The following is a 288,358-nucleotide window of genomic DNA, read 5'->3' on the forward strand; positions in this document are numbered from 1 at the left end:
AAATTCATCGTTTTTTTGCTCCCCATGCCATTCCAGTTTGAGCCCAGCCAAATGCAAATCAGTCTTAACCCTGCGCCCAACGGGAACAGTCAGCCCGAACTGCCAGGCCAGGTCCTCCCTGGACTGGAAACAAGCATCCTAGAACCGGTTTTGGGGTTTCACCCCTCATCAGCCAAGATAGCTTGACTCCAGTGGCCTGGAGAACATTGGACCCACATCTGGGCAGAAAAGAAAAGAAGAAAAGAAAGAAGGAAAGTAAGAAAAATTAAGGGAAATAGGAAAGAAAACAAACAAGAAAAGAAGAAGGAAAGAAAGAAAGAAGGAAAAAAGAAAGAAAGGAAAAAATAAAGAAAGAATGAAAGAAGGAACAAATGAAGGAAATGAGGAAGGAAAGGAGAAAGGAAAGAAGGCAAAAAAAGAAAGATGACAGAAAGAAACAAGGAAAGAAAGAAAGAAAAGCAAAAAGAACGAAAGGAAGAAGAAAAGAAAAAGGGAATAAAGGCAATAAAGTAAGAAACAAGGCAATTAAAAAGAAGTCAAGAAGGAAAGAAGGAAAGAAAGAAAGAAGTTCAAGTGCGTCAGAATGGAAAGGAAAACCAAGATTGGGTAGGTTCGGGCAGCTGTGAATAAACATTCCATTTGAAAATCTGCTCTTTTATGACCAATAAAGTTGTTGAACAAAAAAAGAGAGTGCTGTATTTCACCTCCCGTGGCGTGGGGATGTATATAGCACTGCTCCGCAGTTGCAGCCTATGGCAAGCTTCAGATTGCTCATGTAGGAAGTGCTCCCTTCAGCACTGAGGGAGGAGGAGGTCGGGGGATCAGTCAGTATGAGCAGAGCTTCTTATAGCAGCGAGCTGCGCGCGGATCCTGAGCAATGTAAGGACGTCAGCTCCAGCCGAGGCGGAAGTAACCTGGGGTGCCTGCAGCAGGTACACTGCAATCTATCCATCGAAGGCTGCACGTGAGTGTGCGTGTGTGAAGGTCACGTTTAGACGGAATTCACCAGTGTGTGATGACGAAACCCGAAGCTTCATTCATTCGCGCACTCTTCACGCACTTGGCCTTGAACTGACTTCCCTAACGGAGGAGGAGCTACATCGATGCTTAAAACGTGGTAATTGTCTGTGACTTATTTTTGCTTCTATTTCCCTCCTAGATATCCATTCTTCAGCTAGGGGCTTGTGATTTGGAACCTGGGACTTTAAAAAAAAAAAAAACAGCTTAAAGTTTAAAGGTGTGTTTTCTTTCTGCCTGACATTCTGTCACGCGACAACCCCCTCCCCCTCCTCATCCAAGCCTTGCTATGTTCAGCTATTGCATGTAGGGCGCGCGGATTGTGTGGGGGGCTTCCCCCACGTATTATAAGCAAACACCTTATTTTCGCCAGCATGACTGTACAGGTCCCTCTTCAATGTGGCGAGCGGCTAATCCTGGCTGATGTAACCGCTTATCTAAGAGGGAGGGGCCTGTTCACCCAGCACAGCAACCCCAGCGCATATTTTGAATGCCTCTCACAGTTGTCATATGTCATATTTTTCCCTTCATTGCAGAGCAAACTCTTCTCTTCCCTTTCCAGACTTGAACTATGTGCCTATTTGAAAACATGACCTTTGCAGCAATATATTTAAAAAGTGCGAGCATTGTGCTGTATTTGTACTTATTCAGTGATTCATAAAACTGACTGGGCCGGCTGTACTTGGCTGGAAGGGTGTTAGTAGATTTTTTGGGTAGCCTTTGTGAGACATGCTTTACGTCATGCGTGATGTCTAGAGTTGTGCTCTCATCCTGTCATCCGCCGCTGTGCTTAAGTGTATATTGGATTGATGACCCTTCAGCCTCATATTATCTTTATATATTGGAACAGTGCATTGGCCGGGTCTGGTGGCTCAGTAGAATAATGCAACCACTGCGGGCATCTGTGTTTGGCCTCATGGTCACAGGTTTGAATCATTGTGATTAAACTCCGCCTTTCATCTTCTGAAGGTGATAAAATGAGTACCGTTGGGTAAAAATGAACATCTGTAATTCTACTGCCAAGGTACCCTTCTGGGTGAATTTGTGCTTTACAAGTGAGCATGTTGTGTGAGTTTCAAGTATGGCTTTACTGTTGTGCATGCTGTGTGGCGGTTTGACTGACTGAGTGCGCTAATGTAGCTCACACATTCTTGGATAGGATCACTATGCACTCATGACCTAATCTGCCTCAGAATAAATGTGCCCTCAGCAGGGGCTTGAAGGTAGATAAGGTGAAGTGAGAGATACTTGTGATAATATCTGCCATCCTCGTTGGTGGAATATCTCGGGCTCTTGGGTGGGCATGGTTTTCATTCCTCTGATGGTGATAGGGACCTGGTGTGGCAATGCCAACAGATTTGACGTGAACAATGACAAGAGTTGATTATCTTTAAAATATTCTAGAAATAGCAGGGCCAGTATTAAAGTTATTAGCTGCCATTCCTGCAATATATGGAACTGCAATTAAAGGACGTTTTAAACCCCCCGCCCCCTCCCGACCAGTGCTGAGGTATTTTAAAGGACTCTCTTAGATTGGGACCATCGAAATTTCGACCACAACATGTCAATGTTGTGGGCATTCCTTACTAAAGAAATGCAGTCCAAACTAGAAATTTCCACTATGAAGCATTTGACTGACTGGGTGAACATTTAGGCTATCATTCCTAGGGCCACAGTAAATAAAAAAATATATATAAAAACAAATCCCCTAATGTGGCTTTGTTACTAGTGGACACTCAATTGATCCATAGATAATGGATCATGAGAAACTAGCCTAAGTCAACAGACAGTGGGTTCACCAAATTGGTGAGCCTCAACAATTTAGAAAAGAAAAATGCTTTTCTAGACTCCCCTCACTCACCAGGGTTGCCCCTAGGTGACATGCTTCATCATTGGGGCCATCCCAAGCATCTACTGCTTGGGGCGTGCTACGACTTGCGAGATTTACGTAGGAGCACTTTTTTGTGTGAAACTATGTGTTGTGCAGTGTTGGGGGAGTGGTGTTTGTGTTAGTTAAAAATACCTAACTAGTGAGTTAACAATTTATTCCTACTCCTAGCTGGTAAGATAAAAAGGAGTTAATAACAGGAAAAATATAACTGTTATGTGGTTATATTGCCTATTATTTTGTCAACATGTTTCCAGGTATCCCCTAACCTCTTCTTCAGGACAACGTGGGATCCAGCCCCACATGTACCACTCCGTGCAGAAACCTAAATTAAGGTGAAAAATTAGACTAAAAACGTGCGCCTATTGAGCGCACTTAGTTATGTACATACGGTTATTGATGAACACGTAGTATCTGTATTAGAGAAAAAGAAATGCAGGTTAGAAAAATACATCCTGCCTCAATGGGCAGGTGCTTGTATTCGCGTTTTGGAACACTCATCTTGTCAGTGCCTTTCAAAATAAAATAAGAAAGTGATCTTATGTTATTAAAAAGCAACAGTTAGTAGTGCTTGTTTTCATGTTATCATACAAATCTCCAGTCTAGAGAAAACGGAACTGGGACTTACAGGTCACACTGACGGAGGGATGCCGAGAACAGTAAGATTTACCTCGTTTTCTCTCCTAACAGGAACCCGATTTGGTGGTTATTTAAAACAGATCCAGCAGAGAGAAAATACTCTAATCCTAACGTGATTGGTGTTTCTTCCATTTTTCTCTGCTCATTTTTAGGGTCCTACAGGCCCCTCCACCCAGACAGACCATGGGGCATATTAGTGCTACCAAATAAGTATGTTGATATGTCTATATGTTTGTACAATGTTACATGTTGAGTGTGTGTTTACTGTCACAAAGCTTGTCCAGGAAGATGAGTGTTTTTAAAAGGTGGTGGTTTTTAAAAAGGGGGTGTTTCGTAACCAGTTCCGTTTTCTCTAGACTGGAGATTTGTGTGATAACAACATGAAAACAAGCACTACTAACTGTTCCTTTTTAATAACATTAGATCACTTTCTTATTTTATTTTGAAAGGCACTGACAAGATGAGTGTTCCAAAACGCGAATACCAGCACCTGCCCATTGAGGCAGGATGTATTTTTCTAACCTGCATTGCTTTTTCTCTAATACAGATACTACGTGTTCATCAATAACCGTATGTATATAACCAAGTGCGCTCAATAGGCGCACGTTATTAGTCTAATTTTTCACCTTAATTTAGGTTTCTGCACGGAGTGGTACACATGGGGCTGGATCCCACGTTGTCCTGAAGAAGAGGTTAGGGGATACCTCGAAACATGTTGACAAAATAATAGGCAATATAACCACATAAGCCCTTTTTATCTTACCAGCCAGGAGTAGGAATAAATTGTTAACTCACTAGTTGGGTATTTTTAACTAACTCAAACACCACTCCCCCAACACTGCACAACACATAGTTTCACACAAAAATGTGTTCCTACGTAAATCTCGCAAGTCGTAGCACGCCCCAAGCAGTAGATGCTTGGGATGGCCCCAATGATGAAGCATGTCACCTAGGGGCAACCCTGGGTGAGTGAGGGGACTCTAGAAAAGCATTTTTTCTTTTCTAAATTGTTGAGGCTCACCAATTTGGTGAACCCACTGTCTGTTGACTTAGGCTAGTTTCTCATGATCCATTATCTATGGATCAATTGAGTGTACTTTAATGATATAGGAGGACGAACCTTGCCTGAACCTCCTTCTCCCTCTTATTCTGACAATAATTTGTTACTAGTGGAGCCATCAATTTTATTTTTATGAATAGTGAAGGAGGAAGAAATAAATGGCCACCTAACCAAGCACTCAAAACACAGACAGCTACAGTCTTACTTAATACATTGTAACAGCAACTTTAACAGGCATTTGCAACGCAAAAATATCATTTACATATCTAGCCTTTCAGTGGTGCCATGAGTTCTACCATTCTTTTTTATTTTTGAAGGAAAAAAGAATAAAGAAAGGCCTAGTCAAACACTTAGGTAGCTAGAATGTTACAATGCCACCTACCCACTTTATGACAGCCACTTTAACAATCATTGGCAAAGTCAACAGGTCTTGCTTTTGGGACCTTATACGTGTTTCGCTGGAGCTGTTATCTTTGCTAATGTTTTTAAGATAATATGTAGAGAAGTGTGACTTGTGTGCAGGATGTTCCAAAGTTATAATAAAATAGTGTTATAGGTATTTGTGTTACTTTATCTATAATGAAGATGAGATTATGTGCAATTGAACGACCTTATTAAAAAAAGAATTAATATAAGAAATGATTCGTGTTTTTGGGGGGGGGGGATGTTGGCAACTGTTGCTTGCCTGTTCTAAATGGTTGTTATAGTTTTTTTGGGGGGCGGAGGATCTAAAAAAAAAAATGAGAGGGTAGAGGTTGGGAAATAGCACTTGGATTATAATTTGAGTAGCGGACAGTTATTAGGGGAGAATTAACAGATGCCATAATTTAAAGGTACTATGGAGCAATAGCAGTGGCTGAAGAATGGAATAGACTATTAAATACCATGATGTGTAATATTAATACATAAACTGGATAACAACAGAACCCTCTCACCAGGATGTTCTAGGAACAGCCTCTTGTGCTTCAGATGCTCCTGCTACTATCAAGAAGTTCTCTGTAAATTATTCCTCCGCGCCTGAGAGATTGACTGAGCTTGACCAGGTCTTTATACAGCACACTGGGGTTTTGAGTGTGAGGAGCTGGGGCACCGGTGGGTACAGAGCGTGGGAATCTAGGGGTACACTGACCGGATGAGGTGGTATGAGACGCATGGAAGGACAGGCACTGTGGACTGGGTGGTTTGAGAGCGGTAGTCACACACTTGGACACATGGTAAGGAGAGCTCGCACTCCCGTGGTCCATGGGTGACTTGAGTGTCCGTAGCCATGTGAGGATTGTAGCCCAGCACCCCATGAGATGATGCACCTCAGCCTGCTTCATGCTGCAGAGCGCCCTCACACCGCTAGGTGGCAGCAGTCCTGAAACAAGTAAAACCTATGAACCTTTAGTGGCAGTGCCAGTCTGTGTCTCTGGAGAGAGACCCGGGCTTTTGGAAAGCAGGCGTCCCAGTCTTTTTTTATTTTAACAGAACAGCTGTGTCCAGTTGTGCTTAGCGGAAGAACTTTAGTACCTAACGGTTCAAACCCCTTTGTATGTCTCTGTGAGCCTATACCAGCCAGCGTATGTGTTTATCTTGTGTGTGCCAATGGGTGCGTGCATATATGAGACGTGTTTATAGGTGGGTGTGAGAGTGTATATGTGGCTATGATATGTTTCTGGATTTACCTATGTATGATGTGTGTTAGACGCTTAATAATTATTTTAATAAATATTTATGTTTTTATGTATGCATACATATATATATTATGTATGCTGCTTCTATGTGTGCGCATGTATATTGGTTTGTTTCGGTGAGCCTAAGGGCAGCTTCAGACCCAGTGCTGTAGTACACATAACACAAAGTTAAAGCCAGGGACAAAGGCGCCTTACATCTCGCAACAACACATACTCTAGCCATCCCGAGGCAGTGGGCCGAGGACCACTGCCCCATCTCAGTTCTACCTCTCTTTTTGCCAGTAGCAGCGCCATAGACCCCAACCTGCAGGCGCTGGGTGGCACCTCCAGGGTAAATCCCAATAATGCCATTTGTGAACATGGTGCAAGTTCTGCACCCGTCATAACGGAGATACGTTTGAACACCGTTGCCCAATAAGCGTGTACTACTGAGGAGGCACAGGCGAGGTGTGCAAAGTCAGCTCCTGTCCCCTGGCACTTAACATAGGCATCGGGTCTGGTATGGTCAAACTTGGCTATATCCGATGGGGATAGATAATATCGATGTAGAAATTTAAAGTGTAGCAATTTGCGGTGTTGACAGATAGAAATGTGCTGCGTCTGTGGGCAGCAGTATGCCCATATTTTGTCAGTGATTTTCCAGTCTGAGTTCTGTCACCCAAACCTCGCGCACGCTAATGGTAGTGTCAGGTTTTAGTTTGAGACAGGATCTATATAGTCCAGAAATCCTGCGTCCTCCCTCGGTAGTCGTGATTGTCAGAGTCAGTGGGTCAAAATCGTCAGGCGGGAGGGGATCGGAATGGAGGAGCGATCTTAATGTGTTGCGCAGTCTCCTGAAGATAAATTGGTCCATGTATGGAATATCCCTATCCCATGTTTTATCCAAAAGGGGTGTAACATGCCCATCAGGGAACAAGTCCCTCATAGTGCGGATGTCATATCTATAAAGGGTGCGTTGGGCTAGTTTTTACCCAGCGAGCGGAGGCCAAGGGTTGTCATGCATCGGGATGGCATTAGAATATAGGGGGCCACTCTCCAATGTGCGGCGCATACGGTGCCATGCCCAACATGTAGTGGACATCATTTGTATGTCTGTATCATCGAGTGGGATTCCCTTGGGTAGGATCTGCGTGTGCGTGATTCCACCGAGAATCGCTCTTTCGGGGCGTAGATTGGGTATTCAAGCGTCAGGATGGTACCAACGGTATGTGTAATGGCATTGAGGCGCTAGATAATATAAATGTACGTCAGGGACACCTAGGCCCCTGCGCTCGCGAGGGATTGTAAATGTATTCCAACTAATACGGGGCCGGGATCCAGCCCATATTAATCACAAAATGGTTCCCCTCAGTAAATTGAAAAAGTGCTGTGTTAAGATAATAGGGATGTTAGTGAAGAGGTTTAGTAAGCGAGGCAGGATGACCATTTTTAGGCCAAGCCTATAGCGGCTGCTCGCTCTGCGAGGCATGCAGTAATGGAGTATGGAGTGGAAGCTCCGCCCACTCTCCACCCATGTTTTTAATTGGCTCGTGTCATTGTCTTTTGTAAATGCTGCCTTCTGATTGATTATAAGGCTTGTTAGTCCCTCCTTATTATGGCCATGTCGTCATTTGTACCCTCCAATGGCTACTGGCCCCTTTACTTCGAGTGTTACACGGTACGGTACGTGTTATTTAGACTGTGAGCACTGCTTTGTTCGTCCCTTCTTGCCCCCTAAGCAGGCCATCTCGGAATAATGCACAGAGCAGATAGTGAAATGTACGTGGCTCTTAAAAGAATTTAATTGGGTATCCCGCTGCAGAGACGTGTTTGCAGAGTGGTAATGGCGACACCGAGTGCCAAAGCAGCAAAACTTTAATGCTATGTTTTATCCAACATAAATTGGGGAACCTGCGGGCCTCTGACGGGCCCATGGCCGCACCCTGACTTATAAGGCTGTTGCCACAGCCACATCCCTAGTGGTCCACTTCGTTTAATTTCCATTCTGCGGGGTCGGAGGGACATTCTTTCCATAAACGCATTGTGCGTGCAGCTGCCCTTTTCTATTTTCATTACTCTGAATCTATTCAGCCTTCCAGCTATTTTGTTTGCTTTGTTGTTTTCAGCTTATTTTAGCCGTGTAAGCTCAGGGTTTCTAGCTGCCTCGAATGCCCAAAGAAATTCAACTGCATTAACTTTGCTGGGAATATGGAAACATGCCTCAGGCTTAGCAGTTAAATATATGACGTGAGCCAGGTAAGGGAATTGGAAGCCTTAAACAAAAAGAAGCTGGGGTAATCAGTTTGCACTGGTGCTCAGGCACGAGACGAGTATTATAATACGAAGGCTGTAAACACAGCGGATTATGTTTGCATGCAACCTCTCTTTAGAGATCAGTTTGAACAATTAGTTCAGTGTGTGGAAGTGGCTGCCCTGCAGCGAAAAAAGTACTATCTCCTGGAGGTCTAAAAAAATCCCAAGGCAGGCAAGTAGTAAATTTCGCACAGCAATAAAACAAATATATGTTGTTGTTGTGGAATCTAAATTAATATCAGCAATAAACAATGTTATGGTGCTTTCTTGGTAAACTATACATATGCAGCTCTGAGGAGAAAGGAAAAACTGTTAGGAAGCATAGGTGATGTTGGCTGCCATGATGGATGTCAGAGCATTATCAAAGGGTGGAAGCTTTGCAGGTTCTCTGATCACAGGTAACTTCCCATTCAAAGTGGCCCCATTCGCAGCGCCAGACAGCCTGTAAGGCCAGTCCAACATTGGTCATACTTAACCATGTGAAATAGGAGTCACAGGCTAATGTGCATCAAAAGAGAACAATGTTGAGCATCAACACATATCAGGGTGAAATGTGGAAGGTGATCAGAGTGATTTGCACCATGGAGAAACAATGTAATGCATCTCTATGGCACATTGTGGAAGCAATTCAGGAAAGCAGAGAGTGATGAACTTCACAGGAGCACTTGGAGATGTGCTTTTTTGGGTGTATTGAGTGTTGTGCTGCAGGTGAAAACCTGCCTGGCTGCTGTGCTTCAGAAAGGCACTATGTGATGCAGAGTTCCACGACTCAGGGTTTTTTGCATATTAAGGGGACATATGGCAATGTAACACTGGTGCCCACTTTCAATCACTTTAAACCCCCCAAGCCCCCACGGCATTATATCATGTCTGTTTCAAACCCCCCTCCCTACAAAGTAAAATCTATTTAGAAATGATTAGCGAATTAAGTCATGTGAATTCCAGGCAGCACATAATCGTGTGCTAATGGGCTGAAGCTGACAACAGCACATCTGTGTTACATGTCATCTGCATTAAAGGACAGGTTGTTTTCAAAAGCCTGTTTTATTAACAACAACAACACCACCACCACCACCAATACCCCCCCACCACCAATACCACCACCTCTACCACCACCAATACCATCACCACCAATACCACCACCACCACCTATACCCTTCCCACTTAATTTATTCACTTCTCATGACACTTCCTTTTCACATACATCTCACACAATACATAGATACAATTTTTATATAATTTCTTCAGTTGAGGCTCTTTTCCCAAGCACTCGTCCTTGGGTTTTGGCTGACGATCAATGTCCCGGTCAGCGGGTCACTCCGGGCCTCCAATGCGCAGACTCAACTTGCATTACGTTTCACCCGCCATCTTTCTTTCGGCTTAGCATATCAGGCCCAAAATGATCACTATTGAGGAAAGAATCATAAACAGATGTTAATTTCTCAAATATGTTATTATCACTGTTTACCTCCCCCTTCTACTCGATTCCATGTTATTTTCTTCTTTGTTGGGCAAAGTGATAGCAGCGAAAAACTACTTTTAAGATCCAGATAAGCATATGCCAGGCATGCAGTACTTCGAGACCTACAGTCCTACAGTTAGCAACTCTTTGCAAATGTGTGAGAATTTTTTGCTCATATGGGTTAATCACATGGTTACTTACGCAGGACGGGTTTGCGCATGCGCAAAGCGATTTTCGGTTTCAAGCGGGATTTCAGTTACTTAGCAAATTATTTTTTGTTATTTAAGCAAGCAGATAGCCTTTTCCCCATGTATGAATATTGTATGTATGTTAATTTGCTTTTATAATCTTTAGTCCTACTTGTTAGTACATGTTAATGAGGTTGATTTGAGCAAGTTTCTTTTCTTTGACTCCTTGCTTCATCACCACCACCAATACCACCATCACCAATACTGCCACCACCACCACCACCAATATCACCACCATCAATACCAACACCATCACCATCAGTACCACCAACAATACCACCACCACCAATACCACCAGTACCACCAATACCAGCACCAATACCAATACTACCACCAACACCAATACCACCACGCATACCTCCACTACTAATACCACCACTACAACCAATACCACCACCAACCACCAATACCACCACCAATACCAATACTGCCACCAATACCAGCACCACCATTACCACCACCACCAATAACACCACCACCACCAATACCAATACCACCACCACCACCTCAGTGCCTCTTGCTCATTAGTAATAGCAGGGGCATTGTACAAGGCCTGAGCTGCAGCCAAGTCCATCCCTCTCTCCATAACTGCTAAAAAGCACTGTCCATCCTGCACCCGGAGGTGAAGCTAGGGCCCTACTACAGCTGGTGTGTTATTTTATTAGGCCAAAGATAGCAATGACATTACGCAATGCTACACTGCACACTCAAATCATCCTCCTGAGCCAAGACAGTGTAATCACAGAGCGAAAGGTGTTGGATCGCTTTGTTAGGGTTTATAGCTCGGATCATATGTAACTCCCACTTAACAATTTGTGTCTGTGTAATTTACAACACTTACATATCTTCTTCACTGCACTATTTTTCACTACTTTGAAGACAGCGCAGGCCGGTCTCTTCCTCTTATATTTGCAATCTAACAAGCGGTCGAGAAGGCCCTTTATTGCAATGCAATAGGTTTCGCTTTTGCGAGAGTTTAAGCTATTATTATTGTAAATGACAATGCCTTTTATTTATGTTTTAAAACCCAAAACATAAATAAAAGGCATTGTCATTTACAATGCCAATAGCTCAAACTCGTGTGAATGCGAGACCTAGTGCATTGCAAATGCTTGTTATTATTGCAACTTGCCCAACTATTGACAAAGGGAGCTTTATCCAGCGCTCCACCTGTGCATCGAGATCCGACAGAGCCATAATTTTGTTGTAGTACCTGCTCCTTTTCTCTATGGATGTGGATGCCCAAGTATTTAGTTCCATCAGGCATCCATTTAAGGGGAGCTCAGCCAGTGGAGGAGGTGTCACGTCATTTAACTGGAACAGCTCTGATTTGGCCCAATTTGAACTGAGGCCAGAGAAGTCACCGAATCTGGCTATCTCCCGCACAATTAGGGGTAAGTTGAGGTGAGGGTTGCGGATGAACAGTAAAATGTCATCTGCATAAAGTGATATTAGTAAAGGCCCATGGGTGAGTTGGAACTTGCAATGTAAGTGGGGCACCTGCATTGCCCGGATGAGAGGATCCGTTGCCATTATAACTAAAAGAGGGGATAATGGGCACCATTGTTGAGTACCGCGCAGGATCGGGAACGCATCTGGCGTAGCACTGTTCACTCTAATGCGGGCCATCTGATTGGAATATAGTAACATAATTAATGCTGTGAACTGTGGGGGGACTGCGCAGTTTGCCTACCACAGCCCGGAGAAAAGGCCACTTGAGGGAGTTGAAGGCCTTCTCTGCGTCGAGAAATGCTGCTGCAGCCAGGACGGCGGGAGAAATTTTATTAAGCACGGCAAAGACAGTACGGAGATTCAAGGAGGTGGACCAGTGTGGAACAAACCCAGACTGTGCCGAGGAGACGAGCTGCTCCATTAACAAGGCTAATCTAGTTGCTAGCGCCTTGGCCAAAATGTTATCTAAATTTAACAGCAATAGTGGGCATCATGATGCACAATTACCATGATCTTTACCTGTCTTTAGCAGCAAAATGAGAACTGCTTCTTGGAGCCTGGGGGGTAAAGTGCCAACCTGTATGGGCTTGTTGTATGATGCCAACAATCTCGCTGCAAGTTGTTGCCTATAAGCTTTATAAAATGCCCAAGTGAGTCTGTCGAGGCCAGGCGCTTTTGAGCCTTCTAGAGTGTAAATAGCTTGGGTCACCTCCTCTATGGTGAGTGGCTCAGTAAGGAATTGTCTCTGCCCGTCCTCAAGTCACACCATGGCAACATCCGCCAGGTATGCTGAGAGTGTCTCGGTGTCATCAACTACCTGAGAAGAGTACCATTTTTTCACAATAAGTACAGAGCGTGGCCATGACAAGTTCTGTGCCCGTAATGGACTCTCCGTTCTCAGCTCGGAGTTCCATGACATCATTGACCATTCTGTTGCATCGTAGAATGTGAGCCAGGGTACGTCCAGATTGCTCGCCCTCTCCATAGTGACTAGTTTGGGCGTGTTTACTCAGATATGCAGTTTGCCGTTCTGCCAACTTGTGAACTTCGTCCAGTATTTCCGCCCACCGGGTCAGTCCAGGTGCTCGATCAGTCTCTTTGCTACGCTCTAGTTCCTGCATTTTCGTTTCGATCCGGCTTAATTGTGTACGGATATCTCTAAGAATGCCCACCTGTTTGGAGATACACACTAATCTGATGAAGGCCTTAAAGGCCTCCCACAAGGTCGACTGTGAAGGCTCAGTTCTGGCATTGTGCTAAAAATATTAAAAAATGGACCTATGAAGCTCACTACAGAACTCTGGGTCCCAAAGCAAATCGCTGGTGAAACGCCAGCTGAACTCGACACCACTTCCATATGGAATCTGAAGTTTCAATATGTTTGAATTGTGATCTGAGAGTGTTTTAGGGTGCACTGTTACCCCGGATATCCACGAGTGAGCTGCGCCCGGCAATAGCCAATAGTTTAGTTGGGTCCAGACCGAATGGGGCACCGAATAGGTGTATCCGGGTTACACAGGGTGATGGGTACACCATGCAGCATATAAGTGTCAATAATGTGATGGTGTGTCTCTCGGGCCCTAGGTTTGTCAGAAGGGTGTGTGCTAGTGGAGTCAGTGTAAAAAGAGGTAAATTAAAATCCCCACAAATAATAAAATGATCCACCTCGAAACTGTCCAGTCGGGAATGAAGGTTTAAAAAGAAATCCGTGTCATCAGCGTTAGGGGCATATATATTGACTAATAGAGTACTTTTGTCTCCCAGCGTTCCATGTATTAGCAGATATCGTCCTTCCGAGTAATGTGAGTGATAAAGAAAAGGTTTAGTTTTATGAATTAAGACACCGGTACCGCGAGTAGAAACTGTAACATGAGAAATATCGATGCGTGCTCCAGTTCTGAGCAAATGCATGGTCCGCACGTGGGGAGAAATGGTTCACCTGAAGAAAGACAATTTTAGCGGAATGTCTGTTTAGATATGTCAGTACCTATTTCCTTTTACGGGGATTGTTAATACCGCGTAGATTCCAGGAAACTATGCCTAGGACAATGGACTTGGCCATGTTGTTGTGTTGGTATGAAGTGATCATACGTAGGTTCAAGAGCCTTGTGCCGTACAACAGTGTAGGTGGTGAATGCTAAGGTGCAATATGGAACATCAAAAAAACATTTCAACTCTAGTAAAACTGTTCCGCAGTAGAGTACCACCCCCATCCACACTAGATCCAACATTATCCAGTGAATCCCATTTAGCCCATCAACAAGAAAAGAAAAACGTAACCCATAACAATCCAAAATGGTATTCACCATGGGGGCATGGGAACATCTCGCCCTCCGTAAAAAGCAAAGAGTCAAAGCTGGAGTGTAGTGCTCGCCACCATGGAGTCGGATACTCAGGCGAGGAGATATGCAATATGAGTAATTTGCTGACATATATACAAGCAAGGGGACAAGGGTATCAGACATCAAACCCGGCAGTCAACCACCCCCTCCATTCTCATATGAAGACGTGGTCCCTGTGTCACATTAGTATCTGGGGGCGCATGATCATACGATGGAGATCCGGCATGGATAGTTTTGTAGTAGGGCTCGGCGTCTGCAGAGTTATCGAAGATCCTGGATCTTCCCTTGTATTCTATCCATAATCGGGCCAGGTACAGCATGGAGTAGCAGATGTTCAGTTTGTGGAATGTGTTTTTAACACTGGTGTATTTCTGCCGAGCCTCCTGTACCATTGGGGTGAAATCAGGGAAGATGGAAATATTCAATCTTTGGTATTGAAGGGGACCCTTCTCCCGGGCCAGCTGCAGCACTGTGTCTGGGACATGATCAACACCATCTCACCAGACGTTGCCTTCTTCACGGAGACCTGGACCAATGCCAACTCTGTCCCTGACATCGTCACCGCTATCCCCGACGGCTACAGGATCCAAAGAAAGGACCGGCCGCACCGCCCAGGAGGGGGACTCGCCATCGCACACAAGACCGCCCTCCGACTCTCCACCTCCAGCTCTAGTGACCACCAGTCCAACGCGGAACACCTTCACTTCCAAATCCAGACCAGCCCCAGGACCACACTATGCGGCACCCTCATCTACAGACCGCCAGGACCTCGCACCCAACCCGCAACGACCATCGCCGAGCTCGTCACACCCCACGCCATCACCTCCACAGACTACATCCTACTCGGGGACCTGAACTTCCACCTCGAAAACAACAATGACCCCAATTCCGTCACTCTAATGGACAACCTCGCCAACCAAGGACTGAAACAACTCGTCAACACACCCTCCCACAGAGCGGGTCACACCCTCGACCCCATCTTCGTGGGAGGAACTAACATGCGCTTCAGCCACACTTCCCAGCCCCCTTGGACGGACCACCTATGCGTCCATTTCACCTTCAACACCACCACCGCACACAAGCCCGCCCCACGCCCGCCACATCAGGACTGGAGCAAGGTCACAGAGGAACTCCTCAATGACACTCTCTGTCAAAACACCCCCGCCGCCATGACCGACGCCAGCACCGCAGCCAGGGAGTTTCACCGCTGGATCTCCTGCTGCGTGGAAAAGCTTGCACCACTCTGCCCCCCGCCAAACAACGCCCTCTGAAGGCCGCCTGGTTCACCACAGAACTCCAAGAAGCCTGACACGCCTGCAGACGCCTAGAAAAACTCTGGCGGAACCAGAAAACCACGGAAGCTCGGAGCAACCACAAGTGCGCCCTGAAGAAATACCACCAGCGCATAAGAGACACCAAACGGGCCTTCATGAGAGACAAATTCCAGACCAACGCGACCGACGCCAGAGAACTGTTCAATGTCATACAGCAGTTCGCAAGACCCACCTGCGAAGGCACGGACATCACACCCTCCCAGGAACTCTGCGACAAGATCAGCTCCCACTTCCACCAAAAGATCAAGGACCTCTACGACAATTTCAGCAAACCAACCCCAGACACCACCCCCCTACCCATCACCGCCGACAAGCCGACCATCACGTCTTGGGATCCCACTACCATAGAACTCATCATCACGACCATGAAGAAACTCACTCAGGAGCACCTACGGACCCATGCCCACAGCACATATTCCACTGGTCCACCGCAGCCATCGCACCCGAACTTAGTCATGCCATCAACGCCTCCCTCACATCAGGCATCTGCCCAGACGATTGGAAACGGGCGGAGGTGAAACCTCTCCTCAAGAAACCTACAGCCGACCCCATGGACCTCAAAAACTACCGGCCCATCTCTCTCCTCCCCTTTGCGGCCGAGAGACTCGTAAACACCCAGCTGTCCACCTTCGTCGAAGAGAACGCCATCCTAGACCCCTCCCAGTCGGGATTCCTCAGCAACCACAGCACCAAGACCGCCCTCCTAGCCACCACGGATGACATTTATTTATTTATTTATTTATTTATTTCAGTTTTATATAGCGCTGGCTAGACCCGGAGGTATCAGAGTGCTTTACATAGGAAGAGTTACATAGGTTACAAGTTTCACATTGTTACAGAAGGTACGTCAATTACAAATTACATCCGTTGGTTCAAGGCGTGTAGAGGGTAAGGGGGTAAGGTAAAAGGGCGACAGGGAGGGAAATTAAGCGGAGAATTGGCACAAGGAAAAACCAAGCAAGTAGGGGGAGAGAGATTCAGGGGAGAGGGGAAAGGAATAGGGGAGGCAAGCAAAGAATGAAGGAGGGAAGGAGTGGGGGGGTAGGTGACACAGCAAGGAGACACGGAAGTGACTGTGTCTGATGTCCGGCTGGGTGGGAGACGGCTCCCCGTGGTAAAGGGATCATACCCAGACTTCCATTTAGTGTGATTCCCTTGTCACGGTGGACTCTCTCAGCGGGGTCGCTGAGACTCCAGGGCATAGATGCTGGATCCATCCCCAACAAGGGGATTGGGAGTGCTTTGGACAAGGGCATACTAGAGGGGGCCATAATAGGGAGTCGGGCTGGTAGGGCAGTCGGGCTGGTAGGGTTGCATAGGTTACAAATAACACATTAATACAGAAGGTACGTCAATTATGAGTTACATCCATTATGAGTTACATCCATTTGTTCACGGCGTGTAGAAGGGTAAGGGGATAATGTAAAAGGGTGACGGGAAGGGAGATTGAGCGGAGCATAGGCGTGGGGATAAACAAAGCAGGTAGGGGGAAAGGGATTCAGGGGAGAGAGGGATGGAATAGGGGAGGCAAGCAAAGAATGAAGGAGGGAAAAGGTGGGGAGGGGGTAGGAAACACAGCGAGGAGACGAGGAAGTCCAGGCTAGACCCGGAGGTATCAGAGCGCTTTACATGAGGATTAAGGCATGTTACAGCGTTGAATCAATTGCAGTTACATTATAGTTAGATCCATTGCTAGTGCATTCAATAAACATAGAAAAGCAAGATGAGGAAGAAGACAGTGTCTGATGTCCATTCGGACCCTCTGCTCACCTTTGGGAAACATACAGGGCGTAGACCTGAAATCGCCTGACCGGCACCATTTTGAAAATAGGCAACATCACCCAGTATGTGATATTAGGCAAACCTAGCAATGTTGAAAGATATTGAGTGGACCGAGCTCCCTAAAAAGTTCTGAAGTCCCATCTAATGCTGGATGCCTATCAGAGGTATGCTGATGACTTAATGGCAGGGAAATGACAACACAAGCAACAGTGCACTATATTGGACATGGAAGGCTCCCACACATTGCAGGATAAGAGACGGAAGCCTGATAATGAAAGCAAGGCGCCCCCCCCCCAGCTTATGTTGACAGAGAAGGAGGAAATCGGGCACAGCCTTACTTAAGAGTTAAGCGAGAACAAAATCATACAAAGACATCTGCATGCTACTGGACCAGGGACACATGGCGGCCCTCTTCCTGCTAGACCTCTCCGCGGCTTTCGACACCATTTCTCATCGCACACTCACAGCCAGACTCCACGACGCAGGGATACAAGGAACCGCCCTCGACTGGATCAAATCCTTCCTCTCTGACCGAACCCAGAGGATCAGACTCCCTCCCTTCCGCTCCAAACCCACCAATGTCAGCTGTGGAGTACCTCAGGGATCATCTCTCAGCCCTACACTCTTTAATGTCTACATGGCCCCCTCGCCGCCATCATCAGACAGCACGGACTCAGCATCGTATCCTACGCCGACGACACTCAGCTCATCCTCTCCCTCAAGAAGAATCCAGACTCTGATTCCAGGAAGGAATGAAAAATGTGGCAGCCTGGATGAAGGACCGCTCTCTGAAGCTCAAGTCAGAGAAGACTGAGGTCCTCATCCTCGGACCCTGCTCCACCGCCTGGGACAGCACCTGGTGGCAGTCTGCTCTCGGGAGCCCACCCACCCCCACCGACCACGCCCGAAACCTCTGCATTATCCTCGACTCCTCCCTCTCCATGAGCCGCCCAATCAATGCCGTTGCCTCCACCAGTTTTAACTGCCTTCGCATCCTCCGTAAGACCTTCAAATGGATCCCCTCCCACTGCAGAAGGACCGTCATCCATGCACTCATAACCAGTAGACTTGACTACGGCAATGCCCTCTACGCCGGAATCAACAGGACTCTTCTGCACAGACTCCAAACCATCCAGAACGCCGCAGCCAGACTCATCCTCTGAACTCCGCGGCGCGAGCACATGACCCAACACCTACGCGACCTCCACTGGCTCCCCGTAGAGAAGAGAGGCACTTTCAAACTCCTCACCCACGCCTACAAAGCCCTCAACAACATCGGACCCAAATACCTGAACGAGAGAGTCTCCTTCCACGCACCCAAGAGAAATCTCCGCTCCGCTGACCTCGCCTTGGCAGAGTTCCCCCGCATCCGCAGAAACAAAACCGGAGGAAGAGCCTTCTCCTACGTCGCGGCCAAGACCTGGAACGAGCTCTCGGTGAACATCAGGTGCTCCCCGACCTGGCGCACGTTCAGGAAGGACCTCAAGACCTGGCTCTTCGACTGATCCGGAGCCGTTCCCCCCCGCCCCCCCCCCCCCCAAGCGCATTGAGACCCTCACAGGTGAGTAGCTCGCTATACAAACCCCTGATTGATTGACTGATTGATTGTGTCTCTATCCCTATAATTGAGCAGATGGGCTATAAGGAATTGTAGTAGAGCGCCTTCTAGAGATTGCTGGCCCAATGAGCAGTGTGCAGATTCAATCGCAAAAGTGTTGGAGAAACTAGGGCGGGTAAAGAGGGCCAGTTGAAATTGTTCAACAAAGTTCTCAGGATGCCCCATGTTGGTAGTTTCTGCAATTCCGAGATACAAATCATACGGGGTCGGTACTTAATGACCTCTTGCAATCTTGCGAGAATTTGAATCTACAACAATTGGTACTGGACCGTACTCACCAAGGTGGTCACACTTTGGATCTTGTCTTCGCCGAAGATAACACTGCCAAAATAGAGGCCACCTCACCTCTATGTTGGATGGACCACTTCCTTGTTACTTTTACATTAGCCATTTTTAGAAAAAATCCTGACCATGTTATTACGCCTAACTTTCGCCAAGGCAAAGAATGGAACAAACTGCCTGGTATTACTAAAGTAGCGCTTATAGTCAGTGGTACTACTGTGTTTGATGTAAACAAACCTGTGGAAACAAACTACCTGGAATTTTGTAAACTGATCAACAAGGCCATTGATTTAACCATCCAGGTAAAAAACTTGAAGATTAAGCGTAAGCCATCTGCCCCTTGGTTTAACGAGAACCTAAAAGTTCTTAAAAAGAGCTGTATATTGGCAGAAAGGAAATGGAGGAAGGGCTACGATACAGCTAATAAAGAAGCTTTGAAGATTGTAATGGGTAAATATAAAAATGAAATGTTAAAAGCCAAAGCAGAGTTTTTTGCCAACTCAATTCTTGAGGCTCCCAATAAAACCCGGAGGGTCTTTGATAGTAGATGAATTGACCAATCCAGATTGCTAAAAAAATAAGACTATCGTGACCCAAGAACTATGCGAAAGCCTAGCCTCTTTCTTTGAGGAGAAAATCTCAAAATAATTACCGGGTTATCAGAAAGCAAGGAATATTCATGTGACCCTGTATCGGAAACATATACACAGCTATTAGCCTATAAAACAGAAAAAGGGGCACATGAGAATAGACTTGCTATTTGTAGCCAGTTTAGTACACCCACGGAAGAAGAGTTTTCCAAGCTTGCCATGAGTACTAAATCTGGGTCCCCGATGGACCACCTCCCCCACAAGGTCTGGCAGGAGTATGGCAGAGAGCTACTACCACAGCTCCATCAGATCTGTAGTCAATCTTTGAACAGCGGAATAGTTCCTTCTTGCTGGAAACAGGCGATGGTGACACCTTTATTGATAAAAAACCACTCTTGACCCTCAGTGCCCTAATAATTATCGACCTATTTCCCTCCTCCCATACCCGGTAAAAATTCTTGAACGCCTGGTTAGTAAAAGCCTTTCCTAATTTCTGGAAACCAACCGGGGACTGGAAGACGTGCAATTTGGTTTTCGACCTGGCCATGGGACGGAGACAGCTCTAGTAGTCGTCTTAGATGAACTTAGAATGCGGGCAGACAATGGCCAGTCGACCGTCCTGAACCTCTTACATATGTCTGCCGCATTTGACACGGTCAACCATAGAATATTACTGAGACGGCTTGCTGACCTTGGGCTGGAGGGTCTGGCCTTTAACTGGCTTCAGTCTTACCTGGAAAACAGGCAACAAGCTGGGGCCCTCCCCCCTTTTCGTTCGCATACTGAAGACACAACATGGAACTTCGGACCCCAGGCAGAGAAGGCTTACATTCGACCGTGTGGCCCCACTGGTCTCTGCCTTCTCTCTGCCTGGGGTCCGAAGTCCCATGTTGTGTCTTCAGTATGCGAACACTCCAGGTACAGGGGGACGGTGCGCACTTGGGGTATCTTCTCTCTTTGCCCCCAGATAGGCCCGCCCCACAGTTGTCGTACAGATTGAAGTCCGTGTCGTGGAGCTTCTTGACGCATGGGGGGTTACCACCTAGGGTGGGTCCCACCATTACCGGGGAACCTCCCAAACTTAGCATGGCATTTTCAGGAAGTGTCGCATGCAGGGCCCCAGCGTCATCTATGTGTGTAGAAATTTTGGTGGAACATAACAACTCCTGTCATGCGGTTTGTCAGTGGGCGGGGATCCTATCCTAAGCTCCCCAATTCCGGGTATATGCTAGCAGTGCAGCACATCAGCCCAGTGGATCAGTATGCAAACAGTGTGGGGGGCAATGTATTCAGCGTTCCCTGTCTCCTCGTAGCCCCATCCCACTGGGTATCCAGACGATGGTCATTATCTCATGCTCCCCCGCAATGGAGCAGATGGTTCAGGTTACTGTCTCTGGGGGGCTGCCAAGTAGGCGTGTGGGTTCAAAACCCCCTTTGCACATTTCCACACATGCCAGGAATTTGATTTCTTTAATCAAGGTCACAGCCCACATGTTGGACTCACTGTCTTTCACCCTCAGCAGCTTCCCATGAACGTTATATAGGGGTCTGTGCAGGGCTGCAGCCACACGGTGTGGCCAGCGGCACTCAGACAGCCACCCGAGCCCAGGCCTCACGTCTCCCACATTCCGGCCTCACAGCAGCCCACTGCCTCACAACTCTGGGATCTCGGAGCGTGGCCGCGGCCGAGTCAGAAGGAGCTGACCGCTCCGTAGCCCACACGTGTAGGAGGAGGGAGGGGAGCGCAGCCAACAGACGAGATTGGGCGATCTCAGCCTCAGGCCCACCCGCAGCCCATGTTGCCATGGGGCCTTAAAGGAGGTGTCGGCGGCTCCACAGTGCTCCCGATTCCCCTCGGCTTCAGGTAATGGTGGTGTGGGTAGGCATCGCCCTCTCGTCTCCTCAAGCCACACCACTTGCAGTATGTTGTAGGGACACCAGCGTTAGTGTAACGCAGCGGCGAGCAGCATATCGGGGACCGCCAGACGTGGAGCCTCACTAAGTTGCGGCCATCTTGTTGGCGGTCGTGGCCACGGCCCCCGGTGCTATGCTGTTAATGCCTCTGCAGTTCCTGGACTGCATCTTCCCCTGGGGAACATGTCAGGATGTGTTATTCCCCATTTGGACTGTCTTCTTGTTATCTAACTTGAAGGATAACATGCCGCGTGTGCTCTGTCATGGGCCCAGCCTCTGTCCTGAGCGGTGCCCAAAGAGCTCCCCAGCAGAGGCTCACTGCACCGACCTTGCGGTTCTATTGAAAACACTACTGTCGAGGGGCGCAGGACCCTGTCTTTTCACTGCTCCGCAGGGCTGATTAGAGACAGGCTCAAATAGTCTGATTAAAGGCCCAGTGGTGCGATAAAACAAATATCATACAAAATGACTCTTTCCATTGTGTGTCAGCAGCAGGATGAGCCCAGCTTCCTACTCCATGCAAAGCAGAGATTATGTTAAAGAACATATGATTATATTACACACCTTCCGATTATATAAAAAAAGGATTATAGGATGTGGCTACCTGCCATTAGAGATAAAATGTTATACTATAGAACTGCCCTACCTGATATCACGTGACGATGTGGAATATTACCTCACATAGGAGGAGAATACAATGAAACGTAGGATTACCCGACACAGCATCAAATCTGATCCTGCATAGTTGGTAAGTATAGTGCAGTATCTGCCTGTCATAAGCGAGTCCAGGTAAATAACGCTCTATGTTCTAATGTGCTGGCAACTGAGCAGCACTCCCCTGAACACGAGCGATAGATAATAGCTGCAGAAGTCGGCTGTGTATGAGCAGGCTTGTCTTCTATACATCATACACAGGCTCCTGCGAACTTCCAGTGGCCTCAGTTTGAAGCCACAGAAACGTTTGTATCCAAGTATGTAGTGACTAGATTGAGGTGCTAACTGCTAAGTCTCATTGGGCTGGAGGAAGGTCGGTTACAGCGAGGGCCACCTCTTGTCTAGCCTTTCACCCCCGGGGCATGCCACCCCCAGCCTGCCAGCAAGAGCCACCTCTTGTCTAAACGTTCACCCCCCTCCGCCCCCGGCCTGCCACCCCTCGAGCAACATTGCTCCTCAAGGTAACATATACTACCCAACTCTTACCATCAAAGTCCCCGGTGAAGTTGTGTCCGGGAGGAGAGGAGGAAACACCCAGTTTACAGCCTAGGAAGAGGAAGAGCCATAGACATAGAAGAGAGACAACCACTGGACCTTATTTGGCCATGGTGTACTGGAGCTTGCTCACAGTGAATGCAATGAGGTTAACCGTTAATTGAATATATAGGTATTTACTAACATAGGGATTTTTTTAAATCACTTTTCTAAAATCATTTAACTACTTTTGTTAGGTTCACTTGTTTGAATTTTTATATTACCTTACATTTGGTTGCTTTTGGAAGGGGAAAAATTACATTTTAGCTTGGCCACTAAAACGTTTGGTCTCCAGTAGTTGGTGAGCTGCGCTAGTCTCCTTGTCTTTGGTTTGCTCGAACTACCGCCCTTCTACTTGCTTGAGCTCACTGCTATTTTAGGAAGCCTGCTCTGTTTGCTGGGGGGTTTTGCGGTGGCGACTTTAAAGACAAGCGGCAGGAGAGACCTTTAGTGTCATAGGTCTAAGAGGCTGCGGCGCCATGCCGGAAAAATGAAAGGCGCATGGCTTTCATGCTGTGTGATGAAGCAAAGCAGACGTGAAGCAGCGCTAAGCATGAATACAAACTTAAAAAGCACGAGCCGTAGCAAAAGTAATGTGGCGAAATGAAATAAATGCCCAGAAGTGACCTGATCCATGTAACTGGGGCAGTCTCCAGGGTGGTAAAAAAACAGCCAAAAGGCGGGACAAATGCAAAGCATTTACCTAAGAAAGACAAGGAATTTTGAAAGGCAGGCTAAAGAACCAATGAAAGTGATGGACGTAGTAAACCCCACAGAAGTGGATACAGCATGTCAAGTGATAGTGCATGCATGCTGCCTAGGCCCGACCTAAAAAGGAGACGGCAAATACATCACCCAACGTGTAGGCAAAATAAGTAGCAGTTATTTCAAGATAATAAATAAAGTGAATTTTGAACCATCTGTGTCACTAAAGAGGCAGGCACTATGTTTAGGTGAATATGAAAAATATGTACAGGCTTTGTGAAGACACTCAAAGAGAAGAAAGCCAGTGGTTAAAGTAGGCTGACCCATTGCTTTCTACTATATGCCGTGATAGGCAGAAGCAAAATGTGAATGACAACACAACAGACCAGTGGATGAAGCCTGCTGATTAAAAGCCCCTCAATGCATGTATAATGTGCAATTTTGAGAAGGGGAAAAAAAACTAAATAGTCTGGTGAAACATTTAAAGCTGTACCAAGCACAAGACGTATAACATGGAATATTCAGAGTTTTGCAGGTTAGAATGGTGGAAAACATGCAGTATTGCAAAATGATCTCTTATACTGAGCTGCAGAGTTCGCAGTGGTATTGATGGTTTTCAGGGTAAAATTATTGGATCTATTTACCAGGGTACCTAGAATGAGGCCTTAGCAAGGAAGTGACCATTTCGAAGCAAACATGCAGATGAAACCAGACCAGACCCAAAAAAACATTCACTTGAGATCTAGAAACACTTGATGTGCCTGTAATGCCTAGTTACCAGGTCCGCGGACTAGACCTGCTAGCAGTTTGCTGGTGGCAGGGCCTGCTCATGTTTAATTTATTGCCTGACCGGCGCCGCTGCTATGACAAGGCCCCAGCAGCAGGGCCGGCTTTAGAGCTGGTGGCACTCGGTGCAACAATCGTTTTTGGCGTCCCACTCCCATGATCGCCTCCTCAGATTCTGTAACTACAAGCCGGCAAAAGTGCCCATCATCTCTCCAATCATAAGTTATTGCTAAACACAGTGTCCCCTCTGAGGTAGCGCCCCCTCCACAGGTCAGCGCCCAGTGCGACCGCACCAGTCGTACTGCCCTAAAGCTGGTCCTGCCGCTAGCAGGCGCTGAGCATAGAAGGGCTCCGGCTGCGAGCCACTGTCGATCGAGGATCAATAGAGGAGAAGATGGAAGAGAGAGGAAAAAGAGAAAGAAGATCACATTGTCTGGGCCCAGAGATTAGGAGGGAAAAGATGGAAAAAAAGTATAAACTTGGTAAAATAGTGAGGGATAGTCGAAGAGGGTGAGTGTGGTCATAGAAAGAGACAGGGGGAGAATGAAAAGGGTGAGAAGGCAAAGGGAAAAAAAAGAGGAAGGTGAAAAATGAGAGATAATGAAGGCTGGTAACCTTAAAGCATAGCTGGTGGACAAGCAGCAGAGACTGGAAGGAAGAGAAGGACTGAGGATGGGAGTATAGGGAAGCGTTAGATGGAAAGGACAACCACAGGAAGCGAGAGAGCGGGCATGAAAACTACAGAATGAGTGCACAGTCGGAGAAGAAGGAGGTAGAGAGAGTGGTTTAAGAGTCACGGAGAATCTGTGACATGGAAACAGAGCTAACAGATGACTAGGACAGAAAAACAAACCGATTACTAGTGGGTGTGTAGACTGCTCCAGGGGCACGGCGGTTGTATGATGGATGAATGTACAGTAATGCATCCAAAAACATGGTTACAGTTTTCTTCAGGAAAGTATGTGCTCGCACAGTTTCCCCGGAATGTTTTTTTGCAGCATTTGATTTTGCGCAGTTTCTGGCAAAAATGAACCCCATAGGTTTTTAAAAGTGCAAATTTAGGAACTGATTATGAATCACCTTAGCAGTTTAAGGGTTTCCTGCAGAATTGTGGGCATGCTGAAACAAATGAAGTTATGTGAAGCTGATAATTTCGAGTTCATGTAATGGCAAGTTTGAAATATTTGAAGAAGGGGGAGTCATTGCCCATCTCGGTGGATAAGGTGCTGGCTGCAGTACAAAGGTACATTGTAAGGTTGATCACAGCCGCCACAGCTTTTCATTAATTTTCCAGTTGAAAGCTACAGTGTGGCCGATAGGTCTAGCTCCAATAATGTTATCTTTCAGTGCAATATTGGTCTAAGGTGCACATGCATCAACATAGACAATAGCGATTCTTTAATTGCGATTATTAAGGAATCGCAATTAAAGAATCGCTATTGCCTACGCACGTAGGAATCGCCAAAAAAATTGCGATTCCTACAAATTCCTTAATTGCGACTCGCCAATTTCGAGTCGCAATTAAGGAATTGATTCCCATTCATTTCTTTGGGCCCAGAGGCCCATAGGAATTAAAGGGAATTGCATGCGCTATTTGCGAGTACCCATTAGGTGCTCGCAAATTGCGCATGCAATTTCAAGGGTGCCAAAAGGATACCCTGTTGCATCCCTGAAATTGTTAAGTGAACACATGTTGCTTACAGACATGCCCCAAGGGCATGTGTGTGTGTGTGTGTAACCTGGAACTTTGAAAAATTCACTTTAGTGCATTTTTCTAAGTTTTTACAAAATACCATCAAGTTTCATTTGACTGTAATTTGCGTCCCCTATGAGCGAAATCGCTATTTTATTATGGCATCATGCATTGCATTTGAGGCATCACAATTTACAATTAATTGCGATTTTTGCATTTGGGATGATGCATCCCAAATGCAAAAATACCGGTCGCAAAGGGGCAGATTCTGAGAATCTGCCCGTTTGCGATCGGATTTTCCTTTGATACATGTGGCCCTTAATCCTTTTAACAGTGCAGTTGCACCACCAGAGAGGTTCTGTCCACTACAACAGAAACACATGAAGATTGAAGCAGGAAGTGCTTCATCTGGGTGGCCGACATATATCCAGTGAGGATCCCACTGCATTACAATTCTCTTCTGTAATAAAACCAAAGGTAGTGAAGCGGCCTCTGTTTAAGTCTGGCAGGACGTTGGGGACTTATGCCATCTCAGAAGTATTGGTGTTGGATTTGAGATGTTCCTTTATCTCCTCACTTTATTGTGGTTGCAAATTAATTGATGCTTATTAAATATTAGTGTGCCAGTTGTGAGAAGATTCAAGGTTCAGCCTATGTAACTTCTGATCGAACTCTCCCTAATGGCAAGTCTTATTAGAAAGACTATGAAGTGAACCGAGCACCAGGCCTCCATCACTGAGTAGATCCTTGGACCAAGATCGCGCTCGCTCGGAACAACAATTGTGTTCGGGTTTCTGCCAAATATTGAGCCACAGTATTCACAATCAAAACTGTTTTGTTTTTTTAATTAAATTGTAAAAATGTCCCTCTTGATCTATCACTGTACAGCTCGATTTTACTTATGGCAACAGCTCAGTGTCATGGGCTCTTGTACCCTTTATTTTTGAAAATAAAATATGTCCTTAATAAAAGTATATTTTAAAATAATTCACTTTCCAGCAACAGAGGAGGTCTCTTCCATACTCCTGCTATACATTTTCCCCAAACTCCCTGTAATGTTACTGTTAGACTTGCCATCCTTGGTGTGGTTTTCCCTGACATTTCGCCTCACCACCTGCTTTTTTGACTGTGTGCTGGATTTAATTTTTTCTGACTTAGATGCTTTGCACACTTTGCCACTGCTGATCAGTGTCAAAGTGCAAGTGCTCCCTGTGTTAATTCTAAGTGTCTGCATGTGCAGTTTCTACTTTCATGTTGTCATGGCAAGTGCAATAACTGGGAAAGAGCTGGGGCCCTGTATGCGCGATAAGTCGGCCTTAACAGGGAATAAACAATAACTTGTAAAGATACACCTGGGCAAGGTGAATGGCAGAAGTTGCGGACAGAACAATTTCAGATAGATAATATAAATGATAACAGTAAATATTTCAAATATTATCAAAAGGATATTTATTTTATAAAGTTTTGTTTAAGAGAAATGTATAAGATTCTGGTTTATCAAAAAGATATATTATTGTCACGGATTATCATTTAATATTTCCCATACATTTTTTCATTTATATAAAATCAATATTACATTAATTCAGTGTTGTCATATGTAAGGTGGATGATACCTGGTGTAATACACAAAAGTCTGTATGACTTAACTCCTAACAATAAAGAATATAGTGATAAAATCCATAATCATATTGCAATAATATAACAGTGGATGAGCAAGTGCACCAACGTGCCAGGCCCTAACCTTCCCTTTTCTTACATGCAAGTGACCCCTAAGGTACCCCCATGGGCAGGGCGCTGTGTGTTAGAGGTGGACAATGTGTTTAACATGTCCTGATAGTGAAATACTCTGTATTTTGTTTTTCACTATTGCAAGGGATAGCTCTCCTATAGGCTATCATTGGCACTGCACTGTAACATTTAACGCAAAACTTTCAATTGAGAAAAGCTAGATATTTTGAGTTTAGGCTCTCTGAACTCAGAATTTAATAACACACCTTTAGTGAAGGTGGATTTTAAATTGTTTGTTTGAAAATGCCACTTTTAGAAAGTGGGCATTTTCTTGTTTAACCATCCTGTGTGCCTCTGCTTGTTTGTGCATTTACCGTCTGGTTTTGGAGTGACAGGAGCTGGGGATATGCATTCACTCGAGACAGTCACAAGGTGGGGTTGAGGTATGCCCAGCCTTTCCTGGGGGCTGACTCATAGCCAGGCTGAATAGACCTTTCTTCATTTAGACTGGTGGGAGGAGTTTTAACTAGCACCCGAATAGGCTGTGTCTTCTCTGCACAATGCTGTCTCCCTCCCCTGTAGTGAAGCTGGACCAGGGAGGACAGAACTGGTTTTACTAAGTTCAGAGACTCTTTTGCAACAAAGACAACAAAAAGAAAATGGTAGACCTAAAACCCCAGAACTTTAGATTACTTCAGGAATTAAGAGGAACCTCTGCCAAGGGAGAAGAGCTGAAGAGATGTGAGGCAGAGACTGCCACTTTGCTGTGTATTGCTTTGCTGGTCTGGCCTGCAGTTCCTGCTTATACCAAGGATAGGACAAAGACTGGAACTTTGGTGTGAACCTGCTTGTGAAGAATCTCCAAGGGCTTGTGTTTGCTTGCCTCCTCTTCTGAAGTCTCATGGACACAAAGACTCCACCACTAGCTTCCTTGAACTCCACTGCTGAATGTACTGACCTGGCTGGAGGTGCCTAGTCCAGTTCTGGGCCTCTGGAGGTTGTTCCTGTTGCTGGGAGCTGAAAAAGTTTGAAGAAACCAAGAAAATGAAGCTTTCTTCTTCCAACGCCTGTTTTTCCTACACCACACCACTGTGTGGGAAGAATTTCCACACACCGCCACCGTGCAGCCAAAGAAACGACGCTGCGCCTGTCAGCGGCTGAAAAATATGCTGTATGCCAAGTCCAGTGCACCGAAATCCGAGATCACTGACTCTGACACAGGCCCTGCTGTACTGCTGAAAGAATAGACACCTTCTGGGACCGCGGTGGAAGAAATCGGAGCAGCGCCTGTTTGACATCACCGCATCCAGCAACAGATTTTCACGCATCACACCTGTGCGGCAAGTTTTCCTAGGCATCACCCGCAGACCAGACCATCTTTAAATCGACTCATCACTTCCCCCCTACAGATTCGACGTATCATTTCTCCTGCGTGCAGCAGAACTGTCGCTTCGCCTCCCTAAGGACTCGGGTACTGACACATCGCTGTGTTTTTCAATGCTTCCCCACTCTGCAGCTGTTTGGTCTTGTGAATTTTGAAATACCTAAAGGTACATTGTGTAAAATCACGCATCCATAGATTTCTATGGATAGAATTGCTTGAAACCTTTTAAGTCATATTTTAAATTGTGTATGTTGGATTTCTGTTGTTTTTGGTCTTGTTTGGTTTAGATAACAATACTTTATTTTCTAAGCTGGTGTGGTGTCCATTTGTGGTGTTTTCACTGTGTTGCTGTGTGTCTGGGTGCGAATACTTTACACATTGCCTTTGGGATTAGCCTTTCTGCTTGTGCCAAGGTACCAAGGGGGGTGAGCAGGGGTTATCTAAAGTGTATAACTCCCTTATCCTGACTAGAAGGATGGGTCCCTACTTAGACAAGGTGCATACCTCTGCAAACTAGAGACCCACATTTCTAACACTTACCCTCTCACAAACAATGCAAAACCGAAACCAGAAAGAAACTATTGAGGCCTATGCACTGTGAGAGCAAGGAGTGAAGGCCTGGCGAAAATATGTGTGCTTTGTTAGGTTTGTGGGTTGTTGTGTATTGTGGATGAGTTTTTCTGTTGCAAGATAAGAGGTATGGATTCACTGCGTGAAGAGCCAGAGGAAGGAACCACTGGTTTAGTGGATGGTGGCTCAGTATAAATAAGCAGATAGTGGGCAAAAGGCTTAAAATAGCTACATTCATGGTCATTGTCGTGTACTCAGACGTGCATGTGAAGGCCTCTGTAACTTTGTAATAAACATGAAAGTGGGGCCTGGAAAGGCAAAGAAGTGTCATGTGACTGAGGTATGAATGGTGACCTCTGCGGTCAGACGGGCCTGGGCAGCTTCTTGTAAGTTACTTTTCATGTTCACAGCCCCTGCTGTATGGCTGGTTGCTAGTAATTGGAGCCAGTTGGTATTTCAGGCTCTCACCTTTGTCATCAATTCCTCCTCTGCAGAGAAAAGCCTGTTCAAGTCGTTCCCTGTCTGGTAGCCGAAAACGCTGCCAGGGGTAAAAGGTAGCAGACATTGTTTCACAACAGCATTGCCTAAAGGGGAGATGGCTCCAAAGTTATATTTTTTCAAGGTTGGAGGCTCCAAGGTCATGTTGTCTAAAGGAGACAGGTCTCCCTGGTTGTCACTGGTCTGAAGCAGTTGTGGTCCCAACTCCTTCGATTTGCATTTCACTCTAGCTCTTCAGCCATACCCAGTTTTCTGTAACATTTGCAGTTTGCATTGTTTTTGTGCAATTCACTTTTGTTTTACTGTTTTCATTGTCATGTCTTGGGTTACTTTTTTTAAATTGTCAAGGACCATCCATATTTAAATTTTAAGCAATATTTTACATTTGTGTGAGCCTTTCATGTTAGAAAGTGTTCCAGTCACCTTCTTCATTGAAACATATGAATATAATAATAGGAGGCAACTCCAAATTAGATAGATCTTGTGATTTTTACCCCCTTAGGAAACATGTATGTTCCCAGGCCTCTTGCGTTCTCCTTTCACCCTTCAAGCCATCCTCAGATGTTGGTTGCCACTCTCTTACTTCTCTTGTCCATTCAACCATACTCTCATCCGCAGTTTGCTTACTTTTACTCTGTTCTTCTTGTGCCTGCCCACACAATACTTTTAAGCAGACTGCCTCTGCATGTGTGTGCTTCTGCACTCCATTGGCAGTCTGCGATGACTCAAGAAACATGGCATATTAGGGCACAACATATGTGCTTGTCTTACATCTTGCAATGCCTTGTGCTGTAATGTGTAGAAGAATCTCTTTACCCCTACCTTAATTTCTAAATGGTGGTTCATAAAGAATTTGAACACTTCAATTTGTTTTCTGGCAGTCATCAACTGAGCAGAGAAATGGAAGGGAAACCCTAAAGGACCAACCGTGTGGGCTCAGAAATTGTAATGCTCCTTCCAAGCACTGCTCTTATTTATAATACGGAAGACCAGTTCTGTGGCCAGAAATTGGAAAATAATCTTATGGATGTATTAATTGTGTTTCAAATATTGGTTTAGTGACATTCTTAGGAGCAACTCAATCCTATTATTGAAATATAATTGAAATAACCATTGGTACATCTATAAGATTATTTTCTAATTTCTGGCCTCACAACCTACCCCCCATGTTATATGTTTTCTGGTTGTGTTTTTTTCTGTTGAGAAGCAAAGATGGCCATTGAATAATGTTAACTAATAATAAACACTTTCTTTTACCACAGCACGTGTAGCGTTGGAGCCAGGGCTGACTCTGCTGCGATAGGGGGACATGTACAGTAAAAGAAGACTGCAAGGCGTGAACCATGGGACCAAATCCTGTCATCCAAGCTGCTATCGACCTTACTGCAGGAGCTGCAGGTATTTCTTGAACACCCATATATCTGAAGGTTCTGAGATCAGATGCAAACCATTCATTGTTTGTTGTGGGACACTTTATAATATATTAACAAACTGGGCTTGTTTTGTTTGCCATTAGTCTGTTGCATTTGTGGTTTTTCAGCCTGTTTGCTTTTGTTTTGTTCTCTCCTGGATCCCTTCAGCTATTGTAGGCTTTGATGAAGACACAAGTGGTGATTGTGCTCCAAAGTAATGTTTTTTGATGAAGGAGTTTGAAAAGCATAGTTCGAGATTTTTTGGTGGTGTTAATGCCATTTTTTTGTACTGGACAGCCGAGGCCATGGACTTCTCTGCAATGAAAGGCTTCTGACTAACATATCACTGCATATTCTTTTTACTCTACCTAAAAGTTTCAATTGTTATAGCGACTCAGGGAATCTGTTGCTGCATAAGCCTGCTGCGCTCTATATTGGCAGAGTCCGCCACGTGTTTATAAAGCCAATTTGTGTTTTGGGCTGGGGACTAGCTAGACAATTCATTCCTGTGACATTTTAAAAAGCATTGAAAAACTAGTGATGGACTTGGCTTTTTAGCACTAGTGTCACAACCACGGTTTCTAGAAATGTTATGAATTCTGTCCTCCTAGCCTGATGTTAATCCCAGTGTTGCCATAGTTGCCAACTGTCCCGTTTTTGCAGGGACAGTACTGGCAAGTTGGAGACTGTCCCAGGTAATATTGTTGCAGAAACTGTTCCTCTTTATTACGCACAGGTACGCAAACAAGAACGTTCTATCTGCAGCAGCCCTGTGCTGCAAAATGTCCCGGGAAACTCTTTCCAAATGTTGGCAACTCTGGATGTGCACAGGCAGACAACCGCTTAAGTGATGTGTTCTCGCCAGAGCACTATTAGTGCACAGTCTGGAGAGAATGGGCATTTGAGGTCTGGCTACAGAAGAATGTAAATGTCTACTAGATCTCACAACAACACACTCAATAACAAATAAAGAACCATTTACAAAGTGGGGCTTTGAGTATGTCTCCTTCAGTCCTTGACTTGTTTGTGTGAGACCATTTATGCTATGGGAAGAGGATGTAGCCTTACTGCTAGAGCGGTCAACGTCTAAGCTGGGGAATCGGTAATCGGGTTCGAATCACTGATTGTTTCATAGCTGAGATGGGGAAGGTGGTGGGTATTCACAATATGAAAACAGGTCCCAGAAAGAAACTGAGTACATTTTTCAATTTAGATTTAACCTCTTCAGTGCCCATGACGAGATAGTCTCGTCATGGAGCACGGTTGCGCTGTGCCCATGACGAGACTATCTCGTCATGAACCCCGCCCGCTAATGTAACGGCCGGCACAGGAGGGGGAAAGGGCGTGGCACTGAAGGGGTTAAAAGTTAAATCAAACAAACATGCAGTTTATATGTTTCATTATTGATAGAATTTACCCAATACATTGTAAGGAAAATTGAAATAACCAATCAACAATAATTATTTTAAAATGCTTGACTCGTTTTATGCTTTTTGCGCAGGTGGAACAGCATGTGTGCTAGCAGGACAGCCCTTCGACACAGCAAAGGTAAAGATGCAGACATTCCCCAACATGTACAAGGGGCTAATGGACTGCGCTTTGAAAACCTTCAAGCAAGGGGGGCTTAGAAGCTTCTATATTGGAACCAGCCCTGCACTAATGGCCAACATTGCAGAGAACTCTGTGCTTTTCATGTGCTATGGCTTTTGTCGACAAGTTGTAAGGACCATCGGGGGATTGGACAAGAGTGTACCGCTGAGGTGAGGAAATGGAGATCTGTCTTTTTTCAACTTCTTAGTGTGAGGATCCAGAGGGTGTAAATAAACAGTGGTGGGTCTTTCGCTATGGGGGAGGAGCAAAGCCTCACCCCAGACTCAAAACTTGAAAATAAACCGATAATAAAACTGGTTTATTATAATTTTATTTTTCAAGTACTACTCTTGGGGGCGGAGCCATCGTGGGGGCAGTCATAGAGGGGAGTGGTGGGCACTGCTATCAGTGCACATGTCGGTTTCGCCGGCCATCTTAGGCTGGCCAAAACGACATGCTCACTGAGAGTCTCCAACCCAGCTGCGTTGCTGGGTTGGAGACAGCAAAGCACAGGCTCCCAGTATCCCTGGGAGTGCAAATTCATGGAGCTCAGGCCAATCCCGACACTGCTTTCAAACATGAGAGCAGTGTCAGGATTGGCTGCAGGGGAGCCTGGGAGCCTGTGCTGCAGCGAGGAGTCGGACTCAAAGCAGAAGAGCGGTGGGCCTGCTTCAGGTAAGTTTTACTAACTTTGTTTTTTTTTCTGTTTTCCTCCATTGTCCCCTCCCGTTCTCCCCCACCCCACCACTCTGCCCACTTAGCAGCCACTACTGTAGATACACTACTATAAGTAAACACTGTGAGGCCGGGGAACGCACAGTGCATCCTCATCCTTCCTCCCCTTACATTCTATGAGCCAAATATTCTTTTTTTGTGTTGAAATTTTTTATTGAGTTTTATAAGACGAATACATCAGAGCATATACAACAATAAATAAAGAGAAAATAAATCCATGTTGAGAGGAATAGTGCAAAAAGATACTAATGAATAAATACAATATAAATATGCATTTAAATAAATACTAGTTAATGTAACAATAAGATCAAAACATAGAATGATACATAATAAAAATAAACCTATGAGGAAAAGAAGAGGGGGAAGACCTAGAAAATAAAAGTGCAGAAAATATAAATAAATAGAACGAAGAAAAAGTAATTAGATAGAGACAGAAGAACGCATCAACGGATGAAGCAAAGAATGAAGAAAGCAAAGAGAAGAGATAAACAAAGGACAGAAGAGAGTAAAAGCTGATTAATATGCTTGAGTAGAAGTGGAGGCAGGGGGTTCAGCAGAATTTGATTTAAGAAATGGAGACCAAATTCGAAGAAAAATGTCAGCTTGGTCCTGAAGGTTATACATTGTGCGTTCATGGGAGGCTGTTTGCATCATTGCCACCAACCAATCTTCCTGAGAGGGAGGTAAAGATGATTTCCAATGACGCAGTATACATATTTTGGCAGTAGTAAGTGAGGTATGAAAAAGGCGGAGTTGTGGTTTCGTGAGCTTTGGGGAGTGACGTAAATCATGCAAGAGAATGTTAGTTGGTGTGAGTGGCAATTTTAGGGGCATAGTGGAGTTCAAAGTAGCACCAATGAAAGTCCAATAGGATTGGATACTAGGACATTCACAAATGATATGAGTAATATCACAACCTGAATTGGAACATCTCCAGCAATTAGAATGAGAGAGAAGACCAGCTTGGTGTAATTTGACTGGAGACCAATGCCAATCATGCAGTATTTTGAAAAGACAAAATTCGAGCCTTGATTCTCGAGCTCCCTTATTTAAATTCTCTAGAAGCAAATCCCATTCAGTATCGGAAAAGGAAATTGAGAGGCGAGATTGCCATTTACGCTGAAGATCGTGTGAAAGAGATTTAGAAAAAAGATGAGACGAAAAAATTTTGTATATACCAGAAGTAACACCTTTAAATTTCCCCCAAATGTGCAAATAGGATAATATAGGGGAGTCTTGCAGGAGCCACGGTGATGATCCCAAATGGGTCTTCAAACATTGCTGAAGCTGAAGGTATTTGGAAGAATGATGAAGGGGAAGATCAAATTCTACACTAAGCTGAGAGAATGGCTTAAAATCCCCATCATGCAGAAGTTGATCCGGACAGAGGATACCTGCAGCACGCCATTCAGGCCAGGATAACATACGACCATTGATACGGATACCCGAGTTATTCCATAGGGGAGCCTTAATGTGGATTCTTGGATTTGAGCCTAATAATCAATGACTTCTCTGCCAGGATTTATGCATGGCAGATAATATCGGATTTTTGGGGTCAAGACGACTAGTGCCACTACCATACAGAGGAGTAAGATTCGATTCTGAGGATAGAAGATGTCGTTCTATTTGAACCCATTGTGGTAAGTCTTTGATACCAGGTAAAAAATATGAGAGTTGGGAAATATGTAACGCCAAAGAGTAGTGTTCAATGGATGGAAGGCCAATTCCGCCAGATAACTGATGAGCCTTTAACTTAGTTATAGCAAGGCGAGGCTTAGCAGTACCCCAAATGAAAGTTTTAATCTGGGCATCTACTGATCGAAGTAAAGATAAGGGGATCTGTAGGGGAAGCATACCTAAAATGTATATAAATCTCGGAAGAGTAACCATTTTAACGGCCTGGGTTCTACCCCAAAGAGAAAGACCCAAAGCCTTCCATTTATCAAAATCCCGTTGCATTTGGGAGATAAGAGGAGACAAATTATCTGCAACCATGTCTTGCAACCCTTTATTAACGAGGACACCCAAGTATTTGAGGCGTGAAGGCTGCCAGTGAAAAGGAAATCCATAAATGGCTGCTTTTGTGGTACCGTTAGAAATGGGTAAAGCCTCACTCTTGTCCCAATTAATCTTGTAACCTGAAAAAGAAGAGAAATCATTAATGATTTGAAGAAGAGAAGGGATCGACCGAGGAAGACGAGTAAGGGTGAGTAAAATGTCATCAGGATAGAGGTATATTTTGGAATGTCCAATTGGGAGGGGGACACCAGAGACCTCATCAGATTGACGAATGGTAGCAGCCAAAGGCTCCATAGCCAGAAGAAACAGAAGGGGGGATAGTGGACAACCTTGGCGAGTCCCTCTCTTAATCGTAAAGGTGTCAGACAGAAACCCCCCACAATTTACCTGGGCAGAAGGGTGATCGTATAGTAAGCGTACCTTATCAATAAATTTCGTACCTAAACTAAATCTATCCATGACCTTGAAGAGATAATTCCATTCGATGCGATCGAACGCTTTTTCTGCGTCAAGTGAAAGGGCTAACGCATCGTCCGTAAGATGTTGAGCCGACCACAGTGCATGGGCCAGAGAACGCAGATGGTTCCGGGAAGAACGTCCCGGTACAAAGCCTACTTGAGAATGGTGTATCAAAGAAGGCAGGACTTTACGCAAACGAGATGCAAGAATACTAGCCAAGATTTTAATATCAGAGTTCAACAGAGAAATGGGACGATAACTGCTACAAAGCTGGGGATCCTTACCTGGCTTCGGAAGCACAACAATAATAGCTTTGTTAGAAAGGGGTCCTAGTGAAGATGCACTATCCGCCTCCTGGAATGCGGCATGTAGAGTGTCAATAATATTGTGACCTGCCCATCGATAAAATTCAGGAGGGAATCCATCCTCTCCAGGGGCCTTGTGGTAGGGCAGGGCAGCGACCGCACTAGAAACCTCATCCCTGGTTATTTCACCCTCGAGAATGGCTCTGCCATCCGCTGAGAGAGAAGGAAGATGCACCTTTGCAAGAAATGCTGTCATATTATCGGAATCCATTCGATTATCAGAAGTATAAAGGGATTCGTAAAAGGAGGTGAACTCATTAACAATGTCTTGAGGCTTTGTGAACAAGTGTCCTTGCGCAGATCTGATGGCCGGTATGGCCATAGACGCCTCCCTCTGACGCAACTGCGCAGCTAATAACCTTCCCGCCTTTTCCCCTTGCTCGTAATGTCGACCTTTCATTTTCTGTAAAGCGTATTCTGCTTTAGATGTAAAAAGACTGTTCAAGGCCATTCGGGCTTGTTCGAGTGATTTACGATTTTGTAAGGACGGAGATGTGGTGTACAGGCGAGAATAGGTTTGTATGTCATGTTCGAGCTCAACTTGTCTCTTTGCATTTTGCTTATTAGCGATTGCTGCATCACGCATTAATTGTCCCCTTAAAGTAGCCTTCGCCGCAGCCCAAAGAGTCCTGCTGGAGGCCACAGACCCCTGATTAATAGAAAGATAATCTTGAAGGTGTGATTGCAGTTGGGATTTACCAGTAGGAGTCCTGTGGCGTTGGATATTCATTCGCCAGGGCTTACGTCCAGGCCTAGAAAGTCCCAGATCAAGGGAAAGGAGAACCGGAGAGTGGTCAGACAAGGCCGCTTCCAGAATGCAGGAATCTGTGACCAATTGAACTGCGTTATGTGAGATGAGGAAATAATCAAGACGAGAAAATGTACCATGAGCCGATGAAAAGAAAGTATATTCCTTATCCGTTGGATGGCTGAAACGCCAATGGTCAACCAACCCAATATCTGATATGATGTCCCCTAACAAAGCTCTATCTGACGCATTGCCCCTATCTAATGGGCCAGTTTTGTCTAGAATGGAGTCTTGCGTTACATTCCAGTCTCCGCCAATCAACTATTGCGATGCATTAATTTCGAGCAGCAGGCGGGATAATTGAAGAAAGAATGTTTTTTTGGTACCCGTGGGGGCATAAACAGACCCTACACAAATGTGAGACTCTCCAATTTTAAGTTTAGCAAATACATAGCGGCCATTTACATCTGACCATGTTTTAGAGACAGTGACCGGAAGGGATTTGCGAAGGAGGATTGCAACTCCACACTTGCGGAGGGGACCTGCGTCTGTGGAATCATCTTGTTGGACGCTGCTATGTATAACCTTGCCCACCCAATCTCTACAAAGTTTATCTGATTCTAGAGCATCCAAATGGGTCTCTTGAAGCAAGGCCACATCTACATGTTTAGTCTGAAGGTAAGAGAGTACTTTCTTCCGTTTTATGTAATGGGTGAGACCATGTACATTCCAAGTAATTGCATTAAGAGAATGTGCTTGTGCCATATTAGAATAATACAAAAATCAGAAACAGGAGAATGAAGCACAAAACAACGTGTTGAACCAAACAAAGGAAAAAGGAAAAGAAATGACAGAAAGAAGGGGAAACAGAAAGAAAATAAGTGAAAACGATACTCTGGTTTAAGTGAGATACATGAAGGAAACAATAAAAGGAGTAATGAAGAAAGGAGATGAGATTTAGAGAAGTGATACAATAATAAAGAAAAATATAAAATATTGAATAGTAGCAAGTAGAGAACAAGAAACCGTAAACTGTTACCCGCGGGTCTGGGCGCACTAGAGCGCCGCCGCGGGAAAAGACCCCACAGAAAGAGAGAAAGGGTTAGGAAGGTATTAAGAATATAGAAGGAAAGCCCAGAAGAGCATTGTGAAGAAGAACATAAGTACGATAGAAGAGTAGAAAGAGCAAAATAGAAATTGAGAAGCAGCATTACTTAAAAAGAGAGATCTAATAATAATTAGATGTAAAGTAACCTAAGAGCATAAGGCATACCATGCGCATATAAAAAAGCATAGACCAACATGCAAACGTGCAAATAGAATAATAAAACTATAATCAAACAATTAGGCGCCAAAGCACCCAAATAATTGCAGAACCAGTAAATAATATGCAGTAAATTGTAACATGGAGAGCAATAAATACAGGAAGAAGAAAGAGTAATATTATAAAGTAGAGAAGTAACAGAAGGCAGAGTGAAAGAGAGAGGAAATAAAGTAGGAAGCTAGTGAGAAAGAGATGAAAAAGGCAAACAGATATTATAAGAACAGCAAAATATGTCAAAAATGCGGTAATTAGTTAACAATAGAAACAAGACTCACAAGGAAAGGGAGTCTACAGTTAACTGCCAATAGGACTGGAGATAACTATTTCCATGGGAGAAAGAATTATTCAGTCCGCATCTGAAGGAGTTTTAAGAGGAGAACGGGACTTGTCTCTTTGCAAATCTTGTGGGGATGTAGCAGCCGAAACCGACTGTAGTGCAGATTTCCTATCTTCTTGTGAGCGATGAAGTCGTTCAAAATCCCTACCCCGAGGTCGAGGGCTACTGGGAGGGCGCCTGCTACGATCTGACATTGGAGTAGAAGACTTGGAGGGTGATTGGGACTGAACTTGCTGTGAAGATGTAGTGAGAACCTCCATTTCTTGAGGGTGAAGACAGTCCAAAAATTGCTGAAGATGCTCTGGGTCAAAAAAGTCCTTAGAGACTCCATCTTTGGTAACGCGAAAACGTGCAGGCTCAAATAGACCATACTTGATGCCTAACTGACGTAATTGAGGACGCATGGAGAGAAAGGCTTTCCGCCGCTCATTGGTTTCCTTGGAGAAATCAGCTGCCATATGAATGCGATGGCCTTCAAAAGAGAAGGAGCCTTGAAGTCGAGCAGCAGACAGTAATTGTCTTGTTTGTTCATGGCGAAGAAAACAGGCAATGATCGACCGTGGGCGCGCAGCAGAATCACCACGTGGAGGGCCAATTCTATGAGCCCGCTGTATCTCCAGATGTGGACTGAAAGAAATGCCAGTCAGCTTTGGAAGTATACGACACAGAAATGCACTGGAACTCTGCCCTTCAATGCGCTCTGGGAAGCCAAAAAAACGAATGTTGTCCCTCCTACTTCTGTCTTCCATGGAAGAATAAAAGGTCCCGGTCTTTATTTGGAAGGGAGTCCAATCGGTTCTCCACTGCCAGAACTCTAGAGTCAAGGGATTCAATCTTCGCATGAAAGCTGGTGATTTCTGTTTTAATTGATTTAGTCTCCTCAGCTAATGATGTAATTGTAAGGTTCATGTCATCTAATCGACGACTAACCTCAGATATTTCATGCAGAATACGTTGTAGAGTTGCCGCCGACGCCTGCCCACCATTAGAGGCCGAAGCCTGAGATGAAGCGGAAGGGGAGGAGGCATTGCCTTTTGTTGGCATGTTGGTGGACTGTTTAAGAGCTTCTGCAAAAAGAAGTGGTTTAGAAGACTTATTTCCTTGCTTAGGAGCAGACATTTGAGGAGAATATTTGATAGAAACTTTGAAAATACGTGAAGACGTCTTGCCGTTAGAAAATGCTTATATGTGATCACAAAAAATACAGTGAAGTACCAGGACATGCAAAAGCAATACAAGTAATAACTGTATATGTATGATGATAATATGCTAATTACCCCAAAAAGAGCTTATGCCGCATTTCCAGTCACTAAAATGCAAAAGTACATCATATAGAGGAGAAATCACTGCTTAGTGACCCCCAAAACCATAAGCATAGTATTATTACATTTGTGAATATAGTGTTAACTGTCGCTATGCTCAAAGGCGCAAAAATAGAACTGAGATAAAATGAAACGACATATGCGCGCTTATGACAATGGTAAACACAATTGCATTTACAGCGAAGTAAACTAGACTGCAAAATGCAGAGGAGTCATGGCCCATATCAGAGCAGAGAATACACAGCCTGACTGAAAAGGTTGACGAGGACACTATAATGACATTGAAAGAAGGCACACTATTATGCGAGTCACACAGATTGCGCTAAAGAGAGCCGTTTCCATGAAGCACCAGCTGTTATCAAAGTCAAAGGGCGCGAAACTGCAACTGTAGCAAAGGTGAGACCACTCACAGAAGGGCGAAAAGGTTGAGCTTGGAGGTTCAGTTTAGTGTGACGAATCGTGAATTTTACTTGCTAGAGGGCCGCTAACCTTGCAGAGGATGAGGCGCAAAATGACTGGATGAGGTGAGTGACAAAGGCGCCACAACAAAATTGTAGAAGGAATTAATCCTACCAGTAGCAGACCATCAGCGCGTCAAGAACCATGACTCCTGTCAGGTAATACTTCTGAAGGAAATATTGCAGCAGGCAAAATTGAAGGAGGCGCGTCTTCATGAGGAGGCAGGTATTCAACAACAGTAGCGAAGGCGTGACTTCATGAGGAAGGCGCTCGACAACAGCAACGAAGGCGCGGCCTCATGAGGAGGCAGGCGCTCGACATCAGCAACGAAGGCGCAGCCTCATAAGGAAGCAAGCGCTCTTCAGCAGCAACAAAGGCGCGCCCTCATGAGGGGGCAGGCGCTCGTCGTAAGCAACAGAGGCGCGGCTTCAGGAGGAAGATGAGGCGGCCTGAGGGAATACGTCAGGCAGAGTGCGCCGGACATGCAGCACCACACAGCCCCGTCGAGACGGTCAGCACCAGGGAGACTTCGCCGTCACATCGCCGAAACACGCCCAAATCTTGCCCACCACCTTCCGGCTGCCGCAGGGCACGTGAAGAGGACTCCAAAACCGATGTGGAGTGAGAAATTTCCGTTAGGAGCCCATCCCGCGGCAGAGCTCACTCGTCAGGCGGCCATCTTCCTGCGTGGCCAGACCACGCCCCCCAAGAGCCAAATATTCTTAAGCTCCCAAAGGGTTAGCAAAGGAGCAATAAAACAGTGTAATGTGTGCCATATATGTGGATGTGGCTTTAGTGTTCATTGATTTTCTTTTCAGTCCTTGTTATATGTGGTTATTATACAATCAGACACTCAACCCCAGCTTTTATTTATCAGCTTGCATGTTATGAGATTTCACCTGACATTTGTCAAATGTTGTTGTTCCTAATGCCAATCCCAGAATAGTAGTACTAGACAACCTGGTTACCTAAAGATAATGCGTGCAATTCTGTGTCAGCGTTTTCAAAAAGGACAGTAAAACCACCATCGAAGGCACCCTCACCTACCATCCCCCAGGACATCACACCCACTTCAGCAACCTCCTCACCACACTCCTCACCATGGGCACCAAAGACTTCATGCTCCTAGGTGATCTCAACTTTCATCTCGACGACCCCACAGACTCCAACTCCACAGACTTGCTCAAATGTCTGCAGAAAATCAGCCTCATTCAGCTCGTACAAGGCCCCACCCACATCCTGGACACTTCCTGGACCCCAACTTCTCCAGCGACTAGGTTAAAGTCAGCCACATCATTCCACTTGCATGGACCGACCACTCCATCGTCTTCTTCCACATAATAGGGCCACAGGGGCGTCTCCTCGGCTAAGGCAGAGGAGCTTCGCCCCACTGCCTTCAGCACTGCAAAAAAAGGAAAAATAAAATGATAACGCAATGTTATTATAGTTCTATTTTTCCATGCTGCTGCAGCTTTGTGGGCAGGGCAGGGCTGCTCTGCTCACAGAGCAGGGCAGGGGAGGAGTGGTTTGCCCACTTCAAGTGAGCATGACAAGCCGGCCCGCCGGCAGGCAAGTGTTTTATTATGTAACCCCCCCCTCCAAGCCTCACTAATGTAGTTTGGGTGAAACCGCCACTGCAGGGCCACCAACCACCCCAGCGGAGTCTAGCAGCATCCCAAGCCATTGCTTGGAAGAAAGTTACAGAAACGGAATGGCTCAAAACCCTCCAACTAAACTACCCAGACCCCACCAACTACACAAACAACTTTAACAACTTGGTCACCACCTGCACCAATACCCTGGCACCTGTGTAAAACCCAAAAGATCCAACAAACAAATAGCTGGTACAGCACTGACCTCAGAGAATCCAAGAGAGTTTGCAGCAACTTGAAAAGAAATGGAAAACCAACCGAAGAACCACAAGAAACACCTAAAAGGCCACATTTAGACACTATCACCATCAAGTGAAAGAGACCACAAAAAGACCCTGACCCTGAGAATCCAATCTAGATCCATTAACTGCCAAGGAATTTTCCCCATCATCAAGGAATTCACTAACCAAACAGCCGCAACCAACACCATCACCCCTACACAAGAACTCTGCAACAACCTCTCCAACTTTTTCTATGAAAAAATTACCAAGATCTACAGCAACCACCCCCCCCAATCGACCTTCCCAGCCTCTTAACCTCTTCAACCAAAGACTACAACTGACAGCACGGAAACCTGTGTCCAGTAAGGACACTGCAGCATTAATGAAGACAGTCCACTAAGGGGCACCAACAGACCCCCGCCCCCACCATATCTACAGCCTGCGAAGAATTGTGATCAGCGCTGCACTCACTTCCACCATTATCACCTTCCTCGAGACAATCACCTTCCCAGATCGCTGGAAACATACTGAAGTCACCACCCTCCTCAAAAAAACCCTCAGCTGACCCCTAAGTAATCAGCAGCTATTGATCCATCTCATTGCTCCCCTTCCCAGCCAAAATCATCGAGAAGACCATCAACAGACAACTCTCTGACCAACTAGAATGCCACAAACTCCTGGACGGCTTGCAATCAAAATGAGAAACAACCACAGCACCGAACAGCCCGAATTGGTGCCACAGACGACATATGCACCATTCTCAACCATGGACAGACCGTCGCCCTCATCCTCCTAGCCCTCTCTGCCACTTTCAACACCGTCCTCTACAACACACTCATCGCAGACTACACACAGCAGGAGTACAAGTACCAGCTCTCAAATGGATAGCCTCTTTCCTCTCCAGAGGAACTCAATGAGTCAGGCTCACTCTGTTCACATCAGAACCCAAGCACCTCATCTGTGGAGTCCCACAGGGATCATCATTCAGCCCCACACATTTCAACATCTACATGACTCTTCTAGCTAATATAATCAGATTCCACTGAATCAACATCTTCTCCTATGCTGACGACACTCAGCTAATTTTTTCCTTATCCGATGATACCATCACTAGCAAGGAAATCTTCAAACTATGCATGACCAGTGTGGTCAACAAAATGAAAGAAAACTGCCTCAAGTTCAACGCCAACAAAACTGAAGTGCTGATTTTCGGGCATAAGAGCTCACCTCCGGACTCCACCTGATGGCCTGCCAAACTTGGGCCAGCATCCACACCAACTGACCATAGTTAAGAACCTAGGCCTCCTTCTGGACACCCACCTCACCATGAAGTCCCAGGTCAATGCTGTCACCTCCTCATGTTTCCTCATACTATGCATGTTATGTAAATTCTTCAAGTGGCTCCCACTGGACACCAGACGTAACATCATGCAGGTCCTAATCACAAGCAGGTTAGACTACAGCAACACACTCTGCATCAACATCCTAACCAATCTTCACAGACTTCAAAGCATTCAAGTGCCACCGCCAGACTTGTCCTTGACCTCCGTGCCAAACTCACATCACACCAGTCTTCAGAGAGCTCCACTAGCTTACCATCCAGAAGGGCTGCCAGTTGAAACATCTCACACACGCATTCAAGTCACTACACAACAGGAAACCCACATACCTCAATCATCTGCTTCAATTCCACCAACCCACCAGACAAGGTTGCTCAGCATCACTCTCACTCATACACTCACCCCACATCCACAGAAGCAAAACGGTAGGTCGATCATTCTCCTACCAAACGACCTCCACCAACACATCAGGGACTTCTACTCACTTCTTGAATTCTGCAAGAAGCTGAAGACCTGGCTTTTCAATTAATCTTCTTGCAGGCGCATTGAGACTGCCTTTAGTCAGGCCCAGCCTCCTCACACACCTACACTTACCTACTCAGCGCCTGGATACCCGCACGGGTGGCAAGCAGCGCTCTACAAATCCACCTTACAAAATGCTGTAATTTAATGTTCCTTTTTTCCTTTCACTCTGGTTGTAGAGAATGCAATATTATTTTGTTTCAGCCTGATATTTTGCTCTAAATTGTGAAATTTACTTTTTCACACATTGCTTGGTTGCTTACATTATACTTTTCATCTTAGATCACTGTGAAGAGTGATGAATATGTCCTCAATTAATACCAGGCCCCCTCATTCCTTTTATCAGGAGGTAAACACTCGCAGATTCAACAGTTTACATTCCTCAAATCTTCAGTTTTGAGGAATTCTTCCTTAACGCCCGATCCCAAAGTAATGGTTTCTGCACACATGGTTATCAGAAGCCGCTGCCAGTGAGCACAAATGTTTCTCTCCATCTGTTTTAAATCTATTGTTGTGCCTTCCTGTTAGAACAACAATTCCTCATTTTCCCTAGCCGATCTTTTTATAAACTTTGCATCATTGCCTTCAGGTCATTTTCTGGTGGATCTTGTTAAGTTCACTCTACAAATGGATCCTCTTCTCACGGAGGGTATTGCATGTCAAGGTTTAGAGCTAAAGTTTTCTGCATTTCCTTTTTTGAGTATGGTTCAGAGAGAAAAACTGATTTGACCTTCATAAGTCCAGGCACTAAATGGGGAAATAGTCAGTATGGTCCAAAAAGGGGCTATTGCCGGGGTTTCTTTCCCCCCAGGGCTAGATTTTCTCTGGACTACTTTTGGGGGTTAAAAAAAGAATGAGAGTTGGTGCCCAGTTATAAATATGGGATCTGATAGTTTCCTATTGGAAAGAGTCACAATCGTTGGCAAAGAACATTATTGACAGGAGTGCTGAACAACTAGAAAAATAAGGAAATGATACGTACTAGCCATTTTAAATGCTAAGATAAATATGATTAAGTATAGAGAATGCCAAATATAACTCAAAGTAATCTTTAAAATAGTATAAACAGTGGGTAATCGTTACTGTCCCATGACTGAGTTGTGTGAAGTGTTGCAGTCTTTGCTTTCTAGAACAAATAAAATAATTCATGAAAGGATTTAAAACATATTAGTTTCTTGGCAATGTGTAGTCATTTTGACGGAGGTTGTTGAGGTCATCAGTGACTCTTGGATTCCAATTTTGAGAAAGGCTTATGCTTCTGTGTGGTCATTGTGAGACAGTTCTTGTAGTGGACAGAGTCTGAACAGAGTCGCAATCAGTTTCAGATCTCTTAGAGAGATCTCACAGATTTCCTACTTTCCTTGTATCCGGAAGGAAGTGTCAACTCCCTTCAACTTTAAACGGAGGAAATTGTGCAATATTCTGGGAAAACAAGTTATTACCATGTTGTTTCTCTAACCCGGCTGTAAAACCCAGAGTGGGTAGATAATAGCACACTGCAGGTGTATTTAGTGTGTGTGATATTTCCTCCTCACATACCGTGGTTTTCATAGATAGCCTCATTGTGTTTCAGTTGTTTTTTTTTTAGCTGCTTGAAAAATTTAGCGTTTGATCCAACAAGGTTTTTATTTTCGCATGAGCTATAAAACATTGACATACTGCAGTTGTCTCCTTTTGCCCAGTATGAGTGGCTTGGGTCAAGTTACAAAAAGCATTCACTTTTAAATCGTAGAAAAGTAAATATTGTCTAAGGAGGGTTATCAGCAGATGGTCAGAAGAAGTGCTCTCATATTTGAAAAATTATTACATTTTGCAAGAAAAATTTGCAAACGCCTTCTGTATTGTTCATTTTTAAAGGACACTCTTCAAAGGATATACTTTCAATTCTGAACAATAGTTTTTTTTGGCCAGCAACTGCTAAATAGTTTGCACATTTGTATAACCGTACCCAGTGGCGGTTTGGTGCTTCAAATCTTTTTAAATGGACCTGCCCATTCCTTCCAAAATATACATCCTTGTGGGATGTGTACACTGTCCTTTATTGGATCAAACTTATCTACATTATCCCTCTCTACCATTGATTTAAGGTTTTGTAAATGAAACTTTCTTCTGGACCTTCTGAGGGTATTCTTAAATTGGTATCCTAGGAATAATCTTACATGGGTATTTTAGAAGGAGAACTTCAGTCAAAAAGACTATTAAACCTTTATATGTTTTATAATCTACTTCTATCCCATTTCTGTGTATTGTAAATGCATTGTGTACCTTGGTGGGACTTTAAATCTCAGGAATTGGAAAGTTCAGACTTATTTATGTTTCACCAACCCATTGTTGTCTTCAACCTCTTTGACGAGTTGGTTAAAAAAAGTGTTTTGTGCTTGCTTTGCATGACTTTTTTGTACCTCCTTCATTGAGATGTGCTGCCCATATCATGCTGGAGAGATGATGGTGGAGATGTGGAAAAGGGATGAATGAGGTTACACCTCCAGCGTACTGTTGGACTCGGCCTGCTTCATTTATCAGATTTTGGTTTGAAGATAACTTGAACACTGAATTTGCACATTGTTCAAGTATTCATTGATAGCTTCTATTTCTGTCTTTGTTCTCCGATGCCTGCTGCCTTCTGATTACAGTTTGAAACTCTAGGGTATCTCTGACCGTTCTGAAAGGGACCTTGATGTAATAATTTGTGTGTGCTGCCATTGTGTTGCTACACAACACCTTGTCTTGTGTGGTGGGGCAGAAATGTGCATAGTTTTGCTGTCTGATCAGATATTTTTAATTGTCACTGTTTGCAGTATAGGTTGCTTTGCCAATATTTCCTAATGCTCATAGTGGGTGGCTGATTTGGGCATCAGGGACAGCAAAAATGTAAGAGTCTATTGAAGGTCCAGGAAACACAGGGAAGGGAAAGCAATAGTGCACAATGTTGAAGGGAGAATTGTTGGAAACCACTTCAAACGTAGACAAACAGACAGGACACCAATGTGAAGGGATACGAACTGAATAATATTGAGAAGTTACAGAGGAAGGCCACCACACGATGAATGAGGAGAAACGCATGGTCAGATTGCAACTGTCTCCTTTGAACCTGCCAGGTGGGTACTAACTTGACGTGCTGTGAAGTGGAGCTGCTTGGGCTAATGTGTTGTCAGGGCAGGGGGCATCAGAGTGGTATATCCCAGGGGGCGCTTGGATCCCTAGACACCGACCTACATCTCCCCGTACAAACAACTGGTGGAGTGGCCCTTTGCAAGAGGGAAGGTTACAGAAGGGAAGGGAAATACCCCCCTGCGATGGATGAATAATTAAGAGCGGCAAAACAGGAGTCTGGGGCAAGTCCATTAGTGGATATTTTGTGAGAGAGAGTGCATAAGTAGAACTTCAGAAATTATCACATATTAGCCAAGGACCTCCCCCAGAGGGCTAGGAGCCTTAGAGGAAGGTCACAGAAGTAACATAAGGATGATAGATGAGGGAATGCCCAAGAAGGAAGAATGGAATAAAAAGGGGAATGTACGGCCATTGGGGGACAAGCTGAGAAGAGAGATGACAGATGCTCCATCCATTCCTTTTCCTTTTTCTGTTCTATTGGAAAATATTAAGAGACAAAATAAGTGTGATTACCGGCAAACAAGCCAGGTGACCGTATGCTGGAATGCTTTTATTTTGTTTTCTGCAGAGGGTTTTCCAGGAGGATACACCGAGGATCTTTTAGGACCCCGGTCTTAAGGATCTAGAGAGTGGCATATTAAAGACCTCAAAAACATCTGATGACCACAAAGTGTCAGAGGAAAGAATACAAACTTTGTTTTTGTGATTATGGATTATAAATTAATTTAACTTGACTGTTGTGAGCAATACATATTATCAGCTTCACATATAGACTCTCAATTCTGCCCACTATTCCACAATGCTCAAGGACCTGACATTTGCTCTGTAGGCTGGCATAGCCACGCAAATTGTCACATCTTTCCTGCCCTTGTTTATTGCAATAAACAATTTTACATTCACCAATGCCCTGTGTCACTAAAACTCTAGCTTCTAGGGGACAGATTGCCAGGCACATAAACCCAGACGATAAGCAGCGGTTTGCAAAGGTTACCTGCCAGTTTTTCGGAACAAAGGTTCCAAATTCTGCCAGCCTTTTTAGGTACAGTTGCACACTAGTGATGAGCCTTTGACATTTTACATTGCTAAACTTCCTGTTGCTTACAGATCCAGGGACATAGTTGTCGGAGTTTTCTTGATATTGTTTCAGCCACCATCACATTTTTGTTTAATAATTTATAATAGGTTCCTTGTGGTGTGGATACAAAAACAACAACAAACAAGCTTTGAGAAAGCCTATAGGTCTTTTTTCTAAAAGGTTGAGCTAGTTGTTTTACCAATACATTTTGCCAGGTGCTTAACAACACACACCACAATGAGGTATGCATGCATCATGACACGTGCATCATGACACATGCATGCACATCGTCATGATGTGTAGTGGCCATTTTCTATTTACCTTCCTAACATCGTGGACAGCCATGTTAGGGCAGAAAGCTAAAATGCCCAAAAATGTATAGAGTGCGCACATGAAGCACATAAAAGGATGTGAACGGGCCAACAGCACTAAGCATTTGGTAGATTCTTGTAAAATAAATAAATAAAATTTGAAAAGTGGTCGGTGTTTAGCATTATTGGGACAAGAACTTTCTTTGGAACATCAATAGTGACAAACTCAGAATGACACCCAAACCCTACAGCCATTGGATAATATTGCTCTGAGGTTTCGTCTGCCTTTGCTAAGTGAAGGTCCTTTGATGCGTTTTAAGTAAATATTCTATCCCTCGCCTCGTCCTCCAAGGAATGTCATCTCACGTCTTGACTACGGTAACTCTCTTTATCTCTGATTACCTGCCCACCTGCTTCAGAGATTATAGATAGTTCAGAATGCTGATGCTCGAGTACTACTCAATCTACCACAGTGTGTTTCCAATCCGAGCCTTCTAAACTATCTTTATTGGCTTCCAGTGCAGAAGTGCGTTTCCCTTAAAGCCTCCTGTTTTGCCCATCGGGCTTTTAAACAATTCCAGACCTGTCTATATCTGAAAAACAGTTACACTCTGCTGTCTGTAAAGTTGTGGGCACTAGGCACGCATGCTATGTTAAGAACGAGGTAGAAGCATGGTTGTGAGAAACTGGGTTACTGGTAGACTGGGGGGTGAGCCCTGGTCAAGTAGCAACTTTAATTCTGGTCAGGCACCAGCAAACCCCAAATTACCATGTGCTCAACGCCTTGGTAGCTTGTCACAGAGCAGTCCAGCTTAACTTGAGGCAATTTGTAAAGTATTTGTACTATACTCCAAACAATAAAACAATGAGAATACCACACAAAAAGACCCCACACCAGGTTAGAAAAATAGAAGAGAATCTAGCTAAACAACAACATGAAAAAGACAAAAAACAGATCAGTAGAACTGGACTTATGATTTTTTAAAGAATAAAGTGAATATAGCACTAAAAAACAGAAAACGCCAACTTGGGGCATCTGGTTATGCTGGACTGGGTCAGATTCAAAAGTTCAGACTGACCATGATGGAGAGCAGGTCAGATACAATCTCAGGTTTGTCAAGCTGAAGGTGTATCTTCTCAAGTTTGTGCCAAGATTCCCATTCACATTGTAAAGGGCTGTCGGTGAAGCACAAGGAGCATGCCTGCGTCGTGGGCCGGTGTTGCTGTCGAAGCTGCAGTGCAAAGAGTAAGGCTGATAGAGTATCGTGCTGATTTGTATTGCGAGCGACGAGGTCTCTCTGCGAATGGGCCAGTTTGAGGTCGCAAAGAGCCCAAAAGCTTGATTACAGCACCAGTGAGCCAGACCAAGCGTCCAGGACTTGAGAGGCACCACTTGGGGGCCAAGAACTCATATTAGCTTGGTTCAGAGGCTGGTGCAGGTTGTTGGGCAGCCTTTTATGTCCCTGAAGTTCTAATCAGGAAGCCAGAAGACTAGCCCTTGGACTTAATCTGGGTTCAAGAAGCACAGATCCGTTAGGCAGCAGTCTAGCAGAGTGGACGTCCTAGCAGCAGCACAGCAGTCCTTCTTTCTGGCAGAGTATCTACCTATCGAGAAGTGTACTGAAGAGTTGGTGTCTGAGGTCCAGTATGTATACACAATTGTGCCTTTGAAGTGCCTTTGAAGTGGGGAGAAGCTTTTAGAAGCAGGCCTTTAAAGTGCACAGATGCCCTGCCTTCCTGGCCCTGGCTCCAGACTAGCTACAGGGAATGTGCAGCTCTTTGTGGAGACAGAACAGCCTATTCAAGTGTAGGTGGGGCAGGGCCCAGCTCCTCCCACACATCCTTCCAGTGATTGCCCACCTAGTTTCATCTGAGCTCCCCATTGTGTGTGGCTGAGTAGGAGGAATACACAAAGCTCGACTGTCAGCTACACCCAGGCATATGACCCAGAGATAGGCTTCAGGCATCAAATGGCTAAGGCAAGAAAATGGCAACTTTCTAAAACTGCATTTTCAAAATGGGAATTTAAAATTCAACTTCCCTAAAAGTTAGGATTTTAAATTCCAGTTCTAGAGACCCCAAACATGAGATGGTTACCTGTTTCCATTTGGAAATTAGACTTATAAAATGTAGTAAGGTATAAAATGTAGTAAGGTAATTCCAATGTTATCCTTTGGGAGTTGTAGGCCTTGCAGTATTGAAAAACAAATTGAACATTATTTCACTACAAGAACATGTAAAACTTAAAAGTACATGTTCTGATTTTTAAATACATTGCACCCTGCTCTCTGGGCTGTCCAGGGCCTACCCTAGGGGTAACTTATATGTCCTCAAATGGAAGGTTTGATTCTAGCAAAAGTCTTACTTTGCCAAGTTGAAATGGCAATTCAAAACTGCACACACAGGTTGCAGTGGTAGACCTAAGACATATTTAAAAGGGATAATTAAGTGGGTGGCATAATCAGTGTTGCAGACCCACAAGTAGCATTTCATTTACAGGCCCTGGGCACATGTTCTCCACTTTGCTAGGGACTTATAAGTAAATTAAATATGCCACATGGGTATGAGCCAATTCTACCGTGTGTTTAAGGTGAGAGCACAAGCACTTTAGCACTGGTTAGCAGTCGTTCCAACCCCACTGGTGTCAGTTTTCTCACTATAGTGTCAGGAGGCCCATACTTGGTTATTTATGTTTCACATATTTGTTTCATTCAGTGTCTCTCTTTGGCTAGGAATAGCACCCTCAACTTTAATGTCGAAATTACTTCTTCCAAAGGTTTCTGTTATTGTGCTTGATGGTGCCCACTGGTGCAAGTTAGTTGGCTGCGTCTTCAGTAACAAGAATATAAGGGAATCGTCTGAAGTGAATAGCCATTGTATAGTGGGGAACAGCTTAGACAAAGGACTTTGGGCCAAGAGAGAGAGAAGAGTATCTAACTCTAGACAGGCAGATACTCCAAAAGTTGATAACTATCTCTCACACTGGTTTGTGAAGAATAATGGACTCCATGCAGACGCAGTAAGTTGGAACCATAGGCAGAGCCACTGACTCCTTTATGCTCTCGCTCAGTGGTCTGCCACGTTTCAGTGCTATTAGAGACTGACAAACAACACAAGGACAATGAGTTACTCATGGTGCTCTTCAGTTTTTTTCTCACTACCACTGAACTGCTTACTACTTACTAGTATTTAACTCTATGAAATACAGAAGCTGTTAAAAAAGTGACTGGCCGGTATGAGCTGTTTGCATGTAACCCGCCCAACCATGCCAACATTAAAAGGCGCACAATGGTTTGATTAAGGATCTAATCTAGACATCCTAGCTGAAAGATCTAGGACCAGGGTTATAGCAGGAAATTGTGGTCTCTCCATGCAATATGTTTCCATAAACATTCCCCATAAAAAACACGTCATTGTTAATGATGGTGTGCCATGGTCTAAGCCCCTCATTCTTAATGGCATTGTATGTAGTCTGACCTGTTGACTTGTCTTTTGGGTAGGAGCTACTTATTAGGGTCCCGTGAGAGTTTACGGACCCCCTGCATGCAGTGGATATTGGGATGTTTTGCATTGTTTTCAATAAACGAAATGATATGTAATAAGATTTATGACTTTTTATGTACGTTTGTTAGGGAATCTGTGTATGTCAAGTGGACGGTTCAGAAAATGTGATCGACCTTTGCAAAATATATATAAAGACCCTGAAGTACTCCTGGTAGCTGCCCTAAATTAATGCAATACCTATTTCTGAAGGTTGTTTTTCAGAAAAATGTATTTTGCCTTTTTTGCTCCTTGTATGTTGTACTAATGCATGTTGTATCTTTGTGGACACGATAGTGAATGTATTGATCAAGTTTCTGGTTTTGTTTTTTACTATGGTGCACAATTCCCCCTTTCAGTGCCAGGTACAAGCACGTGTCTATGGTCTGATGGCATAGTATAAAGTTTTTTAGGGCCATGGAAATTGTTATATGATGTTTACACATTTTTTATCGTGCCCTGTCAGTTGCCTTATCCAAAGCTTGCACTAATAGAATTTCTACTTTAGATCTGCAGTTATTTAACATACTCTGCATGGTGCTATCCCTGTTGTCACTTTATAAAAGATAGCTAATTAATGGTTTTAAAATTATGTATGTTTTAGCTTGGTGATTTATATTGATTTTAATACGTGTTATGTATCTTTGTTTTATCATATTGTTATGTTATGTGGAACTCCGTAGGAGTTCCATATCATAATGAAATAAAAACTGGATACTGGGATTTGTGATGTGCCTCTGTTTGGTACTGCTGGTAGTGCCATAATGGTCAGAGGAACAATGCTTAAAGGGTGCATTATTCTTTGGAATGACTGTTTCAGATCCAGTCACACTCTTTCTGAAAGATGCAAGCATGTGGATCTATGGAAGATGCATAGTTCAAAATCACTTTTACATATGAGTAACTACATTTAGCACTCTGTAGAAAGATGGCTATCTATTTAAGTGGCATGGAGCTGATAAATAATCGAAGAGAACTATGACTGCAAAATGCATTTTCACAATTGGAGGTGAAGTGTTGTTTCACGGTTTTTCTGTGTCCATACATAGCCCAATGTCTCATGATACCTTCCTGATGTTGCTGTTACTCAAGCTATGATTACATGAGTAGGAGTTGTACTGTCTTTACTCCTAACATAGCCACACCGCTGAGCTGTACATCACCCAACTAACATGGTCTTTACCAAGGCTTTTTTAACAGGAAAATTAAGAGTTCTTAGATGTGTTAAGGGTGACCCGTAAGGCGTTTTAGACTACACCGTGATCAGGTTAATCCGTCGCTCCCGGCTTTACTGTTTGTCTTTTTGTAACACAACTAGGGCCGGCTGTAGCGCTGGTCGATCCCAGTGCAACAATGTCTGTTGACCCCCCCCCCCCCCCCCTTCCCCCCCAATGACCACCACCGCCATGGATTCCCTCACTACCACCCTTTAACAGTGCCTCTCAAGTCTCCGTAACCGCTCTCTCTCAGATGCATTGAATTAGTTTTATAGCGCCGCCGCCACTCATACCAGTGTAGGGTGTCATAGCACTTTACATTACACACACTACACAATCAATCATAGGTGTCTAAATCAGTGTATAGGAAATGTTACATAAGACAGAGGACTACAAAGTGTAGGACTCGCATGTCAGCCATACTGGTACGCAGTATAGTTTGAGTGCTTTCTCTGGAGAAGCACAGACTCGGAATTTAAAACATAACACCATGGTTGGGGGGTTTCTTTAATAATCAGAATTGATTTCTATCCAAATGAACCCTTATTCCAACATTAGGATAACCAAAGACTGGAGAAAAAATCATTATGCTCTAATCTATACCTTGCAGTTTGCATGCAGCTCTTTGATGACAGTTAATAGCTCACTGTTCTATGTTAGGATTATAATTTATAAACTGCAAGTAACAAAGGATCTCTCAGACAAAAGCAGTAACCCACTGACCCATTTACATTATATGCACTTTGTGATCTGAATGCTGCACGTTCTTTGCAGCTGGCATATTAACCCACTGTGCTACCTTGCCATGAGTCAATACTTCCACTAGACAAACCTCCAGTCTCTCTCTAGGATGAACATTAATCACCAGAGTTATATTGACATTTTAATGATGCCTGAAAATTTCTGGAGGCCAGGAACGTGGCAGCAGGTGCTTTTAAAACCATAATATTCTTCAAACACAACACCCCCACCCGAAGTAAGCGCCCGAAGCGGTTGCCCCGCCCTAGAGCCGGTCCTGAACACAAGTGTTGAATCCTACCAGTGTAGACATGTGTTTGGGTGAATGATTATTGTCAGAGAAGCCACGTGTTTGCACAGAGACTCATGGTGCAAGTCTGTACGATTCTGGTGATGCAAGTAGGCATAACCTATCCTCCCCTGGTTGTATTTCAGTGACCTCCAGAATGCGGCGGCAGGCTCTGTTGCTTCGGTCTTCTCCTCGCTGGTTCTCTGTCCCACAGAGCTGGTCAAATGCCGCCTGCAGGCCATGCACGAAATGCAGACATCTGGGAAGATAACACAAGGGCAAAAGTAAGTACCACAAACACTTGACTCCAAGAATCTGCCTGTTTATTTTCATGTAATGTGTTGCTATGAGTTTCTTTATGACGACTATGAATTATCTAGCTGAACAGTTGTAAAACCTAGGCAAAGTTTTCTTTGCTAGGATTATAGGATTTTTGAGGAATCCTTAACAAAAATTGATATACGCTACTAGGGAAGAAATTACACTCTAGACAATCCCTATCAGATCTGTTATTTAGAACATTATAGTGATACAGATATGCTCCAAGATGGTCGCTTTCCCCGTAGGGAACCCATCCGCAGATTTAATTTTTGAATTTATAAAGAACTGAATAAGAAGCTGAGAGGAGGCCTACACATATTTAAAAATAAAAGGCTCAAAGGTTCTATGTTGGAACACTGACATTAACGCATGGGCCCTGTAGACCGTACAGAGACTGTTTGGGAATCAGATGTCATCCTTTTTCCTGATACCATACTCTTATGATTTTTGACCAATTTTTTCTGTAAACCCAAAAGCAAACACTTAAGAGGGGGATAGAGAGTGTATTTTTATTTTGTAACCTATAATGTTTTGGGAACCCCTTGGGTCATTGACTACGGTGAATGTGAGTCTCAAAACCATTCAAGCGTTGGAAGTTTGCTTGCATTCAGCAAAATTGCCACCCGGCTGGTTAGTATTTATTTCATGGCATTTACAATGGCCAAATTGGGGCTGACGCAATGTTGTCTACAGAAAGAACCGCCTCACCCCTTATCTTGTTGGTGATAGTTTGTTACTGTGTGTGGTCTGGAAATCTCGATACTACAAAGTGATAAACGTAGGTCAAAGATTCTTTGTATTTGGGATCCCATAAAAGCTTGACTTTGTGAATTATCTTCTGGATAGGATCCTGTTGACGGAGTTGGGTTGATATAGCTTTGTTATATATCAATGTGCACTTGGATGCCAGTCGTGGAAGTATATGTATATTTTGTTTAGGAGATCGTTAGTTTCGCCATACTTTAATTCCTTGCATGATGTATTTCTGTACATACATTTACTACTCTCTTGCTTACTTAGTATGTCTGTTTGTTTGATTTGAAAAAAGGAAGTTTTCTTGCATCCACGCATGGGCTAAACTATATCAGTTTAGTTATGATGTTGACCAGTTCATTTTTTCACAGTTGGACGTGAGCAGTTGTCACTCATGCACATTTGCAATTTCAGGTTGGGTTGATCAGACACAAGTGTATTTGCTTCAAGTATGGCAAAGCGAACTCGGTTCGGGTTGGAAATATTGTATAGCTATGATTGAAACAAAAACGTAGCCTCTCTTTTATATGTGAGTCATTTACAGTTTAAGAATGAATTAGGTACATGGATTAGACTCCTTTATTAAGATCCGCTGGCCCGGGTGTCCGTAAATGGGAGCTTGTCGAGGGTCCTTACGCTGCAGAGATTAATGAGGCAGGGATGTCCCCTCTCCCCGCTGCTGTTTGTGTGGTGCTGTAACCCCTTGGGGTATGGACACGTACGGGGCGACCCCTTGATTCGGGGATTGCGCTGGTCTTCGAAGTGGGAAGACAGGAGCTCCCTTCATGCCAAAGACATCCTATTGTATGTGGCGAGCCCCGGTACAATGCTTCATGGAATACTGCATATTTTTGATCTGTTTCGTAAGTCCTCGGGTACACCATTAATTGGGAGAAGTTAGTGATTTATGTACTTGCAGGTGACCCACCATGGCTCCCCCAAAGGCTGTGAGTTATGGGTATACATAATGGGGTTCAGATATCTCAGAATATACATTATCAGGGATCGCAAGATTTCTTATGAACAAAATTTAGAACCCCTACTGGAGCGTCTATGGAGAGACATCCAGCACTGACGGTCTCTGCCACTGTCCCTCCTGGGTAGAGCAGCGCTTTTTGATGGCTCTGCCCAGGTTCCTTTACGTTCTCCACAATACACCTTATGATGTGGTGCCTCCAAGTTACTTTCAGTTGTGAACGTATCAGTGAGGCTGCTACTGTTGGATGGGGGCGCGTCAAGGATCTCACTCCCACAACTGACCAGGAGCTGGTACGATGGAGGCATAGCGCTTCCTTACCTCTGAATATACTACTGGGCAGCTCGGCTTACAGTGGTCAAGACCCCGTGATGATCCAGCATATAGAATGGACCGCTGCAACATGCAATCTAGAGGTTACCTCAGAGCGATCTATGGTGGAAAAGGGGTGGGCTCATTCAATGCACCGACCTCAACCATGTGGCAGGTCTGACAAGAAACAACAAGAGCTCTGGGATGGCAGGACAGAGTTACGCAAATTACCCCACTATGGGATTCTGGGGAGTTAGGTTTACTGGTGCAGCAGAGGAGGTTAGACAAGTAGGATTTGATTGGAATCTCAAGGGTGGGAGATCTGTGGGAGGGAAAAGTCATTCCTTTTACAAAGTTGTAAATGATCGTATATCAGCTGGCGCAGTCAGAGACCTTTCGTTACCTCCAGATCAGCCACATGCCGAGGGCAGGGCTGCTAAAAGAAACGGAAATACCTTAGTCTTCCCCTTTGGAAGACAGGTTGCTAGACGATTATTTAGACAAGAAGGCTATCTACCTAGTATAATGTAAAATAATTAACAATTCCCCGAAACTTTTATCAGTCCTTCGAACCTGCTGGGAGGGGGATATAGAACGTCCTGAGGATGAAGAATGGCTAGAGGCAATGGCCTCCCCTAAAGAGGTGGCCATACGCTTGCGCTTTTGGCTGGTACAGCTAAAGATTCTACACAGAGCCTACTGTGCGTGCACTACTCTGGTGAAGATGGGGAGAGCTGTTTCTCCGCTATGCCCTAGGGGTTGCAAACAAGACTGTACCTTCTTCCACATGATTTGGGAGTGTCCATCGCTCCAAGAATACTGGGAGGTGGTACTGACAAGTATGAGAGAAGTGTATAATATAGTGGCGACAAAATCGCCAAAGGGGTGTCTTCTAAACATATGGGAAGAGTCAGATCTAACCAATAGCGAACACCTTTGGGTGACATTGGGGTTCATGGTAATATTGCTCAGAGGTGGAGGGCGGTGTCAACCCCCAATGTTGAATGAGTGGAGGGCACATATGGACTGGTGTATGCTTGCACAGAGAGCAGTATACGAGAGTAGAGGTTGCCCAAACAAATGGGCACAAATCTGGCGGAAATGGAATGAATATCTGGGGCTGATATGCAGACCAATTGAACGACCGAGACATGATCGGGGGTTAGTAAAGTGCTGATGAATGAGACAGGTGAATAGGGAAGGGGTGAAGAGGAACAAATCATGTTCATTTTATCAACAGACTCATTACCCATTGTCAGAATGTCACTTCAATGCATAATTTTGTGGTAAAAGAAGTAATCATGAGGGCAGTGCTTGTTTTATAATAAGATTTATAAAATAAAGAAAGTGAAAAAAAGAATTAATTAGGTAGGCCTCTGTATGTGTTCAGTTTTCAAAGGGATATTATTTGGTCGGCATTACCATACATTGTAGCTGGTCTGAGTATGCTCGTTTATACTGCTTTCTGCTTACCTACATCAAGGGTTCTTCTCTGTTTCTTGTATAGTGTATCCAGTACCTTTGTTTTGCCTGATGATGGTTTGACTTTTATGTAGGATGTCTTTCACTTTACAGTGATGATGTAGATGACATGAGCTTCAATTCAGCTACTTTCTCAATAAGTGCTAGACAGAAATTTGTTAGTAGAAATATTTCTCAACCCTCCTCCTGCTTCCTCCTTCAACATTTGCCTGGGTCCACAAAACTCCTTTATTTTTAGGTCGAGCCTAGCGTTGCAGCGCATGCGCTACTCGCTTTGCGAGGCATGCAGTATTAAGTATAGCGTGGGAGCTTCGTGGAAGCTTCGCCCACTCTCCGCCCATCTTTTTCATTGGTTTATGTCCTAAATGCTGCCTCGGATTGGTTTTAGGGTTGTTAGTCCCTCCTCATGACGGCCATGTCGTTATTAGTATCCTTCCATGGCTACTGGCCCCTTTACTTCAAAAACTATTTGCTTCTCGTGATACCCCCCCCCACCCCCCCCCCGCAGTCGGTGACTTCTGGGCCCCACCACCCACCGCACTCCTGTTCGTGTCTTCTTGCACGCCCGCACTCCCGTTTCCAATGCAATATGTCTTGCGTAAATGCGAGTCCTATTGCATTGCAAATGCTTGTTTGTCCTTTTCTCAGATCCTTCCTCCTCAGCGCTATGTAGCGCAATACCCTTACTCGTGTGCGTTTTCCCTCAGGTTTGGTTGTGCTTGTTGTGAAACTGTATATTTTTGTCAAATGGCTTCGGATTTATTAGCAAAACCATAATGTTCACCCAGTAAATTGCCATCATAAATATAGCCACCATTTTCCCAATTTTGTAAGGCAAATTCAAAAAGAAACACCCGAGCAGTAAAGTTAATTGAACGTTTACTTATTATTTCATCTACATTAAAATGATGAAAGTGTAAGTCGCCCCTTGGGACTCAAATTCTTCTCACGCCGGTCATGCAAATCTCTTTTAAGTAGGCGCATTGACCCGCTGAGCTACCTCGCTAGCAGCAAGCCAGGGAGGTTATTATGGTCACTAGAGCTGCAATGCTGCATTGTTTTGCACCAAATGAGCCCCCTGCAGAGGCTCGCATAGTGCATGGGGGCTGTTGGACTGCTCCTCTCAGGGTGGGGGGCTGTGTCCTGCGCACAGTTTCTCTCGCTCTCCAGTGACACCTAGATGGATGGAACACAGACTTCGCAGCACACACTTTTGGAATCAGGGCCCCGTTGCTGTGAAAACGCCCACAACAGCCACAGGGCTGCCATTATCTACCGGCCCTGGCATGGTGGCCGAACCTGGGAGGCCGGGCTGGGCTGTGGCACCACTGCTCGGCTCAATGTGTAACTGCTCCGGAGACAGGCGTCGGCCGCACATGAGGAGCCGGAAACCCAGACAAAGGGGATTGTTGTGTGGTTTGCTGACTGAAGCAGTTTGTGACCGCTGATGACACACGGCCTGGGAGCAGAGGCGGACGTGTCTGTAAGGAAACATCGAGATTCTGTAGCAGGGTGCCTCTGTTGTTCTAGCAGGGATGATGCTGGGTCAGTCACATGTTAGGCAGAGTAATCAAGTAATTTGATGGCATGGTGCCTCTGACCGGTTGATACGGGTGGAGCTGGGTCAGTCTCACATTTAATGGGGGAGTGGCTGGCAGGGTAATTTGTCATTTTGTGGCATGGTACCTCAGACAGGTTGGTACGTCTGGACCTGGGTCAGTCACACGTTGGTAGAACACTAGTCTGGAGGGAAAAGTGGAAGTTTGCAAAAGGTTATTGCAGAAGAAATGCTGGTTGGGCTGGGCTTGAGACAGCCACCCACCAGGAAGAGCTGTAGGCATGCGCCTCTGAAAGGCTGACAGGCCTGTTTCAGAGCTGCCCCAGCCCTACAACCAGTGGTCGAAGTGGGGGAAAAAAAGTAGGGGAACTGTGGGCGGAGACTCAGGGGGCGGGAATAACCCAAGGATTGGATTAGTGGGCGGAGTCGGAGGTGTGGCTAGAAATAGCAAAACATACCAATTTTTGAACGTTTGGCATTTCACTGACCAGTTACAGCTTATAACGTTATTTAATTCAAAGAATCAATAAACATGTTTATTTGAGGTTTAATATATAAGTTGTTTATATTTAATTCATTTACAATGTGGGACATGTTTCCAATCACAGAATATTCCAAATACGCTTATAAGTGGAATCATAAGCCATTTGTCTCCGAGCCATGCAGTTTCTTTCATCTGCACTTCTCCTCCCTTTTTCTAACCATTTCTGAACATAAAATTCAGGTTTAAATTCTATGACAGGTGGCCCCACGATATTTATGAACATTGTAGAAGACAGACGATTGATTGATATTCTGTTCCGCAGTGGTGTGAGCGCATCATTCATTACACTAAAGCCCCGTTCACATTCAGCAGTTGAGGTACAAAAGGTGTTTATAATGTGCATTAATGGTTTCAGGCTTTCAGAGATGCAATTTTTATTTTGTTTGTACTCTCTGAAACCAAGGATGTACTGCCTGGTATCAAATACATGCAACCTGCAACAAAGGTTTTGTAATTCTCCCTCACCGTATAAGATGTCTACTGGATCTGGCCAATAAACTGGTTGTAGGAGTTTCATTATATGTACTAACTCTTTGTATTCTATTTCATCATTGTTTGTGGTTGTGCATCTAGAAACATTTGATGCATTAGACATTGTCATCCTTTTTTGCAGGTTATTTGCTAAGCTCCTAAAGAACTGTGCCCTATTGATGCTAACACAGCCTTTGTTCTGTTGCAGTCCTACACCAGCAAACTGCATCCGTTCAGCAGCATCTAATGCAGTTGTAGCAAACAAAGGGCCCAGGTGCATCAGCCATTGATTCAAACACTAAAATCTGCATCTGTATTGAACGATCGGCCTAATATATGGTCATATCACGCCGCTGCAGCCTTCTGGATAGGTCACCCAATTCTGTGAGAGCATCATATAAAATGCCCAATCAATCAATAAAATGCCCATATTTTCAACAAACACCAGGGAGGTTAATAAACGGTTTAAACCAGCATATTTCCTCTGCTCAATGTCACTCCTCGTTGAGTCTTCGGAAGATTCCATTAAATGTTTAATAAGTCCTTTGTAGTTATTCCAAACAGCTCTCACAGATCTTTCACTTGAGGACACCCAACGTACATCTAGCACCTTTCCAATTGCCAGAAGTCTTACTTCTACCTCCAGAGCACATTCCCCAAGCTCTCTCTGATTTTTCGGAGAGGCATGGTAGGTGGTATATAGTTTATCCCAAAAAAAATTGAGCTGATTAATGCCTGCGACTTCTTTACAAACATCACCCACAGCAAGCTCCAGCTTGTGGTTAGCACAGTGCCATACACTCAACTGTGGATATTTCAGTTTCAGAAGAGTTGCCACACCGGATTTCCTACCTATCATATTGGAAGCACCATCTGTTACAAGCTGAACCAAATGACTTTTTAAATACTCATCAGTAAAACCGTGTCTCTCTAAGCATGCAAGTAAGGTATCTAAGATTAGATCTGCTGCTGTGCTTGGCAACTCAACAAGGTCTAAGAAAAAGGTCAGTGGCTCATTGTGTTTATCAATACATGCTCTTACACAGATAATTAGTGTGGTCAATTTACTATTTGTGAGCTTAGGGACATATTTATGGGAATAGTGGCACAGGGCAGCACAGCAAGTTACTTTGCTGAGCTGCCCTGCGTCACAGGGAAAGGGCGGGAATGTGCCGTATTTATCCAATATGGTGCATTCCGGTCTTTTCCCCCTGCACTGGCGCCATTTCGACAGCCTAGCTTCAACGCAGGCACACTTGCCCCATGGTGCAAGGGTGCCTCCTTTGCATGCAGGATTGTTTTTTTGCAGGAAGGGGCACCTTCCTGTACAAAAACAAACTTGAGAGGCTTTTTCATCTTTCTATGTGGGCTGCAGAATAAAGCACAGTTTGAAAGAGGAAAAAGCAAGGAGAAATAAAGATATTTCTCCTAGTTATGCCTCTTCTGAGGCATCGCAAGATTTTGCCGCATTCCCAGGATTACAAGTCCTTGTAAATCTATGAATGCGTCAAAAACCGTGGGGGTTGTGTGGGAGACTTTTATTATTGCAGGAAAACTACTGCGTGACAAAGCCACTGCTGCTCTAGGGTGTGCTGCTTTGTAGACCTGCCCGCAAGACTGGTGGTGAACCTGGGTCTGAATTGTGGTGGACAGGGCTTCAAGTTTACCCAACTGGCCACCGGTAGGGTTCACCTGCTGGTGCTAAGAGACCAGGGCTTCTAAGGTCTAGTGGGGCCTTCTAAAGTCTATCATGGGTGCTCCCTCAGGAGTGGTCTGATGGACAAGGCATGAAGGCTGAACCAGGTTCCCCAGTTCCAAATTTGGTAGCTCTGGCCATAATGCCACATCCTATCTCCATCGAACACCCTTCTGCCCCACTGAGTGAAACTCACACTGTCTTCACCTACAACCCAATTCTGCCCCATTATAAGCACCTGGATGTGACTCATTTCAAATTATGCAGTGCCTGAAAAAAAGTAACAACATTCTGGGAAAAGCAAATACTCATAGGGAATGCAGGATTATGTAAAGCATGCAAAATATAAGCAGGAACGACATGTTACCTTAACGCTTTTACTCTCGTTCAGACATCAATGAGTATTTTTTGTCTCAAACATTGAGGACATGTATATAGGGCTCCTCCTGTACACATGTGTTAAGCAGGGCTCAGAGACAAAGGAACTCTTCAAGAGAATCTGATCTGACTCACGGAAACCCACAAGGGCTCCTTCTTATCCACAAATTGTGCACTCTTGATTGTCAGCGCCAGGATGCCTGTTAGGTGAGAGTGCGCTTTACAAGTGAGATAAATAAATAAATAATTCTTATTCATGTCAGCCAGCTAGCTGCTCAAACATAGTATAGCACATATGTATTAAAGTGTCCTGCAAAGAAGAATGAGTGCGAGTAAGTAAATGTGGGTGTGAATGATTGAGTGCCTGAATGTAACTGAGCATGAGTGAAAGAGTGTATGTCGATGAAAGTGAGAGAAAGTGAGTGAGAAGGAGTCACGTATAGTAAGTGAAACTGTAAGTTAGAATGAGGTAATCAGAGTAGGAAAAAGTGGTGAGACTGAGTGAGAGTGAGAATGTGATAACGAATGTTGAAGAGTGAGTGCAAGTGAGCAATTTTGAGTAAAAGGGAAAGTGAATGAGAATGAATAATGGGGTTAGTGAGCCTGAGTGAGATAACATGTGAGCAAGCAGGACAAAACACAGGCCTTGGCAAAGTGGAGGTAAATATTTACTTATGGGAGGAACATATTGTGCATCTTGAAAAAAAATGTGGTCAACTCCTGGGGATGTTGTCTTGGCACAGTAATGGCTTTTGAGAGAATGTGTGTAAAAATGGGGTGTTGAAAATAAAATGCAGTATTTGACCCTATAGTTTTTTTTTTCAAAATTATCTTGGGAGTAGCAACACCCAGACTGCAAATCCTCCGGGCACTCCTTTATCTCTTCTTAGTCTTACAAGGCCCAGTAAATCGCACTCCTTTCCAAATCTCTTTCTAAATATTATCACTCTCAAAAACTGTTTTTTCTATGTAATTTTCCTTTGATGGGAAGAGGAGGTTTCTGAGGTGGTAGTATCAGGCAAGTGACACTAATTGGGCTCCCTCTGTTCGAGCCTTCATGGAGGATCCCTCTTCATTGCTACCTCCACCTGACCCCAGACTCCGCAACGCACTCCCTTACAGGCTTGATTATCCACTACTCCTCTCCAGTGCACCTTATCTCACAGCTGACCTTGGGCCCCAGCCCCATATCAGGCACCATCGGGCTCTACTTTCATTTTTCCCGGTAAAAACATTAGTAAAATCACCTTCAAACTTAAAACATTGAATATAGCAGTAAATATAATTAGCACACACTTTAAAGTATGTTCCACAGTAGCCCTTATGACCCGACTGCTAATTAAATAAACAAAAACAGAAAGGCCATGACAAGGCCGGCTTTAGTGCTGATGCGAAAGTCTTTTTTGGCGCCACACCAATAATCACTGCCATACGCCACAAGTGCTCCTCATCTCCCCATAGCCCCTCCCCCTCATGACCTCCTCCTCGGATTCCCTCACTGCCACCCTCCACCAGTGCCCCTCATTTCGCTGTAGCCCCTCCCCCTCATGACCTTCTCCTCAGAATCCCTCACTACCATCCTCCAGCAGTTCCCCTCATTTCTCCCTAGCTCCTCCCTCCCCCCCATGACCTCTTCCTCGGATTCCCTCACTGCCACCCTCCAACAGTGCCCATCATCTTTATGTAGGCCCTCTCTCATATGCATTTCATTTGTTGTGTAGCGCTACTCATATCAGTGTAGTGTGTGTCAGTACTTTACACCACGCACACATTATACAGAGACAACGAATCATACAAGTATGTAAATCAGCCTACAGGGAATGTCACATAAGCCAATGAGGATTACAAGGTGTATGAATCACATGTCATCCATACTGGTGGGCAGTTATTTTAAGAGGGTTTGGTCTGGAAAATCACAAACTCAGGATTTAAAGAGTACTCCAGTGGTTAGGGGTTGGCTTTACTGATAAAAATGTATATCTGCCCAAAGATACTCATTTTAGCAACATTAGAATAATGAAAGACTGGGGAAGTTCTAACTATATCACAAAACAAAAAACGCGAAGTTCTAACTATATCATTCAGGTTTGCATACAGCTCTTTGATGACAGTTCATTGGTCACTGTCCTATGTTAGGATTGTAACTTCTGAACTGCAAGTAACACAAGGATCTCTGTCACAATGACAGTAACCCACTGAGCTTCCACATAAAATACAGTTCATCTGCACTTAACTACTAACAGAGAAATGATTGCTCTCCAGCGGATCATTAATCACCAGCGTTATAGGGGCATCTTTTATTGTCTTATTGTTGTCCTGCATCGGCCATGATAATGATAAAAACTTTTTAAATGAAGCACACACGAAGTACATGTCCTGCTGGGCCTGTGCAGATTTTTAAAAGAAAAATAAATAGTCACACATTCTCTTACCTACTCCATTAGTCAAACTTAGTGTTGCAAACTGATGTGATAAGCTGCTGCAGGGGTCAGGAAAGGTGAATCAAAATAAACAAACGTATTTTCCCTGCGCTGCGTAGAAAAAGAACATCCACGCAGCAGGACAGTAGGCAAAGGTTACCGCGGCCAAAGAAAGGATGTGTTGCCTTTCGCCATGCCCCTGTTGGAGATGAAGGGGTGAAAAAATAAACAAAGCCTCGTTAACATGTAAATTGTCTTTTAAAGACCTGTGAAGTACTCAGGTAAGGCTGCGATAATCTCAAAAACTGTCTGTGTGTGCGCGCCCGGGCGCACACACACGACGGGGGAGGGGGGGGGGGGGGAGGGTGCTTTGAAGCACTTTGAGCCCCATGGCGTTTCGCGCCTGCCTTCAAGCCCTTACTAGTACCGGGCCTGAATTAGGGCAGTCCCGGGACGCTTTTTTTAAATCAAGAAGTAGGGGAACGGACTAGCATCATTTTTTAAAAGTAGGGGCACGCCGTGCCCTTCCGTTCCCCCCCACTTCTAACACTGCCTACAACCCTTCTGAGGTCTGGAGCGGGTCGCACAGTCTCCAGATTTCCCTCCGAATCAGTCTGCCTTTGCTGTGGAGGGTCTGATAGCAGTTCCCAGGTACCAGATAGCATGTTGCCTCCCTTCTTCGGTCCAGGCAAGGCGGCTGTCTAAAGGTCTCTACCGCATATTTTTATTTAGATCCGTGGTCTTTGAAGTTTATTTGCGAATTTAGGAACCGTCTGATAACATTTTGGACCCAGCTGTAACGTAGGTGCTCAGATACTGCGAAAACTTTATTCCGATCTGTATCATGGTGTCAGAAATAACCATAGTATTAGAGGCGTGTAAATAGCCCAACAGTTCTTTATCTGATGCTCCATTTTTTATTTCTTTTTTTTTTATTAAAATCAAACTTAGCCATTTTATTATTAAAAAGGATGAGCGATATACATGTTGAGCATTCTCAGAAAGGTGCAGCTGAGGCCTGCATTGTAAAAAAGCCTACACTTTGATTTCCTTTCTAAATTCAAATACCTATCCAGATTCAATAATTATAGATGTGTCTTCCCATGCCTTTATCATGCATTGGAAAACACGTGGTGGCACTGTTAGATGTCATCAGGTGTTCTGGGTACTACTGCGTTATTTTGCATCTTAACATGATGAAAACGGGGTCAGGTGAAATAAAAAAAACATGACTTGAATTCTTTGTGTTGCTGCAGTACCTCTATGTGATGTTTGCTTCATAAAATGTATAATTGTTTTTGAGCTTTGAATCCACAAACAATCATAGTGAGCATGGAAGTACAGTATACAATAATTAATAAAACAAATTAGGTTAAATGTAAAATAATTTGGAATTTTTCTTCTTCTAAAATATTGGAAGCATGCGTCTCCTTTGGAGAGCCATAATATATCCTTAAAGACACTACACCAAAGTTGTTCGTAAAATGTTATGTTTTGAATGGCTAGACACTTATAAGCAGTGGTTAATTTGTAAAATAAGTGCTGGGGCTATCGTCAGGAAGCAGCTTCCACCATTCAATTTCTCCATAGAACCAACAGTTAGGGAGAGAATGTTGCATAATGGCCGGAGCTGCTGACCTCGGCGCTAGCGAACCAAGTTAGAGTCTCGGCGTCAGCTCAACATACTGTGATTCTGGGCGAATCACTTAATCAACCACTGCCTTCCCAAAATGAATGTCACCTTAACTGGTGCTCAAGCACCGCTGTTAATGATTAAGTGCCGGTACTCAGCATCGGAAACCACAGGCTCAAACTAAGCACTGCTTATAAGGTCCAAAAGGCGAGGCCAATTGCATTGCAAATGCTTGCTCCAGAGTGGAACCTGCGCCATATCAGACTTGAGTGCATGAACGCACCCCATCCCATGCTTTGGCCTTATTGTCTTGTTGCCTGCTTTACCGCCCCACCCTAGTCCCATTTTCTCTTTTGAATAGATTGGATGCACATTGCCTGCCTTTTTTGATCAACCATAATCTTTTTTTTTTTTGGTTGCTAGTAGGTGTCTTTGTAGCATTTCTTTCATCTTGGTTAGTTGGGAATATAACCGGTTTGCCAAAGATACATGTAATTGATCCTCAAACAGGCACTGCAATATGTGCCAACTATGTCCTACCCGTGCCACTCATAGTGCAGTAATTGCCTCTGCAACAAATGGAACAGTTAATGCCCCGGTTACTCTCGGGGGTCTGGGTTTTCGGCCCTTCCGGTGTCTCTCTGTCTCGGGCTGGTTCTTCCTGCTCTTGGTTGCCTCTCTCTTGGGTGGTCCTTCCACTCCTCTGGTCTTTTGGGTTTGCCCTCTTTCATGGGCATCCCATTCTGGTCCGTTGGTTTCTTGTGAGTTTCCATGAAGCCGCTTGGCTTTGGTATGTGCTCACTTTGTTAGTCATGTGGCGAGGAAGACTAACGAGGAGGTAATGCCCTGTTACTTACCGGTTACCTTCATTACTCTGAGTATAGTCTTCTCCGCCACATGACTTCCCATCCCTCCCTCCCTGCCTGGCTATCGGCTTCATGTTTATGCTTGGCAGTTTCAGGCTGATGGGTTGGGCCGGCCCGCCTCTTATAGAGGTCATGGGTGTAATGGGTCGGCATATTGGGAAGGGATGGGAGGCATGGGAGGCTGACTGTTTTTGCTTTGAAGGGTTCTGGTGTGGAGCTGAAGATCACTTTGTTATTCATGTGGCGAGGAAGACTAACGAGGAGGTAATACCCTCTTGTTTTAGAATGATATCTTTCAAGCTAGGGTACTAAACTAGTTTTAGGACTATTTTAAAAAAAATGGTATATAGCCCACTGTGTAAATGAGCTGCTGAAGAAAAACTGTGGCATTAGATATTCTTCTAATATTGAGGATTTATACAATCTTAATTGGGCCCCACTACTTTAAAAAGTAAAAGCTATGTTTGCACGATGGAATTCGCTTCCTTTAACTATTGTAGGTAGGGTTGCCCTGATTAAATGATGGTTCTCCTGTTGTTCGGTTTTCTTTTTTCATCCATTCCGTGTGTCTTGACAAACGCCATTTTAAAAAAAGTGGATTCTATGTTTACAACATTTATCTGACAAAACAGAAATGCTAGATTAGCACTGGACACTTTATATGAAGGATTGGAGAAAAGTGGGAAGGTGGTTTGGCACTCCCCATCTTGAGGGATTTCTATGTTGCTTATTTTGCACAGTAAATAACCAGATTTTATGTGAAACTTTGACCAGGAGGAATTTTTAAGAACAATTTTTATCGTCTTATTCTTAGTGAATATGATATTCGATATGTGTTACACTTAACAAAGTCAACCAAATAAGTTGTGCATAAAAGCCTGAGGTCTTTTAGGAAATGCAAGGATTTCTATAGGAGCTATGCAATTCCCCACATTGATGCAGTTACATCCTTGACAGAATTGTTTGGGGATGCTGGGGCTAAAATGTGTCCCAACACTGTGCAAAGTTGGGAGAAAGCAGGGTTCAGTAAGTTAGCAGATTTTTTGATCGAAGAAAGGTGGAAGAGCTTGGTGGAAATCCAAGAATCAGTTCAAGACAATCTTTTTCTCTTCAGCTTCTATAGAATCCTGGCCAGTATATTTAGTATTCTAGAGATCGGACAGATGTGTGGCAGTTAAAAGAATTGGATAGAAGTTAGTTGAAGCTCCCGACTGTAAGCGGCCTGGAGAATGGAAATGTCTGCTTGCTTCTACGAAGGGTCCCGATCTGTTTTAAAAGGCAAGTACTAAATGGGAGGAGTATAAAGGACTGAAATTAACTAGAAAGATGTGGGATGATATTAATATATTACATTTTAAGTCCCTTAGAGGAGCCAATTGGCGGATAATGCAATTTTACACTAAATGGCTACTTTATAGAACCCCACTATATTTAGCTCAGGTTAGCCCTATGTGGTCAAGTCACTGTTTTGGATGTAATTCGGGGGCTGTCTCAAATTGGTCCCAAGTAATTGGGCAATGCATTGCCATCCAAGAATTTTAGAAAGAGATATTTGTGTTCTTGGAAAAGGTTTGGTAGATAAAGTTGGTTCCTAGTACATGGTCGATGGTTTTGGGTTATGATTAGGCCTGGGCGGTAAATTCCGTTCCACTCGCGGAATTTCGCGTTCCGCGGAGAACGCAAAATTTTTTCTTGTTCGCGTTCTCAAAATGCCTTGTTCGTGAGATATTTCTCCCCGAGCACGCAAACAGCAACTGTGAACAGGAAAAAAGCAAGCATCGCGAACAAGCAATTCCGCGTGTTCGCGGAATTTCTGCATGTTCGCGGAGATTTTTTGCCGTTTCGCAGAGATTTGCGTAACGCGATTACGCAAATTCCGCCCACCCCTAGTTATGATCCTACCACTCCAGATTTTAAAAGTTGTATGCTGCAATGGCAGCAGCTAGATCCTTACTGCGTCAAAGGTGGAGAACGCGGTTGATCCCCACAATAGTGGAGTGGGTGGCAAAAATGAAGCAATTAAGAAATAAAGAGTGGTTGTATTGCCTTCGCTGTGGAGGGACTAGGAGATTAGACAAAATGTGGGGGTAGTTTATGGCCGCAGTTTCTGGGTAGGGAAAATAGATTGATCGTCTTTTCTGATATCTCTTTGTTTTAATGTGTTTTTCGTATTAATTTGAATTAATTAGTTCGTATTCGTATTAATGAAATTGCAATTTTAAGGCTGACTTTTTGTTGGATATATAGTGTTATGAAATGTGATCCGGACATGTATTTAGGTCCTGGTGTATGACGTATAACAGATGTGGCAGCAGATAAAACTTCTAAAACCTGTGTGTGCACAAACCTGCACATCTGGGAGTGTCCCATGTTCCCGCATTAGGTCTGCTGGTGTGAAGGTATCTGTGGATTTTATTTTGGCATCTTTTGCACATACATTAGCTCGAAATATCTCAGAGGTAGCATAAGTTTTGTTGACAACAAAGCTCAGTAAGTTGGCTAGTAACTGTCTCCTAATGTTTACAAGCTCTGCTGTCAGCAAATTATGCACCAACTCGGAGATAGAATTAATGTACGTGCTCAATACACCAAGAAGTGCAGTTTGTGGCAGAATTGAAGGCAACCATGATAAGATGTCATGCAGGCTCAAAATAAACTTTATATATATATCCAAAGAGAGGGAACTCGGGGCCTTTTATTTATATCTAGGTCCAGCATACAAGCCCGTGAATATGTTTGAACAGAAGTGGTATGCAGTTCCTAATGTAAGATGCAGGTAATAGTGTGTTTTTTGAGGCTACACATGATGGTGTGCAGACAAGAGGCAGGAGAATAGATTCCTCCTTTAGGAAAAAGACCCTTACACACCCAGCCAGCTAGGTGTCTTGCTTCATCATCGGGTCTACTCCTTATCGGGTCAGCGCTGCAATACCCGATCAGCACCCACGATGGGGCCTTCTTGGCGGAGATCTTTATTCCTTATTCCGTAGGGTGTAGTGCGGGTGAGGGCCCTTAAGTCAGTGTAGGTGTAGTGATGTGAAACTAAAACAGGAATTAGTGGTCCACTCACACTCTAAGGTTGTGGGATTATACGCTCGTGATATGGGTCAACATGTTTCTTGCCTAATATCAATTTGTTGGCAATTCCTCAGGACCAAAGTGAGATCTACCTACACTTTTTGGTGGTGGTCTTAAACTAGGTGAAGTGAAATAATGACCACCCATACAGCACCCTAAAAAGTGGTACCTGTAGATTCACAAAATAGCCTGCAATGAAAAGAGAATCATACACATTATTATTTTGTATCATGACTGTAGTTCTTACAGTGTGGTTTGTGCACCGTTCAATAACCCGGGTGCATCTCACGCATGCTAAACACAGGTGACTGGTGGCATGCGTCATAAGAATATAAAAAGATCCGTTAAAGCAGCAGCAGTAATAATATATAGGGCACAGTAGTAAGACTCCCCCTCTTTGGGTCAAATGTGAACGGCAACGTGTACTGGCAGGTGTAGACACTAAATGTGATGTGTAGTGTCCTAGTAAGCGAGAGAAGAAGGAGAATTAAAATATGGTCAAGCAGTTACAATTACCTGTGGGCAGCATTCTAATTAAGAGGCAGAAGACACAACAGTGGTAATTCCTAGCGTGTGTCATCATGCTGAGGTATGTGCGCCTCGAATAAGGACTCTGTGTTAACCTTCTGTTTTAGTAAGGGGCAGGCTGTACTAGGCAAACCCTCCCAGCGCAGTCCCGCAGCTCCTCAGAAACCACCCGAGGATGGCTTCCCGATTAACAACTGGTACGCGCCGCGAGGTACGACCTGGCACCCGCTCCCTGTGAAACAAGGAGTGCCCCCAATGCTCAGTCCGAGCTGTGTAAGGCGCCGTAGTACAACAGCAGTATTTATTTTGCAAGTGATTGCCTTAACATCCTGCGGTCACTCGTTTCTGACCGGGTACATAGGGGAGCATCAGTGTTTTAATAAAAGACCGCACTGGCATGCTGCTACAAAATTCAGTACCGGAAAGGAGCCCTTTCAGATTGCCTCCCCTCCGCATGAATCCAGCCACCCTGTGGAGAGGGCCCCAGCCTCCTGTAATACTCACATTTTCGTAACCAGTGGTTCGACGGTTGTCCTACCCCTCACACTGCCGGCCCGGGTGGTACCGAGTTCGTTGTTCCTCGGTTAGTTGTACCCCTGGCAAGCCATGCGCGGAAGGAGGGGGACTTCCGGGATGTCTACAGTAAGGAACTAGAGCGCTTCTCCCGGTACCGGACGCCATGTTGGAATTCTCCAATGCATCGATGCTGTTAAAAACCTGTACAGGTAAACCGTAGCAAGAGGCGCCACACTTAATTCTCGGGAGGTTGAAAAGGTAGCGGTCTAATGCAGTGAGAAGTCTCAACAATACTGACGTGGTTGTAGGGAGCTATACCATGATTCGTCACTTGTCTCCGGGCATATCTATTATCATTGTCTATGCTCGAGGTGATGGCAATGGAGTTGACAAATCCATTAGTACAATTGTTATGTGTCAACTGTGATGGGCTTGTAGTTATAGACATGCATCAGTGCTGGTAAATAAAAGGATGTGGTTCGATGTCTCTAATGGCTTTTTTGTGAGCCCGGTGATAGGACTATAATATAGTTTGCATGTGAAAGTTGAAAGGACCTGTCCGCTTCTCATAATGTTATAGACACTGGCAATCAAGGTTGTGTGCTGTAATCCTCAATGTGTATGCAGGAACTATCTCAGTGGGTTAAAGAAGTGCCTGGCAGTAGTCTGATTGGCAGATAGGAGTCAGTAAGAAGTATACATCTAGAGCAAGTCAGGTCAGTAGGCTCCAGGGGATATCCTCAGTCAACCCTTCTTTGTCAGTGGCTAACCTCAAGACCCATCGTTGTTCTAAACGAAATAGAGAGTTTTTTGGCATTCCAGGATGTGCTTCAAGTACGCCCCATTTGAAGGAGTCAGAGGGGTGTTTTTTCTGTTGAAAGTGTGTTGTCATTTTCATATTTGTTTCGTTGCATCTAAAATTACTTCGGTGTTCCATAATCCGAACTTTCACCTGCCTTGATGTCATTCCTATGTATAGGAGTCCGCACGGGCAACTCAATATGTAAATGCAATTAGAGGTGTTGCAATTGGTATGTTTGGTCATTCTCCAATTGATTCCATTAGGGAATGTCAGTTCTTTAGTGGTCTTTGTCTGTGGACACACTGAACAGAACCCGCATGGATAATGCCCCTTTACCGGAGGCAAATCCCACAATGTACTTTGCATGTTGCTCTATGGGTTTCTGGGTCTCGTATGTATGAGCATGTCCTTTAAGTTGCTAGTTCGTTTGAATGCAAACCTCGGTATAGGTAGATTGAGTGTTCCTGTGTTGAGAATGCTCCAATGTTTCCGAATGATGTTCCTCATGCGGTTGGAGTCAGGGGTAAACGTAGTCACACACGTGATGGTATTGTCTGGTTCTCTATGTCTGCTTTCCAGGAGGCTCTCACGATTGTTATGTTTATCCCTTTTGCAAGATAGTGAGGCAATCTGTTGGGGGTATTCACGTTGACAAAGGTCTTTCTCTAGGGTGTTGGACTCCTTCTGGTAGTCGATCAGTGAGCTACAGTTCTTCTGATGCGAAGGAACTGTCCAAAGGGGAGATTCTGTTTCAGGGCTCTTGGGTGATGACTACTAAATAGCAATAAGCTATTTCTATCTGTTGGTTTCCGGTATAGTGTGGTGGTGATCGCGTCACCCTCCAGTTTGATCAACAGGCCAAGGATGAGAAAGATGTATGAATGACTTAAAATTGAAAAACTGCCCTTCCCAGTACAGCAAGAGGAACTGGAGGGTGTGCTCATGGACTGATATCAAGAGATCATAGAAGCAAGTAGCCTGATCCATTGTGAGGTATAGCACTACATCTGCCTACTTGTCCATTTGGTGTCAAAACTGGCTCAAACCGTTCATCTTTCCCGGACTATAAAACCCTTGTAGATTGACTCTTTTCGACTATGTAGACTTTGATAGGGGGGGGGGGGGGGGTATGTCACGGTTAATCCTACATGGCAGAAGAATTAGAACTGGTGTGAACCTTTAAGCTCCTCCTGTGGTTTCACCTTGATTTTGGCCATACCTATTAAAGACACTTTTGAGCCTTTGGAACATGATATCATAGACTGTTACTTTTTTAGAAGTATACTAACATTTATTAATGTAATGCTTCAATTAATCTCGGCCACTAGCTCCAAATAGGAACAGTCCAGCCCGAACTGCCAGGCCAGGTCCTCCCTGAACTGTAACACAAGCAACCTAAGATCAGTTTCACCCTGATTAAGGCTCATCAACCTGCCCGGTATATCTTGGTTCCAGTGACACAGTGTGCATGGGACCCACATCTGGGCATACCCATCCCACGTAGGGTGGCACACTAAAAATATACAGAATGTGATGGATGGAATGCTTCAATTAATCTTAGCCACTGGTGATTACTCAGGCCGCATCCCAGTCCATCGTTATGTTGCATTACGTGCCACCACAGTATGGATCCGGCTATTATGCAAATCAATGTTGGCCCAGTTCAGTGGGAACAGTCCAGCCCGAACTGCTAAGCAGTTTGGGCTGAACTTTTCTACTGGAGCTGGACCACAGGTGGTTTGCATATGTTTGCGTCCAATCTGAGGTAGCATGGTGAGCAAAAATGAAAGGGGTTAAAATATCCTGATCGAGTGGTTAGACTTATTGCAGCATCCTCCAGTCACCTTTTGTGTATTTTATGTTATTTTTAGGACAGCAGACTTGATTCTCAGTTTGCTATTGAACCTCTAAATATTAATCCACAACTGGCCCACCTTTATGCCTAAAGAAGTGTGCCATTTTCACTCGTGGCTGGGTATCGGGTACACATGGGAGATTGAGTATTGTGGTGTGTAAGTTGCTGAGACATTTTTATTTTGGGATTTTGAATAAAGGTAACTTTTGCTTGATGTGGTGAAGACCCTGGTGCCTCCTTTTATTTGTGTAACTGGTCAATTATTTCTATGGCCCATCCTGTATGTGGAAATGCCAAAGGCTGAGACAGCATAATAGCCAAAGTTAACCAGCGGCAGCATCTCCGCTGTTGCGAAGGAGCGTCTTTCCCCTGCCAACTGCCTCAAAACTTGGAAAATAAAACAAGTTTATCATTGTTTTATTTTCAAGTTCTAAGGGCCGAGCCTTGGGGGTGGGCCCATTGTGGGAGCAGTGACAAGGAGAAGTGGTAGGCACTTCTGTCAGTGTGCATATGGGTTTGGCCAGCCGTCTTAAGATGGCCAAACTGACATGCACACTGAGATGTCTCCAACCCAGCTGTATTGCTCATGTGGAGACAGCAGGCACAGGCTCCCAGTCTCTCTGGGAGCGCAAATCCAAGGTGCGAAGGCCAGTCCTGGTGCTGCTTTCATGCTGCCAGCAGCATGAGAGCTGCATTTGGATTAGACGTAGGGGAGTCTGGGAGCCTGTGCTGCAGTGCAGTCAGAAAGGGGCGCAAGAGCGGCGATGCCACAGGTAAGTCCTTTTTGTTTGTGGGGTTTTTTTTGTTGCATTTTCTCATCGTCTGCCCACCCCGCCACTCCACCCTGACACCAGCCATCACTGAAGTTAGAGCAAATGTGTCTTGAGAAAAAGTCGCCTTTCTGTGCCTTTGTTTTTTAGAGGACAAACATGTCTAATGAGGATCCATAAATGGAACAGTTCCAAAAAAACTGCAACTTTTAATGAGTAATGAACTTGACTTTTCAGCATAATTGTTTTTTAACATTATATTGAGGAAATCTGAGCAACAGTTAAGGGGCGTGAAACATGTTTTGGGTTGATGGTTTTCTTCCCCTTTGTCAGTACAGTGTGGTCAGTGGTGAAAGTTATTGTTCACAGTGAAGGACTGTTGGGGTTTTACCAGGGACTATCAAGCACTTTATTCAGAGAGATGCCAGGATACTTTTTCTTCTTCGGGGGATATGAAATGAGTCGCTCTTTCTTCGCCAAAGGATTGAAATCTAAAGACGAACTTGGTGAGTATAAGCCATTTTTTTGCAACACAAATATAAAACATTCTGCCTGCTTCTAAAATACATGCTTATTGATTCCAGGTAATCTGTTGGCTACAAAGCTGTTTTATAAATGCCCAAATGTAAAAGTGCTGTTATGTAACTTCTGCTACTAGGACTCCTCCTATTTCTTAGGCCCACCAACAGATATTAGATACCAGGATTACGGGTTCAGCAAGCTGCAATTTTCCTGCTGTATTACTCCCCTCAGGAGATATTTGTGTTTTCATATTGTTAAAACAATTTCAAAGAAACCTAGCACACTATATGTTTTTTGCTAAATGCAGAAATTAAATTGATTTGTGGCTGTGCCCACTGATTATAGCTTGTTTCAGAGTTTCTTAACAATACACAAATATTTTTTAATGATTATTGAAAATTTCATATTTCCATGTTCTGGGTAGTCGAACTTGTTTAAAAAAATGTAGGGTTGAAGTTAGAGGGCTTCTTTTTTAGGGAATATTATCAGTTGGGTCATATGCTAGGTAACACACACACTCACAGGAGCCCAATTTGCAAAATATATGACTTCTTCCAATAACCTCACCTTCATCTCTAAGCTTCAACACATCATTCAATAGGGACCAGCAACAGGATGTAGTTCCAAAGTACAATATATGCTGTATGGCTGGGCCCTTTGTAAATCTCAAGTGGAGAACAGTTTGAAGCACACCACTAACCAGGGCGGATGGATGTTATGCTGTAAACATGTGCCATGGATTCGGCAGTTATGGCATAAAGCTTCATTCCAAACCAGCCTCTTATTAAGACGATAATAGGAATCATTACAGCGGTTAACAGAAAGGAACAGGAGTAAAAGTGAATCTAAATTGTTACTGGTGATGACATTTCCTTTAGGTGGACACAAATAACAGAACTACTATAGCGATCTAAATACTGGGGTTGTCAGTAACCACCATTCTATAAGTACCTTATATGCTGCTCTGATTTCTCCTAGCAAACTGTTGAGAAGGATGAAGTGACCACCTACCTTTTCGCATATAGAATTTAGTTCAAGAGGAGGCTTTTGGGGACATTGATGTGCTGTCTGGTTTCTCTGGTTTTCTTCTTATTCAAATGCATCTTTTCTTGCACACTCATTGGGTTAGTTTCTCTCACCTAGTTTGCCTCATTGATTACAAATGTTCAAAGTATGTGGATGGCAGATTCAATGACTTCTGTTCCTGCAGAATATGTCTAATCAATGTTTCCATGTCTTTCTTGAGGTTTCCTTAAGTTTAAGAATACAGGTTAGTAGTATATAATTTACTACCTGGCAGAGGGTCTTCCCAGACTGTGCTCCTGAGTATTTTCATGCTTATCAGGTGTCCAGCAAAGATGCCTCATAACCGCCATCACAATGTTGTATGCGTTTGGGTAGACTTGACTGGAGGGTAAGCAGAAGTTTCATAGGGCTTTCCATATGGGTACAGGTAGCAGGGGGTAATAATGGGCTTTGGAATTTTTTATATACACCTTGATGAATTGTTTGTGGAAGATTGCCCTCTGAGGGGTTGCGATGCTCCGCAATATGGCAAGTATACAAACCGTAGTCTTAAAGGTGTGACAACCTAGCTCAAACAGATCTATGTTAACATTACTAGTCCATAGAGCATGCTCTGCTGGTCCTGGGATGTCATTCTTGCGGAAAAGGACGGTGCATATTTTGTGTTTTTGGTATCCGTTGGGGGATTTACACTGTACACATCAGGATTCCAATTAGATATATATTCGTAAAGCAAACAGTGTATAAACTGGACATAACCTGTTAGTTAATTTAAATCCATTTTAATATCCCTGAAAGTGGTTAGAGAATGTGTCTCTGTGACAACCACTTCTGATTCCTGTCCTATGAAATCGTAGAAACCACCTCTGTACACCCACACGACCACTGTATTTTTTATATGTGTTGGTTCATTACTACTTTATGAACTCAGCATGTCCTATGTTGCAGCGTAACAGTCTAACATGGCCCGACAGTTTGACATGATGATGATACACTCAACAATGCTAGGACAAATATCTTGCCTTGTTAGACTCACAATTACTGAAAATAAGTCCACTTGGGGCACCTTGTGTGTGAGAATGGTAGCTTTTGGTCAGAAGTATCAGATATCACTCATTGGTCTAACATAAGTGTTGCTGTACAATCCCTGCGCTTTATTTATTATCAACTCTCGTGCCATCCAGACAACAACAATCTCTTTTCATTGACCACCTAAAAGAGTCATGTTGATACTACTGAATAAGCCAACTTCTTCAAACCACACATCATTGGGGAGAACATTTACTTTTCAACACCTTTTCTGAATGAGCATTGGAATAGCCAGTTGGTCTGTCCATGGCAACTTATGCCACAAAAATAAAAAGCATTAAAAAGGAAAATATGTCTCTGCATATTTATTACTTTTAATAGTGCAGTGCTTCACAGCAGACAGATGTACTTAGGACAGAGACATATGTCCTTTTAAGATTTAAGATGTAGCTTAAGTGTGCTGACCAAGCGCTCAAACTGTATGCTGTGGTGAGCAGAAGAACGTGAAAGACAGCTGAACTAACCAGTGGATGAAGAGGGCTAAACCAAGGCCCCTCTATGATGGTATATAGGTATTTATTTTGTATTGATGGAGTTATTTGATTACATGACACCGGTGAGTCAGCTAAACCGGTCTACACACCTAAAAAGGAAGGGAGCACATTCGATGGTAGCTGGTAAACATAACTTTTGCAGAAGCACCCCATTTACAGAAATGCAATCAACAGTGCTATTTTCAGTGATACGTGCCAAAAGAGATCAGTTCACCTTGCCCAACCATCGAACCTCTGTACCAGAGCTCTCAAATAGTCCTTTTGGAGGCATGGCCTCCAGTATACCTGCTGCAGGTGCCACAAGAACTGTAACCTAATCAGACTGGCTGTGTGGTATTGTGAGATGTGTTTATTCCCAACACATAGCATCCACAGAGGAGATGTACTCTTGATAAAAGAAGGAAGTTAATGCAAAGTAAGCAACAACATTCTGTCAAGCTGCTTACGAAGATTAACAGACTGCGCCATACACTTTGCATTTCTCATGCTTCCCGCTGTTTACAGAAAGTCAAGAAAAGTGACTATCAAGTGACCAGCCTGAAAAGCAAACACGAGACCTCATAAATTATGATCCCAACTCAAATATCTTTGAGGAAAACTCTTTCATTAGCTCCCATTAGCAGAACATATTGAAAATTGGTTGTGTCCAGAGACAGTGCACATGACAATGGAGCTGCTGCAGATCACACAGGCTCTGGCCAAGGGGTTGCAGTTCTATTAGTGAGACATTCAAGAGGGACCGAGCAGGAGCAGACACAGAGGGCTATAGTTGTAAAGTAGTCCATCAAGCAGTTCATTTCAAGCATTTGAGTGGAGGTGGAAGGATAGAACAAATATTAAATAGCATTAGTTGAGAGATGAATACTCCACGGAGCTGATGTGATTGACCAGCCTTTTTTTCCATAGGCTTCAGACTTTGTCAAACAAAACCAGTGGTTGAAAGGGACAGGTGTAGATTGTTAGCAATTGATCTGTTGTAAACTGCACTACCAAAACCCAGATCTAACTAGGTTAAAATATAATATATAATCAATGACCTGCTCAATTTGTAGTGCTAGCGAATGTTCTTCTCTGTCTGTCTGAAATATAGACCTGGTACCTTCTACTTGCAGTGAGCAGTATTTTAACAGAGGTGAATATAAAAATATTTCAAGGTATCTGCCAGAATATTTAATTGTTCCTCTCTGGTAAATATGTTTTAAAATGGTGCTTAAAAATGGTGAGCAACATTTTCCTAGCACCACTGAATATCGATGAACAGATGAATAAGGAGATTATGTGATTTTCCTAAGGCCAAGTCGGGAGCTAGGATTACGTCTCGAGAGCTGTTGGTTATAAAGCAGTTAACCGGGCCACATTTTTAGGTCTCGTCTGAGACAGCGCTTTAGCGCTGCTCTGGCGAGACTTATAGTAAGCGAGTTTTGGAAGTGCAAACAGTTCTTTTTAGGCCTCCAAATACAGTGCATGTGCCCTGGGCGCGCGCACCATTTGGCAGCCTGAAAAGCACTGCCTGATCACTTGCTTTGATGTCCTCAGTCAGCCGCGGGGCCACTGAGGACATCAAAGTGCACACCATTTGCCACCCCCTTGTTTTTTTCCTTTGATCCCTATCTTTCCCTTCCTCAATCTCACCCTCTCCCTGCCTTTTACAACTGCGGCCCGCACCACTGCGCCCGCCCCCACTCCCCCCTCCCACTCCCTCCTCGTCAGCTTCAGTGCGCTCTTGTTCTGTGCCACTCGTTTTTCCTCGTTTTTTGTGCCTTTCTGCCCTCTGTTCCACTCGTTTTCCCTCTTTTTGTGCCTTTCTGTCCTCTGTTACACTCGTTTTCCCTCTTTTTTTTGTTCCTTTCTGCCCTCTGCTCCTCTCGTTTTTGTGCCCTTCTGCCCTCTGTTCCACTCGTTTTTGTGCCCTTCTGCCCTCTGTTCCACTCGTTTTTTGTGTGCCTTTCTGCCCTCTGCTCCTCTCGTCTTTTGTGCCCTTCTGCGCCACTCTTTTTTGTGCCTTTCTGCCCTCTGTGCCACTCGTTTTCCACTCTTTTTTTGTGCCTTTCTGTCCTCTGTTCCACTCGTTTCCCTCTTTTTTTTTTGTGCCTTTCTGCCCTCTGTTCCACTCGTTTTTTTGTGCCCTTCTGCCCTCTGTGCCACTCGTTTTTCGTGCCTTTCTGCCCTCTGTTCCTTTCGTTTTTCTGTACCGGCTTGTGTGGAAACGCATATAATTGGGTGAGTATCTGTGCTTTTATCTGTGTATGCTTATTTTGCTTGCATACCACTTGGTGAATATCTGAGAGTGTGGGTTTGTGTGCCTTTTTGAGCTAACCAGGGACATTTCCACCTTAAAGATCAGGGAAAATATTTTAATCAAGAAATATTTCCATGGTTTGTCAAATGTCCTGGGCATACGCTGGTATTCAGTGAATATAAAAATGTGTGTGCATTGCAATGTTTGTGCAATTATATGCATTTAACAACAAATACATGGACAAAAAGAATGCTCTACAAATAGCAGAACTGTTGCTGCGTAATTGTGCACCGTTTCACACCAAGAACATATCAAATTAACTGCTTGTCTCCAAGCCACGCCCTTAGCTTCGCCCCTTCTGTTACATTTAGTTAGTGCCTGCATTTTTTTTTTCCCCATTTAAAGCACTGATGCTTCCAAGTACATAATTCTCCATTAGTCTGTACACGTTTGCCTAGATCTCTGAATAATAATAGGTTCAATAACTCGAAAGAGAAAAATATACAAGAACAGTATTTCTTACGAAACGTCCCTAAACGTTCCCAGAACAGATGGCTGGCTTGTCTTTACCCACGCAGAGGAAAGGAAATTAGGGCTGCACACAGAACAAGCATTTGCAATGCAATAGGTCTCGCATTTGCAAAAGTTTAAGCTATTGGCATTGTTCATGACAATGCCTTTTTTAATCTATTTTATAAAAACAAACACATAATGGCATTTATTTATCATTTACAAAGCCAATAGCTAGTGTTGCATTATTATTAGCAATGCCAGCTGCTCACACTTTTATAATGCGAGACCTATTGCATTGCAAATGCTTGTTTACTCTTCTGTTGTTTCTTAGCATCCTGTCATCGCCTAAGGTTGTGTGTTGTTTATTTCCCTCATCCCTTTGTTTCTCCATTTTCTTCTACTATTCCTCTCTCTCCTTCTATACTGTCCTGTGCGACTCTCCCTGTCCTTACTTTCTTCCCTCTTTCCTTACTACCTCAACTCTACCATTTTTAGATCCATGTGTCACCTGTTTCCCCATGATTCCTTACTTTTAACCTAAGTAGGCATCCCAGAGTACCAGTATGGTACTGAGAAGTGCCAGCATATTTAAGTAGTGCACCTCAGCTGAAAAGTGTTGGTCTTATTATTTTTAAATGTAAGAAGTGCAGCTACTGAGCACTTGCCCAATTAAGGCACTGCTTCCTTCCCTACTGTTGTCATCGCTCCTTTTTAGAGTTTGCCTGCACATCGCTTGCGCTGTTCTTGTGAAGTCTATTGTTAGGATATATCTTAAGAGGGGCTTACATCCTACCCCCCTGCTTTTCCTTGGTTCCTTTGCTTGTCACTTACTTTTCCTCCATTTCTATTGGCTTTAGCATGCTATTTCCTGTTCTTCCTTGTGTGTTAGCTCTTATCAATTTCCAGAGTCCCAGTTACTGTTTCCATCCACTTTTGAAAGCTGATCTTTTTTTCCAATGTTTTGCCTGAACTGGGCTTCCATGCATATCTGATCGGCCTCAGTGCGGCCCCCGCTCATATGAACTGCATGTGCCTGGTCAGTTTCCTGACGGCTTTTTCATCACTATTATTATCTTCATTGTGTTCGACCAGCCTGACTTTAATATGGCCGCCTCGCAGGACGTTGCCTTGTTTTAATGAGTCACACGTCATGCGTGAGATACAATCATTTGCTCTCACCACGTTGTTGTTTTGTATTTCCTTCACTGCTGGTCTGTGTAACATTAGATGCTAGTTTCGTTTAATTAATTAACTTTATGATGTTAAATGGAAAGCAGCAGCTGGGAGTGCACACCTTAGCTTTAAAAACAAGGACATATTCATTGTTGGTAGGCACACGGAGATCAAGTGATTTACCCAGAATCACAGGATGGTGAGTCGATGTTGAGACTTGAACCTGGTTCCCCAGTTTCCAAGTCAGCAGCTCTGGTCATTATGCCACACCCTCCTCCGACTTTTTAAAGTTATGGTTTGCACTCACAGCTGCTGCCTTCCGTTTAACATTGTAAAGTTCTGATGCCTCGGGTAATTCCTCATGCTCTCCTGAGTGTCCCTTGGATTTTTTGATTTCTTTCAGTAGTCCAAAATCTCCAGGGGAAACATGACTTGTCGGTTAGGCTTGCACAGACTTTGCAATTTCTAATGGGGTAACTCTGCTATGGCCCCACCCGGAATCCTGAGCCACTCCTAAACAAGCACCAAGGTTGAATACTCTTTGTAATCAAGGCTACATGTTTTCCTTGCCACCACTCTGCTGTCCTGCAAATATCTGGAATTTAAATGGCATGTACGCTGGATTTTAGAATTACTGCTCTTATGAAGTATTTACAGTATATTGCTTTTCTCAATAAACAAGTCAGAACACTTTTTTATGTGTTTTCTTTAACTTATATTGCACAACTGCTCACCAAGCTGTAACTTAGAAAAAAAAGTTATTATTAACCACATATGCGAAACCTAATGCATTTACCAATGCTTGTTCCTGGAGTCACCCACGCAGCAAACCGGATTCCCAGCCTTTCTACCAGTGCTTAATATGTACAAAAAAACAAAAAATGTGCCAGGGCCGTCATCAGGAGGCCACTGCAGCTTGCACCACACATTGCTCCTCCCAGCGCTGCCAATGGCAGTACCAGCACAATTACTAATCATCATACAAGTGTGAAAATTCAGGCTATTCCAGGCACCTACACCTATAAGAATGGCTTAGGCACAAGCCAATATTATTTTTTTATGTATTTTGAATTAATAAACAACTGTTGTTCAGGGGCGATGTCTCCGTGAGGGCGTTGGGGCATTGCCCCACTTATATTTCAGCCCCCAAATTAAATGTATTATATTAGGCTGCCGGGCCATCATTATGTTTGAGTGCTTCAGTTCTGCGGTAGCTGCATGGGCCGGTTGCAGACAGTTGTGTGAGATCGAGCATGAGCAGATGAGCACGCTGCCAGTGCGTTCCTGGAGGGGGCTTGAAAGTGAAACAATTGCAGCTGCCCTCGGCCCCCGCAGGGAGCCACCTCAGAGGGCGGCCACCCCTTAGTTGCATTTGGGCACTCCCCCCCCCACCCTCCTTCCCCCCCACCCCCCCACCCCACTATCATCTGCGGGACTCCAGGAGGAGTCCCGTTACAGGGCGCGCCAGACACGTCATGTCCGGCGCCGGGGGATGGGGAGGGGTATTTAGGCCTCCCTCCTCCATTTTGGATCCTCTTTGCTGCCCTTCACGCCGTCTCCCACCCTACCGCGTACCTGGCATTGGACAGACAGGGGAATTTCAGAGGACGTTGTAATGTTTTCTTTGTCATTGCAGGCGGAGTTACAGGGCGATCTGGAAGCAGTCTGGGTTCAGAAGGGTACCTCTGCAAGAGCACAATAGGGGTGCCAGAGCCAAATTACAGGAGCCTCAGGGGAGGGTCCTGGAACAATGACGTTGGCGCCCCGTTAGTCCGTTAGGGCGGTTGTGGGCCTGAACAACTGGGGGCTTGCTTTGCTACGCTCCGCCCTGAAAGAGGCGTGAGTAATAAGGGACCAATGTGTCACGTGATCCAGTAAGGGGATCACCCCTATAAGGGTAGCGCTGATTGGGTTTTTCCACAGTGCTTGGCTCATCAGGCGGGCAGGGCAGCATAGGTTAGTGTGGCTGCCGGCCCTAGGATCGCCCATAAGATAACCCACCGTATGTTGCATACTTTTGAATGGAATAAACCTGCAGCAATATTTTTTCTCCAAACAAAAAAGTTGTGTTGTGTATTTATTCATGCATGCTTATTCTGCTGTGGTGTGGGTGGGGGTCTTGTGCCTATAATGGAACTAATTCCCATCACATGCACCCACCAGTACAGAAGCCAGCACAGAGCACACCTAAGTGTGTAGATTGGGTTGGATGGCTGCCTTTCTCTGGCCAGTCTGACATGCACACTAGGCTTTGCTTACAGCCTCGCCGACAGTGCACATACTGAGCTGGGGTGACTCAAAGCCGCAGCACCCTGTCTAAGTAATGAGTGGTGAAGTTCCCTGCCCCAGCCAATCCTGGTGCTGCAGCAACACCAGGAGCAGTGTCAGGATTCCTACTAGATGCCTCTGCAATGTGCACGTGACCTGAGGCAGCGCAGTGGTGGATGGGCTAGAGAGGCTCTCTCGCTCTCTCTCCCCCCCTGGACTGTTCATGCCCACACAACAGGTGTTGCTTGGTTGGTGGTAAAATCTTCCTGAGTCCTACGATTGCAAAACCTGAATGTGACAGGACAAAAAAAGGCGGAGCCAAGGTATCTTATGCCCTATGGGGCTTTATTCTGTTCTCTGTCCCTTCTTGGGTATATTCTTATTTTACAGATGCAGAAAAAAAGTTATCGTCACTCTTCTCTTCTCTCTTCTCTCATTCTCCTGTCTTTCTTCTCCTGGATGCCCTTGGGAAACATAAATGGGTATGTGGCAGTTAGCAAACTATCCTCCACAATGAAAATCTCTAGCTTGTGAACTGTGCAATGCACCAAGTCTGTGCCATCTATACCTTTAATTCCCCAAGTTTGGTACACCATTGGTGATTGGGCAAGAAGGGAAGGATAGTGTTTGGGATTGACCCTGTTCCCACTCTGATTCTCCTCCCAACCGTGTTCTCTCAAGAACAGACCCAAGAACCCATAAGACGAGTCCCGCCCGTCTTATCAATTCACTCGTGGACAATACTTGGGCTGTGGTTCCCGACCAGAGTCACGGCAACCATGTCCGTTGCGCCTTCCCTCAGGTTTTTTTTTAAACCTTGCCCGGTAATCCCGTCTACTTGTCCCATTCCGGGCTCTTCTCCTGCTACATTCACTCCGTCCCTCGAGTCGTCCTCTGACCCTGTGCTCCCCTTGTCAGCTGTCCTCAATCCTCTTTCGCTCTCTGTCTTTCTCCGCTCGGCTCCTTTCTTTCGTCGCACCTACCACGCCTGTGCTCACGTCAACTTTCTCCGCCCGCATACATCCGCTTCTGGGTCGGGGCACCACGGAACATTAGAACGGGTCTCTCCCAAGCCCCAGAGGTGCCATATGGCCTGGTACTACCTATACCCCCTCCTCCCTTGTCAAGACCCACACAATATCAAGAACAAGAGTTTAGTTGGAAAAGGGGGTCGTAGATAACCCCCGGCCGTATTTATTAACAAAATAATCAAACAATAAATAACAATATTTACAAAATTACGCAGACAATCATATAATTGACATTGATTACATTTGATATGTACAGATATCAGATGGCTATCCTTAACATAACTCTAATACAAGTTATTCCTATCCGAATCGAAGCATAACATCATCCATAATCATAATGGCAATTATTTTCTGCGTATCCATGTTTGAGCCTACAACAAGATCAATAACTGGTGTCAGATCCTTATCAATTAAGCCCCGCCCTCCCGCCAGAGTGCACATGCGCAGAGGGCCCGTTCACCGTGAGGGTACTCCCCCCGCCCCCCCGTTACCCCCATACACTCTGTATACTATCTCCATCAGGGGCCCTTGCAGTTCTGCGCCCTTTACTGGCGCCATTGTGCACGTGCGGGGTGGCCAACCAGCCTAGGAAAAGCGTAACTCCCCCCTCCCCCGCACCCATACAGCCAAAAAGGCTGTAACTGCCCCTGGAGTTCTAGGAGGGACGACTTGTCCCTCCCCCTTGGGCAAAACCATTCAAAGAATGGCGCCGCCCCCTAAGGACCTTAAATTTACTGCTCAGCAATCATGACCTTACCACCTGACCACGGAATCGCACTAAAAATACGACCATTTTTTACCTTAAAAAAGGGGAAAAAACAAGTTATTTAAACATCACAACCTAAAACGAAAAAGAAAACAATCATACACTACACAACCTCTGCTTTAGGGGATGGTGGGTGGGCAAAATTAAATTGCAGCCTCCTAGCGAGGTTGCACTACTGGCTGGGGAGCGCGGAAGGCAAAGAGGAAGATTCCTCTGCTCCCCAGCCTTTTATGGCTACTACTAGCCCCAGACCGGTTCTGGCCGGCCTGGGGGGCTGGCAACTTGCGTGACCCTGAAGTGATTCCTTTCACTTCCGGGTCACGACCCCCAGCCTTTGTCCAATGAGGGAGGAGGTGCGCCTGTCGCGTCACTGCTGTGTGCGACTGGCCCGCCTCCCCGGTCGTCGGGGGCCGGCAGGACCGCCATATTATCGGCGTGTCCGATGCCGGCCCGCTTCTTCTATTCTGTCGGTGGTTCCATCCTCCTGCCACACTGAACTTTCCACTTACTACAGGTAAATATGTTTAAATAAACAAATAAATTAGCAGGTGGCCAGTGACCCGCATGGAAGATACGAATTCCATTAAGTTGGGGAACAGAAACCTATATTGTGTTTATTTGTTTTCTTATTTTCATTCATTCTTGTGCACTCAGCATTCACTGGTACTGGGTTTGTGCCACATTTGAACCAGGCGACACTCATATTTGTGTTAAGCAACTTAATTCCTGCCATGTATGTTACGCATGCTTGCCATAGGGGAGGTGCAACACAAAGGTGGCAGAAGCCACACAAAGGCGGCTGAGTTGAAAGTATGGTTATACAAGACTCTTAATATTGCATGAAAGAACGATTCAAACTATGGTAATCAGGTGTCTCCTGGGACTGTGGCTGAAATGGGCAGAGTGGCCCCGGAGCAGGCCGGGTCCTGTAGTGAATCTGCGAGCAGTTTTTAATCAAGTTCCTCCAGTACTGGTGCAGTGGCAAACGTAAATAGGACTGCATCGATGATATGGATTGCGTAACTTCATGGGTTTTTATAGTCCTTGTTAGAAATTGTCTAGTGTTTTTGTCTGTGAAGTTAAGGACAGTTTTATAGGGCCCAATAGGGTGTACTTAAATACCTACACATATTCACACACTCATTTACTCCCCTGCATACACACACACACACACACACACACCACCCCCTTGCCAAAATGTGGCTGACACTTGCTCATAAATCAGGCCTGTCTGCCTCTGAGGCTGATTCATTATTGACCAAGCTGCAGCTTTCGTGGCTGCTCCTGGTCATATTTGCTACACTCTTTTGCTAGGTCAGACATCACTGGCACAGTGTGATTGAGAGGGTAGGGCCTGAGCGTGTGCTTGTTCCACTGGATTGACTCTAGTCGAAAATGGCCTTCTGTGTGTGGTGCTTTTTAAAAGCATTTTCACTGTGAGACAGGTGAAAATGCATTGTAATTCATGGGGCATTTTCAGCAATGTACCACTGTCAGTTAAAAAGCTTTGTCTGACTTTGGCAAATGCTACCCTCAAGGGGGTCGTGGCTGTGACACTAAAGATGTCTGACGTGTGAGCTCTGAGCTCTGTCCTGGCCTCACAGTAATCCTCCCACATCAGGCAACCGGGCGGCCTCATTGGCGTATCAATATTGTAGCCCTGATAGCGGACCTCTGTCATCGTGCTGAGAAAGAGGGACTCTTTCCTGCCATCACGTAGAGGAGAACCGCAATCGCAGTGGCCATGCAGTAGTGGTTCCCACTGGTGCTAGGAAGCATGACCAGAGAGGGCGGCGAATAAGAGAGAGAGACAAGTGAGGGGGGAGAAGATGCAGCGGCCAGCCTCCCTGACAATGCTGCTGCAGTGACTGGACGAGAGCGGGTCCTGGTCCATAGCGGGTACCCAGTGGACAGAGGTGAGGGATCAGGGCTTGCACCACCTGGCTGGCCGCCGGAGGTGCCCCAGCGGGAGAGGTGTTGGCCAGAGCACACAAGCACTGTCGGGAGAGCGGATTTCTGGTGAGTGACCTTAAGAGGCTCCGGGGTGTACATACAAAGACTGCAAGGGTGGTCGGGCCATTACCAAGGCCCGGTGAGAAAGGAGTGCAAGTGTGCACGAGCAGGCATGACTGAGTGGCTGACGTTTTACCGGGCCTAAGTCAGAGCGGAGCTCAGCAGGGGCGGCCTCGTCGGTAAAGTGGAGGAGGTGAGATCCCACCGGAAGGAGTGTGGCTGAAAGACTTGGGCTGGCAGGTAAGTTAACCCTCTCCCTAGGTCTCCTTTGTGACTGCCTACCTTGTCCTTCTGATGAGCACCTACAGCTCTGTGAGGGGTTTGAACTATACAGGAGGGGTAACGGGACCCCACTCACCCCCGTTAAGCAGGAGGTGGCCTCATCGTGGGAGCATTACACCTGATCCTAATGGGGGACGGGCTGGAGGATCTGAGTGGAGTCACTGGGGACCTTTGACCAACAACGACTGGCCCACTGGCATAGGGCTGCAGTAATTGAGTCATTGGCGAGGAGATGTCTTTGAAGTATAGACTTCTAAATCGGCTGCTGCCCATTGCTCTCACTCACATTGTTCCCTGACAAGCCAGCACCGGTGGGAGCTCCTCTTGCAGCGAGTAAGCACCAGTGGTCTGCGCCTTTGGCGGTTGATGCTGAGGTGACGGTGTGCTGGGCCCCCTACTCCCTAGGTGGACTATTTGAGGGGGCAGCGGGGACCCCCGAATCGGCATTACACATACAGGGCCTGAAGACCTAGAACAGCCCCCTTTTTGAAGTGCACCACCACACCCTAGAGCTGTGATGGGGAAGATGAAGCACAAACAGGAGGGCACACAGACAAACACGAGGGATGCCAGAGACCGGGGAAGGCGGAAGTATCATCGTGGATTCTTAGATCCATTTCCATCTGTATAAAGTGTTGCCAGACATTGCAGATAATAAGGCTGCCCTACAACAAGACATTGGAGCAGTGTCAGCGGGGATAGGGCTTCTGCAAGCAGAGCACCATAAGCTAGTGAACCGGGTGAAGGGAGTGGAGTGTTCCATAGCCGAAATTTGACCGGAACAGAAGGCTGCGTCCTCCAAGATAGACAAGCTCACGGTGAGAGAGGCTGTCTTGTAGAGACGCGCTGAAGATGCGGAAGGCTGCAGCCACTGGAATAATATTAGGGTGGTGGGGGCCCCCGAAGGCTCTAAGGGTACGGACATGGTAACTTTCCTTTAAAATTGGCTGGTAACTGAAGAAGCCTCGGACGTCATACCCAGTTCTTCGCCCTAGAGAGGGCACATTGGTACCCTGCTCACCTCTTGGCTCCTGGAAACCCCCTTGCCCCATGGTAGTGAGACTTCTCCACTACAGAGACTGTGACCTACTACACCAGCAAGCCCTTGTACATGGCCCTTATGTGATAGATATTAGCAGGATACTGGTATTCCTGGATTACATGGCCAAAGTACAAGCTCAACGAGCGTCTTTTCTGGAGGCAAAGAGTCCTCCATGAGGCAGGTGTCCAATACTCCTTGATGTTCCCTGCAAAACTCTGCATCATCCTTGATGGCAGCACCCATTTTTGCGACACCCCTGATAAGGCATGGTCCCGGCCAGCGGCCTACAAGACAGGCTCGCCCTTGCTGAAACCTTAGGCGGGCCCCCAAAAAGCAAATGATCCAACAGAAAAAGGCAGCGGCATTCGGTGAGGAAAGCCCCGTGAAAGAAGCCTACATCCTAGCAGACAGAGCGCGAACAGAAAGCTGCACTGCAGGCCGTGGCACAGATCATGTCCCCACAGAAATCGGACTTGGCCGCAGTGGTTTCATCAGAGTCCAAATATATAGCCTCAGACTCTGGAGACTCGACTGGCAGCGAGTCACACCTACCATAAGTGACCCCTCAATCGGTGGATGAAATAATATGATGCATCTAGGAGTACATTTTTCCTCACCTGAGGAGTGTTGCTCTGTCCTTAACTGCAATTGGCGGCCCCTCTAAAGGACCATTACCTCCTTGCTCTTGAACTGGAGTCGGTTACCCGGGAGTAGTACCCAGTCCCTCATGGACACGAAGGGAAGATGTGACACAGCACCTTCAAGGACCATTCCGGTGACCCTTGATAATAAGAGAGAGGTTGAGTCGGGAACTGAGTATTGGATTTGCACATGGCTCTCCCTGCTAGAGTGCCCCTCCTAGTTATCTAGAGGTTACTACTCATAATGTTTTTGTTTGTTATCGGGTTTGGACAGTTAGCCGTTGCCACACTGCCCCTAGGAAGAGGAGTTTGTATCTGGGAGTCTTGATTGTGCATCCAGCGGTTGCATTATAGTTCTGTTGACTATGTGGTGGCAGAACGGACCCTGCAGAGGATGTTTGGGGGAGGGGCAAGTCATTCACTGCTTCAATGCCTCATATGAGTAAACCCCTCAAAGAGATAAAGCTACTGTCCTGGAATGTCCGGGTGAACTAGGGTACGGCGAGCGCCTCACTAATTGAATGGGATGCCTTCAAGGTGGTGGTGCAGGGCCAATGTATGGGACAGACAGTAGGCGCGAAGTGGGAACTCTGTAGGGAACTCAACACACTGGAAACTCTGCTACACACACTGGGTAATAAACTAGGTGCAGGGAGCCCAGCCCTGGTGCAACTCTCGGAGGCTAGTAGTAAATATAATGCTGTCCTGGAAAGGTTGCGTCTCCTGGATCTTCATTCTTATCAAGCAAGGCAGCATGCGGAGAGGGGGATGATCGGCCTGGCTGATAAGGCCTGAGAGCAGGGGTATGCCCATCACTCAGATCTTATCAAAAGAGGGAGTCACACTGTACTAGCCGTGAGAGCCCTAAACTTTGGTTTCTGCGAGTATTACAACGACCTATATAGAAAACTGGATGAGCGATCATCTGGGACCATAGAGGCGTACCTAGCGCCTTTACGGCTGCAATAGCTGAGCCCTGCCACGCCAAAGGAACTAGGGGGATCAATATCAGTACAGGAAATCCGCATTGCTATCGGAGACATGGCTAGGGGTAAAACCTCTGGCCCAGATGGGCTCCAGCTGAGTTTAACTCTGCATTTGTGCTCATCCTTGCCCCTCACTGTGAGAAGGTATATGCAGATTCACTGTGTACTGGTGCGTTGCTGGACTCCACCAGGGACAAATTCTACCGAAAACAAAATCCAAGACGGCCGGCCTGCCTGTCTGAGTTCCACCCTCATTCCATTTTGAACATGGATTTTAAGATACTTAGTAAAATCCTAGCCGCAAGACTGCTTCTGTCATACCGACTGAAATGGGTTCATACCCACTCGATCGACTTCAGGGAACCTCCGACGGCTGTATCACTTCTTATATCATCATGACATAGCTGAGTATCCGGATACACTAATAATGGTGGTTGATCTGTAGAAAGCTTTTGATTCTTTGCGGTGGGACTTTCTATTTTCCGTTAAGAGGCGGATGGGCCTCTGGGATGGGTGGCTTAAATGGGTTTGGTTATTATAAATTCGCCCTACGGCAAGGGTCAGGACAGGTGGCATCAACTTGGCCTCCCAACGGCTTACACAGAGGGACCAAGCAGGGCTGTCTACTGTCCCGCTCTTATTTGCCCTAGCCATTGAACACCTGGCAAAGTGTTTTCGACAGGAGGGGCCACAATATGGCCTCCTCCTGGAGGGTAAGGAACATACAATATCCCTGTACACGGACAACTTGCTCTTATACTTAAGAGATGGTACCAGAGGGTATCCCATGCCCTGAACATTCTGGAAGAGGTTGTTGTGCTAACAGGACTCATGGTTACCAAGGCTAAGACCCATATCTTTTGAATGGTGCTTGTGCAATACCAGCCTCCGACCCTGCTGAATGGCCTCAACTGAGCTTCCTGTTCATCCTGGGAATACATGTGATTCGCGAACCAGACGATCTATTGGAGGGCAATCTTGGCCCTTTAACACACTCCCTCAAAGCTTGTATACCATTCTGCCTGTTCTGGCCCGAGTGGTGTTGTCCAAAATGGTTATGCCTCCAAGGCTAATATATTATTTTGTCAATCTTCCGGTGGTGATTCCACAAAGGTGGTTCAGGGACCTTGATGCGTTGTTGAGGGACTTGATCTGGGATGGGACGAGACCAAGAGTCTCACTGACTGCATTGTGAAGGGCCCTGGAGGCAGGTAGACTGGGCACCCCGTACTTAAAATTAAATTACTTAGTTGCCGAACTTCAATGGCTAGTTCAGTGGCTGGACGGAAAGGGCTTGGAGACAATTGGCACCACGCTGGTGAGCACACAAGCGCGCTGCTTGCCAAAATCCTGCATCCAAAAGCAAAGGTTTCCACACCTGGGGTTCTCCTGCAGGTAGCTTTGAAATGTTGGCACAGTTGTATCCGATGCACAGCAGGGACTCCCCTTTATGCAACAGACCTCTCATTGGTGGGGCTTCCACATGGTGATAACCACTTCCCATTCACGGCACCTCAGCTGCTGGATTGGTCGGCGGCAGACATTCTGAGAGTTGAAGACTGTTTCCAAAATGGGGAGTTTAACCCCTTTGGATGACTTCCTCGCATACTATGATCTCCCTCCTGTCCAGTTTTTGCATTACCATGCCCTGGTGGATACCTTTGGAGCTTTGCAGCATGGGGGCAGACAAGAACCGGAAACGCATGCGGTTCTTCAAGCGATAGTGATGTTGGGTTCAGCACGTCACCTGGTAAAATGGCTATAGAGGGCTCCAATGGAGATGACTACAAACCCCATAGACCACACCAGGGAGAAGTGGGGATCCCTACTGGACAGGGAACTGACTGAGGTGGACTGGGGTAGGGCCCTGGGTAGCTCAAAGAGTGTCTCTAGGAGTATTAACTTTAAATTTATACAATTTAATTTCCTGCATATGACCTATCTCACCCCACATAGGCTCAGCATTATGTATGGGAAGGTAGAACAGCAGTGTCCGAAATGTAGTGAACTGGATGCTGGGCTTTCCCATATGGTGTGGGATTTCCCAAAACTGTGAGACTATTGGCTCACAAATATAGCGATCCATAACGAGGTACTGACGTGATCACTTCCCTGCACAGCGGGGGGTCTGTCTTCTGGGAGATCCCCCCCCCCAGACATAAACCTAAGAAGGTGGGCCCTAGATTTGTGGACCTGGCTTTGGTCATTGCATGAAGACCTATTGCCCTCCGATGGAAGGCGAGCGTGGGCCCCACGGTGATATCCTGGGAATAGTACGTTTAAATTTGGGCCAGGGCAGAGGAAAGAGCTCTTATGAGGGAAGATGCCCAAGGGATGCGGCAACGTCCAATAGCAGGATTGTGGTCAAAGGTGTAGTGAGTATGAGACGGCAGGAGAATAGATGGCATTGAGAACCCTTCTATTGAAAAACAAAATGGGGAGCAGAGATGGGAGAACCCTAGAAGTGCTCCTTCGGGTACTAAAATAGGATGAGTTGGAGAAGCCAATTAAGTATCAGTGTAACTCCCTCCTCAATCCCATAGTAGTCCTGGACACCTCCACATGACAGAGAGCCACCGCTATCAGATGACTACAGAACCTTAATCTCTACTTCATATATAGAACCCCTGGATCCCAGGTTAGCTGTTTTGTTCGCAACTTAGCATGTTGTGTAGCTGTTTTTTAAAAACAGAATATTGAAATGATCTGTGTATTTTAAACTGTAAAAAGATACACAATACCCCTGACAAAGGTAGCCTAGCTGCTGGGCGTCAAAAGTTAATTTATTCCTGCCCTTCTTCCAGCCCTGCCTTCTTCCTTCTATCAATCAATCAATGGACATTTATTCAGCGCTCATCTACCTCCAACGGAGGTGTCCCGGCGCTAGAGGTGGACTCAACAGTAAGAGAGAGAGACCTTAGGTTGGCTAGAAAGCCAGGTCTTCAGAGCCTTCCTGAATGCAAGTTCTGTGTCAGCCTTACAAAGGTGTTCAGGCATAGAGTTCCAAAGAGACGCCCTTCTCACTGAGAAAGCATGGCCACCCATCCTGGCTTTAGAGAAGCAGGTAGTCCTAAGTAGTTCTTGAGGATTCGATCTCAAGTCCCTAGTCTGGCGATATTTCTGGAGTCTTTGTCTCAGGTAAACCGGGCCACTGTTCCTGGTGGCTCTAAATTCCAAGGACAGCGCCTTGAACTTAATTCTTCTTTGGACTGGCAGCCAGTGGAGGCTCTGCAAGTGGGGGGAAATGTGGTGGCGAAGTGGCACGTTCCTAATGAGTCTAGCCGCAGCGTTCTGTATGATTTGTAGTCTACGAATCAGATAAGCTGGGAGACCTATATAGAAGGCTGTTTGCATAATCTAGAAGCGATGTGACCAGGGCATGAACCAGGGTCTTTCTGTAGTCCATAGGCATGAGATGCAGAAATCTCCGTAAGGCTTTTAGTTTCCAGAAGCAGGACAATGAGACTTGACAGATCTGGGCCTTTCAAGAGAGGCATGTGTCAAACTTAAACCCGTTTGTCCTAGGTGAATCAACTGGGAGCGGAGGAGGGTTTAGCTCCGCCGGCCACCAGAGATCGGAATGCAGAGGAGAGGATTGATTGAAAAATAATGCCTTCGTTTTATCAGCATTCAATCTCAAGCAGCTATCCGTCATCCAAGTTGAGATATGAATCAATCAATCAATCAGGGAATTGTAAGAGCGCTACTCACCCATGAGGGTCTCAAGGTGCTGGGGGGAGGGGGTCCCCAGATCTGTTTAGCCGAAGAGCTAGGTCTTGAGGGTCTTCCTGAAGGTGTTGAGGGAGGGGGCGCGTCTGATGTCTGTCGGTAGCTCATTCCAGGTCTTGGCTGCAATGTGAGAGAAGGATCTTCCGCCTGCTCTGGCTCTGTGGAAGCACTGGGATTCGGCCAGGGCGAGGTTAGAAGATCGGAGGTTTCTTTTGGGTACGTGGAAGTTGATTCTGTCGGTGAGGTATTTGGGTCCGTTGTTGTGTAGGCATTTGTAGGCGTGAGTGAGGATTTTGAAAGTGACTCTTTTCTCCACGGGGAGCCAGTGGAGACTTTGTAGGTGTTGACTGATGTGTTTGTGTCAGGGGATGCCGAGGACGAGTCTGGCAGCGGTATTCTGTATTGTCTGGAGTTTTCGAAGTAGCGACTTGTTGATGCCTGCTTAGAGTGTGTTCCCATAGTCCAGTCTGCTGGTGATGAGTGCGTGGGGAACTGTCTTCCTTGACTCAGGGGGGATCCACTTGAAGGTCTTGCGGAGGGTGTTGAAGCAGCTGGAGGTGACGGCGTTGACCTGTCGGTTCATGGTGAGTGATGAGTTGAGTACGATGCTGAGGTTCTTGCCGTGGTCTGTGGGGGTAGGTGGGCTTCCGAGGGCAGTCGACCACCAGGTGCTGTCCCATGCAGAAGGGGTGGTACCAAGGACGAGGACTTCTGTCTTCTCCGCATTGAGCTTCAGGCAGCTGTTGGTCATCCAGCCTGCGACGTCTTGCATTCCTTTCTGGAAGTTGGAGTTTGGCAGTGGTGGGGTCTTTGGTGAGGGAGAGGATGAGCTGGGTGTCGTCAGCGTAGGATACGATGTTGAGGCCGTGTTGTCAGACGATGGCTGCGAGGGGGGCCATGTAGATGTTGAAAAGGGTGGGGCTCAGGGATAAACACTGTGGGACTCCGCAGGTGATTTTCGTGGGGTCGGAAAGGAACGGTGGGAGTCTGATCCTTTGGCTTCTTCCGGTAAGGAATGATCGGATCCTGTCCAGGGCTGATCCTTGTATGCCTGCGTCGTGTAGTCTGGCGACTAGTGTGCGGTGGGAGAATGTGTCGAAGGCCACTGAAAGGTCGAGTAGGATGAAGGCTGCAGAGTGGCCTTGGTCCAGGAGGGTTCGGATGTCATCTGTGGCGGCGAGTAGGGCGGTCTCTGTGCTGTGGTTGTTTCGGAATCCGGATCGGGACGGGTCGAGGATGGTGTTCTCTTCAATGAATCATGTCAGTTTCCTGTTGACTGTTCTCTCTGCAATTTTGGCTGCGAAGGGGAGGAGCGAGATGGGCCGATAGTTCTTGAGATCGGTGGGGTCAGCTTTGGGCTTCTTGAGCAGAGGTCTGACTTCTGCGCGCTTCCAGTCGTCTGGGAAGGTGCCTGTTTTGAAGGTGGTGTTGATGGTGCGTTGTAGTTCGGGTGCGATGGTGGCTCTGTGGTAGATGTGAGGGGGGCAGGGGTCGGTGGGGGTCCCCGAGTGGATGCTTTTCATGGTCGAGGCAGTGTCTTCGGCCATGATCGGTGTACAGTTGGAGATATTGGGCTGGCTGGTGTTTCTGGGGGTGGAGGGCCGTCTGTGGCACCTGGTGGATGGTCGATGAAGTTGTCGTAGAGGTTTTTTTATCTTAAATTCGGAAATAGGTTCCAAGCTTGTCACAGAGGTCTTGGGATGGGGTGATGTCTGTGGCTTCGCTGAGTGGGTTGGTAAATTCTTGAATGACACTGACAAGTTCCTTGGAGTTGGTGGAGTTGGCCAGGATTTTGTTGTGGATGAAGTTCCTCTTGGTGGCTCTTATCTGGTTGTGGTAGTCCGTCATGGCGTCCTTGGAGGTGGTGTGGTTTTCGGTTGTTTTGGTGTTTCAAGCATTGCTTGAAGTTATCGAAAGCTGCTTTAGAGTGTTCTCTATAAGAGAACACCAGCTGAGTATCGTCCGCATAGTTCATGTGCAAATGTAATTTTGGGCTCGAGGATGCTGATAGTTACAAATTGTATCAGGTCTATCAATCTGGTCTCCCATGGAGTCTGCAGTGGTCCTGCAAAAACTAAAATGCTCCATTTGCCCACTCCTTTTTTTATTTTATTTTTTTCTTCAAAATTTTCCTTTTGGGGAGACACCCTCCCGCCCGCTAAAACCCCTTTATGTCAATTAGGCTTGCTCGAGATGTAACACTCACCCCGTAACTTTTATGCCCCCACCACTTCTAAATATCACCAGCTGCCACAGCTGCCACTGCTGTTATGCTCATCTTTAAATTAGATGACAGTGCCACCATGTGGCAGACTGTTACAAGCCTCAGTGTTGGCAATTATGTGCTGGTGCTAAACACCGGAAATCACTGGCTCAAATTAATCACTGCTTTCTACTCACAGTGTGCATTTATTGGTGACCCTTTCCCATCTGTCAGATATTGACCTTATATTTTGCAAATGGTTACCTCTTCTCCTTGGTAAACATCCGTTGTGAGTATCAAGGAGGTGAAGGAACTTGCCTGGGTGACCCCATTTCCCTTGCAACTTGCAAGAGTTTTCAGTATGTGCACTGAAATGTAAAATGCCTATTATGAAACAAGTGTACTTTTGAAGCATTACGAATAGGAATATTTGTATTTGCAAAGTCAACTGTGCTGGTCTTTTGTGTTTCAGGCCCCTTAATACATGGGAAGGGACCCCCAGTAGCGCCAACCACTTCCCACTTTGCCTGTGCTTCCTCCTTGCTTCCCCTATGTAATTTGTGTGCTTTAGCTAATATGTGATCAGCTGTTTTAAAAAACAAAATGTATGGGAGTCCAATGAAACCAAACTAATTTGTGACTAAAGAATAATGGTCTGTACTCCCTGTGCAAATGTTTATTATTTCCATAGGTCCTGTTCCATTAATGCTAAGTGGCGGGTTTGGAGGTGCTGCCCTGTGGCTTGCTGTGTACCCAATCGACTGTGTCAAGTCTAGAATCCAGGTCCTATCCATGGTGGGGAAACAAGCAGGCTTCATGAAAACATTTGCAAGCATTGTGAAGTATGAAGGTAATATTTTTTAAATGTACATTATCCACTTCTTTGACTATATTGTTTTTAATGAGTTTTTTGCTCACTTTTTTATGCAACCCTGCAGTTGAGGCCAATTATTTTTAGATTCATTGACTTTTCCCACCATTATTCTTCTATTTTAGACCTATTTCTTACATATTGGTCCCAAATCTATATGCTTTACTGAACAGGTTTTTCAGAATGCTGTTATTCATTAGCTTAATTTGTAAAAACAAAATGTGGCAGGGCCTTCGTCAGCTTGACCACCCATTGCCCCTGACAGCGCTGCCCACTACACTGTCAACACCACTACTAACTATCACAATCCTACAAGTGTGACAATTCAGACTTTTCTGGGTCCCCAAAGATATAAGAATGGCTTTGAAGGCAGGTATCGGTCATTTTAAATGTATAAGGAATTAATAAACAGCTGTTGGTATGCTCATCTCTAAATTAGACAAACCGCGCCACCATGTGCCAGACAGTCATATGTGCCGGTGTTGACAACAAAGTGCAGATGCAGAGTATCGGAAAACCACTTTTTAAAATTAAGCACATTTCTCCCCCACCACCACCTCTTCCACCGCACACAAGCATAACCCACACTATACAGGCTCAAAATACAATTTCCACCCGGGCTACTAAAGCCAATGTACCAACACCGGGAGGTAGAGAAGGGTGGGCCCGGGAAGCAGCCTCGACCTCAGAGGCTCCGTTGGCAAGTACAAGCCAACTACATACACTAGACCTACCCCCAGCAGCGCTCCCTTATGTTTTAGTCCTGGCTAATGTGCACCTGTTAAACAGGGGCCAAAGGGAAAATACGGATCGGTTAATGAATAAAGCTGTATACTGGTTCAATACCTATCTCAAAGGTCAAGGCCTTTGAGGCAGTAGCTTGGATAAGCATATTATAATGGCCAGAATGGTGGGATGGGTGGGCCCCTCTCCCAAAGATACTTATGGAGACTGTGTTGTAGTTAATTTTAACAACCAGTACGTTGTAAGAAGCCTGCTGAGAGCCTTCACAAATGCCCCTTTGCTCTCTACTCAGATCTGTTTTTTCCCTGGGGAAATTTTATAGTCCCATATCATATCTGCCCCCTTGTAGTCTGTGACTGCTGAGCAATCCTCCACGTCTCCCTTTCATCCGACCAGATAAAACCACCTAGGGGGGACAACAGATGACAACCTATCTAGTAGTAATGCCCCACCAAGCTACCCAGGAGCACCGTCTCTAGTAAATCAGGCGGCTCAACAAAAAAGGGGGATATACTTAGCCACGTGGAAGGTGGCAGGTCTTGCATCAAAGTTGGATAAGGTGGAGTGGTTAGCGTTATGGCATGATCGAGACATCATATGTCTTCAGGAGACATGGGTTTTGGACCCAATATTTATAAATGGCTATCGATCCTTCCAAACCTATACAGTTCCCTCCCTGGCAGGAAGACCCAAAGTTGGTTTAGTCACCTTAATCTCGAACATCCAACCCATTAAGGTAATTCAAATCGTAAATTCCTCCCCGTATTTTCATTTTCTAGCCTTCAAAGGACGTCAACACCAGTGTTGGTTATTAATAAAGTACTACAACCACAATTTTTGTGGCATCATGGCGGCTGTTATAGACTCACTGGACAAATAACTGGATTCACATGGTCTCTGTTGTGCAAAGAACTCCATATCATATGGCTAGGTTATTTTAACTCCCAACCATGCCCCAATTCACTGGGTACCGTTTGTTGCATGGTTGAAATGGAGGGAGACCCACTAGTCCATTTCACGCACCACGATTATGGGTTCTTAGCATCAAGGAATTTGGAAGTGTATAACAATGTAGACGTGGGAGGTTTGGAAAAAACCTTCTTTCGGGGTGTTTCTAATTCCTCATTGGATTTTATAGTTGCAACCACCAACTGCCAGGGACATCTTTATTATACGGATGCCATACTGTCAAACTTTAGTGACCACACAGCATTATTCCCTGAGCTTTTTGGTCTTGAAATCCTCCCCCGACAAGTGGAGAGGGCCCCAAAACCAATTTTGGGCAGGCTAAATGGATACCAGCTGAAATGGGACAATATAGACAAGTCCAAAACCATTCAGGAAGTTATAACTAATAAGCTGAATCTGGTTGCAAACTGTCTGGACCTGGCTACCCCATCAGATATTTTAATTAATAATTTTATAGCAATCCTTCAGGAGATCAAACTAGCCCTGTTTCGGCATAAAACTAACAGGGAGAGACTGGAAACACAATGGTTCAACAAGACTTGTACCCGGGCTCTAAAGAAACTTCGTGGGGCCTTGAAAGCATCGCCCAGAAATCAAACTCAGATCAAGGAGCTGCATTGGCCTACCAGAGAGCTCGTAAAACATGGGAAGATGAGTTAAAAGACGAGGCATGGGAAAATTTGGCTAAAGCCGCATCCCTAAATAGTAGTAGGGATTGCTAGACAGTAAATGCCCCTTTCTTCAAGAAAGAACAGGAAAAACTGTTAGATAAACACATGGATGAAGACCCATGGGTGGCGCATTTTGAGCTTATTTTGGGGAGCGTGATTTCCCCTGGGGATGAATCCCATATCCCCTTAGAGACCCTCATTAAGCCTATAACTTTTAACCTGGAGGAAATAACCCTCGCTCTCGCTAAATGCAGCCACGCCAAAGCACCAGGACCGGATGGGGCCCCGATCGACTTCTGTCTAGAACATCAAGAACTATGGGCCCCATCGTTAACTAACATATTTAATGAAAGCTCCAAGACTGGCCCACCTCCATCATGGAGAACTAGCATTATAGTGCCAATATATAAAAAAGGGGATAAATCTAACCCCCAGAACTATCCGCCTATTTCTCTTTTGGATTCCACCGCCAAACTCATGGGGCGCGTTTTACTCAATAGGTTAGAGAGAAAACAACGTCCTGATGCCTTCCCAATATGGATTCCAGAAGGGCAGAGGCACGATCTACCAATGCCTAAACTTAAGCTTGATCATCTCCAAATATACCAGAGTAAAGAAAGGGAACATATACATGGCCTTTATGGACCTTTCGGCGTCTTTCGACTGCGTAGCCCATCCTAAACTCTACAATCATGGCCGCGATGGGCATAGATCCCAGGCTAATTATTCTTATACGGCAAATGTACTCACAGGCGATGTCTTCCGTCCGCTATGGAAGGGACGGGGAATGTACCAGACCTTTTAGGATCATGAGAGGAGTCAGGCAAGGCTGCGTTCTCGCCCCTTTTTTATTCTCACTTTATACAAATGGGGTGGAAGGAACCCTGAAAACGCATACGCTTAATGTTCCACAGTTTCTCTCGGGTCAATTACCAATCCTGGCCTATGCGGACACCGCCGTCCTGAAAGCAAGGACGGGTGTAGCACTGCAACGCTTAATTGACACCTATGTGAGCTTTATATTATCCATGGATCTTAAAGCCATCGAGTCCAAAACCTTTATCTTTGCGTCAGGACTACCCCCTCCAAAAAACATTTGGTTGTTCCATATTGGAACTCGTAAATTAGCTGTTGTGGAGACCTTCTCATAACTAAGGGTTGTTTTTGATACTAAACAAACCTGGTCACACATGGTGGGTGGTAGGGCCCAAACAATGGAGCGTACTATGGCGGCAGTCCCTGGTTACATTAAAAAACTAGACTCAAAACCCCTAAAAACAATAAAAAAGATCTATAATGCTAAAACGATTATGGCAGCAACCTATGGGGCAGGGGATTGGGGCACAGCGCCAACCGACTCCTTACAGAAGCTGGAGAATGGGTTTTTAAGAGGATCGCCTCACTCCCTCTTTCATTTTCAATCCATGTCACTCACTTAGAGCTGGACATACCCTATGTGTCTGATATGGTGAGCGTAGCCCCGATCATGCTGTGGTACTCAGTCAAATCCACTTTATTCGGTTACTAAAAACCATAAAAGTACACAACATACAACTGTTATCAAATTGTGTAATACAATTCATCAGAAATCATTAGACGATTAAAAGAAAAAAACATTTCAGCATCATAAAACATAAATGTACAGATATAACAGATTACCAGTTGTTCCTATATTGCAGCAGACAAACTGGAATACGTCATGTTTTATATTTAATATTTAGCAGCATTTTCTTACTGAGAGAACATATGTAAAAGCAAGGTCATATGATCAAGTGTGAGCGGCCGGTATCCATCTCATAGGTTGCTTTTTTTCCCTAAGCCTCACAGCCGTCACCAGAAAGCTCGCAATGTGAAATGTCTCACAGGGATCTATCAGCATCTGTAAATATAACATGGGAGGTCTAACCTGCATAAAACCTTTTCCTTTTCAAATAGGGGTTAAAAACTTCCTACGAATAGCGCTAAAATGCTCACAAAACATAATGAAATGCATAGTGTCCTGGGTCAAGAAGTTGTCACAAGTGCAAGGGCCTAGATCGGTCACCCTGCTCCAACCCTGTGAGTCTGTGAATAGGCTATAAATAAGATTAAAACCGAATCTCGTTAAAATAAAGCGATGGAAAGGCTTGGTTACAAATGTCAGTTAGGGTTCTATCTGGGGTGCAGTTTTTAACAGGAGGTAGGCATTCACTGTGGGTTTCATTATCACGGTCGCCTCTCTCTATAGACGTCAAAGTTAAAATTGTGTTTTAACCCTCACCAGGTTCGCTTTCTGTATTTTATCCGGGGAGTTAAAGAGTTCGGGGCTTCCAAGTTTATTTAGAGTTAACTTAAGGTGTTGAAACCACGGGATTCTGCTTGCTCTCTCCATAGAGACACAATTCCTAGCAATTTCTTGATTAAAAGCAAGTTCTGGGTTTAACCAGAGCATTAACCAACAAACCACCGGGGCCAACACTATCAAATCTGAAACATAGCCAATGCCCATTGGTGTATAGTGTAGGTAGGGGTAGATTGCGGGACCAACAGGAGGAGCCTTAAAAACGTATTTTCAACAATCTGAAGCCCCTCAGCCGATTTGTATTCCCAGATTGCTGACCCATACCTCGCGATAGCGATACATTTGGACCTGTAGATGTTAGGCATGGCTGTCATTGGCTTCGCCCCAAGTCATTGTGCAAAACCATGGACGGCCACAGTGGATCTAGCCATGGCATTTATTTTTGCTTTCTGCTGGGGGGGCCCACGATCCCTTCTCATCGAACAGGAACCCGAGATAGGTGAAAGAGGTCACCTTTGACAGCTCTGTGCCTTCGCAATAAAAGGTTCTCTTGCTTTTTTGGTCTTTGGCCCATTATCATTGTGTGCGATTTGGTTTTCTTGACAATTGAATCTAAAGAATGCATAAAGGACCCAAAAGAATCCAGAAGCCTCTGGAGTCCTACAGCAGTACGTGCTAACAAACCGCGTTGTCTGCATATAGGAGGACAGGGATAACCCTATCCCCTATACGTGGGATATCTGGGCTGGCAGAGCACAGGGAAGTGCCTAAATTATTTATATAAAGGCTAAAAAGCAAAGGGGTTAAAATGCAGCCTTGACGGACACCTCTATCTATGCTTAGGTGCTTTGTGCATTTGCCCTCTTGATTAACTCTCACCCTGGGTGCATTTGCCCTCTTGATTAACTCTCACCCTGGCTGTGGCACTCAATATGGAATAGGGACACAGTGGATCTTAACCAGACTATTATACTAAATTGCCTCTCATTGTATAAGGCTTATAAGATTCCCTGGTTGGAGTACTTTAAAACGACTCTGTACTTGCTCGGAGTCCCTGAGCTGTATGTAAACCCCACCTTGTGCTCCAGGTTCCCTAAGAAGAGGCTAAAGGCACTAATTTTGGCGAAGCTAGCCTATGAAAGGGAGGAATCCCTGAAGTTAAAAAAACAGTAAAGTCCAATCACTCGATCCCACCAGTGACAGTGGGTGAATACTTCTATCTGGATGCGGTAAGGAACATGCAGCATAGGTTTATCCTTTTAAGGTTCCGATTAAACTTAATTCCCCTAATGCTGGGTTTCCCTTCAAAACAGTACACTCATAGTGACTTAACCACTTGCCCATGCGATAATCTATCAGCCCAGTCTGACCTCCACCTTTTCTTCTTTTCTCATTTGCATAAGTAGCAGAGAGCCAGATATATTAAACCTCCTTTTAGTGCAGCATGATTTTAAGCAGTGCCGCGTTGCCCTGTTCTACCTGAAGAAGCTTTATGATCCTTTTGTATGTTTCTGTGCAGTCTCATTCCTTTAGGCTTGTAAGCGTAGGAGATATTTACTAGAATTGGAGAGTTATGCTAACTCTTAGCCTTAAACTCATTTGTCTTCCTGAACATACCACGCAATCTCCTCGCAACAGTTTTGAAGAGGTGAAGGGTCTCCATAACACATGTAATATTCTTAAAGGGCTTTTATAACTTACAAAGGCTGTCTCTTTTTATTTAAATGTAGCTTATTTTTAAATCTATGTATTTATGTGGTAACCGGGAACCTGCAGTCCAGCATCTACTCTTTTAATGCGTTCACTGCACAAATAATAGACACTGAATTGCGTAATTTGCACAGCCCAATTCTATATCCCCATTGTTTTGGGGTTTGAACTTGTACATGGTTTTTCACTATTTTAATTGTAAGTTTTTAATAACTCATGTGCATTGAACTGTAGTGCACTGAAAACAATGACATTGTCTTATCTTTTTAATATGTACACTTTGATGATCTATGCTTCCAAATTAGATCGAATAAAGTTATGGAAACGAAACAAAGCACTGATTGTGTCACAACAGTGAGAAACAAAGCTTGTTTTCCACTGTTGTGGGGTAGCGATGCTCAGTACTGGAGCAGGAGCCTGTCACCTTCAGTCAATAATAATTTCTTTATTTAAGATAACACAATTCAAAAGCCTACTAATAATTGTGGATGGGTTTAGAACCCACATATATTAGAGACCTATTTCATGTAGTTCAGAACCCCTTGGCGGAAACCATTCCCATTATTCACCGCTACCCATGTGTAGGGGTTCCATTGGAAAAAGCTATTATTGTGAACAGATTTTTCAATTTTCTTTTATTCATGGCTGTGACATCACATCCATAAAATATTCAAATTATTGTTTTCGGCTACTTTCGCATCACAGCACTGGGAGGTGGTACAATGGCAGATTTCCCGATCTTCCTCTGGACCCCCGCCACAGGCAGTGGAATGGGGTTGCTGACCCACACCCTTTGCTGTTTTTGATTGCCTAACCCTGTTCTGCATGGACCCAAGGTAAATGATGGAGAGATGAGCCACACCGTGGCACTGCCACCCGCTGTCTCCCCTGCCTTCTATAGCTGTGTAAAAACCAGCGAAAAACAGTGTTTGTAGAGCACTTGGAAGTGGCTCTGCATAACGTTGCCAAAACATTGACTGATTTGTCCTCTCTTCTAAATACCAGGAGCGATACACTTGGGTCGAGAAGCCCAGAATGAGGTCAGAGAGGGCAAAACTGCACTAGGAAATGTTTATATATTTGAGCATGTAAACAGGAGGGAATGCCTCAGTAAGGAGTGTATGGGGCAGAGAGCAGCACCCTATTGCATATTTTCTGCCAGTCTTTTATTTTCAGAATAAATAAATCATTTTGTTATATATAAACAATACCCTTGCAGGCATAGAGTGACACATAAATTATGCAAAAAAGACGCAGAGCACTCTGGGTATTTCCCAGGTTTAGGTGGAGAGCAACTCCTGTATAGAGCACCCTACAACACCAGCGACACTCTAAGTTTGCTCACCTTACATGTCTGCTTTTCTATTAAAGTTTTTAAGCATAGGGTTAGCACAGTGCCATCCACACTGATATAGAAAGGGACAAAGTCTTTTGCGGTTTCTACAGCAAAGTTTTTAAGCATAGGATTAGTACAGTGCCATCCATGCCAAGCTGTAAAATGACAAAAGCCGTTTACCGCTCAAGGCACAGTATTACTGCTTTGGATTCGTTAAATACCATCCAAGCCAACCTGAAATGAATAAAAGCAACCCCTGACACATGTTTCGCTATCATTGGAGCTCTTCAGAGAGGTTTAGCTATATCCAGACACAAGAGAGCACCCATTATAAGTCAAAACAATACTCTTGCAGGCATAGAGTGATGCATAAGATATACATAAACGAAGCAGAGACCTGCTTTTATTCATTCAGGTAAACAGACGCGTTTCGGCTGGTTGCCTTCCTCAATGTTTGCACTGTAATTGATGGTCTCCCCTGAACTGGGACTCAAAGAGACAAACGGCACAGCTTTGGTAGGTTTAGCGTTTTCTTTATTGCATACAGTATTCAGGTAGGATAAAATGCAGAACAACACGTTTTAGCCGTAGCCTTCAAGAGAGTAAGAGAGAGAGAGAAAAAACACACAGTCCCTTTTAAAGGGGCCACTACAAACATCACACCAGGCAATCTAAATAAACAACTGGGCCGTTAACTTCAAAGTTCATTGTTCAACCACCACGATCTAGTAACACTGTATATGGAATTCATTTAATTTTTCTTAGATAAATCTAAATATATAACAAGATACAACATCAGGGAAGCTTTCATGGCATTTCAGAAGTGCATTTCAAAATCGATTTGAAGACACATGCAGTTATCTGCTGAGGCAGATTTACTGAGCATAAAACAGTACCGGATATAGTTGTACAAAAACAGCAAATTTAAAGTGTCAGTGCTCAATATCTGTCACTATCTATATCATCAGACAGAAGGTCAGTAGCGAACACTGACATATATGTAATGTTCCACCTTGGTGTCTTCTTTATCCATTAGTTTTAATGGCCCGGTGAGTGTAGTTTTGTTTTCCATTTGTTTTGTATTAAAGCAATTAGATTTAGTATAACCTTTAGGAACAATCAAATTGTGTGCAGCAGTCAACCAAAAGTAAACAATGAGTTATTTTTTTGTCCAAATAATTGTTTACTGTTGTTATCCTATTGTTCAGGTACCTTGTGTGAAAATATATTTTTGTTTAGACATCTTGGTGGCATTGAATTGATATCTTGTTCCTTATGTGTATTTTTAAGGTATCACCTATAAACCGCTTTTGCTGGCTGTTGGCAACTGGGACATGATTGGATGACTTTTAGTCTGCCTCAGTTCCCTGCACCGGATCAATGGCTTTCCACCATATGCTATGTTTGTCTGGCCCAAAGAGCATTTCACTTCCACTGTGTTTGGATTTGACGAGTTTTAAGTTTCCACTGCTGAAATCAGTCCTTCCGATGCAGTGCATTATAGACCGCTTTGCCTACCTCTCCCTGCCACTTCCTACTTTTTTCAGTAAAAGTAAAAATTGACCCATTTAGCACCTGCTTGACCCATGTTCCTACACTCTCAAACTTTTAGAAAAATGATTCTAAGGTGCCTTCACGCATGCAGATGCATGTGCAGCAGCAATCTTAGAATTATTTTTCTTTAAGCAAAAAAAATGCCCTTCCAACATGGTCACTATATATATGTCTGTGTACACACAGTGGCCATATTGGAAAGATTTTTCTTAAAACGAACAAAAAAATCATTTCAGGATCGTCAGTGCACTTGTATGTGCATGTACAGCTGCATGTGCTGACTTGAAGAGACATGCTGTATCTGCTATGTGGGCTTACAGCCTGCCCATAGGCTTCCTATTTACTTGCTCCATCATCGCATCCATTATTTGTTCTCCACATTTGTCCTTGGCATACATGCATCATGCCTCTTCTAGGGCTTAGCCCTTCCCAAGAGCAGTGACAAGCTACTCCTAAACATACGCAGCAGCCATTAAGGCATTGTTTTGGGGTGACTTTATGTTTTTTAAGAGCACTTTCACAAGCGTTCCTGTTTTTGACATCACTCTATATACATATCACAATAGTGTTTCAAGCAATAGCAGGTCACTTAACAGCACATAATCCTTCACATCACTCGATAATTATACACTTGAGAGGTGCATCAGCAAGAAACTCTGGTATGTTTTTCGAAATGCTGTGCCATACATACAAAGCAGTTACTGTTTTGTAAAATATTTCTTACTATTGAAACTTGCCTTTGTTTGGTGACAGAACTAATTTAATGTGAATGATGCTAAAGCTTTCATTGACAAAGGCGTCTGTTTTCTTGCTGTCACAAACTTGGAAAGTGTTCCCAGTGCACACTGACTTTCCATTAAGTAAGTAGTGGCGACCAGGCAATACAGCCCTATTGTTGTCTATTTTCAATGTCTACAGCTGTGACTTCTTGCTAGGAAACAATGTGTTTATCTGTTCCAAGTCCTTTTTTTTCTCAAAGAACTGGAGGAAAGACTGGAAACCAGGGACCACCTGGAGTTGGTTCGAAAATTTGGCATCCATCTTGGATTTTCCTTTGAGACAACTGATTAAAATATATAACATATTTGGAGATGCAAATATTTAGATTTTGTTAGGGCGCTTTGTAATTTGCAAACTGTTGTATTTTAGAAAAGTAATTACATGCGTTATTGTAATTACATTTAGTATGTAACCTGTACTTATCCTATGTTTGAATCTTTGTGTTATATTCATCATTGAAAGGTTTTGATATTTGTGCTTGTAAACTTGCATTACAAAATAATTTTTACCATCTTTAAAACATTCATGCTGTACTGTATTTCAGAGAAACCGACAACATTGAATAGTCTATTGCCTATTTTCAGGATGGCATCTCTGGTTGAATGACATTGGTGATTGAACCCCTTCTGCCTGGCTTCTTGTTTTCCCATCCCACAGCCTGAAAATGCTTCTCCTTGTGAATGGTATGGCTCTGGGTTGTTTAACCTGCCTGGCCTGAGAGCAAGTGACATATTAAAATACCAACAGCAGAGGCTGGAGGTGGCTGTGAGGTCACAAAAGACCAAGTACTGCAAACGAGCCATGGGTGACCATTCCCGCCACAAAATAATATACTTCTGTCGCTCTCGGGGAAGGGGCTTTTCCTGAGCATCTCTCTGAACATCTCTGCATTTAGGCACTCCCATTGCCGAGACCGATTGGCTATGCTAATGCTTGTTTTATGTGCTAACAATCAGGTGATGGATGTGGTGGTTGCCAGTTTGAAACATTAGACCACAGGGTTTTTTAAACATTGGTCAGAGGAACTTGGACACTATGGGCCTGATTTAGGTCTTGGCAGACCTGGTCCTGCAGCTGCTATTTCAACAGTTTCTCTCCCCACCAACTAGGCGGTCTGCCAGCTCTATTAAGATGCTGGCGGTTTGACAGATGAAAGACTGTCGGAGTGCCACCGACTCCGCTAGGTATGTTCACCCACTTCGACCGCGCAATAGGCAAAAGCGGATGTCGGAGGAAGGACCGCCAGTTTGGCCGCCAGGCTAATCACGATGTGCCTTTCCGCCGATGTGATGGTGGAGGTAAAATCTTCCCACCCAAGTTGCTGGATTGGAACAGATATAAGGCAGAAACTCACCTTTTCTCACTTTCACACTTCCTTTTCCGACATGGACACGATCGTCCAAGTCCTGCTGCTGCTTGATGACGAACAAAATCAACATTGTTGTGGACAGAATAGATGGTTCGCTCCACTTTTACCTGTTACCTTGAAGAAAGAAAAAACCTTTTAAGGGGTTCACTGATGCACCAGGTCCTTAAACCAACAAAGAACAGATTGGCACGGAAGCTGGAATATCAAAACAATAATTTATTAACCTCACATGAGGGAGACTGTGTCAATACAGTACCCTCAGGCCACGGTAGGAGGCAGTCCAAGGAGTACAGAGATCATGGGTCCTTTATACGGTATATACCGCTGAGCATGCAGGGAGACTCAAAAAGCGGCAGTACAAGTGTGCACATGAATAGCTAGTTACATATAAGGATACATAAGAATCGCTTAGTCAACAGAGTGAGAGGGGTTACAATATTGCTGACATTAGTTAAAATAGCCTGACAGTTCTCTAAGAGCAGGTGCTTTCTGGCAGCTACAGGTCTTTCTGAGCATGTGCAAGGCCCTGGCTCAGTGCTGAAAGAGTTAACTGTAACAGATGACACAAGCAGAATACAAGGACAGGCAACAGTGAAGAGGGAGAAAGCACATGGCTAACTAAAATGGCTGCCACAAACAAAATGGCTTCAACTGATGCTAACAGCCATTACAGCTAGTTTCCACAGATGGCCGTTTTTGCATTAGCTGAAGACATCCGCTATGAATTAATAGAAGCATGGAAGTTATCCTACACATCTATCCTCATAATCCATTAATATTCTGATCCATTGCTAGGTGGGCATTTACATTCTAAACATTTCATTGAACGAGTATATATAAGGTATAAGCAGGAGTACAAAGGGAACAGAGCATTGGGTCATAATGAACACACAGATAGCAGGAGAAAATAATGGCTATTATTACAAACAGAACTATCAATATTTTCCAACCCCAAGCAGAAAGCAAATCCCAAAACCATCCAGTCCAATTCTATGTTTCAGGGCTCCTATGTATTTCAGTGACCATCTATTTCAATTTCAGAATAGCCAACAGCACGTATCTAAAAAAAACATTTTTAATAGACCTTTCCAAAGTTCTTTTCTTGAGGGCTAGAGCACCAATTCATATACTCAAGAAGAGGGCAAAGTAATATTTGTCAACTGTTCAATAAAACGTTGCTCTTGCAGAATAAACATTATTCCAAATACTCATATTAAAGAAAATACAAGGGTCATTACAAAAATATTTTTTGCTTCAGGCGACGAGGAGGACCAAACGGGGCCATGGGAATTAGGACGAGGAGCCGCAAAGGGCTGCTCTTCCACAAAAAGGGGTACATTGCTAAAAAATACCTAAAGAATAGAAGCCGCTGTACAACCAGCCAGAGGGGATTCTTCTCCCTGTGTCCGTCTGAGCCTCACAGGCAGGATCCTATTGTTCATCCAACGGGGGAGCTGCACAACTTGCAACTCAAGAAAACAATCACGGCCCAGTTTTAAGGGACAAGTTTCTTCTTTCAAACCTTTAGACTTGTCTGTTAACATTTGCTCAGGACTCCAACACTTTTAAATCTCTCTTACAAGTAATAGCATAGCAATGTATACGTCTGTAATGTTGATGTTTAAGAAATTTAAAGAAACACACCTGTATGATCACATTGTATTTATAGAATTGGTGCAAGCTGCCTTAAAAAATTGGGCACTTGCACAAAAAAGGCTATCAAATCAAAAAGTCATCATATAGGTGTGCTTAAATACATTTCGAAAATTGTCACAGTAAAAATATATGCAATACACATCATTGGGATAAGTGTAATGTCACATGATGTAGAAATTGCAATAGACAAGGTGCAACTTTTACCTTATAAATTAGCTGTAAAATCAATCTCACAGCTGAAATTTGAAGTATTCAACATATACATCCATGTAACATTACCACTTGTCTAGTGCAAGTCCTGTACTGTATTCAATTTCAATAGTCACAATATGTTATAAGGTGAAATGCATATGTGCTCTTACTGATCAGCAATCAAAGTGAAACAAACACCTCTTTAGTAACACATTCCCAAAAAAATGTAAACATCAATTGGTTGGTGCAAGTGGCCATTACTATGATAAATGCCTGCACCTAAATTCAAATGACCATCACATAAAATGTTAATCAGTGTATGCACTTAACAAAGTAGACATTAACAAATCAATTGTAGGGTGTGCCATCATGATAAAGAAAAACAGGTATTTCACATTTTAGTCAGAAACATTGTTAGGAATGAAACAATTGCAAAGGAAAATTAATGCCAGGACTGACTTGGAGAAATCAAAATGTTGGATGTTTTCCAAACACTGAGATATGCCTCTCAATATACTTCAAAAGCCAAATGGCAGTCCATAACCTTTCAACAAAGTTCTCTGCACTATTGTGCGGTGGCATAAAGCTTGCCTCCTAATTCACTGGCAAGGGGAACCTCTTCAGGAAGGGGCATCTAGTGGGCAGAGCAGGCACCTCAAAGATCATACCTGGGAGGGGAGGGGGTTTGGAATGAGTGAGTTTGGGAGGGGGGATGCATTTGGGAGGGGTACTTTTGGTTTTAGTAGGGGTGGTTTCTGTTTTGGGAGGGGTGGGTTGGGTTGTGTAAAGGATGGGTTGGGTTGTGGAAGGGGTAGCTTCGCATTTGGGAGGGGTGGTTTGGACTTTGGAATGGGTTAAGGCTAGGGCAAACAACAAACTCTCACTGGGAAAATGGGTAGGATATTCGGCAGGGAGTTGGGTTTGGGAGGTACAGGCAGTGTCAGTGGCTGATGTGCATGTGTCAGTTGAAGGGGCAGGTGCCTGTGGGTCTGGTGTATGTTGTGTACATTTGGGGATGTGTTGTTTCTTAGGTGTCTGTTGTTTGGGTGAGTGTTGGTGTTTGTGTTTTGTGGGTGTGCTTACTAATGTGTGTGTGGATGGGTGTGCTGTGGAGGTGCTGGGCATGCTTATGGTGCATGTAGCTGTGGTGGTGCATGTAGCTGTGGTGCATGTGCATGTGGTGGTGCATGTGGGTGTGGTGATGCGTGCAATGTCTGTGGGTGTGCTGGTGTTAGGGGTGGTGCATGTGTGTGAGTGGTGGTGGGTGCGGTGTCTGAGTGTGCTGGTGGTCGTGCATGTGGGTTCAGTGTCTGGGTGTTCTGGTGGTGGGGTGGTGCATGTGAGTTTGGTGGGTGCAGTGTCTGGGTGTGCTGGTGCATGTGTGTGTGGTGGGGTTGCAGTATCTGTGGGTGTGCTGGTGGTGGTGGGTGCAGTGTCTGTGGGTGTGCTGGTGCATTTGGGTGGTGTGTGTGTGTGTGGTGGGTGTGCTGGTAGTGGTGCATGTGGGTGTGTTGTCTTTGGGTGTGCTGGTGCACGTGGGTGTGGTGTCTGTAAGTTTGGGTGTGTGCCTGTGTTTTTTGCTGTCTCTGTGTTGCTTGTGTGTGTTGGAGTGGGTGCATGCAAAGGTGTCAGTGTGCTTTGGACAGGGCTTGGAATTGGGATGGGGAAGGGGAAGGTGGAGCACAAGGTTGGGATGGTTGGAAGGCTGCGTCAGTGAGAAGGCCAGACCTTGAAAAGAGTGCTGTAGGCCATACATATCATTCATTCATTGATAACTTTATTTCGGTAACAAGACCATAAAAGTACAATAAAATATATACAAGTACAAGCATAAGATCATAAATAGACAAATATTGTAAAAAAATTATTAAACAATTGGTTATCATGATCAGTTAATGAAAAAGGGAAGCTCATGGGCCATTACTTTGTGTTAATAAAACTTAACCTTCTCCGCCACATACCAAATAAAAAGCGGGAAACTGCATAAACAATAAGTGGGTCTGTATCTTTGGTTAGAACTCTGCAGGCTTGTGCACAATGCCTGAGGCCCAATCTTTTGCACAAAGGAAAGAGCCAGCATTTTCGAATCGTACTGTATGCAGGACAGAAAAGCAAAATATGCACAACATCTTCTTTACATGATTTACAAATTGGACAATTGCCCTCCAACGATTTTCCCCAGCTCGATAGGAAGGCCCCAATTGGGAGACAGCCATATCTCAGCTGAATATAAAGTTTTCTCGCCAGTGGGGGCTGCACCAAATCCAGAAATACTTCCAACTTGGATTCAGTTTTCACCATTAGGAACTCAGAGGTCAGCCTGCCCAGAGAAGTTGAGCAGCTTAATGTATTACAATTATGAAATCTCACAGCTGTCAATATCTCAGACCTCTGGGTCCTCATACAGCTAATGTCCGGAGTATCCCAGAGTTGTGGTAAGCCAATTTGGTAAAGAAAAGACTTTATATGGAGTAGCCAAGGGATTTTTTTTACTTTGGCGTCCCCCAGATTGCACTAAATTCAGTTCTATAAGATTCAAGCTCGGGGACAGACCATAGCCTTCTCCAATAAAGTAGTGGTCGTGCGGCAGCCAAGTCATTAACGGGAACCAAATCCATGTCCAAACGCAAAGGTATCAGAGGCGTGCTCTGGGGGAGGCCAACCAGGCCTCGCATAAAAGCTTGTTCTACCTTCAGAAGGTTAGATGTATTTGTATGACCCCACAATTCTGCAGCATACAGTGCAGTAGACCTGACCTGGGTTTTGTAGATCTCTAGTACGGGGGAGACGGGTTTAAAAGTAGAATTTCTATAGAAACTACCAATACCCCCCGATACCTGAGATAGCCTCAGAGAAGATTTTACTACTTGGGCATCCTAGGCAAAGTTCTCGGTAAACGTGACCCCCAGGTAAATGAAGGTCTTAACTCTTTCCAGGGGGGCACCTCCCAGTACGGGATTCGGGCGTGAGTGCCTCGGGGGGATTGAAGATCATAAACTTGGTTTTCCCCAGGTTGATCTCCAGTCCCTGCGAGGCACAAAAGGCCGCGAACCCATCCAGTACTCGCTGGATGCCCGATGATGTCCGGGACAACAGCAATGTGTCGTCCGCGAACATCAGAGCGGGCACCCGGCCAGAAGCCAGTCGTGGAGCGTCAATATCTTGGATGCTATTTAATTCATCAATCAATCCGTTAACGTAAAGGCTAAATAATGTAGTGGCCAATACACAACCCTGACATACCCCCCGGGTTACGGGGAAGCGGGCTGACAGTTCCCCATTCTTCCCACACCTCACCTGGGCGAAATTCCCTGTGTGAAGACGAATCAATACATCAAGTAAATAAGAAGGGAGAGCAAGTTCCTTCAATACCATCCAAAGTTTCTCCCTAGGGACCAGATCAAATGCGGCCCTTAGGTCCACAAAAACAAGGTAGAGGCTGCCACCCTCCACTCTTGCAGTTTTCCAGTATAGGACCTGGAGCCGTAAGATCTGGTCCAGGGTGGATATGCCTGCTCTAAAGCCGGCTTGTAGTGGAGAAAGAACTTTATTCACCTCCATCCAATCTAACAGTCTAATCAATAGAATTCGGCCCAGCAGTTTTTGGGTGGTATCCAGCAGACTGATAGGTCTATAGTTGGATGGGGCTAATGGACAACCCTTCTTAAAAATCGGTACGATCTCAGCCCCGAGCCATGTGTCTGGCAATGCAGAGCCTTGCAGAACCGCATTGAACAGCACAGTCAAGTAAGGTGCCCAGATTTTAGGTTGTGAGCGAAAAAAGTCCCCCGGGAGTTTGTCAAGTCCGGGTGCTTTATTCGGTGGCAAACCCTCTAACACAGATTCTACCTCCTTATAAGTAATTAAGTCTGGGTAGTCACCCTCAATCCTGTCCTGGGGGTCCAATAAACTAGTCCCTGTCCAAAAGGCCAAAGTTCCAGGCTGACTATGTGTGGGGGGGGAATCTGAGAGGGAAAAGATCCCAGGGGATGGTCTAATATCCCGATCTAGGCACACAAAAGCCCCTAGCACGGGACTAGCATAAAGTTCTTTAAAATGCGCCTCCCAGACTAAAGGAGCAATATTTGAAACCCATAGCTCACGTTCGCCACTAGGTGTTGAAGTGGCAATAGCCCAAAACATCCTAGAATCCTTAGAGAGGAGTGCCTTTCTCAAATTATTCCACCTAGATTCCCCCCACTCTCTCTTGGCCCTGGACAATTCCTTCTTATACAGTAATCTGGATGCTCTAATAGTCGCTGTATCTTTAAGTTTAATTGCTACAAGGCTTGGTCATACCAGGGATGTGTTCTGGGCCTGGATTGCCTAGGCCCAGAAACAGGATAGAATACCTCCCCAAGGCTCGTGATCAGTCTTCTGTGTATATCTGGAGCCGATTTAAGAGAAAGAAGACCCCCCATTTCACTTATAAGCGGGATGGCAATGTGATAAATTTCAGCAAGGCGAGTCGATGGTTCCAGGCACATTGACCACTTAACCCTTCTTCTGTTATTGGTTATGATTACGGCTCCCGGTTTTCCGTTTAAACGGATTTCTACATATAAATACAGACGGAACACTTTTATTTCTTTGTCTGTATTTATAAATAGAAACGGAAAAATACTTACTAACCAGCTTTATGGTGTGCGCACAGGGGTTAGGAAAAGAAATCTGAAACTGCTACAACGATGTCCTGCAGATTATTTTCCCCTCTAAATCACTCCGCCCTCCTGAGTCTGGCCTGAGCACTCTGTTGCCAAGTGAGACTGATCTGTTAATGAGTCTCTCTACCTCCCAGACAGCAGCAGGCCGAGAGCGCTTATTGGCCTTTATCAATACATCACACAGTATTGAACATGCCATGGGGTTAATTGCCCCCCCTCCTCTCCCCCCAGACATCCTGTTAACACCATGACGCTTGTCATCTGTTGTCTCACTATCAGCTCGTAGGATCTGCGTGTCCGGCGGCATAGTTTAAAGTTCAAAGAAATAGGCAAGCAGCAGGATAGTGATGTTTTCATTGTCTCGAAGAAGTGGTAAATCTGCACGATGTGGTGGTGGTGGTGGAGGAGTCAGTGCAGCTCAATGTCTTTGTCAATCTACAAGAAAAATGAAAGGCCTATCAAGAGAGCTCGTTTAAGGAGGGCTTGGCACCTCAGCGAGGTTATGGCTTCATTTACCCCACATCCCAAAATGAGTACGAAACCAGTGTATTGGGGGTTGGTGTGAAGGGGGAGGCTTAGCTTCCTTTAGTGGCTGTGGCATATTTGCTACGCCATTCTTCATTTCTAAGCAGCTTCAGTAAAGAAAGATATATCGGGCGGTGTCCGCCACTTGAACTCAAGCGCACCTGTGGATTGAACCCCGAGGACGGCAGCGACGCATCTTAAATAAAAGTTCACATGGACATCTGGGCGTCTGAGATACAACAGCGCCTGGTTCACAGCTACAACCCAGAGCCAGTGAACCACCCGACTTGCCTTGTCATCACTGCTGTGGGAGAAACATGAAGAAATCAGGAAACTAAGAGCCTGTTTAAGTTCCTTGATTTTCACTCAGCTTTATTTTCTTAGCCGCACAGCAGGAATTACGTTACTTCTATGGGGCTAAGAGTAACCCTGTGATGGCAAAAGGATTGTGATGTCACCTTCACTACCCATAGCACTGGGGGTGAATTAACAACCATGGATGTGAACATACTGGCTCAAGTCTCAGGTTTGGCTCGCCATCCCATGATTCTGGCCAAATCCTTTAATTTCCCAGTGTCTGTAAAAATGAAAATGACCTTGTGTAATCAAACTGTTGCTCATGTAAAGCACTTCAGTACCTTTGGTGCAAAGTAACACTATAAAAAAAGGCAAAAAGTGTGCATTGTCTATTAAAATAAATGTGAAAAAATACTAGCTGCAGCGTCTTTTTTGCTTGTCACAGAAATAAATGCGGATAAATACAGATAAAATGATAAAAAAATAAATATGGATAAATACAGACGGAAATGTGAAAAAAATAAATACCATAAAACCGGGAGCCCTAGTTATGATGTAGGGTAGTGCAGGCAATGCTATGCTTGGCTCTGAGTTGGATAGGCCAAATGTACCAGGCTTAAGCGTCAGGACCAAAGCATTATGGTCACTGTCTTGTACAACCTGGAAGTCTTTAAGCTTATCCCAGTGCTTAGCTTCCAATAAAATGTAATCTATGATGGAAGTGCTGTTAGACCTATTAAATGGTGGTAAACCAGAATTACCATTATCAAACCTTCCATTGCACTTCCATAGGGACTTTGCAAGTGTAAAGGATTTGATTTGTAGTACCAGCTTGGTCCAAGCCTTCACTGGGGTAATAGCTGGAGCCGGAATACACCAGAGTGAATCTACCTCATCTTGATTGCCCAGTTCAGAAGAGCTCAGGGGTTCGAACTTGCAGTTAAAATCGCCTCCCACTATTATTGTTATCGAGGGATCAAGTGACTGAATGAAAAGGTCAAGAACAATAATAGTACTTGATTCCGTTCCATTCATTGTGGGTCTTGAGTAGATATTAATAATGGCCAGTCGTGGCCTGTCAGGTATGGTTAATAAGACACATTGAATGTCTAGGGAGTTTGTTTCTAGCTGAGTAGCCTGTGTTCCTAAATGCGTGCCCACCCAGACGGATAGCCCACCCGAAGGGCGACCCTTACCCCTGGAAACTGCAAGGATGTCAAAGGTCGCAAAGCCGGGACATTCACTCTCTTCCAAGGCCCAGGTCTCTTGCATCAAGCAGATGTCATGCTTTGCCATGAATGCGAACCACTCTGGTTCAGATAGTTTATTCTTAAGACCTGCTATATTCCAGGAAAGAATCTTTATACACCCTTCTACCCTGTTATCGGAACCATGCTCAAACCTCTGTTCTTTTGGGGGAGTATAATCTCGAATGCCTTCCGCTATCTTGTACACCCGACCATTGTCATCACCAATGGGTAGGGTCGGAGTATTCTCCCCAAGACCAAGTCCCTCCGTACATTCACTGATACTCAGTTCTATAATGGGGGTTTCAGTCTGGGCCAGTCAGTCAACTTCTTCCAAGACACTAAACCTGTTCCAGTGAGTGTACGACTGCAGGGGCGGAATAGGGATTAGGGGGTGCGCCACAGATGATTTCCACTGTCGGGGCCCACTACATGGCAAGAGATGATTCCTACCATAGTGAGTGAAACTCTGATTGGAAGTGGGATAAAAATAAGACAGATGGAGCGGCAATATCTGGGACTTCTGCCAGATGGAAGATTTACAAATATGGTCCAAAGCAGAAGGGTCCCTAAAATGTATTGTTATGACATCCCCTGCCACAGTTTGAGGGCCCCTACCAATCCACTCTATTCTTCTCACCGTCAGAATCTCCCCGGAAATATTTGGAGGGAGGGGTCTATTTATACTTAGCCACTGGATACATTTATTTTTAAGGTCAGGCTCAAATTCTTTTTTCCCCTCTCTTAGAGCTAGGACACCCACTAAGGCAACTACATAAGGTTGTGCTTCTGGGGGCAAATTTAGATTGAAGGCAGCTGACAAGGATCTACTCTACGCTGGGCAGATCTTGTTAATAAAGGTGTAACACTTTTTCCAGGGACTTAAGCCTTCTTAAAATGAAGTCTAGAATTGTCAGCTGGAACCCTTGGAGCCTGAGAAGTATGGCCTAAATCGTAAAGGGTAGAAGGAGGTGGTGGCATAGAGGGAATGGGGTTAGGGGTAATAGTTGTATTCCCTGAGTTAGTGTTGTGGGCTACTGGAATGTCAACGGGGACAGCCCCCAAATTACCGGAAACAGGAGGTACTAACTTTCCATGGGGAGTTACTGGCTTTGCTGTTCCCACAGGCCGACTGTTTAAAATATATGCAGACGACACCCAGATCTACTTGGAAACCTCCTCCATTAACGACATTCTAAGACTCAACAACACACTTAGAGAAGTTCAACAATGGCTATCAACTAACCACCTTAAACTCAAGACAACACCGAAATCCTCCTCATCTCCAACAAAGAAGAAAACCCTCAAATCGTAGAGTGGCTGAAAGCAATCGACGCTCTTAACGGTAATCTCACCCTGACAAATTCGATAAAATCGCTAGGAATCACTCTCAACCAAAAACTAAGCATGACCAAACACATTAAAATTTCTGTGCAGAGTGCCTTCCTCAATTTCAAGCTTCTCAACAAAATTAAACCCTTCATCCCGCCCATGGACCTCAAACAAGCCACCCAATCACTGGTGTTATCTAGACTTGACTATGGGAACTCAGTCCTCTCCGGTACAGCTCGTTCCCACTTAGCGCCACTCAAAACAACTCTCAATGCTGCTGCCAGAATGGTCACCGGAGTTAAAAAATATGACCACTTATCTCCCTCACTCAGAGAACTAAAATGGCTCCCAGTCGAAATGCGTGCCAGCTTTAGAACTGCATGCCTCACGCTCAAAGCCCTGCACACAGGGAAACCGGAATACCTGGCCTCCAAACTCAAGAAAGTCAGCCAGTCAAGAAACCTCAGGAGTTCCAACACCCTCTTACTCATCCCTCTGAAAACACGCAAACAAAAAACCAAGTCACGATCCTTCGCTGGAAACGCACCCAAAATCTGGAACTCCATCCCAGTCGATATCAGGACTATCCCCTCTTTTATAACATTCAAAAGACGCCTAAAAGACCTCTACCTCAACCGTGCCTTCCCGAACTGAGAACCGAAACGCACAAGCCTGCACTCTGCAGCCACCCGGCAATGTTTCACCACCTTACCTCCTCCTGTACTTTACAGACCCTTGTCATTGTTCCTCCACTCCCTACCTCATCCCCGCTCCTTAACCCCCTCCTCATTCACCTCCTCTCAGAGGGAGATTTAGCCCAAGGCTTTGTGCACGCAACAAGACTACCTCAGGACCTCTCTACCTCAATGACGCACAACACACTGGGACCTTTGAACACTTATGCTTACCTTTGTCTCTTTTATGTGATTTCTCTCCTATATCTGCTGTAAAGTGCTCCGATACCCTTGGGTCTGGCCAGCGCTATATAAAACCTCTTAAATAAATGAGCACTGTACCCCTACAGTGTATAAGTCCATTCTTAGACATTGTAAGTGCAGTAAAGCCATAAAGAGTATATGGTGTGGAAGTTGGTCAGTACAAACTCCACAGTTCCATAATGGCTTTATTGAAACCTGGGATGTTTGGTAGCAAACCTCTCAGCACATTAAACCTACACTGATGCCAGTGTGGGTTGCAATGTAAAATGTATCCAGAGATACAAAGATGCCCCCTGAAAAACAACCAGCCATGGAGTGGTTCCTGAATGGCTGCCTGCCATTTGCTACCTCCAGACAGGTTTCTGGACCCCTGGGTAGAGGGCCTCGTGCCTCCTCCCCTAGGATGGGCTGGGTCCACGACGGTGAAGCTTTAAAGGCCTGCCACCTTTATAAGCTGTCCTTGCCTTTTGCTGCCCCCAGCAACTGGCTCCCACCTGTTCTGGCCCCCACTTTGGGCAGTAGAATCAGCTGGAAAATCAAGTTAGGAGGAAAGGTGTGCCCACCTTTGCAAACCCTATGCCTCGGGGGGGGGGGGTGGGGGGGGGGGCAAAGTGGAGCACTCATCTCAGTCTCCTCCATCTTGAAGATGACTGGACCCAGCCTATTATAGAGAGGCTTGTGCCCCCTTCCCACTGGAGGGAGGCATAATAGGAGGTGTACTCACCCCGAAGAAGGGACCCATTGGTCCCAACCTGCACACCCTTGTAACACCCCTAAATGTAATATTTAGAGGCAAAGCCGAACCTTGCCTCCTCAGATTCGAGAAAAAATGAAAAAGAACTGAAGAGCTGTGCTGACCCAGGAAGAAGAGGACACCAACTGGTTTGGCCCCAGCTCAATTACTGCCCCAACTCCGACCTGACGTCAGTGAAATACCGGCTTGTCCAGCAGCCCTGCAGAACCTGGAAGAGCTGCACTACACTCATCTGAAAGACTCTGTCTCCTGTGAGCATTGGATTTGCTCAACAAAGACTCCAACACAGAACCCAGATCCAGGCTCCCCGCCGTTCTGCACCACTCCACACCCAATGCCCACGGGCCGAGGTTTGAGTGGCCCAACACAGTGAGGAGGTCTCCCCAGCGTTCCTGACCTGGGATCTGGTGATCCCTGACCTACCTCGAGCTCCATACCAACACCTGCAGCCTCAACCTGAAGGGTCCCCTGACCGGAGCTGGTAAGAAGATCCGACGCCTAAAGACTTGCCTGAACTTGATGCCCCACAGCCTTGAGGGACCCAACCGACTGAGTCCAGGCATCTCCCAAGAACCCAACTTATATTTCCTGCCAGTTTCGAACCGTAGATCTCCGTAGCAAACCACATGGCTCCAGACGTCTTCTTGGCACTCTGCATCTGGCTGACCCCGTGCCGCTGGTGGTAGAGATCCTGTGCTGTTTGTTGGCCCCTGCAGTACTGATCCTAAACCCAGGAGCTTTGCTTCCACACCCGGGTGGCCTGCTCGTAAAGAGCCTCTAACCGAAGGCCCCCTTAGCCCCATTGTCTAACATTAGGCCACTGCACCCAGCCGTCCCAGTGCTGCTGGTGGTGCAAATTGAGTGCCCACCTGAACTTAGGGAAACCTCAAAAACTGTTCTTGCAGGTAGTCTACTTACCTGCAAACTGTTAACCTTCTTTTCCCCATAGGAACCAATCTTGCAAGTTTTGTTCCTAAAGATTTTGTTAAACTATTTTTGTATGAAAGAAAAGTAACTGTTCTTTAACCTAAAAATTGTCATACTTACTTGTAAGTAGCAAGCTCATGCCTGTGATATCTCGGCATATCACCTCAATTACTCAAAGTAACTGAAAAGTAATCTAAAAGTAATCTAAAGTAATTTCTAGGTAGTTAAAACTGTTTTAAAAGCAAATACAAACCTGTAATGATTCCGATTTCAACCACAATTGCATTTCTGTGTACAGCCTTGCATTTGAGAGTATATTTTACCTACCTGTGCCAAGTTCTGTTTGGCTCTAGAGATAAAACATAACTATACCTTTTTTTACTTACCTAATGGATCTGGATTCTGTCTCTGTGCGATCAGTCTTGATTGAGTTAACACACCCTCCTGATAAGCCTAACTGCTCGACTAGACTACCACAAAGAGAGCTGTTAGTGATGATCTAATTTAGCCCCTGCTATACCTCTAGCGATCCCCTGGACTATGTGCACACTATACCTTACTTTGGTAAAGCATGTCACCAACCAGGTTGGTGAGTGAGGGGTCTTCTTAAGAAAGGACAATCTCCCTTCTTGTTCACTTCTCCCAATACTTCGGAGACATTGAGTTGTCTTCTGGTCGTACTCCTCCTATTGTTTGTTTATCTAACCAAGGGGACAAGGAGTATTCCCCTCCACGTCGTGGAAATCCCTTTCTCTCTCCTGTGTTTGTGTATATATATATAGTATATACAAAGCCAGCTTCCTACATAAGCAAATTACGTCAAAGTGCATCTAAACCAAAAAACAAACAAAATAACAAAAAGTCGGTCATGATGAATGAAACCAAAATTGTTTGAAGTCCAAAATACAACTGGTCTCAGAAAGGTAAATGTGACCAGAACATAGTCCACAGAGTGAATGCTAGTCACGCCCTGGAGGAAATTAGGTTTGGCGTGTCTTGGTGGTGGTGTCATCCTCTCCTGGTGGTCCTTATGAACATGTTCTCCTACAGGGGGCTGGTGGATCCGCTGTAGCAGGGACTGAGGTGAATGCAGGTGTTGCCTCTTTTGGCAGGGCCTCCCTTTCTGTAGCTGGGGCAGATGTAGTTGGACCACAGAAAGGGGAAGTTGGTGCTGGAAAAGTCCTGCAAAAACAACAGTTGATGGACAGAATGCAGAACAATGTCATACATTCACCCCAGTACAGAGATCTGGGCCTAAATCCATCGTTTTTTTTGCTCACCATGCCATTCCAGTTTGAACCCAACCATATGCAAATCAGTCTTGACCCTGTGCCTCATGGGAACAGTCCAACCCGAACTGCCAAGCCAGGTTCTCCCTGGACTGGAACCAATCATCCTAGGACCGGTTTCGGCGCTTCATCCCTCTTCAGCCAGGATAGTGACATGGAGAGCACGGGACTCACGTCTGAGCATACCCGTCCCACTCGGGGTGACAAATGCTAAAACAACAGTTGATGGACAGAATGCAGAACAATATCATACATTCACCCCAGTACAGAGATCTGGGCCTAAATCCATCGTTTTTTTGCTCACCATGCCATTCCAGTTTGAACCCAGCCATATGCAAATCAGTCATGACCCTGTGCCTCGTGGGAACAGTCCAGCCCGAACTGCCAAACCAGGTTCTCCCTCGACTGAAACCAAGCATCCTAGGACCGGTTTCGAGGTTTCACCCCTCTTCAGCCAGGATAGCTTGATTCCAGTGGCATGGAGAGCACGGGACTCACGTCTGAGCATACCCGTCCCACTCGGGGTGAAAAATGCAAAAACAACAGTTGATGGACACATATGGTTGTAAATGTCCTGCAGCACCCCAGTTCTGGAGCCAAAATTAAAGTTCAGATTCTCCATCTGAACATTGCTGCTCCTTCTGCAACTGCTTCATGTCATGGAGCTCTGTAAGGACCTGGTCCATCATGTCTTGGAACTGACGGAGAGCTCCCAAGACTTGATTGATGGTGGTCTGTGTGACCGTGACCCCAGTGGCCTCACTATGCTGGCCCACAGAATGCCTCCCACGATCCCTTCACCTACTAACCTATGGCCTTGAGCCAGCGTGCCCTGTCCCACTAAGTCCTGTCTGACCTACAGGTGGTGGTGGGGTTGTCTCACCACCAGCCAGGACGGGGGGGCACAAGATGGGAGGAAGTGGAGGTATCCGTCTGATGAGGTGTTGTAACAGCTGGGGTGGGAGGTGTAGTTGTGTGCCGATGGAGACTCTGCACTGAAATGACATCAATTCAATTACATGACAAGAAAAGGACAACATACAAAATTCAACACAAATAATTTTCAAAAGAGAGCACTAAATAGAGATTTATCAATAAATGACACTTTATCATAGCTGAAAATATGATGTGTAAGAGAGAATGAGCAAAATTAAATTGCAATATTATCACAAAACTGAAACTAGGCAACATGGTAGTTGTAGTGATTTCACTAAAACATTCACAACACTTGCACAATTGTGACTTGAAAATACCTTGTGTATATCTGCAGTAGAATGAAAACAGACATTTACTATGTGAAACACATATATGTTATCTGGAGTACAAACACAAGCACCATAACATAATGTGAAATGTGGTTGCTAATGAAACTTGTTATCTTAATTACAGCCCAATACATTCAAATGAACAAACCAAACAAGATGTTACTGATATATTTAGGTTTCTATGTAAAATAAAATGCGCTGAACACATTAGCAACATCTAACATCATAGCGAACAGGACACTTAGGTTTAGTGACACATTGAAAAACATAACTTACCAGTCTCCGCTCCACCAGGGATTCCTGTCAAGCCTTCAGGATGTAGGATCTGCAAGACCTTATCCTCCCAGGGCATGTGTTGTAAGGGGGCCTGGGAGAACCATCAACCAGGTGACAGTTCGAGGCCAGGGAACCCACTGTCGTCCGCAGATCATTCCACCTCTTCCTAATGTCCTCCTATGTACGTAGGTTGTTCGCTACAGCATTCACTCTGTCGATTATTCTGCACCACATTTCCCTTTTCTGAGATAGGTATATATTTTGGACTTGGGCACCAAACAATTGTGGCTCTACTCACCGTGACTGAGAATTCTTCCTCAGTGAAACGTGAATTTTTGTGCCCTGGCATTATCCAAAAAAATATGATGAAATCAAATTAATTAACCACAAGGAAATAAATGAAAAAGAAACCAGAAACCAGAAACAGGGAAAAGCAACAAAATAACCTGACTTCAGTGACCAAATTTCGCCTCACAAATATGGCGCTGTAGAATGGCAAAGGATCATGGTCTGAAATGTAGTGTGTTTTATAGTGTGGCATGGAGTTGCAAACAATTAGCCAAAACACATCAGGTGTGTGATGCTAGCATCCAGCCTACAAAGACAAGAATATTCCAATGTTGACTGCTTCTCACAACGGACTCACTCTGTCGCCTACCCGCCTCTAGAACACCATCTGCACAATTTTGAAATCTAAATAGGCTTGGCGCAATCCTGCCGCCCTGATGGTGACTGAGTGCTGTTCGCCAGCAGAGGAGTCTGCCACGTTGGCAGCTGTGAGCCGAGTACACGGCGGGAAACAATCTGTCGACGTGGATGTAGATTCAGCCAGCATACATCAAAATAGAGTGGGCGGACCACCATCAGTTTAACCGAGTACTTGGGACCACCACCATCACGGGATGGCAGTAGTACCGCCAAGATCTAAATCAGGCCCTGTGTTGCTTTGGAGAAATTTCCATTTAAGAAAAAGGATATCTGCCTAAGCTGAAGTGACCTGCCATTACAAGGACGGATGTCTGAATAACCATCTTTAAATGTGAGCATGCACTAAAATCTAAGATTTACACAGATTTCGATGTGTGATCCTTAGAGCTATTGGGAATCCCTAAAATGTTTAGAATCTATGCAAAGTTTAAATGTTAGTCGTCACTCTATCTGACTTACTGCTAAATGTTCTTGAATCCGGTCCTGCTTCTGTTTGGTATATGCACAAAGGATGCTTTACCCTTGGTTGTGAGCATTAATTAGTTTTAATTTCCATTGTCCAGGACGAAAATGGGAAAAATTATTGAATATTTATTAACTTACCCAGGTATGTTTATGTCCATTGCTGTTCCGAACAATGGAAGACGGATTGAGTTTGGTAATAGATTCGCTCACTAATTGGGCAGAGGGAAGAAGGGATGTGTGTGTGTCAAAAATTGATTTAATCCATTGATGAAGCAGTTTGATAACATTTCCACTTATCACTTACATTGATTTATCCACTATTGAAATAAATAGAGACTATGAGATTATTATATTGTAATTAAAAAGACCTCAATACATGAAAACTATAAAGGAGGGCATTACAAGCATAATATTTCCTCTTACATATGCTTCTGATGGTCCGTGTCACTCTGCGTACCTGTTTCATGAGGATACATGGGTGGGTGACAGAAGAACTGTTGTTCATGTGTATGCCTCCTACTGAAATATTTAAGATACATAAAACATCATGCTGTGTGTGGGGCAAGAGTGAATAGTCTGCAGTCTATAGGAAGGCCTTCATTGGAAAATTGCTGCCTGGTATGGATGACGCATGGGGCCAGAAGGTTGCCCACCCCTTTAAATTTTGTTTAGTTGGTTAATTGTGCCTTTGACATTCCCTAGACCTGGGCAAGTATGGAAAGGATTGTAATGGAACAGAAGACTACGATTAATAAAAGTAATCAGAGGCAAGATAATTGGTATACTTACTTGGAGATTGTTGCCGATGAGTAATGGCTGAGGGATTTCAGAAGTCGGGGGAATGCAGAAAAGATCAGAATGGACAGGGAGACTAATGCTAAAACAAGTTAGCAAAAGCTCTTTTAAAAACATGCTGATGAGTCAGACCCCTGGCCTCCATAGATGGTAGTTCCCTTGAATATGGTTCAGCAGGCTGAGCATGGTCTGCCATGTAGTACTCTGAACCTTGGTAAACTGTAAAATGATCTACATATTTCCGCAATGTAGTGCAGTGAAATGACACTATGAAAGCATTGATGGAACATGCAAGCATTTACTGTAGCGCAATTGTCTTAAGATCAGCTGCATGACCTTATTTTTACCACTCAGCCTAAAACTGCATGATATCTGCATATAAAGATGATAATGTGTATATCTCTTGATTAAACATTGATAGTGATACATAAAATGTGCCCTGGGCATCTCTGCTTGGAGAAATGTGTTAGAGGCCACTTTTTGCTGTGACAGGTTTGGTATAGAGTTATTGGATGTTAATGTAATGTGACATTTCTGGGGTTATGGGTCAGCCAGGAGAGTCACCTAAAGAGTAGTTACATAACTTTGTTGTTAGTTTTGGTTTCTTCATAGACAGAGAAAACTGCAATAGCTTGTTTTTTTTGTCAGTGCTCAGGGGCATCTGTGGTAGTGTCAGAAGAGGTTTCAAGGGCTTATAGGTTCAGAAAAACTGAAAGTGCTGCATTATTTTGAAGATGTTGATGCCCGCTGTCCAGAAGGGATAGCCAAATTAGGGAGTCCTGAGGTTGTTTGATGGCAGAGGTTCTAAAGAACTAGTGGACCCGTGAAAGTAATAAGAGGGTCAGGAGGCAGGTTGATGAAGAACTAGTGGTCTGAGGAAACGAAAGGCGGACCCACAGGTCCAGAATGGTGGGGGAGGACTAATAGTTCCAGAATGTGAACTATTTGCAAATAAAGCAGACAAAACATGTGTTGAAGCACAGATGACATTTAGAGAGGTGTTTCTAACGGTATGTAGAAGACAGATGAAGGCTCGGAGGCTCATTCAGAGTCTGGTTGAGTGGGCCACCAGATCTGTAGCTTTTTCTCTCTAGAAATCCCCCGTCTGCATCTCCGGAGTCGCCTTTGGAGAAATCTCTGTGCTGGCATATCCACTAAGTCAGGCAATAAGGTGGAACTGCTGTCGCATTAAGGAGGTCCTGGAAATGTAGCCACAAACTGAGGATACATTTCCATCATCCACATGCAAAGCATCCTTGGTGTGCTGGAACTCATTACCCAAAACCTTTTGTGCAGGCATCCTGTTACATCCCACCTCAAACACAGGTTCTCAGTGTTATGGGTTTTAAATCCCTATGTAAGACAAGTCTCACTCCAGGCACGAGCGTGGGGTACCGGTGAAATGTCGCAACTCAATGAAAAATGATTGGCATTTTATAGACTGGCATTTCAGTGGTGTTTAGAGGGGAAAAAAACAATAGTGTTGCCCTTTATCGGCAGTTGTACCACATTCCTCTAGTTTGTTTTAGAATTTTGTGTCCCTTGTATAGAGCACTGTACTAACCTGGAGTAATTCACATTTGAGTATAGGCTTCAACATTATTGTAAAATACTAGTTATCAGTAAAACCTCATAAAATATAAACAAACTGATTTGGAAGTTGTGCTTGTGTTCGTGAGACTATCAATTTAATTTTCTGATTGAGCAAATGTTTCCCGAGGCTGGAGAATTTTTGTGATCACATTCCGATGCATGCTTCTGCTTAATTTTGCAGGAATTCCTGCCCTGTATTCTGGATTGACGCCTACAATGATACGAGCCTTCCCAGCCAATGGAGCATTGTTTTTAGCCTATGAATACAGTCGGAAGATGATGATGAACCACTTCGATACTTGAAGGGCCCTTTTTCCACTGCAGAGACCAGTTGAGGAGGAGGAGTGACTGCCAACTCTTGATTACAAATTTCCACTCCAAGGGATATGTTTAATTCTTAAGCTACATGGATTTTAAAATGCTGTTACATTTTTCAATATTTTAAAGGGACTCTCAAATCTTTGATCTATCTACTAATATTCCATTTTCCATATTGTATAAACCTTTAAATCCCTCCAGAGGATCACCTGAATTGACATTCGGGACATCTATACATATGCTTTAAGAATATACATTTTTACCTCAATAGTTTTTCTTCCATTGCAATTGCGAACCCATCAATGATACTTCCATCAAATATAGTTGACAGGCAATTAATGTTCACCTTTATTGTTTTGCAGACAGGAAGGAATATCTCTCCTTAACCTTTTTCAGTTAAGAATATGGTTCCATTTCATGAAACTCACACTTCCCATTTTTTTCTCCTCTGTAGATTCTTGAAGCTTATTCATTACAGATAAAGTAGCTAAAACCTATTGTTTACTGAGAGTTTAGTACCTGTTTCTGTATGTAAAGTTAAATCCTCTTATTTAAAAAGAAGGAAGACCAGTTTCTGTAACATGTTCGTTGTTAAAAGAAATATTTTTAAATATAAGAAATACATTTTAGCACTAACATAACTATAACTATATCAAACAATAAATTCCATTACCAGAATGGTAAGTTCTGTTTGCATTATTTGACTTAATGGATGTTGGTTGTCTTTCCGATGGAAAATTATGTACCATTGTCGAGCAGTATAATTTTAATAACAATATTATAAGCAAAGCAAATGTTATAATCTGCCCCCTATTTTGTGCTGAATAGTATTTGACAGTGCCTCTATATAAACTCTTATCAGGATATAGCATGACTTTTTCAACCTCCATTTCTTCGAGAAGGAAGTACTTGAATACAAGGGCTGATTATGATCTTGGCGGATGGATACTCCGTCACAAACGTGACAGATATCCCATCCTCCTTATGACAAGTTCCATAGTATATAAAGGAACATGTACTAAGGCAGAAAGAATATCCGTCACGTTTGTGTATCAGATCCTCCAAGATCGTTATCAGGGTCATAGTCTTGTGTTAGTACTGTGTATATGCCAAAGTAGGTAATAGCAATTCTCAAAATCCCCTCCTGTGTAATGCTGGAGCACCTTTCTGCTAAAATGTGCTCTGAAGGGGGAAGTTTTAATAAGGGTGCTGAAAAAAAGTGCTTGTGATAGCTTTATAAAGTCCTGCTTTGAGCAATGAACAGAAGTATTTGCAATTTGAATCATTAAGTACATTGGAGAATACCTCACCAAATGCAGGATACATCATTGGTTATTTTCGAAAGCCTGCAACTACACTATTGTTACTGATTACTATTTGATTCCCTTCAGACCTCATACTGGCACTCAGCTAAACACATGCCATATACCATATAAATTACTTACTGAGTGCAGGTTTTAAGCCCAGAGCGATATTTTCCAAACTGTTTTGAAACTACTCTTCTCTTTATGTTTATTGAAATGTTACCTTTGCAAATTCAGTGCTAAGCAGCCTCGAAAATCACTTTTTGTCGTTTATAAGATATACAAGGGTACCTAGCACATCAGCACTTAACATGCAGTAAAACACTTGCTACACATTTCAAAAGTATGCTTCAAAATAGATTTTTAAAAACCTAATCTACAGCTGAATTGTATAAGCCTAAAGATTTTCTTTTCGGGTCAACGTTATCAACATTATCACCAAGAAAAGATTATCGTCATGGTGGTAGTGTGGCTTCATGCCAATGGAGTGGGCAGCTCATTTCGGAGCTCCTCGTGACAAGCCTGATCCAGCGACATCCTAACCCCCCCTACAGAACTGTGAGGGCTCCGATTGGGGGGCTTAAGGGGGCACAAGCGATCAGAAGGTGCTCACCTCGCTCTGTGGCCTGGAATCCACTTCATCAAATGGACCCGCTTGTGGTCCCGAATCCCAAGATGGCGGAACCCGTGAGCCCCGACAGAGCCTGGCGGAGGGAACCAGAGCACTGTGGGGACTGGAAGCAGGGCTGAATCAAGACCAGGAACTGGCCCGTCCTGACGGCGCAGTGAAGTGCTGAGACCGTGGCGGCAGTGCAGAGAGTCTGCTGGCCCGACCTTAACCCCAGCGCAGAAGAGAAGGTGAGCCACGGCATTGAAGTGACCTGACCGTGCAGCAAGACGCTGCTGCTGGGGCATGGGCTGGCCTAGGCTTCATGGAGATGGGGCTCAGTGCAGACAACGAGCGGCGGCCCTGACCTGCTGCGGGCAGCGCTGAAGCACCAGTGAGCTTGTGGGGACCTGGAGAGTAGCGAGCAGTCGGCAGCCGACTACTGTGGACACGCACTAACGCCAGACCTCTATTGGCGCACAGACCTAGAAGGGCACGGGAATCGACAGCCAGCGCCGGCCCTGCACTCGAAATTGGACTGAGACGTGACTGGCCCCTGGGCAGGTAGGAGCGCGGGTATCCGGTCGCGAAGGAACATTTGCTGAGCAGCAGCAGCTTATAGTGCGAGGAGGAGAGACCCCTTCCTGGGTGGAGGGCCCAAGGCTGCCACACATGGAGGAGGCTTGGCTGCGGGGGAGAGCTGCCCTGCTCGCGCCTATGCTGCTCTTGCGATGCCCCTGACTGGAGCTGAGGGCGGGGTTGCTGTGGGGAAATGAGCGGTAAAACTGGGCCTCCCAGACTTGCGCAGGCGACTAAGGAACCTGCTTGACTGCTGACCTGGGAGAGAGGAACTGGGCTGTTGCCTGCTTGCAGAATCGGCCCACCTGGCACAATGACTGGCAGTAGTGCGACTCAAGAACCAAGAGGAGGGCTGGTGGAGAGACACCCACATTGCCCTGGGGGAACTGCTACTAGGTGCAACGTTAGGTAGACAAACAGCAATACAACCTTCTGAGTGGGACCAGAACGAGTGTCTGACCAGGAACGGGCCTGTGCAGCTAGACAGCACTCTCTGACTAGGTAGCGTTGACCTCATCTGGCTACTGTCCTGAGGGAGGGAAGGTGCGGGGAGCTAGGCCATCTCTAGCCTGTGGGAGCCAGAAAGTAGACGTGCAAAGCGAACAAGGCAGGACAACTTCCTTGTCTGCTGCAGGGCCGCAGGGGGCCCTTGCATGATCAGCACAGCAGCTAGTTAGGGGGCCCCACAACTGGCTGGCAGATCTTAGAACGGACCCGAGGAAGACCCCGCATGACGGCGTACAACTTTGCCTATGCACAGCTGTGCAGGCCCTGCATTGGGATGCCCAGTGCAGAAGTAGCCTCCAGGAAGTATTTGTCAACTAGGGACTTGGTGCTCGGCACGATTGACCCCCCACCAGAGCACATCCCTGGCACTGAACCCTCAGATACCATGGGCAAGCCCACCAAACAAAAAGACTTAGACCAGCCCGAGACAATGACTCCAGCGACATCGGGAGCAACTTCGCTGACAACCTCGGAGGCTAGCACTGCACCCTACGCTCCAGGATATTCTCCAAGCTATTACCGCCTAGAGAGGCCCTGGAACTCAAAATCTATACAATCGGCACGGATCTCAACCTGCTGAAGGATGACCACAGAAAGCTAGCAGAGAAGGTGTCTGGCAATGAACGTGCTCTGGCAGATCTTTCCCTGGCTATGGCTGCAATGAAAAAGTAGCTGCAAATCATAGAGGCTAAGGTGCGGACAACTGAGACGAGGGCGGAAGATGCAGAAAACTGCTACTGCAGCAATAACATTCAGATCATAGGCCTCCCGGAGAAAACTGAAGGAGCAAATGCAGTGCAATACCTGGAGAAGTGGTTGCACACAAAGTGTGTCCCCTGAAGGCCTCAGGGCTTTCTTGGCCCTTGAGAGAATGCATAGAGTCCCAGCCAGACCTCCACCTCCAGGGGCTCCCTCGTGAACTATGATTGCACGGCTACTGCTCTATGCTGATCAGGACTCCATCCTAGCAATGGCCTGCAAGAAAGGGGAGCTGAAGGTAGCTAACGTAACGGTGCTGATCTTCCCGGACTTCTCAAAGGTGTCCAACGACAGAGGGCACCCTACCAGGAGGTTAAAAAGAAATTATGGCAGATAGATCTTCAGTACTCCATGGTGTTCCCTGCAAAGCTGCGAGTGGTGTCCTCGGATGGGGTGCGGTTCTTTCAGACCCAGCAAGAAACGTGGGACTGACTGGATCTCCAAGTCGAACCCAGGCCCAGCAAGAAGGACCGTGAGCGAGAGCGCCCGCGTAGAACACCCAAACATGCATGTCACCAACAGCAATTAACACTACCATCTAAGGCTGAGGCTAGGTTAGAACGGCAAAGAGCGATGGAGGTAGTGGCACGAATAAGCAGGGGCCAGCCAGAACAGGATACATGATACCAAGAGTTGCTCCCCCAGGACTCTCGGATCCGAAATCTCATACTTCCAGGATGTCAAGCTTGGAGATGCCCAGGATCACACCGCACATGACAGATGATATAATTTTTAAGTCATATACCTACATGTTGGCTTAATGAGCTGGCCGATAGCCGGGGTTACTGCGGTCCTCGCGCTAGTAGAACCCAAGATGCTAACCAACTACGTACTGTTAGAGAAGGCTCCACAGTGATTCCCGAGTATGCTGGATCGTGGCTTAGCTGCCCGGAGAAGAAGTGTGGCTACCCCTCACACCGCAGAGCGCTAAAGAGGCTCTGCTTGGAATGTTAGCGAACACTACGACGATTTGGGCGGGTGGCTTGTTGCTGCAGGCCCTGCAAGGGGGAGTTAGGGTTGTTGGCTGATGCTGTTGCAGTTGTGGATTAGCGAGTCGCACCTAAAATTCACACGTAGCAGGTGGGGACACTATGGGAAGGGTGAGCGGAACCGCAACGATGGGGCGCGGGAAGGCTTCATTCCACATAGACACTGCATATGGATAATGACCTACGATATAAATGCATGACATGCAATGTCAGGGGCATGCATATCATTGCGAAAAGGTACAAAGTGTTCTCCTACCTACATAGAAGGGGAGTGCACATCGCACTCTTACAGGAGAGGCATCTCACTACCAAAGAAGGCCAGGTGCTGAAAAAGCGATGGCGAGGCCAAGCGTACTTTACCACATACTCAGCATTTGCTAGAGGAACACTCGTATGGATAAGAGCATGGGTCCCCTCCCAACTCCCAGACAACATGATTCATACTGAGGGAGGTATGTCGCCATAAAGAGCCAGTTAGATGCCAATGAGGTAACACTGGTGAACAATATGCCCCCAACACAGACTAAAGTCCCTTTTTTCTGTCTCGACGTTTGGCTCCATGTCTGACAACTACACTTATTGGGAGCGATTTAAATTGCGAGTCAATCACTATACTAGATCGTTTGCACCCCCAATGCAGGTCACCCAGACGACCTCCACGGCCAAAGTATTCTCTGACTGGCAACAGCAATGGGGCCTGGTGGACTCCTGGAGAAGCCAACACCGTTTGGATCGGGATTATTCCTTTTTCTCTAGTCTCCATGAACTACATGTTCGCTTAGACTTATTTCTCTCCACTCCTGATATTCATAGTTAAATTACTGAAATAAAACACCTGCTGTGCACTATCTCGGAATATAACCCGGTACTTCTCCACCTGCAGTGGGTGCGCCCCAGACCCTCCATCCCTACATGGAAACTCGAGCCTGAATCATTAGAGGACAAGGCCTTCCACAAGACGATTAGGACCAGAATTACTTACTACTTTGCTGACAATGCTGGTTCTGCAGCCAACCCCCAACCTGAATGGGATGCCTTTAAAGTTGTGCTGAGGCGGCATTGCATTGCTGAGTCCAAAGGGATCTGACAATCTCTCCTAAAAGATATGGAGAATGCTGAGGCCCGCCTGCGTGACATTGAAACCAGGCGACCAGAAGCTCCCGAGCTGCAGCGCGAACTGGTGGCAGCAAAGGAGGAGGTGGCAGCGCAAATAGAGAGGCTCCGATGTTTCGATTACCGAATGTACACTGCCAGGACCCACGCCAAGCGGGATAAATCAGGCACCCTATTGGCATGGCTGGCCAACCCCAAAAAGCGTTGCTCCCCTGTCCTGGACCTGGAGGACGGGGAAGGCTTCTGAGTATGCACCCCAGGGAAGATTAACAATGTATTTGCAGGGTATTATTCAGCCCTTTACGTGAGCCCCATCTCAAACCATCAGGAAGCAAGCGATTGGCTGGCTAGCCTCCAATTCCTGCGAATAGCGGAGAAGGCGCCAGATGCCCTGGGGGGGAGACATAACCTCCCAAGAGGTGCTTGGTACTATTAAACAGATGGTGCTGAATAAAACACTAGGCACGGACGGGTTCCCAGCAAAGTTTTACTCCACATATTGTACGGAGCTGGTGCCTCACTTGATTATGCTCTACCGGGCGGTCCGCGACAGCGGATGCCTACCAGACACAACCAGAGAGGCCATCATAGTCCCGGTACTAAAACCAAATAAACCGTCCCATGACAAAATGGCATACCGCCCGCTAAAAGCGAACACTAGCTACCCGGCTCTTGCCTTTTATGACCACTCCAGTACATAAAGACCAGGCTGGATTTATTCCTTCCAGCAATACGGCAGGGAATATACCACGTCTCTTATCTGTCCTAGACGCAAACAAAGAAGCCCCAGAATCAGCGTTGATCCTGGCATTGGACACAGAAAATCCTTTGATAGCCTGGAATGGCCCTACTTGTATGAAGTTATGGCACACATGGGGCTGGAAGCGGGATTTATTCAATGGACCAAACTCCTATATACTAGTCCCACAGCTCGAGTGAGAACTGGTAGACTTATATCACAAGGGTGGCCAGTAGACCATGGTACTAGACAGGACTGCCCCCTCTCCCCTCTTCTTTTCGCCCTGGTTGCAGAGCCACTTGCAATTGCAGCAAGAGCAGGGCAGTACTCCAGAGGGCTGCAAGTCTGAACTACTTACCACCTCATAGCACTCTACGCTGGCGGGAGCACGCACGCTGCTAGAGAGGTTCGGCTTCATATCAGGACTAAAAGTGAGCTGGGGAAGTCTCCGCTTTTCCCCCTGGCCCCTGCAAGATGCCCCCCCAGGGACTTGGCGAGACTACTTTGGGAGCCCGACTGCCTTCAATACCTAGGAGTCTATATATACAATACCTGGCCAGATAGCTACGAAGGCAACCTAGAAAGCACCCATGGATTTCTGGCGAGCGCTGCTGCTCTTGGTGGCTGGCAGGATTGCCCTGCTCAAAATGGTAGCCCTTCCTCCCCCTGCTCTATGATTTTAACACACTACCCCTATGGCTTCCTATGGCCTTCTTTAGAAATCTTAATTCTCAAATCTGAGCCTTCACCTGGAACTCGGGATGTTTTAGGATTGCCCTCACGATATTGCAGTGCCCGATAACTGAGGGCGGCCTGGCGGCCCCGGACTTTGAGGCCTACTGCATTGCAGCCCAGCTGCAGTGACTGGTACAGGCTGTGGCCGGAGGGGAATCAGTGAGCAGAGGCCCCGGAACTGACCGGGACCTCGTTGGGCAGCCTGACCCGAGTGTATCTTAGAGTATGCAAACTCTACCGAACTGACTCCCAGGAGCTCAATGTGCAGACGAAATGCTGGTCCGGGGGACTGCAGAGAATGGGGGTGAGGGAAATGTAGTCGCCAGACATCCCGATGGATATGCTAAAAGCCCTCCCACATGGAGGCAACTGGCGGGACCTACAAGTTTGGATGGAGGCCGGGGCAACCAAAATGGGCGCCCTGTACAGGGATAATGAGTTGCTGTTGTTTGAGGAGTTCCGAACAGAGTTCGACCTACCTCGAGGACATTTCTTATTACACACCACTGTCACGGCGACCATCCGTAGGCACTGGAGGATGGGATCCATAGAGCCCCTACCGCAACAGAGTTGTTATTATATGGTCCTATCAGCGGGAGTCATTAAGGCAATATCCTGCCTATACAGAGCGCTTTGGGCAGACGGGCTATGTCCGCTGGAGGCACTCCAACTCCAGTGGGAAGAAGACTTAGACACCTCAATCCCTGAGAAGGAATGGGACAATATCTTGGCCGAAATATCCAAGAGATCCCGAAACGCGCTTTTTAAACTGCTATGTTTTCCACAGATCCTGACACTTGAGCGATTACATTGATACTTTCATCAATACGGCCTGCCCTCAATGCAGTGAAGTGCGAGCCCATATTATGCACATGTTTTGGTACTGCCCCCATCTGAGAGTATACTGGGAAGGGGTGGTACAGCTGGTGAGCGAGGTAATTGATAAGGAAATCCCCTGATAACGGGTGTGCTGCTTACTGGGATGGTTTCCCCATACAGATAAAACTAAAGTTATTAGTAAATTCCAGGGTCTGGCCTATGGGCTGGCAAAGCGTGAAATAACTAGAAACTGGAAAACCCTGGGAGGCCCTAACCTAGTCACTCGAAGAAAAGAACTCCTGAAATGGGCGGGATCCGAAGGACAAGTACTAATGAGGGAGGCCAAAAGGGGCTTAAGACATATAGAGGTGGCCAGAGCCTGGGAGGTCCTCATACATGACCTGGAGCACCCAGGGGAAGGGCTTCAGGAAGGCGGGCGGGGGCAAATCAGTAGGGCCTGGTACCTGACATAGGAGCATAGCCAGCAACCATATGGCCCAGACGTTTCCCAATTCAAACAGATCTCATCGCCATACATATTGAGTTAGCGAGACTACGCCCTGAGAACGAGCCCAAGTTAGCCAGGGTTGCACCCCCACACCCAAGACATAACCACCGTTCTCACGACTCGCAGGGAGGGGTAGGGCAAACAGGGGGTTGTAGATGCAACATGCGTTATGGCTATGTAGTACTCGGATGAGTGCATACTAGATACAGTGTCAAATGAGTGCATAATGAGTACCATGATGAACATTGCTGAACTGCTGAGATGTGTTTGAAATCTTATCAATAAAATCTGTTTTAAAAAACAAAAAGAAAAGATAAGCATCATTACGATTGCGCTGCCATAGTCAAGGGACCGTCACAAAAGAATAGATTGACCATCCATTGTAAAAGTGCAGCCCTGTTACCTGTAACTCATTAGATTGCTTAATCATGCAAAAACAATATAATACCAAAATACTATGTCATTCTGGAGGGCCATCCAGAATTTATGGGTATGACAGTGACAATCCTAGTTAATACATATGTATTACTAACCATACAACAGAGAGTACATGTCTGAAAAAGTAGGTATATCAAGGGGTGTAAGTAAGTAAGCCCCTAAAGGTTCCTATATATCTATAGCCCTTGACTTTGGTGACATCAGTTCTGCATATAATTCTATCTGCTTATTATAATATATATAAGGCAGTTGAGCCAAGTGTTAAACTTCGGGGCCAACAGAAGCACCAGTGCTACAAATCTCCAGTTAAGGGCGAGGGATCTCAGCCCACCCTAGAAGAGCAATCCTGGGATCTACAGGCACCCTCCAGCCAATCATATCTGACGGTGTGAACAATATCTTGTACCAAAATGTCTGGATTTTGCCACATGCCTATGCCAAGTGTAGAAAACCTGTGATTGGCCCATCTTATCTAAGAACAATTTGCATCATCTCTTGGGCCATTTTTCCAAAGAGTCTTAGAAGTATAGGAGGCTCGCTGCAAGAATTTGAAGTGAATAATACGTAATATAGTGCTAGGGGAGATCAGGCTCATGTGGGAGCCCCAGAATTTCCACCACTTCTCCGACAATGACATCCCAAGTAGCCAATGCAACCACTGGTATCACGTCCTGCATAGCATGATATAGATTACAATTGCAGCATCTGGTAGAGGTGGCTAATAACAGCTTTCCCAAGGATTGTAAGGGGGCAGGCTCTTTGGGAAAATCTGGGACGCTTGGCCAGCATCCTCCTCAAAGCTGAAAATACAAGAATATGTCCAAAAAGGTATAAAGCAAAGTCCCTTTAATATCTTTAAGCGTGCTAAAGAAACCACTAATTTACAGGCCTGCCCAACACTGTAGATCAAGAAAAGTCAGTTGCGAAATTTCCTTTGGTTCGTGGTTAACCAGTAGCAATGGTCAAAAATCAAATGGCAGAAGAAGGTAGTAAACTTTAACCAGACCCGTCTTACTGCCAAGACCATTCCATGAACGTAGAGTACACAGTGGTGGCCATCACTCATATAGGGGCTTATTATGATGGCGGGAGGCTTTTGAATCTGCCGGTCGGAATTGAAACCAGACGGTCATTTCGGCTGGCTTTCAATGGGCTCAAGGAGCCCATCAGCCAGTCAGAGGCCGGCACATAATTCCAAAGGTCGGTCTTTCCACCCTTGGGATTACGATGCACGGTTTCCGGCAGAGTTGCCATGCCAGCCTTTACTTCATGGAAACCCTGTTGGAAAGCGTGTTTGGGAGCCCCCAGCAGGGCCCCCATGTGTGTGCGGCCTCCAGTTAGAGGCAGAGAGGGTAACTATGCTGCTTCCCTGTTAATCCCTGCACCTTGAGGTGCCTGCCACGGGGTGCAGGGATTAAAACCACCTCCTATTTCCCTATGGGAGCATGTACTATGGGCGGTTTACAGCCGTAACATATGCTCCCATAGGGAAATGTTCAAATGTGAACAAACAGTGTTCAGTTGCATCCAAATCAGGCGGTCTGGACCGCCGACCGGAGGTCGGCCTGTCCCCTTTACGAGACTGTGTCGGGCAGAAGCAATTCCGCCCAACATCGTAATCTGCCCCTTAATGTGGAGTGGGTTTACCTGTCAAGGACTGCTGTGGGGCGGTGCAGCACTATCTTTTTCTACTGATAGATGTGGAATATATGGATATGGGTGGTACCAGTAAAGAGCAATATGTGCCTGGGCACACAGATAGTGTAACTCCAGATCGTGAGCCTCAAACTCACCATGATGAAAGGGAAGCGTGAGTGTGTTCCATTTAATTCAGTATTGTTTGCCCACCCATGCCAACTTAATTAGCTAAGAATTAAAAGTAATGAAGAAGGATTTTGTAAGTGACATTGATATATTCATGAAAGGATACATTTCTGTTTAGAGCATCACCATCTTCATAAGCCCTATCATACCTACTAACGATAGCGGGAGAGAGATCCAACGTGCAACTTGGTCCTTAATCTTGTTAATTGGCACCCCGTCATTCTCCTGTACAACTAGATCCATGTTTCGGTTAATCCAAACCCCAAGGTACTTTAAAGATTCCATACACCACCGTAGAGGGAAATCTGCAATTAAGTGATTTGTGTTGGCAGTGAGCGATAGAATGTGTGATTTGCTCCAGTTGATCATTATCCCAGAGAGGGTACCACATTTTATATATTCGTTCATTATCCTGTTAAGGCACTCACCAGGGTTCCTGAGACAGAAGGTCATATCATCCACATGTAATTTATTTATTTAAAGTTTTGTATAGCGCGAACATGACCCAGGCAGGTATCAAAGCGCTTTACATAAGGGTTGCGGGAGACATAGATCGAACTCTATGGGATCACTTTAGGTCTGTATACATCAGTTACAGCAGTGACAAATTAGACTGGACCGTGACATTGGCCAGTTAGCAATTACAACAAGATAGATCGTGGTAACAAAGTCGGGTAAAAACAGGCAGGGCGACAAAGGAGCAAAGCTTCTAGTTCAGGTTATTGTTAATCCTTAGAGCTTTCACTTCCCTTTTGAAGCAAGAGGTGAGGGGATTAGTCTTATTTCCACAGGTAGGAAGTTCCATATTCTCAGGGCAGTCCCAGAGAAAGTACGTTTGTAGGTTTTGCGTTTTTTGAATTTCTTTGGCTTGAGGAGCAGAGTGCTGGAGCTTCTTGAGGGCCTCGCGCTACCCGATAGCTCAAGTTTATTTGTCAGGTAGATAGGGGTATTGAAGTGTAGTGCTCTATGGGTCATACGCGCAATTTTTAACTGGATCGTTGCCTCTAATGGGAGCCAGTTGAGCGCTTTAAGGTCAGGAGAGATGTGATTGGATTTCTTGGAACCCGTGATAAGTCTAGTCGCAGCGTTGAGAGATGCTCTGAGTGGGGCTAAACTGAGTTTCGGGAGACCGCATAGAGTGGCACTGCCGTATTCAAGTCTTGAGATGACTAGTGCTTGCACTGCTGATTTGAAGTCTTGTGGTAGGTAAGGTTTAAGTTTTCTAAGGATGCTTAATTGGAAGTTTTCTCCTTTGATAAATGCTCTGATGTGAGCATGTTTAGGTTCTTGTCCAGTACAACACCCAGTGATTTAGTGGAGTCAATGATGTGTGGTGTGCAGTTGAGAGCGGTGAGGTTTGTTAGGAATTGCCCCACAGTGGAGGATTGCCTAGTCGGAGAAATTAAGAGGAATTCAGTTTTAAGGGTGGTTAGTTTGAGGTGGTTGGAAGTTAGCCAGTTTAGGGCAGGATTCCGTTGAGTGACTGGATGTCTTCAGAAGAGGATCATTTCATGTACAGTTGGGTATCATCATAAATGTGATATTGGATGTTGGAATCTTTGAGGATTACAGTCAGCGGTTCAATGAAAAGGCTGAAGAGCGTGGGGGAGAGTGAGGACCCTTGAGGGACGCCCAGAGTGGAGGGACTGGTGTCAGATAGGGTTTGATTGGTTTTGATTCTTTGCGTTCTGTTGTTGAGAAAGGAGGCAAACCATTTCAGGACAGTGCCTGAGAGTCCCATCCTACCTTCAAGGAGAATAAGTAGGTTATCATGTTTGACCGCATCGAAAGCAGAAGAAAGATCAAGTAGTATTCATAGGCAGGCTTCATTTTGATCAAGCAAAGAGAGGGCATTGTCCATTATATGCGTGATGGCCGTCTCAGTGCTGTGTCCAGCGCGGAAGCCTGATTGGAAGAGGTCGAAAAGATGGAATTGTTCAATGTGTTTGCGCAGTTGTTCATGAACAAATTTCTCGAGGAGTTTTGCCAGGGTAGGAATGTTTGTGATAGGACGATAGTTATTCAGGTCTTCAGGGTGAGCACTGGGTTTTTTGAGAATAGGGACTACTAGTCCTGCCTTCAGGGAGTCAGGGATCTCCCCTTGGAGAAGCAAAGCGTTAATGATCTTGGACCAGAGCGGGGCTAGGGTTCCTACCATTTCTTTGAAGGAGTTGGGTGGGAGGGGGGGTCATTGAAGTGATTGGAGGGTTTCAAGGTCAAGAGTATGCTGAGGATGTCAGCGTCATTGACAGGCGTGAAGTGGCTCCACGAGGCATTGTTTTTTGGGGAGGGGCAGCACAGTATAGGAGGGGGGCAGGTAATGAGGATTCAGGCGAGGGTGAGAGATTGATTAGAGCCAACTTGAGGTCCGATTTGATCTTTTTAGCTTTTTTGAGGAAAAAGTCAGCACCGGCGTCACAGTTGGGCTGAGGGCAGGAGATGTGGGGTTACTGGCTGGAAGTGTTATTAGATTGTGACTTAATCAATTCAAAGAGTCTTTTCGGGTGATTTTTGGCTTCGTCAAGTTGGGATTTAGGGGTTTCTGAAAATGCAGAAAGGTCGGACACTAAAGGCTATATATGTAAGCTATTCAGAGATTTGTTACCAGACAGATCTGATATAGACTGGGATAAAGAACTTCAAAGAGTCCAATGAGACCCCTACAGGCTCTATCCAGGGAGAAAGGCACCTAGAAGAATTTTGGTGAACCTCCTAACTTTTTCAGTTAAGGAGTTGGTGTTGGGGCAAGCGCTGAAAGAACGGCAATTAAAATTTGGGTACGTCACTTATCAGATTCGCTCTGAAAAGGAAAGGGAAAAGGACTGCTCAGAGGCAGTGGGAACTTGGTTCCAAAATGAACGAGTTACGCTCCAGGGGGGCTCAAGTACAAATGACATTTCCTGTCATGCTCAAAATTATGTGGCACAATAAAATGCATACTATTAGAGACCCCGCGGAGGTTGACTTCCTGTTAAAGTCGATGGGAAGCCCAGATTTGTGATCTGATGTAGATGGTTGTATATAGATAGTCCATGAAGTAAGGTAGGAAGTCACCATCCCATGTAAAGACACAATATAAATAGTGAACGTTTGTGTTTTTTATATAATATGCACCAGTACACCTTCCTTTTTCTTTGTTTTTTCATTTTCTTTTCTGACTCTTTCTTTCTCGCACGGCGAGACCTCATAGGCTTTGCCGGTAGAATAGGATGGGGGGTTCCCCATGGGGGGTGGGGGATGAGCACGGGTGGTTGGGAGCATGTGGGAGAAAATTAAAAATATTGTCCTCATTCCGCTATATAGCTGGTGGTCTATTTTATGGAACTCTTATTTGTGTAGGCTGTTACATGTAAAAAGGGTAGCGCAACATATGATGGAGGTTATTGGAATCAGCTGCAATTTGGTTCTAATGATGGACAAATGAAAAAGAATTCAGTGCACTTTGTGTCCTGGAACGTGAATGGCCTGAGGTCAAAGAGAAAGTTAGCTTGTGTAATGGAATTCCTGAAGAGAACCGAGGCCAATGTTATTTTATTGCAAGAGACTCACTTGTTAAAGCACAAATGCATTGATGTTTTCAAGAAGTGGGCCTGGGTTCAGGATATTTTTTGTTAAGATCAAAGCTGTAATACTAGGAGGTAGCCAATCTTATCAGAAGCAATATGGGTATTATATTGGAAAGTCATCAGACGGACTCATCCGGGAGGTGGGCGTTGATTAAAATTAGGATACAAGGAACACCAGTAGTTGTGGCTAGCTACTATGGGCCCAATGAGGATAACCCAGATGCACTGATTAAATTGGAATCATGTTTACTGTCCTTTAGTGCTCCTGTGATACTCGGAGGGGATTTTAATTTAGTATTGGCCTCTTTAAGGTCCAATGGTACGGGTATTATGGTGGGTAAAAAACGCAGTTTGAGGCAACAAGAAGATCATTTTTTGGAAACCATCAAGAATAAAGAGCAAGAGTTACAAAAAGCTTCGCTTGAGGGCCCAAGTGCGGTGATCTCCCTCACGAAGCAATTAGAATTATTGCAAGCAGAATATCACGGAGCCCTTGATAAAAAATTACTGGATAGATGGAGGACTAGTAAATTGCAGCACTTTGCATATGGTGAGAAGAGTGGCCCATTGCTGGCTTGGAAGGCTAAGACAGATAGAGCTCGCAATCAAATCAAAAGTCTTAGAGAGGATGTGACGGGAGATATCGTTGATACCAATGCTAGTATAGGGCGGGAAATGTCCAGACATATGAGCCATTTGTATACTGAAGACACTTTTCCTGGGAGGGCCAGTATTGAAGGTTTCTTTAAGGATATTGAGCTCCCGAATTTAAGTGAAGATCAGAAGAGGGTGTTATCAGTTGAGATAACATAAGAAGAGATTAGACAGCAGTTCAGGAAAATGGCCAGAGGGAAGGCCGCAGGGCCCGATGGCCTCCCAACTGAGATCTATCATTGCCTCTTGGATGAAGTAATACCAGCATTAAAGGAGTTGTTTAATCTAATTTTAAAAGATGGAGAAGATCCACCGTTAAGTTGGGCAGAGGCAACAGTAACACTAATCCTGAAACCGAATAAGGACCCTATGTTGGCTGACCCATACAAGCCCATATCCTTACTGAATACGGACTACAAAGTTTTTGCTTGGGTATTGGCCGCTAGGATCGCCAAGGTTATTAAGTGTATTATACACAATGACCAGAAAGGCTTTATTCCAGGGAGGCAGCTTAACGAATTAACCATCTTAATGCTTGGAGTAGTAGACCTGGCGGAAACGTATAAATTACCTGTGATGGTCGTGGCAGTAGATGCTGCTAAGGCTTTTCACCAGGTGCATTGGCCATACCTCTGGGAGGTCTTAAAGAGATTTGGATTTCTCAGTAATTTAAATAAGGCTGTCAAACTTTTGTATCGCCTGCCCAGAGCAAGGGTGCTTGTAAATGGTGAGTTGACCGTTGGGTTCAGCATTTTGCATGGAACTAGACAGGGATGTCCCCTGTCTCCCCTTTTGTTTGATATGTATATCGAACCATTAGCAACATGGATTAGAAAGGATACTGCCATCGTTCCGTTTAGATAAGGAAATTTCGAGATTAAGTTAGCCCTTTATGCTGATGACCTCCTACTTTATACCCGGAATCCACAGGTGTCTATTCCCTTATTAATGGCCAAAGCGGAAATACTCGGGAAAATTTCAGGATATAAGGTTAATACAAATAAGACCAAAATTATGGAATGGAACCAACCTAAGCAACAGCCGCTGGTAAAATCGAGCATGCGCTATCTTGGCATTACTATAACCCAGAAATTGGCCGATGTTACTACGGTGAATTGGAAAAAGATTAGCCAGGAAGTAGGGAGACTGCTGGTGAGATGGGCAAATCTACCTCTTAATTTATATGGTAGGGTAAATCTTATCAAGATGGCAATTTTACCCAAAATTACATGTTTGTTTAATTCCATCCCATTATTATTTGACAAAAGAGAGATAGCCAAGCTTCAGGGAAGGCTAGGCAGCTTTATTTGGGCCTCCAAGGGCTCTCGCATATCGTGGAAGAAATTAAGGAGGAGATTGGAGAAGGGCGGACTGGCTCATGCAGATTTGTTGATCTATGGGCATGCTTTTTTCTTTAAGAATTGTCGGATGCTCTTAAGTAAGTGGACAGTTCTGCCGTAGGAATTCTTTTTGGAGCAATGCTCGGCGAACTGAGGGAGGGCCAAGAGCAATTCCTGTTTAAGTTTAGAGACCCCAAGTTCTTAAAAAAAGTAAGGCTGAAGATTTTATTGGGAGCACTGAAAGTATGGGTCCTAATTCGTAAGAAATTAGGAATTTCCTATTATTCATCTAGGGCCCCGATTTGGGAATCTCCTGGGACCCCTGAGTGTCTAGATGATTCTCTTCGCTTTCCCTTAAGGAATGCGGGCATCTTTTGCTGGGGAGATTTGAAGACGGGTATTGAGTGGGTTGATTGGGAAACCTTGAATGCAGTTTCAGGGGGTCAACTCACCAGGTTCAAATACTATCAGCTCTCTGCATGGTGGGGGTGTCAAGAATGGAATGAAGAGGTGGAGGATTCCTGGTTAGACCAAGCAGTAAGAACTGGCACAGTTAAGAAGGAGGTAGCTTTGTGGTATAATACTTTGATCAAGGCAGAAGACGATTTAGATAGTGATATACAGAGGCTCTGGGGAGGGGTTATACCAAATATAAATTTGAGGGAAACCTGGAAAGTCTCCTTTACCCTACTCAGGGAAACTTTCAAACCTGCTTACTTGAAACGCAATCATCTTTTTACTGCGTATAGGGTATACTGGTTTCCAGCAAAATTAGAGAAACTCTCAGGGACACACTATGAATGCCAAAAATGTGGAAACACTGCTGCTGACGATTTTCATATGTTTTTAACATGCCCACACATTGTGAAGTTTTGGTCTGAGGTGTGTGAATTTATTACTGAAGTTATAGGCACTTTAGGGAGGGTAAGCCCTACCCTGGTGTTTTTTGGAGTTTGGCAAAATAATGACACTGTGATTAGTAGGTTGGATGCATGATTTATTTTCTATGTAATTCTTTTAGGGAGACGAGAGATTTGCAAATTGTGGAAGTCGGATCTTCCACCCCTTTCGCTGGAATGTAAAAAAAAGCGTTATATATATAAGTAAACAGGACCTGTTATGTGATACTAGCAATCGAGAGAAAGTATGGGTTAAGCTGGTGGATTGGTCACAAAAGTTCGAGGTCCAATGATTAAGCCAATGTTTAGCCGTCAGTCCTGTTTCCTTCCGTGCTACGGGCACTCCAGGAAAGGGTGGAAGTGGAAACGGCTGCTCTCTCTTGTGTGAAATGACTCTAACCTGGCCTGGATCACCAGTGAAGGAAGGGAATATTGCCAACAAGTGAACTGGCAGAATGAGGACAAAAAAAATAAATAAATAAAAAGGTTGGGATTTGAAGAAGGTTGCTGTTACCGTTCTGATGAGTTTATTGTATCTGCTCCTTTTTAGTCTAAGAGTTTTGAGTTGATCAGTGGACGGAGCAGCATGGAATGATATTGAAATACGTCCGCTAGTTTGTCTTGACGTGTTCAGAATAATGCTTAGGCAAGCTTTCTTGTAAGGGTCTCCAGTGTTAATGCAAAAAGGATTGGCGATAGACGGCAACTCTGTCTCATGCCTCAAGACATAGTTATGGATAGAGAAAGGGTATTATTGGTCCAGACCCTGGCTCTCAGTGATGTGTAAAGCTAACCAATGCAGTCCAGAAAGGACTGGGGCATGCCCATCCTCATCAAGATAGATAAATGAAATCCCTACTCCAAGGAATCATACGTCTTAAAGGTGTCTAGGAAAATAGCAGCACCGTCTAGTTCTGGTTTAAGATTGTGAGAGGTTGATTGGGCTGGAATAAACCCTGATTGATCAGGCTGGACCAGATCAGGTGCAAGAAGAGACAGACAGTTGGCAATCATTTTGACATTGCAGTTTAATAACTATAGTGGGCAGTAGGATTCATATTTATGCCAGGGCTTCTCTAGTTTAAGAAAAACAATCATCGCTACCTCACAATGCGACGGTGGAAGTATATGTTGCTGTCCAGCCTCCTCATACATTGTTAGCAGGTGTGGGCCAAGATCTTAGTGTAGCATTTATAAAATTCAGCCAGAAGGCCATCCGAACACACCAAGTTTCCTGTTGGTAATTCTCATATAACTGCTTTAACTTCATCTAAGGTGAATGGCTCTACAAGAAATATTTGCTAGTGGGGCTTGCAGCCAAGCATGGTGGCTGCACTCTAGGGAAGTTCCGGCGCTTTAAAGTAGTCACCCGACCATCCCACCTGAATACGGCCTTGCCCCTGCACCCTGGAAACCACCTATGGAGTGACAAGCTGCATGGCAACACCTTCCTCACCGATTTACACCCCAGATTCCGGAATAAACATCCAGTCAATGAACAGTGGCGGGTTTGCCTGTAAGTCTGCGCCCAAGTTGAGGTTATGCATTGCAGATAGTGCTCCAGAGCTCCCGGCTCGCTGATGAGAGGTTGGAGATCAGAATCTGCCACACCTGGATTGTCGGTGCGCCGCAGGGGGCCTTGGGCTTCCAGCATCTACTGTTGTAGACTCTGAAAAGACACAGAGACCTCACAGTGAGGCTCTGAAGTAACTGGCCTGGAGTGGCCTCCCTGCTCCTTACATTTGAGACAATAGGCCCTGGTTAGTGATATTCCCCAACTTACCCACAAATTCTATTTGGCAGTATCTTGGTGGGGAAGGGACTGTCGTGTCCTCAAGCTTGAGGAGGGGTGTGGGTGGGCCCTCGCTTCCCCACTTCCCTTGTCTACACTTGCTGTGGAGAGCTAAGGGGTCTAACTATAATACTTGGACTGGCTGTGATAAAGGGGTGTGGACTGGGATTTTCCTGGACCCGGGATGCCACTTTTTTGTACTCTGTGCTCCCCCCCAATTGATGAACACCTTGGTCTCTGTGTCCATCAGCATCTGGAAGAGGCTGGGCCACCCCCCCTAACATTGTCTTCTGTTGCTCATTCTGTTAAGGGGACAAGTGTTAGAGCTTTTGGTAGAGTTGATTGCTGGCAAGCAACGCATTTACCCAATGGGGAAGCTCAAAGCTGCAGATGAGCTATTAAGTCTGCGCTATACTAGGAAAACAGACTGTCTGCACCTTTTTAATGCACTGGACCTACCTGCGGTCTGTCCTTTGTGTAAACATGAGTTCTATATTACTCAGTCTCCTTTCAAGAAACAGGATTTTAATCTGCTGCTCTTAAATTGTAGATCTTTACCTAAGCATAAGACCGAAATCAATCTTATGTTGGAGGAACATAGCCCCGATGTAACCTTCCTAACAGAAACCTGGCTAACGCCAGACTCTGACCCAGATATCGTATCAGCTCTACCCCCGGGCTTTCAAATTCTACGAAAGGATTGGTCGGGTGGGAGGGGAGGCGGCCTGGCAATTGTATATAAAGAACAATACTCTTGTCGATGCATGGCTAGCTCTATCCCCGACTGTGAAAGCTTTGCTTTTAGTATTAACTTTTCCCCCAATACCTGCTTCTCAGGCACCCTGGTCTATAGACCTCCAGGCCCCTCGAGGCAGTTTCATAAGGTCTTACCCTCGAAGATGTTACAACACTTTCGAACTATACAGTGTTGGGCGACCTCAATTTCCATTTTGATGCCGCCCATGACCATATCGCTATCGAGTTAGCGAATGACCTAGCGGCCTTACAACTGGAACAGCTGGTCGACTCTGCCACTCATTCTAAGGGCCATTTACTAGACCCTGTGTTTAGCAACTGTTCTGATCTTAAAGCTGGACACCCCATTGCTCTTCCTTGGACGGACCATTTCCTTGTCCCTCTTACATGGTCTACCTGCATACCACCCCGCTCAATTCATTGCGAGAAGAATTTTAGAAACTGGACGAAACTCTCTGCGGAATCCTGGTCCAACAGCCTTGCCAGCTCCCGCCCTCCCCTCAACATGGATCCTAACATAGCCAATCAGGAGTACAAAGAGTGGATCTCGCACTCTCTGGAGATTATTCTCCCAAATTACCACAAAACGCTTACTAAAATCCGCCCCTTGGTTTTCTGAGGAACGTAGGAAAAAAAAGAGGCATTGCAGGAAATTGGAAAGACGGTGGCGCCTTGACTTTCTCTTAAGTGAGAAAGCTCTCTATAGAAAGGCAATCAGAGCTTACAAAAACGAGGTTAAACTCGCCCAAGCAACTTATTTTTCCACTCAAATTCTGCGGGCTAAATCAAAACCCAAGGAAATCTTTCAAATAGTGAAGAGTCTTACAAAAGCCCCACCGTCGTCTACGCTACCTTGTAAAACATTAACGCACTGTAATAATCTGGCAGCCTTCTTTCACCAAAAATTCTCCAAATGTATTCTTCCTTTCCTGATACTGACTCTCATCTTGTTTCTCAGACATTGCCCTGTCATGCGGAACTCTCTCCTCAACCCATGGCTATTTTGGAATGTTTCCCCATGTTGGAACAGGACTCTTTGGAGTCTTTAGCACGGCAAGTGAAATCCGGATCACCTTGTGACCCAGCCCCTCCAAAAGCTATGATGTCGGTAATCCAGGCGGTTCTTCCCACCATCAAGAATCTCCTTAATGCTTCCATCATCGCCGGCGTAGTTCCATCACTCTGGAAGCAGGCTATGGTCCGTGCCTTGCTAAAAAAAAACAATTTGGACCCTGGAGACTTTAGTAATTATCGCCCCATCTCCCTGCTCCCCTGGATAAGCAAGATCTTGGAGAAGCACATTAATATACATCTGACGGCTTTTCTGGAGTCCAATCAGCTGCTGGATATCACCCAAACAGGTTTCCGACCAAAACATGGGACGGAGACCACCTTATTGGCGGTAACCGAGGAAACCAGAAGGATCTTGGATCAAGGACAGTCAGTGGCAGTGATCCTCCTTGATCTAAGCGCAGCTTTTGGCACTGTCAGCCATGGTGTGCTTCTCTGCCGCCTCTCTGAAATGGGAATTTCAGGCAAGGCATTATGCTGGCTTAAATCCTTCCTAAGCAATAGATCCTTTCAGGTTTTCGAGGGAGATATTGTTTCCTCCAGTAAACTCCTGAGCTGTGGGGTCCCGCAGGGCTCATCGCTAAGCCCTGCGCTATTTAATATCTATATGCGACCACTGGCAGAGGTCGTCCGCCCATTTGGTATTAAGATAGTTTCCTACGCGGACGATACTCAGCTAGTTGTATCCTTGGCACAGGAGGATAGCGGCTCCGCGCAGAGGGGACTAAGGGAATGTCTGGAGGATGTGAAAGGATGGATGACGAGATCTTTCCTTAAACTTAACGGGGACAAAACGGAGCTGATGCTTCTGGGGACCGCTGCCCCAACATCTTTCAACTCTCTTTGGCCCCCCTGCTTAGGCACTCCACCGGCATCCAAGGATAATATAAAAAGTCTGGGAATATGGCTGGAATATGGCTGGACAAAGCCCTAACTTTTAACATTCAGGCTACGAAGTTGTCTGCGACCTGTTTTGGCCTACTTAGGATGCTCCCACTTTTACCCATGGAGGCCAAGCAGGTCGCTGTTCAAGGTCTGATTCAGTCTCGGCTGGACTTTGGCAACTCTTTATACCTTGGTGCCCCTGACTATACTCTTCGTAAGCTGCAGACCGTTCAAAGCTGTGCCGTTCGCACATTATTACAGTTGCCGCGGAGATTATCAGCTAAACCCGGACTGAGGAGCCTGCATTGGCTACCGATCTGGCAAAGAATCTCCTTTAAAGCACTGTGCATCGCCCATCAGGCCTTCTGGGACAAAGGACCGGCAATTGGCCGAAACCTTATCACTCATTACCATCCTAGGAAACAACTCCGCTCCGGCCAGGCTTTTCTAGCAACAGTACCCAGAATCAGGAGAACACGCGCTGGCGGCAGGATGTCAGATCTAATCCCAACCTTTCCTCTTTTCGTAAACATTTAAAGACCTTCCTCTTCGCCCCCCAAAATTAATTTCCTTGAATCGCTTCGGTCGTCCCCACCTCACTCTTCAAGTAGCGCTTGGACGCCCCAGGGCAGCAATTTGCGCTTTATAAATCCACTTTTCATTTAATTTCATTTAATTTCATAACCCCTTACTGGTACTATATACCAAGGGCGAGTGTCGTGTAGTTCCTAGGACCCCCCCAGGACCTGCGCGTTTTGGATGACCTAAACTGAGGCCTTGGTGTGCAGACAAACTTGGGACACCCCCACAGGATGAGTCAGCCGTTATACCAGCTAGCTCTACGGTGCCACTACCACCACACTGTATTCTACATCTGTGTGTGTAGTTTCTGGCAACCACTGAACATAACAACCCTGATTTCTCAGGTATCGTGGAAAGCAATGCCGTATCTTTCGCTTAGTCACTCATACTTACTTTTCTCAGAATACACATAGAATGACGATTGGAACAGTTTCAATAATTATTTATTGTTCAAGCGTCAGTCTAGTGTGAAACATATTCACTGCAACAATTGAAAGATAGCAGCAGACAAATGTGATCGCTAGCACCAATATTGTAAATGGTAAATACATTTCTATCATAGTGCTAATAAGTTGAATAAAAGCAGATTATATAAAACAATAGCATTGGCGTACTCCTACGATGCATAGCCTACCTAAATGTACCTAGGCTAGATATGTTGGAGAAGCATGTGCTAGGCATGCATGTGATAAGTGCTAGGATATATCCTAATGGAGCCAAGTAGTTGTCACAATATTGAAACTCTTTAGAAAGAAAAGGCAAAATAACTCTAAATCTAAAGTTAACACTCCCAAGCTTGGGACCGAGATCCTGGGTGTGATTATGGAGGGATCCCACTTGGCCCTCGTCCACATGGATGCTTCATCTACAGCTACTAGCCACGATAGCAAGTTCCAAGTATCATGCTTGAACCGTTATGAACTGCTTGTGGTCCTCGACTTGGAGCCGAGTTCTATCGCCAGTGTATACCATGAAGGCGAAACCTTCATGTTATTGAGCGAATAGATAACTTGAGTAGGGAGATTTTAGACCTGAAGGTCATGACGCACACAATGTCTAATTCAATTGCCGAAGTAGTTGGCTTGTTAAAACTGGCACGTGCCAACTCACGGGACAGTACGAAAATGCATCTCTTTGAAGGGAGTACTAAGGGAGGAATGTCTGACAACCTATCCAGCTGCGTGGGTCCACCAAGCACTTGTTTGCAGCAAAGAAGGCAGCCTGCGGGCTTATCAGGGGACCAACATCCATGATGATAAGTCTAAGGAATGACTTAGCAGCCCCTATTCCTATCGCTAAACATCATTCTGATAGTACCATAGTGCTATATAGACCATCAACATACATAACTTTAAACTATCCACGTCACCCAGATTTGGCAGGAGCATGGGTGGTGTTAAGGCTCTAGGGTGCCTCAATGATTCTGTCCCTGTCGATTACAAAGGAGGATATTGTTAGTGCTGAAAGATTTAGTTGGACCACTGAGGCGGTTGACTATATACATATCCCCCTAGAAAATACGAAGTTGGTGGAGGACTTATTTGCTATGGAATTAAGAACAAGTACTGCTAACACAACACAAATGTGTTGCAAGGTAAGTCCACCAGCCAACTTGCCACCAGCCCCCACTAGTGTTAGGCCCCGGGTCAGTACGAGCATTGATCAATCCAGACTCCTGTTTGAGAAGTCCGGATTAACTTTGTGTGCAATACCCTGTATCTGGGTTCATTCCCCCCCCCCCCCCCATCTAGTCCAACTGGGCCATTTGTTAGCCCGCAGGCTGGACCTAGCGAGCGCAGGCCGGGTTTACCACGTGGAATTTGTAAGGCTCACAGCTCGATTGCTGATCTGACCACATGGATAATTAATATCCCCTCCTGGAACATTGCAGGTCTGAAGTTTAAGCTCGATCACCTGGACTGGGCTTAGTTCATTGTAAGCTTTGACATCTGCATGTTGCAGGAGACGTGGATCATTGAGCCTCTCCACAAGGTAGGGTATTCTAACATGCGAGTCCCCGCAATACCTAGTCCATATAGTTATCCCTCTGGAGGCCTCGTTCTGTGGATAAAATCGGCAGCCATCATAACTGCCAAAGAGAATAGGGTTAACTCTCCAGACAATATGGGAGTTACATTGATTTACTTTACTGGCATAAGGCTGCAAATTTATAACAACTATAAACCCATTCCCAAGGAAAAAATTCAATCATGTCCCCTGAGGACCCAAGAGGAACATTTGGATATCAAGATACATTCAAGCCCAGTTGTTTTGGCGGGGGACTTCAGTGTCACATTCGAGCTGCTGGGGTGTGGGGGTGCTGAGCTCACTGAAAAGGAGGATGAGCAGTGGGGCATTCCTCAGCTTGGGATATGGCTGGCCCGCAGCAGGTCGCCAGCGGCACTGCAGCTGTTGTCACTTACATAGCACCAGCAGGAGGCAACACTCCCCACCCCCCCACAATAGCATGCATGTTCTGCGCATAAATAAAACACACCACACAAATTTTGTTTGGGTAAAAAACTGCTGCAGGTTTATTACATACACCGTTATGTAATATGGTGGGTTATCTTACGGGCGATCCAAGGGCAGGCAACCATCTGGGCCGCCTGGCTGCCTGATGAGTCAAGCAGCACTGGGGCGAACCCCATCTGTGCTGCCCCTTCGGTGATCCTCTTCCCAGGGCGGAGCATAGCAAGGCAAGCCCCCGGTCGTTCAGGCCCACAACCGCCTGAAGGACTAACGGAGCGCCGACATGGTTTTCCAGGAACCTCCAATGAGGCTCCTGGGCTCTGGCACCCCCTATGGTGCCGCGCAGAGTTACCCTTCGGTACCCATTTGCTTCCAGATCGCCCTGTAACTCCGCCTGCAACGAAAAAGAACAACATTACAACATTCTATGCCTCCCCCGCTGCTTCCACGCTGGGTAAGCGGTAGGGTGGGAGACGGCATGTCCAGGGCGCAAAAGAGCAGGGACAGAGGGTGGGGGAGGCCCATATACCCCCCGTTCCTCGTGCCCCGGAAATGACGCGCCCTGCGCACCGCAGTCCGTGGCTGTCAGAGTAGGGGGACTCCTCCCCGAGGGGTCCCCATACTTAGAAGAAGGGGGGTGGGCTGGTGCCTTGCTGGCACTAGAGGCCCGCCCTTCTAGGGCACCCTGCAGGCGCCAGGGCAGCCGCATTGTCTAAAGGCTTGAGAGCATGCAATTACCACTCCAAGCCTGACCAGCGACTTTTAATAAAATTATTAAAACTAGCAGAATTGATTATATTATACTGGAAATTCAGCTCTGGCCACATGTGTTTTAGACATGAAGGTAATACCAGGGTTGCGATATCGACCATAATCCCCTACATCTATCTCTGAAGAGGGATACGAACACGATCCGGGGGCCTCAAATTTTGCTAAGCACGAGGGAGGTCAGCACTGCAAACAATTGTAGGCTTAAATAGGATTAAATTGTTCATAATGCAGAGGTAATTGAGGGCATAAGGAATATTAGACAGGAAGCATTGATCAGTTTCCCCAAAATAGACAGAGAGGGAGGTAACTCGGCTGCTATAATGGATGCCCCCTAGGATTATTTTAATACCATAGAATTGCTATTTAGAGTGGACACTGGGCAGCAGAGTACAACCCCATGTGTGGTAACACGTGGATCAATAAAAATTACATGATGGCTAAAACAATTCCAGATTTCCACCCAGTGTTGCACTAGCTAGGAAGATATTTAAGGTAATGCTGCGGGAACCCAAAAAAGAGTGGGATGCCACCAAATGGGGCAGCCTCTTGGAGGAAGCCCGGATAAAGGACTTGCATGCTTTCTGGCACTGTGACCAATAGTCATTCAAATCAGCAGGAGACAGTCAGACATTCCATCCACTCGTCTGTCTGGTATAAACATTTTTTCACTCTCTACTCTATTGACTCCCCGTCAACGTGTGCAGTCCTAGCCATGACTCTGGGAAAATCTCAGCCCCTACTATTTGGTATAGCAGACATAACCAGGGCAATAAATAGCATTAAACCTTGGATGGCAGCCTGACCAGATGGTTTCCTGTGGCAGCTATATCGGCATGAGATAGATAACTGTGCACTTTATATAAATGTTGTCACAAATGAACATATCTAGGGGTGCCCCCGTGCCTGCATCGTGGCAGGGCACAGAAATAATTCCACTCTTCAAGAAGGAGTCTTGTGATATTCCATCTTATTACAGCCCGATTAGCCTGATCCTGGGCAAGCTCAACAGTTGGGTTGAGTATAATAACATCTTGGGCCACATGTACAAAAGGGTTTAGCGGTCATACATGGAGAATCAGACCATTTGCAACTGCTAAATAGCCGCTTTGAAATGTACTAACCCTATTTTGCAAGTTGGTAACCCATTACCGAATCACAAAATAGGGTTTGCGAGTCTGTATTAGGAAGGGGCGTGTTAAGAGTGTGCTTTCCTAATAGCGAGTCGCAGGATGAATGTTTGAATGAATGAATGTTTTGTGACCAGAATCCAGTCACAAAACATTCAGTTTACAATCAAGTTCAAGTTAGTGGTAACCCATTTGCAAAGGGGAAGAGCTCCCAAAAGGACCCATTCCCCTTTGCGATTATGGGCACAAATATTTTTTAAGAGCAGGCAGTGGTCCCACGGACCACTGCCTGCTCTTAAAAAATGAAAAGAAATCTTTTCATTTGTTTTTGAAATGCATCCCGTTTTCCTCTAAGGAAAACAGGCTGCATTACAAAAAAAATCGCTATATTGAAAAAGCAATCACAGACATGGTGGTCTGCTGACCTCAGCAGGCCACCATCCCTGTGATTTTGGCCATTCTAAATGGGCTGCACGGTGTGACCTGCCTCATTAATATTGATGAGTCAGGTCCACTTGCGACCCACTGGGAATCTCAAACCGTGTCAAACACACTGTTGTACATCACATATTGCGGCTTCCTAATTGCAAGTCAAAAAAAGTCGCAATTAGGAGCTCACAAAATGTAGAGATCATACATGTGGCCCCTAATCTCTTTGCCAGGCTGGCTATAGGTGTAACACCAGGCCAATCAAGCAGGTATTGAGATTTTCGACCCTTTATTGGAAAACTGTTAAATTGGATGGGGGCCACCTTTATGTGGCATTCATGGACCTAAAATCAGCTTTCGATCTGGGTTTTAACGGGAGATACTGTAGCCTATTCTTGGGGATCCCAGACAATATCTTGCATCTTACCAAGCATCGCCATCGTAATACATCAGCAGGAGTATGTTGGGGAGCACAGGGCCAATTAATAGAGGAAATTCCTATACGGACATGGTGTGCGACAGGGCTGCATCATGGCACCAACGTTGTTGACTCTATATTGGAACAATGTATTTTCACATCTGGAGAGTTGTCCATGATGCTTCGAGCAGCGCTGCTCTCCACGGACGATACATACTAGAGTTAAAGACTCTTTGGGGCTCCAGAAGTTGATTAATTCCTTCGTAGACTTTTGTAATGCGCATGGTTTAGTACTAAATGGTGCAAAAACAAAATTCAGGTGCCTAAATCCCCATCGCTCTTTCAAGGGCGCCATGCTGCTTGGGAGGTGTCTGTTACAAAAGCTCATCAAGTTAGACTATCTTGGGGTAAAATTATTATCAAATATGACCTTGTCAGCCCAGTTTTTTAAAAGCTGCCTCTAGTTAAAACAGATCCTCGGGGGGATTGCAAAAATAGTTCATCATTAATTTTCCAAAACCTTGTTATCGGCATTGCACTTATATAACACCAAGGTCTTGGGATCTGCCCTCTATGAAGCTGAACTGTGGGGGCATAACACCGGGAATGCTCTATTATTGGCAGAGAATAGATTCATTACCGTTTTTATCAAATTTTCTGCCCATTGGTCGGTCTTTGCAATTGACTTGTTTGTTATTGTATTTATGCCTGTGTTTTTTATGTTTCAATATTATTGCACTTGCACTTTTTTTAACCAATTTGCTTGCTCACTGGTTAGTGCACCCAAATCTTCTTTCGCACCCGAAGATGTAGCACTTTGATTCTTATATCTCCGTTTGATGTGCCTTAACTATATATTGTCATGATTTGGATTAGATTATATTGTCACGATTTGGATTGTATTGTACGCAAACTTTTATGGTCTTAATGACCGAAATAAAGGTTTTTGAACTGGAACTGGATTCATTAAATCATTTCTGTTGGTTCCACCGAGCAGCCGGACATTGCGGAACAGATTGCATTTGGGTCTCAAATCCATTAAAGACAAGGCTGGGCTTAGACTGTTGCTCTATCTAAGATGACCTGCAACTACTCCTGATCTCACTATTTATGCTGAAGTCCTGGAGGAAGTGATGGCCCTGGATATCCATCACAAAATCCCCTGGTTAAATTATTGGCATAGTTTCTTGGTAAAAGTGGGGTTAGACTTGCATTGGCTAGAGGGAACTGTTATATCAATCCCCACAAAGCAGAAACTGGGATGCAAGGGTGAACAAGGAAGCTACACCCACCTTCCTGCTGAGGTGTAGGAAAGTATTCTTTGAACATAAAGCCAACTATTTCTACAAACCATACTTGGATATGATTAGCAATTCATCAGACAGGAAGCTTTTTATTCAGTTTAGGGTGGGATCCCTGCCCTTAAACCCTCTGTCCTGGATGGAAATCACCTACAATTGTAGTTGCCCGTTCTGTCTTACATCAGAGGAATCGATTGCACACCTGCTTTTCTGCCTGATTTATGCTGGTGGTAGACAGAAATGGGTAATAGCAGACTGCCTCAATTTGGGAGTAAGAGGGCATATAGAGGCCCAGAGATTCGTAAGCATTATCATCTGCGCTATGGCGATATATCTTTGGTGTTCATGGTGGACCAGGGGTAGACACCTTGCAACTAATAGCCCCAGACAAGAGCTGTGAATTTAGTGTGAAAAGCAGGGGCCGATTAATTATATCCACGTGGGGGGGGGGGGGAGGTGGGGGGGGTTGTGAGTGTTATTTCTGGAAAACCTATCTATGCCATGTAGGGGGGGGGGGAGGGTACGGTTTAACATGGTGAACCGTGAGGGTTTTTGTTGTCTGTGCTCACCCTAAGAAAAGGCTTTTTTGCCAGCCCTTCTGCTGGCTGTCACAGCCTGTACTTTTACAAGGGGATTTTTTTTCAGTTTCGTCAGTCTTTATAGCTAGATGAGTGTTGCCACAAACATTGGTACGATGTGTCATGCTGCTCTATAGATGATTTTACTATGTTTTTAATTGTCAGTTTTGCCACAAACATAGGTACAATGTGTTTTGCTGCTCTATAGATGATTTGACTATGTTTGTAATTGTTTTTATGGCATTTTGTACCAAAATCAAGTATTTTACTCTTCGTATTGTGCTCCCAGTAGTATGGAGTCTTCTCATTTGGTGGAACCAGCTTGTCTGCCAACCTAGGGGTAGATTAAAGCAATGTAAGAAGTTAGGTATCACTAGCATTTTATACACTGGAGCTGTATTTTTGAACTAATGCAATGTAGCAAAGGAACGTCTTTTATGTAAGCTTAATGTACCTTTGCACAAAGTAGCTTGGCGGCTGTAAATATCATACATATCTTTGTTTAATGTACAGTGGTGACTGCACATTGTATTTTCACATATATTGCATATGTTGCTTTTATGGGTTTGTTGACTGAAATAAAGCTTGTTTGATTGAAATAATCACTGAGCATTGTTAACCCAGCCCAGCACAGTATTCTCTAAATATCTAGTTATTTGTGAAGAGGGTCTCAAGTCTGTAGATGTATATAAATCTTCATAGTATTGTGTAAATAAATTCAGAATAATGGGATTATCTTGTTATAAGGGCACAGCTGCATCCTTCATTTCCAGTACATTATTCGCTACCCATGGGCGCCTGATGAGCAGGGCCAGTGATCCACCAGGCCTCTAACACTCGCTATAAACCAAGGCATATTTGCCACAGAATCCACACTCCCTCCCCGCTACTTCTTCAAACTCTCTTAGTTTAGACCTAATCTGTTTGCACGTCTACTCCCCACTTCCCCCAGACAGTATCCCCTCCAGCTCTCGAAGTACACGTCCAGGCAGTTCAAATGGAGCAAAAGATATCTCTAAACACCATTTTGTGCAGATATGCACATGCTTTTTCAAAACAGCCTCTCACTCTGCTCCACTGTCCCCAGGTTAAATTGAAAGAAGTCTTGGATTTCACTTAGTCAGCAAAACCCTGTTTAGTAGGAACTCCGGGTATAATCTCTATCCCTCCCCTGGGATACGGGGGAGGGGGACCATCAGGAAGCTCCAGGCTAATCAGGACGAGAGAATGATCAGAGAGAGTTTGCGATAGATGTTTGGCTTGTGCTTCTCTAACCCAGGGCTCAGTATACTCTGTGATTACCTCATGTTACACACTGAAGAGTAAAATGCACCTTCTTGAGCCCCTGGATGAGGTACCCCTCCATATATTAAACAGCCTACGCTATTTCATGTTACCACGGAGGTGAGTGGCTTAGTACGGGCCTTGGTTTGTGATCTTATGTAGTGAGGTTCCAGTAGCAATGTTGGTCAGCAGCTTCTTCTGTGCTCCCTCCAGGCAGGAGCAAAGTTGTGTTTCTTGCCCGGGAGAGTGCAGTCAGGAAAATATTTATATTTCCTGTCTGCACTCTCCTGGATAGGGAATTACAATGTCCCCAGGGATGGGGTGCCCAGGACACTGTGATTGCGCCCTGGGAGATGGGTCTCCGGAGCAGATCTTCAGGGACGGGTACCCCAGGCATGCAGCCTCCTCATATACGTCACTGGCCCCGGAGGCTCAGGGTGGGTGACTGCACACCGTTGTCCACGTATTTGTTCTATCTGCCATTGGGGCGGGGTCCCAGGGCCCTGTAAGAGGCTTAGGTAGTTCAGCTGCATGCCCCCTCCCAATTATACAAATGCCTGCCTTGGGATGGGGTTCCTGGGGACTCAAGAAGGCTCAGGGAGGAGTGTTGCATACCTCTCTCCCCAAGAAAAGACGATGCACCTCCCCCCAGGCCCACCCACAGGGATTTTTTTACAAAAAATAAGCGGGAGACTGCTGTAGTGTTTTTTTTTTTTTTTATAGGCACTGCAGATCCTCACCAGATCCTCCACAGAACAGTGGCACCGATTCAAAAAGGAAAAAGTTTTTTCCCTCAGGGTAGTCCCTCTGGGACCCACCTCACTAGGCCTAGCGTGGCATGGTATCTCCACCCTGCACCTCTATATGTTTTGTTTTACTTTTCTCTAGGATAGGGGTCTGAGTCCCCGAGTGCTGAGATAGTAGCCGCCACATCTTTCCGGCAGACAATCAGTTCTTATCTAGAGATCTGTTGGGTCTGCAGCTCCTTCACGGCATGATATATACATACATTTTAAGCTTTCATTTCTGAAAAACTAGTGAATGGATTTCTACCAAATCACAGCAATCAAGAAGCATCCTGGACCAAGATCTAGCTTTCCACAAAATTTAGAGTAATTGCTTTCAGCAGTTATGTCTGGAGCTGTGTCTAATTTTCATATTGAAAAACAAACGGGAAAAACATGTTTTGGGGCCTCTCCTTTTTCTCGGACCCTGCTTGATGGATTACCTCAAAACTTTCCAGGAAGGACCTGAGGTGAATGAGCATTTGAAATGTCATCAGTGATGTTACGGACCATGTCATGAGCGATATAATAAGTGAGGTCATAAGCAGTGCATTGCGGGGGGGTTGAAAGTTATAGTTAGCTCAGGTAACTATAACTGCTCAATTTCACTGATTTTGTACGAGGGAAATCTGAGCCTAACTATAACGTCCCTGTAACCTTTGGTTTTTTTCCACGGAATTTCTAATTTAAAAAAAATTCTATTTCCTCACTATAACAAGCCTGTAACCTTTTGTGTTTTCAGTGAATTTCAAAGGTTTTTTAAATTCTATTTCCTAACTATAACATCCCTGTAAAATCTGTTTTTTTCAGTGAATTGCTAGGGTTTTTTAATGTTATTTTCCAACTATAATGTCCCTGTAACTTTTGCTTTTTTAGTGAATTTCTACATTTTTTTAATGTTATCTCCTAACTATAATGTCCCTGTAACCTTTGGTTTTTTAAGTGAATTTCTATGGTTATTTAAATTTTATTTCCTAACTGTAACCTGCAACCTTTGAGCGTGAGTGTGTGCGTGACTGCATAGGTCAGTGAGTGGGTGTGTGAGTGACTGTATGAGTCGGTGAGTGGGTGTGTGAGTGGCTGTAAGAGTCTGTGAGTGGATGCATGAGTAGCTGTGTGGTTGTGTGACCGGTTTTGTGATTGGCTGTATGGGTCTGTGAATTGGTGATTGGCTATATGGATCTGTAAGTGGGTGTGTGAGTAGCTGTGTGGATCTGTAAATGGGTGTGTGAGTGGCTGAATGGGTATGTGAGTGGGTGTATGAGTGGCTGTATGGGTCTGTAAGTGTATGTGTGAGTGGCTGTATGGGTCTGTGAGTGGGTGTGTGAGTAGCTGTAGGGTTTGGTGAATGGGTGTGTGAGTGGCTGTATGGGTTTGTGAGTGGGTGTGTGAGTAGCTCTGTGGGTGTGTGACCAGTTTTGTGAGTGGCTGTATGGGTGAGTGATTGGGTACATGGGTCTGTAAATAGGTGTGTGAGTTGCTGTATGGGTCTTTGAGTGGGTGTGTTAATAGTATTGTGGCTGTATGGGGGTATAAGTGGCTGTGTGGATTTGTGAGTGTATGGGAAAGTGGCTGAATGGGTTTGTGACTGGGTCTCTGAGTATCTGTGTGGATGTGCCAGTAGCTTTATGAGTGACTGGGCCAGAACGGAACCTCACCTGCCCCTTTATCCAACAAGAGTCCACAGTTCTGTACAAAATGTCTACTCAACAGAAGTACTTGCTACTGCTTAAATAGATATGCTACCTCATTCTGTAATAACTAGTGCATATTGTACATTACAGCTGCGTAATGGACCACAAGGAAATGTCTCCAGTGAACTTGTGTGCTTGTAATTTTGGCAATGCGATTGTTCCTTGAGCTTCTTGATCAACAAATCTGTGATAACATGAATCCTTGTCTAGAGAACAGGACGAGACTACAAAGAGGGGAATCTCCACCAAACAAGGGTACTTCCTCCTAACTATATGAATTAAGGGCTTCTTTGTTTGGTGGATAGGGCCTCAAAATTCCTCTGCATCAAGAACATGTCACCAAAATCTGCGTGGAACGTGCTCATTGGCCTTTTGGTCATATTCTTGTCAGACAATATGGCGTTGGACAACATGGCGGTGGTTGAGTGAATCAATTCTCAGCACCCAAGGTGCAGGAAGGAATTGGACTTGATTTGTCTGAAGAATAACATTATGTTTAAAACAAAACATGTACCCGGTATCTTGAAAAATGCAGACGATGTTTTATCTTGTCCAGAATATCCAGAGTTTCCACCCAAGGGCAGAGGCAGAACCCATGCACTTACCAGGACATCTATGGAACTCTAGAACCCAACTCTCTCTGAGTTTGTTTCAGACAGCATTGCACCTAAAACAACACAGACATATGAAAGGGCCTTTTTCAGCTACATTGAATACACTGCGGGCAAACCTCAGGAACAGCTTTTCTCTTTGACTAATTGACTGGTTTTCCTTAAACACATGCAGTGGCAGGGTAGATCAGCTGTTTTTGCTAAGTGACACACACCAGCAGTGCCATTTTTTGCAAAATTGGTAGGGGACTCAGCTAATTTACTATCCTTTTTAATTTAGAAAGCTCTGAGAGGGTGGGAAAGGTTGGATGGGTCAAACCTAGATCTACGGCGTCCCAACAACGTGGACAAGTCGGGAAGGATTTTTGTTGCCTTGCACAGAGTATGCAAATCTGCATATGAGGTGGCGCTGTTCACGTCAAACTTCTCGTATTTTCTGGTGCATTTAGTCTCTGAGATTGTGGCGAGGTGCAAACAAGACTTACATGGGGGATTTTGGTGAGTAGTATATTTTGATTTGGAAAGGACTTGGTCATCACCATACCACACTTTAAGATGTACCCGTTGGGCAAAGGGGACAAGATAATTTGGAGGAGAGCAGGCAGTTTCTCACGTGGTCCAGTGGTCGTGGTATGCACATTCTCAGATACATCCTCAGGTAGCAGCTACCTCCATACTGGCTCACGTCACTGGTGTCCCTTTCACTAGATACCAATTCCTTCAGGCTCTGCACAAAGACCTTCAGCAGCAAGCATCCATGGCAATTTCAGCTCTCACCCTTTTAGAACTGAGACAGGGACATCCGCAGTAGGAGCGGGGCTTAAACCCGAGGTGGTCAAGAAGATTGGCTGGTGGAGGTTGGACTGTTATAAGCACTATGTGTGTATAAACATTCTGTAGATATGAATGTCTCTGGACTTTTGAAGTAATGGCATGTATTTTTCGCCTGTCAGTTTTTTCATTAGGCACATGGCTATGGCCAGTGTGTTGTTCATTGGTCATTCAATAGTGCACATGCAAAGTCGATGTTTACCCAGGCTGAGTTGAACAGGCAGGCAGCAGAGGCGAGTTTTCATTTCCGCTAGAATAGGGGGGGCGGTCTCCGCTTTGATGGATTACGCCATCTAGTTGAGGAGTTTATATGTGGAGGCTCCTGCCACATCGGTAACAATGGGCAGAAGGACCCTATTTGAGAACCTGATAGTCAAAATCTCTTGGTTGGCTAGGAAGTGACAGTCATTGCATGGTCACACATGACCCCATGGAGAATTTAGAAGTTAGGGCAGTCCTTCAAGGGCCTCAACGAATCAGTTAATCATTTAAATAGGAAGCTGAGTGCTTACCATGGCTTGGTTTAACACAAATCTACCTCCAGCAAATCATCCTTTCACAAAGATAGGGCTTATCTGTCAGCCTGGGGAAACTAGTTATTTGTAGAGGACTTGGTGGCTTTTGTAATAGAATAGTTCTTACAACACTAGGCAAAGGAGCACAGGGGTCCTGTGGTGGTGGAGGAGTTGTGTTTGGCCAGAAAAGAGGTGGACAACCTTGGCATTCAGGAGTATGATGGCAGGCAAACTCAAGATGGAATTGGTTTTAAGCCATTGGCACAAGCCAGGGTAGAGTCCCCACTGTCTCTAGGGAAGGGCTGGTGACGTCCACTGCAGCTATCATTCATAGCCTGACAGGGTACCCTATGGATAATCCTTCTTGTATACTACTTCAGCAAACCTTTCAAAGTATGGGAATGCATGGGGGATGATGGGTGCGCTAGAGGGGCATGGATTGGTCAGTGTGCCCAGACCCATCTGCATTTAGGTGCCAGGGAAGATCCCTCTTTTTTGCCATATGCAAAATAAGTATTGACCCTGTTCCCCATAGGAACAGTCCAGCCGAAGCTGCTGAGCCAGGTCTTTCCTGGACCGGAAACAATTATCCTGGGTCCAGTTTTGTGGTAAAACCCTCATCAGCCAGGCCAGCTTGAATCCAGTGGCAAAGTGAGCAAGGGATCCACGTCTGGGCATATCCTGCCAACTTAGGGCAAACAAGGCAAACACAAGGAGATGATGGACGGAGCGCTGAAACTTTTTAGACACTCACCCCCAGTCACAAATCTAGTTTGAATCCATTATCGTTCTTTAGCTCACTTCGCCACCCCGGTTCAGACCCAGCCATATGCAAATCAGTCTTGACCCTGTTCCTCATGGGACAGTTCAGCCCGAGCTGCCAAGCCAGGGGCCTTCTATCCCTCATTGGATAACATTGGGCCTCAGCACTCTGCACCCGGCCGCCCTAGTGCAGCTGAGGGTGCTCTAGGAGTGCATCCTTGACCTTTAGGAAACCCTTGTTCTAACCCCAGAAAACCAACTCCCAAAACTAAGTACTTACCTGTAAACCAATAAGTTATTTTCCTCCCCCATAGGATTGCATTGACTGCTTTTCATGCAAAAATGTTTTAAGTGTGGAGTTGGAAAATTGTATGAAACATTAAGAAACTGTGTACTTACAAAAACTGCTTTACTTACCTTTTATTTAGGAAATGTCCCAGTGTGACATCTAGGCATATCCCACTGAGTAGAAAAAGTAATTCATAAGTAATCAGACAGTAACTGCAAAGAAACTGAAAAGTAATTTAAATTGTTTCTGAATAATTGACCTATCTGTATCCAAATCAGTTACATACAACTGCATTCAACTGTTTTATTTCACTTACCTGCACCGGGCTTGACTTGGTTCTTGAAATAAAATAAAACTAAATAATATGTATACAAAACAAATTGGTCAGAATTCAGTCTTTGAGTGTGTAAAATCATCTCTTGCCTGAGTGTGTACAATATATGCTTAACACTACCCTCTGATAAAGGCTTACTGCTCGCCCACACTACCACAAGTAGAGAGTAAGGTATTATCTATGTTTACCTCTGCCTACCTTTGGGGATCCATTGGACTCCGTGTATACCTTACTTTGGTATACTATATACAGGGTCAGCTTCCTACAAATACTACCAGTTGGTATGGGCCCTCTTCCTTCAACTGTGCTAGGACCATCCCTATGCCATTCTCTGAAGCATCCGTCTGCACTATTAATTCCTTGGGGAAGTCAGGAACCTTGAGTGCACGTGCTGTACACATGGCCTCCTTGAGGGTATTTATGTCCTCCTGAGAGGCCCGTGTCCAGATCGCCAATCTGGGCTGTTTATTCAATGTCACCTCTGTTACCAGGGCAACAACGGTGCATTATCCCTTAACAAATCTTTTGTATTATCCTGTGAGGCCCAGGAAGGCTCTCACCTCAGACTGTGTTTTAGGTGGTTGCCAGGTCATGATAATCTCAATCTTGGTCTGGAGAGGCTGACCTAGCCCCCGTTCAGCAGGTGGCCCAGACACACCAGAGAACCCTACCCTATCTGGCACTTACTGAACTTGATAGTCAGGCTTGCCTGAATCACCTCCTGGAGATGTTACAGGTGCTCCTTCTAGCTGGAGCTGAAGACCGCAATGTCATCCAGATTAGAGGCAAAGAAGATCTCCTTTCAGCTAGGATGCTGGTAGCGAATCTCTTGAAGATGGGCAGGGGTATTCTGCAGGCCAAAGGGCGCCACCCGAAATAGGAAGTGGCCCTCTGGGGTTGAGAATTCTGACCTCTCTTTTGCTCCTTCAGTCAGAACAATTTGCCAGTACCCTGATGCCAAATCAAACGTACTGAGGAATATTGCAGGGTCCAGCCTGTTGATGAACTCCTCAGCTGGGGGGATGGGGTGTGTGTCAGTTCTGGTGACTTAATTGAGACCCCTGTACTTCACGCAGAACCTAAGTTCAGGGGTTGTGCCCAGTGGGGCAGCCGTTGATACCAGCATCACAGGGCTGGGCCAAGGACTGTTGGAGGACTCAATCACCCCTAACACCAGCACATTGGAGACCTCCTCGATGCTGACTCGCACTCTGTCTGACAACCTGTACATTTTGATTTTTACAGGTAGGTTGTCCCCAGGGTCCACATCATGGATGTGCAGGTGTGTGAGTCGAGATGTGAGGGAGAAAAGAGAGACAAACTGCCCCAATAACTGATAACAGTCACTCTCCTGCTCTGGGGCCAGGGTAGAAGAGAGAATAACACCTTCCACTGACCCATTGTGCTCCTGGAAAGATGAGGTCAGGGAGAGGCTTGCTCTCCTCTTCCACACCTTCATCTGTCTCCAGGAGCATGCCCACTTCGTACCTATCAAACTGAGGCTGGAGGTGATTCATGCGGAGCACGCTTAGAAGGTTTCTAGGGTCTGAAGATCTTCCAGGTAGGAGACTTCTCCTTTTGCTCTTTCACATCATTTGAAATGAAATTAAATGAAATGAAAAAAGGTATTTAATAAAGCGCACTGTGGCCAAGCGGCTTCCTGGCACTGGGACCTGAGTCAGAACTCCCTGGATCAGCTCGAAGGACTAGGAGGGGAACGCCTGGGAGAAAAGAAAAGTTTTGAGGGCCTTACGGAAGTGAGAATAGATGGGAATAGAACGAATAGAAAGGGGAAGACTATTCCAGAACTGAGGGGCCAGGACTGAGAACCGCGTGCCACCCGTTCTGGATTTACGAAAGCGGGGAGTGTGCAAAAGAGACATAGAGGAAGAACGAAGAGTGCGACAGGGGGCATACGAGGAGATAAGAGAAGTGATGAAAAGCGGAGCAGAACGGGAGTGAGCCTGAAAGGCTAGGCAGGCCAATTTGAAAAAGGATCTAAAGCGGACAGGGAGCCAGTGAAGAGACTTGAGCGCAGGAGTGATGTGAGAGGATTTAGGGAGGGAAAGAATAAGTCGGGCAGCTTGATTTTGAATGGCCTGAAGTCTGCGGGATTCAGAGGCAGGAATACCCACATATAGGCCATTTCCATAGTCGAGGCGAGAGATGACAAGGGCCACGACTATGGTTTTAAGAGCGTCAGTAGAAAAGAAACGTGAGATCTTCCGAATAAGACGGAGGGACAAAAAGCAAGAGGATACAACGGAACTGATCTGGTTGTGCATTGAAAGGTCATGACTGACTTTGATGCCAAGAGTACGAACAGAGGCAGCAGGTAGGGGGGGGGGACCGAAAGAGGAGGGCCAATGTGCGGGAGACCAGGGGTTAGAGGGGCCACCAGTGAGGACAAGTTCCGTCTTGTCCGGATTGAGTTTCAGGTGATTAGCACTCATCCACTCAGAAATAAAGACTAGAGTAGAACAGAACTTAGGAAGAGAATCAGGGGAAGAAGACAGATCAAAGATGAGTTGAAGGTCATCTGCGTAGTTGTACACAGGGACCCCCAGCTGAAGAAGAGATGTGATAAGAGGTTGAATATAGAGATTGAAGAGAAGGGGAGAAAGAGAAGAGCCCTGGGGAACCCCACAAGTGACCGGGCGGGAGGGGGTGGAAAAGCCGGAAAGATGAACCGCCTGGGATCTCTCACGGAGAAAGGACGCAAGCCAGGAAAAGGCTGCGCCCCGAATACCCGCTGATCTGACACGGTCGAGAAGGATGGAATGGTCGACCGTGTCAAACGCAGCGGATAGATCGAGGAGAACCAAAGCTTGGGGAAGGTTGAGATCGGCTTTTCCCTTTAGTTCATCCAGAACCGCGAGAACCACCGACTCCGTAGAGTGGCCCGGGCGGAAGCCCGCCTGATGGGATGCCAATAGGCCGTTCTCCTCAACGTAAGTGGAGAGGCAGGAGGTGACGTGGGCTTCCAGGATTTTACCAAGGTAAGGAAGAAGGGAAATAGGACGAAAATTAGAAGGAAGAGAGGGATCTAGACCAGTTTTTTTTAAGATGGGAAGGACTATGGCAGATTTGAAAGAAGAAGGAACTAAACCAGAGACCAAAGAAGAATTGAGAAAGGCAAGAGGAGGGGCGGGGCAGTTAGTGAAGAGAATTTTGAGGATGCGGGCTGGCGCGCAGTCCGCAGGAGAACCAGACCTAACTTTAGCTAGGAGTTTAAAAAATAATTCAAGAGAAATAGAAGGGAAAGATGCAAAGGAAGAACGAGGGGGGGAGGGAAGACAGGTAGAGCTAGGTTGGGCCACCGCGGGAATGTTGGCTTTGATTTTCAGAATCTTGTCTATAAAGAAATCGTTGAGTGATGAACAGAGGGACTGTGAGGGAAGAAGACTGGGGGTGGAGCGGTCAGAAGTGGCAAGATTGTGGACCAGGGAAAAAATTTCCCGAGATTTATTGGCGGCAAGAGCCACTCTCTCAGTAAAGTAAGAGGTTTTTGCCACTAAGATCGCCTTTTTGTATACGTTAAGGAGTGATTTGTATTTGACACGCAGAGAGGAGTTGTAATTGCGTCTCCAGTGGCGTTCCGCCCTCCTGAGGTCGAGTTTAAGTGCTTTTAGCTCTAGGGAAAACCATTTGTGCGCGTCATAAGGACGGACCGCTTTGATCTTGCTAAGCGGAGCAACTAGGTCACAGGAGGAAGAAAGCCAGGAGTTAACAATCTCGGCCTGGGATTCTAAAGGAAGATCATTAAGGACCGGGGCAGAAGAAGCCAAAGTGAGAGCGAGGGAATCAAGGTCAACCTGATTCCAGTTCCGGGCTACACGGTTTTTAGGAAAAGAAAGCTTGTCAACCGCACCCAAGTGAATAGAAAAGGAAATGATGGAGTGGTCCGACTAGACACAAGGAAGAATAGAAGGGGATGAAATAACCGAGCGTGTAGACCAAATTTGGTCCAGAATGTGTCCTTGGACATGGGTGGGAGCTGTAACGTGAGATATGAAGTTCAAGCAGTGAAGAGTGGCAGAGAAATCTTTGGAGTGAGAGTCTTCCCTAATGTCTCCCGGCCAAAAATTAAAATCGCCGAGCAGGAGAACAGAGGAGTTATTGACCACCAAAGTGGCCAATAAGTCCTGGAGGGAAGCAACAAAAGAGGGCATGGATTGGGGGGGACGATATACAAGAACAACAGTAAGAGGGGCAGAAAGATTAAGTGAGCGGGCCACCAAGTAGTCAACGTTGGGTATAGGAGGGTAGGTAAGAAGTTGAAATTTAAGAGATGACCTAACGATCATCGCCACACTACCCCCAACCTTGCTAGCCGGGCGGTCAGCTCGAAGCGCATAATAGGAATCGGGGAGGATAGCCAAAAGATCAGGTAGGGAGTCAAAGGAAAACCAGGTTTCAGTCAGAAACAAAAAGTCGGGGGAATCCGTGGACAGAAGGTTGAAAAGTGCTGATTGGTGTTTGACTGCCGAACGGGTGTTAAGAAGGTAGGCGGAGGCGAGAGTGGGAACGGGAAGGGAACGAGGGGTAGGAAGGGAGTCGGAGGTGGGTACAGGGTGGGAGGGGGGAGAGGAGACGATGCCATGGGAATCCAAATGTTGGAGTAACGAAAGAGGAGGAGGGAGGGAGGACGACAGAGCAGTGAGTTGAGCTGCAGTATAGACCAAGTGAGGAGCAGGGTGTGTGGCCTCTGGTCCCGGCCCGTCGCGGACGGGCGCAGACGGGCTTAACTTAGGCGCAACTTCGGCACGCCTTCGTCGCGCCCGCTGCGCTCGTCCGCTGCGCTGCCGAGGGTGGGTGGCCATGTTATAGGGACACATGAGGGGGGATGGTCAGTGGGCGTGGCGGGGAGGGAGGAGCCAGAGAGCTGCAACGCGGCACCCAGACCCGCCCAAGATGGAAGACCAGCCCGTCACGCACCGAGAGCCAGGTGAGGAGGGGGCGGTCAGCAGCGGCGGTCTGGGGCGCGGGCGAGGGACGAGGCTGCGATCCAGGAGCGCTAAGGTAGGAGCGCGGAAGGCACAAGTGCTGGCAAGAATACAAAGTTAAAAGAGACTGGCAGTCTCGTAAAAGCAAGGCGTCGCTCCCGGAGGTGCTTCGGGAGATCAGGAAGTAGATGCAGGGCTGGGCGTGCTATCAGCCATCAGCCTGAAGTACTTTGCCGGGGGGGAGGAGCCAGAGAGCTGCAACGCGGCACCCAGACCCGGCCAAGATGGAAGACCAGCCCGTCTCGCACCGAGAGCCAGGTGAGGAGGGGGCGGTCAGCAGCGGCGGTCTGGGGCGCGGGCGAGGGACGAGGCTGCGATCCAGGAGCGCTAAGGTAGCAGCGCGGAAGGCACAAGTGCTGGCAAGAATACAAAGTTAAAAGAGACTGGCAGTCTCGTAAAAGCAAGGCGTCGCTCCCGGAGGTGCTTCGGGAGATCAGGAAGTAGATGCAGGGTCCGTCCAGCAATCCTGGGGAGCTCTGGGCTCCACAGGCTCCATGCCCCCTACTTTCTGGCCAGGCTGAAACTCCACAGAGTGGCCGCGTGGTCATACTAGAGCATCATAACCTCTTGATTGGCCTCAAGATTACTTTTTACATGTTCCAGAAGCGGTGCATCTGGTTGCGGAGGACCAGCATGTAGATGACCACATCCTGGGGAGGTTTCCTGGGAGCTTGCTCCCACCCCTCCCTCACAAAGCTTATACGTACCCTAACAGGGCGGTCACTGAGGAGTTCAAAGGGGCCAATAACTAATTGTTTCTGTGGCACCTCCCTGTGGGCAAAGACAAGGCATAGATGGAGGATGTCCCACTCATGCCTCATGGGCTCAGGAAGGCCCATTATCATGTTTTTCAAGGTCTTGTTGAATCTCTCAACAAGACCATTGATTAGGAGCTGATAGGGTATAGTGAACCTTTAGGTTACCCCACACTCATCCCACTTGGACTGCATGTACGCTGACATTAAGGCAGTTCCTCAGTCAGACACTACCTCCTTGGGGAACCCCACACTGGTAAAAATCCCTATCAGAGTTCTAGCCACCCATCAGAGTTCTGGCCAACACAGGTACAGTCACGGACCTCAGAGAGATAGCCTTTGGCTAGCGGTGGCATATTCCACCAAAACCAGCACAAACCTGTTGTTAAAGGCTGTGTTGGGAGTCTAAGGGTCCAATAATGTTGATACCTACCCTTTCAAAGGGAGTGCCAACAACAGGTAGTGGAGTCAGGGGAGCTTTATGCTTTTTCCCTGACTTCCCACTGGCCTGGCAGGTTGGGCGGGACGTACAGTATGCATCTGAGGCCGTCTTCATCCAGGGACAATAAAAGTGTGCAGAAAGCCTGGCAAAGGTCATATCTTGCCCTGGATGTCCTGCCAGAGCTATATGATGAGCCAAACCTAGTGGAAGGTCCTGGAACACTGGGGGATCACCAGCATACGAGCTTACCCAGAACCCCTAGGCTGCCTATATAGGAGGTTATTCTCAAAATAGATCAGGTGATCCCCAGAGGTGTCACCTTCTGCCTGGGTTTGGGCTTGCTCCCTCAAGCACCTAGAGTGGGACAGTCTCTCTGTATCTTGCAGAACTGGTGGGCCCACCCTCAACTTGCCAACCAGCAAGTTCAGGCAGGTCATCGAGGGTGTCAATGTCCTCCCCAGTTGGTTCGGGCCTCCTCAGGTGCCCCGTCAACCTCGACCATGGGGAATTCAGGGGATGGTTTCTCACCCCGCCTCTCTCTTTCATGGCAGTAGTCTGGGCCATTGTTTTAGGCTGCAGACATCCTTGACTCCCTTCACGGGCAGGCATAGGCCTTGTGATCATACAGACCCATTCAGATAATACCAAAATCTCCAAGTGCAACCTGAGCTCTACTCCTTTCTAGGTAGTGTGCTCCAGGTCATTGCCTAACAGACAATCTACAGGCATGGTAGGGCTCACAGCTGCTTTCAGAGAACCTGAGATCCCTCCCCCCACTCAAAGGGAACCAGAGCTATTGGTAGATGGCTCTCACGATTGTCAGTGACTATGACTTGGTGAAATGTGTTAGGAAGGACCTGCTCTGATGACACCAGCTGATTCTTCACAGTAGTCATACTGGTTCCTGTGTCTCTCAGAGCCTCCAACAGTTGGCAGTTAATGCTGAGCCACTGCCAGTACTTCAAAGTATTGTCAGGCAAATGGGCATTTGGCAGCACTTTTGAGGGGTCAGCCCAAACTTTACAATTAAAATAGCCTTTGTTGGTTTGTTCCCCAACCTTTAGAATCAGAAGTGTGTTTCATCCCACAGATGCATGTGTTTCCATAGACCACCCTCATAATGCTCTTCTGGGACCTTGTGGATCGTCAGGGCTACCTCGTACGTAGAATACCATTTGTCAATATCATCTCCCACCATATAATGGGTACTCCTCTCTCCTTTCTGCCAGTTCCTCGGGGGACAGGCCATGAGAGTAGATACTGCTCCCTGTCCTAGCAGGGGGATCCATTCTAGGGATCAAGTCATTCCTTTCCTCTTCAAGTGGCTTCTTGGAAGGGTCTTCCACTGGCCCCACCCGCTCGTCATCCTCTCCTGTGGTCTCATTTTGTATGGCGCGAACTCCACCTTCCTGGTGGTGCTCTTGCAGGAAGTCAAAACTCCTTGCAAAGTCCTTGAGTAGGACCACAGTGTAAACCTCCAAGTTGGCCAGCTCAAATTCCATGCTTGCAGGTGTGGTTTTAAGATCCAATCTTTAGAGAGATAATTTGGGAAATCAAAAATGCCAATCAGGGAGAGTTTGAAATTCAGATTGGTCCTAGGTGTGGAATGGTAGTGTATACCAAATCACTATATGGCACTGCACAACTACAAGTCAAAATTGGGCTACTGGATGACAGGGGCATGAGCCTTGGTCAAGCAGCAACCACAATTCTACTCATGGTGAGAAGTAGGCTACCGTAAATTAACCTATGCTTACCCTCTGGTAGCTTGCAACAGCATAATCAGGCCTAACTTTAGAGGCAGTGTTGAAAGTATTTGTGCAACACTACAAACAGTAAAATGGTGATACCGCCAAATGATCCCTTACCAGTTTCGAAAATTAGCTCTGAACAAAAACAACAACAATCCAATTAGTAGACCCAGAGATATCAAAATGTAAAATTTATAGTAGAAAATAACAGCAAGAAGCAAAAGCACCATTGAGGATATCTGGTCACGTCAGGCTGGGACAAAGTCACAAGTTTAGGCTGACCATAGTGGTGCATGGGCGAGCTACATGGACCCAGTTAGTCCCTCTGAACAAATTACCTTAAATCCTGGTTGTAGAGGTTTGTGTGGATCTGTGTCAAAGATGCATCGCACAGCAGAGGCAATGCGTCAGTTCCGAGATGCGGAGAGGCTGCAGTGTGTGGCCCTGATGTGTCGACAAGGATCAAGGATCCTGTTAATGGGCTTGCGATGCAAAGCCCAGTGTCGAGGATGTGAAGCACAGCCGAGGTTGTGCATCAGGTTTAATGACCAGTGAAGCTGCGATGAGTTTTATCGTCATCGTTGAGGCTGCTGTCGATGAGGGATGTGAGAGAAAGCATTGTGCAGTGGCAGTTCTGAAGGATATGCATGAGTCCAAACTTGCAAGAGGTGGTAGCAATGCTAGATTTTTATGATGGTCGAAATCCATGCAGCAGCGCTGCTGTGTTGATTTTGTTCGGTATGCGTCGTTCATCAGAGAAAATGCCTTGGTTCCACTGGTAAGCACATTAGGCCCATGTCCAAGGGTCCAGGACCGGGGTGTACCACTTGGCAGGGTAGACTCACAGATGGCAGAGTCGCAGTGCAAATCCAGGTAGGTTGGAATCCTATTATGTCCCTGAAGCTTCAGATCTGGAGGCCAGCCAAGTTGCCCTTGGAGTCACTCTAGATTCTGGGTTCAAGTGATGAAGGTCCAGTCTTTCTCACCCAGGCAAGAGGGCAGCAGGCAGTTCCCACAGCAAAGCAGGAGTCCATCAAGGTGCAGTCAGCAGAGTGGCAGTTCTTCAGCAGCTCGGCAGTCCTTCTTACTAGCAGAGTATACACAGATCTAGAAGTGTACTGAAGTGGTAGTGTCTGAGTTACAGTCCTTATACCCAGTGGCCCTTTGAGGAGCACAAATATTCTCTCTTCCTGCCCTGGTCCAGACGCAATACAGAGTGTAGCCATTTTTGTGTGGGAAGGACACAGCTAATTCAGGTGTATGTGAGGCTATGCCCAGCTCCTCCCTCTCATCCTACCCGAGGTGACCCATTGAGACACACCTAGGCTCCCACTGTGTGTTGCTGACTGTGAGGAATACACAAAGATCATCTGTCAACTGCGCCCAGATATGTGATCAGAGACAGGTTATAGGCACCAAATGGCTGAAGCAAGAAAATGCCAACTGTCTAAAAGTGTCATTTTCAGATTTGCAATTTAAAATCCGACTTCACCATAAGTTTGGATTTCAAATTGTGATTCCAGAGACACCAGATTTGAAGGGTTCATCTCTTCCTAATTGGAGATTACACTTATAAAAAATAAAATAAGGTAATCCGAATGTAATCCTAGGGGAGCAACAGGCATTGCAGTAGTGAAAAACGACTGAGAGTTTTTCACTGCCAGGTAACGTAAACCTTAAAAGTACATGTCCTGACTTTTATTTACATTACACCCTGCCCTCTGGGTTGTCCAGGGCCTACTGTAGGGGTAGAGAATATGTATAAAAAGGGAAGGTTTGGGCCTGGCAAAACGTTACTTTTGCCAGGTCGACATGGCAGTGTAAACTGCACACACCGGTTATGCAATGGCTGTCCTGGGACATGGTAAAAAGGCTACTTAAGAGGATGGCACAATCAGTGCTGCAGGCCCACTAACAGCATGTAATTTACAGACCCTGGGTACGTTTAGGCACTTTACTAGGGGCCTATAAGTAAATTAAATATGCCAATTTGGGAAGAACCAATATTACCACTTTCAGGGGAGAGAATACAAGCACTTTAGCACTGGAGAGCTGTGGTAACGTGAGCAGCATCTCCCTTAAATTAAAAAGAAGGATCTAGGGACCCATGCAGACTGCCAAACTATTCAGAAGTGAAAAATCCTTAGAAAAAGATGAGATTCAGATGGCTCAAGTTCAATGTACGAAAGGCCAATATCCTTTTCCCTTGGACCCATTAAAATCAAAAACCCTTTACTTGAATACTCCTGTAATTTCCTAATGAAGAGCAAGTTTCTGCTAGAAATAGAGGGGCATATTCTCAAGGACATATCGCCGAGTTAGCGGCACTTTATCGCAGCGAAAGTGGTGATAAATGTATCGCCCTATTGACAATCTGGTGCTAACAGTCGATATCAACAATTCACCTGCGATAACAGCCGCAAAAAACATCGCCACAGATGACCCCGGCAACTAATGCTAATGATATGCAGAGAAGGCGTTTCCGTGCAAAAAGCCTCAACAACACCACTCCGCAACATTCTCAACGACCAGCCAGATCGAAGATAAGATCCCAAAACAGGGAACTGAGTCTTGATTTATTAATGGCCGTGTTCATATCATTAGACTCAAGGAGAGGAGTGAGAGGAAGACGCAGTTCAGTCCGGAGGAAAAAAGGATCATCGTTACGGAGGTGATCGGACACTACCAACAACTGCTCTGGTGCCACTAACTCGGCGCAAGCCGACGACACGTAACTGTGGGACCCTGCTGACCACTGCCTCCGGCCTACACTGCGGTTAAGTAGGTCACACATTTGGAACTGAGCCTTGATTTATTTTTTTTTATTTTTTTGTCAAACCATTTTTATTGCAGGACCAAGTACAACGTACAGTAACCAGGATGCATGTCAGTAATGCAGGTTTCCCGTCCTCCCCTTAACCGTTAGTCCGTGCAGCATACACAGCCGTACTGCCCACATCCCGGAGGCCGGGCGGCGTCACATAGACATATGGCACATTGATACAATACTGTCAGGAGCAAACTTCCGGTGGGGAGCCCCGCTGCCCGCTTTTGATCTCTGTCCCTCTGCTCCCCCAGATACGCACAGTACTTACAATCTACTTCCAGAGAACCTTAAACTTATAAACTCCCCCTCCACCCACCCCTCCCTAGTGCCCTCCCCATAGCCTGAGCCTTGATTTATTTATGGCCGAGTTTATACCATTGTACAGGCCTCATCGCAGTCTGCATCCCCTTTCAGCCTGGTGCCACTAACTCTGTGCCCCGAAATTCATGGACCCTCTCTGGTTGAACTTTGGTGTCGTCTGAGTCTATGGCCTGAGGGTTGTCTTCATCATCATGTAGCTGATACTGACTTGGTGTTAAAAATGAGTCTGTTGCATTCATCACCTCCATATTGCCTGTTTCTGCTTGGTTCTGCCCTCTGCATCATGCCCTGGAAGAACACCTTCCACTGTCCCCCGAAACACTCCGTGACATTCACCTTGGACATCAATGAGGACCCGCTCAGCTCTTGTGGCACTACCGCAGTGCACCGCAAGTCACCGTCTCGTGGAGGTGTGCCTGTGCCGACCGCAGTGCAACCGGGGCCACTAACTCTGTGCAGCTCAAGTCATGGAGCCTGTCTGATTGAATATTGCATGGCCTGTGAGTCGATGGCCTGGGGGTCAGTAACGCCATGTGTCTGTGGCCCTGCGCTGACCGCTGGCTCCTGCCTCAACTGCGGTCCACCAGGGCTCCCTCATCAAATCAAGTCCTCACCTGCCCAGACGACATATCACCGCTGGCTGCACACGCCACCACCGCCAGGAACACCTCCAACCAACAACTGCCAGAGTCGAAACAGTCTTACAGCCAGACTATCAGAGTTGGTCACACCTGTCTTAGATGCGATCATCAGCTTGATACCCTGCTCAGCTCTTCAGGTGCCACTAACTCAGTGAACCACAACTCATGGACCCTTTCTGATTAGGTTTTATACTGTGTACAGCAGACGCAACCATGTCACCTCAGGCAGTGGGTTAGACCTTGGACATGTAGCTTTGTCGTCCCCCACTTTACACGTAATAGGAGTGGACTGGGCCGGCTTACGCAAGTCCAGCGTAGGGGTGTGAATGATTATCCTGGGGCTCTGGGCGTTGTTCAGTACAGGAAATGTGCAAATGCTTGTGTCTCTGTCGCAGTGTGGGTGTCCGTTGGGGAGTGGAAGTGGTCCCTGATGGGAATTAGACAGCCACGTATGTAATTTAGTTTGGCTGCCATGAGGTCGAACCCCACCCGCACATGTTCAGTCACCTCCTTCTGGCAGTCTAACACCTGGTCTTGGAATGTGATGCGTGCTTCGGTGATGTGATGGGAGCCAGACGTGGTGGTGGGTGCTTCCTGCTGTGTGGTTTGTACGAGGGCGGGTCTCCTCGATGCAGCTGTTCTGCCCTGCTCCTGGAGGTGGGTTGCCTAAGATGTCCATGAGCTGTTGTAGGGCGTCGGTGTTGAAGGTGTGGAGGTCCTCTTCATCATCACTGATGGGTTGTCTGCTCTGTTCTGCTCTGCGGGAGGTGTTGATTGTCCCTCTGCAATGTGAAGGGGAGATGCAGTTTAACATTGTGTTGACATATATGTTGACACATTGTTCAGGTCTACATACAGACTGCATGACAATGTACATTGTGACTGTTTGGGAGGAGCTCACTATTTGATACGGGACAGTGGACATTTGAACTACATCACGGATGTGAGTTTGCACACGTACATCTTCATCTCACAGTTTCCTGGTATGCCAGATGTGATTGGCCAGTTTCTACGCACAAGCGGAACCAGTTGTGTCCTCTGTTCTGTAGTGAAAGTGTTGCACTTTGTACCACATTGTCGTCTATGTGCTGTTCTTGCTATGTGTATGTGTTGCATTGCGGGAGAGTCGCCCCTGCAGCTGTGAATCTGCTGCCCCTTCTCCCTTTGAGGCGGTGTGCCTTTGACTTCTGTGCTTCTACAGTGCTGAGATATTGCAGACTTGGCTATTTTTGGCTCTTGTTCGTATTTTGTACACCTGAGCATAGTTTATCCGCAGATGTGTCGTTGTCGTCAGGGGTTGTTTGTGCAAGTGGATGTGTCAGAGTGTGACCTGCTCCTTTCCTGATGTGTTCCACACTCAGTCAACTCAGTGTCGTGGTGTGCACCTTGTCATGATAATTGGACTGCAGCCATGCTATTCGTCATGCAGTGTCACTTGCATTGTCAGTGTGGCTCACAGACACGCAGCTTTGCTGGTTTTGACACGTGTGCATAGGTTGGTTGTGAGATTGGTGCTGTGTGAGGAGGGACCCCTTTGTGCCCATAGTGGATGGGGTCCTACTTGCTGTTTGTATGTGTGCTGCAGTGTGCCAAGGGGGTCAGGGACATGATCCAGAGTCATTGTGGGTGTGCAGTGCACTCTACTCACTTGTGCATGTGTGCCATTGTGCCCATCTCCCCCCATCCCCTAGTCAGTACTCACTCTGTTGATGTTGTGTCAGGTCATGTTGAGCAGTGTCTGGATTCCCAACTCCTGGCACCATATCTCGATTGATGACTGTGGCCGCCATTTCCTCCATGTCATCCAGATCCTGGTGTGCTGCTGGACCCCCAACTCCAATTTACATTGCTGCTTTCATGTTGACATCAAGTTTCTTCTTGTTTTTGCCCTTCACATCATTCCAGCGCCTCTTGACCTCTTCCATTGTCCTCCTCAACGATGCAACTGCATTCACATGGTCCATGATGGTCTACCATATTTGCGTCTTTGTTGCCAATGACACGTTGGAGGTGATGAACAGTTGTTGGTAGAGTTCTATCATCTCCGTAATGTTGATCTTGTTTTCCTTCTGACTGAACAGCATCTTCCTCTTCTCCTTGGCCTTCCCCGGCCCCGGGGTTCCTTGCTGGTCGTCTGTGGGGTTTTGGGGGTTCGCATTGTCCTCTGCACTATGTACGGGTGCTACGCAGTAAAAAAAATGTATGATGTTTTTTTCTCTGCCTTTATAGTTCATTTTCCCACACGACACCCGGGAATTGCAGGCCTGTCTCTAGTTATCACAGATTTTTGTATCGTGATTTGGGACATCGCAACTTTTTTTGCGTTCATGTTTCGCATTTTTTCAGTGTTGCGTTGATTTTAACGCGGTCATTTGTCGCGTTATCGTAAGACTATCGCATGGTGCCGCCGGGTTGAGAATACAACGTTAAAACTGTGTTATTTTCCCGCAATAGACTGCGATGTGCAAAGTTGCGTTAAGATAATTTTGCGATAATTAACACACGTTCTTGAGGATATCCCCCAATGTGTGTTGCTGAAGAGCCTGGAGATGGGATATTCTATGTTTCAGTACAGGTTTAATAATTTGAGAGGAGGGTATCCCCACCGCCTCAATAAACTCACTCTGGTTAGGTCAATACACAGTTCTGAGAAAATCTCCTCAGCCCCTGATAGTAAAAGGAAGTAACATTGTATTGAAAGCTGACTTTAACTTTGTGTTTGAATTTTATGTTACATGAATACACTAACAGTTGGAGGGTTTGTATGCCAGTGTCTCGTTCTCCTACACTGTCACTCTACACCTGCATAAGGGGCAGGTCTGCGCCCAAATGATCGTGATGTAGAAGCCTGCACAAGACGGGAGGCACAAATTTCAGGAACATTTTGCTAGATATTGTCCATCCATTCCCCTGATCTACCCAGACTAAGCTGACATGCAGTGTAGGAGTGCTGTGTGACATCAGCTTCCTCTTCATATCCTAAATCCATTCAGTCATGAATGATGCATGAAAAAACTGTGTAATTCTTCCTTTGATGCCCATTTCTCATAAAAGTGCCTGATTCCAGCTATGGTTATTTCCAAATAAGACTACCGAAAGACCGTCAATAGAGAGCTCCCAAAAAAGGAAATTCCCAAACTCTCAGGAGTCCGTAACCAGTCAGTCGGGCTCATATGCTACCAAAAATGCTAAGATCATATCAGGCCTAACATCAAAATGCTAAAATGACTCCTTGTGAAAGAAAGATTGCATGTTAAACTCTCGGCTTTTCCACAATTGTTGCATGGACAGCTCCATGGATACCTTTACTAGGCCTTACATCTATTCTAACTGGTCATAAGCCTGACGTCAGCTATCCAAAGCCTGGTTCCCATTACCCCCTCATGGGTCCTCCCCAAACTAGTCCTTAGAACATGAGGCAGTCCTGCCTCCACCCAGCCAATCACAACGCCAGTATTCAAAAGCTTTCATAAGCCCCTCCCACCTACCGCCATGCCTGTTTTTTTTCTGCTCCGATGTCGGTTGGAACGCTGGTGCTCCCGGTTCCTGTTTCTGTTTCGGATTTTCTTCAGGATGGTGCCGTGAGTGTTTCAGTTGCAGTTTCATGCTTCTGCATTATTTACTGTGTGTTTTTCACATGTGTATTTCATTTGCAGTTTTATACTTCTGCATTGTTTACTGTGTGATTGTCTCTCGGTGCAGCCGCTCCGGTCCCCCAGTCGGCCGCGCTCCTGTTCTGGGGTCAGGGACGCTCCGCGTTCATGTGCTGGGCTGGGGCGGGGAGTTTTCATTGTGTCCTGGCCCCGGGTCATTTCGGCACTGTGGCTCTAGTGCAGCATCCAGCCCCCGCGGCCTTGGTCTTTTGACCTCGGGCTGTGGGTGGAGACTACAGGGCTGCCCTTTTTATCTTTCATTTCACCGGTCTCACGTTGTGTGATTTAGTGATTGGGTGCAGTGTTACTTGGAGGTAGCTAGGCACTTCCTTTGTTGTGTGGTGAGTTCCTGTTTGGTTTGCTCGGTTTCGCTCACCATGTGTGAAGGGGTTTCTTCACTGTGCCTGCTTGAGCTGTTTCCATGCGGCATGGTTTCCTGGTTCTGCAGGTGGATGACGTTTTTTGCGGATTCTGGGGCTGCGCTGTAAACTGTTAAGGGGTTCGTACCCTGCCCATGCTGTCATATTGCCCTGAGGTGGTACTGTTTCATTCTGTGCTTTTACACAGTTGATCATTCGGGCTCATATGCTACCAAAAATGCTAAGATCATATCAGGCCTAACATCAAAATGCTAAAATGACTCCTTGTGAAAGAAAGATTGCATGTTAAACTCTCGGCTTTTCCACAATTGTTGCATGGACAGCTCCATGGATACCTTTACTAGGCCTTACATCTATTCTAACTTGTCATAAGCCTGACGTCAGCTATCCAAAGCCTGGTTCCCATTACCCCCTCATGGGTCCTCCCCATACTAGTCCTTACAACATGAGGAAGTCCTGCCTCCACCCAGCCAATCACAACGCCAGTATTCAAAAGCTTTCATAAGCCCCTCCCACCTACCGCCATGCCTGTTTTTTTTCTGCTCCGATGTCGGTCGGAACGCTGGTGCTCCCGGTTCCTGTTTCTGTTTCGGATTTTCTTCAGGATGGTGCCGTGAGTGTTTCAGTTGCAGTTTCATGCTTCTGCATTATTTACTGTGTGTTTTTCACGTGTGTATTTCATTTGCAGTTTTATACTTCTGCATTGTTTACTGTGTGATTGTCTCTCGGCGCAGCCGCTCCGGTCCCCCAGTCGGCCGCGCTCCTGTTCTGGGGTCAGGGACGCTCCGCGTTCATGTGCTGGGCTGGGGCGGGGAGTTTTCATTGTGTCCTGGCCCCGGGTCATTTCGGCACTGTGGCTCTAGTGCAGCATCCAGCCCCCGCGGCCTTGGTCTTTTGACCTGGGGCTGTGGGTGGAGACTACAGGGCTGCCCTTTTTATCTTTCATTTCACCGGTCTCACGTTGTGTGATTTAGTGATTGGGTGCAGTGTTACTTGGAGGTAGCTAGGCACTTCCTTTGTTGTGTGGTGAGTTCCTGTTTGGTTTGCTCGGTTTCGCTCACCATGTGTGAAGGGGCTTCTTCACTGTGCCTGCTTGAGATGTTTCCATGCGGCATGGTTTCCTGGTTCTGCAGGTGGATGACGTTTTTTGTGGATTCTGGGGCTGCGCTGTAAACTGTTAAGGGGTTCGTACCCTGCCCATGCTCTCATATTGCCCTGAGGTGGTAATGTTTCATTCTGTGCTTTTACACAGTTGATCATGTTGGCTATCCAGTCTGCGGTGCCGGGGCATGCGGTGCGTTGTCCTGAGGATGATGTTGGAGACTTGGACGATTCCCCTTTGGGATGGTATATCCCGGGCATGTTTTTTTCTGTTGTGCTGGTCTTTATTCGGGTGATGCTGGGTTTTGGCCCTAAATCCCTGGCTGTTGTGGGGTTTTTCCACACAGTATGGTTCGTCTGTGGTGGTTGACCTTCCCTTCCATGATGTCCTGTTGGATAACCTGACTGATGCATGGCTTACGGCAGTTACGCAGGGTCTTCCGCGTTTTCTGGGTTAGCGGTTTCGCTTGGCGGACTTTGTCTGAGACTTTCCTGCATTTCCATTTGCTGCTTCTCCTTTTGGGGTGCGTACTGGCTCTTGTTCGGCCTGTGCCTCACTGGTCCTTTTCATGGGTTGCGTGGAGTAGTTTAGCTGTTTACGGGTTCTGGGGGACCCTCCTTCCTGTCATGGCTCGGTGGGTTGAGTCTTCTCCTCGGCTGTCGTGGCACTGGCGCCTTGATCCATTGTCTGTTTTTCCGTGGCTCCTTGGATTTTAGGCTCCCTCTGCTGACAGTCTGTGTGGTGGTGCTCTGTCTTCCTCTCTGCCCTTTTCTGGACGGGTGGGGGGTGGGGCTGTGTTCCATTTGGTTCCCGGTCTCTGATGCGTCGTGGCTGCCCCTAGGTGTTGGTCGCCCGGGGCTTTGGGTGTTGTTGTGCCCTGGAGGGGTCTCCGTGACCTGGTGGTTGCGATTGCGTCTCTTCTTCTTTGGGTCTGTGTTCCACTCCTGGTGTTCATCTGGTAGTTGGTTCACTGTCTGTGTTACTGTTGTTGTGGTTTTGGGGGCTCGGGTCCGTTGTTCCTGGCTTGTTGGTCCGGTCTGCTTTCTGACTGGTGGGTCCTGTCGGTCTTTGCTCTTGGTTGTCGGATTCCTTTCCAGGGCCGTCCCCCTTTTTGGGCTGTTTTCACGGTTGCTCCGTTGTCCTTTGGCCCGTGTTATGTTTTTCCTTCGTCTTTGGGCGTCGGCCTGTTTTTGTCTCTGGGCACTGTTGTGCTGGTTCAGGTGGCGGAGCGGGGCCTGTGTTCCTCTTCCTCTCTATTCCTGGTCCTTCCACCCGTTGGTTCCTTTCAGCACGGATCTGTGTCCCGGGGCTTAGTACAGGTTGGTGCCACTGGGCGGTTGTTTCCCTTGCGGTCTGTCGTTCCCCTTTTCCTGGTGGGTGTTTTTTTTGGCTTCCCTGGATTTGGGAGTTGCCTGTTTTTCACGTTCCATCCACCCGGCTGGTCTGTGGTTCCTGCGGTTTGCTGTGGATGGATTCCATTACCTGTTTTTGTGTGTTGCCTTTTGGCCTCTCTCCTGCTCCCCAGGTTTGCCCCGGTGCTGGCTCCTGCTGTGCGGGTTTTTGCTGAATGGCTATTCCACACTGCAAGCACCTGTTCTTCTGTTCTTGGAAGTTGTACAGGGTCCTGCCTGGTCTGTACCTGGATGGGAGACTGCCTGGGATGGCCAGGTGCTGTGGATTTTTTCCTATGTGGATTTTGTCCGGTTTCTGCTTCCACCCTCCTTGTGGCTATTCTGGCAATGGTGGCGTTGATGGCCTTGTTCCGGTTTCTTGGGTTCGTATTGGTTTTGGCCATTTCTCATCTGGTTCCTGTTCTGGGCCTTTGGTTTCTCTGGGCCTGTTCGTCGCTTTGCAGGGGGATGTTTTCTCCCTCCAGCTCGGTTCTCTTCCCTGTTGGCTCTTTTACGTGTCCTGCTGGGTTGCCCTTCTGCCCCGGTTCGGGGTTGGTTGCGGGTTCGGGGGGTGGTGGCTGCCTCCACGGCTGTGGTTCCTTGGGCTTGCCTGCTCCTCCTGTCCTTGGTGTTTCTTCTACTTGACTCCTTGGGTCATTTCCATGCAGGTTGCGTGGCTCTGGTTCCTCTCTCCCCTTTTCTGGTTCCTGCTTTGGCCTGGTGGCTTTGCTGTCCCAACCTGGTGTATGGGGTGCATTTTCAGCTCCCTTCTCTACTCGGACGCCTGTCCTTGGGGTTGTTGGCCACGTTAGGGTCCTTGGTGGCCGACGAGTCTGTTGATTCGTGCTGGCATTCAGGTGGTTCATTGTTGCTTGGGCCTTCTTGGGGGGAACAGTTGCATGTCTCTGTTCCTGCTGGCTTCCGTGTTTTGTTCCTGCGTGACTATGGCTCCTTGGTATGTCTTGTGCCTCTGGTGGCACTGGCTCCCACATCTCTCTCTGTTGGCTTTGAGTTTCTGTTAAGGTACGTCATCATTTTCGTTCGTAGATGCAGCTTGGCCCGTTTCCTCCCGTCCTCTGTTTTGTGCCATCTGGTGCTCGCTTCGGCGGCGCATTTTCTTTGGTTCGATTTGGTGTGGATGTGCATGGCCCCTGCGCATTTCCTTGGACTTCGGGCTTTCTGTGTGCCTTCCCTCCTATTTTCTCCTTCTGAATAATCAGGAGATGTGGGGGGTGTGTGTAGGTGTCTGTATCGTTGGCCTCGCTGTCTTTGGTTTCCGCTCCTGCTGCTGCTGGCGGGGGACGGGTTTGGCCGGCCTCCCTTGACTCTAGCTCCGCTTTTAGGTTCGCAGCTGGTTTTTGCCCTGTCTTTGTCGCTTGCTTCTGACGGCCTGGCTCTTGTGCGGCTGTCGTTGGCGTCTTTGGGCTGCTCCTCTGTGGTGGCTAGTGACATCCGGTTGTCGCGTCGGCCTTCGACCCTTGGGTGCTATGGTCGTCGTTGGGGTTCTTTTGTCTCTTGGTGTTCTTCCCATTGGGTAGATCCTGTGCTGGGGAACTTGCTTCTGTGTTGGATTTTCTAAGGGATGTTTTTTTTTATGGAGCCTTGCCCCTTCTGCTTTGTCTGCTCAGTGGGCGGCGGTTCGTGGTTGTTGGGGTCCTGGGGCCTCCTTGGTGGTTTTTGCCCCTTTGGTGAGTCGGTTTCTACGGAGCTTTCGGCTTTGTCGGCCGGTCTCTCCATTGCTCGTGCCTTCTGGGGTTTTGCCTGCAATCTTGGGGGGGGGGCTGCTGTTGCCCCTTTTAAGCCCTTGCTGGTGGCGGACTTGTAATGGTTGTCCGCTATGGTGGTTCTTTTTGCTGGCCCTCTCCTCCGCTCGTCGGTTGGGTGTGTTGGGTGCATTGCTCGTTTCCTTTCCCTATTGGAAGCTCCTACCGAATTGGGTTATTTTGCGGCTTGTTCCGGTCTTTCTGCCTGTGGTTTCTTCCCCATTTCCTTTGGCAGCTGGAGGTGTTTCTTCCTGGTTTGCCTGCTGGGGAGTCTATTGTTCCCTCTTCCTTGGTTGTTCGCTTGACTCTCCAGTTTTCCCTCCATCGTTCCCTGGAGTTTTCGGTTTTCTCCTCCCTGTTTGTCTCCTGTGGGGGTGTGACTCGGACGATGTGGGTTTCCTATTCCACGGTTGGTCGTGGGTGCGTTTGGTGGTCTGCCTGCCTTTTCAGTCCTTTGGTTCTGCCTCCTCCTTCTCTGGTGCTGCATCATTCGATGCGTTCTGTGTCTGCTTCCTGGGCTAAGACGGCGGGGGTTTCTATCCAGGAGTTTGTTGGGCGGCCACCTGGCCATCCCTGCACGTATTTGTGCTGCATTATCGGCTTGGTGTTTTACATGCCTCTGCTGGCTGTTTTTCTGTTGGCGTCTTGCGCACTGCTGTTTATTGATCTTTAAAGATTTGTTCTTTGCATGGATCCCAGGTGTCCTGCGTTTTTTATTGGTTCTCTGCTTGTGAGTTCCTCACGTTGTAAGGACTGGGACGGGGAGGACCCATGAGGGGGTAATGTCTTGTTACTTACCGGTAATCTTCATTACTCTGATTAGGGTCCTCCCCGTCCCAGTCCTCTATCCTCCCGCCCTCCCACTGTGTTTGTGTCGGAGTCTTGTTGATAAGAGGCAAGGCGGTAGGTGGGAGGGGCTTATGTAAGCTTTTGAATACTGGCGTTGTGATTGGCTGGGTGGAGGCAGGACTGCCTCACGTTGTAAGGACTGGGACAGGGAGGACACTAATCGGGTTAATGAAGATTACCGGTAAGTAACAAGACAATAATGAGCCAGATTACGAAAGCATTTGGGGGTAAATTGCTTCATGCACACAATTATTTCTCTACGAAAAGCACTTTAGAAACTTAGGAACCGACAAAGACGTCCCCTGAAACCCCCCTCCCTTTGACTAATAGCACAATAGTGTCTCACAGTCTTTTTTTACACTTCACTTGGAACCTAAGAACACATCATGCCTGGCAGACGCCTACAACTGGACCTGACACTTAGTCACATAGCTGATGACACATGACCATTTTCGTCATGAACATGGCTTTTCCATTGTATATACTGTGATCACAGGAATTGAGTCCTATATCTTGGCTGTTCATTATGTTGCTCCTCAAGAGTTATCCTTCTGCCTACTTCTGTCCCCTCTCAGCTTTGAGGTGACTCCAAGCTAAGTACATGAATAAATACATTGATTCTTATTTTTAATTTCTATGACCTCAGCTTGACGTATGTGCAGGGCTTTTTTGGGGACATGCATGTTACATACAAATGAGGCCTAATTGCATGGTAGACATGACCATACTTATCCTTTAAAGTATGCACATTATTTTATAAATAAATTGACATTAGTGGCGACAACAAAAGAAGCATAAATGCATCAAAAATAAAAGCTTCCATTCTGCTGTTTAGGAAGCTATGTTCAGTAGAGCTAATGTGGAAGGAAGCATGTTTTGATACAACTGCCTGCCTTTTGGGCATGTCTGTAACTGAGGCTTTGTTCACATAGTAATGTGGGTGCAAGGAGCTGCACACACCACTCTCCTCCCTTCACAGACAATCATTGGGGAGAAAGAGACCTAAGAATTAAAGAAGGGCAGACACGAAGATTGGTTGCTTCCGTGAGAATACCGGAAAGCTGAGATCCGGCATTCTTTGAGGTATTCAGGGATAATACATGGGTTGGCATAACATAGTGAGATAAGGATCTAATCGTGAAAACTGTTCCATAAATGGGAGGCTGGAGATAATATAGGTGTAAAGTTGGTGAGGGTTTAGACCAATTACTAGTAGGGATGCATGATACAAGATTCTCATCATTTATATGTGTGTGCAGATTGTACATAATAAATGACTAATTATTATAAGTACCACTTACTGTGTGTGTCTACTGCTTTCAGAGATCAGATTAATGGTCCACAAAACTGCAAATATCCCTTGTAGATAAGAGTACTGATGACAGAGTTGTGTGACCCACAACACTCTAAATCTAGATGAGTCAAACTCATAATAGAGAAGAATGAGACACCTGCCTGTATTCCTTTTCTCCAAAAGGCAGTGATAAGCAAACAGTCATTGGGTTAAGAAAACCTACCCGAGTGTACCCCACATTTAGGGGGGTTTATGAGAAGCTGTACAGAGTTAGGCTCCACAGTTTGCAGTGGGCAACATCTGTCATTTTATTGTATGTTGTTGTCTACTAATTTCTATTGTACACTTAATACAGAGGTCTTCAGATGCAATAGAGTTAAGACAACTCCTGTACGTGCATAGGCTGTTATTCATGTCAGTATTCCTTCTCCTGCTTATATTTTACAGGAACTTTACATCAGAAACAAAACATCCACTGTGATTTTTACGTTCACTAGGCCTTATTGTATTTGTGTAAGCACGGATGAATGAGAGTTCTCTAAATCAATGGGGATCATGGTCCTGAAGAAAGCCCTGGACCTCTGAGGAGCCCCAAAGAGGCTGAAACATGTCGACCTATAGGATAGCAGAGTAATAATTATCCCACTTATCCCATTGCTTTGTTTTTAATATACCTCCAAGGAACCCACAATAAATTCTGATAAAAGGGTCCTTTGAGAGAGATTTCTAGTATTCTAAGATTCCTCACCTCAATAGGATGGTATTTAACGCCATCAAAACGCTTCCTGTAAACACAGGAAGCCCATCCGCCCCCTAACAAACTGTTGAGCAGGCGTGACAATTAAACTAGATAGCCTCGGGTTTTTTTTGTATAGGTAATTGGGTGGAAGAGTCTTGGGCTGTCCTGCCCTCTCTTTCCAGTCTTCGTTGCTATCATGGTATTTTACACATATTAAGAATTTTGTTTATTTCACATCTGCACAGACTGCATTCATATTAATAATGTAAAATAAATTAATTTTTTTCACAGTGCTTTTGTGCTTTCAGAGCAAATAATAAACTAGAAATATATATGAAAATAATCCATTGAGGTTGGGTTGGGTCGGCTCCAAGATGGCCACCTTCGTTTGGAGCTCTCTCAATTTTCCTTTGCAGGCCCATGAAGTGCTACTGGGAGACAGGAAGGGCTTTAAGAGGGATGAAAAAACTGGGGGTCTCCCATAGGGGTGTGGCTTATGTAGTTAAGGACGTGACTTAGAACACTTAGGCTGAAAATCTGTACTTAGCATAGTGTGCTGCCAACTGGTTTTTGCTGCTTCTGTCCATTCATCCAGATATATAACACAAGTAACTTTACACCTACAACAAGCCAGAACTATTGGCTTTGTCAATGGTTGTAAACTGCATAAGATAAATAAGCAACAACTATGACTTCGTTGTATATATTATATTGAAAATTCTTCCATTCTTGTGGGTGAGTTTGTGGCTAAGGCTAGAGCTAGCGACTTTCGAGCCGAGAAAACAGGTTCGAGCCTCAGGTCGGCTCAACATCCTGTGATTCAAAACATGAATATGTGTTTGTGTAATGTAGCTGGTGCTCGTGTTTGCTCCACGTTTGTGATATATAAAACTGAAAAATTAGTCTCTTTGAAGTTAAATCAAAAGCAATGAGGGTGGTACTATTGCAGAGTTAAGCTTTTTCTCCCAACCTTAAGGTAAAAATGGAGAGCCCGGAAGGGACCCATCTCTGCACCTGCTTTAAAGAAATAGCGGTGCTGAGCACCGGCAGGACCCAGCCCACTTAAAGCCCTGGAGACAGGTGCTGCCCTGTGCCCCTGCTGGTGCCAGGGCTGAAACCGAAGAGGCGCTTCTGTTTCCGAGAGGATGGCACATGTTAGGACTGGTCCGAACCTTGGAGGCTGATAGTAAAGCAGGTGCGGAACTTCAAAGCCATTCACAGGAAGACAGAACATGATTGACATCATGTAAACCTATCACAAAGGGGAATCGGAGGTAACGCCATATCCTCCCAAAAATAACACCGACTAACACAAAAGATCATAGGGAGCACCTCTTGGGACAGTTTTATAGAGCGCAAACGTGGAGACTGTTTCTCTGCCACTTTCCACAGAAAGGGAAGGAGAGAAATGGGTTGATCACTATCAGGCAGGGAGGGTCGAGAATAGATTTTTTTAGAAAAGTTGGATGACTTTACCATGTTTCCACCCAGCGCAGGCATCACTGCAGTGGACAAAGAAAGATTATTTAGGCTCACAAAGATGGGGATAAGAATCTCCTCACTTTATGTATCAGACCTGGTTTAATCGGATCATCAGGGGAGCCCCACTTTACTTTACACATGAGGGCATTGAAGGAAGCGTCATCCAGCTGTTCCGATTCCACCATCTTGAACCCCTGTGACAAGTCTTTGATGTCTGGCATCCAGAACTGGAACCTGGGTTGTCACTTAAAAAGTGTGTAAAAACATCATTACATTTTAAATAATGCGCTGTGAACAAAATAAACAACAACAAAATAAACAAGCTTTGGGCAAGTCAACAGATCTGGAGTTGGCTGCCAGTCTTTTAACTTTTTCAATGCTTATTTTGTTTTCTCATGACTTCTCAAAAACATTATTGCTGAGGGAGCTGCCAGGCCAAAACGAATTTAAAAAATTGCCTAAAACGAAAAATCTTTTTTGGTTTTAAAAAACACTCAAAGTAGTCCCTGGAACTGAGGGTAAACTACTTTGTCTGTGCATGTGCTCCCTGTGAAAGAGCAGAATGCTGTCAGTCACTGATAACTTAGCCAATGGCTGAAGTGGGCTGAACCACTGCCTCATGTTGTATGCTGTAGTGGACAGAAGACTATATGATTGACATAACGAGAGACCAATGGGCGAGAAGGGCTGACTGAAAGACCATATAATTGAGACTATTATAAATATAACTTTTATAAAATCAAAAAGCCTTGGATAATCAGACCTAACAATAATAAAAACAAGAAAATGTACGTTTCATGGCCCAGTCATACATCGCAGTACAGTGTCATGCAACTGGCAGTGCAAGGGAGCCACAACACACGTGACCCCAACATTAGCCAGGTACTAGTGGTGATGGAAATGATATAAATGGAATGTGTCAGATAAAAGTGTTTCATCACCCTTCCTAACTGTAATCCATGGCTCCCAGGTCAGCACAAGACAGGATAAGAACCGAATAAACAAAACAAGAATAATCACTGTGATGCAGCCGTGGGGAGGGGCCCGAAGGATGCCGAAGTTGGCAAAAGCGGGGACAGAAAGATAAATTATTGAAAATGGTAAATCAAAATGACGTATGACACAAATGGAGGGAGAAAACGAAGGAAGAAACTGAGTATGAGATATAAGACAGATATAACAATAAAGGAAGGACAAGAGGATGATCAAATGAAAAAAGGAACAACATAATTAATGGGAATATGGAATAGGGAACTATGAAAAGAAAATGAAATATGAATTTAAAGAATAGAGAGAAAAAAAAATAGATTATGATCAAATGAATTCCCACAAAAAGAACTGCGCGCATACTGATAAGCCGTGAAGTGCACGATCGTCTCAATCTAATATGAACTTTTTTTGACTTGTACTTATTTTGGTTGTCAATTTACTTACTCATATACTATTGCGCGACCTCCTCTGATCTGTCTGTAAAACGTACCTTTTGTCCCACATTTTTGTCATGAATTTAGACCTTCTGTCCTGAATTGTTGTACTGAATTTTGACCCGTTGTCCTGAATTTCACACCCACCATCCTGAATATGCACCCATGCCAGCTGGTCACCCTAATCATTCCTCTTTCACGCGCACTCCAGACATGTCAGTCATTCCCTGGTCTTATCTGGTGGTGTTCGAGGTGGCAAAATGTTCACGTTTATTCAGCCATGCGTATATATGAGACACAGGTTGCAAAGAGCTGGGCCTGTACATTTCAATCTGAGACTTACACATTCGCCCTTCCGCAAAGACGTGCACTGTGCTTCCTGCAGGAGACCAGAACAGCTTTAGTTGTTATCAATTAGACCGATAGAAACCACATCTACAGACGCACAAAGGACGACCTGACCGAGCGGCCAGCATTGCACAGGGTTCGAACTACAGGTCTCCTGAGGCGAGACTCATAGTCTGGCCCCTTCTGTTCACTATAATATTCACCGTTTGAGCATAATTACGTTTGTATTTATCAATGCAAACATTTCTGAAAAGGAATGATGCGGTTTACTGGACAATACTCGAGGGGAGAAACTGGACAGACAGAGATGCTGATGTGTCCCAGTGAAAATCATTTAACTTATACAATGTAAGGGGCACCGTGCAAGCAAGTTGTGAGAATAAGACGTACAATTAAAATGTAATTTATTTTAAACGAGCTCTAAAAACAACCACATTTGATATACACTTGAATGGCCCGTGCCTTCCTAGCGGCACCAGAAGCAGAATCATGTGAATGGAACGTTATGATCTAACAGACCCTCCAATGTGATGTCACGAGACGCAGGGTAAATGCAGAGGGGAGACCGTCCCCGCAGCGGAGAGAAAAGGAGAGACCACTGTTGGGAAAGTAAATCGGGTAGGATGGGATCTTCTTTCAGGTTTATCACAGGAACATTTTGTAACCAAAAATTTTATTTTTTCAATAAATTGCATAAATCCAGTGCCTTGTCTGCTCCCCCTGTTACACTGAAACACATGGTATCACCCACAAAGTTGCGATGTATGATGACACGCTGAAAAGCCTCCATTGTGACGTGTCCTTGGTATAAGAGGCTGGTAACCAGGTAGCTTCAGCATTGCACTCGGGGACGCCGTAGGGAGAGGACCGCTGCGGGCGGCTGGAGCTCGGGGCAGTGAGAGGCCGAAGCTTTGGGGGCCGAGCAGGCTCCGAAAAGGAAGGGGCCTCCTCCCTCTCCCTTCATTTCCTTCCTTCCTTTCCCTCTCTCCCTCCCTTCCTCCCTTCCTATTCCTTTCCCTTCCTTCTCTGTCTCTTCTCCTCTACCCTTCATTCTTCTCCCCTTCCCTCTTCTGTCCCCACCTCCCATCCAATGCCATTCCCTTCCACTCTACCCTATCTCTTATAGCCTTTCCCCTTCCCTCCCATCTCCTTCCTTCCCTTTCATTCCTTTTCCTCCATATCCCTTTGCTATTTCTCATCACTCCCCTTGACTATCTCATCTTCCCTTCCCTTCCCTAACTCTCCTCTCATCTCCCCTTCCCTTCCAATTTCTTCTATCCCCTTCTGTTCTCTTTTCCTTCTCCTCATTTCCCTTCAAATGTCCTTCCCCTTTCTTCTCTACATCGCCCCTCCCCTACCTTTCTTCCCCTTCCTTCCTCTCCCCTCGCCTTCCTTCCTACCCTTTCTCTTTTATCCTTTCCCCTTCCATCCTCTTTCTTTCCTTCGCTTCTCTTCCATTTGCTTCACTTCCCTTTCAATTTCCCTTCAATTCCCTTCCTTCCCTTTCTTCTCCCTCTCTCCTCCATTCGCCCTCCCCTTCCTCTTGTCCCTCCCTTTCATTGCCTTCCCTCTTACTTCCATCCATTTTCATCTCCTCTTCCATTTCATTCGCTTTCCTATCTCTTCCTTACTTCCCCATCTCTCCTTCCTCTACCATTCCCTCCCCTTCTTTCCTTCCCCTCACTTTCTTCCTGCCATGTTGCTTGTCTCCCCTTTAGGCCTCTCTTCTCCTCTACTCACCTTCAATTTCCATCCCTTCCCCTGTTCCATATCCTTTCCTTCCCCTTCCCTTTTCCCCCCGGCCTCTCCATTCCCTATCTCTTGGCTTATCTTCTCTTGCCTCTCCTTCCCTTCAGTCCTTCCCATCTCTCCTCCCCTCTCCCCTCCATTCATTTCCTTTACCCTTCCCCTACCCTTCTCTAGCTTATCTCTCCCCTCACTTCCCCCTCCTTCCCTTCTGTTCCTTCCTTCCCTATCTCTCCTCTCCCCTTCCATTTATGCCTTTACCTTGCTCTCCTCTCCCTTTCCCATGCATTCTTTGCTTCTCTATCCCTTCTATCCCTTCCCTTTCATCCCCACCCCATCCCTCCCTTCAATATCTCTCCCTTAACATTCCCTTTCCCTTCCTTCCCATGTCCTTTCCCTTCTGTTTCTGCTTTCCTTGCACCTTCCCTTTTCTCCCCTCGCCTCCCCACCATTCCCCTTTCCTTCCTTACTACCCTAATTTTTATATAATTTCCCATTCTCTACCCTTCTTCAATCTCTCTTTCCCACCCCCTACCTTCGCTGTCTCAACTCTTCCCTTCCCTTCATGTCCCTCCCCATTTCTTTTATTCCTATCCCCTCTCTGCATCTTCCACTTCCTTGCCTCCCCTACGCTTCATATTCCTTTCCATCCCTCTTCCACCTCCCATTGCCTATCTCTCCTTCCCTTTCCTGTCCCTTCCGTATGGCTCCTCTCCCTTCTATCCCTTTCCTTCTCTTCCATTGCTTATGTATCCTCTCTTCTCCTTTCCTCTTCCCTTTTATCTACTTCCCTCCTTGCCTCTCCTCTCCCATCTGCTCTCACCTTCCCGTCCACTATCCTCTTCTCTTCTCTTCTCTCCTCTATCTTTCTTGTTTCGCATCCCTATATCTCTCCTTCCCTGCCTTGCCTTACCTCTCCCCTTACCTATGTTTCCTGTCTTCTCCAGTTTACTTTCCCCTGCATTCCTTCTCTCCTGCTCTCCTCTCCTCTCGACTCTCCTCACCTTCCCTCATTTTTCTTCCCTGCCCTTTATTTTCTTTCTACCCTATCCCTTCCATATCTTTCCTCCCTTCCCTTGCCTCCCTCCTTTGCTTCCCTATCACTCCTCGCCCCTTCCCTCCTTTTCCCTGCTCATAGCTTCATTTTCCTTCCCTGACTTTCTGCCTCTTCTCTCCCCTACTGATCCCATCCCCTAACTTCCATTCCCTCCTTTGACTATCTCTCCTCTACTCGAGCCTTCCCTCAAGTACCCTCCCCTCCCCTTTCACTCCCTCTTCCCTAGCTCTTCTTTTCTCTACCCTTCCCTCCCCTTCCCCATCTTTTCATACCTCGTTTCCCTTTCACTTCACTTTTCTTTTTTCCCATTCCCTTCCCCTCTCCATACTCTTTCCATCCCTACCCTCCTTCTCATTCTCCCATTCCCCTCCATTCCCTATCCCTCCTCTCCCACCCCCTTACTTCACTTCCTTCCCTATCTCTTCTCTCCCCTTCCCTCCTGATACACCCCTTCCCTTGCTTTCCTTTCCCTTCCCATTAGTTTCTTTATCTCTTCTATCCCCTCACCCTTTCTCCCCCTTCCCTTCTTTCCCTTCCCTTCCTTTCTTTGCCCATTTCTTTCCCCATCTACCCTTCCCAGCCTTTTTAGCTATCCTTCCACCCTTTCCCCTTTCCTTTCCCTTCTCTTCTCTTCCTTCCCCTTCCCTTTCTTCTCCATCTGTACACTCCTCTTTCTCCCAAACCTTTCCGTCTCTGCTACTCCTTGTCCTCTCCTCTCTTCTCTCCCCCTCTCCTTTCCTCTCTCCTCTCCTCTTCTCTTCTCTGTTCTCCTCTCCTCTCCCCTTTCCTTTACTCTTCCCTTCCATTCCTTTCCCCTTCATTTCTCTTCCTTACTTCCCTAACTCTTCCCTTCCCTTTACTAGTTGCTCTCTCTCCTTTACTTCCCTTCCCTGTCTCTCCACTCTTCTCATCTCCTCAGCGTCTCTTCCCCTTTACATACACTTTTCTTGACGTTCCACCCTCCCTTCACCTTCTCTCCCTTTTCCATTCACTTAATTCTTTCTCTACCTCTCCTCTCCCCTCCTTACATTTGCTTCCCTTTTATCATATCCTTCCCTTCCCTGTCTCTCCTCTCCAAACCTCTCCCCTCTCCTTCCATTCCTTTCATCCTTCCCTATCACCTCTAGTATTACCATCCATTGCATTCTCTTCCTTTCTCATTTCTCCGCTTCCCTGCCTTGCCTCTCCTCCCATCCCCTTGCCTTTAACTCCCCTCTTCCGTTCTCTTCTAGTTCCTCTGTTTCCCTTCCTATCTTCTCCCCTTCCTTCCCTTGCCTTTTCTCATCTCCCCTTCCATCTCCTCCCCATCTCTTCTCTCCCTTTTCCTTCCCTCCTCATGCCTTATCTCCTGCTCCCCCTTTATCTATTCTAATCCCTTCCCTTGCCTCTTCCCATTTTCTTTCCCTCTTTTCTCTCCTCACTTCCACCCTTAATTTCTCTCCCCCTTGTTTCCCTCCACTCCCCAACTTTTCTACCTATTCCTTCCATTGTTTCTCCTTACCTCTACTCCCTCCCCTTCTCTCCTTCACTTCCTATTTCCCTTACACTCCTTTCCGTTCCCATCCCTATTTCTACTTTCCTGTCTAACCCTCCCTTCCCCTCCCTTTCCACTTCTATTCCCTTCGCTCTTCCCTCTCCCCTTCCATTCCCTTTGGTTCTCTTCCTTACATATCTAGCTCTCCTTCTCCACTCTCCTTTTACTTCCCCTACATGCCTTCCCTATTTTGGCTCTCCCTTTTACTTCCCTTGCCTATCTCTCTTCTCTTCTCATATCCACTCTCCTCAGCTTTCCCCTTTCCATGCACTTTCCTTCAATCCCTCCCTCTCCTTCTCACCTCTTCCCCTCCATCGCCTATCTCCTTCCCCACCCTTTTCCTTTCTTCACTCTCTCCTCTCCCCACCCTTATTATACGTTCCTTCCCTTGACTGTCTCCCCTCTCTCCTTCCCACCTTCACTATCTCCTATTCCCCTCCTTGTCCCCTGATCTTCCCTCCTTTCCCCTTCCCTTCCACCCCTAATTCTACTTTTCCATCTCTTCCATTCCCATTTCCGCTAGCCCAAAGATACAGCAGCTTGGAGAGCAAACTGAACTGAGCATGAAAAACACAAAACGTCCTTTAACAAGAAAAGTTGAACAAGAAAGACATTTTTTTTTTTGTGTTCAAAATTTTTTATTAAATGTATTTTTCATAAATATTAAACAATACAGAGAATAACACCGAACTGTGAATTTTAAAAACGCATTTCAAAAGAAGGAATATAAACAGCTATTTGCATCTAAATATAATACTTATACCAAAACTATTGCATAAAAAAGAGATAAATGATAATGAAAACAAAAAAGGGGCTACATTGACCGTACATTGAGTGGTGAAGACTAAAATACATGCTTTAAATTGAGGAACATGCAATAAGAAAATAATCAAGACTAGACCACATGTTAGACCTGGAAGGAGATGAATCATTAGGAGTACGTGGAAAGGAGCATTGCTCACGTCTAAGAAAAATAATCCATTCCCATCATGCATTAACTGAAAGTAATGTAGCATTTTTCCAATTAGAAGGGAGGGTATTGGTTTTGGGGTGCCAAGGATAATTTTAGGGCTCAGGCTGGGTGTGGGTTTTGGGGTGTTGAGGATAATTTAAGTGTTCAGGGTGGGTGTGGGTTTTGGGGTGCCAAGGGTAATTTTAGGGCTCAGGGTGGGTATGGGTTTTGGGGTACCAAGGGTCATTTTAAAGTTCAGGGTGGGTATGGGTTTTGGGAAGCCAAGGGTAGTTTTAGGGTTCAGAGTATGGGTTTTGGGGTACCAAGGACAATTTTAGGGTTCAGGGTGGGTGTGGGTTTTGGGGTGCCAACGGTAATTTTAGGGTTCAGGGTGATTATGGGTTTTAGGGTGCCAAGGGTAATTTTAGATTTGAAGGTGGGTATAGATTTTGGAGTGACAAGTGTTAATTTAGGGTTCAGAGTGGGTATGGGTTTTGGGGTGCTAAGGGTAATTATAGGGTTTAGGTAGATATGGGTTTTTGTGCGCCAAGGGTTGTTTTAGGGTTATGGGGATATGGGTCTTTATGGTGCCAAGGTTAATTTTAGGGTTCAGAGTGGGTATGGGTTTTGGGATGCGTAGGTTAATTTAAGGGTTCAGGGTGGGTATGAGTTTTGGGGTGCCAAGGGTAGTTTTGTGTTTCAGGGTGGGTATGGGTTTTGGGGTGCCACATGTAATTTTAGTGTTCAGGGTGCATATGGGTTTTGGGGTGACAAGGGTGAATTTAGGGTTCAGGGTGGGAGTGGGTTTTGGGGTGCCAAGGTTCATTTTAGGGTTCAGTATGGGATGGGTTTGGGGAGCCAAGGGTAATTTTAGAGTTCAGGGTGTGCATGGGTTTTGGGGAGCCAAGGGTAGTTTTAGGGTTCAGAGTGAGTATGGGTCTTGGGGTACCAAGGGTCATTTTAAAGTTCAGGGTGGGTATGGGTTTTGGGGTGCCAAGGGTAATTTTAGGCTTCAGGGTAGGTATGGGTTTTTGGGTGCTAAGTGTAATTTTTGGGTTTATTGTAGGTATTGGTTTTGGGGTGCCAAGGTTATTTTGGGGTTAGGGAGGTATGGGTTTTGGGGTGCCAAGGGTAATTTTGGGGTTCAGGGTAGGTATGGGTTTTGGGGTGCCAAGGGTAATTTTTGGGTTCAGGGTGGGTGTGGGTTTTGGGGTGTCGAGGATAATTTAAGGGTTCAGATTGAGTATGGGTTTTGAGGTGCTAAGGGTAATTTTAGGGTTCAGGGTAGGTAAGGGTTTTAGGGTGCCAATGGTAATTTTAGGACTCAGCGTGGGTATGGGTTTTGGGGTGCGAAGGGTAATTTTAGGGTTCAGGGTGGGAGTGGGTTTTGGGGTGCCAAGGTTCATTTTAGGGTTCAGTATGGGATGGGTTTGGGGAGCCAAGGGTAGTTTTAGAGTTCAGGGTGTGCATGGGTTTTGGGGAGCCAATGGTAGTTTTAGGGTTCAGAGTGAGTATGGGTCTTGGGGTACCAAGGGTCATTTTAAAGTTCAGGGTGGGTATGGGTTTTGGGGTGCCAAGGGTAATTTTAGGCTTCAGGGTAGGTATGGGTTTTGGGGTGCTAAGTGTAATTTTTGGGTTTATTGTAGGTATTGGTTTTGGGGTGCCAAGGTTATTTTGGGGTTAGGGAGGTATGGGTTTTGGGGTGCCAAGGGTAATTTTGGGGTTCAGGGTAGGTATGGGTTTTGGGGTGCCAAGAGTAATTTTTGGGTTCAGGGTGGGTGTGGGTTTTGGGGTGTCGAGGATAATTTAAGGGTTCAGATTGAGTATGGGTTTTGAGGTGCTAAGGGTAATTTTAGGGTTCAGGGTAGGTAAGGGTTTTAGGGTGCCAATGGTAATTTTAGGACTCAGCGTGGGTATGGGTTTTGGGGTGCGAAGGGTAATTTTAGGGTTCAGGGTGGGTGTGGGTTTTGGGGTGCCAAGGGTAATTTTAGGGCTCAGAGTGGGTATGGGTCTTGGGGTACCAAGGGTCATTTTAAAGTTCAGGGTGGGTATGGGTTTTGGGGTGCCAAGGGTAATTTTAGGCTTCAGGGTAGGTATGGGTTTTGGGGTGCTAAGTGTAATTTTTGGGTTTATTGTAGGTATTGGTTTTGGGGTGCCAAGGTTATTTTGGGGTTAGGGAGGTATGGGTTTTGGGGAGCCAAGGGTAATTTTAGGTATTGGTTTTGGGGTGCACAGGGTAATTTTATGGGTTCAGTATTGGATGTGTTTTGGCAATCCAAGGGTAATTTTCGGGTTCAGGGTGGGCATGGGTTTTGGGGTGCCACATGTAATTTTAGTGTTCAGGGTGCATATGGGTTTTGTGGTGACAAGGGTGAATTTAGGGTTCAGGGTGGGAGTGGGTTTTGGGGTGCCAAGGGTAATTTTAGGGTTCAGTATGGGATGGGTTTGGGGAGCCAAGCGTAATTTTAGAGTTCAGGGTGGGCATGGGTTTTGGGGAGCCAAGGGTAGTTTTAGGGTTCATAGTGAGTATGGGTTTTGGGGTGCTAGGGGTAATTTTAGGGTTCAGGGTAGGTATGGGTTTTAGGGTGCCAATGGTAATTTTAGGACTCATCGTGGGTATGGGTTTTGGGGTGACAGGGTTAATTTTAGGGTTCAGGGTGGGTATGGGTTTTGGGGTGCCAAGGGTAATTTTGGGGTTCAGGGTAGGTATGGGTTTTGGGGTGCCAAGGGTCATTTTAGGTTCAGGGTGGGTATGGGTCTTGGGGTACCAAGGGTCATTTTAAAGTTCAGGGTGGGTATGGGTTTTGGGGTGCCAAGGGTAATTTTAGGCTTCAGGGTAGGTATGGGTTTTGGGGTGCCAAGGGTAATTTTTGGGTTTATTGTAGGTATTGGTTTTGGGGTGCCAAGGTTATTTTGGGGTTATGGGAGGTATGGGTTTTGGGGTGCCAAGGGTAATTTTAGGGTTCAGGGTGGGTATGGGTTTTGGGGTGCACAGGGTAATTTTAGGGTTCAGGGTGGGTATGGGTTTTGGGGTGCCAAGGGAAATTTTATGTTTCAGGGTGGGCATGGGTTTTGGGGTGATAAGGGTCATTTTAGGGTTGAGCATGGGTATAGGTTTTGGGGTGCCAAGGGTAATTTTGGGGTTCAGGGTGGGTATGGGTTTTGGGGTGCAAGGGTAATTTTTGGGTTCAGGGTGGGTGTGGGTTTTGGGGTGCTACGGGTAAACTTAGGGTTCAAGGAGGGTGTGGGCTTTGTGGTGTCGAGGATAATTTAAGGGTTCAGGGTGGGTGTGGGTTTTGGGGTGCCAAGGGTAATTTTATGTATTGCTTTTGGGGTGCAAAGGATAATTTTATGGTTCAGGTTGGGTATGGGTTTTGGGGTGCCAATGGTAATTTTAGGGTTCATGGTGGGTATGGATTTTGGGCTGCCAAGGTCAATTTTAGGGTTCATGGTGGGTATGGGTTTTGGGGTGATAAGGGTCATTTTAGGGTTGAGCATGGGTATAGGTTTTGGGGTGCCAAGGGTAATTTTGGGGTTCAGGGTGGGTATGGGTTTTGGGGTGCCAAGGGTAATTTTGGGGTTCAGGGTGGGTGTGGGTTTTGGGGTGCCAAGGGTAACCTTAGGGTTCAAGGAGGGTGTGGGCTTTGTGGTGTCGAGGATAATTTAAGGGTTCAGGGTGGGTGTGGGTTTTGGGGTGCCAAGGGTAATTTTAGGGCAAAGGGTGGGTATGGGTTTTGGGGTACCAAAGATTTTAAAGTTCAGGGTGGGTATGGGTTTTGGGGTGCCAGAGGTAATTTTAGGTTTCAGGGCGGGTATGGGTTTTGGGGCACTAAGGGTAATTTTAGGGTTCAGTATGGGATGGGTTTTGGGGAGCCAAGGGTAATTTTAGAGTTCAGGGTGGGCATGGGTTTTGGGGAGCCAAGGGTAGTTTAAGGGTTCAGCGTGAGTATGGGTTTTGGGGTGCTAAGGGTAATTTTAGTGTTCGGGTTGGGTATGGGATTTGGGGTGTCAATGGTAATGTTAGGGTTCAGGGTGGGTATGGATTTTTGGCTGCCAAGGTTAATTTTAGGGTTCAGGGTTGGTATGGGTTTTGGGGTGTTGTCATTTTAGGGTTGAGCCTGGGAATGGGTTTTGGGGAGCCAAGGGTAATTTTTGGGTTCAGGGTGGGTATGGGTTTTGGGGTGCCAATGGTAACTTTGGGGTTCCGGGTGGGTGCGGGTTTTGGGTTGTCGAGGATAATTTAAGGGTTCAGGGTGGATGTGGGTTCTTGGGTGCCAAGGGTATTTTAGGGCTCAGGGAGTGTATGGGTTTTGGGGTACCAAGGGTCATTTTAAAGCTCAGGGTTGGTATGGATTTTGGGGAGCCAAGGGTAGTTTTAGCTTTCAGAGTATGGGTTTTGGGATGCTAAAGTAATTTTAGGGTTCATTGTAGGTATGGGTTTTGGGTTGCCAAGGTTATTTTTGGGGTTATGGGGGTATGGGTTTTGGGGTGCCACGGGTAATTTTAGGTATTGGTTTTGGGGTGCAAATGGTAATTTTAAAGTTCAGGGTGGTTATGGGTACATTTTAGGTATGGGGTACAAAGGTTATTTTTGGGGTTATGGGGGTATGGGTTTTGGGGTGCCAAGGGTAATTTTAGGGTTCAGGGTGGGTATGGGTTTTGGACTGCTAAGGGTAATTTTAAGGCACATTGTAGATATGGGGTGCCAAGGGTATTTTTGGGGTTATGGGGGTATGGGTTTTGGGGTGCCAAGGGTAATTTTGGGGTTCAGGGTAGGTATGGGATTTGGGGTGCTCAGGGTCATTTTAAGGTTGAGACTGGGTATGGATTTGGTGTGCCAAAGTTAATTTTGGGTTTTGGGGTGCCAAGTGAAATTTTGGGATTCAGGGTGGCCGTGGGTTTTGGGGTGCTAAGGGTCATTTTAGGGTTGAGATTGGGTATGGGTTTGGTGTGCCAAGGGTAATCATGGGGTTCAGGGTGGGTATGGGTTTTTGGGTGCCAATGGTAACTTTAGGGCTCAGGGTGGGTGTGGGTTTTGGGGTGCCAAGGGTAATTTTAGGGCTCAGGATTAGTATGGGTTTTGGGATGCCATGGGTCATTTTAAAATTCCGGGTTGGTATGGTCTTTGGGGAGCCAATGGTAGTTTTAGGGTTCAGAGTGAGTACTGGTTTTGGGGTGCCAAGGGTAATTTTGGGGTTCAGGGAGGGTATGGATTTTAGGGTGCCAATGGTATTTTAGGGCTCGGTATGGGTTTTGGGGTGCCAAGGGTAATTTAAGGGTTCAGGGTGAGTATGGGTTTTGGGGTGCTAAAGGTAATTTTAGGGTTCATTTTAGGTATGGGTTTTGGGGTGCCAAGGTTATTTTTGGGGTTATGGGGGTATGGGTTTTGGGGTGCACGTGTAATTTTAGGTATTGGTTTTGGGGTGAAAAAGGTAATTTTAGGGTTCATAGTGGTTATGGGTTTTGGGGTGCCAAGGGTAGTTTTAGGGTTCAGAGTGAGTATGGGTCTTGGGGTACCAAGGGTCATTTTAAAGTTCAGGGTGGGTATGGGTTTTGGGGTGCCAAGGGTAATTTTAGGCTTCAGGGTAGGTATGGGTTTTGGGGTGCTAAGTGTAATTTTTGGGTTTATTGTAGGTATTGGTTTTGGGGTGCCAAGGTTATTTTGGGGTTAGGGAGGTATGGGTTTTGGGGTGCCAAGGGTAATTTTGGGGTTCAGGGTAGGTATGGGTTTTGGGGTGCCAAGAGTAATTTTTGGGTTCAGGGTGGGTGTGGGTTTTGGGGTGTCGAGGATAATTTAAGGGTTCAGATTGAGTATGGGTTTTGAGGTGCTAAGGGTAATTTTAGGGTTCAGGGTAGGTAAGGGTTTTAGGGTGCCAATGGTAATTTTAGGACTCAGCGTGGGTATGGGTTTTGGGGTGCGAAGGGTAATTTTAGGGTTCAGGGTGGGTGTGGGTTTTGGGGTGCCAAGGGTAATTTTAGGGCTCAGAGTGGGTATGGGTCTTGGGGTACCAAGGGTCATTTTAAAGTTCAGGGTGGGTATGGGTTTTGGGGTGCCAAGGGTAATTTTAGGCTTCAGGGTAGGTATGGGTTTTGGGGTGCTAAGTGTAATTTTTGGGTTTATTGTAGGTATTGGTTTTGGGGTGCCAAGGTTATTTTGGGGTTAGGGAGGTATGGGTTTTGGGGAGCCAAGGGTAATTTTAGGTATTGGTTTTGGGGTGCACAGGGTAATTTTATGGGTTCAGTATTGGATGTGTTTTGGCAATCCAAGGGTAATTTTCGGGTTCAGGGTGGGCATGGGTTTTGGGGTGCCACATGTAATTTTAGTGTTCAGGGTGCATATGGGTTTTGTGGTGACAAGGGTGCATTTAGGGTTCAGGGTGGGAGTGGGTTTTGGGGTGCCAAGGGTAATTTTAGGGTTCAGTATGGGATGGGTTTGGGGAGCCAAGCGTAATTTTAGAGTTCAGGGTGGGCATGGGTTTTGGGGAGCCAAGGGTAGTTTTAGGGTTCATAGTGAGTATGGGTTTTGGGGTGCTAGGGGTAATTTTAGGGTTCAGGGTAGGTATGGGTTTTAGGGTGCCAATGGTAATTTTAGGACTCATCGTGGGTATGGGTTTTGGGGTGACAGGGTTAATTTTAGGGTTCAGGGTGGGTATGGGTTTTGGGGTGCCAAGGGTAATTTTGGGGTTCAGGGTAGGTATGGGTTTTGGGGTGCCAAGGGTCATTTTTAGGTTCAGGGTGGGTATGGGTCTTGGGGTACCAAGGGTCATTTTAAAGTTCAGGGTGGGTATGGGTTTTGGGGTGCCAAGGGTAATTTTAGGCTTCAGGGTAGGTATGGGTTTTGGGGTGCCAAGGGTAATTTTTGGGTTTATTGTAGGTATTGGTTTTGGGGTGCCAAGGTTATTTTGGGGTTATGGGAGGTATGGGTTTTGGGGTGCCAAGGGTAATTTTAGGGTTCAGGGTGGGTATGGGTTTTGGGGTGCACAGGGTAATTTTAGGGTTCAGGGTGGGTATGGGTTTTGGGGTGCCAAGGGAAATTTTATGTTTCAGGGTGGGCATGGGTTTTGGGGTGATAAGGGTCATTTTAGGGTTGAGCATGGGTATAGGTTTTGGGGTGCCAAGGGTAATTTTGGGGTTCAGGGTGGGTATGGGTTTTGGGGTGCAAGGGTAATTTTTGGGTTCAGGGTGGGTGTGGGTTTTGGGGTGCTACGGGTAAACTTAGGGTTCAAGGAGGGTGTGGGCTTTGTGGTGTCGAGGATAATTTAAGGGTTCAGGGTGGGTGTGGGTTTTGGGGTGCCAAGGGTAATTTTATGTATTGCTTTTGGGGTGCAAAGGATAATTTTATGGTTCAGGTTGGGTATGGGTTTTGGGGTGCCAATGGTAATTTTAGGGTTCATGGTGGGTATGGATTTTGGGCTGCCAAGGTCAATTTTAGGGTTCATGGTGGGTATGGGTTTTGGGGTGATAAGGGTCATTTTAGGGTTGAGCATGGGTATAGGTTTTGGGGTGCCAAGGGTAATTTTGGGGTTCAGGGTGGGTATGGGTTTTGGGGTGCCAAGGGTAATTTTGGGGTTCAGGGTGGGTGTGGGTTTTGGGGTGCCAAGGGTAACCTTAGGGTTCAAGGAGGGTGTGGGCTTTGTGGTGTCGAGGATAATTTAAGGGTTCAGGGTGGGTGTGGGTTTTGGGGTGCCAAGGGTAATTTTAGGGCAAAGGGTGGGTATGGGTTTTGGGGTACCAAAGATTTTAAAGTTCAGGGTGGGTATGGGTTTTGGGGTGCCAGAGGTAATTTTAGGTTTCAGGGCGGGTATGGGTTTTGGGGCACTAAGGGTAATTTTAGGGTTCAGTATGGGATGGGTTTTGGGGAGCCAAGGGTAATTTTAGAGTTCAGGGTGGGCATGGGTTTTGGGGAGCCAAGGGTAGTTTAAGGGTTCAGCGTGAGTATGGGTTTTGGGGTGCTAAGGGTAATTTTAGTGTTCGGGTTGGGTATGGGATTTGGGGTGTCAATGGTAATGTTAGGGTTCAGGGTGGGTATGGATTTTTGGCTGCCAAGGTTAATTTTAGGGTTCAGGGTTGGTATGGGTTTTGGGGTGTTGTCATTTTAGGGTTGAGCCTGGGAATGGGTTTTGGGGAGCCAAGGGTAATTTTTGGGTTCAGGGTGGGTATGGGTTTTGGGGTGCCAATGGTAACTTTGGGGTTCCGGGTGGGTGCGGGTTTTGGGTTGTCGAGGATAATTTAAGGGTTCAGGGTGGATGTGGGTTCTTGGGTGCCAAGGGTATTTTAGGGCTCAGGGAGTGTATGGGTTTTGGGGTACCAAGGGTCATTTTAAAGCTCAGGGTTGGTATGGTTTTTGGGGAGCCAAGGGTAGTTTTAGCTTTCAGAGTATGGGTTTTGGGATGCTAAAGTAATTTTAGGGTTCATTGTAGGTATGGGTTTTGGGTTGCCAAGGTTATTTTTGGGGTTATGGGGGTATGGGTTTTGGGGTGCCACGGGTAATTTTAGGTATTGGTTTTGGGGTGCAAATGGTAATTTTAAAGTTCAGGGTGGTTATGGGTACATTTTAGGTATGGGGTACAAAGGTTATTTTTGGGGTTATGGGGGTATGGGTTTTGGGGTGCCAAGGGTAATTTTAGGGTTCAGGGTGGGTATGGGTTTTGGACTGCTAAGGGTAATTTTAAGGCACATTGTAGATATGGGGTGCCAAGGGTATTTTTGGGGTTATGGGGGTATGGGTTTTGGGGTGCCAAGGGTAATTTTGGGGTTCAGGGTAGGTATGGGATTTGGGGTGCTCAGGGTCATTTTAAGGTTGAGACTGGGTATGGATTTGGTGTGCCAAAGTTAATTTTGGGTTTTGGGGTGCCAAGTGAAATTTTGGGATTCAGGGTGGCCGTGGGTTTTGGGGTGCTAAGGGTCATTTTAGGGTTGAGATTGGGTATGGGTTTGGTGTGCCAAGGGTAATCATGGGGTTCAGGGTGGGTATGGGTTTTTGGGTGCCAATGGTAACTTTAGGGCTCAGGGTGGGTGTGGGTTTTGGGGTGCCAAGGGTAATTTTAGGGCTCAGGATTAGTATGGGTTTTGGGATGCCATGGGTCATTTTAAAATTCCGGGTTGGTATGGTCTTTGGGGAGCCAATGGTAGTTTTAGGGTTCAGAGTGAGTACTGGTTTTGGGGTGCCAAGGGTAATTTTGGGGTTCAGGGAGGGTATGGATTTTAGGGTGCCAATGGTATTTTAGGGCTCGGTATGGGTTTTGGGGTGCCAAGGGTAATTTAAGGGTTCAGGGTGAGTATGGGTTTTGGGGTGCTAAAGGTAATTTTAGGGTTCATTTTAGGTATGGGTTTTGGGGTGCCAAGGTTATTTTTGGGGTTATGGGGGTATGGGTTTTGGGGTGCACGTGTAATTTTAGGTATTGGTTTTGGGGTGAAAAAGGTAATTTTAGGGTTCATAGTGGTTATGGGTTTTGGGGTGCCAAGGGTAGTTTAAGGTTTCAGGGTGGGTATGTGTGTTGGGCTGTTAAGGGTCATTTTAGGGTGCCTTGTAGGTATGGGGTGCCAAGGTTATTTTTTGGGTTTATGGGGTATGGGTTTTGGGGTGCCAAGTGTAATTTTAGGTTTCAGGATGGGTATGGGTTTTGGGGTGCTAAGGGTAATTTTAGGGTTCAGGGTAGGTATGGTTTTTGTGGTGCTAAGGGTCATTTTAGTGTTGAGACTGGGTATGGATTATGGGGTGCCAAGGGTAATTTGGGGGCTCAGGGTGGGTATGGGTATGGGGTGCCAAGGGAAATTTTGGGTTTCAGGGTGGGTGTGGATTTTAGGGTGCCAATGGTAATTTTAGGGCTCAGGTTGAGTGTGGATTTTGGGTTTCCAAGGGTAATTTTAGGGCTCAGGGTGGGTATGAGTTTTTGGGATGCCAAGGGTCATTTTAAAGTTCAGGGTTGGTATGGGTTTTGGGGAGCTAAGGGTAGTTTTAGGGTTCAGAGTGAGTATTGGTTTTGGGGTGCTAAGCGTAATTTTTGGGTTCATTGTAGGTATGGGTTTTGGGGTGTCAAGGTTATTTTGGGGTTATGGGAGGTATGGGTTTTGGGGTGCCAAGGGTAATTTTAGGTATCGGTTTTTGGGTGCAAAGGGTAATTTTAGGGTTCAAGGTGGGTATGGGTTTTGGGGTGCCAAGAGTAATTTTAGGTTTCAGGCTAGGTATTGGTTTTGGGGTGCTAAGGGTAATTTTAGGGTACATTGTACATATGAGGTGCTAAGGTTATTTTGGGGGGTATGGGGTTTGGGGTGATAAGGCTAATTTTAGGGTTCAGGGTTGGTATGGGTTTTGGGCTGCCAAGGTTAATTTTAGGGTTGAGGGTCAGTATGGGTTTTGGGGTGCCAACTTTATTTTTAGAGTTATGGGGTGTATGGGCTTTGGGGTGCCAATGGCAATTTTAGGGTTCAGGGTGGTTATGGGTTTTTGGGTGCTAAGGGTAATTTTAGGGTTCAGGGTAGCTATGGGTTTTGGGGTGCCAGGGGTAATTTTAATGTTCAGGGGGGTATGGGTTTTGGGGTATCAATGGTAAGTTAGGGGTTCAGGATGGATATGGGTTTTGGAGTTTGGAGTGGTATTTGTAATTTACGATGGGGTATGGGTATTGGGGTAGTAAGGGTAATCTTAAGGTTTTAGGTTGATTTAATATTGATATATAGGGAGAGGAGAGACAGGGAAGGGCACAGGACAGTAGAAAGGGATGGGTGGAGTTAGAAGGGTATAGGACAGAAGACAGAGATATGTAAGATGGAACGGAAGGGTATTAGAGGAGCCAGAGAAAGAATGGAAAGGAATGGAAAGAGAAGGGAAGGAAAGAAAAGCGAAGGGGAGAGAAGGGAAGGGGAGGGGGGAAGGGGAAATACGGAAGGGGAAGTTCAAGGGGGAGGGGAGGGGGAGGGGAGGGGGAGGGGAAAGAAAGAGAAGCGGAAACATAGGAAAGGGGAGGGAAGGGGAAGGGAAGAAGGCATAGGGAAAGACATGAAAGGGAAGAGGATGGGAGAGTTTGGAAGGGGAGAGGACAGGGAAAGGAAGGGACAGAAAGGAAAAGTAAAGGAACGGAGGGGAAGGGAAGGGAAGAAGAAAAGGGATGGAAAGATGGGGTTGGAAGGGTAAAGGCGGAGACAGGGAAGGGACAGGAAGGGTAGGGAAGGGAATGGAAGAGGAAGGGGAAGGGCAAAAGGACAAAGGAAAAGGGGAAAATGTAAAGGAAAAGGAAAGGGGGAAGGGGAAGGGGAAAGCAAATGGGAAGGCGGGAGGGATAGGAAAGGGGGAGGGAAAGAAAAGGGGGAAGGAAAGGGGAGGAGAAAGGGAACGTAAGTGGAATGGAAGGTAAGAGGGGAGGGAAGGGAAGGGAATAAAGAAAGGGGAGGGGTAAAGTAGGAGACAGGGAAGGGGTATAGGAGGAGATAGGGAAGATAAGGGGTATGAAAGGAGACAGGGAAGGGTAGGGGTATAGAAGGAGACAGGGAAGAGAAGGGGTATAGGAGAAGACAGGGAAGGGGTATAGGAGGAGGCAGGGAAGGGAAGGGGCATAGGAAGAAGCAGGGAAGGGAAGGGGAAGGGAGGAGAAGGACGACAGAAAGAGAGGGAAAGTCTGGGTTCGAAGAGTATAGGCAGAGACAGGGAAGCGCAAGGAAGGGAAATGAAGAGAAGGGGGAAATGAAAAGGGGAAAAGGGAAAATGAAAGGGGAAAGGAGAAAGGGCAAAGCAAAGGGAGAAGGAGAAAGGAAAGAGGGAGGGGAAAGGGAAGGGGGAATGGGAGGGGAGTGGAGGGGAGGGGATGGGAGGGGGAGGGAGGAAGTGAAGGAAAGGTAAAGGATGGGAGAAGGGAAGGGGGAAGAGAAAAGGGAAGAGGGAAGGGGTTTAAGAGGAGACAGGTAAGGGGAGGAAAGGCGTATGAGACAGGGAAGGGAAGGGCATGGGTATAGGAGGAGACAGGGAATGGAAGGGGTATAGGAGTAGACAGGGAAGGGGTTTAGTAGGAGACAGGAAAGGGGTATAGGACGAGACGGAATGAAAGGGAAGGGGTATAGGACACAGGGAAGGAAAGGGCAGGGGTTTAGTAGGAGACAGGGAAGGGAAGAGAAGGGGTATAAGAGGATGCAGGGAAGGGGAAAGAGAAGCAAAAACAGAAAAGGGCAAAAGGGCAAAGTAAAGGGGAAAGGGCAAAGTAAAGGGGGAAGGGGAAAGGAAATGGGGAGGGAGGGTAAAGGGAACGGAAGGGGAAGGGAAAAGAAGGGAGAAGGGAAGAAGGGGAGGGTAGAAGGGAAGGGGAGGGGTATAAAAAAGACAGGGAAAGGAAGGGGTATAGGAGGAGGAGACAGTGAAGGGAAGGGGTATGGAAAGAGACGGGAAAGTGAAGGGGTACAGAAGAGACAGGGAAGGGGTATAGGAGACAGTGAAGGGAAGGGGCATAGGAGGAGACAGGGAAGGTTGTATAGGAAGAGGCAGGGAAGGGGTATAGGAGCAGACAGGGAAAGGAATGGAAGGGGTATAAGAGGAGGCTGGGAAGGGTAGGGATAAAGGAGGAGACAGGTAAGAGAGGGGAGGTGTATTGGAGGAGGCAGGGAAGGGGTATAGAGGACAAGTAAGAGAGGGAATAGGTACAGAAGGAGGCAGTGAAGGTGTATAGCAGGCAGGGAAGGGATGGGGTATAGGAGGAAAAAGATAAGGAGTATGTGAAAAGGAGAGGAGTATAGGAGGAGACAGGGAGGGGTAATATGAGGAGACAGGGAAGAGAAAAGAAGAAGGATAGAGAGGGTAAGTGGGGGATGGAAGGGTATAGGCGGAGACAGGGAAGGACAGGGAAGGGAAATTAAGGGAAGTGGGAAATGAAAAGGGGAAATTGGCAAAGGAAAGGGGAAAAGGCAAAGCAAAGGGAGAAGGAGAAAGGAAAGGGGGAGGGGAAAGGAGAGGGGAGTGGAGGGGGAGGGATAAATGGAAGGAAAGATAAAGGAAGGGAGAAGAGAAGGGAAGGGGTATAGGAGACAATGAAGGGAAGGGGTATAGGAGGAGACAGGGAAGGGGTATATGGGACAGGTAAGAGAGGGAATGGGTATAGTAGGAGGCAGGGAAGGGGAGTAGGAGACAGGGAAGGGATAGGGTATAGGAGGATAAAGATAAGGAGTATGGGGAAAAAGAGAGGAGTATAGGAGGAGACAGGGAGGGGTAATATGAGGAGTCAGGGAAGAGAAAGGAAGAAGGAAAGAGAGGGAAAGTAGGTGTTGGAAGGGTGTAGGTGGAGACAGGGAAGGGGAAATGAAAAGGGGACATGGGCAAAGGAAAGGGCAAAGCAAATGGAGAAGGAGAAAGGAAAGGGGTAGGGGAAAGGGAAGGGAGAAAGGGAGGGGAAGGGAGGGAAAGGGAGAGGAGGGGAGGGGGAGGGATAAATGGAAGGAAATATAAAGGAAGGGAGAAGAGAAGAGAAGAGAACGGGAAGGAAAAAAGCAAGGGAAGGGGTATAGGAGGAGACAGGTAAAGGGAGGAAAGGCATAGGAGACATGGAAGGGAAGGGGTATAGGAGGAAGAAGGGAATGGGTATAGGAGGAGACAGAGAAGGGGTATAGGAGGAGAAAGGGAAGGGGTATAGACAGGGAAGTGAATGAAGGGAATGGAAGGAAAGGGTATAGGAAGAAACAGGGAAGGGAAGGGGGTATACAAGGAGAAGTGGAAGGGGTATAGGAGGAGAAAGGGAAGGGTATAGGTGGAGACAGGGGAGTGATATGGGAGGAGACAAGGAAGGGACGGGATAGAGGAGGAGACAGGAAAGGCAGGGGAATAGGAGGAGACAGGGAAGGGACGGAGTATAGGAGAAAAAGGGAAGGGGTATGAGTGAAAAGGAAGGGAAGAGCGGAGTATGGGAGTAGACAGAGAAGGGAAGGGAATGGTAATATGAGGAGACAGGGAAGGGAGGTGAAGGAAGACGGTAAGAGAGGAAAAGTGGGGATTGGAAGGACATAGGCAGAGACAGGGAAGGACAAGGAAGGGGAATGAAGAGAAGGGGGAAATGAAAAGGGGAAAAGGGAAAACGAAAGGGGAAAGGGCAAAGCAAAGGGAGAAAGGAAAGGGGGAGGGGAAAGGGAAGGGGGAATGGGAGGGGAGTGGAGGGGGAGGGATGAAGGGAAGGAAAGGTAAAGGATGGGAGATGGGAAGGGAAGGGGATGAGAAAAGGGAAGAGGGAAGGGGTTTAAAAGGAGACAGGTAAGGGGAGGAAAGGCGTATGAGACAAGGAAGAGAAGGGGTATAGAAGGAGACATGGAAGGGAAGGGCAGGAGTAGAGGAAGAGACAGGGAAGGGGTATAGGAGGAGACGGGGAAGGGAAGGGGTATAGGAGGAGACAGGGAAGGGGTTTAGTAGGAGACAGGAAAGGGGTATAGGAGGAGACGGAATGAAAGGGAAGGGGTATAGGACACAGGGAAGGAAAGGGCAGGGGTATAGTAGGAGACAGGGAAGGGAAGAGAAGGGGTATAAGAGGAGGCAGGGAAGGGAATAGGAAAGAGAAGCAGAAACAGAAAAGGAAAAGGGCAAAGGAAAGGGGAAAGGACATGGAGAGGGAGGGTAAAGGGAAAGGAAGGAGAAGGAAAAAGAAGGGAAGAAGGGGAGGGGAGAAGGGAAGGGGAGGGGTATAAAAGGAGACAGGGAAAGGAAGGGGTATAGGAGGAGGAGACAGTGAATAGGAGACGGGAAAGTAAAGGGGGAATAGAAGAGACAGGGAAGGGGTATAGGAGACAGTGAAGGGAAGGGGCATAGGAGGAGACAGGGAAGGTTGTATAGGAAGAGGCAGGGAAGGGGTATAGGAGCAGACAGGGAAAGAAATGGAAGGGGTATAGTAGGAGAATGGGAAGGGTAGGGATAAAGGAGACAGGTAAGAGAGGGGAGGTGTATTGGAGGAGGCAGGGAAGGGGTATAGGGGACAGGTAAGAGAGGGAATAGGTACAGTAGGAGGCAGGGAAGGGTATAGGAGACAGGGAAGGGATGGCGTATAGGAGGAAGAAGATAAGAAGTATGGGGAAAAGAGAGGAGTATCGGAGGAGACAGGGAGGGGTAATATGAGGAGACAGGGAAGAGAAAGGAAGAAGGAAAGAGAGGGTAAGTGGGGGTTGGAAGGGCATAGGCGGAGACAGGGAAGGGAAATGAAGGGAAGGGGAAATTGTCAAAGGAGAGGGTAAAGGGCAAAGCAAAGGGAGAAGGAGAAAGGAAAGGGGGAGGGGAGTGGAGGGAAGGGGGAGGGATAAATGGAAGGAAAGATAAAGGAAGGGAGAAGAGGGGTCAGGGGTAAGCATAGAGCAGTCAGGGATCGGTGGCGGGGTGAGGAAGCATGGAAGGGAAGGGGTATAGGAGGAGACAGGGAAGTGGTATAGGTGGCGAAAGGGAAGGGGTATAGACAGTGAAGGGAAGGAAGGGAATGGAAGGAAAGGGTATAGGAGGAAGAGAAGGGGTATAGGAGGAGAAAGGGAAGGAGTATAGGAGGAGAAAGGGAAGGGTATAGGTGGAGACAGGGAAGTGGTATGGGAGGAGACAAGGAAGGTAAGGGATAGAGGAGGAGACAGGGAAGGCAGAGGAATAGGAGGAGACAGGGAAGGGACGGAGTATAGGAGAAAAAATGGAAGGGAACAGTGGGGTTTAGGAAGAGACAGGGAAGGGAAAGGGTATAGACAGAGATAGGGAAGGCATATAGGAGGAGACTGGGAAGGAAAGAGAAGGGAAGAAGGAACGGGAGGTAAAGTGGGTGTTGGAAGGGTATAGGCGGACACAAGGAAAGGGAAAGGAAGGGCAGGGGAAGGCAAATGAAGGGTAGGGGAATATGAAAGGGGGAAAGGGCAAAGGCAAGGGGGAAAGGGCAAAGGAAAGGGAGGAGAAAGGAAAAGGAGATGGGGAGGGGAGGGGAGCAGAGGGTAAGGGGAATGGGGAAGGGGAGTGGAGGGTATGGGATAGAAAGGTACATGGAAAGGGGGCAGGAAGAGAAGAGAAGAGAAGAAGAGGGGAAGAGGGAAGGGGTATAGAAGGAGACAAGGAAGGGGAGGGAAGGCATGTGGGGAAGGGAAGGGGTATAGGAGACAATGAAGGGAAGGGGTATAGGAGGAGACAGGGAAGAGGTATAGGAAGAGGCAGGGAAGGGAAGGGGTATAGGAGCAGACAGCAAAAGGAATGGAAGGGAAGGGGTATAGGAGGAGACTGGGAAGGGAAGAGATAAAGGAGGAGACAGGTAAGAGAGGGGAGGTGTATTGGAGGAGGCAGGGAAGGGGTATAGGGGACAGGTAAGAGAGGGAATGGGTATAGTAGGAGGCAGGGAAGGGGTGTAGGAGACAGGGAAGGGATGGGGTATAGGAGGAAAAAGATAAGGAGTATGTGGAAAAAGAGAGGAGTATAGGAGGAGACAGGGAGGGGTAATATGAAGAGACAGGGAAGAGAAAGGAAGAAGGAAAGAGAGGGAAAGTGGGGGTTGGAAGGGTAAAGGCGGAGACAGGGGAGGGGAAATGAAAAGGGGAAATGGGCAAAGGAAAGGGCAAAGCAAAGGGAGAAGGAGAAAGAAAGGTGTAGGGGAAAGGGAAGGGAGAAGGGGATGGGAGGGGAGGGGAAGGGAGTGAAAGGGAGGGGAGGGGAGGGGGAGGGATAAATGGAAGGAAAGATAAAGGAAGGGAGAAGAGAAGAGAAGGGAAGGGGAAGAGAAAAGGGAAAGGAAGGGGTATAGGAGGAGACAGGTAAGGGGAGGAAAGGTGTAGGAGACAGGGAAGGGGTATAGGAGGAAGAAAGGAAGGGGTATAGGAGGAGACAGGGAAGGGGTATAGGAGGAGAAAGGGAAGGGGTATCGACAGAGAAAGGAATGAAGGGGGTGGAAGGAAAGGGTATAGGAGGAAACAGGGAAGGGGGTATACAAGGAGAAATGGAAGGGGTAGAGGAGGAGAAAGGGAAGGGGATAGGTGGAGACAGGGGAGTGGTATGGGAGGAGACAAGGAAGGGAAGGGATAGAGGAGGAGACAAGAAAGGCAGGGGAATAGGAGGAGACAGGGAAGGGACAGAGTATAGGAGAAAAAAGGAAGGGGTATGAGGAAAAAGGAAGGGAAGAGTGGGTTATAGGAGGAGACAGGGAAGGGAAAGGGTATAGACAGAGATAGGGAAGGCGTATAGGAGGAGACATGGAAGGGTAATAGGAGGAGACTGGGAAGGGAAGAGAAGGGAAGAAGGAACGGGAGGTAAAGTGGGGGTTGGAAGGGTATAGGCGGACACAAGGAAAGCGAAAGTAAGGGAAGGCAAATGAAGGGAAGGGGAATATGAAAGGGGGAAAGGGCAAAGGAAAGGGAGGAGAAAGGAAAGGGAGATGGGAAGGGGAGGGGAGCGGAGGGTAAAGGGAAGGGAAAGAGAGTGGAGGGTATGGGAAGGGAAGGAAAGGTAAATGGAAAGGGGGGCAGGAAGAGAAGGGGAAGAGGGGGAAAAGGGAAGATGGAAGGGGTATAGGAGGAGACAAGGAAGGGCTGGGAAGGCGTGTGGGACAGGGAAGGGAAGGGGTATAGGAGGAGACAGGGAAGGGGTATAGGAGGAGACAGGGGAGTGGTATAGGAGGAGACAGTGAAGGAAAGGGGTAGAGGAGGAGACAGGTAAGGCATGAGTATAGGAGGAGACATGGAAGGGAAGGAGTATATGGAAGCGGTATAGAAGGAGTCAGGGAAGGAGTATAGGAGGAGACAGGGAAGGAGTTTAGGAGACAGGGCACAGGTATAGGAGGAGACAGGGAATGGAAGATAAAAGGTATAGGAGGAGGCAGGGAAGTGAAGGGAAAGGAAAGGGTATAGGAGGAGACAGTGAAGAGGTATAGGAGGAAACAGGGAAGGGAAGGAAAGGCAAGCGTACAGGAGGGACAGGGAAAGGAATGGGTATAGGAGAGGACAGGAAAGAGGAGGAAAGGGAAGGGGGTGTAGGAGGAGACAGGGAAAGGAAGGGGTGTAGGAGGAGACAGGGAAAGGAAGGGGTGTAGGAGGAGACAGGGAAGGGAAGGGGTATAGGAGGAGGGAAGGAAGGGGTATAGGAGGAGGGAGGGCAAAGTATAGCAGGAGGAAGGGAAAGGATATGGGAGGAGAAAGGAAAGGGGTAAAGAAGGAGACAGGGAAGCAGATGGGTTGGGTTAGTTTGGAAGGGTATACAAGAGGAGGCATATTGAAGGGAAGGGTATACAAGAGGAGGCATATTGAAGGGAAGGGTATACAAGAGGAGGCATATTGAAGGGAAAGGTATACAAGAGGAGGCATATTGAAGGGAAGGGTATACAAGAGGAGGCATATTGAAGGGAAGGGTATACAAGAGGAGGCATATTGAAGGGAAGGGTATACAAGAGGAGGCATATTGAAGGGAAGGGTATACAAGAGGAGGCATATTGAAGGGAAGGGTATACAAGAGGAGGCATATTGAGGGGAAGGGGAAGGGGAAGGGGAAGGGGAAGGGGAAAGGAAAGGAAAGGAAAGGAAAGGAAAGGAAAGGAAAGGAAAGGAAAGGAAAGGAAAGGAAAGGAAAGGAAAGGAAAGGAAAGGAAAGGAAAGGAAAGGAAAGGAATAGCCTGGGCAAGAGGGCAGAGCATGGCAGGGCAGGATGGCAAGGCAGAACAGGGCAGGAGGCCAGGATGGGAGGGCAGGTGGGCAGGAAGGCAAGAGGGCTGGGCAGGAGGGCAGTGCAGTGGGGTAGGGCAGAAGGTCGGGGCAGTGTAGCAGAGTGGGAAGGCAAGAGGGCAGAGTGCAAGGCAGGAGGACAGGGGAGGAGGGTAGGGCAGAGAGCAGGGCAGGGGGCAAGGCAGGGTAGGGTAGGAGGGCAGTATGGGTTGTAGGGCAGAGGGGCAAGGCAGGAGGGCAGGTCAGGGGGACAGGGCAGGAACTCAGGGCTGGCGGCAAGGGAGGAAGGCAAGACAGGGGTCAGGGCTCCTTGAGTACAGGGTAGGAAAGGAGGGCAGAACAGGAGGGAAAGGCAGGGCAGGAGGGAAAGAAAGGACAGGAGGGCAAGGAACAGCAGGATGGCAGAAAAGGGGAGGAGGGCAGGGAATGGTAGGAGGGAAATGAAGGCCAGGAGGGAAAGGAAGGGCAGAAAAGAAAGGAAGAGAAGGGGAGAGGAGAGGAGAGGAGAGAAAGAGAGAGAGGGGGTAGTGTGGGGGGGAGGAAGGTAATGGAAATGAAAGAAAGGAAAAGAGAAAAGAAGAAAAGAAAGGGACATGAAATGAAATGGACGGAAAAAGAGAAGATGAAAAGGGGGGAAGGGTATTGGAATTTCAAGTCAGTTTCAAGTTTGATTTCAAGTTCAGTTTGGTTTTAAGGGAAGGGTATTGGAATTTCAAGTCAGTTTCAAGTTTGGTTTCAAGTTCAGTTTGGTTTTCAGGGAAGGGTATTGGAATTTCAAGTCAGTTTCAAGTTCGTTTTCAGTTTGATTTCAAGTTCAGCTTTCAGTATGGTTTATTCACTCACCTTGTCTCCTTATTCTGCCCCTCCCCTCTCTCTGACCCCTTTTTTTCGGAGCCTGCCCAGCCCCTGCAGCTTTGGCCTCTCCCTGCCCCGAGCTCCAGCCGCCAGCAGCGGTCCTCTCCGTCCGGTGTCACCGAGTGCAATACTGCTGCTGCCTGGTTACCAGCCTCTTATACCAAGGACACGTCACAATAGAGGCTTTTCGACGTGTCATCCTACATCACAACTTCGTGGTTGATACCATGTGTTTTAAGATTAACGGGGGAGCAGGCAAGGCACTGGTATTGCGGAATTCGTTAAGTAAATCAAACTACTTAATGACAAAAGCTCCTGCGATGGACCTGAATGAAGATCCACTCCTACCCGACACACTTCCTCAACAGTGATCTCTCCTTTCCTCTTGACTGGGGCGACGCCCCCCCCCCCCCCCTGCATTTGCCCTGCGCCTCGTGCCATCACAGTGATGTTACATCATAAGCGTTCCATTCACAGGATTCTGCTTCTGGTGCTGCTGGGAAGGCACGCACCTTAATATAAAATGCAGTTTTTTTTAAATTCTTCATTTAAAATAAATGAAACTTTTTAGCATAGGCCGCATTATCATCCCTTGCTCAAACAGCGCTCCTTCATTGTATAAATTAAATGATTTTTACTGGGCCACATCACCGTCTCCAAGAGGGGAGAGGATGTGGTTTAAGGGCTAGAGTAGCATACCTTGAAGTTCGGGGACGAGGTTCCATTCTGTCAGGAGTCTCAAACGTCCTGTGATTTTGGGCAAATCTCCCCGTGCCTTAATAATTAATGTGTTCCTCTGTCATGTAACTGGTGTTCAAGTAAAGCGGTCCGATAGCTTTGGGTCATTTTAGCGCTATAATAAACTGTCTGCAACAACATCTCCCTGTCAGCCCTGCTCCTCCCCTCAAGTACAGTCCAGTAATCTACTCATTCCTGTGTTATGACAGCTGTTAAACACTGTGGAGAAATTAAGAAATTACCTATTTCAATTGTATGAACTGCTCGAAGAATACTTACATTTGACACTTTCAACTGTTTCAAATCCGTTGTACAAAAATGTAACGGGAGTAAAAAAGCCATTCCACTCATTAACAAGCAGAAGCACTTCCCGTCCCCCTGCCCATCCCGCCACATTAATACATTGATTCCTGCACCTCCCCGGGGATGGACCTCCCGAAATCCCCCTCCGACCACAGCCTCCAGGCATGACTTCCCTCCAAGCCCTTTTCACTAATCCCCCTCGCTGTGACATCTCCCGGTCCGAACCCGAGGCGTGACATCATCATCAGACACGGAAGTCCTCGAACTTCCCTCATGAATACACTGGGAATGCAGCCTCAGACCCCTGGTACCTATCCAGCAGCAGCGGTAAGTTCTGGGCGGAAAGCCTCATTGCACTCGAGGTGATTGGTGTTATTCCAGTCATTTCACTATTTATAATTTCAGTGAATGTGATAGAAAAACGAGCACTGACGTCATGAGAATGTCTTTGGGAAACAAGTCTTTCTCCTTCCCTGATACCATGATTAGCAAGTGAGTGGTGAATGCGTGAAAAAGTCGATGTTTGGATGAATGATTGAGTGCACTGATGGATGGATGAATGAATGAATGCTTGTATAGATAAAGCAATGGGCGCACCAGTGAACCGAGGGACTGCATATTTTTCATAGTTTTTGTGGGAAATATTTGAAGTTCATATGAGAAAAAAATAAAACATTCTCATAGTCCCAGTCAGCACATATATCACTGGTGGACTGGGGTGAGCCGGTTGGGAGAATATGTCCAGAGAAGGAGCCAAGATGTCTTACATGGGTGATTTGTTGGTAGTGTGGCACTAGTTTCCAGTTTTTCTAATGCTTTCTGTTGGCGTTTACATTTGGGGTGGAAGATTTTTTGCAAAAGACGAACATTCCAAGTTGTGTGGCGTATGGAGCAGAGTTCCTAATTTAGCATTCTTCATGGCCGCCATCTTGGGTTCTAAGTTTCTGTCCTTCTTTCATGTATTTTAGCAGACAACAAATCGCTAAGCAGAAACGCAGCGGGTCCTACAATATATGCTAATGAATACACTAGAACCCACAGTGATGCAGCTAGCCATGATGTGAATCAGGGGCACCACTAGACCTGAACTTGGGGGTGGGGAGGGGGCGACTGGTACTTAAAAGTGATGGTGGGGCCACAATTTCGCACACTGGGAACCAGACACGTTTGGAAGGCCAATAGGTCTGGGTTTAATGTGTTAATGCATGGAAAAGGCATGTGTGCATGCCTGTTCTATCATGCTGCAAGCACATTAAAGCCTGATCTTTTATCTTCACCAATGCATTCCCCTGAGACACCTAGCGCTGCTGGAGCGCAGAGAGTGTACACCAGACCTGCGAGCATCAGATTTCTGCAAGATGGTTGCTAGCAAGCGAGTCCTATGCATGTCTGAGGAAGCAGCTTAGCAAGGATGCCATAGGCCCTGGTGCAAACAGAAGAAATGGCCACTTTGAATGCTGGTGTGGTAGTAAATACAGCAATAGTCAGGGTTCAACAGGCCCCTCGGGGCTCTGAGCACCGGTGCCACTGCACCTGCTGCACCAACGATAGCTACGCCCCCTGTCCGAGGCACAGAAAAGAAAAGTGTCTTATCTGATTAAAAGAAGCATGAACTGTATAATGATAAAATGCTTCCAAGGAACAAGAAGATGAGTGTGGGAGGAATCTCCCAATGTGCCCACGAAAGTGCTCCCACATACATTGAGAAGTAGACTTGAGGTGTGAAGAATAAACTGGAATAAAGACAATTGTAGGGACCTTCTATCTGGCTGTCACAACATGAGGGGGGCTCCCCAACATCGCAAAAGGAAGGGGTAGCTACAGAGAATAATAAGCTAATTACCTGTTCACAAAGTAAAAGCACGCATGTGTTGGTATTTCTATAGCATGAACCTAGCCCGAGAGCAACGGAACGTTGCACATTATGGGAAGTGATGGAAAATGATGCTGGATTGTATTCATCAAGTGGTAGCTTAAATCTTCTTGTTGCACACACTTACAGTAGTTTCTCACACATTTGCATTTTAGGCAAATTTTGATTAAGTGATTTCCCACAGCTATTCTGTTCTATTCTGCAGTTTTTATATTGTGCATGGCCTCCCAGTGCTGCAACAGAAACCGTTGATCATCGTGGGCTGCAAAGGATTAATCCCTAAACAGCCGGGCCTTCAAGGCTTTACAGAAGGTCAATTGGTGCTCCAGTAGGCACATTTCAAGAGGTAAGGTGTTCCAAAGTTTGGATGCCGGAAAAGAGGTGGAGCGTCCACCCCAACCAGGTCTACGAATCCAGGGAACCTTCAATAAATGAGGAAGATCGAAGAAGTCTCCCAGGCAGATATCGGGAGGCCAATGGTCTTAACAATAAAGGGCTTTTCCTATCAATTGCCCTATGCATAATGCAGTGGCACTTGAACTGAACTTGGCGTTCCACCGGAAGCCAGTGGAGGTCTTTTAGAGCCTTAGCAGCAGAATGATGTTTGGGTATGTTCATTAGAAGTCGGGCAGCAGAATTTTGTACAATCAGCGACCTTCTGACAACGTAACTGGTTGAACCAAGATCCAGGGCATTCCCGTAATCAAGGCGTGATAGGACAAGGGCCTGTATGATCACTCTTCCGGCTGTAAATGAAAGAAGGTTGAGAACCTTCCTCAAGAATTTCAAGATGCTATAGCAGCTGGAAGCAAGCTTTTTAACTTGATGGTCCATCTTGACGTCGGGGTCCAGCCACATCCCAAAGCTCTTTATTGAGCTTTTTGCAGCAGGCAACTTGCCAGTTTGGTAAGGGGCTCGGGGCATTACTGCAGAAGTTATTACCCAGCAGCATACCTTTCATCTTATCCTCATTGAATTTATGGAACCAATCTTTTTATTAGTATTAGGCGACAATCCTGAGGCAATACAGAGCTGTGTGCCTACAACCATATTGGCCAGCAGCGTGGGGTCAAAGAGCAAGTTAAATTTACACAGTCAGTGCCTACAACCCGGGGGCTGGCAGCGACGTCTGGATTGTGTAGATAACCTAACTACAATAATGAGAACAAATCTAGAAACAGCACAGGACTAAATGAAGGGATAAGTAAAAGTCCCTCCCTCCCACCCCTCAAAGGAAAAGAAAAAAGACCTGCACCGGTCGTGGATTCATTAGCATTGATACCGCCCACCATGAGATCCTAGACTTCTTATAAGGTCTGCCCCACTACATGGGGGACGCCTTCGCCCCTTCTACCTCAGGAATCAAATGCAATATTTGGAGATATTTGGGGCGTGTTACCTCCCTAAACTCCTTTAACAGTAGCTGGATGAATGGGGCCCATAATTCGGCATAGGGTCTCACCCTTGTGATCTTTAACTAGTGAGAGGCGTTCCATGGTGAGAGTCAGCCAAAGTCTATGCAGCCAGGCCGCGTGGTCAGGGACATTCGTGGAGCCCCATTGCGCAAGGATCGCTTGGCGCGCTGCTAGCAATGCCAGTGCCATCTGGCTACCCCTCAGTGAGCAAAGGGGAAATGTCAGCGCGTTTGATAGCCCCAGTAGTGTGAATGCCGGGAAGCGTGGGAGCTCAGTATCAAAGGCTTTGTCAATATTGTTCAACACCCCCTGCCAGAAGCGCTCCAGCCTTGGGTACTGTCAGAGTAAGTGCACTAAAGAGCCGGAAAGGCCACACCCCCTCCAACATTTCTCAGTATGATTTTTGTCCCAGCTATGATTGTGGGCTGGAGTGAAATACCAATAGGATATGACTTTGTATGCTGATTCGGCCCTGCAGTATTATAGGCTGTGTGGTAATGGATGTTCTCTCAGTCTTTGTCCGAGAGGGCCCTCCCCAGCTCCTCCTTCCATTGTAGTTGACCCTTTGTATGCCCCCCCCTGCCCTGTGGCAAGCATAGCATACATTTCTGAGATCATATGCTTATCATCCTTTTTGCACATTAGCCACTTCTCGAAAGGGGTAAGCGGCCGAGATGCCTTCACTAGATAGGTCAGTGAAGTGACCCAATCCCTATTTTGAAGGCAGTGGAAGTCGTCTGACTTGGGCAGACCATAATCCAAGCGCAGTTGTTCATAGGAAAGTATGCCCTCTACATCAAACCGCAAACCCACCCTTTTACACCCCGCTTCTCTCCATCTCTGAAATACCTCAGATTTGCAGCCTGGTGGGAAGTCTGGGTTGTCCACTATTGGGGACACCAGCGAGGGGAATGTCGTCAGGCCTCTCCTTAATGCCACGGCATCCCATACCTTTAGCGTCGCCACAGTGACAGGGGAAGAGTAGAGACCCCAGGCCCTTAAATTAGGCAGGAGCCAGCTACCGCCTGGTCCATAAAGGTCCAGTGTTTTTTAGAGAGCGGACGATTCCACTCCAGAATATACCGGAGGTGGGAGGCTTTAAGATATATATGCACCAGCAGGAGACCCACCCCTCCGTCCTGCTTAGGTTGCGTCATTTGGGAAATGGGTAACCGCGCCTTCTTCCATCCCCAGACAAAATTTGTTAATGTCTAGTTGCATAGCGCGTATATCTTTCGGAGGGGGGTGGGAAGGGGTAGAGTCTGGAAAGCAATATAGAATCTGCTGTAGCACTGTCATCTTTACCGCAGCTATTCGCTCAAACCAGGCTAGTTTTAGTCTCGACCACCCATCCAGGGCCTTCGTCGTTTGTTCCACCATTGATGAGTAGTTAATCCCCAGGGTTTTCGCTATCGTTGGAGCCAGGAGGATGCCCGGTGAAGTTATCAGTTGTTTGACCCATTGTAGGGGAAATCTCTCCCTTTAAAATCTCTTCATGTGCCTGGGGGGAGGAAAGGTTAAGAATCTGTGACTTCCTTAGGTTCACTTTAAATCCCAACACTTTCCCAAAGGCGCCAGCTCGGCCACGAGGACGGGCAGAGAGGTGAATGGCTCCACCAGGGATAGAATTACGTTGTCCGCATAAAGGCTTATCTTATGGACATTGTCTCCAAATCGTAGTCCCTGTATCTGCGGGTGGTCCCGAATCCATTGGGCAAGGGGCTCCATGTACAGAGCGAAGAGGAGGGGCGAAAGTGGACACCCATGCCTCGTGCCCCGTACTATTGGGAAGCATTCCGAAGACACCCTATTCACCCTGACAAATGCCCAGGGGGCCTGATAGATACATCAAACCTATTTTATAAAGTGCTCTCCGACGCCAAAGCAATGGAGTGTGTCAAACAAGTAGTTCCATCGCACTCTGTCAAATGCTTTCTCCGCATCTATTGACAGAAGTAAGGCTTCCTTACGGGATCTATGTATAATATCCAGAAGGTGTAGGAGTCGCTTTGTATTATCACTCCCCTGTTGTGTGGGGATGAACCCCGCCTGGTCTGGGTCGATCAGGCCCGCCATCAATGGGTTTAGACGGGCCGCCAGTATTCTCGCAAGAGTTTTGCGTCCAAGTTAAGCAGTGATATTAGCCGGTAGGAGCCGCATACACTGTGATGCTTGTGAGGTTTGTGGATTACTGAGATTGCAGCTTCTGCCATGGAGTCAGTCACCGCACCGCTCTCCAAAAAGGAGTTGAAAAGCCACATCAACAAAGGCGCCAGTTCCACGCAGAAGGTTTTATAAAACAGAGCGGGAAACTCGTCGGGTAGGGGCGTCATTTCATTTCAGCCTAGCGATGGCTGAGATAATTTCTTCCGGGCATATGGGCTCGTCCAGTTGGCTGGCCATGGCCCTGGGTAGTCACGTGAAATTACTTGCCTCCAGGTAAGCATGGGCTACCGGCTGCCCTGCCTCCTCCTCGGTATAGAGAGACCGGTCGAATTGACCAAAGGTCGCCGTTATCTGAGAGTCCGAGTACACCTCCTCGCCTGAGGGCTTCTTAATCGACGGGATAGCTGCTGCCAGAGTTTTAGCTCTAAGTCTCTGAGCAAGCAACCTCCCGCATTTGTCGCTGCACAGGTAGAACTTATGGCAGAGACGGAGTAGGGCGTACTCCACCCTATCCAGGTCTCGGCAATTTAGGAGGAGACGTTTTGTTCTCCAGTTCTCTCCATACCCATGGCACACCTGCGCGCTTATGTATAGTTTCCAGCTCTCTCACCTCTTGTTCTATGTTCCGACGGATCTCCCAACGCTTTCTATTGTCAGCAGAAGAGACAGCTACAAATTCCCCCCTCGTTACCACTTTCAGGGCCTCCCATATCGCCGCCAGCGAGGTGTCCTCCCTATCATTGTGTTGTATGTTTTTTACAATTTTTGCTCAGATCACCTTCACCGTCTCTGGTGACTGCAACAGGCCCTTCCGCAGGCGCCATCTCGTGTATTTATGGCTGGCCTCATCTGGTTGAATGGTGATAGCGATCAGCGCATGGCCTGACAGGGACCGTGGCTCTATAGTTGCTTCACGCACCCTATGTAGAAGCGCTGTGGAGGCTAGAAAGTGGTCTAGGCGTGCATAAGATTTGTGCGGAGCTGAGTAGTGTGTGTAGTCCCATTGTCTCTGGGTGGTGGTGGCGCCAGACATCATGCAGCCCATTATCTTTGAACCATTGTTTACCCACTGGGGAGAGTGCCCCTATCTGAGCTGACCACTGGTTGGAACAGTCCTTGGCATTATCCATTACTAAGTTGAAGTCGCTTCCCACCAGGATCGCTGCGTCAGGAGATGCTAGACCTTCTGAGAGGGCCCTCATAATGAAGGGTTCTTGGTGAATGTTTGGCGTGTAAATATTAATTAAGGTAAAAGGAGTGGAGCTCCATTACATTCTAAGTGCGAAAACCCTCCCCTTCACCTTATATAGGGTAGAGAGAACTTTCCCTTTGAATTTTGCTTTAAACAGGATAGCACTCCATTATTTTTAGTGGCACTCGAGGACCAGTACTGGTGTGGGAATCAGCATGTATGCATGAGGGCCGTGTCTCTAGATAACAAGTGGGTTTCTTGTAACATGCAAATGTAATCGTCTGCATTCTCCAGCAGGGAGAGGATGGCAGTGCATTTCACAGGGTGGTTGAGGCCCCGTACGTTGAGGGATATGATCTTTTGATCCTTACCCATGTGGTGTATCAGATGTTAAGTGATATATGGGGGTGTAAGCATAGTAGGATGGGCGAAGTGGGGTGGGCCGGGGAGTGTGCGGCGCTACCCTCGCATATCTGGCCTCCCTATGACCGGTGCAGGTAACACACAAAAAAATAGACCCCATGCAAGAAAACATTATAAACTTTCCCATCAGACTGGGTGGAACAAGAGGAAGCATTCCTGGAGACAAAAGTTTGTCTAGGTAGAACTGGGTAAGGGGGCAAGTGCCCACGGCCGAGCTTCAAGGGAAGGTGAGGGCGGTCTCTGACTCCGCCACTTATTTGTGCTCATCGTGCTTTCTCTAAGCGTTCAGCTGGGGGACGAATGGCCGAGGCTAGTGGCCAGCAAGGAAATGACTGCTTCTCGTTGCTTCACTATAGTCGCTGTGTCTGGTTAGTGGAAGGAGGGGGTCCTCCCCACCGTCTGCAGCGAGGTTGAGTGTGCTTCGATCCCTCCAGGGATTTACGTTGCATTTCCGGGGACATGGGTTTCGTAATTCCCAGGACATCCCTGGCCTCCTGAAATGAACGTATCTGTTGCAGCTTACCCTCATAGCAGAAAATAATACGGAAGGGATGACCCCAGGAGTATGTGATTCCTTTCTCTTTCAGGTGCATCGTAATTTGCCGAAATTCACGTTGCTTGAACAGGGTGGCAGTCGACAGATCTTGGAAAAATGTAGGAGACTGACCGTGGAACTGCAAGGGGTGAGCGGCTCTCGCCTTCTTAATAATCAGTTCCTTCAGCTAAAAGTTGTGTACACAAACCAGAATGTCCGGCGGTGGAGCCTTACCACTTCTCGGCAACCCCACCGATGGACCCTGTCAATCTGGATGCCGGCCGTGTGGTCGTCGCCCAACACCTTTGGAAAGAGGGCCACAACAAACTCCCTAATGTCCTCTCCCTCTGCACCTGATTTCACACCTCTGATGCACACATAGTTGCAGCAGGAGCGGTTTTCCAGATCTTCAGTGTGTCCCTGTTGCTCAATATTCTGCTCTTTGAGCCGGAGGATTTCTTGCGGCATCATATTCAGTTCCTCATCCCTTCTGTTTTCATGCTCTTCAAGGGTCGCTACACGGTCGCCTATTTCCTCAACATCCCGTTAAACTTCTTCCTCATTGAGTTTAAATTTACAAGCAGCCATCTAACTGGCTGCTTCCTGGAGACATGAAATCAAAGACAGGTGTCTGGAGTTTGGGTCGGGGGAAACTGACATGACCAACTGGGTGTCATCGGCATTTGAGACCAATGACAGCCCAAGTGAGCGCACGATGTCGGTAAGGAGGAGCATATAATGATTAAAAAGGCTGGGGCTCAGGGAGGAGCCCTAAGGAACCCCACAGCTAAGGGGAGTCTGGCTGAGTTATACGACTAATCCGAGACCGGAAAAGTTTGGTTCTCCAGAAAAGAGTCAAGCCATTCTAGTGCCCGGCCCTTGACACCGGCCTTTGAAATTCTCTGAGGGAGAGTTAGAAGGTCCACGGTGTCAAAGGCAGCACTGAGATCTTAGACGATAATGGCTGCAGATCCTGCTTGATCCAGGAGACGTCTCAGTTCCTGGTCCATTTGAGTTGGATGAAGCACTTGTTTGATTCGAGGACAGGGGAGAGATTTTATTAACGTGTTTTTGTAAGAGTTTGTAGACTCCAGGTAACAAGGAGATAGGCCATTAATTACTGAGACAGAGAGGGTGAAGATTATTTTTTTGCCAGGGGGTTCGGGTTGCACTCTGTCCAGCCACCACTGGGTATGAGGACCTGTGTGTGGAGTGTGTATAAGTGTGTTAGCAAGTGAGAATGAGAACCAGTGATTAGAAGTACGTTTGTGTATGAGTAACGTTCAGTGGGAAGAAATGAGCAAGTGAGAGAATGTGAGTTGGAGTCAGTGAGGGGAAGAGACTAAGGCACAGATTATCAATACTTTCACACAATGCAGAACAGCACCCAACATTGCTGTGTTGCATGAGAGAGCGGGAAAGCACCACAGCTGCAAAGATGTGATACTATCCTGCCCTCTCCGCATCACTGGTGTACAATTAGGCTGCCAAGCGTCATACAGACACCTTTGCACCGTAGTGCAAAGATGCCTGTTTGAGTTGTAGCATTGCTTCTGTACTGGAAGGGTGCCCTTCCAACACTAAATACTATGCTTTGTCTAACAATAAAACGTTTCCTGCTTTGGATGTGTGCTGTATAGTGTAGTACAGTTTCAAAACAGGAAAAGTTATGAGAAATAAAAGTGTTTCTCCTTTTTAATGCCTGTTTTCAAGTGATGTTTATATTTTGCTGCAAAACCCTGTCAATTGTTGTTAGTAGATAGGGGTTTGCGTCAAAAACCATAGGTGGTTGCACGGGAACGCCCATGTCCCACCCATAGAACGCCCCCTTGACAGAGAATGAAGCAAAGCAGCTCTTTGCACTGCTTTGCATTACTTTCAGGCAACTTTCCAGAGCAAAACAGGTTTTGTGCTGGAAAGTAAATTAAAAAACACATTTTGAGTAGGTGGGCGTCCCTTTTGAGATGCAAACCCAGCCCAAAATGTTTTTTAATCTTGGTCTAAATGTGAAAGGGAATAAGTATGAGTGAGGCAAATTTTGAAAAAGATGGGCTGAACTCCTGGGGAGTATTGCACCCCACCACTTTCAAAGATCAGCAGCCACTCACGCCAATACCAATCAGTGAGATGTGGCCTAACAGTCTGAGCTGCTGACTCTGGAACTGGGTAGTTTGAATCCCAGCATCAGCTTAGTATCCTGTGATCCTGGGCAGATCACTTATTCTCCCTGCGCTTAAAAAAATAATCTGATTTTGTGTTATTTATTCTTTGTTATGTCTTTCTTTACCTTTTCAGCATTTATTTATTAGTAATTACTCATCATATATGGGTAGTGAGCACTATATAAATGCAATTCCAAAGCAAGCCAGTTAGCTATTTCTGCCTTGTTTGCTTGAGAGCAGAGGAAGACGCAGAAATTGCTTTTGAAGTGTAGACGCAGTCCCTTAAATAGAGCATTAAAGAGCACGCATTGTCTCTCTTTAAAACAATGGTGATCAGTAAAGCACACTTCCTTACACATTTGAACCCCCACTGTGAGGTTTTTTTCCTAGGTGTTGTGGTTCATCTGTGACCCCAATCACCTCCTTTAAGGACACTGCAGAAGCAAGATAAGCTGAATGTGTCTGTTGGAGGAAATGTTTGTTCAAACACTCTCTTCTTCAGCTATAGTTTGCACAGACTTTCCCTGGGACAGACACCCACACAGCTGCAGGCCTGCAGCCCAGGCTATGGAACACATAGGGGAGGAGGGTGAAGCCCTTACAGACCATTGAGTGTTGCTCGCCTAAAAAAAAATGATATCTCAGTTATTTTACCAAACACTCATGTGCACCACGCCTGGAGTGTAGTCTGCAAACCATGTTGGGTTTGGTTTCTGTCACATGCCCTGCGCCCCCTAAAGGTTACCCGGAGTTCTCTGCACGGCTCATCTGTGTCCCAGTGGCTGCCTGGGTGTTAACAGAGTTGCAGGGCAGGGAGGAGGTGGAGAACAGGTGGGGGCAGGGGGCGACAACGGACATAGGGGGAGACAAATAATATTTTTTTTTTAAACGTACCTGCTCGCCACATCGCACCCCTCGCTTTTTCAGGAACAAACTCCCAGAGTGCACTGCGGCCAATCCTGTTGCTGCTTTCATGTTGCTGAGAGCAGGGTCAGAATTGGCCTGAGTGCTGATGATTTGTGCTCTCAGTTAGACTGGGAGCCTGTGCCTTCTCTCCATCCCGGCAATGCACCTGGGGTTGAAGAGAGCTTCAGTGCGCATGCCGTGATTAGATTAGATTAGAATACTTGTATAGAGCATGGCTGCCCCAGCAACGAGGCGTCCCAGCGCAGAAGCAGAGCACAGAGTAAGGAAGCAAGACGGAGAACTAGCAGTGGGAGAAAAAACAGGTCTTTACCAGCCTTCTGAAGGCCAGGTGATCAGGATTGCTACGGTTATGTAGAAGGAGGAAGTTCCATAAAGCGGGAGCCAGCCGTTTAAACGATCGACCACCCAATCTGGTCCTTCGTATTCATGGAATTCTTGCAAGGAGCAGATCCGCTGAGCGCAGCGCTCGTGAGGGTAAGTAATGGGCGCATAGATCACTCAGGATTCCTGGGCCGATGCCTGTAAGAATCTTAAGCGTGATCCAGAGCGCTTTAAAACAAACTCTTTGTTCAAGGGGCAACCAATGCAGACGATGCCATGCACACTGAGTAGCAGTGCCCAGTACACCCTCTCCAGCCTGTCATCACCCTGGCCCCGCCCCCAAGCCTCAGCTCCGAGAAAAAAAATTAAACAATAGCAGACAAAGGTTTATTATTGTTTTATTTTTTGTGTGGCGACGCTCCTCTGCCATTACGGAGGAGCTGCCGCTGCTGTGTCCGCCTACCAATGCACACTGTAGAAGGGACCTATTTGTGATGTATGTGTCTACAATGCTTGTGGGGTTGATTGCAGTCTCCGAACAGTGGCACACGCCAGAAACAGCTGTTACTTGAAATTAACACTTCCTTTGAACCCAGGATTTGCTCTGTGGCCTCAAGATGACATCATGCAAGGAGAAGAGATGGTGCAAGGATGTCTGTGCGATTAAGCAAATGGTGAGCACACAAAGTTCCACTGTGCAGTGGAAACACGTCTTGTGTAGTTCAGTTCACCAGCAGAGGCGAACGTCCTTGAACTTTTCAACTGAATTCACTCTTTTTTTGCACTTTTCAACTGTATTCACTCAATATTCATGCAGGCAATTTCAGCAATGGCTTCTGCAGGATCTGCCTTGGGCTAGGTTCCTAGATGACTTCCTACCCTCGCCAAGTTTCCTTCACCATACAACTGAATCAGCTCCTCAAAACTTAGGGGCAACTGTTGATTAATCACAAAGGCAATCACTCAGTGGGTCCAATTAACAGTCAAGCGAGCGAAATTGATGCATGGTTTTATAGTTGAATTTAGCTCCGCCTGATTATTACTGTTTAAGTTTTTCTTGGTTTTACTGGTTGTGGAAGAACCTGACCCAATTTCTCCGGCAGGTAAAACCATCTGGAAAAACTACCAGAGTCTTTGGCTGCAGCAGAGCCAAGTTTCATCCTGCTTTTCTTTAATGGAGTAAGAATACAATGCTTCCGCCAGCTAGGAAAAACCTTCCTTTTACTTCCCTACTCCACCCACTGTACAAGGGAGATTATGCCACAAGTAAATTTGTATGCAAATTTGCTGTGCAGTAAATCCTCCTCAATAGCATGCAAATCATATTCAGAGCCCCAGAGGTTATACCTTTGGTGGCTCGGTGCAAGTGTGTGCCCGTAGAGCCTTGGACTTTCCAGTGCTTAATTTGAGCAGGTGGTTTCCGGTGCTCAGTACCAGCACTTAATTGTCAGCACCAGCACCTATGACAGTCTGCCACACAGTGGCACTGTTTTTTTAAATTCAGAGATGAGCACAACAACTGTTGTTTATTAATTCAGTATACATTAAGAATGAGCAATAACTGATGCCAAAGCCATTCTTTTAACTTTGGGGGCCTGAAAGTGTCAGAATTCTCACACTTTTAGGAGTGTGAATTATTACTTATGCGGCAATGGGCAGTGCAAGTGGAAGTGTCTTGCTGACTAGAGGCCGGGCATTTTTTTTTTTTTTTACAAATTAATCACTGGTGTTAGAAATGGGGGTCTCTAGTTGGCAGAGGTAGGTACCTTTGACCAAATAGGGACCCTTGCTTCTAGTCAGGGCAAGGGGGATACACACTTTAGATAACCCCTGCTCACCCCCTTGGTAGCTTGGCACGAGCAGACAGGCTTTTCCCAAAGGCAATGTGTAAAGTATTTGTACCAACACTCACAGTAACACAGTGAAAACACCACAAATGGACACCACACCAGTTTAGACACATAACATATCTTTATCTAAACTAAACAAGACCCAAATGACAAAAATCCAACATACAGAAACTCAGTCGAATGTCTTTAAAAGGGTTGTTGCAAAAATAAACTTGTAGATGATAAATGCGACACTTTAGTCTTAAAGTACCTGGGATGCGTAACGCAAAACAAACAAAAGTGGCGCAGAGAAGATGATGCGTCGATTCTTCCTGCACTCCGGTTCCGATGCGACAAGATGGTGCCTCGATGCGTTGCGATGATCCAGTGCGATGCGACAAAATGGCTTCTTTACTGCGATGCAACAAAGGGGATGCGATGCGTGCACGCCCGACGGCCGTGCGGCGAACTCGGTTGTTTTCTGAGCCGCAACAGGCCATGGGACACGCTACCCCGGTGATGCGACGACACCCTCTGCGACTGCGACACACTTCTCCGGTGATGCGGCGGCGCGCTTGCTCAGCAATGCGACGGCCCTATGACACGCTTCTCCGGTGATGCGATAGCACCCTCTGTGGCGGCGGCACGCTTTTTCGGTGATGCGACGGCAAACACCGGCAGCAGCGACACGCTTCCTCGATGAAGGAACAGCGGCTGCTGCGGCAGCGTCACGGTTCTCTCTTGTTGCGTCGCGCTTCCAGCTCCCAACAGCAAAAAGGCTTCACACACAGATACAGGCCCACCTGGCAGACTGGAACTCCCAGCAAGGAAGTTCAGGGAAGCTGGGGGTGAAGTCCTTTTGTGCCTGGGACTTCAGAAACAGGAGGCCAGCTCTTCTCAGGCCCTTGGAGACTTTTCTTTAGATGGACACAGCACACAGCAAAGTCCCTCTTCAAGCAGGGGACACAGCACACAGCAAAGTCCGTTGGTCCTCTCCTCAGTAGCAACACCAAACTGCAGGCCAACCTCAGAGACACAGCAAGGGCAGTACTTCTCCTCAGTCTCTTCAGCGGATCTTCTTTGGCAGGAATTCCTCTCGATCACGAAGTAGTCTAACTTTCAGGGGTTTCAGCTCTCATATTTATACCCCAAAAGTCTTTGTTCTCTATGTGTGAGGGGTCCTGGACCCAGTCCAAACCAGTTCTGGGGGCACTCTGCCAGTGCACATATTCTTCCTTTGTGAGTGTGGGCCAGGGCCATCAGACACACCGCAGGAGGTGGAGACAACATTGTGGAAGTCAGGCACAGCCCTATTCAGGCCCAAGGGTTTCCTCCTCCCACCACTCCAAATGCAGATAGTTCTATTCAGCTTAGTGCTGACTCACCCAGACTCCTGGAGCCACCCCAGCCCCTGTCGCTCTCAAACCAGACACTCAATCCACATACAGGCAGAGGCACACAGAAAGGTTGAACAAGAAAATAGCCGCTTTCTAAAAGTGCTATTTTCAAACACAGTATTTAAAAAACATCTTTACTAAAAGATGTGTTATTAAATTCTGAGTTCAGGGATACCAGACTCCAATTTTCTATCTTGCTCCTATGGGAAGATATGTAGATAAACATGTTACACAGCATTCCCCACTCTGTCCTATGGGTAAGATAACCTTTCAATAGTGAAAAACGAAATTGGCAGTATTTTACTATCAGGACATGTTACCCACACTAGTACATGTCCTACCTTTCACATACACTGCACTCTGCCCAAGGGGGTACCTTGGGCCTACCATAGGGATATCAAATGTGTAAGAGAAGGGAAGGGTCAGGCCTGGCAAGTGGGTACACTTGGCCAGGTCAACAGGGCAAGTAACAAACTGTGCACAGGCACTGCGGTGGCAGGCCTGAGACCTCTTTACAGCGCTACTCATGTGGGTGGCACAATCAGTGGTGCAAGCCCACTAGTAGCATTTGAATTACCAGCCCTGGCACACTCAGTGCACTTTACTAGGGACCTACTGGTAAAACAAATAAGCCAATCATGGATAACCAATCACAATGACAATTTACACAGGGAGCACTTGCACTTGGCACTGATCAGCAGTGGCAAAGTGCCCAAAGCATCTTAACCAGCAAAAATGAAATCCAGCACAGTGTCAAAAATACAGGAGGTAGAGGCAAAAAGTCAGGGGAAACCACGACAAGGATGCCAGGTCTAACAACTGGGAATATCTCCCTTGATGAAATTAATAGTGAGACATTGGTATCTCACCGGTCATCATTCCCAAGGCATTCCATGCTTCTGTGCTGGGAATGAGGAATTACAACGGGTAGTGGTGTGTGTGGACTGATTGTGGCATGTTTTTCCGTTGTTCAAGACCATTTTATCAGTGCTACTTTTGTCCTGTTTTTCTTAGTAAAATTCACGCAGGTAAACAGCTTAGTGGTACGTTGTTCCTGCACGGTTTATAATTTTGTTTCTACTGTAAACGCTTGTTTATGGTCAAGTCAAGAATACTGTAAATCCTCTAAAGCTTATTGATAAAACTGGCTCAGACTTGTTTCCACTGGCAAGATACTGATACTGGGAGCGACCATTGACCCTGTTCTTCAGGCAGGTCGCTACCCACGCCGCACAGCACCACCTATGTGTCCGCGCCCCTAGGCCCGCTGCTGCCGCTTGCTAGAAGTTCGAGGCCCGCCTCCTCCGGCAGACTACCAGCTGCGCCTCATCCCTGGTGGCCAGTGGTAGGCCGTAGGCTCTGTGCGCTCGCTCTGCCCCCTTTTTGCCTGTCTGCCTTGATGTGATTCTGCTTTCTGTTATTGTTTTGTATTCTGTTTTCATTCTGTTATTGTGTTGTATTATATTTTATTCTGTTTTTCCCCCTTATTCCTCTTGCATTGTACTGTGCCCTTCTGTTTTTCTGCCCGTTCTAACCTCCCGTTTTTACCGCTGCTGCATCCCCTGCGGCCCCGCCCCCCTGCTCGCCCATTCGCCGCCCCGCTCCCACCTCCCAGCTGCTCCTCCCTCCCAGGGCCGGACTGGCCATAGCAGGCACCGGGCAATCCCCCGGTGGGCCACACGGGTGGGGGCCGGTTTTGGGCCCCTGGGACCTGTTTTTGTTACAAAATCGGCTGAAAACCGGCCCTGGCAAAGAGCTCGACGGCACCCCCAACCCCCCTGGGGAACGTCCGACCACTTTGCCAGGGCTGAGTTTGGTTCCGAGTCCGCCCTGCTCCCTGCCAGCTCCCCTTATATGGCGGACGCTTTGCGGCCATGCCGCTCGCGCACCTAAGGCAAGCCCGTCTAAGCCCGTCCGCGCCTCGACCGCGCCCAGCGCCAGACCCCCTGGCCCCCACGAACGCCACGACACCCGACGCCGCTACGACGCCAACACCCTCCATGCACTCAACACCGGATGACCACACACCTGATTCCTGGCCGCCCCGAAGCACACCAAAGGACCCTTCTCCTGCCGGAGCAGCAGCTTCACCAGCCTCCGAGCGGCCAAACCGCCCACAGTGACAGGATGCAACCACCGCAGATGCATACTACTGAACACCCGCTCCGCATGCAAACACGCCTTCGAACTCTGGGACCTGCTCGACACATGCTCCTCGGACGTCGCCTTCCTCACAGAGACCTGGATGAACGCCTCCTCGGCACCTGACATCACCATAGCCATCCCGGACAGCTACAAGATTACCCTCAGGGACCGCACCAACGGAGTAAGAGGTGGAATCGCCATCAGCCACAAGATCACCTTCATGGTCCCGAACAGCACCGCTGACACCCACAGCACCGCCGAACACCTGCACTTCCAGATCCACACCGATCCCAACACCACCCTCAGAGGAACTCTCGTCTACAGACCCCCCAGACCCCGGCCTCAGTTCAGCGACTCCATCGCCGACTTCATCATAATGCACGCCCTTGCCTCCACAGACTACATCCTCCTCGGAGACCTGAACTTCCACCTCGAGAACAACAACGACAACAACTCCACCATCCTGATTGACAACATCGCCAACCTCGGACTCAGACAGCTCGTCACAACGCCCACCCACTCCGCCGGCCACACGCTTGATCCCATCTTCTCCACAAGCCCCACGTCACCTTCCGCCACACCACCGAACTCCACTGGACCGAAGATCGCTGCATCCACTTCACCTTCCGGAAACCCACCACGCACTACTGCACCCAACAGATCCCCTGACGCATCTGGAGCAAAATCACCGAAGACCAGCTAAACAACACCCTCACCCTAAGCCCACCCGCCGACCCCACCGCCGCCGACACCGCCGCCCGCAACCTCAGATGCTGGATCGACAACTGTGCTAACACTCTCGCCCCGATCAAGAAACCCTCCAACAGACACACGAACAAGAAAGGCAGCTGGTTCACCGCAGACCTCCAGGCCTCCAAGCAAACCTGCCGTACACTAGAGAGGAAATGGCACCGCAAGCAGACACCAGACAGCTACGCAGCCCACAAGAACGCCATCCGCAGACACCATCACCTCATCAGATCTGCCAAAAGGGCCTCCTTCAAGGACCGACTCGACAACAACGCGCGCAACAGCAAAGAGCTCTTCAACATCGTGAAAGAACTCTCCAACCCAAGCTCCAACATCAACGACATCCCACCATCACGAGACCTGTGCAACTCCCTCACCACCTTCTTCCATCGCAAGATCGCAGACATCCATGACAGCTTCAACAACCTGACCACCCCAACAACCACCGACACCTCAGACCCCGCGGCCACCACCCACATTGATCCCCTACTCACCTGGACCAACATAAACGTCAACGACACCATCAAAATCATGAACACCATCCACTCCGGCTCTCCGCCAGACCCATGCCCACACCACATCTTCAACAAAGCTAGGGCCACCATCGCACCTTCTCCGCAAGGCTATCAACTTCTCCTTCGAGACCGCGACCTTCCCAGAGAGCTAGAAGCACGCCGAGAACAACGCCTTACTGAAGAAACCCAAGGCGGATACGAGGGACCTCAAGAACTTCCGGCCCATCTCACTGCTCCCGTTCCCGGCGAAGGTCATCGAGAAGACCGTCAGCAGACAGCTGACCCGCTACCTCGAGGAGAACAACATTCTGGACCCGTCCCAGTCCGGGCTTCACAGCAACCACAGTACCGAGACTGCCCTCATCGCCGCCACCGATGACATCAGGGCCCTGCTGGACAACGGCGAAAGCGCGGCCCTCATCCTCCTGGAAATATCAGCTGCCTTCGACACTGTCTTCTACCACACCCTACGCACACGCCTCCACAACGCAGGGATCCGAGAAAAGGCTCTGGAATGGACCACCTCCTTCCTCTCCGGCAGAACCCAGAACGTCCGCCTCCCCCCTTTCTGTTCCCGAGTCTCCGAGATCATATGCGGCGTACCCAAAGAATCATCCCTCAGCCCGACACTGTTCAACATCTACATGGCACCGCTCGCCCACGTTGACCGACTGCACAACCTCAACAACATCATCTACGCTGACGACACCCAGCTGATCCTCTCCCTCACCAAGGACCCCCTCACCGCCAAAACCAACCTCCAGGAAGGAATGAAGAACAGCCGTCTGAAGCTGAACTCGGACAAGACAGAGGTCCTCATCCTCGGCTCCCCCCTCAGCCTGGGCCGACTCCTGGTGGCGACGGCACTGGGGCAGCCCGATACCCACAGACCATGCACGCAACCTGGGGTTTATTCTCGACTCAACACTCTCCATGACCAAGCAAGTCAACGCTGTCTCGTCCTCCTGCTTCAACACCCTCCGCATGCTCCGCAAGATCTACAGGTGGATCCCCACCGAAACAAGAACGGTCAGCCAGGCCCTCGTCAGCAGCAGGCTGGACTACGGAAACTCCCTCTATGCAGGAGCCTCGGCCAAACTCCTGAAATGACTACAATGCATACAGAACGCCTCTGTTTGCCTGATCCTCGACATTCCCGCGCCACAGCCACATCACACCACACCTGAGAGACCTGCACTGGCTTCCCGTCAACAAGAGGATCACCTTCAAACTCCTCACCCATGCACACAAGGCACTCCACAACACCGAACCGGCACACCTCAACAGACGACTCATTTTCTACATCCCGAACCGGCAGCTCCGCTCTGCCGACCTTGCCCTCGCCACCGTCCCCCGCATCCGAAGACCGACCACCGGCGGCAGATCGTTCTCCCACCTCGCCGCCAAGACCTGGAACACCCTCCCCATCCTCCTACGGCAGACCCAGGACCTACTAACCTTCAGGAGGCTTCTCAAGACCTGGCTATTCGAGCAGTAGGAGCACCTCTGCCCCCCCCCCCCCCCCACAAAGCGCCTTGAGACCCTCACGGGTGAGTAGTGCGCTTTACAAATGTATTGATTGATTTATACTGCTAGATCTGGTATTCCTATCCCCCGAGGAGAAATTCCAGTAGCATTCTGAGGTTCAGTGCTTGGAGTGGGGAACTACAGCAGGAAAGGATGTTTGTTCTCTAATGCCCTCATTCTGGGCCCTTTTCCCAGCAGAACACATGAAGGCAATGGTGACCCCACTGAGGTACACTCACATATTTGTCTATGACTCAAATTGAATCTTGTCCTTTTTAGTTTGCGCCCCTTCAACACTCCTACCGCCTTGAAGTCCATATAATCCATATAGTAGCACACTCTAGAATTACAATGTGTCTCAGGGCGTACATATATGCAGTGGTCTAAATCTATAATTATACATTTCAAATGAGTAAACAGCTTTCAATGCAAATAATAGCTTTTAAACATCTGCAAACAGAAAAGGTGATTTTTATTATTTTAATGACACAGTATTTCGGGTAGCCCTTCTTCAGGTGCCATACTTTTACACAAAATCCGACTGAGACAGGGCGGGAAAGGTCACCTTCCTCACTCTGGATGCTCACCTCATCACGTCCCAGATGTGCACTGTTACCCCTTCATTTTGATATGATGAATTTGAATTTAAAATGACATTGCCTGAAAAATATATACTATGTATCCTAGTATACTAGGTAGTATAGGAGCCTTCTCGCTTCAGTGAGGTTCCCCACAGACCTCCACCCAGGCACCAACGCTGGTACCTGGTAAATCAATCATTAATGGGGAAGTAAGCCCAGATGGTCAGGCATTCCTCCTAAAGTGGTTTTATGCCTGTACCAAAAAGGGCCAGAAAGGATCCACAAGGGAAAAAGGACCAGGGGAACTATCGAGATTACCTCCCATGCAAGGGTTAGACACGAATTAACAAAGACTCCCTGTGCCTACATAATGATTGTCTACTTCAGGCTCTGTGATCGGGGTCACACAAGTCAGGAAAAGCAATCAGATTTGCTCCATAATTTGTCACAAGTGTTGAAATACTTGTTGAAGATAGTGGCCATGGCCGCTACTGTTACTACCACAAGTCCAACCTTGGCTAATGCTGAAAAGAAATCATCCCAGGTAAAAACGCAGGTTCCATCATTAACAGGGGTGACAGCAATTCATAACATAAATGAACCAATGACTAAGAACCAAGGTCAGTTAGAGGAGGGGCTTGGGCCCCTCGTTCAGGGTCACCCTACCATGGTGGCCCCCACTGAGAAAGAACATCTAAAGGGACAAGGAAGGTGAAAAAAAGTTAGGCCAAGCCCTAGTCTATGCCAGTTTCTAACTTAGGGCCTGATTACGAGGTTGGTGGATCATCGGACCACCAAATCCGCAGTGGCGTGGCGTGATCCGCCACGCTGGTGGTCAGACTGCTGCATTACGAGTGCGGAGGTCCCACTGTCACTAGACCACCGCAAACGCCCGGTATCCATGATCCCTCGGCTGTGGCGTGTGGTCTGGCCCAGCAATATGCTGGCGGTTCTGCTGCGACACTGCAAGAATATTATGAGTTTCCTCACAGTCAGTTTTCATGGCGGTGAGCCTGCCATGAGAACTGTGGTGGCGAGGAAACTAAGGGGGCCCTGTTGCCTCTGGGCCAGGGGATACATGCAGGGGGGTACATGATGTGCCCCCGGTCTGCATGCGCCCCCATTTCCTACACGGCATGGACTTCACAGTCCATGCCGTGCAGAAACATGCTTTGGCGCTCCCATTGTGGTACCTTTCTAAAAAAGCATACAAAAATAGGTAACCCAATAAACCCTTGGAGGCTTGGGCAGTTAGATAAGCAGGTAAGTGTGCCAACAAGGGATTAATTAAAATGTGAAATAATATCAATTAAGAAAATAAATTAAGGTAAACTCTATAAAAGTAGCTTACAGTTGGAGTATTCCAAAAACAGTTCAGCTGATTTTTGGCATTGTGTAAACTTTTCAGATTGCCCATAAATATTCTGTGAAAAGGTGTTGATAATTGTAACCATGAAGACTATTTAATTTGTTGTATATGCTGTTACTTCTGGCTAAATTGTGTTGTTTTCCAGATTTTGTACCCTTTATAAATGAACGATATTCTTTTACTAATATAAAAACTGATTTTGGAATACTTACACCCGTGTTGCTCTTCATCTCTGTATCTCTATATATATGTTTGATTCATTTCTAAAAAAGCAGCATTGTGGGACTGCCAAACCAATGCCCGCAAGCCCACAAATTAACTCATAATCTGGCGGGCGTTGGCTGGTGAGTTTAGAGCTGTGGGAGTGGGGCGGTGGAGTGGCAGCCTGCTCCCACACTGCCAAACTCGTAATCAGGCCACTAGTCTTTCCCCACAGGGACCAATTGATGGAAAAGAAGAAATTACAGAAAAAAACACATACATGTTGTTTTGTAAAGATTTTTAACTTGATCTCTGGGAAGCTGATAGGGCAGAAGAGTAACAAAGCTAAGGAGTGTTCCCATGAACAATGTACTCCCAAGGCTGAAGAAACATTGATCAATTACGTCAAGAGCCTCACTGTTTACCAATCCCTTCTCCTAGAAAAGTGACCTTTATTGGGGCCACATATGTATTATGTTAATAAGATTGCCAGCACATAGGAAGAATTTGAGGGGGCATATTGAAAGGTGTTTGGCTGAACTACCTGTTGGAATAAATCTGCAAATCCAGATATGTGCTGGAGCCAGACTGATGTCAATTCATGACTGAAATTTATGATGCAGTTTTTAATAAAAATGTAAATAAAAAGATTTTGGGGAAAAAATAATGATGCAGAAAAAAGAAGTGGTGGGAGCAATCAGTCCTTTTGAACCTCCCAATCCGCAAGTAATTAAATGCTGCATGCTGGGCATAGGACAAGAAAGATTACACCCTGACTGTGGGCACCTCTAAGTTCAAATATAACTTCTCCCTCTGTGGGCTGCCTTCTCACCTCGTGTTCAAATGCTTTAGGAAACCAAAAGAACTGGAAGGATAACAGTGAGGGGAGCCCCTTAAAGAGTAGGTCACCATCCTATGTTTATGTGGATTTTATGACCCCTAAGAATTACCATTTGCTATAGGCAAACGGAGAGGCTGCAGTAATACCTCTGTGTAAAGGCTTTGTATGCTCTCCCCTTGATGATGTCCAAACAAGGAGCAAGGAAAGTTCAGACATTATTCTGCCAAAATATTGTTTCAAACATACAGTAAGGCACAAATGTTGTGTCCAAAATATTGTAATATCAAGACTAATGTGGTTCAGGATATAGAAGGTAAAAATATTGTTTTTATAATTCTTTAATACTGTTTTTAAATATCATTGTATTTAATCTCATTTTGCAATTATCTTGTTGAAATGAATTAGTTTTTGTGTTATATGTGGGTATAATTGTAATGCTAAGTATGTTTAATTAGTTTTTGGTGTATTTTTATTGGGCAATATAATTTAAGGTTTTTTATTTTATATCATTTTGTGTTGGTGGGTTCTTGGGTTTGTAGTGAACAAGGGTTGAACGTTTTTTAATACATATTTTTCAAAATTAATTATGTAAGTTATTGTTTTAACTGTTTAACAGATAATTTGAAAAATATAGTAGTACATTTATTTGTTAATAGGTTAATTAGTTGGATCAGCGGTTCGTAACCTTTTGACTTCTGTGAACCCCCAATGAATCATTACTGAAAGATGTCTAAGGGCCTCATTAGGAGTTTGGCAGTGCGGGAGCAGGACCGCCCCACTCCCACACCGCCAAACCCGTGGTAGAACCGCCTGCCAGATTAGGAGTTTTCTCCTGTCTGGCGGGCGGTTCTCTGGCGTTCACACGGGGGATGCCTATGAAATAGGCTCCGCAATGGGAACGTCAAAATCAAGACCTGCACGGCATGGACTGCTGCAGTCCATGCCATGCTGGTACTGGGGTGCATGCACACAGGGGGGCACAGCATGTGCCCCCTGCACGCACCCCATGGTGTAGAGGCACAAGGGGGCCCCTCAGAGCCCCATTTGTTTCCTCACCGCCACACTTTTCATGTGTGCAGGTGAAGAAACTCATAATATGCTTGGCGTGGCTGCAGCAGCCCCAGCAAGCATATTGTGGCCTCAAGACCACCGCGTCGGAAGACCACAACCGCCGCGCCCCCACGAGTTTGGTGGTCTGTAGACCGCCAGCATCTTAATGAGGCCCTAAGCAATTTCTACGATATGAAATTCAGAAAAATACAGAAACAAGTATACATCAAACAAATACACAAATTATGAAATGTTTATTCAAATCACAAACAAAGAAATATGCAAAAATCTAAATTTTAATGGAAAAGCTGGAGCTTTTTAAAATGTAGTTTTACTACTAAAAGATGACTTCATATGCCACACTCTAGCATATCACTTTGTCTTTTTTGCTTCTAACATATGCTCTCTTTTAGCTTGTGCATACCTGTGCTTCCATTGAGACCAGCAATCAGCAATACTAGATTCTGTTTGCTGTGCTTATACTGTTCCAACAAGTCAAGATGAGGATATCAACCCAATTTTTTGTATGCATGGTTTCACTTTGAATGCATAATGTTTGGAATTATAATTAATTTCATTAGTACCGTTTCTTATTTATTTTTAATTGTGAAGTATGTACTTTTATTTTATATTTGTAAGTTATACACTTTCATATATATTTTTATAAGTCTATCTTTTAATATATTTCAAAATGCATTTTTTTAAGCTATCCTATGTTTTAATGTTAATATAGGGAATAATAGTTAAATTCAATATACTTACCTACTTTTTGATGATGATACTGTGGTGTTCTATATTTTTGTTGTTCATAGTTTGATTTTACATGCAAGTTATGTAAAGCCAATATGTAGCCTAAATATATTGTAGTTAATATCTTTGTCGCTGATATTTTTGTTGACGATTTTAGGTCATACAGCCATTGTTAGAAATGGGGGTCTCTAGTTGGCAGAGGTGGGTACCTTTGTTCAAATAGTGGCCTTTTCTTCTAGTCAGGGGAAGGGGGATACACTCCTAAAATAACCCCTGCTCACCCTCTCGGTAGCTTGGCAAGAGCAGAAAGATTTATCTCAGAGGCAGTGTGTAAAGCATTTGTGAAAACATACAGTAATACATTGAAGACACTACAAATGGACACCACACCAGTTTAGAAAGATAAATAATCTTTCTGTAAACCAAAACAAGACCAAACGACAAAAATCCACAATGCAGTTATCACAAAATCCTCCAAAATAGGTTATTCGTAAAAATAAAGGAAGTAGGAACAAATAACTCCCCTTGGAGCTATCACAACGTCGTGACCAATGAAAGATCACAAAGTACGGCACCGACCGCGAGGTGCGCTGCGTCGGGCCCATACAGAACAGTGCCTTGAAATGATGACAACAAAGTCAGTGCACGGCGTCGGGAGGTGATGCTTCGTTGGCGCTGTGCGGTGTTGGTTCCTTAAAACCCCAAGGGAGGTGAAGCCTCTGTTCCTTACTGCAGCGCAGGGGAGGGGAGACGACTGTTCCTTGCTGTGTCAAGGAGGTGATGTCACGATGGCGCCGAAGCCTCGGTTTCTTACGACGGGGCGCTGTTGATGGATTCGGGGGTCACCCACGTCAGGGATCGGCTCGGCGGTGATGAAGTCAGCAATAAAGTAGATCTGGCATGGCAGCGGGCCTACGTCACGAATCGGAGCAGCGCTCACAACTTCGGTGCAGGTTACGGTGCTGCTTGCCGGCGTTGGCGTTGCTAGTTCCTTCTGTAACAGCTGAATCAGTAGTTCCAGATGCAGGACGACAGAAGGGGTGAAGACTTTGTGTTCCTGAGACTTCACGACAGGAGGCAAGCTCAGTATCAAGCCCTTGGAGGTCTTGTTTCTTCAAGCAGGTGACAAAGCAGAACAGCAAAGTCCTTCTTCTCCTTTCCTTGGCAGCAAGCAGCCACTGCAGGCCAACCCTAGGCAGCAAACAGCACGGGGCAGTATTCCTCTTCCTCAGCACAAGTTCCCTCTTGATTTCCCATAAGTGATCCAAGGTTTTGGGGTCTGGGCACCAATATTTATACCTCATAATATTTTGTTCTCTGGAGACAGAGAGTGTCTGTACCTAGCCAAAACCAGTTCTGTCTTCACTGGTGCAGCTTCCTGCCAGGAGGTGGAGATGGCTTTGATAAAGGCGGACCGGCCCATCAGGTGAAAAGGAAATCTCATCCCCCTACTCTAAATGCAACCCAGGTCTATTCAGCCCAGTCCTGACTCATCATACTTCTGGAGCCACTGTCCTTCTCCAGTCCCTGTCACCCAAAAGCCAGACATGCAATACACATCCCTAGCAATATGCACTCTGGATGGTTAGTGAAGAAAATACCACCTTCTAAAAGTGGTATTTTCAAACACAGAACGGGAAAACCACCCTCACTAGAGGATGCGTTTTAACATTCTGAGTTCAGGCATACTAAACAGTTTCTTTCTATCTTGTTCCCCAAGTCAGTTATGTTTATAAGATGTTATAAACGAACTACTCGTTCGGCAGCCTTCGGGACCAAGACCACTGTGCTGGCCCAAGAGCTGCTTGAGTCCTCAATCACCCCTAGCACTCACATCTTGGAGACCTCGTCCTTTGTTTTTATTTTTATTTTTTTATTTTCAAAAACTTTTATTAAAAAAAAAATCATAGCACATTACAAGTAGGCATCACAGCAGTTAATACAGTAGATATTACACTTACAATTGCACTTCACGTTGCAAGGTGATGAAGGCCGAGAGTAGCACAGAAATGGCCCATCAGTAGTTGAGTGATAATTAAGGCACATTGGAGGAAACACAAATAATCTGGCCCAGGGGTGGGGGTCATGAGACCAGCGACACCATCTCGGGCATTTAGCGTGTCAGAACTGGGGGAGTCCGTCAGTGGGCTGTCAGGGGCGGTTAATCGTTGAAGGTAGGAGATGAAGGGAGTCCATATGTCTGGGGGCCTGCTGGCTGCAGGCATCAGATCCCAAAATTCACCCAGGAGTGTCTGACAATGTGCTGCATCATCCAACCAACTCTTGACCGTGGGAGCCGGTTTACGCCCCCAGTGCATGGCTACCCTACGCTTAGCAAGCACCAGCAGCATTGCAATTAGTTTGCGGTTGGCATCTGACATGTGTTTGACGTAACCCAGGAGGCATATCAGGGGATCAGGAGTGAAACATTCAAGTGTGATGTCACCGATGGCTGCGCATACCCTCCGCCAGAACAATGATACCCTGGGGCACAGCCAGGCCAGGTGGGCAAAGTCCGCACCGGGAGCCAAGCAGCGCGCACATCTGTTGTTGTCAAGTAAGACCATATTGTGTAAGGATGCGGGGGTGCTGTAGAGTCTGTGCAAATACCCTAAAATGAATGAGCCTCAGACGATAGTTGGGGGAGAGGCGCTTGATCTGGTTGCAACAGTAGAGCCACTGCTCAGGAGGAAGGTCCCTCTCTAAGTTCCAACTCCACGCATTTTGGGCACGCTCTGTGTTAACGGAGGAGGCGGCCAGCGTAAGAGCATATAATATAGTGACCAGGTTCCGCGGTGAGCTGGAAGAATGGAAAAACTCAAGTGCTGCATTGGCCTGGGGGGCATGTGGGAACGCAGGGTTATCTTCACTGCATGTCGCTCTGATCTGGTAATATAGCAGCTTGTCCTGGGAAGCAGCGTTATCGGGAAGGGTGAAAAAGATATTGTCAGGGTAGATGTCCGCTATAGTGTTGAGGCCTAGGTGAGCTGCGTGGCGAGCCATGCCAGCCGTCTGCAATGTGGGGAATGCTGGGTTGCTAGTAAGTCTCAACAAAGGTGCGTACAAAGTGCCGGCGCCAGTGTATTTACGCAGCCCATCCCAAGCCCAACGCAGGTATTGGACCGTATCAATCTCGCCGCAAGGGGGTTTGGGTGGGAAAAATAGTGCGGTCTGAAGCGGCCAGGGGGCAGCAAGGTCCGCCTCGACCGCCGTGTGAGGCTGAAAAGGCGTGGGGTGGAGCCAAAAGTGGAGAAAGCTGGCTTGGGTGCACAGCACGTAGAGCTTAAAGTCAGGGGTTCCCATACCACCCCGGACCAGGGTTAGAGTAAGAATATCATAAGCAATTCTAGGTTGGCGTCCGGCCCAGAACAGAGTGATAACGTTGGAGCGGAGTTTGCGGAAAAAATGTGACGTGAGAGGGACAGGAATGTTTAAAAAGAGGTACAGGAATTTTGGGAGCACCACTATCTTAGCAATGGCAATGCGCCCAGCTAGTGATAAAGGGAGCTTTTGCCACATGGGGATCTTAGTCTCCAGCCAGTCCATCGCCCATCCAAAATTAGATTTCCACCGGTCATCCACATCCCTGCTCAGCCAGATGCCGAGGTATCTAATGGGACCCGATGCCCAAACAAAGGGATAGTCAGGGATGAAGGGCTTTGATGCATTCGTGAGGGGAAAAAGGACCGACTTGCTCCAGTTGATTTGGACTCCATATAGGCACCCGAATCTCACCACCTCCCTGGTCATGAGAGCAAGATTTTCCTGAGGGTCTCGAACATAAATCATGACATCATCCACGTACATGGATGTGACAAGGGCGCGAGCCGAATAGCCGATTCCCCGGTGGGTATGATGTTGGCGCAGTCCTGCCGCTAGAGGTTCCATGGCAATGGCGCAAAGCATAGGGGAGAGGGGGCACCCCTGCCTGGTACCTCTCAAGATAACAAAGGGGTCAGTGACCTGCCCATTTACCCTAATGCGAGCCATGGGAAGCATGTACAGTAACTGTATCTTGCGTATGAAATTTAGACTGAATCCCAAGCGAGGGAGAAGGTAGAAGAGGAAGGGCCACTCCAAAGCATCGAAGGCTTTGGTAACGTCCAATAAGGCAGCCCCAGCCAGTAGTGAGGGGTTGATCTGGTGGAGGACTGAGAAGATGGTCCGCAGGTTGTGAGACGTGGCGCGCCCCAGAATAAAACCAGATTGATCCGGGCAAGCGATTAATGACATAAGAGGAAGAAGGCAGGTAGCAAGCAATTTGGCATACATTTTATTGTTGCTGTTTATGAGAAACAGTGTGCGATACGAATCACGGCACTTGGGGATTTATCCGGTTTCAAGAGAAGGGTGAGCAAAGCCTCACGGAGAGATGTAGGAGGACAACCGCGTTTGAGAGAGTCGTTGTACATTGTGGCTAAGTGCAGAACAAGAAGAGGCGCATATTGTTTATAGAATGCAGGGGTGAGACCATCGGACCCGGGAGCCTTGTAACTCGATGACAGTGGAGATCCCCTCCTGAGTGAAAGGCTCATCAAGGTAATCTCAATGATTATTACTAAGCCACAGAAGTTTTATGGTATCAAAATATTGGTCCATAACCTCACGAGGGGCCGCCTCTCCAGCAGAGTACAACTGTGAGTAGAAAGTGGAGATTCTGGCGATTATTTCGGTAGGAGAGGTGATTCTGCCAGTGGTCTCATCCCGCAGTGCCGTTATGTAGGAGGAGGCATGCGTTTGCCTGAGGAGATTTGCGAGTGTCTTGATTGGGCGATCTCCCTCACCGTAATGACGGGCGTGCGCCTCTCTTCCCAAAAATACAATCTTCCTTTCGGCCTCCTCATGGAATTCAGTAAGTTTGGCTCTAATCAACGCAAGAGTGGCTGGACAGGGGTCCCGACATTGTTGGAGATCTAAAGTTTAACCTCGTTCTCCAGACACTCAAGAGTGCCCCGGAAGGACCGCAACACCCCGGACTGATTGGTAATACACTCCCCTCGAATTACAACCTTAAAACCTTCCCACAGGGTCGAAGGCGACTCCACCGAGATTACATTGTGTTCAAAAAGGCAGTTATAGCGCCGCAAATTTCTTCACGGAAAGCGGCGTCCCGAAGGGCATTTGTGGGCAAATGCCAAGCAAACATACAGCACAGTGTAAGCGGAAACCACAAGCGCAGGTGTACAGGGGCGTGATCGGATAGGGCGCATGCCATGTGATCCACTGAAGTGGTCCAGGAGGAGACATCATGAGTAGTGATCCAAAGATCGAGGTGAGACCATGATCCCTGGAAGCCCGTGACGCATGTACCCTTATGACTGTCAGCATACGCATGTCGCCATGCATCCAGCAAAGAGTTGTCCGATATAATAGAGTGGAGAAGGAAGGTGGCCTGAGGGTGTTGGGCACGATCGCCAGAGCGGTCCAGCGCCAGCGAGGGAGCTATGTTAAATCACCTCCCCATATCAGGGAGTGGGGTCCCAGGGAAGAGATGAGCTGCCAGATGTGTGTGAAAAAGTCAGGGTCGTCTGAATTAGGGCAGTACAGTGCTGCTAAAATCAGTGGCTGATTATAAAGGGTGCCAGCGAGGATCACGTACCTGCCCTCTGAGTCAATGAGAGAATGGGTGTTTTGCCAGGGGAGACCTTTGAGGAAGAGAATGGAGACGCAGCGGGAATAGTTTGAATAGATGGAGGTGTAAGACTTGCCCCAGTGTTGAGAAAGTAGCCTAGAGATAGTGGCCGGAAGGAGCTGTGTCTCCTGGAGGAAACAGACATCCACTTAGTGTCTGATAAGCTGCAAGTGCATAAGGCGTGCCTTGCGATGGTAATTTAGGCCTCTAATGTTCCATGTGCACAATGCAGTGTCTGTCCTGTGGCAGTGCGGGGTGAGTCGATAGCGGAGTACCAATGATGCGGAGTGAAAGGGGCCGCAGGAAGTGCCATGATAAACAACGCATTACATAGTGCATGCCACAATAATGTGCAAGAAACAAAACAGAACAGTAAAAAAACAAACCTCTTGTAGGAGGTACCAACTCCACAGGAGAAAGCCCGTCCCACCCACCACCCACTCCAACCACCCAATTAGTTTGAGTATCCAACCCCCCCCCCCCCCCCCCCCCCCGCCCAGGGAACCCGAACTTGGAGAAATATCTACGTAGACGGGAAAGGGGCATGGTTCCACCTGGCATACACCCCTGCCACATAGACAGGGTGGCCAAGCCACACTAGTAGTCGGACAATAATGAAGCAAATTATAAGTAAGCATAGAGGCGTCCTGCCCCTAAAGAAACTCAACCATGAGCCCAAGACATCAACCCATTAGTAACTTTGTTATCCAGGCTGCATCGCAGGAAAAAAAACAATGAACAGTACCCCGCATCTTAATTATTCATTGTCAATCAAGTGTCCTTTTTCTGCCCTCTCAAGGCACTTAGTGGCATTACGCTTCTATGCTTCTTACTTTTTAGCAAAAGACAACGCAGCCTTAGGGTCACTGAAGATCTGTGTTTGGGTGCCCTTTTGGATCTTGAGCTTTGCAGGATAAATCAGAGTGTACTGCACCTCAAGTTTTTGGAGAAGTTTTTTTGCAGGGAGAAACTCTCGGCAGGTGGCCTGCACCGCCAGGGTGAAATCTGGATAGAACGATAGAAGATTTCCCTGGTGCCTCACGCCACCCATCTCCCGTGCCGCCCACAGCACAGTGTCGCGGTCACAGTAATTTAACAGCTTGACTATGATCGAGCGAGCCCGCGCAACCGATAGAGGGCGCGGCCCTAGGGATCTGTGTGCCCACTCTACAATAAATACTGAGGAGAGCACATCGCCAAAAAGGTCTTGCAACAAAGTTTCCATGTAGTCCTCCATCCTCGCGATGTTGGCGGATTCGGGCAGGCCCGTGATGTGAATATTGCTCCTCCAAATACTCGTTCTTTGCCCGAATCAGTTCCAACACCTTGTCCATCTTTAGTAATTGTTGCTTGTCTGCTGTTGTCGTGCCTTCAACCTCCAACGCTCGCACTTCCAGCTGCGCTATCTCTGCCTCATGCGTGTCCACTCTCGCCTTCACCTGGTTGAGGCGAGCAGTGAAGCGGTCAAGTTTGGAGTCTATCGTTCCGAGGCTGGATTTAAATTCCAGCAGGAGTGCCTTCAAGTCGTCGTCTCTCGCTGTGGTGGCATCTGTCTGGGTGGACTGTTCTTCCGCTTCTTGTGCTGGCCCTTCCTGTCTGGTTTGGCGCCTGTTGTCAAACAAGATCTTGGTCTGCTTCGCATTTGCCTTGCCCATGGTGCACGCCTCAGTGGAGTAGGCGAGAGAATGGATGAGAAAGACGCCCAACTACTCAAAGTCAGTAATGCCGCGTGGGTTCTCGTTCAAGGCAGCCCACAAACGCTGATGGGCCTCTATGCAAAAGCTGCAGTCAGGGATTGTGCACCCGCTTCCCAGTGGCTGGTGGATGTCGCCAGCGGCAGTTGTCACACTCTGCACACGGTGTGCATCATTAGGTGAGGGTCAATATACTGCCAAGTGTGCCATGTGCCGCTAGCGCCTGGAAGATAGTGGTCAGCTCCTACCCAGCGCGGCCCACATTGGCATTTACCCAATCACAGGCTCTACCGGGATCTACCCGGGGGTGTCCAACAGGGGAAGGGGCGCTTTGACACGCAGGCCACAGTTAGTAGGGCAGTGGCACGATGTAGGCCCACCTTACAATCAGCCAGGCCGCAGTTTCAGGAGATGCTGTGCAGGCAAATCAACGCTACAGGAGACCGTTGTCACTCGTGTATTTCGCCGCATGTAGGCCCAGTCGAGCCGTAGGCACACCTGGTGAGATCAGGCCCTTGCGGAGGCCATCGCAATTTGAGAAATTACAAATAATTGCGAATTCTCAAATTGCGAGTGCCTTGAACCTTGATGCATCGCAAATGCCCTTTTTGCGGGCGCAAACGGACGATTTTTGCGTATCGCACTGTTTGCGCTCGCAAAAATGGTTGTTGCATGTGCCTGAAAGTTTGTTAGGCCCTTACTTGCAGAAGTCCAAAGTGTGGATTGAGCCTGTCTGTCTCCTAGGAGATTCTGAATAGAGGAGCAGCTCCCCAGCCCCCCTGGCCAGCAAACCTAAGCTTGCTGATTGGCTCCTCAGCTCCCAGGCAACCCTGAGCCCTCCTCTCATATCTGCCCAGACCCCTTAAGGGTTTTCTGGGTGAACCCGCAAAAAGATTCACCTCCATTTTGTCAGGTGCACTTTCCCTGTGCCCCAGATTGCAGTGAGCCTAAAGCCAGGAGGTGGTAAGGAGGCAAACTAGTGCTGCCTCTTTCCTAAAATTTAAAAAGCGATTTTCCTTACCTGTGATTGCATTTTATTCTACTGTTTTGCTTGTGGTTGTTTAAAAATTGTAGTTACCTGCAGAAGTCCAAAGTGTGGATTGAGCCTGTCTGTCTCCTAGGAGATTCTGAATAGAGGAGCTGCTCCCCAGCCCCCCAGGCCAGCAAACCTCTTCTGAGGTCGCTTGGACCTTATATAGCCTGCTATTGGATGGTACATGTATACTGATTAGTGGTTGTATCTGGTGTTTCTATTGGATTAGGGTTATTGTTCTCATTGGTTGGGTATTTGAAGGTTCTGATTGGTTCCTGGGTCAGTGATTCAATTAATGTAGGGTTGGAACTAGGACTGGGGTTAGGTTTGCTATTGGTAGCAGGGATTAGGGTTTCCTGTGTGATTGGTTGCTGGGACAAGGGTTGGGACTAGGGCTAGGTTAAGCTTTCTATTAGAAGTAGGGATTAGGGTTTCCTGTGTGATTGGTTGCTGGAGTAGATGTGGGACTGGGACTAGGACTAAGGTTAGTCTTTCTATTGGAAATAGGGATTAGGGTTTCCTGTGTGATTGGTTGCTGGGACTATTGTTGGGACTAGAGCCAGGTTAGGCCTTCGATTGGACATAAGGACTATGGTTTTGTGCCTGATTGAGTGCTTGGACTAGGGCTCTGATTGGCTGTAAGGTCTTGGTCTCCTATTGGTTCTAGAGTTTAGGGCTAGTGTTGTGATTGGTTAGGGTTAGGTCTAGGGTTCCCATTGGCTGAAGGGGTCACTAGGGCTATAAAAGGACAGGGTTTAGGGCATCTCAGCCCGGGGGTCGAGGCTAAGGGCACCGAGGCTAAGGGTGGAGAGGACAAGGGCAGTTGCCTGTTTGAGCCTGTTTGAGACTGGTCGGGACTAGGGCCTGAAATGCTGCCCATTTACCCATACATCAGCACACACCCCACACCATCCATGACTAGAGTAATACACTCACACCAAATGTACTCCACATATTTACTAGAAATCAACAGTATGCACAAATCAACGTACCAGCACACACTACAAAACCACACAAACCACACCTATAAACCCTTTTATCCCAGCTACCACACATTTCCACCATCACCTACAAACAATACACAACTCTATCATATACCAACCTATTCACTCATCACTAAGACAACCATAATCCATACCATACTTAACTACAACACATCCAGACACACTCCCCACTCTAATTACTCCTATCAGAACCCCTTTGATCACTAACAAAACTTTTACTCAGCCTTCCACTTTTTCTCTGATCAACACCCTCCACTTCTTTCTACCACAATAACACAACACAACACGTACATTCCACAGCATCACACATTTTAACTCTTGCAGCAATAAAGTCTAAGACAAACTTAACTCTACTTCATCCACTCCTACACACAACATACACTCTACTCACAAACACATGACCACCCCTTTACCTTACAGCTTCCTCTCACAAACAATACTATACAAACAACTCCATCTCATAAAACAAATACATCTGCACCTCTTTTCGCTACTCCTCACACACACCAGCACAACAAAATCTATCAAGCGCAACACCTCATAATACTTACAGTCACAAAATACAATCATACACCCACCTTTCAAACTACACAAATGAACAAACTACAATGCCACGGACGCGCGCAAAGCCTGACAATAGAGGTAATGCCGCTAGCTGTGTGAAAACCTGCTCATAATATTTTATCTTTTTAACAAAAATTGTGCTGTGCTATTGGTCTTATCTCTGCCACCCTCACGCTGCAATTTTAATCTTTTACTCGCCATTTTGCACATTCACCTGCCGCTTCCTCGTGGAGTGCTCCTTAGCCCCGGTCCGACTCGGCAAGTGCCGTTGAGCGGAGGGCTGGTTGGAGTCACTTCCTGGGCGGGTCATTTCCAGTTCAGGCAGCGCTCTAGTCTTCACGCTGCCTGACTATTTAACCGGATGCACTTTCAATCGCGCAGTAGACGCGCCAAAGGCAAGCCCGTCTGCGCCCGTCCGCGCCCGGCTGGGACCTAGGGCCACGTCCCCTGGCGGAATCCGTACCTCTATCCACTCACTCAAAGCCTTAAGGGGAACCATCGCTGCTCAATGCGCACACGCTATTAATCTCATTACAGAGCCCTCCGGCTGCCCCACGTGTAACTTTAAATTGCTACAGAGCCGCAAGGACTCTCATACACCTGCCCCCCCTTGAAGTTGTTCCTTCTAAATTGTCGCTCCCTCCCCAGACATTCAACGGAACTCCACCTTTTACTAGAGGACCGCCAACCTGACGTCGTATTCTTAACGAAAACCTGGTTGCACAACAACTCTGATCCGGACATTGTCCAGACCTTACCCCCCGGCTACCTTATTCACAGTGCTGACCGTAAGACCTCTAGAGGCGGAGGACTAGCCATTATATATAAAAAATTTATTAGCTGCCTTTCATCTTTAGAGGGCCCTCCCGACTGTGAAAGTATGCAGTTCGCCCTGGAAATCTCACCCACCTGTACCTTTTCTGGTCTTTTACTATATCGCCCCCCTGGACCCATGGGCCAATTCCTCAACTCCCTTCCTTTATTTGTGGCCGAGCGAGCCGTAAACCTAGCAAACTTCACGATGCTCGGTGACCTTAACATCCACATGGATGACCCCTTAAATCATTCCGCCAAGGAGCTGTCAACCTGCCTCTCTGCCCTCCAAATCATACAAAAGGGCCTCATTTCCACTCACGACAAAGGCCACCTACTTGATACAGTTTTTAATAATGCCCAGAAACTATCGGTGGACGCACCTATTCCTCTCCCTTGGACCGATCATTTACTAGTCCCCATGACCTGGGAGACCAGTTCCCCTAATCCCGTTCTGCAGTCCACTGTCACTCTGGAGAGAAAATGGTCGAACCTCTCTGCCAGTCAATGGGCTACTACTCTTATCACCAACATACCCCCCCCATGACCCTAACCCTGAACTGGCAAATAATAAATTCAACTCGTGGATCCTTAACTCTCTGGACACGCTCCTGCCAAAATTACCGGCCCATAAGAAGTGCAGGGAGAAATCTGCCCCCTGGTACACTCCTAATTTAAGGAAACTTAAACAGTCCTGTAGACAACTAGAAAGGAGATGGAGATTGAACTACGAGGAAATTAGGAAAACTGAGTATAAAGAAGCTCTAAGGTCCTATAAAGCAGAGATTAAAACAACGCAAATAGACTTCTATGAGGATAAGATCAATGCCGCCGCCTCTGCTCCCAAAGAAATATTTCGTATTGTCAAATCCCTGTCCTCCCTCCCCCAGGAACCCCCCAAGGCGGAGGACGCCTCCCAGCACTGCAACAAGCTAGCTGAATACTTTCACCAGAAAATTCAATCGATATGTCTGTCATTCTCTCCTTATGCGCTGGATCTTTCCGACTCTAGCACCAGAGCCAAAACAAAGAACTCTCTTGAAGAATTCCCTTTACTCGACGAAAAAGGCCTGGATAATCTTTTTACCAGGGTAACGTCTGGATCACCTACAGACCCTGCCCCCCTCAACACCTTTCTCTGGTCTACCGCACTATAGGCCCAGTCATCATTGACATACTTAACTCTTCCATCATCACTGGCATAGTGCCTCAGGCCTGGAAATGCGCACAGGTCAGAGCTCTCCTAAAAAATCCTAATCTGGACCGCTCTAATTTGGCCAACTATCGCCCCATCTCTCTCCTCCCGTGGCTGAGTAAATTAATTGAACGACACATCAATTCTGTTTTAGTCCACTATCTTGAATCCAACAATCTACTTCACGTTTCCCAAACAGGTTTCCGCCCTCAGTTAGGTACCGAGACGGCCCTGCTCGCAGTCACGGAAGAAGCCAGAAGACTTCTGGATCAGGGCGGTGCGGCGGCTATCATCCTACTAGACCTCAGTGCCGCCTTCGACACTGTTAACCACAACATCTTACTTGAGCGATTGGCTGACATGGGGGTAGGAAAGATGGCACTCACTTGGATCCAGTCGTTCCTAAAGGATCGCTTCTATCAAGTTTTTGAGGGGACATCCACATCTAAGCAGTGGCCTCTTAATTGTGGGGTCCCGCAGGGATCCTCCTTGAGCCCCACCCTTTTAAATTCCTATATGGCCCCACTAGCCGAGATAGTTCTTCCCTTTGGCATCAAAATAATCACCTACGCAGATGATACCCAACTGGTGGTGGCACTTAACCACCCTGAGGGTTCACCAGGCGTCCTAGGTCCCTGCCTAGAGGCAGTAGCCCAATGGATGAGCCATTCTCACCTCAAACTAAATGGGGAGAAGACCGAACTTATGTTCCTGTGTAAAACTCCATCACCCTCCTCCTCATTTACCTGGCCATCCTGTCTTGGACCTATGCCCACTCCTAAGCAACAAATCAAAAGTCTCGGCGTATGGCTCGACAGCTCCCTCTGTTTTAATCATCAGACCACTAAGCTCTCGGCCACATGTTTCGGACTGTTACATATGCTCAGGAAGATTCTCCCCCTGCTCCCTTTTCAAGCCAGGAGAATCATGGTCCAAGCTCTGATCCTATCCCGCCTGGATTACGGGAACGCACTCTACCTGGGCGCCCCTCAATCCACCCTACATAGGCTTCAAGTGATCCAAAACTGCGCAGCGCGTCACCTATTACAGATCCCCCGGAGACAATCAGCTAAGCCTGCCTTAATAAATCTGCATTGGCTGCCTATCCGAGCCAGGATCCAGTTTAAAGCCATGTGTCTAACTCACAAAGCTATCTGGAAATACGGCCCCCACATTATTCAATCCTTGGTCGTGCCCTATCAACCTACCAGGACTCTGCGCTCTAGCGCCGCTTTCCTCGCCACGCCCCTGAAAGTTCGAAGATCTAGGTGGGGCGGACGCTCCTTCTCTTTTAATGCCTCCAACCTCTGGAACACTCTCCCGCACACGCTCCGAGGTGAACCTAACCTATCGATCTTCCGTAAACTGCTCAAAACCCACCTGTTTCTTTCAGCATTTCAGTGATATTTCTCCTCTTCTGTGCCCTCCGTGTCCGCCAGCGCTAACAGGCCTCCGGGTAGCTATGCGCTATATAAATGTAATTTCATTCATTCATTCTCTCTTCCACCGCACCTAACCCACATACAGCAACACAGCAACTCTCTTCTAACCACCTCTCATCCATTGGACAATTTAGAACCTTACTACATGACCCACTACATGACCCACATGCTGCACCATCACCCCAACTCTTACACCTTCCGTCCTAAACAAACGCAAACAATATAAGCAACGTGCCACACATCACAACTTTGCTTTTCCATGTCTACTGCACAACAAGGTTACACCAGAAAAACAACACAGTGCACCAACTCTCAAACACCGTCCGCACCACCTACGCACACAGACCCAACAAAATGCCTTCTTAGCCTGCTGGACGAGGACCACGTTACAGAACAGCTACACGATTCCTATCCTAATACAGCTAACACCAGTACTAAAAACACACCTGCTACAAACCCACAAAATACTGCTCACTCTTCTACAAAACAAAGTCACACTACCACCAAAGCACGTTCTCTAAACTGGCTACTAATAAATGGTCGATATCTCTCTTAAAACAAACATCACATCTATGACCTTCTCACTGACGCAAAACCAGACACTATTCATAACTGGATCGTGGTTGGGAGATGATATGGCTCCAGTACTGCATGAAGCCATTCCTCTAGGCTATCAAACGATCACCCAAAATCGTTTAGGCAAAAAAGGAGGTGGCCTAGCTGTTGTGTTTAGGCAAACGTTACATATCACTAAAGTAAACAACATCTCAATAAAGAATTGTGAGGCTCTTTTCACCAGATGCAATTCTACACTGTTTTCCTCCTGTAACTTCCTGCTCCTTTACAGACGTCTACCTAGCAAGGCGACATTTCCAGACACACGTCTAGACACAGTTTCAAACCCGATAACAATACACTCCAACCTATGTGTTCTGGGTGACCTCAACATTTAGTTTGACAAACCCAATATGCCCCATCCGAAAGCTATCATCACTGGCCTAGACGCACTGAGCCTGCATCAGATCGTCCACAAACCCACACACATCGCTGGACACATCCTAGATGTAATTTTTGCTAATACTGAACTAGTGACCATTCAAATTATAACTCCAGTCACATGGTCAGACCACCACTTGCTTGCTTTCCAACATAAAACAACACTAAGCAACTCACCTAACACCACCTTACATTCATCCACCTATCGACCATGGAACAAATTCAATTTGAAACACTTAGAAACAGAACTAACATCCTGTACAGATCTGGAAACAATAAATTCTGTTAGAAAATTATGAGTGGCTACTGGAAGCTTTTGATATTCTGAAACCACTCAAAACCACACAACACAAAAAATGAAAACAAGCACCTTGGAGAAATACAGAGATAAAAGACATAAAAAACAAATTAGAAATCTGCAACGCGCCTGGCTCAAAACAAAATCCAAACAAGACAAACTTCGCCTATAGAAATTGAACAGTTTATACAAGTCAGCTATCAAAAAAGCAAAGAAAAGGTCCTATTCAGACAGAATTCAAAAAGCTAAATGTGCAAATAAAGAATTCTGTAAAATACTCAATGAATTTCGTAAACCAAATTTCCTAGAAGGAACTCATCCCATTACTAGAGACTGCACAGACAAACTGGCAAATCATTACACGGACAAAGCAGACACGCTGGACTCATACTTAAAACAGGGAAAAAGCACCAGCTCCAACCCTTTTTTTAAACAACAAAATCCAACAATACTTGAACCCAGCCTCTCTGTTCCTTCCAATACATTTCACACAATGAATTTCTGGCCCTGGTCAAAGCAAGCAGGCCTGCCGGCAGCCCTTCTGACCTGTGTCTCCCCAAACTTTCAAGACAATTCTTCTAACAACCTCTGCTGCCACTCCAGTAAGAAGGATCATCAATGATTCCTTAACTACCGCAATATTTCCTGAAGAATTCAAAAAGTCCTACATACGCCCTTTACTGAAGAAAACAAACTTGGACTTGCTGAACCCTGACAAGTACAGATCCATTACAAATGGACCTTTCCTGGGTAAACTAATAGAAAGAGCAGCATTCGCCCAGATGTCACAAGCCATAGAAGAGAATGCCATACTTTCAGACTTCCAAACAGGGTTCCGTCCAGGAAGAGGCACAGAATCTTCCCTCCTTGCCATCTGGGATGACCTGAAGAACACAGTTGACCGCAACGAGGTTGCTGCGCCACTCCTTTTGGACCTCTCGGCTGCCTTTGACATGGTTGACCATGACACTCTGATACAAAGACTCTATGAAGCAGGCATAGAGGGGACTGCCCTAGATTGAATAACGTCCTACCTTCAAAACAGAACTAATGTCATCCATACCCCACCATTCTCATCCAAACCATACTCCACAAAAGCAGGAGTCCCTCAAGGCTCTATCAACTCTCCCATGCTTTCAACAGCTACATGAAGTCATGACCAGTACTAATCAATCAATTTCACCTTACATGCTATAACTATGCAGATGACACACAAATACTACTTCAACTGGAATGCCCCAAAGAAATGGGAAACTCACCAATTTTCGGTTGTCTCAGAGCCAAGGATCAATGGAGGACTTGGAGCCATCTCAAATTGAATGCTTCCAAAACGGAAATACTCCTGTGTGGCAATTGGAAACATTATGACCTGCCTGCCGTCTGGCTGATGAACTGGGTTCACCACCTAAAATATCAAAGGAAGTAAGAAACCTTTGAATGACCATGGACTTCAAGCTATCGATGAATGCCCAAGTGGACAAACTAGCAAGATCAAGCTTTGTTACTATAAAAACTCTGCGACAAATCTTTCCCCATTTGTGCTTTCTATACAAGGTCCAAGCTACCATCTCCCTTGTTCTGTTCAAACTCGATTACTCCGATAGCTTCTACCACGGATCACCTTTAACGACGATGAAAAGACTACAACGGATTCAGAACTCGGCTGCCAGACTATTCTTACATATCAAACCGCGAGACCACATCTCACCTACCTTGAAAGCCCTGCATTGGTTACTGGTTGCCAGAAGATCCATGTTCAAGCTGCTATGTATCACCCACAAAGCGATACATGGAATGGGACTGCTCTTCATCAGGTATAAAATCACCAAACACATTCAACAAAGGAACCTCCGCTCTAGAGTGACACCTCACCTCAAAATCCCAAGATACAAGAAAAAAAACATGGGTGGCACATCCTTCTCTGTTCAAGAAGCCAAACTATGGAACTCTTTACCCCCCAATATAAGATCCACGGACAACCACCTTATCTTCAAAAAACTACTCAAGAATTGGCTCTTCCCCACATAAGCACCATACGCAAACAGAAATGTACAGAATATCACTCTGTATATGAGCATTTATTTGTATTATAAATATGTGCCTATTTATGTGCATTGCTTTGTATAAATATGTAGAATAATTATGTTTCTAAAAAATAACTAAATAAATGTTTAAGTACAACAACACTTGAAAACCAGAGTTTATCTATTGCATCTTTAATCTACATATCCTTACCTACTTTATGCATCTATAGACCTTCCATGTACTTGGATCTATTTATTTATTTCTTTTCTCCTAAAAAAGTAAGCATACACTGCAATACCCTATTTCTCACTCTATACCCCTCTCAATATATCCTCTATCTCAACTCTGACTCATCTCAAGCCTCTATCTACTACTCTTTCCAATGCACTACCCTATGTCTCACCCTACACCTCTTTTAAAATCTTTAATCTACATATACTTACTTCCTTAATGCATCTATATTCTTTCCATGTAATTATGGATCTATACATGTATTACTTTCTTCTAATTCAGCATATTCTATGCACTACCCTATTCACACCCTATACCTCTATCAATCTATCCTCTGCAGCCACTTTCTCATTCATCCCAAATCCCATACCACTACTTCGATCCCCAAAATATCCCTTTCTAGACTCTCCCCTACTTAACCCTCCTTGCATCATCTTACTCTACCGATCCCCCAAAACAAGCCTTTCCAAACTCTTCCCTCTGACTCTTCCCCTCCACTTCCCTTTTTACTCATCCCAAGCCTCCTCCTATGACTATAGCCACCAAAATAAAAAATAAAAATACAATCCTTACTCTTCTATCCCTCCACTATCCTTTCAATCAAAATAACAGACTAACGTCCATTTCTCACATTTCATATTTCACTATACTAATTCACCACTAATCCTCTATGGGTTGAAGAGTAGTGTGCTATTTGCTGAGAAAGTAATTCAACACCTCATCCGGGGTAGGAAGCACTATATAAATGCAAACCATTTTCCCACTTTTATCCGTCCGCTATCCTTCTCAATTCAAATAACCAACTAATATCCACTACTCAAATTCTATTCACATTTCATTATACTAATTCACCACTAATCCTTTATGGGTTCTGGAGTAGCGTGCTACTCACTAAAAAAGTGCTCCCACACACCATCAAGGGTAACAAGCGCTATATAAATGCAAACCTTTTTCCACTCTTCCATCCCTCCGCTACCCTTCTCAATCTAAATAACTGACTCACATATCCACCACTCAAATTACTTTCATATTTCACTATTCTAATTCACCTATAATCCCTTATGGGTTCCAGAGTAGCCTGCTACTCGCCAAAAAAGCGCCTCAACACACCATCAGGGGTAATAAGCGCTACATAAATTCAAACATCTTTCCCTCTTCTACCCCTCCGCTATTCTTCTGAATCCAAATAACTGACTAACCTATCCACCGCTTAAATTACTTGCATATTTCACTATACTAATTCAACACTATTCCTTTATGGGCTCCACAGTAGCGTGCTACTCACCAAAAAAGTGCCTCAATCCACCATCAGGGGTAAGAAGAGCTAAATAAATACAAACCTTTTTCCAACTTCTATCCCTCCGCTATCCTTCTCAATCTAAATAACTGACTCACATATCCACCACTCAAATTACTTTCATATTTCACTATTCTAATTCACCTCTAATCCTTTATGGGTTCCAGAGTAGCCTGCTACTCGCCAAAAAAGCACCTCAACACACCATCAGGAGTAGTAAGCGCTACATAAATTTAAACCTCTTTCCCTCTTCTACCCCTCCGCTATTCTTCTGAATCCAAATAACTGACTAACCTATCCACCACTTAAATTACTTGCATATTTCACTATACTAATTCAACACTATTCCTTTATGGGCTCCACAGTAGCGTGCTACTCACCAAAAAAGTGCCTCAAACCACCATCAGGGGTAAGAAGAGCTAAATAAATGCAAACCTTTTTCCAACTTCTATCCCTCCGCTATCCTTCTGAATCCAATTAACCGACTAACCTATCCACCACTCAAATTACTTGCATATTTCACTATACTAATTCAACATTAATCCTTTATAGGTTCTGGAGTAGCGTGCTACTCGGAAAAAAAAGTGCTCAAACACCTCATTTGGTGCAACAAGTGCTATATACATGCTAACATTTTTCTCTCTTTTTATCCGTCCACTATGCTTCTCAATCCAAATAACTGACTAATATCCACCACTGAAATTACTTTCATATTTCACTATACTAATTACTTTCATATTTCACTATACTAATTCACCATTAATCCTTTATGGGTTCCAGAGTAGCGTGCTACTCGCCAAAAAAGTGCTTCAACACCCCATCAGAGGTAACAAGCGCTATATAAATGCAAACCTTTTGCCCCTCTTCCATCCCTCCGCTACCCTTCTCAATCGAAATAACTAACTAACATATTCACCACTCAAATTACTTTTATATTTCACTATACTAATTCACCTCTAATCCTTTATGGGTTCCAGAGTAGCCTGCTACTCGCCAAAAAAGCACCTCAACACACCATCAGGGGTAATAAACGCTACATAAATTTAAACCTCTTTCCCCTTTTCTAACCCTCCGCTACCCTTCTGAATCCAAATAACTGACTAACCTATCTACCACTCAAATTACTTGCATATTTTACTAATTCAACACTAATCCTTTATGGATTCCGGGGTAGCGTGGTACTCGCCAAAAAAACGCTTCAACAGGGGTAACAAGCGCTATATAAATGCAAACCTTTTTCCCCTCTTCCATTCCTCAGCTACCCTTCTCAATTAAAATAACCGACTAACATATCCACCACCCAAATTACTTTCATATTTCACTATACTTATTCAACACTAATCCTCTATGGGTTCCTGAGTAACGTGCTACTCGCCAAAAAAAGCGCTTTAACACCCCATCAGGGGCAAGAAGCACTATATAATTGCAAAGCTTTTTCCATCTTTTATCCATCCGCTATCCTTCTCCATCCAAATAACCGACTAACCTATCCACTACTCAAATTACTTGCAAATTTCACTAAACTAATTAAACACTAATCCTCTATGGGTTCCTGAGCAACGTGGTACTCGCCAAAAAAAGCGCTTTAACACCCCATCAGGGGCAAGAAGCACTATATAATTGCAAACCTTTTTCCCACTTCTATCCCTCCGCTTTCCTTCTGAATCCAAATAACCGACTAACCTATCCACCACTCAAATTACTTTCATATTTCACTATACTAATTCAACACTAATCCTTTATGGGTTCTGGAGTAGCATGCTACTCGCCGAAAAAGCGCTTTGACGCCTCGTAGTGAGCACTATATAAATGCAGCTACAATACAATACATTTAAGATGTGATCGTTCTAATGACGGCGTTCAGAAGGCATGCATGCTAAACGCATGTGGAATACCGTCACACATTCTTCGATTATTGTTCTGACAAGACCTGGTCTCTAAACCTGAAATTATTAGCAGCAATAACGAGGAGGATTTTTTCCATGTTAGAGAGCATATCTATAATAGCAGCCAGAGTATCTTCCACAGCTGAAATTCTTTGTTCCTGTTCTGTAAGTGTGCCATCATGCCTCTCAAAATTGCGGGAGATGGTATCCATGCTTGTGTGAAGCGTATCTGTCTTGTGATCTATGGACTTCAAATTTGCTTGCAAGGCCTTAAGGAGTGTTTTTATGTCTTCACCTTGGCTAACTGAGTTTGGTCTCTTAAATGCAAACCTTTTGCCCCTCTTCCATCCCTCCGCTACCCTTCTCAATCTAAATAACTGACTAACATATCCACCACTCAAATTGGCCTTGTCTACCATCAACATCCTTGCTCTCCTGTGTGGTTCAAACAACAGCTTTTGTTGTTTTCCATCCGTTTTGTCCATGTTTGTTAACAGGATTATTTGCACTATAGCCAAAGATGTGGAGACGGTAGCCACCTACCTAACATTTGAGTGGAGCCTGATCCGTTCAATTCAGAGTGCCAAGTATACCACCCAAGCCCTAGTGAGTCACAGCAATACAGGCAGACGCCTCAAATTAGCCGCCCTTCTGTATAGACAGTAGGCAAGCAGTAGGCAAAAAAGAAAGTACTGATTAGCCGAACATCGCTTATGCCAGCTGCCGACACTCCAATGCAGTGGGATCCAAAATGCAAAAGAGAAATCACATAGTCTCCACATTGTCAAGCAGGGTCCCACCTCCCCCGGCTCTCCTATATGTATATCTCAGGGGCGTGGTACAGCTCGTGAATGGCTCCTGGTCTTCCACAGTGTTGCCTGGTCATCACAGCTCCAGTGACAAGGTGGGCTGTACACATGCATTCGGAATCCCGACCAAGGAGTGACGACATGGCCCCGCCCACGAGGGGTGCTTCTGCGTGATGGCTACCACTGCTGCCCGCTCTGACTCCGATTGAACTGTCACTGCCTCTGAATTTCAGCGCTTGTGAGCGACTCGCTGGGCTGATTGTCCACTGCAGTTCGGTGTTCTCCGGTGCCCGGCAGCTCTTTGTGACTGCTTTTATATTTGCCTCGGCCCAGCCTGGTTCTGCTGTGAGGGTGCCCGTGGTGAGGAGGTCGGTAGCAGGAGGAGTTGTGGTGTAGCGGTAAGGCGCTGTGCTGTGCTCTGGGGGCTCTGTGTTGTGCTGACGTCTGGGCCCCGGTAACTGACATTGTGGAAGGCACTGAGGGAAATGCTGACGCTACGGTAAGCGTCAGGGGGATATGCAGTGCGGCATGGTAGCGTGACATTAAGCATTAAGCAGGCACTTGTGTAAAAGAAGGAGTTGGACCCTGGGGGCAGAAAAGGGCGCCTCTGTACTGCTAAAGTGACTGTTTGGTGGTCTGCGGCTGGGGGGGATATGCTGCAATTGTTGTACATCGTTGAGCAGATTTAAGCAGATTTAAGCAGATTTGCAGCAGGGGTCGGCGCTGTTTGATTGTCCTGTTGAATCTGCGCGTTGCCCCCCCTCGAAGGAGACCGTGTGGAAGCACCAGTGACTTGCAGGCTCTGCTCTGAGGGGTGTGCGACCGGGACACCCAAGTGATGTAGGTGGGTGGGCTTTTGACTAGCCGCTGTGTATCGGAGCGGTGAATTATTGATCTTGCACCCTCTTGATCAGTCGCCTGGTGCGCAAGTATATGTGTTGCGACCTGTTCGATCTTATTCGCTGGTGTGGCGCTGTGCTCTTGCTGTCTCCTTGCTGTCTCCTTGCTGCTGTTTCCTCGCCACCATTCTTGCCGCTGGTCCCAGGAGGAGGGCCATAGATTCACATTGTCCTGCAACCTCCGGTGCCCACCAACAGCGGCAGCAATAGCGCCTGGAGGCGCTTTGAAACTGGTCGCGGGCTCCCGCAGCACGGACCCCGCTCCTGTTGATTCCTTGCCGCCATTCTTGCCCTGGTCCCAGGTTCTATAGTACTATAGCTTGAAAGGCCTGGTCACTATGAGTAGGCTTAGGCGTGGCAATGGTCAGGGGGTTGTGGGGACATTGGACGCATTTTTACTAAAGACTCTCCCTTGAACCTGTAACAAACATTGCCAATAGATCGGACACCACGGGCCCAGCTTCTATTGCCTCTATTGCCCCCAGTTCATGCCCTAGTTCATGCCTAACCCTGGAGGCACCTGCAACTCAAGGCAGTAGTTTAGTCATAATAGATCAAGACACAGAGATCACAGAAGCCCATAAAACACAGGTTAATGTTGATATTCCTAGTTGTCCATCTAAATCTAATGTAGTTACTCGGGGTCAAAAACCTAAATCTAAAATCAACCATGTGAATAGCTCTGCGCCATCTGCAAAGAAGAGAAAAGGTCAAGGCGTGGGTAATCAACATCTACCCCCATCAAAACTTCGGAAAAATAAATTTACTGATAAGGAGCCTACTCATGAGATAAATATGGCCAACGCCGAGGCTTTTTCAGGGGGGTCAATTCCCACAGAGGTTGACTACTGGAAAAAGTTTGAAACTAAGATAACGGCACTTCTAGACCCGTTGATCCAAAGGTTGTTGACTATTGAAAATAGGCTGTCGGACTTTGAAAGAACTATGGTAAACAGTAACATGAAGATGACTACCTGTAATCGAGGGGAGATCAATGTTACTAATAAACACATGGACAAAATTACAACTGCCTTTACTGTTAACAACCAAAACAGTTTGCCATGTATAGGGGGGGAGGTGAGGTTACAGCCTAGAAGGAGGTCACCTCACAGGAAAGGAACTTAGCCCTCACTCATGCTCGAGCAATAAACGTCCTAAGTGGTAGTCAGTTAGGGAGCGAACAACATCATATCCCAAGACTAATAGGAGGAAAGCAAAAATCTCTTGAGGGTGAATTCACAAACCTCCATTTACCTCCTGAAGCCACGCCCTATACGGTAATATTAGCTAATGTTCCTCCATTGCTACCAGGTGTTTCTGAACACTGGTCTTCATTGAGGAACAAATCACTCCACTTTTTGAGAGACAAGACGGGGCTGGACGACATATTGTTTACAGAATTTAAAATGGTACGCAGAATTGGGTGGGTTGGGGAATCTTTTAAAAATCTCCAAGGAGACGGTGTTGTTATATCCTTTAGATCTCCAGGATTAGTTAAATCTATATTGGAAAGGTCTAATACCTGGTCCTTGTGCCAAAGGGGAGTTTCTATTTTACCATTGGGCTTCTTTTATCAGCCATCGAGAGACCTGGGGACTGTTTCAGAAAGGGCGAGATCTAGACAAATTAACCAACATTCTATGCATCCCCCATGGTATCACACAAATCGATACGAGCCACTGAGTGATCTTGGAGATATAGATTGACTGGTCTCAAGTATTACTGGCCCATAGATATTGGAAAATTCAAATAGCAACTCAGGGGTAGCTTCCGATCCCCTGAACTGCTTGGTGGATTGTCCACAGGTATTTGACTAGGTAGATAGTCCTGACCATCCCCTACCTGAAGCTTGCGTGAAGCATAAAGGGGAAATAAGTACTGTATTATTAAATCATTTTGACGTTGATCCTGGTGGGGGAGTGGTAGATATACCTACTCAAAATGCACACGTCCTAAGAGTAGCCTCATGGAACATCGCGGGCATTAGAACAAGAATTTTAGATGAGGCTTGGCTATCATATGTCAAGAAGTTTGACGTTATTTGTCTCCAAGAAACTTGGAGCATGGATGAGTTGGTTATTGATGGTTTCTGTTCATCCAATACCCAGGCAATTCCATCAGCTGCGGGGAGGGCAAAGGGTGGTCTAGTGACCTTAATTTCTATAAAATATGGGATGATCAAGATCGAGAATATTATGGACTCCCCTTGGTTTCAGATTATCTTGATCTCAAATCTAATTGATGTCCCAATTTTGCGAATTCATTGGTATTATAATATCTAATGAATGTGGTGCCATTACTAATTTAAAAGAGGAGCTAAATAAGGCCGTAGCCAAATGTTTTCCTGTTGGTTTAATTTGGTTGGGGGATTTTAATTATACCTTATGTCAGCATAGCTCGCACTTGGTTTGCGGGGTGTTAGATACTGAAAACCAACCTCTCCCACATTTTAAACACTCTATTCAGGGTGAAGCTTTAAATGACATAATCGTGACTAATGATTTATGTTTTGCCAAATCTATGGTTTGTACTTCATTCAAACAGTATCCAACATACCAGGGTGGGGGTAGGGCAAGTACGATAGATTTTATATTGATTTCTAGGAAATTTTCCCACCTGGTGAATAACTTTGTGGTGGAACCCAACCCCGCTAGTGACCATAACCCCCTGGTTCTTAGTTTGCAAATAAAGGTATCAAAGGGTAAGACTGATGAGCTCCCCTTAAATTATAACTCTAACCAGGGGGTGAGATTAAAATGGAGTAAAATATTTCCTGTTGAATTTGAAGAGAATATCATAAGATCTAATCTTGATAAGGTCATGATATGTTTGTCCAACGTTTCCAGGCCGGAAGAGGTCATACAGAGCTTTGAAGATATTTGCAAAGACGTGGCTAGTAATCTGACCAGGACTATGAAGAGAAGAGAACAACAGGATGTAAAATGGTTTAATGCTGCGTGTTCTAAGGCCCAAAAAGATCTAAAAAAAGCCCTCCATATGGTCCCCCGTTCAGGGGATTTAATTAAGAAAGCAAGACAATCATATAAATTAGCAATTGGGAAGAGAAAAGATGAGTTAAGAAGCCTTGCATGGGATGACCTGGAGAGAGCTAGTGCCCTTAGGAACTCTAGAGACTTCTGGGAAGTCATAAATCGCCCCCTTTTCACAAATGAGGTTAGGAACATGGAATCATTATTAACTGAAGATGTGTGGGTTGTTCATGTTACGAAAATATTTAATCCCAAGGGTGTATCATTGCAAGACCAAAAAGAAGATATAGCCATTAATCTCGCAACCGCGAACCAACCGAGTTTGTCCATTACGATTGGTGAGGTCGAAGTTGTATTGCTGAAGGGTATTTCCGCAAAAGCCCCAGGGCCCGATGGTGTCCCGTTAGACATGTTTAAAAGTAATCCCCCAATATGGGCACCATTGTTGGTGAATGTTTTTAAATCTGTAATAGTGGGCCACATACCTGATTCATCGAAAGAAGCCGTGGTGGTCCCAATATACAAGAAGGGCAATAGGAATGATCCAATTTGCTATAGGCCGATCTCCCTAATTGACACGACATGCAAAGTCATGGGGAGGGTGATTCTTGCCCGTCTTGAGCTCTGGGCTAATGAGTCTGGCCTGATATCCAACTCACAATACGGCTTTAGAAAGGGTATGGGTACGAACCAACAATGCCTCAATCTGTCCTTAGTTATGGGTAAGTACATGAAGGCCAAGAAAGGATCGATCCACCTGGCCTTCATGGACTTATCTAGTGCATTTGACACAGTTAATAGGGGGAAGCTGTGGCTACTTATGGAAAAGATGGGCTTTGAGGAGTCCCTCATTACCCTTTTATGTAGGATGCATTCATCTACCTCCGTTTCTATACGTTATGGATCGGGAGGAGAATAATCGAGATCCATTGCATCCACTGAGGGCGTACGACAGGGATGCATTTTGGACCCCTTTTTATTTCTTTTATATACAAACGGGGTGGAGAAATTCCTAATAGAGCAGCACTTGGATTATCCGACTGTATGAGGTAATGCAGTACCCTTGTTATCATACGCGGATGACACCGTACTGCTGACTTTAACGGCTAATAGCCTTCAAAAAGCCTTGATGGCTTTTACTGATTTTATGACGGATTTGGATCTTAAGGTTAATTTTAATAAGTCTTTTATTATGGTCTGTGGTCCTAAAAATACAAAAACAAGAACATTTGTGGTAAATGGTAGAACAATTGAAAAGGTCCCTTCTTTTGCATATTTAGGGAATGTTTTTAATAATAAATTAAAATGGGACAACACGATTGTGACTAGGGCCCAACAGACCAGTAGAACAATAGAGGGCCTGTTTCGTTTTGCGTGCAAATTAGGACATAAGCCAGTGGCAGAAATACTTGTTTTATATAAATCAAAATGCCGGTCAGTCACAACTTATGGGGCGGGAATATGGGGAAGTCAAAAAACCAGCCAATTGCAAATTTTGGAAAACAAATTTATAAAAAGATTGTTGATGGTTCTCATTAGCTCTCCTACCAAATTTTGTCATTCTGAGCTGGGATAGGATTATGTTGAAGATAGAATTAAAATTGCGCCCATGATTCTGTCGGGGAAAGTGTGGTCATCGAAAGAACTATCATTTACTAGAGCAATTATAAGGGATTGTCTAAGCTTAGAAAATGCATCGTCTATTCCCTGGCTCTGTTATGTCAAAAATGCCTTAAGTAAGATTGGCTTAGGCAATTATTTTGAAAATCCTGATGGCATACCAACCAACATTAAAACAATGATTAAAAATGCCTATTATAATGAGCTAGTTGCATCTAACCTGGACAATGAGACTCCATCCCATGGGTCGCCAAATCTTCATCAATTTTATTTATCTTTTAGTACTCACACACATTCCCGCTTCCTTTTGACGAGGTTTCGTCTCTGCACATTGCACTTTCTTGTGGCTTTTCCCAATCAGGTGAGTTGGTTTGAGAGACTGACTCCCTGTCGTTGTGATAACCTAGCCGAACAGAGCGCATTGCACCTTATGCTGTTTTGCACTCTGTATAAATAAATAAGGGCTCGTTTTATTAGGCCCATCCTGAGGGAAATTGTCCCTTGTTCACATCAGGATGGTTTCTAATTATTTACGTTCTTTGTCCAATGCCGTCACATGTTGTGCTGTGTTAAATTTTATTAGAACTGTCTTGCGAATCAGAAAAAGATATGAAATGTGATAGGGCCTTATGCAATTTTTATTACTTATTTATTTTTACACCCTTGGATTGATATAAAGAAAATGTTAGCTTATAGAAAACCCTGCTAAGAAATTTTCTATTTTGTTTTGGTTATATTTAGTATGTGCAAAATGTAATGTGGAATATTTTAAGTAATGTTTTATTACTGTAACTATGTACTTTTATAATTCACAAGAATCGAATAAAGTTTTTCAAACGAAACGACAAGGCCACCGTCAACTCTCCTGCATTTTCCGTCATCGGTGGCCATTGATCTTCCGTGCATCCTGGTCACTCCTGAGTAGCATAGACTCTGTCTCCTCTGCTCGCAGGTACTCCTCTTCAAGAATCCACCCCTGGATTCCACTGGACACTTTCATCTTCGCATGTCTTATCTTAACTGAAGTCCTCCATTGTGGTCTTTGGCGGTTTCCGACGTCACTTCGCACCTATGCACCCGGCTTCCCTGGTGTAGGTATCCTGGTTCCTGGGGTATCCATGGGTGGGGTGACTCTCCAACCTTCCATCTTCCACGGGGTTTCTTCAGGGTCCTCTGGTAAGGGTCCTTCTTCTCGAAAACTGCAACCGTGACTTTCCTATTGACTTGCATTGAGTACGCAGCTGTTTCCACTCTGCACACAGCCTTCGTGGGGTTCCTGGGCACTTACCTCTGGTGGTTCCTTGGGTCTCCAGCTCTTCTAAGTCTTCTGGGTCAAGTTTCGACTCTGGTCACAGTTCGCATTCCACTTTATTAGCATATCACTTGGTCTTCCCCTGGAGACCACTGTGAATTTGTGCTACTTACCTGTTCTCCTTTTGAAATATTGTGTGCACTGTGTTGATATATTCGGGTAGGAGATATACCAATGTATTAGTGAGTCTGTATAATAAATATAAAGATTTTTATAACCATACTGTGTGGTTCTTTCTCGTTTATCCTACACTACATGATTAGTCCTGGTAAAACAAGTTCCTTAACACTCCTTCTGGACTAAGCCTGAATGCTGATCTCCAAAGCTACCACTTAGAGAGCTTTCTATGGTTGTCTAAGACCACTAAAATCACCATAAGGGTTGTCTGGATTAGTGCAGGGTGCATCACTTGACTAAGTGTGCACCATATACTATGCCACCCTCCTACATTGGTGTGCAGCGGTTGGGATTTAAGCCGGCACTGTTTTACCAGCTAATCTAGGTGTCGATTAGGTGAAAAACGCTCACTAGCATTAGGCACATATAAAATATTTTTGTAGACCAGTACGTTCGACTGAACTTTTAGATAGGTTGTTAGGGGTCTAGCAAAACCCTTTTTCCAGTCTGTGTAAGTTTAGTTTTCACTATACCTAGACACCATGGGGTCATTACGATGGCGGTCGGACTTTAGTCCGACCGCCATCATTGCCGGGCTTGGGACCGGCTGCCTGTAAGGTGGACGTCCAGCACATGAGATTACAATGCGTCCGCCACCGTGGCGGTTGCATCGTGTATCTCTAACATTGCGGCGGGTGCTGCTGGCTGCCCAACCCGCTGCAATGTTAAAGTGCCATGCCGTGCATTTCCCAGCACTACGTGGCAGGCACCATGCGGTGCCTGCCACTTAGTGCAGGGACATGTAGAGAGTGTACCCCCAGTGCACCCCCACCCCCTCAACCCAGGGGGACCCTCAACGGGCCCCAAAATACAATCCCCGCCATACACAGGCTGGTGGGGATGCAGCATTGTAATTTGGTGGATGGTGCCTGCTAGGCACCGCCACCATTTTACGGATGCTGACCGCTCTGCCAGGCAATCGGACTGATTGCCTGTGGTGGATCTATGGCGGGTGGTCTTTGCGCTCGCCACGGTTGTGGTTAGATTCTCCCCGCCATCCTAATTTGGCGGGGGGGAAATTGCGGTCCGATGGTGGAAGGTTCACCACCGCAAGGCTGGCGGTGGCGGGCCTTCCGCCATCCTAATGACCCCCCATGTCTTTAGTTATGGAACCCAGTGGGTCCCAACACTCTAGATACAGTGGTCGTAAGTTCCAAGAATTAAGGACCCTGTGTACCACTAGAAAGTTAAAGAAAAGTAGTAACCACACCACTAAGCACCACTTAGAGCTGCTTATCCTAGATGACCTCCAGAATCCTGATAGGTCAGAAGAGCAGGACAAAGTGGGTGGGGATGCTCCAGAAGATGGGCCAGGAGGGGTTGTCCCTAGTGACCTTAATTCTGAGCATGACCAGAAGGAGTCTGATGACTCCACCCTGGTGAACTCTGATCCCCCAGGGAATAGCACTGATGGTACAGAGGGTGTCCCTAGAGGTAGGTCCAACTTTGCTCCTACTGGGAGGGTGCAGAGAATACAGGGGAGGTCTAGATCCTCCTCTGTCCATTCCAATGCTTCTGTTAGTATCATAGGGACCTCTCTCTCTAGCAAGAGGGAGGACTCTTTAGATCGTGAATACCACCTGATCAAACTTGAGAGAGTTAAACTCAAGCAAGAACAGTGGCCCTTGATAAAGAGACCCTGGAAGTCCAGAGGGCTAGGAAGAATTCGGGACTAGAGCCCCATGGTGGCAGCATTAGTGTACCTAGAGTCAGGAAATCATCCTTTGTTACTAGGAACCTGAGCAGGATAGTCCCTCCTTACCAGGAGGGGGATGATATCCATAAATGGATCACTGCTTTAGAGAAGGCTTGTAAAGTTTAGACGGTCCCTCAAGGGCAGTGGGCAGCTATCCTGTGGGTCTCCTTTGCTTACAAAGGTAGAGACAAGCTCCTCACTGTTAGAGAAGAGGATGCTGACAGTTACTCAGTCTTAAAGAGTGCCCGCATAGATGGGTTTGGCTTAACTACTGAACAGTACAGAGTTAAGTTTAGGGATACCCAGAAGGCACACACTCAAGACTGGGTTGATTTCATAGACAATGCTATTAAGGTTCTGGAAGGCTGGCTACATGGAAGCAAGGTACAGAACTATGAGGGACTGTACAATTTGTTGATGAGGGAGCACATCCTTAATAATCATCAGAATCAACAACTGCACCAGTGCCTAGTAGACTCTGATCTGACCTCTCCCCAAGAATTGGGAAAGAAGGTGGAAAAATGTGTCCACACCAGGGTTAAGCAGAAAAGCGATGGTGGTGGAGGTGACCAAAAGAAGCAAGATTCTTCTAAGGCCTAAGAGAAGGGTGGGAGAAGGGTAAAGACAAAAGAGAGCCTTCACATAGTCCCCAAAAACCTGCCTCTAAGGGTGAGTCCCAAAATTCCAACAACTCCAAAAAGAAATCTTGGTGCTACCTGTACAAGGAAAAAGGCCTTAGGCCAAGGGATGCTAATTGTCCTAAGGCCAACACCAAGGAAGCTACAACCACTGCCCCTAAGGTAACTGCTGCCCCTAGTACCTGTACAAGTGGTAGTACAGCTCCCTATGGATTAGTTGGGTTAAACTTTGGTTCTGAAGTGGGTTCTGGCCTAGTCAGAACTCCCACTCAGGCTGTCTTGTGTGTAACAGTGGCATGGATCTTGCCACTTTGCTAGTAAGTCCCTCTAACTTGGGGGACATGGCTACGCTGCGGTGCAAGATGGCCGCACTCTAGGCCAGCTCTGCCGCCTGAGCTAAACATCCGACATGAACCAGCCGTAACGGAGGCCATCCATCCCCGCTACTGACCCGCAGTGTCCTGGGAGCACTAGTGGCATTGGCCAGGCAGCATCGATCCTGCCACACAGCATCATCGGGCGTGGCCGCTGACTGTGCAAGGCCTGGGGCGAGCTGAGGCCTGTACGGGTGGCCCGCACACTGAGAGGAGGCATCAAGACCAAAGACTGTGTGGCGCTGGGGGCTCAGCTGCACCACCCACGCGAATCTGCTGAACTGGAGTGCCCTGACATGGGGCCAGAGGACCGAGGACTCATGACGCTGCTCGGGCCTGGTCGCTGCAGGTGACGTGGGCCTGCCAGTATTGCACACGAGGGCGCAGGGCTGCAGAGGGCGGTGAGTGGAGGGCCTGCGGGCCTGACAGTGGTTGCTGGCGGGCCGGCCTTACCTTCCCTCTTCCCGGTGCTGCGGCTTCTGGACTCCTGCAGCGACGATCCAATTTGTGGATGCCCGGGCACCTGGCGGGCCCACGGAGTTCCCGCTGCACCGCATCGGAATGGACCTGGGTGACTCCATAGCATTGAAGTGTGCGGCGGCCTGTGACCCAGCAGCTGCCACGCGATTGGCGTGCCTGACTCCGGCCTGTGCAGACACCGTAGGCACGGATGTCACAACTGCGAGTGGCTCAGCTACCACCCACCAAGGTTTAAGAAAGAAAGGGAGTTTTAAAAAAGAGGAGGGGGCCTCCAACCCGCCACGGCGGCACCTCATAAAGCTCACGTCCCCATCCTGAGAACATATCCTGAGGCACTGGTGCTGCGCTCCATAAATCATCTGGGCCCGCGCATGAATCTGGAGTATGTCACTTGCCCATAACCACTGCGCCCTCGACCTCAGCCAGCTTGAATTTACTGCTTGGCCCAGCCACCTTGAGTCACTAAGCAGTCGGGCCTCATGCCCGGGAACGGCGGGACACTAGACCTGCAGCCCACGGTGCAACCCGTGATCCAGACTCTCCTCCACAGGCCGTTTGTTGAGCACCTCGAGACAACAAAGAGGTGCTGGGGGGTGCCTGGTGATTGCTGGATGTTGAGGGTGAGATGGGACAGCAAGATACACCCCCCCCAAGCTTCTGAGAACCGGCACCCGGCTGGCCTTCACAACTGTGAACATGGGTAAAACAGAGGGCAGGCAGTCCAAGATCAGCTTTGAAAAAACACGCAGTGCTAAGTAAACTGAATCTTAAGTGGAGAAAAATGCCACATTGCACCAACAACGCCCCAGAGGACCAAGAACAGGACCTGAGAAAAGCAGGGTGGACACACACGATATCCACGTGGAAACCAGTGTCTCTGAAACTGAAGATAACCAAGCACCTACCACTGAATGTATGCTACAAATGGACGAAGTTCTGGAGCTAATAAAACACAAAAAATTAAGATCTTGAAGCCCGCTCAAGACGCAACAATCTCCGCGTGACGGGCATTCGCGTGTCCAAAGCTATCTCTAGAATGGAGGAATTTGTTGAAACAATGCTGCGAGACCTTTTCAGCTAAGATCTGTCGCCGGTCTTCATTGTCGAAAGAGCTCACAGATTGCTGGGGACGCGGCCTTCATTGGGACCCCCCCACACCACATTGTGGCGCACCTGCTGAACTATAAAGACTGCAACACTATCTTGCTACAGGCCAGGGAGCTGGGCCACATTCAATACAAAGGAGATGCCATATCTTTCTTCCCTGATTTCACCTTAGCGGTGCAGGCCGCTAGTCGTGAGTTCCTGCCGGCAAAACAACTTCGGCAAAAGCCAATATCAAATATGCCATGCTTTATCCCCCTAAGCTCAAAATCACCCTGGACGGTAAGGCAACCCACTTCACAGACCCGAAAGTGTCTCCTAAATTTTCCAAGCTGCAGGCCCAAAGAGAACGTTCCCGGGAAGACCACACAAGCTCCTCCTCGGCAGCAGCGCATCTCAGTGATAACTAACCGCTATCCACGCATATCTATGGGGTGACTGCAAGAACAGACAGCCGCTGCTATAAACAACATCACCAAATCTTCATGAAGCTGTCGACTCAGCTAAGTGACCTATGAGTACATTGTGGCATAACAGTGGATGGGGTGGGTAAAGCTTCCACTCCACATTTATACTCAGCCACCCAGCCTCAAGACAGGTAGACCCCGCGGTGACTCCACTACCCCCTGGGATGACTCCCAGAAGTTTTGTTTATGGGGGCGGGGTTGTCTCAACCTAATTGGGGGGTTGGAGTGGGAGGGGGGAATTGCAGGGGGGTTGTTGAGGGTTCATTACCTCAAGTTTATTGTTAGCACAAAAACTGTTAGCACACCAGCACACTCTCGCACAGTCTCATACAGGATTGGCAAAACCACCTTGATGACGTAAGTATGGCATAGCCGCACAACAGCAGAAAACTGATGTTTTTTTTCGAAAGGGGTACTGACTTTGAAACCTACAGTGGTATTTTGTTTTTCCCATGACAGTGTTTGACCACCGGTGCTCCTTCCCTCCCGTTCTAAAGGCTCATGGAGCACAAGATGGGCTAATTAAAAGTACGTGAAAAAGCCTAATCACAACTGATATTTCACATAGAGACTGCACCTAAGAGGAGTTGCATGAATGCATTTACTGGGGGCTCGCTAATAATTCGCTCGCCAACTATAGAGTGTGTGGTTTATGTTATATGTTTGTTTGGTCATGTATTGTCCACATCGCCGGCATTGCACAGCACCTTTTCACAACACGTAATAGCACAAGAAAAATATATCACGCCTGCAAAAATATATCACCTTTTTTACAGGTTGTCACCAAAGAGGGTATAGGGGGACTGGGTTATGTAATATTTCAATCGTGTTCTTGTTCTTCCAGACCCAATACAAGAGGAGTACCTATTGGAGTACAGTATAAAGTGCATGTTGATTAGAGTATGCACCACATAGTGATTATCTTGTAAAGAAAACATTTTTTATCATTAGTATTTTAAGTGCAAAAGGGATCAGTCTAGCTCCTGATGAGAAGCCAGGGGAGGGCCTCGAAACATGTCGACAAAGGAAATACTGCACATTAATGCATAGTACCTCCACTTATTCTCCACTTTTAACGATACCAGCTTTTAGGAACATTAAAGTGTTTTTTCCACCTAGACAGGTATCTTTTAAATAATTCGTCACTTCACTTAGTCACTCCTGACCCTTTCACTCGCACTCCAACACACACATAGTATTGTCAAAATCAGTGCTCCCGCGTAGTCGTAGTTTGCAGCACGCCCCGTCCCGCAGCGTGGCGGGAAGACCCTGATGATAAAGCATGCCACCAAGGGTCCTTTTGGTGGGTGAGGATTATTTTAACAAAGCTGTGTGCTTTCCCAGAACTTAGGAGCCACACCTTTTGCTGGAAGAACACTTTTGCCTTATGTTACAAGGGCGGATCCCTGTGTTTATTACACACCACAAGTATAACCACAACACCATAACTCCTTTCAGTGCAGATGGATAAGAGGACTATGGTCAATCTACTCTCCTGGAACATAATGGGGCTTAACGATGCCAGAAAGATACTTCTTGTGCATGCCTATCTAAACAGACACGCCATTGATATTTGCCTACTCCAAGAAACCCACCTCTCAAGCAATACACTACCAACCCTACTCACTTGTGGATGAGGGTCCACATACGTCTCCTCCTATTCTAACTTTGCAAGGGGGGGTGTGCATTTTAACATGCAAAGACCTGGCCTGGACCACAGATCAATACAAATGTGACACTGACGGACGCTACATAATTCTAGCAGGCAAACTGCATAACCCTTCCATAACCTTATCCGCCATTTACGGACCAAACACAGATGATCCGGCGTTTTTCACAAATGTCTGGCAACGGACCGCCAACACCACCCCACAAACGGTACTCTGTTGCGGAGATATTAACGTCCCACTGATAGATGACATGGACCGGGCAGGGAGCTCCAGACTGCCTCACCCACAAGCGGCATCCAAACTCATGACGATCATCACAGACAACCAACTCTTAGATATATGGGGTGACGTGCACCCTGATGCATGCGAAGGTACCTGTTTTTCCCTACAACACAAAGCATGGTCAAGAATTGATTATTGGCTAACGTCCAAAACTATGCTCCCCTGGAGCCCCACAGTATCTCATCTACCCCACACCCACTCTGATCAAGCACCGATCCTACTGACCCTCAACCCCTAACATGCACCAGCAGGTGAGTTCTCCTCGTGATTGCCCCCGAATGCGCTCAGAGATCAGGTGTTTAGAGAAGAGGTGCGCGCTGCCATCGAGGAATACTTTATGCAGACTACTGGGTCGGTACGCTCCCCCGACACAATTTGGGACGTCTTTAAGGTGGTTATTCGCGGCGTCTGCATAGCCAAGCAGCACGGGGTGCTCAAAGCAATCCGAAGAGCACCCTCAACACTTGAAACAGACATTTCCGCGCTCGAAACGCAGTTTCACCACTCTAACAACCCTAAGATATTAGCTGACATCTGTAGTAAACTGACGGCATATCAGGAGGAAGCAACTAGGGACGTTAAATTCCTAGGCAAAGAAACACAAGCGCGCAGATATGGCGAGGGCAACCACCCGGGCAGTACACTAGCCAGGTTACTTCAGAAACCACGTGCGTCCTCTAACATTACAGGCCTGGTAGACTCAATGGGCCAACGTCACTCTCATACCCCGGATCTAATACACATCATGGTGGACTTCTTTACTCAATTAAACTCAGCTTGCCGAGCGATTCCTCCTTTGGCATTGCAAACATACTTTGATGCCATCAAACTAGTGTGGCTCTCCAACTCACACCAAGACTTTCTGGACTCCCCTATTACCACTCAAGAGGTGCAACAGGCCATTGCTGGTCTCTTCCCAGACAAGAATACTCTGACATTCTATTTCCCCAGTTACTGGAGGGTTACCTTGATGCACTAGAAGTAGGCTCACTCCCACCTTCCATGAGGGAACCAGTAATCTTCATGCTCCTCAAGCCCGACAAGCCTGCTGATCAGTGAGATTCCTACAGGCCCCTATCGCTCCTCAACATTGATAATAAAATATTTGCAAAGGTATTAGCGAACAGATTACAGCAACTTCTGCCGATAATGATCAGGCCAGATCAGTCCGGTTTCATACTGGGCCGTTCTACAGCACACAACCTCCGGACCATGTTCGCTGTAATGCACTACCTACACCCCCACACAACAGCGCTGGCAACTTTGCTTGATGCAACTAAGGCGTTTGATAAATTGGAATGGGGGTTCCTGTTCCCACTCCTGGCTCGAATGGGCCTCAGTTCCATCTTCCTTGCACAAATGCATCTCCTATACACATTGCCCACTGCCTGAATAAGGCTAAATGGGCAGATATCAGAGCCTTTCCCAGTCAGCAGGGCACGTGGCAGGGGTGCCCCTCTTGCGCCTGCTTTTCGCTATTGCGATGGAGCCCTAGCCGTACACATTTGACAACATCATGCGAACCGAGGGGTGGGATTCACAACTCAAAGCCTTAACGTGTCTTTGTATGTGGATGACGTCACACTTTATGTAGTTCAACCGGAACACAACCTACCCCCATTAATCTGTGAACTCATACGCTTCGGCGGGTTGTCTCGAGACCAGGTTAACTGGGCCAAATCAAAACTTTTTCCACTAACGGAAGCCACAATCCCATTTAGTACCCTCTTCAGTGGGCAACAGGACCAGTTAAGTATCTAGGAATACACATCAGTAGAGATTTGACCGAGCTGTGGTGAGCCAATTTTGGCAGGGCGATGGCATGGTTCAAGGAGCGCATTCCCATAAGGACAAAGCTACCATTATCCCTGGCGGGCCGAATCGCCATAGCAAAGAGGGTGGTTGTGCCAAAATTTCTCTATCTATTCATAAACATTCCCACCCCAATCACACAGGCCTTTTTTTAAACAACTCAGGTCGAATCTCATCGCACTGGTATGGGCAGGACAACAGCCCCGGGTTAAATATGAACTGCTGACCCTGCCATAAATTCAGGGAGGGCTAGGCGCACCAGATTTGCAGCTATACGCGCACAGTTCGCAGAGTTTTGCTATGCGTAACTCCGTGAAGTTACAAAAAAACTCTGCAAAGTTCCCCAAGTGGCGGAGTGCAGTGCGAACTGCAGTTTGTGCTGGTATTCCTGCTGCTCGGGTAGAAATTCTACCCAAACGGCAGCTCACGCTCGTGAACTTACTGTTCGCGAACTTACTGTTCACGGACGCGAGCGGGGAAAAAACTCCGCTGCACATCGCGAAGCGTAGTTTTCTGCACTCCGCGAGCTCCGGGGAGTGCGGAGTGCAGAAAACTCCGCAAACGGAGCGAAGTTCACCACCAGCACACTTACTACATTACTGGACACATCCCACACTATTTCAACCGCACATCGCTGTAGAGATAGACGCAGTCTCACCTTGGCCTCTCTCAACAGCCCTGTTTGCCCCATATAAAAGGCCCGTTTTTCAAATTAGACACCCCACAATGTATGCGATGGGCATGGATTGGGCTGGCGCGGCGCGCAAGTGTTCCTCGCCTTTATGCCCCATCAGTCCCAATGAAGAAACATCCATTAAAACCCTTTCTACAAGATAGCGGCGCTTGTAGCCGCGTAGACAGGCTCAACATGCACACTTTTGCAGATCTTTTTCCAGGAGATCACTTCTGCAGTCCTCCGACCCTGCACCATGCAACTAGCGCACAGTTAGACATATTTTTATATTATAAATTGCGAGCGACATGCCGAGAGCTCTTCCCAATGTTCCCAGTACCCCTGGCGACCCTTCCAGCACTAGAATATACCTACAACACCGCCTCACCCCAGAAACGTATCACATCACTATACCAAAGTATGCAATGCACCTGGCTCGCAACGCAAACACCAGCTCGAGAGGCCTGGGGGGAAGACCTCGCTCTCCCACTCACAGACGCACTGTGGTCGTTTTGATGCGGCCAGTTCCAATTACTACAGGTTGCGCCTCATTTATTTACATTTTTTACAGCGCACTTACCGTACTCCAGTACTGCTACATAGAATGGATATATCTTCAGACTCTCAATGTACACGATGCCATGCAGTTGCAGCAGATTTCATTCATCTTGCCTGGCAGTGCCCTGCGGTTGCAGCGTACTGGGTGGAGGTCTGCGGGTGGTAGGAGAAATTATACAATTACAGTTGTCCCCCTCTCCCTTAACTGGACTACTGGGGCATGTGGTTGAGATACCCAATAGCTCTCGCAAACTCACCGCCTTACTGTTACTCCTCGCCAAATGTAGGGTTGCAATGTGCTGGGGTGGCACCCTGGCGCTCAAAACAAGAGACTGGATAAGAGACATTGCTTACTGCCATGAGCAGCTTTCTAATTACTGGGACTTAATGCCTCTGAGATCTCGACCCTATGACATTTGGGAACCCTTTGTAAGTTATAAGCGTCAACAAGAACCAAACACCAACCCATAAGAGCCCTCCCTTGGCTGCGTGATTCAGAGAGTGGATGTCCCTTGCCTATAAACTCATGTTGTACAAGGTGTTGTAAATATAAGAGATGCCAACTGTGAATTCGCATAATCATAATAAACAATATGTATTAATGTACACGAATGCCAACATTATAAATAAAGGTATAAAAAAAAAGTCCCTCTAGCTTGGGCAAGTACAGGCAACAGCCTTTGATTAATGGAAAAGAAGCTGTGGATTACCGGTACACGTGGGCCAGTGTCACAATGGTGGCAGAGCAACTTGTGTCCCCTGAACAGATCATACTTTGTCTGACTGGCCCTAAAAGAGTTGTAGTTTCTCCAGACCTACCTGTACATTGTCTGTTGGACAATGATTTAGAAACTTCCGCCTGGTCTGAAGTTGAGTTCAGGACACATGCAGAGATTATGGGAATTTCTGCCAGTGCATTTGCTGACACCAGGTCTCAGGGCAAACAGCTAAGCACTGAGGGAGCACTGGATCCTGGAAGAATGGACCAGCTGGCTCCTAAGAGAGGGAGCAGGAAGGGTAAAGATTTATTCTTCTCCCAAACTCCCAGGGAGAGTCAGTCTCCTGAGGGAGATGAGGACCTCAGTCCCTGTGAAGGAACAGGGGGCCCTTCCAGGGCAGACTTGAGTTTGGAGCAGAAGTCCTGCAAGCTTGGAATGTCAATGGGTCCCATAGATCTATTGGGAAGCTTGGCTCCTCTTCTCTGAGTGTAGAGACCCCAAGCCTTGTGCCAAAAGGAGGTTGGTAACAATTGAGACGTTCAGCGGTTGACTTGGGGCAGGCTTGTCCCTCATTTTCACTGACCCTGTATGTCTGAAGACACCAAGGAGTTTTGTTGCTCCTGTGTTACTTGCCAAGCAAGTGGTAAGTCAGGTGGCACTACACAGTCCCATGTAATTCCACTTACAGTGCCTGGGGTTCCCTTTGAGAGGGTAGGAATAGACATTGTTAGTCCCTTAAACCCCCAACAGCATCTGGACACAATTACATCCTAGTGGTGGTTGACCATGCCGCTAGGTATCCAGAAGCTATTCCCCTAAGGACCACGAAAGCTCCTGTACTGGCTAGGGCCCTTCTCAGAGTCTTTTCCAGAGTAGGTTTCCCTAAGGAGGTCTTAACAAACAGAGATACAAACTTCATGTCTAGTTATATAACTGCAATTTGGAAAGAGTGTGAAGTGAACTACAAGTTATCCAGACCCTATCATCCATAGTGCAATGGGCTTGTTGAAAGGTTCAGCAAGACCCTCAGGGGTATGATCATGGGACTCCCAGAAGAGTTCAGGCAAAAATTGGATATCTTACTACCCTGCCTTCTCTTTGCCTACAGAGAGGTTCCACAGAAATTGGTTGGTTACAGCCCATTTGAACTTCTGTTTGGGCATCCAGTTAGGGGTCAATTGTGCTGGTAAGGAGAGCTGTGAGCAGCCTCTCAAACCTACTAAACAGGATATTGAGGGCTATGTCTTAGGCCTGCATTCATGTATGACTGGGTATATGAAGAAGGCCAGCAAAAAACTTGAGGCCAGACAGGAGCTACAGAAAGCTTGGCATGACCAAAAGGCTATACTGACTGTTTACCAGCCAGGACAAAAAGTGTGGGTGTTGGAGCCTGTAGCCCCAGTAGCTCTCCAAGAAAAATCGAGTGCCCCTCACCCCCACCATTCTTGAGAAAAAAGGTGAGGTCACCTATTTGGTTGACCTAGGTACTCCTAGAAGTCCCCCCAGGGTACTTCATGTGAACCGCCTAAACCCTTTTGTTGACAGGGCTGACATGAGCTTGCTCATGTTTATCAAAAGGAGAGCCAATAGGGAGGGGCTTTTGTTAGGGGTCCAGCATATGTGCCCAGTGTAACAGTTTCAAGTAACGGAGTATGCAGTTCCTAAAGAGACCAGAAGTGACTAGGAAGAAATGTGCAGGTGACTGTCTATCAGGAAGAAAGATGGGGAATTCCTCCTTTTGGATTTAGGGCCCTCACACACCCAGCCAGCTGGGTGTCATGCTTCATCATTGGGCATGATCCTCGTCGGGTCGGCGCTGCAATACCCGACGGGCACCCTCAGTGGGGGCTCTTTGGCGGAGATCTTTTAATCCTTGCCGGAAGGGTGAGTGCATGTAAGGGGCCATATAGTGTAGAAGTGTAGTGAAATGTTGTGTATAAAAAGGAAGTTAAAAAAAGGAGAGGGAGGATCAGGGCAAATAATTTAATAATCCTGTCTCCCACCTTGGTTAAAAGGGAAGTAGTGGCGACTGTCTATAGTGATGTTATAGTCAGTTGCTCAAAAAACTCATGTGGTCAACATGTTTCTTGCCTTGTATGTCCCATCCGGGATCAAGCGGCAATTCTTCAGGACTAGTAAATTGTTGTGATCTACACTAAATAACTGATGATGCAGTATAATATCCTGAATATTACCAGTCTTGTTGGCACCCGTGGTGTCCGTTGTCCGTGGGTGCAGTAGACAATCTAGGAGAGAGCACAAGTGTATAAAAACAATAGTCACTAATAGTCTGACTAACCCTGGTCGGATTGTCACAGCGCCACTTGTCTGTATGGTATCCAATACGTTTATAGCACAACACTATGGTACTAGTTACATCTGGAAAAATACAGAGTACAAGTGGTGTATAGTTCTGGAGCTTAATATGTGATAAAATAAAGTAAAAACATAGCCAAAGGTAGTGGCAGGCAGGTAGCGGTGTAGCAGAGTAGTAACATGTGTGGCCACTCACCTAAATGAAGTATAAGATTTGCCCCTTCGGAATTGCGGCATCAAGTGGACACGTTTGTCCTACAAAAAGTCCTGAAAGAAGTGGCCGGGGGGGGGGAGAGGGGAATTTAATGTAAAAATGCCCAACAATTTAAATTGTGTCCACAGTAGGAAGCCTGGGGCGTGGTGGACCCAGCGTTCGTTGATAGCGTTAGCAGGACTACACAATGGCACCCAGAGGTGTATGCAGTCATCTAAACCAGGTTTGGGATAGCATGAGCTGAGTGCCCGCAGGGTGGTGTGCAGAAGTGGGCCGGGATGCATGGGATCCGAAAGGATCGGGCGTGCCCCCACGGTCCAGCACTCCGGCGTCACCGCTGTAAGCAAAAAGCCAACACCTCCGCCCATGGCAAAAGGAAGACACATATACCAATTCCCTAAAACGTAGGGAACCTGGCTGTTCGACCGCGAGATTGTCCCCGCCAGAGCCTCCTGAATCGTTGGTGGATCTTACCTCGTGTGCTCCTGTGGGGAAGACGGGTGGAAGTACTTACAATAGCTCGCGCCCACTCGGCGGGTAAACCTGACTCCGTATAATGCATCCGGGAAGGTAACTATCCCATCCCAGATAGGCTGTTAATGTACCTGGAAACGGCGCGAAGCGCCAAGCGACCGCGTCATGATGCTCGAGCTAGAGCGTTGCCCAACTGACATTCTAACGGGTGGGAAGAGCGGTCATGTTGAAATCAGAGGCGGCTAATAAACATAGGTGCCATCTTGAAGTGGTGTGGCCCATAGTTTGTGTGCTCAAACATGTTCACTTGATGCCGCAGTTCCGAAGGGGCAAATCTTATACTTCATTTAGGTGAGTGGCCACACCTGTCACTATACTACTCCGCTGCCTGCCTGCCTGGTTTTACTTTATTTTATCACATATTAAGCTCCATAACTATACACCACTTGTACTCCGTATTTTTCCATATGTAACTAGTACCATAGTGTTGTGCTATAAACTTATTGGATACCATGCAGACAAGTGGCACTGTGACAATCCGACCAGGGTTAGTCAGACTATTAGTGACTATTGTTTTTATACACTTGTGCTCTCTCCTAGATTGTCTACTGCACCCATGGACAACGGACACTACGGGTGCCAACAAGACTGGTAATATTCAGGCTATTAAACCGCATCATCAGTTATTTAGTGTAGATCACAACAATTTACTAGTTAATGGTCCTGAAGAATTGCCGCGTGATCCCGGATGGGACACACAAGGCAAGAAACATGTTGACCACATGAGTTTTTTGAGCAACTGACTATAACATCACTGTAGACAGTCGCCACTACTTCCATTTTAACCAAGGTGGGAGACAGGATTATTAAATTAGTTGCCCTGATCCTCCCTCTCCTTGTTTTAACTTCCTTTTTATACACAATATTTCACTACACTTCTACACTATATGGCCCCTTACACGCACTCACCCTTACGGCAAGGATTAAAAGTTCTCCGCCAAAGAGCCCCCACGGAGGGTGTATTGCAGCGCCAACCCGACAAGGAGCATGCCCAATGATGAAGCATGACACCCAGCTGGCTGGGTGTGTAATGGCCCTAAATACGAAAGGAGGAATTCCCCATCCTTCTTCCTGCTAGACAGTCACCTGCACATTTCTTCCTAGTCACTTCTGGTCTCTTTAGGAACTGCATACTCTGTTACTTGAAACTGAGCTTGCTCATGGCCACTGATGAGGGACAGGAGGAAGAGAGAGACTCTCTCCCTGATCTCCTCTCTCAGGACCCTGTTGATGTATCAGCTGATGGAGTAACCTTGGCAAGCATCCTTACTGACCAGCAGCAACCTGATTGCAGGAAAGTCCTCAATTCGTTTTCCCACATGTTTTCTCTGACTCCCAGTCAAACCACCTGGTGTACCCATGAAGTGGACACAGGTGATATTTTGCCTGTGAAGAATAACATTTACAGATATCCTGACCATGTCAGAGACTGCATCAGGACTGGTTTCCAAAAGATGCTGAAGCCTTCGGATAGCCTTTGGGCTAGTCCAGTAGTCCTTGTGCCAAAACCTCACACCAAAGATGGTAAGAGAGAGATGAGGTTTTGTGTGGATTACAGGGGCCTCAATCCAGTCACTAGGACTGCTGCCCACCCAATTCCAAGGGCAGATGAGCTTATTGATACTTTGGCCAAGTATCTGAGTACATTTGACCTGACTGCTGGCTACTGGCAAATCAGACTCGTTGAGGATGCCAAGCCAAAAACAACATTTTCAACCCCTAGTGATCATTATCAATTTATTGTAATGCCTTTTGGTCTGAAAAGGGAACCTGTCACATTTCGGAGGTTAGTGAACAAAGTCCTAACAGGTCAGGAAGCCTATAGTGCAGCATCTCTAGATGATATTTCTGTCTTTACTTCCACCTGGGAGGATCACCTGGTCCCCCTCAACAATGTTCTAGAGACCCTGTAAAAGGCAGGCCTCACTATCAAGGCCACAAAGTGGCAAGATAGGGCAGAGTAAGGTTGTATACTTGAGTCACCTGGTAGGTGGAGGTCAAGTTTACCCACTGGAGAGCAAAATCCAGGACATAATGGACTGGGTTGCCCCAACTACCCAGACTCAGGTCAGAGCTTTCTTGGGCCTGACTGGGTACTACATGAGGTTTGTTAAGGGGCATGGGTCCATTGTGACTCCCCTAATGATCTCGCCTCCAAAAAAATTCCTAAGAAAGTTCAATGGACAGTTAGCTGTCAAAAGGCATTTGATGACCTGAAACAGGCCATGTGTACTGCTCCCATTCTGGAAAGTGCTGATTACCCCAAACCCTTCATTGTCCAGACAGATGCTTCTGTGATAGGGGTAGGAGCTGTTTTGTCATAACTTAATGCAGAGTGCCAGGACCAACCACTAGCTTTTATAAGCAAAAGGTTGACCCCCCGGGGAGAAACGTTGGTCAGCTGTTGAGAGGGAGGCCTTTCCAGTGGTCTGGGCCTTGAAGAAGTTAAGGCCAGACCTGTTTGGTACTCACTTCATAAGACCCTCTTATGGCTTAAACAGATGAAGGGTGAGAATCCCAAACTTTTGAGGTGGTCCATTTCCCTACAGGTGTTGACTTTTCAGTGCAACATAGACCCGAGAGTAACCATGCAAACGCAGATGGACTCTCCAGATATTTCCATCTAGAAAATTAAGACTCAACTGGGCAAAGTTAGTCTCATCTTCTTTCATTTGGGGGGATTGTTTAGGAAAGTAGAATTTGCTTTTATGGTTACCCGCACGTTTTTCTGGTTTCATCCTGTTTTCTGACTAATCTGACTGGGATCCTGCTAATCAGGACCCCAGTCACTGTGCTCTCTCCCTAAACTGGACTATGGTAAGTACTTTGGTACCTGCCTATTTAGCTGCTGGTAAACCTTTTTACGTCCCTTGTATATGGTACTAAGTTACTTGGGGCATAGGTACACCAAGGGCCTCCGATGGGCAGCAGCATGTATTGTCCCACCCATGAGAGACCACTCAAAATGTGACTACAGGCCTGCCATTGCAGCCTATGTGGGTTAGTGCTAACACCAATCACAAAAGATATAAGTTTCCTTATATCTGAGGTCACTGCACTTAAAACCTATTAGTCACCGCTGAGGCAGACCTATCACTCCTGAAGGCAGGGTGCTTGGTTATTAAGAGTGAGGGTGCCCTGCAGGAGCAGGACACCCTCTACAAACCCAGGAGTCAATTTTCCAGGCTTTGTAAGTATGGTCAGACATTTTATACATATACATGCAGCTAGTGCTGCTGCTGACCACAGACACGATTCTGCCCTGCTGTTGCTGAGCTGAGCTTGAGCAGGGAAAGGTAGAACAATAGGCTTCCTGTCACGGGGAGGTGTGACCACCTCCCAGACAGGACTTAGTGTATTGGGATGGGGTGGGGGGCGCTTGCCAGCACAACCAGACTGTTTTGAAGGGCACATTTGGTGCCCTTGTTGCATACTCCAGTTGAAACCAGTTAAGGGAGCTGCTGGCTCTTGCTCTGGTGTGAAACTGGACAAAGGACATGGAAATATCCTCCCCTCTGTCCAGCCCCTCCTCTGGGAGGGACCCCTGAATCGTCCCAACCCTTTATTTGGGGTACTTAAGGACAAGATTCACTTCTGAAAAGACTGCATCTGGGAAAAATGCTGCTGCTCCTGGTCTTATCCTCCTGCCAGTCTTCTGCGTTGTCTGTGCCTGTGCTTCATCCAGTTTCTTCTCTAGGGCTGTGGGCATCAAAGACACCAACGGAATCTCCCTTGGAGTGAAGGAGTCATTCCCCTGCATCTGCAGGCACCGCAACTAAGCTGATCGGTCTGCTTCTCCTGACGTCCTCTAGACTTCAAAAGGCCCAGCAACACAGGTGGTGGTTCTGACACTCCCTCAAGGGCTGCACTTTCTTCTCAGCAAGTTTGAGGCCAGTATCCCTCGTCAGACCCGTTGGAACAGTACCCATGTGCAATGCTTTGGCTTGCCCTTGCCAAGGCTTGTTGTATTTTTTCTCCAAGGATCTTCGGTCCCCAGAAAGCTCCAGCCCCCAGCATCTCTTCCTGCTAAGATCTTTGTCCTCACTGTATCCTCTGCACCGTAGGCCTGCATCTTTGGTGAGCTGCTCGAGGTCCTCATGTGACTCCTGTGCCTTCAGCCTGTAAGTCCTCTTGAGGGTCTTCTTTGGCTCCAGTGGGCTTATTTGCTTGGGCCTGCTCTGACTCTCCTGCACTTGTGAGTCCCTTGGACCTTGCTAGTCCTAACACTGCAGCGATAAGGTCACCGTCCGTCATTGGTGGTCATTGGTCTTCCGTGCCTCCTGATCACTCCCAAGTGGCATAGACTCTGTCCCCTCTGCTTGCAGGTACTCCTAATCAAGAATCCACCTTTGGATTACACCGGACTCTTTCACATTCTTTGCCAGCGGCATCTTCACTGAAGTCCTCCATTGTGGTCTACAGCAGTTTCCGACGTCAATTCGCACCTATGCACCTGGCTTCCCTGTTGTAGGTATCCTGGTTCCTGGGGTATCCATGGATGGGGTGACTCTCCATCCTTCCATCTTCCACATGGTTTCTTCAGAGTCCTCTGGGAAGGGTCCTTCTTTTTGAAAACTGCAATTGCGACTTTCCCATTGACTTGCATTGAGTAAATGGCTGTGTTTCCACTCTGCACACAGCCTCCGTGCGGTTCCTGGGTACTTACACCTCGGGTGCTTTCTTGGGTCCCCAGCTCTTCTAAGACTTCTGGGTCAAGTCTCAACTTCCGTTGCAGTTCGCATTCCACTTTATTAGTATACGGTTTGGTCTCCCCCTGGAGACCTCTGTGTATTTAGGC

The 288,358-nt window shown here is 46.4% G+C and overlaps 1 protein-coding gene across 1 annotated transcript; it reads left to right on the plus strand.

The window, feature by feature from the left end:
• The first annotated feature begins 781 nt into the window (after positions 1–781).
• LOC146802187 (mitochondrial ornithine transporter 1-like) lies at positions 782–130,177 on the plus strand. The gene is made up of 7 exons (XM_085621773.1): positions 782–1,117; positions 31,471–31,606; positions 33,122–33,380; positions 55,144–55,281; positions 76,290–76,462; positions 98,665–98,823; positions 129,363–130,177. The coding sequence occupies exons 2-7, from the start codon at positions 31,552–31,554 to the stop codon at positions 129,482–129,484; spliced, it is 906 nt and encodes a 301-aa protein (XP_085477899.1). The 5' UTR covers positions 782–1,117; positions 31,471–31,551; the 3' UTR covers positions 129,485–130,177.
• The last annotated feature ends 158,181 nt before the right edge of the window (positions 130,178–288,358 follow it).

The sequence above is a fragment of the Triturus cristatus genome, chromosome 8 (assembly GCF_964204655.1).
Source record: "Triturus cristatus chromosome 8, aTriCri1.1, whole genome shotgun sequence".
In the NCBI taxonomy this organism is placed as follows: domain Eukaryota; kingdom Metazoa; phylum Chordata; class Amphibia; order Caudata; family Salamandridae; genus Triturus; species Triturus cristatus.

Excerpts from the sequence above, each read along its gene's own strand:
- LOC146802187 (XM_085621773.1), top strand. The coding sequence starts at position 31,552 with ATGGGACCAAATCCTGTCATCCAAGCTGCTATCGACCTTACTGCAGGA. Across the intron at positions 55,282-76,289 it reads AAGATAACACAAGGGCAAAA|TACAGTGTGGTCAGTGGTGA; the intron begins GTAAGTACCACA and ends CCCCTTTGTCAG. Across the intron at positions 98,824-129,362 it reads AAGCATTGTGAAGTATGAAG|GAATTCCTGCCCTGTATTCT; the intron begins GTAATATTTTTT and ends TTAATTTTGCAG.